Below are 249305 nucleotides of genomic sequence, written 5' to 3'. Positions count from 1 at the left end.
CTAAGTTTTTTCCGTTGCGAAAACCCGAAAATACCGCTAAATAAAAACCCCCAACATTTACATTTTGGGGCGCATTTTTGAAAAACTGGGACCTTCACTATCCCGTCGGGACAATGAACTAGATTGGGATGGAAAAATTCGTCCTAGGGCACGACTGGAATAGGATAGGAACAAGGGATTCCGCGTGATCGCGTCGGGATTGACTTCTTAGATTATTTCTATTAAAAAATATTGTAAAGTTACCGATAATATTTTCCACCGATAACTTTCCGACACAACGACAATATGAGCTATAAAAAATTCAATGGTTTGAACCGTGCTAACCGACAAAACCATCCGTGACGACTATATTTATAGTGATCGATAGATTAGATTTTTCTAACAAGCCTATTACCCACGGATTTTGAGCCGTCATTAATGAGTGTTTTTCTTGACTTGTGGAAATGAATTCTTTAATTAGAAGCTTTGTTGTTTCTATGTGTGCAGTTGTAGCAGTATCATCAAAGGAGGAAGACTGTTGCAAATTTCTTTATCCAAATACCATATTGACCGTGAAAAAGAATCATGACAATTTGTGAAGGTGTGGAAGGTAAGGAAAAAAAAAGTACCACCAACCGGTGTGCACGAACTGGAACGTAGTACCTTTGGGGTAAAGGGCGAATTTGGTAACACGCCTGAAGCCTTGAAGTACCAAAGCTCAAGTTGCTAAATGAACAGGCAATTGACTACTTGAGTCACATCATCAATTCACCATGTTGACTACTTAGCGAACCAATATGCATACACATACTTTCATAATTTTATTAACCAAAGCAATATTATAACGAACATCTTTCAGGATCGAATTGCATATTTCCTAAAACATTATACAACTGAATAATATAGTTACAGGCCACTGATAAAACAGGGCATTAAAATTTAAAATGGTTGTTGGTTGTTGATCCAAATAATGCACTTTCTTGGAACGCAAACTTCAACAAGCCCATCCTTTGAGATGCCACAAGTTACTCTTAAATCCCAGGCCCTCAGTAGGAGGAATCATGATTCAGTGATAGTGACTACTAAGGTATCTATCGATTTACCAGTAATCGCCGCACGAACATCTTCCATTCTTGAAATGATGGAACCTACGTAAATCACGCACAATAATTTCCCTCCTAGTCACAAGGGAAATGTACTTAGTGGCATCATGGCAATCACCACAAACTCTCAGATTCTTCCTAATGTGTATTGGTGTACCAGGGGTTGTATTCAGAAGTCCAAATGCAATAGCAAGCCTCTCACTATGGCTACTGACTAATTGTTCCTTCACATCTTCTTCCACATCATGAATTGAATTGTTGTCAGGGACATAACCAGCAGCCTTGATCTTATCCCCAAGAGTCTCTAGGAAAGCATAGATTCTTTTGGATTGAGGATGATTTATACTTCCTGAGTAGAATGTGTGAACTTCATTTCTCAACTCTACCAAACTGCAACCTGGAGTTTTCTGGAGCCCCTTCTTTTCCATGGCAGTTCTCACCTTGGCTACTTTGTCCCACATTGAAGCAATGGCATACATGTTTGCAAGCAACACATGATACCCACCATCATCTGGGTCCATCTCAAATAGTTTGTCTGCAGCCTTCTCTCCTAATTCTACTTTTTTATGCACTTTGCAAGCACCAAGCATTGCACCTAAAACAGTAATCCCTGGTTTGATAGGCATCTCCTGGATGAAATTCCAAGCATCGTCTAGTCTTCCAGCACGACCAAGGAGATCAACCATGGCACCATAGTGATCCATTGAAGGCTCCAAGCCATAACTTTCCTTCATGCTTTCGAAGTAGAAGAGGCCCTCTTCCACAAGACCTGAGTGACTACAAGCTGAAATAACAGATAGAAATGTTATTTCATTTGGCTTAATAGCTTCTTCATTCTGCATATCATTGAAGAGATCAAGAGCTGCTCTTCCAAGGCCATGTGTCCCATATCCATCTATCATTGCATTCCATGTTATGACATGTCGCTCTTGCATCATGTCAAAAAGCTTTCTTGCAGTTTCGATGGCTCCGCATTTTGCAAACATGTCAACAAGAGCAGTAGCAACAAAGACATTCTTGTCCATATAAGTTCTTATCGCAAGTCCGTGAATCCACTTAGCCAGGCGGGTAACTGATAAATCTGCAAGAGCAGTAATTACACTCACTAATGTAAAGGAATCAGGTTTAATGTCCTGAGATTGCATCGTACAGAATAGATTCAAAGCTTCATTTATACACCCATTTTGTGCATAACCTAATATCATGGCATTCCAGGTGACGTTTGTCTTCCCTTTCAAATTATCAAATACTGAGGCTGCAATGTCAACTCTCTTACACTTCGAATACATAGATATTAAAGAGTTCATAACTGACACATCGGAACCAAGTTTCCACTGATCCAATAATTTATGAACAAATCTCCCACGTTCGAGATCACCTAAATCAGCACAAGCATGTAAAGCTCCCATCATACTAACATTTGTAGGTTCCACCCCTTCATCCAACATCTTCAGAAAAGTTGCATACGCTTCTTCAGATTCACCTTTTTGTGCACAACCATCGATCATGGTATTCCACGAAACAACACTCTTGCTGCTCATCCCCTTAAAAATCAACTTTGCTGCCCTTACTGACCCACACTTGAAGTACATATCCTGAAGTGCTGTCGAAACATTAACCATAGATTCAAATCCTGATCTGATAGCATAACCATGAATAGAGCTTCCAATTCTCAAAGCCTTTATATCTGCCACGGCTGGCAAAATACTGACCAATGTGATGAAATCAGGCTTTTGGCCAGCTTCCTGCATCTCCGAAACCAACTTCACAGCTCGCCTAGCAAAGCCGTTCTGCGCATACCCTGCAACCAAAGTATTCCAAGAAACCAAATCCCTCAGCGGCATTCTCTCGAACATCTTATACGCCTCATCAATCTGCCTACACTTTGCATACAAATTCATAACAGCAGTCATGGCAAACAAATTGGACTCAAACCCATTTGTCACTAACTGCCCGTGAATCTCCATACCCCTTTTGAGGTTCAAATTCTCACCACACAATTGCAACAAGTAAGTGAAATCATACACCACTGGCCTAACCTCATCACACTGCATCCTGTGGTAAAACGACAAGGAATCACCTAAAGTAGAGTTTTTCGCATACCCTTTAAGCATAGTATGGTAAAGCACATCAAGCTTGTGCTCAACAGGTTCAAACACACGAGCTGCTTCAGTGATGCTGCCATATTTACAGAACAAGCTTACAAGCTTGGTCTGAAACAAGTGCTCAGTGTAGAAACCGTTTTTGATGATGAGGGGCATGATTTGATGAAGCTCTTTGATGGAAACGCAGAGTTCTAAGAGTATGGCTGAAGGGTGTCTATAAACATGGGTAGGGATGTAGATTCTTTGGTAGAGAGGGGTTGTTGTTGTGGTAGTTTTGGTGGTTTTTATGGGAAGTGGTGGAGGGCATAGTGCTAAGAGCTGAGAGCTCATTCTTCTTCACTCTTCAGTCTGTCTCAACTTGAACTCGATTGGAACATACCAAGAAATTCGGATTTCATGCTCTTTCAAACATCATATCTATATGTTCCATGTTGTGTACCAAATAAAAATCATATTTTACTTTAATTATTGTAGTTTAAATGAAAAGAATGAAAATTTTGTGTGTGTGTGTGTGTAAGATTTTTGTTTTATTTTATCGGGTGTCGTAAAGTAGGGTGAATGAATGAGTTAACCCGCCTTGATCGTAACCTCTAAACACGGGGTTTGGCGGGTTTACCTATCATATGAATATGAATATGTATTTAACATTGCAGCTTACCTCATTTTAAGGTGACTTGTTTGTAAAAAAAAATAGAAAAAAGAAAGATAGGGTTATGAGTTACTAACCCTCAAAACGTGTCAGGTCGGCGGTTGACCCATCCAAAATGGCTTGTGCCTGATTCCCGTTGAACTCAATGTGAATCCACGTCGAAGCCAACGTGTCAAAACTATGCTTCTCTGATCCACGTTAAACTCAACATGGAAAGTTCTAGCTTTTATGTTGGCGGCTTGAGATTTGTAAAATCACGTTTGAGTTGGCTCTAACGCGAAACCAAACATGCGCTAAAGAGTTTAAAAACAATTAAAAAAACACTTCAATTATTTGAAAATAGAAATTTGTAAAAGCAAAAAAAAAAGTAAAATGTGTGTATGGCGGCGGGTCAATTGACCCGCCTCTAACCCGCTTTCTTAGTAGATTATGCGATTCGAGTCAAAGTGGGTTGGTAGATTTGGAATTCCAACCTCCCTATCCCATATGGCGGCGTTAAGCGAGTTGACCTCACATGTTAATCTTGTTTGGTCACCCTTATAGCAAAAAGACTATGTAAGATTTATGATATTCCACGTAATCATAAGTGCTACCAAGTACCAACACTTATTTTATCACTCTTTTTTCAACACCCTCCCTTTTAATTGTCTGGTCCACTATATCATTTGAGTCTCAACCACAATTTGGTGGGACCTACATGAATTTTAAATAATAAATGAGAGTGTTGGAAAGAGAGTGAGAAAGTGAATGTCAATATCACTTCTCTTCCATATATATAAAAGTAAATATACTCAACCCTCAAAAGGTTTGTGAAAATGACACTACACCTCATTCTTATTTTAAATCTACACTACACTCTAGCTTCCTCTAACAATATAACACCATCTAAAAAATGCTATTGAAATACTCCTTTTAACTCAATTAATTATTTTAAATATTTAATAATAAGTAAAATAATATATTTATTTTATTATAATAGGTCCTTTTTTGAGATTATTTTCCTCTCATCGTACACTCCTCAAATTTTCTCGAGTTGAAATTATGTGTCTATCACTCTAAAAAAAAGTTAGAGTAAATCTACCAAAAAAATTGAAGTAAGAGTAAAAGATGTGTTAAACTCCCTCATCCATCAAAGAAATTTGCTTGGTAGACAATGTCTTTTTTTAAAGTATAGTAGACAATGTCTTTAACATTCCTTGTATATGGCTATCTTAAATCACTGTTTAGAGTCTATACATTCAAGTATCCTCGCAACACATCAATGAATAATTTGATTAAACAATAGAAGAAGTCCCTAAACAGAATATCCAGAATCCAGATAATCTATACACTGGTCACCCTCACCACCACCAGAAAAGTCTAAACAGGTAAATCTTTCTCATCCTGGAATTGTATGTCAGGAAGGCTCTGGCTTTGACAGGATCAGCATTTAAATATTCAAATGCGTACATCTGTTTACCCTCTTCCAACCCATCGATCTCCATCACAGCCTGCAATAGCTCAGTTGAATCAATTGAGTATTGGCTTTGCTCCATCGCATCAGCCAAACGCCGGAGGCTTGATGCTACTGTCATCAATGCATCCTCAAGAGCATCTGAGACACGAGGTCGTTTGGGAAGTTGTCTTGGAGGCTGGACCACAGGAGGCTCTTGAAAATCATCTGGCATCGGTTCATACTCTGGAGGCCCAGGGTATGATTCGGTTCCGTCTGTCTCACTCATGTCTTCTGAACTGGGAGAAACAAAGGAGGTTGATTCATCCTCACAATTCTTCATGTCCATTTGATGGCTACCATTGTTCATCTTAGCCCAGCGACTAGGAGCTTGATAATTTCCACAAACAATTTTAAGTTCATCATACATCTCTATTTGCTTTCCACCGAATCCTCTTGCGTCAGGATGTGCCTATCCAATGAATCAAAGAACACTGGAATCAATGTATTTTACATAAATACATAGACATTCAAGAAGGGAGAAAAATGAAAGATAAACTTACCGCAATATACTTCTTCCAGAGCTCATCACTGTCACACTCTATCATCTTTGTGTTTGGATTCCACCAGAAACCATCCTGACTTAGCATATCTTTCATTACTTTATACCTCTTCTTGATTGTTTTCAGGCGGTTGATAACTTTCTGATTATTCAATTTCAAGTTGAAACAAGTGTTTACAGCTAAACAGGCAGCAGAATAGGCATTTTCGTTAAAACATTTGTCAATTTTGTTTCCACTTTTTGCCTGAACTGCCAGCTCTTCAATCAGACATTTGTCCATCGCAATTGACCACACAACATTTCTTCCTTTGTTTTTCAGATCCCTTCTCTGTCTTTGCAAATCATAGTGCTCCATTTCTACAAAAACACGGATATGTGTAAATATACTGTTCAATAAAACAATGCAAGTGTTCATACATTTTGTTTTCAGTACATATAACCATTTATATTTACCTTATTGGTAATTCCCCTTTACTTAAATACAATATGAAACATGAATAATAAAGGTTTTGTGAAAGAAAAAGGAAAGGAAGGGCCTGGTAAAGAAACAAACAGTAGATGCATAATGTAATATCCATAATCACAAAATTGCAGTTTGGATAGCTAGTGAACAATTACTTATATGTGAAATAAAAATGCAAACTGTGAATGGGGAAATAAGTGCAGAAAACGACTTTAATGTACAACAAAGCATATAGAGCCTTTTTCCACCAGGTGAGTAATTATGAAACATGTCTAATGATAGACTATTCCAACACAAAGAGTAAGGACAAATTCAACAAACATGAAATTAAGTGTAAGAATAAATTAACCAAAAATTCATTCATCCAGAAGAAACTCTTCTCAAAAACAAGTGCGCAAGGTATGAAATCCTTAGGTGCATTTAATTGGAGGAGAATGTGCACAGCTTTAAGATGGCTTCTTTGCCCCAAAACACTTTGTCCGATAATGTTAAGTTTAGGGCTCGTGTAGGAACTTCTCTCAAGATTGTTTCATGGTGTGTGCTATCTTTGATATGCAGAAAAACAGAGCATCTTTACTTGATTTCCCTCCCCATTCCTAGTATGTCTAGAATTTTCAACTTTAGAAGATGGCTTTGAAAGAACCAGCAACTTGATGTCGGAAAATCAAACATAAACAGCTAGAGCTTCACAAGTGAAGGGTGACTCCGGTGAACAATTCCTCAAAATGTTCTGACAAACTGACACAAGCAACCTTTTGCCACTGACTTAAGCTGAAGTAGGTACTTTTGCCATTTCTAAACCAGTGTTGTCAAATAGCGGTGCTACAGCGCTACAGCGTAGCGCTTTTTTGGCTTACCGCTGCTCCACTATTACCCGCTATTTGCCGCTTTTCCACTATTCTCCGCTTTAAGAGGATGGAAATAGCAGATTTTAGGCTTACCGCTATAGTCTGCGATCCGCGATTAACAACACTGACAGAACGAGTAACTAACGATCTCGTGCAAACTGAAGTAGATCATATTATATGGACAACAAAATCAAAAATAAAAATTAACAAGAAACCGCTTTAAAAACTTGCCCCAGAAATACATTAACCAGAATATCCAAAAGGAATTTTCCTACTACAAATGCCTACTTGCAGCCGAATATCATCAATAATTGCTTACATAAATATCCAGCTAATAATTGCAAAACAAAATCAGATTCTAAACACCAATCTACCAAACTAGCTACTGCTTCATCTACTTTCACCACATTAATCAAAAACCAATGTTCACTCATTCTGGTCCTAACAAATGCTTCTTCCACTACTTCCCAACAACAAGAAGCAAAAAATCAAGCTCAACGAAAACCATTTTCAAACACTTGTAAGAACACAAGTTCTATTACACTACGCAAAGAAAAACACCATAACCAAAATCAATCAAACAAACAAAAAATCAAAAACAAAAATGTGATTACTGAAGAGAATGCAGGGAAGAAATTGAATACCTACTGTAACGGATTAATGGAGATTGGATCTTACATACAGGGAAGCGACTGGTATCGGGGATGGATCATTGGAGTGCAGGGTGTGAACTGTGATAGCTCATTACGGTTGTTAGGGTTTTCTCGGGAAAAAAGATGGGAAAATTTTGGTTTTGCATTTTCTCGAGAACCAAACGCAGTAGAGAAAATGACCGGTATATTCCAGTCAAGTGATCAGGTGCAACGCGGTGTTGAGTATTATTTACAAGATCACCTATTCATTTCACCTCTCATCTTGTATTCATTTTTAATAAATTTATTTTTAGTAGTGATTTCACTTTAATCTATTCCAACAAAATATTTCTTGTTAAACACCATTTCTATTAAGTTGTAGAATTTTTGAACCTTAACAAGTGACTTTGATAAAGGCTTGTATCATGCGAACCGGAATGCTTCTTTGTGAAGGGTGATCTTCTTTTAGTATCTAAACAGTGATAATAAGTACCGAAAATGAGTACATGTAAGATATTCAGAAACTCAAGTTAGTAAGACTGATAGAGTATTAGAATTAGAGTAGAAATTGTGTGTACTTGAGAAATGTCTCCTTTTTACGTTTATATATGTAGGGTTGTTATAAAATCTGGAGTGAATCATGCAAGATATATGATACAGATTACCTTGATTGGTGAATCCTTATTATAGATATATCATGCAATTTTTTGGGGCTATAATATTATTCAGTTGCCTCTAGGTGGAGTAACTCAAGCATAAGAATACTTGGGATGTCAAGCTTTGAGGTGGTTTATTTGGTCATAGGTGATTAAGATGACATGACTTGCCTTATCTTATCTTGAATACTCGTGATATGGCGAGAGTGTGATAACTCCGAAGACAATAGTCCGAGATCAATATTATTCGTTTGATTTGACCACAAGCATGTCTTTTCAAAGGGGTGTGTTGTCTGAGGTTCTTGGAATGAGAAGGATCACATCTCATTGCAGAATTTCTATTTGGCAAGGTGGAAACTAGGTGTGTCTGTTTAGACTTTAGACAGTGAAAATTGATTCGACATGATTCTAGAAAAGTTAGTGATGATGGAGCGACATGCAAAAGGTTGTGTTTGACCTTGGGGGTGAAAGGATGTCTTTGCTAGAGGTAAGAGTCTTTAAATTATTATCATCAATTCAAAAACAAAGTAAATGAAATTTAAAAATATGCATTTTTTTATAAGCAATGGTATATTAATAGGAGGATCCTAACTCAATACAAGAAATACATAAAGAGAGAGAAATTAAACACTTTGAGACCCACCCACCACAGCAAAAACAAAAACCCCATTACATATCAGATAAACATAACACTGGTTCATTGAACCACTCAGATACAGCATGATTAAAATGCCTATTCTTAGCTTTTAGCCATTCACAAGATTTCAGTTTAACCTGCTCAAGAATTAATTCTGCACTAAAAGAACCACCATGGAAAATAACATCATTGAAAAATATGCATAAATTATTCTACATATCCTATAACTCTTCTTTTGTTTTTTTAATTAAAATATGCAAACACTTGATTAAAGTAAACTCAATAATTGATGTTTGTTAAAGCACAAATGGAGGCTCCAAAAATGGTTTACTTTTCTCATATGCTCAAAAGTTGACCAAAATTATAAAATATTTTGACATTTCAGCATTTTGGAACCTTATTGCTTGTCCTTCTCCTTTACAAAATTCAACCTGACATTATTGATTTTTCAATGTCAGAAATTCCCCCCCACCTATTTCAACCTGAATAATCCACCCTCTACATATTAAATTATAATACTCTCTTTTTTTACCATAAATTAGAATATCTTAATGGTATTTTATTTCTCTTTTATGAGTCTGAAATATCACATTTAAAAATATCGATGCACATTTTTCCCCAATAATCTTCTTTTGTTACAACTCTAATGACATTTACTTTTGGTTATGTCTCACAATATCATTTAAAAAAAAAGTCTCACAATATCTCAGACTATTCTAGTTTTGAATATCTGACTTATTTAGATCGTTCACAAACATTTTTTTACTATCATTCACAAACAATTATCATGTGCAGTTGACTCATTAATTGACAATATTGGTTAATCAAATAAAATTTGAAATTATCTTAATTTAAAAGTGAGACCGAGTGATGTTAGGAAACTTGATTATTGTAATGACCGGTGTGACCAAACATATTAAGTTTCTATAATAATAGAGATTGAGATAAATGCTTCTTAAGTTTTAAAATTGTATCAATTTGTTATCATCATTATAAAATATCAAAATAATTATGACTGAAAATAACATTTTGAATTATTTATTATCATCATATAGTCAATGTCAAAAAAAAAATTATTCATGGTCATCAAACTACTACTCCCTCCGGTCCTATTTATAAGCATGAAAGAGAAGAAAAATCTTGGTCCTTTTTATAAGAACCAAATGAAAGTTTGAGCTATATTAATTATTTTTTTCCAATGATGCCCTTATTAATTCTAACTTGTAAAATGTGTCTCATTAATTATTCTCTCTCTTTCTCACTTTCCAACACTAATAACAAAGGGTAATTTTGGAAGTTTATTTTGATTCAAGACAAATTTAATGCATTTTATCTAGTTTAACTACATTTCTTAAACTATGTGAATTTTTTTTTTGTTGCTTATAAATAGGACCGGAGGAAGTAGTTTTTAGTAAGAGAAATGAGTAGAGTTAAACCAAACAAAGACCGAGAGAATGTCATCTATAGAACTTGTAACTTTTTGGGTTTGACTTTGGATTATAATAGTATGATATGATATGATTAAATAAATTGAGATATTTATAAATCATTATTAAATTAATTCTCTGTTTATATTAAATAAATTTAAAAATTGTATTTTCATATTTAAAAAATTTAAAAACGCATGCATTGTACGGGAAACTAAACCAGCATGTTTTTTCCAAAGCTCCAAAGACTTGACCACCTTCTTAGGAAACATGCTAACATAAATGGCCACTAAATAATTTACGCAACCAAATAGTTACTTCACTTATTTGTTCTTATCTTCATAAAAAAAAGATATTGATCCTTATACAACCACGTCAAACATTTGACAAATGTGACAAATGTTTATACTTTATATAATAATATTCCTGAAATCAAAGCTTCCAATCCAAAGCACCAACCTCTCATAAACAATGTTGATCATAACACATAGTGATGGTAGCAGCAGCAGAAAAATGCTCTGCCTCTATCTATGGATATTCTTCACCATCAATTTTTCATCCCTCTTCTGCTTTTCTACTAGCCAGAACAACACAACAACAGATGTTCCACTTGATTACAGATACGCATGTTTGGATCAATCTTCATCTCCTCCATCCACTACATACCAAACAAACCTCAACAACTTGTTATCTTCACTCTCCTCTGATTCTGCTACAAGCAATGGTTTTGGAAACAGAACTCTAGGCAATGATCAAACCAACATGGTTTATGGACTTTATCTTTGTCGCGGTGACGCGAACGCCACCCTTTGTCACTCATGTGTGCAAAACTCCAGCAGATTGTTGAGGCATCACTGCCCCAATAACACTTCAGCTATTCTTTGGTACCCCTATTGCCTCGTGAGGTACTCAAACCAGAACTTCTTTGGCAAACTCGAGATAAGGCCGCGGGTTCCGATGTTTGACGCCAAGCAGAATGATACTAGTGCTGGAGAGTTTGATGGTGATGCGAGGATTTTGATGAATGGTTTGATTCAAATGGGATCGGAGGCGCCGTTGATGTTTGGGACACACATGTTTAATATAAATGGGACTCAGAGAAGGTATGGTTGGGTGCAGTGCAGTAGGGATATTACTAGTGAGGAGTGCAGGACATGTTTGAGTTATATGCTTGAGGATGTTGAGAATTGTTGTGAGAAGAAGAAGGTGTGGCGTGTGTTTTCTCCTAGTTGTATCGTCATGTATGAGACTCAGCCATTCTTTTTGAATGATACTGCACCTCAGCAAGGTATGGATAATTTACTTCCTCAATCTTTGAATTTAATTACCTCATTCTATTTACTAAGATCTATAAGATTGAAAGAGTGAAAATTGACATGCTTGAAATTTGAATTGATGTTTAAGGAATTTTACTTCAATACATCATATATACTATAGATTCCCTCAACAACCCTACTTAAAGCATATCAAACCTGAATGCCATTAAAAAATCAAGTGATGATAATGTAATAGGTAACAAATTGCATTCCTATACGTATTGCATACTAATATTATGGTTTTAATTTGCGGTCCACAACCGCGATTGCAGCCACAATTTGCATTAGAAAATTTCTAGTCATCACAATTGCGTGCAACCGCATCCGTCGCATCTATCCATAATTTTCCGCAAAACTGCAATTTAAAACCATGCCTATACATGTAGTGCATTCCGGTTAAAAATTGTTCACGCAATGAACCAAGAAATCGAGCTAGGTCTAATTGAATAATCTAGCTCAGCCTTCGCTACAGAGATGAGCATCATTTCTTTGATTGTTTTCCTTTCCTCTTATACATGTAGCCTCATAAATGACTACCCGATCTTTTATAATGTATCTCCTATACATTTATTGACTATAAAACACCTTCCTGATTTTTTAGGCAATCCTCTACATTATTGTCGCGATGTTGTCCCACGTCTCCCTACCTATGGCCGACCTGTGGAGGGAGATGCTCAGTCGTCCATCATACCGGTCCTCTCAGAAAGTGTTTAGAAGCACCAATTAATTTTATTTTAATTTTTTTGTTGTAAAGAGGTCCAAGGGAGGGAATCAAGTAGTTCTCCAAGGACTTGTGTGGTTGTGCGTTGTGCCTCTTGAGCTAAAACCCTTTGGGATGCATGTTAACTTTAGTTATGTATTTGTTTGCATCTCCTATTTTAAGCTAAGTAGAAAAGAAAGGCAAACTCCTCAGAAAGTCATTTTTGCAAGGCCTAAATAAGCTATGTTTCCACTTTACTCAACATTTTTCACAAATGCAGCTCGTTATTCTGTCTTGTCAATGCAGCCAAAGAAGAGGGTAACACAAAGTGGTGGATTATAATTATCATTGTTGTAATTGGAACTCTTGGAGTAGCTCTATTGGCTTTCAGCACTTACTACTACTTCTGGTGCTTCAAACGGAAAAAGGGTAAGCTCTAAGCTTCTAACTCCTAACAGTTATTTAAGCTGAGGCTATCAATTAACTTTTGTTTATGTTTGATGATTTCCATTGTCAGATAAACAAGCTATGCAAGAAAATGGCCTATATCCAATGTTTTCCAGAGATCAAGATGACAATGGAGATAGTGTGAATTCTGACCTACCTATGATACCTCTGAGTACTATTCTAAAAAGTACTGATAATTTTTCTGATGCATATAAATTGGGGAAAGGTGGATTTGGCCCTGTCTACAAGGTAACAATTTAGCATTGCATTTGTTTGTTTGAGCTCTCCTCTTGCAAATTGTTGCTCAAATGTGAAAAATGTTGTAGGCTGTTTTGCCAGATGGAAGGCTAGTTGCTATTAAAAGGCTCTCAAAAACTTCTGTTCAAGGTATAGAGGAATTCAAGAATGAAGTGATGTTGATTGCGAAATTGCAGCACCGGAACCTTGTGAGACTGTTGACTTGCTGCATTGACCAAAATGAAAAGCTGCTTATCTATGAATACATGCCAAATTCAAGCCTTGATTTTCACCTATTTGGTATGACTCAAACCATGACAATATAGCCTTTCACTTTTCTCTTTATTGTAGTTGTAGAACCAGTAAACCATTTGATTGAATATATTAATACATAAACATGCACAGACACATGGAGACCGCGATCCTCTCATGTGAACCTTCCTCATTTACGAAGAGAGATAGACACAAGGTTTCAACTAACATTGTCATCTGACATAAAAGGTTCCTAATCCATGCACACAAAGTATATAGCTTTCTAGAACTTGAGTTATATTTGGTACAGAGCATATCCCATTTGCCTGTGGATCAACAATATTAAATTCGTTAACAACCACATGGAGAAGAAAAAGGCTTCCTTAGGATGATATAGTAGATCATTTGTCATGGGACTTTGGTGCAAGGAAATCTCTTTTCTTGATTGCTATAGTATCCTACCCAATAGAAAGGAAACTAGTATTCTGAGACATGGTTAGATATTAAAGGCAAGACCTCTTTCATCACTACCTTTTCATACAGAAAAATCTGTAATTTGAACTCAGTACACACCCGTAAGAGACCAAGACATCTTCAAGGATGATAAGTGTTGAGAAGTCTCGCATGAACTAGTGATAAGAGTATGACTAAGTGAGTCTTTGCATAGAGTAGAACAATTCTCAGTTTCTCACCACTAAGCTAACTTCTTTTAGGGTAGAGTTAGACTTAGTCCTAAATCTAAAATGGTATTAGAGTCTATCCTAGATATGTTTATTGAAACACCCTTAAATGAAACACTTTTAGATGTCCAGTCCTGAAAACTGATATTTATCCCTGAGCGAGAGGAGTGTGCATTGAAAAGTCTCACTTTGGCTAGAGATATAAGATATGGCTAAATAAGTTCTTATATGGGCTAAAGCAATGATCACCCCTGAACTAACTTTTTGGCCTACAGTTAGGCCTAGGCTGAATTATAAGAATAAAATCGAGGTTAAATTTTCAAAGTTGGTGTCTGATCATAAGCAAAAATATATTTATGGTTACTACTTTGTTTTCAGTCTACTTTCGCAGAATTACACTGATTTATATTTTTCCATCAGATATGGTGAAGGGTGCAGAACTGGATTGGAAACATCGAACAAACATTATTAATGGGATTGCTAAAGGGCTCCTATATCTTCATGAGGACTCTAGACTCAGGGTTATTCACAGAGACCTAAAAGCTAGCAATATTCTATTAGATCATGAAATGAATCCAAAAATCTCGGACTTTGGACTAGCAAGAACATTTGGAGGAGACCAGGGGCAAGCAAATACAATCAGAATTGTGGGAACTTAGTATGTATTAATAACTTTGCTTTATTTCAATTCAAAAATAATGATAGCATGCGTGAATCAACTTCTCTTTGCTCATAATCAACTCTGACACTCAGAAGCTACTCGCATTAGCTTCTCTAGATAATTGATTTTAACTTTAAAATCAATTATAGAAAGACTTCCAAACATGCATTGAGTATGATTTACCACATAGAACCACATTTAATGAATTGATATTCAACCTTCTTTTGAGCAGTGGATACATGGCTCCAGAATATGCTATGGAAGGCTTGTTTTCAGTGAAATCAGATGTTTTCAGCTTTGGTGTTCTTTTGCTAGAGATCATAAGTGGAAAAAAGAACAGCAAGTTCTACCTTTCAGAGAATGCCCAAAGCCTTCTAATATATGTAAGCTTCCTAACTTAAGCTAGCATTCATTTTGATTAAAAATTGCTTTTTAACTAAAACCAAACATATTTACTATTACAGGCATGGAACCTTTGGTGTGAAAGCAAATGTTTGGAAATGATGGACCCATTGATTGAAAAATCATGTGTACCTAGTGAAATTCTGAAGTGCATACACATTGCACTGTTGTGTGTGCAAGAAGATGCAGCAGATAGACCTACAATGTCAAGTGTCGTTCACATGCTTGTAAGTGACACAGTGACTCTCCCCTGCCCCACACGCCCTGCATTTTCTGTTGGAAGGGCTGTCTTAGAACGAGGGTCTTCATCAAATACTGCTTACTCTGTCAATGATGTAACGGTCACCGATGTGATTCCTAGGTGATCAACACAATTGAACATTCTTTTCTTCTTACATTTTGTAGGGTGTAGGAAATGTGTGTATTTCAGTTACTCGAAACACAGAAAGTAATGTTTAGGAACAAGAGTTTTCTTGTAAACGGTTGTCTTGGAGAGTATATGCTTATAGGCTAAAAGCCCCGTTGGGGTGGAATTTTTTTGTATGTTTCGAAATTTTTAAATTCTAAAACTAGTTTTCATTTTTTTTTTTTTTCAGTTTTAAAAAGTTGTTGTTAACTTTGTAAATTCGCGATAGTCAGCACCCTTGTAAGATATATTCTACCAGCATTATCAGCATTATTTCAACTTGGTATAGTATATCATGTGTAGTGATGGAGGTTGGAGACCATGGTAGAGCGTGCCAGTGGTGGTGCGAGAGGAGGGTATTGGGTGGTTGTTGTATACGATATGTGTAACAATGATGGTCGTGGTGGATATTACCGGTTGGTGGTGGTGGTGGCAACAAAGGTGGTAGAGATGGATGTTAGCTAATGGTGGTTTAGACGATGTTTTCAATGTTTCTTTGGCTGTATATACACTCTTGGTATTGTGAGTTTGTATAGGGTACAACTCGGGCCTTTGGACACTTAGTTTTTTTCCCTCAACAACACACACTTTTCCGGCATTTTCAGCCATATACCGAAACAAGGGTGCAATCCACCAAAAGCATCCTCTTGCACCAATGCATCCTCTTTAGTGAAATGAACTAATCATTTGTAAGTAACTAATGTGATATAGATAGGACATTCCTTGGTTGATTTAATGGATAGGAATTTAGTCTGCTTCGCTTAGAAACTGTTACAGTTAAAACAGCTAGTGTTAGTTTCAGTCCTTTTTCCTTTATTTTGTTATGTTGGTTTATTTTAAAGAGGCCATTCGTGGTGTTGCTGATAATATATATGCAAGCAGGGTGATTATTTCGTAATGATACAATGTTAGTACTGGATTATGCAATTAAAAACAAACAGAAACTACATCTACAATTTTAGGATTGTAACCTGAAACAAGAAAATGCTTCTCTCATGTAGAGGAGGCTGTCCGGTTTGTTATGATACATAGTTGTACAATCCAGGTATTTTCGTAGTAAAATGTTTTACCATGTTAATTAACTCCACTACCTAGGACAAATATTTGACATAGTTACTTCATTAACAGAAGGATCCTCAGAAGCTTTTGATGTTGATTCTTCTTCCCTGATCTTTCTACCAACTGAAAATGCAGGATGATTAGGGTTGGGAAGTGACATTGTGTCACTTGCCAGCATGACAACAACCATGGACATGGTTGGTCTATCTCCTGCATCCTCTTGTACACACAACAAACCAATGTGTATGATTTTCTTAACTTCATTAGCTATGTATGTCTTCTCTAGCATTGGATCTAACAGTTCTAAGCTTTTTCCTTCACACAAAAGTCTCCAACTCTGCATCCAAATATGAATATTTAGTAACTCTACTTCAAACACATGCATCTCAATTTCTTAATGATATGAGAGCAAGGAAACTTACATATATGAGTAGACTCTGGCCATGTTCTGCAAGATAGAATCCACTGTTTCTTTTCCCACAAATGATTTCTAGTAAAAGAACTCCAAAGCTGAAAACATCAGATTTCACTGAATACAACCCTTCCATAGCATACTCTGGAGACATGTATCCACTGTTTAAAATAGAGCACTATTAATTCATCAATAAAAAATTGTAATAAATTAGGTATTAATGTGTCATGAAAATAAGAAGTTTTCCACAACACATACTAAGTTCCCATAATTCTTATTGTATTTTCCCGAGTCTGTCCATTTTCAAAGGCCCTTGCCAATCCAAAATCTGAAATTTTGGGATTCATCTCTTGATCCAGGAGAACATTGCTAGCTTTCAAATCTCTATGGATTACTCTTAGTCTAGAGTCTTCATGAAGGTACAGAAGTCCTTTTGCAATTCCATTGATAATGCTCAGCCGTAACTTCCAATCTAGTTGCTTTCGTTTTTCATCATCTGACAATTAAGCAAGTGACAGAAAAGTTTTTGACATTGGAAAATATGGAGTAAAGAATAAAGGACAAGTAACAAACTTGTGCCTGTAATTTGTGTTTTTGAGGAAAACAGTGTCAGAGAAAAGTATCACTCTCTCTTTCCTTCTTTTTTTCCCTAATTAAGTTTCCTTGAAGAATTCTTATTCAATGTCTTACTCCATTTTTTCTTCAAAAATGCAAAATGTGGGAGTATCAATACTTCGAAGGCTGTCAAATAACCTGTCTTTGTTTCTACTACATCATATAAATGGTTCAGCTCTGAAAGACATAGGAAAAATAGTTATATATAGAAAATTCAATTTTCTCAATGAAGTTCTCCCTCTAAACTCTTCCCACCACATAGCAATACCATCTTGATCCTTGTTGTTAATCTCTAGACTTGTGTAAACAATATGTTGGAACATGAGAAGAAAATGCAAAATAATAAAGCCATCAAGTTTAGTTAAAACTTACTGAACAAGTGAGAGTCGAGGCTAGAATTTGGCATGTACTCATATACAAGCAACTTTTCATTTTCCTCAATGCAACAACCCAAGAGTTTAACAAGGTTCCTGTGTTGCAATTTCGCTATAAAGATTACTTCATTTTTGAACTCCACTAAACCTTGACCAGATGTTTGAGACAGCCTTTTGACAGCAACTTCTATTCCATCTTGTAAATTACCCTGAAATAAAAGGAAAAATTACATATTGCAACTAATATTTGGAGCCTAATAGAAAAAATATACAATCTTTGATTTACATATAATTCAATGATACCTTATAAACAGGGCCAAATCCACCTTCTCCTAGTTTACAAGACTCTGAAAAGTTGTTAGTGCTTTGCCGAATCCAAATTAGAGGAATTATAGGAAGGTCTGAAATCAGTGACTCCTCTCTTTGATTATGTCCATGAAATGAAATAGGAATGGTCTCTGCTGATTGCAGTACATCTAATAAGGAAACTTGAGAGTTAGTATTTTGCTTTATTGCCTGGGGTGTGTGTGTAATGAGCTAAGACAACTCTAAACATGTGTGTAAGTTTACCTTTGCTTGAAAGATACCGTCTCCACGAGTAGTAGATACAACAACTTAGTAGAGCTAGTGCCATAAACACACTGACTATGATTATGATGATCGAGGTTCTTGACTTACTTGTATCTCCTTGTGTGGCTGCAAGTGCAACAATAGAAAAGTTGAACATACCAATAGTGCTTTTCACTTTTATGCCAAATTCATTTTACAAACACATATATCAAAGGATGAGAAATGGTATCAATACATTTTGTAGTCATGCTTTTTCTCATCATACTGTTATCAATACACTATTATTAGCTGAATTTTATGCGAATCCCACCAACTAAATTTAGGGAAATGCACGATCAACTACCCTCCCCTATGTGATAAAAATGGGCATTGAATAATTATGTTTAATAGAGACAAGATAGAAGAGTAACATGGTAGATTTTAATGTGCAAATCCTCTTCAATGTGAGAAGAAAAAACCATGAGACCTAGTCCTGATAAAAGATCTCCATTATTGAAATGGGATTACAGTACAATGGTTTTTGACGATGCAAACCTATCCATTTTCCCTCTCTACAAAGGAATCTATCTTTTTCTCAAAGAGGACACTCTCTCTATCTCAGACGATTACAAAAAATGATTATTATATGATCTTAGTCAGTTACTAACGATTTTTGTTAGTATCTGTGAATAAAACTATACCAAACATAAAAGACTTTCACTAGGGAAGCATAATACAACTTAGATACTACTATATACTGACATACTCTAGTCAAACACCTTGAGTTTTCTCCTTAAATAAGTGAAACGAATTGGTGTGAGAGGCTTAGTCAAAATATTAACATACTAATGTTCTGTTGGTATATGAGTGAATATAACTATATAAGTGACTTGTTGAGAACCTTAACGAAGAATGAATCCAAGTCCATATATTTAGTCCTATAGTGTAGGAATAGATCATGGGAAAGGGAGATTGTACTATGTTGCCATAATGAATTGTAGGGGTTTTGGGTTTAGTCGTAAACTATTAGTAATAATGATATCATTGACATAAACTATGACAAATAGCATTGTTAGAACTCATGTAGCTTGAAAAAAAAGGAACCATATTTGCTTTCCTCGAAACCAAGGCTTAGAAAACTAAGTTCCTAGGGTCTGTTTAAGGCCACAAAGAGCTTTGTAAAGTTTCCAAACTTGGGATGCAAAAAAACCCATTTGTAGCCAATTGCATGGAAATTAGGGGGTAACGGCACTAGAGACCAGATGTTAGTTTTTCATTAGTGTAATTCATCTTTCATTGTTGCATACCACTTAGGATTAGCAAGGACCAGTGTAACACTAGTTGGTTTCATCTCATGTAAGTAACCGTGCAGGGGATAGTCTAGGCTATCTCAACAATAAGCCTGTGATTACATCTCATGTAAGTAACCGTGCAGGGGATAGTCTAGGCTATCCACTTGTCGTTATTGTCCGCTATTTGCCACTATAGCGCCGCAATAGCATTATTTGGGCTTGCTGCTGCGCTACGCTATCCGCCATTAACTACCCTGAGGTAAATAGCATTACTCAATGTTTTGTATAGGATGGTAGGAAGGAAATACTAGGAGTAGTCAATATAATTCATATTCTTAGAGAATGTCATTTTGTGGCTGATTACCTTGCAAAGAAAAGTCGCAAGGAGGAAGACTAGTGGGTTTGTATAAACTATGTTTCTTTTCATGAATAAAAGGTCTCCATCGTTGGAAAAAAAACAAAATTGTAGTCATAAAATTCTACTTATTGAATATCTTCATATTTTTATCCTTAACCTTTAGTTCAGATAGTCAGATCCTAGGAATTGACATGAATGATTTTCCATCAAACAAAGCAAGTGGGATCATGACTATCTGCCAGTGTTATCAGACTCGGACCGGTGATCGACTCGGTCGAGGTACTGGGTCAATGAGTCAATGGTTCAACCACTGGGTCACTGGTTGAACCGTTTAACTCGGTCGATACTAAAAAAATTAAAAAAAATTCATAATACCATAATAAAATGTCACAAAATACCATACACACAAAAGCAATAAGGAATTTTTTACCACAACAAAATGTCACAACTCACAAATAACTAAAATAAGTTTTAAACATCATCAAACAACATCGATTTTACGCTTTAATCACAACAAAAAGCGTATAAACAAGTTTAAAACAGAATCAACAACTAAGATCTTGTACATCATAAGCTAACAAATGATATATACACATGAAACAACTTGTATATAATCCAGTTTCTGATTCATGCTAGCTAAAAGGATTATCAATTTTTCAATTTTTTACAACACCAAAGCTTGTTATTCATATTCTTTAATTTGTCCTCAAAGAAACGACAAGAAGACTTTGCAAAGAAATTATATAGAACAACTTGACTCATTCTATATTAAAAAATTAAAAGAATTAATAATACTAACTAACATTAATTAATAACTTCATAATAAAAACACACAAATAATTATTTTAACTTATTGTTAAATAACGTTTTTGAAACAATTGTTAAATAACGTTAAGAAATAGTTATTGTTAAATTACTTAAATATATATATATAAGTAATTATTATAATGGTTGGGTTGTGTTTTAGTTATTTTGTGTAACACTAATTTCGTTCAAAAAAAAAAAACTGATGTTTACTTGTTAAAGATTTGTATAGTATTATTTTTGTTTATATAAATATAATTAATTGTAACCATTATATCAAAACACTTGTCTAGCCTAGTGGTAAGGTTCACAGCATTGAATCTTGAGGGAATGGGTTTGAATCCAAGCTAGACTCTTTTTCAAATTTTTTTCGCAACTAATAAATGCTAAGAAAAAAAAGGGCTCTGTTCAAAAAAAAATACAGGGGAAAAAAAAGGCCCGTTAATACAGGGAAAAAAAAGGCCCGTTCTAAGAACAAAAAAGGTAAAAAAAATACAGGCCCGTTCTAAGAAAAAAAAAGGTGCTCTGTTAAAAAAAAAGGCCGGTTCAACCGAGACCGGCCGAGTCTCCGGTTTAATCATAAAAACCGGCCGAGTTGACCGGTTCACACCGGGCGGCTTGCATGGCCGATCCAATGCTCGGCTCGAACCGGTCTAGGGTCCGGTTCCCGGTTCAACCGGTCGAACCGGCCGGTTCGAGCCGAGTTTTATAACACTGCTATCTGCAGTTGTTCATGAACTCAGGTTCAGCCTTAGAAATATAGTGTTTTTTTTATGATAGAATAAATTTAAAATAAACAAATCTGACAAGACACTAGAAGCACAAAGTCAAAGTGTATATCAGTAGTAGCTTCTGCCGGCCAGCCAATTAATTTCACCTAATCTTTGACGTAACTTAGAATTAATTGAAAGTTGAAGATACATTAAAATATCAAATGAATTATTAAGTTGAAAATACATTAGAGCTAATTTATTTTCTAAAAGATTACATTAATTATCCTGATAGTTAGTTCAAATGGTAAGAGCTAGGGGAACATAAGAGCTGTGTGCAGGGACGGAGGAAGGGCATACTCCAGTCACCCCCAAATTTGCAAATTTTATAACCAATACTCATATAAAAATAATTTTTAGCACCACCCACTTTTATCCGGTAGGTAAAGTAGAGTACTAGAAGACTTTTCTATTGTTTTTTCCTCCCAACTTATGTTCCACACCACACATTTCTCTTTCATTTATCATTTCTCCTTCTTTCTTGGTGGCCACAATTTCATTTTTTTTTGTTTTTTACTTAGCTTACAGACAACAAACACAAACAAATTATCTGTTTCTCTACATATCTTCTTTCAATTCATTGCAAATTCGTTCATGGTGTTGGCTTTCTACCCGTACTCATGGTTTCCTTTCCTCCTTTTTTGAATGGTGCACAAATCTATCTTATGTCTACACTCTAAGGGTATCTAATGGTGGGGTCTGTTGTGTAGCTTGGGTTGGTTGTCCTTCTTATGACAGTGGCAATCGATCTCTTTGGTTTGAAGGTCGGCTGGGTGTAGCTTTGAAGCGTTGTGATTTTTTATTTTGTTGGTCAAGGGGTTTATTGCCTTGCTGCTGTCTCCTAGTCTTTTGATCAGTAGCTTGGTTCTATTTTATCAGTTCTTTCATCTAAATTGGCCTAGGTGCTGATGTTAGCTTTTATTTCCTTATAATTCTTACTCTTGTATTCGGGTTTACCACTCCTTGAGCTTATTCGAATCAATGACCTACTTTTTCTACTATCTTTAGAGAGGGCACATGCAACTAATGTTTTTTTGTCAAGTATGATATTTTGTTCTTATCAAAATGCTTATGAGCTGGTTAGTATTTATTATACTCAAACTAATTATACATTTCTCATGCTTATAAAAAATTGCTAGATTTATATGATTTTTTACACATGCTTAATGAGAAAAATTAAAATTTTCTTATAAATTACATTTCTACAAATCTTCGTCACCCCCTTACGAGATTTCTGCCTCCGCCCCTGGCTGTGTGGGGGTTAAAGATTCAGGCTAATTTACTAACATTACTAACAACTAACATTTACATATAAAAACAAAATTAGTGCAGAGCCAAGAAAACATAATAGCAACTTGAAAAAATGTTGAACAATTAATATGCTACATCCTACATGTACCTGGACTAGGCAAAGGAGAAAAAGTTTGATCAGTAAGCTGGTAGAACATGAAATCGTCATACTTTATCAAACAGCTTGGAGCCAAAATCTGCCACCCCTTCTTTGTCCCACAACATTTAGGAACTTTTCCTAACATTTCCTCCAAACAATCACTGCACTCCTCCTTAGTAATGTCCCTACTACACTGCACAAATGCATACCTTTCCTCAGAGTGGCTCAAATTGAACTCCCCCCTTGCATACAACTTGTTGGTCTCCACAGTGGCTTCTCTAACCAAACTCTGCATATACTCCTCTGCTTTCTGAGGCTCCGTTGGGTCAGTAATGTTCTTGGTGCCCAAAATTTGCCATGATGGGTTTGTTGTAAGGTTCCCAAAGAAATTATGGTTGGAGTACCTAGAGACAGGAACAAAATCAGAAAAAAATTATAGTAAGGGAGTGAAAATATAACATATTAAGTAGAATTTTTTTTAGGAGACAAATATAATACTTGGTTCGTCACTGACCTGAGGATGCAGAAGTTGAACCACATCACAGCAGAAGCTCTGTTGGGACAGCGCTGAAGAACATCTGAGGCTGCATTGGAGACACAGAACTGGCAGAATGATCCTGTTACATCACCCCTGCAGTCATAGAGGCCATAAACAGCATCAGCAGTATTGGTTCCTATGCTGGTATGGTTATACCCTTTGCTTGTGGTGGCATCAGATGAGAGCAAGGAGAGGAGTTTTTCAAGGTTGGTTTTGTATGCAGGGGTCAGGGCTTGTTCTGTTGAGTTGTGGCAGTCATCACCTACATAGTTTGGGGACTGTGTAGTTGCTGTGGTGAAAAGGGTCATGAAGCCAAGAAATATAAGGGTGAGTTTTGTTGGCACCATTATTTGGTAATGAAATGGTTGTCATAGCAGTGTGTTTTAGTTGGAACTCCTCAACCAAAAACTGAAGGTATTAAATTCACCGTGTTGATCAAGTCAATTAATTGCCATATTGTGATAAGTTAAGAAAGCAACACTTTGACTGTCAAATGAATTATTTCAAGGAGCGGGCCAGTGTATGATTACTCATCTCTCACATTAATTAGAATATTAATTACTTGAAGCTCATGAATACACTCTAGGTGCATTAGGTTCAAATGAGGGGACTGGAGTGGAGGGGGATGTAAGGGAAAGAAAGAGATGAGAGATTTTAAATTTTATATCATTTGATTAAGAGGAGGGGAGGAAGGAATAATGATTCATAGACATAGAAATAGAAATAGTAGAAACACCCCAAACACCCCTTTTTTCCTGCGGATTTGGCCAAATAATACACTGAACTAACCACCTAAATACACATGACTAACCATAAAGCACATAACCGTGTAAAGTTGAAATTCCTAAATTAGGGATTTGGCCAAATAATACACTGAACTAACCACCTAAATACACATGACTAACCATAAAGCACAGAACCGTGTAAAGTTGAAATTCCTAAATTAGGGATTTGGCCAAATAATACACTGAACTAACCACCTAAATACACATGACTAACCATAAAACACAGAACCGTGTAAAATTGAATTTAGGAATTTCAACTGAGTTTACACGGTTATGTGCTTTATGGTTAGTCATGTGTATTTAGGTGGTTAGTTCAGTGTATTATTTGGCCAAATCCGCAGGAAAAAAGGGTGTTTGGGGTGTTTCTACTATTCCTATGTCTATGAATCATTATTCGGGGAGGAAGAGGAGATGAAATACTTTCTTTCATATTTGGTTCATGAGGGGAGGGGAGGAGAGGAGAGAAATTTTAAAATTATATTACATCTATTGCCCTTAATTTTACTGAGAAACTAAACCTGAGGAGGGTCATTTTTGTCCATCAATTTTTTTTTCTTTAAATCCCCACATTTTTTTAGGAGAGACGAAATTAAGTAGGAGGGGTTTTTTGCCCCTCTATTCTTCTTCCCCTCATTCTAAAAATTGAACCAAATATAATAACTTAAAAGAAAAGTCATCCTCTCCCCTCTGATTCCCTCCAACCAAACATTATGTAAGCAATCTCATTGATCAGAAAAGGGGAAAAAAGTCAAAGTGCACTTCATTATCCATAATTTGCCTCTCGTGTTGATATCAAAATATTTCATTAAAACACGGTTAGGTATGGTATGACTTTGTTGAAAGTTTTAATTTATCTGAACTTACAAAATTTATTTCTAGGGTGAGGATTAGAGCTCCACTAAAACTATGTTGTGTCTTGTTCTCGTACATGTTTCAAGACCATATACTTTTTTTTGAAGCAAAATAATTATATTGATGAGGAAAATGTTAAGGATATACAATCCTCTTCAATAGCGATAAAAAAACCAGCAAAGTCGAAGGCGACCACCCCAAAAATAAAGCAACAACCAACCTCGAAAAGCACCAACGAAGAGACAAAAGCCCCAAAGCATAAACCAACAGCCCTCAAAGACCCTAGAACCATCCTATAACCAAAACTCACCCTTTACTACCCTAAGGACACCTACTCACATTTATTTGGGCTGCAATCATACACCATGCTTAAGCGCTTCCCCAAAAAGATGGCACTCATCGCTTTGGTCAAAACACCATAAGGTTCCTACAGCTCCAACGACAACACCATCAGTTCTCTCCCTGTCGGCTCCGCATCAACATCAACATTGGTTGTCGCAATCCCACTGAAGCTCTCAATATGGCTCTTCTTCATTCTTCCCCCTTTCTCAACTTTCTTGGGTCTTCTCTTAGCCCTATAGGTTCTCGCTTGATCTCAAGATAAAAAAACGCAAGGAGCGACTTTTTTACCTAGATAGTGTAATTTGGAAGGTTTATTACCAAAGTAGAGCAACTTTTTTTTATTTACAAGTTTAGTGTAAATCGTCAATGATATTTGCGATATCAACTTTTTTTTTTTTGATTTTTTCCAAAATCGCCAGTTCCATCGGCGATACTCAATATTTTTTTCCTGACACTTTGCGACGGAAATCTAATCCGTCACAAAGTCCAAGTGAATAAAAGAAAATGATATAGTGACGGAATGTGGAGAAAGAAGTTTTCCGTCGCAAAGTGTACTCCGTCACTAATTACTTTGCGACGGTTTCGCTCCCAACGTTCCGTCGCTAAATATTATTCTTTTAACTAGGATTTTGGGACGAATAAACTTAGTCGCAAAATTTTTTTCACTACTAACTTTGCGACAGATATCTTCTTTCTTCACATTCCGTCGCTATTTCTTTTTCATTATTCATTAGGATTTTGTGACGGATTATATTTCCGTCGCAAAAATGTCAGGAAAAAAAAAATAACGAGTATCGCCAATGGAAGTGGAGATTTTGGAGGAAAAAAAATAAAAAATAAAGTGATATCGCCAATGAGATTGGCGATATGCACTAAACTGGTAAATAAAAAAAAAGTTGCTCCATTTTGGTAATAAATTTTTCAAATTGCACCATGTAGGTAAAAAAGTCCCCTCCAAAGGAGAGGCAGGGGCGGCACACCCCTCAAAAAACCCAGAATCACGGGAAACCCCCAGAGAAAAAGAAATGGGACCGACACAAGGTGGCCTTCTAGGAACATAGCAACAAGGGATGAAATCTCCACAAGGTGACCTTCCAGTCACAGAGTAACAAAGAACATCATTGAGTTTGTCACCGAGAAGGCCTATTTGCTCGGAGCTTGCTTTCCTTCGCCATAGTGACCCTGCAAATAGGAAAACAAATTTCTGGAAAGAGCACTGAGGTAAGGAAGCTTAGGGCCAGCGAGAAACCACTAAAGAGGCAAAAAATCATCGTTTCTTCATCCTCGAAAAAGGCATCGGGTGTCGATAATCGAGGCGATCTTGGATGTCATCGACAAAAAGGGTGAAAATTGATCCGAGAGGAACACTATTCTTTTTTCTCCGAACCGAGTCATCATCATCACTCGTTGTTTCACCATTAAGCGGAACACCTTTCTCCTTACTAAAAAAGAAAAGAGTCAAAAAGACTAGAATATCCCCAGGTCACCATAGTTAAACACTTCCTCTTTTAAGTAAGTGGTTGGAGGTTCGATTTTCTACTCTGTGAAAAAAAACTCTTTGTCTAACCTCTTACTCCCTCCATTCCTATTTAACTGTCCGAGAAGAGAAGAAACGCACATATTAAGGAGTGCAATTAATTTTGTTGGTTTTCATAAAAGTAGTATTTGTTTTTCATTTTTACCCTTTAGATTGCATTTTATCTTTCTTCATTTATTGTTCTAATAAGGGTATTAGTTGTAAAAACATCATTTAATACTCTCTTGAAATGCTAAATGGACAGTTAAATATAAACAAATTATTTTTCTCAAAGTGGACAGATAAATAGGAACGGAGGGAGTACTATTAATTAGTGCCCTAATTGTGAGGTATATAATTAATCTTACAAGTACCGATTGTGGGAAGACTTTAGTTAAAAAGTTGATTCAAATAAGATTTAAGATTAAAAGATAAAAAAAAATATTATCGTTTTGTTAAAGATTTTTTTTAAATCGGATAAGATATTTAAAATACAAAAATCAAACCACTCATACTGATTTAATTTAATTATAATATTTTAAAAATTAACCATTATACTATCGAGTTATTATACTTAAATTTTTCGGTATAAAGGTTTCTTGACTTCTCAATATACATATGATATATTTAAAAAACATATATATTAGTAATATTTGACATTTTATTTTTTAAGAAAATGTATGTAAACCTGTCATAATTTCATCTCTCAAAATTATTTCATAATCTACGTTCATGCGCTGATTTACTCCAATGTAAAGTGATGTTTTACACTCCTCTATAGAGGAATGGAGGTTGAGAGCGAAGGCTTGGGAGAGCAAAACGTGCTACCGGTCGGAAGGCCACCAGTGACTGAAGGACGGAAGCCAACCTTCAAAGTGAAGGTGCTAGGGGCCAGTGGCGGAGCCACTTTGGGGCAGGGGAGGGCCAGGCCCTCCCAAGGTTCATTCATATTTGTATATATATATAACATTGCAGAATTGCAGTGTTTGACATTTAAGATGCTTTGGCCCAATGGTTGTGTTACTTGTCTTGTAGCCTGTCTAAACTGGGTTCGATCCTCACCTCAGCTGTTTTTTTTATTAATTTTCAAAAGGTTTCATTTTTCACAAGTATTTAACAATGTTTGGTGTGTTTTCTCTTAAAGCTTTAAGGTTTTATTTAGATATACTTTTGTGTACTTATTTTCTCTACTATTAAAAATTTGTTTTAGCCTTCATGTACATTATTTTACTTATTACTTAGTAACTTTAATGCTATAACTAGATATTATACCCGTGCGTTGCACGATACTTACAATATTTTTTAACATGATATAAAAATTATTTTAGTTTAACTAAATTAAAATTAAAATATTTTATTATAAATTAAAAAATTGTGTTAAGACATTTCAATAAATATTATTACAATTATTTTTGTATAAATAATTAATATTATTCAAATTTATTTATTAGCATAGAAATAATTTTAACAATTAGAATTTTCATTTATTTCATAATATGAAAAATTATTAAGTTTATTTAAAATATTTAAACTACGTAAAAAATGTTAAATAATAAGTGTTTAATGTCATGAAATAAGTTTTGATATCATTTTTTATACTTTTTATCTCGAAAGTCATTCACAATGACATGTCAAGACTAAGAAGAATAAATTAATTTTAACTTTTTGAATTATAATAAGTGATAACTTAAATAGCCTTTGAAAAAAAAATTCCTAAAATATTATCTTATGAATTTAGTTTTTTCAACTTATTTGGTTTGCGAATGTTTTCTCACATCCGATAGTCATGAGACTAATCCTTGAGGTTCTACGACCACGTTAAGTAAATAGGCCAGACCTCTCACAACAACATTTATTCAGTTTTGGCTATTATTATTTTTCTCTATTATTCTTCCTCGAGTGATTAAATACCTTTTAACTTGCATTTTTTCAATTTTAAAATATTTGATCCATACTATTTGTTATTAAATATTTTTAATTTTTAATTTTTAATATTTTTTTTTGACAACAAAAGATGAATAATATTAATAGCAAAAGTTTCATGAGAACAACCCTCTCATGGATAAGAACTTGCCAAAGTAAAGACAAAACCTACAACTAGCGCCTGTGCCTCGTTAAAACCTCCCTAGGAAAAACCCATTGTGGGATAAAAAACCTTGGGTAGGAAAAAGAGTACACATAGCACTAGAAATCTTACATAAACACCAAAAGTCACCATAACATTTACCCATAGCACATTCCCTTTATTCAAGCACACCCCACCTAGTTAAAAATCCAAATCCACCCTGCTGTATGAGATAGAATAATAAACCAGCAAACTTAACACATCCATTAAGTATGAAACTATCCAAAAAAGAAACACGAGTTGCTCATATGCCTCCCCAAAGGAAACCAACGTAGCTCCTTGATTAGCTGAAACCTTTGTTGCTGCTAAATAAACAGACCAGAATTGCCCAAGTATCATGAGACATATTTTGAAGAAAAGTTCACAAAGACCCCAAAAAGCCAGCAATATCCATTCATGTCCTCCTTCATTATTCACAAACCTGCCAAAGCAAAATCTCCCCATCCCGTCCACTCTTGGCCAAGAAATCCGCCTGTTCATTTCCTTCGCGCAGTACGTGCTTTAGTTCCTTACAATTCACCTCAGATAGCAATATATCAATTCTGTCCATCAGTTGAAACAATCTCCAGGGCATGTTGTCCTCATTCTGTACCCAACCTATAGCCACCTCTGTATGTGGAATTGAAGCCCACAAAGCAATAAAATGCTGGTTCAGTAATCTCTGCTCAACTTGTAGCTCACTTTCACGCCATAACGAGATCAAGCCACCTGCACTGCCATTTGCTAGAGACACACAATAATTCATACCCAGAGCTTGAGCCCAAGAACTCAGACATTTTTTCCGACCTGCCCCTATTTTTGTTTCCTGAATAAGAACAACTCCTGGTTTCATATGAGATATATGTTTCTTGAGAACCCTTCGCTTCGAGGATCATCCTATGCCCCTCACATTCCAGATTATCCATGGACTCCCCATAAAACCAGTACCCACCAATACACAATAATTACAAGAAATTGGGATGATTTTGTCTGACCTGAAGCGCCAGCCTTTTTACCATCTCGCCATCATCACCGTCAAAAACCACACCCAATTTTTTGCCCAAGGACCATGCCTGTTGTGCCCAATTCACAGAATTTTCCACGCGAATACCCTCCTGTTCTGCTGTAGCTAAGACACGCGCTCCAGATGCCTTCTTGTTGCGGCTTCCCTTTGGCCTACCTCTCTTCGCCTTCGGTTTCTCTATTAATACCTCCTTGCGTTTTCCTTTTGATTGAGATACCTTCTTTCTGCCTCTTCTACGGTTTAAGTGATCAAAAATCTGTTCCTCCAACAAATCTGCATCATCCCCCAACAATCCAAGATCTGACCCGTCAAAAACACCCATAGTAGCCTCTTGTTTACAAATATCCAGCTCCTCACTACCAGCAGCCAGCCCACAATGATCAAGCCCATGAAGCGTTTTTTCTCTCCCCAAAAAATTATGTCTATCCCCTGGAGAGCGGGCCAACCCTTTTATTTTCCTAAGGGAGGAGGGTAAAAGTTGTTTTATTTTTGTCTCTGGGCCCGTAAACTGATCCTCAAATGGCTGGACCATGTTTATAATTGGCCCATTTTCCACATCAGTCATACCTGAAGGTATGAAAAACGGTAGAAAGGGGGGGGGGGTTTGAATAACGTTTTCAGTATAAAGCTTCAACCTTAAAGATTTTGACAAATCTTCCAAGAACTTTAAGTGCTAAAGATAAGAGATAGAAAAGCACACAAGGATTTTATCCTGGTTCACTTGATAAATCACTCAAGCTACTCCAGTCCACCCGTTAAGGTGATTTCTTCCTTCTTAGAATGAAGGCAATCCACTAATCAGGTAAGAGTTACAACTGCACTTGAAACCTACAAGTGACTAACAATTACACTGACTTAGCTCACACTAAGATTCACTCTCTTAGTCTTCTCTAGGATCCGATCAGCCTTGATCTCCTAAAGGAACTAAACAAACTGTTTATCAAAGAATTGTTTACAAGAGATTTGCTTCTAAAAAGCTAATAGTAAACTCAATGAATTTCAGATGAAAGAAAGCTTAGAAGAATTTGAGTATGTCTTGAGCGTATGTGAATTCTTCTAGCCGCTTCTTTCAGTCTTCAGCCTCTTTATATGCTCCAAGGATTAGGGTTGAGCGTTGCATGGAAAATGCTACCGTTGGAGGGCAGTTCTGGAAAATCCAGCTTCTGCTATGTCTGAGACTGTTAGGTAGGTCGTCAGGAAGGTACAGTTGCTTTTGTACTTGGATAGCGACTTGACCTTTAAACCTAGGAGACTTCTGATCAGGGGAATGCTTCATATTGGAACTTGTGAAGCCGGTTGATCAGAGTCAGAGGGAAAGCCCAGATCCTCTGACCATTGTTTCTTCTGATTCTGAACTCAGAGGGAAGAACATGGTCTTCAGAGTATCTTGCTTCTGGATAACAGAATTTCACTAATCAGCTTCTGGATCTTCAGAGTCTTCTACACCATCAGAATATCTGAGCCTTCAGTGTTTCTTGGTTATCAGACTTTCTGGATCTTCAGAACTTCTAGTGACTGAGTCCACATCAGAGTTTGTATAACTTCAGAACTTCTGAAGCTTTTCCACTGTTCATACTGAACATGGTGAATGCGAAAGCGTTGCTTGGGTCGCTCTTTATACACAGTGCTTCTGATTTGTGTGAGATTGAGTTGAGGTCAGAGCCTGTAAATAGCACACTCAGAAAAACACGTTAGAGTACCACAATTGTTCATATCAAAAGGTTAACTTGTAATCATCAAAACATAGAGTTGTACTACTAGATCAAAACTTGATCTTACAATCTCCCCCTTTTTGATGATGACAAAACTAAGATTTTTGATGAACAATTCTTAAACATTAAACTAAATTCACTCAGAGTTTAGGGATATAGAATAAGACTTATCCTGATGTGAATAGTTTATCTTGCTCATTCTGAATTCAAGTCACTGCTTGATTCTGAGCTTGGCTCCCCCTGAATCTAATACTTGATGAAAACATTAGTAAAGTCTAGATTCTGAGCTAAATGATATAAGAGTTCAGAGTGAAAAACTTATGACATAGATGAAAATCGAGTAATCAGAGCGCATAAGTAATCAGAGTCACGGACAAGGTATCAGAGTCTTGGGTATCAGAGTCAACTTAGAATCACTTCAGAAGAAGTGAAATGTATTCCTTGTATTTGCCCAGTGACACATCTATGGTCATGAAGGTGGAACTCTTAAATTCTCCAAAAGAAAAAAATAAATCACACTAACACATCTTACACATCAAAAACTGGGTTTACTCCCCCTTTTTGTCATAAGCAAAAAGCTTGGGGTGTGAAAAACTTAGCTTGAAGTACAGGGTACTCCCCCTTAGAGAAGGTCTAAGTTTAAAGAAAATGAAAACGATGCAAGAATCAGAGTTAGGCGAAATGAATAGAAGAGTTAATGCAAGAGAAGAACGTTTACCACCGGTCAAGGGAGTAAAGAGAAGGGTCAGTTACCAAGAACTTAACCTCGAGAAACTGTAGGAGCATTAACTTTCAGAGAGAAAGTGAAGCCTATATAAAGCGTTGGAGAGAAAGGTAAGCTTCACACCTCGAACAATTTTCAGGAAAGAAAAAAAAAATGGCATCATACATCGTAGCACTAGAAGAGCTGAGGAAGAAGGCCTTCGAGGAGGACTTGTTCCTTAACATCAGGCATCCAGAGGGTACAACGACCATCTCGGAGCTAACACGGACACTGCTGGAGGAGGACCTGCGTCCAGAGTTGAAGAGAGACTTGAGGGAATTTCTTGCCTTCGTGGAGGAGGTGCAAGAACTCAGCCGGCTTGAACTCAAGCTGCTGGAAGAAAAAGAGAGTTTGGAAGAGAAGCTCAAGACTGCAGAAGAGATTCTGGAGAGGGATGAGCTAAAGGACAGGCTCAACAACATCCAGCATGCACTGGAGCGTCTGGAGAAGGATAGGTCAGAGCAGCGCCAGGAGTGCAGAAGAATGAGGAGGGATCCTCCATTCTAGACTTTAGGGAAAGAATGTATGATGTAAAAATAAAGAGATTATGAATAAAAAGATTTTTGCAAACATATGTGACAAAAATATATATAGATATGCATAGATAATCACAAACGAACAAAGTAGAATAAATAAATAAAAAGAAACAGAAGTTAACAAAAATAAAACAACGTTAAAGAAAAAGAAAAGCGAGGAGATCCTAAAACTAGGGTTTATCAGTTCGACGCAGAAGTTCCATCATCATGTGCTTCATTTCAATTAGCATGGATTCATGAGTGTCAAGACGTTGTTCCATGATGTCGAGTCTGGACGAGCTTGACTGAGTAGAACCGGAAGGAACATTCTGAGCAGATTGAGGAGCTGGAATGGAAGCAGAAGCAGCAGGAGTAAACACTACTGGTGCAAGTGCTTGACATCTAAGGGCTTCAGCCTCAGCTTCAAGTCGTTCTGCCTCTAATCTGGCTTGTTCAGCTTGAGCTGCTGCTTGACGTGCAGCTTCTTCTGCTTGTTCTTTCTTTCTCTTAGCTTCTTCAATAGCTTCAAGAAGCTTATGTCTCTGTTCTTGTTCATGAAGAGCCACCCTTCTAGCAAACCTTTGCTTTGCAGCCTCAATCCTCTGACTTCCCTCTGCATGCAGGAGCTGCATCATAATTGGAACTTGAGCCACTAGCCAAGTGCCCAGATTGTTCCACTCATCAGCCACATGTTCAGCATTCTCGCTTAGGTCAGTCTGACCGTGCACATTGCGTAGCATCAAAGAGGCTTCATGATAGAAAATATTGATGCACTCAGAGAGAGATGTGGGTCGGAGGTGAGTGTAAGGAATTATGGAGAGGTTGGTTTCAGGAGAGGCTGGGTGATTGCTACTGTGAGCTTCAGAGGCACCTTGTGGAGAGCCAATGTTAAACATTTGAGCATTGGGTTCAGAGGTTCCAAGGTGAGGTTCTGAAGTTTCAACCAGAGGATGGGGTGATCTAACCGAGGATTGGTTAGACACAGATTGTTCTGGTTCAGGTTCTGGTTGAATAGGCTCTTGTTGGTCTGGGGCAGGGTGAGCTTGTTGAGCCAAAGGGTCTGCCTCATGTAAAGGATTGGCCAAGATAGGTTCATCTGGGTCAACTAGACGCTCAGGTCTAGGGCCAGGATATCTCCTAGGGCTTGGACAAGTGAGATAATACTCTTCTAAGGTAGACACCTTTTCTTTTCTGACCTCCATGAATTTTCTAATGGATTCAGAGTTATTGGAGGGAGAAGAGTCAGCAACATTGGTTGGGAAGGATACAGGTGTAAGGGCTGTGGAAGAGTCTGTATCCGTGGGTCTGAGAGCCCGACGTTCTGATGCTCTTGGGACAGAGTGATCAGAGGTTCTGGGTCCAGGTTCTGTTTGGGTAGGCTCTGGTTGTTCATGAATGATGGGTTCAGAAGTTAATGGGTTGTATGGAATGGTAATGGGAGAGGTTGGTTCATCTGACCTAGAGGGTTGGTTCTGGAGCAAATTCCAGAGAGGTGCTTCAGTAGGAGAAGGTTGAAAAAATGAAGACCTTGGGGAATGTGGTGGAGAGGTGGTTTGTGCAGCTGGTTGGGATTCAGGAATAGGAGTGAGGGGATTTGAAGAGTGTTTGAGCATGGCAGATATGGGGAGTGCATCAAATAAATTCAAATCATCATCAGAAGCAATTGCAGACTTACTTGAATGTGCTGATGATCTTGTCACTCTGGCAGGAGGTTCAGTCCTTCTGATCACTTCAGCAGCTGGTTCCACCCGAGTAGGCTTCACCACAATTCTAACCTGCTTCTTCTTCTTCTTAGGAGGACCATCCTCATTATCACCATCATCACCATCATCACCATCATCAGGCTTGCTGGTTTCATCTTGCTTTCTCTTGGATTGACCAGCCTTCTTCTTTTTGATCAGAGGGACATCTGATTCCTCAGAAGATTCTTCTAGGATCATCTTCCTCTGAACTTTCTTCTTGGGAGGAGAAGGAAACTCTGGAGCTGGCGGCAGTCTGCTGAAGAAATCATCGAGATCAATTTCGAATCCTTGAGCCCTTAGGTCTTCAACATAGCACCTAATGGCTTCAGGATTGTCTGCCTGTGTCCACAGAGGGTAGTCATTCAGAGGCATCCTTCTACTTCTGATCTCAGAAGATGTGTCTTCATGGGCAGGAGCAATCTTCTTCTTGATTAGGCCCATCTTCTTTAGAGAATTTGCCGTGAAGACATCACTGACAATGGTGGTCAGATCCTCTGTGCATCCAGCATTTATCAGATCTTGAATGAGGCCACTCTCAATGAAGAGATCAGACAAAAGTCTCCCGAAGGGAATATACTTTATCGTTGACTTGATGGAGGCAGTGGTACGAGACTTCCGGATACATTCCTTCAAGTAGGAGAACAGGAAGTAGGGAAGGCAGATCTTCTTCTGGTCTTGGATGAAGAACAACATCGCCTTCTGGTTGAAGTTGATGTAGTCTGGGGAACTGCCCTTTGGTCTCTGGTTTATGCAGTGGAGCAAAATCTTGTGCCAGATCCTGAGCTTGGGATGAAGGTCCATCACCTTGTAATTCGTCTTGCCCGGTTTGTAATTGGTGTACAGGGCCTTGTTGGTCTCATCCTTCGTCTTGGGTTTCAGCTTCGATTCCGTGAATTGGAAACGATACCCAAAATCAGTGTCTGCACCCAGCAAATTCACGAAAGACTTCTCTGTGATGATGATCTTTCTTCCAAGAATGTGAGATACCACCTGAGTATCATCGCAGTCGGCGTGCTTCCAGAATTCCTTGATCAGTTTATCATACACCGGTCCTCGAAGCCTGTTGAAGTAATTTCCCCAACCTTGAACTTGGACTTCAGGACGAAGATCATACCCATTTGTAGCAAGGTTGTCGAGGTCGAATCTCCATTCTGCCAGGACTTGAAGTTCCTCAGGAGCATATACGCAGTGAACGGCACAGCCCCGTTCTGCAATCGGAATTATCTGCTCTTGAGCTTGACCTTGATCTTGAGTCGGATTCTCAGGACTCCTTTGACCTGTTGCTAGACCAACTACCATATGAGGGAACTGGGTTGCATCTGCAGTAGCTCTTCTGGTTTGACTCACCATTTTTGAAGCGGTTGAAGGTTTAGGTAGAAGATGAAGGTTGAAAGATGAAGAGAGATCGAGAGAGAAAAACGAGGATAAGCGGTTTTGAAATAGCAGAGAGAGAGAGTAAAAACCGGAAGTGAAAGAGATCGTGTGTGTATAGTGGGTTTTGACAAATAACCGTTGTTGATTCAAAAAGCAATTTAAGATCAACGGTTGAAAATTAAAGATAGATAGTAACAGTAAATACACAAATCACACATAGGAGAGAAGCACATCTACACGCAATCATAACAGACTGTCACACGGGCACAAGGAACTATGCATCAGAAATACTGATACACGTGTTGCTGTCTCAGCTTCAGAGTCAGTACCAATGGGTACACACACTCTGATTGAGTTACCTTCTGGACTAGACATCTTTTGATCAAGAAGTATCATAGTCAGAGGTTCTGATCCATCTTCACTCTGGACAAAAGTCCATGTTCAGATTTTTCAGAATAAAATTAAATCTATCCTCTGCTAAGGGCTTTGTAAAGATATCTGCCCATTGATGGTCAGTATCAACAAACTTCAGAAGAAGTACGCCCTTCTGTACATAATCTCTAATGAAGTGATACTTTACCTCAATGTGCTTTGCCCTTGAATGCAAGATAGGATTCTTACTCAATGAGATTGCAGCAATGTTATCACAATAGATTGGGATATTGCTCTCAAGGATCTGATAATCCTCCAGCTGATGTTTCATCCAGAGCATCTGAGTGCTGCATATTGCTGCTGAGATATATTCTGCCTCTGCAGTTGATAGTGCAATGGTTGATTGCCTCTTGCTTGCCCATGAGACTAGATTACTTCCCAGAAATTGACAATTTCCAGAAGTACTTTTTCTCTCTGTTCTATCTCCAGCATAATCAGCACAATAACCTGAAAGCTTATACTCTGATGTTTTCTTATACATCAAGCCAAGGTTAGTGGTGCCTTTCAGATACCTTAGGATCCTCTTAACAGCAGTTAAGTGGGTTTCCCTTGGATCTGATTGGAAACGAGCACATAAATGAACACTAAATAGTATGTCTGGCCTAGATGCAGTTAAGTATAGAAGTGAACCTATCATGCCACGATAGAGCTTCTGACATACTTTACCACTTTTATCTTCTTTCTCCAGAATGCATGTGGGATGCATTGGAGTCTTGGCCACTGTAGATTCCAGCATATTGAACTTCTTCAGAAGTTCTTTAGTGTACTTGCTCTGATGGATATATGTTCCTTCTGGTGTTTGATCAACTTGTATTCCCAGAAAGTACTTTAATTCTCCCATCATACTCATCTCAAATTCAGCCTGCATCATCTCAGAAAATTCTTTGCATAGAGATTGATTAGCAGAACCAAATATAATATCATCAACATAAATTTGCACAATTAAGATATCATCTTTATAAGTCTTGCAGAAAAGAGTTGTATCTACTTTACCCCTTACAAACTCATTCTCCAGAAGGAATGAGCTGAGTCTCTCATACCATGCTCTGGGAGCTTGCTTCAGACCATAGAGTGATTTCTTCAATTTGAACACATGGTCTGGTTTCTTCTCATCTTCAAAACCTGGGGGTTGATGAACATAGACTTCCTCTGAAATATAACCATTTAGGAAGGCACTCTTCACGTCCATCTGATGTAGAACTATGTTGTGATTTACTGAGAAAGAGATCAACAGTCTGATTGCCTCCAGTCTTGCTACTGGAGCAAATGTTTTAGTGTAGTCTATTCCTTCCTGCTGGCTGTAGCCTTGAGCAACTAGCCTTGCCTTGTTTCTGACTACATCTCCTTTCTCATTCAGCTTGTTTCTGAATACCCATTTCGTTCCAATTACATGGACACTCTCAGGCTTCTTCACTAAGCTCCAAACATCGTTCTTGGAGAATTGATTCAATTATTCTTCCATGGCCAGAATCCAATCCTTGTCCTGAAGAGCTTCATCTATGGACTTGGGTTCAATTAAGGACACCAATCCTTTCAGACTGAGCAAGGTCTCTTCAGAGGGTCTGAAGGCAGATCTGGTTCTGACTGGTTCGTCTTTGTTGCCCAGAATCAATTCCTTAGGGTGAGCTGCAGTGATTCTGCTCTTCTTCAGAGTTTGTGAGTTAGAGGGACCAGCTTCTTCCTCTGGTTCATCTTCCTCTGGCTCAACTTCCTCTGGAGCTTTGCCTTTGTCAGAAACATTAATGCTTAAATCTGCAAACTTTTCAACTAGCTTTGACTGGTCAGAGTCAAGCTTATCGTCAAATCTAACATGAATAGATTCTTCAATAGTCTTAGCATCAGTATTATAAAATCTAAAACCTTTAGATCTCTCAGAATAACCAAGTAATAGACACTTAGAAGACTTAGCATCAAATTTATGCAATCTATCCTTAGTATTGAGAACATAACAAACACAGCCAAAAGGATGAAAATAAGAAATGTTGGGTTTTATGTTCTTCCACAATTCATAAGGAGTCTTATTCAGAACTGGTCTCACAGAGATTCTGTTCTGAATGTAACATGCTGTATTTACTGCCTCTGCCCAAAAGTGCTTAGCCATGCCAGTTTCTTGGAGCATGGTTCTAGCCATCTCCTGAAGAGTTATGTTCTTCCTCTCAACAACACCATTTTGTTGAGGAGTTCTGGGACAAGAGAAATCATGTGCAATTCCATAGGAATCAAACAGACTCTCAAACTTGTCATTCTCAAACTCTCCACCATGGTCACTTCTGACACGCACAATCCTACAAGCCTTCTCGTTTTGCACTTGAGCAATGAAGGTAGAGAACACAGCATGAGACTCATCCTTGCGGGTTAGAAACTTTACCCATGTCCAGCGGCTATAGTCATCAACGATAACCATCCCATATCTCTTGCCACCTATAGACTCAGTTTTCACTGGTCCAAAAAGGTCGATATGCAGAAGTTCCAACGGCCTTGAGGTTGAGACAACATTCTTTGCCTTGAAAGGGACTTTTGTGAATTTGCCTTTCTGACATGCTTCACAAAGAGCGTCTGAAGCGAACTTCAGATTGGGTAAGCCCATGACAAGGTTTAGCTTGCTCAGCTGAGAAATCTTTCTCATACTAGCATGCCCTAACCGTCTATGCCATACCCACTGCTCTTCATTAACAGACAGAAGGCACTTCACATTCTGAGCCTCCAACTCAGATAATCTGATCTTATAAATGTTGTTCTTCCTCTTGCTGTTAAACAGAACAGAGCCATCGATTTGACTTACAGCCCGGCAGGACTTTTGATTGAATATAACATCATAACCCTTGTCAGCTAATTGACTTATAGACAATAAGTTATGTGTTAAGCCGTCTACCAATAACACATTATCAATGCATGGACTACTATCTACACAAATAGTACCAGTACCAACAATTTTACCCTTTTCATTTCCTCCAAAGCCAACTTCGCCTCCAGGCTGAAGTTTCAGCTCTCGGAACATACGCTTTTCTCCCGTCATGTGACGCGAGCATCCACTGTCCAGATACCATGATTGGTGTTTCAGTGGAGCTATCAAGGATATCTGCAACATAGATAATCTTGTCCTTAGGTACCCACTTTCTGGGTCCTCTCTTGTTAGTTACCCCAGAGGTTCTGATCACCTTGGGTGTCTCAACATGATATTTTAAAGGAATATTTGCATGATATTTAGTCATAGAGAAGGATCCCTTTTTAAGAGGGTTTTTAGCAACTTTAGCAGGTACAGGATCAGGCAATATGGTACCAGAGGGAACAAAGCATTCATACAAGGATTTAGCTTTAGACACAGAGGGCTCATTTCTAATTGGTTTAGAATAGTCAATGCCATGCATTCCATTTCTGCTTACGCCATAGATCATTGAAGCCATTAAGCTTCTATCCACGCTTTTAGCTAGGAATCTTTGAAAAGACTTTTCATACTTAGATTCATTTCTACAATCAGAGGCATCACAGGCAACAATTTCTTCTAACTTAGCAATCTGGTTCTTAAGCACAGAGTTAGAATTGATCAAGGCATGATTATCATTTTTCAAATCAGAAATAATTTTCTCATGTTCAGAAGGAGTCTTGGAAACAGCAGATAAGTTCTTTTTCAGCTTCTTATGCTTAGACAATAAGGAGTTATACTTATCCATGATATCAGACAATGCATGTTTCAGTTCAGAGGTAGAGAAAGAAGCGAATACCTCATTTTCATCGTCTGAGTTAGGATTTCCTTCTGATTCTGAGTCAGAGTCAACAACTCCCTTTGACTCTGCTTCCTTGTCTTTGACAATAGCCATGAGTCCTTGGACTTCACCATCAGAGTCAACATCCTCTGACTCTGATTCATCAATTGTCACCATCAGACTCTTCTTTGTCTTGAAGTGCTTCTTTGGCTTCTTGTCCTTCTTCAATTTTGGACAGTCACTTTTGTAGTGCCCTGATTCTTTGCACTCAAAGCATGTGACTTCCTTAAGTGAGGACTTCTTCTGACCTGAGGATTCAGACTTTCCTTTTGCCTTTCCAGAGCCTTTGTATTTGCTCTGCCTGTGCTTCCAGATGCGATTGAGTCTCTTGGAGATCAGAGTCAGCTCATCTTCATCAGAATCTTCTGATGCTTCTTCAGATTCCTCTTCTTCAGCTTGAAGAGCTTTTGACTTCTCAACCTTAGCCTTTTCAGATTTAGATTTCAAGGCTATGGACTTTTTCCTCAGATCTTGCATCTCTGAGCGCTTCAGCTCATGGCATTTCAAAATGCTGATGAGTTCTTCTAAACTCATATTCTCAACATCTCTCGTGAGCTCTATTGAAGTCACTAAAGGCATCCAACTTTCAGGAAGACACCTGATGACCCTTATGACATGATCTTTTGTTGTGTAGCTCTTGTTGAGAGGTCGTATGCCAGCTACAAGCAACTGAAATCTGGAGAACATTTCTTCAATGGACTCATTTGGCTCCATGATGAAGGATTCATACTTTTGGATCAAAGACAATGCCTTTGATTCTTTGACTTTCTTGTTTCCTTCATGAGACATCTTCAGAGATTCGAAAATGCCTTTCGCAAACTCACGATCTGTAATCTTCTGGTACTCTTCATAGGAAATAGCACTTAGAAGAATTGCTCTTGCTTTGTGATGTTGTGAGTACAGCTTCTTTTGATCTGCAGTCATCTCTGACCTTGGGATCTTCTTGCCATCTGCATCAACTGGACGCTCGTAGCCATCCACAATAATATCCCAGAGATCTGCATCGAAACCCAGAAAGAAACTTTCCAGTCTATCTTTCCAATATTCGAACCTTTGACCGTCGAACATAGGAGGCTTTGCATTGTAACCATCTCTTTGAGTTTCACTGGTGGTGGCAGCCATTGCTTTTCACACCGGCCCGGATCACTGAACACTGTTAGGTGTGGTAATCAGAACTTGCGCTCTGATACCAATTGAAGTTATGAAAAACGGTAGAAAGGGGGGGGGTTTGAATAACGTTTTCAGTATAAAGCTTCAACCTTAAAGATTTTGACAAATCTTCCGAGAACTTTAAGTGCTAAAGATAAGAGATAGAAAAGCACACAAGGATTTTATCCTGGTTCACTTGATAAATCACTCAAGCTACTCCAGTCCACCCGTTAAGGTGATTTCTTCCTTCTTAGAATGAAGGCAATCCACTAATCAGGTAAGAGTTACAACTGCACTTGAAACCTACAAGTGACTAACAATTACACTGACTTAGCTCACACTAAGATTCACTCTCTTAGTCTTCTCTAGGATCCGATCAGCCTTGATCTCCTAAAGGAACTAAACAAACTGTTTATCAAAGAATTGTTTACAAGAGATTTGCTTCTAAAAAGCTAATAGTAAACTCAATGAATTTCAGATGAAAGAAAGCTTAGAAGAATTTGAGTATGTCTTGCGCGTATGTGAATGCTTCTAGCCGCTTCTTTCAGTCTTCAGCCTCTTTATATGCTCCAAGGATTAGGGTTGAGCGTTGCATGGAAAATGCTACCGTTGGAGGGCAGTTCTGGAAAATCCAGCTTCTGCTATGTCTGAGACTGTTAGGTAGGTCGTCAGGAAGGTACAGTTGCTTTTGTACTTGGATAGCGACTTGACCTTTAAACCTAGGAGACTTCTGATCAGGGGAATGCTTCATATTGGAACTTGTGAAGCCGGTTGATCAGAGTCAGAGGGAAAGCCCAGATCCTCTGACCATTGTTTCTTCTGATTCTGAACTCAGAGGGAAGAACATGGTCTTCAGAGTATCTTGCTTCTGGACAACAGAATTTCACTAATCAGCTTCTGGATCTTCAGAGTCTTCTACACCATCAGAATATCTGAGCCTTCAGTGTTTCTTGGTTATCAGACTTTCTGGATCTTCAGAACTTCTAGTGACTGAGTCCACATCAGAGTTTGTATAACTTCAGAACTTCTGAAGCTTTTCCACTGTTCATACTGAACATGGTGAATGCGAAAGCGTTGCTTGGGTCGCTCTTTATACACAGTGCTTCTGATTTGTGTGAGATTGAGTTGAGGTCAGAGCCTGTAAATAGCACACTCAGAAAAACACGTTAGAGTACCACAATTGTTCATATCAAAAGGTTAACTTGTAATCATCAAAACATAGAGTTGTACTACTAGATCAAAACTTGATCTTACAATACCATTCAAATCTCTACTATAAATTCCCATTGCATCCCCATGTACAGGTCCCATAACGTTTTCTTTTAAAAAGCTGCATAATGGGTCCCTTCCCAATAGGTTTGAATCACATTTTCCTTTTGACACGCTGATTTCCTCAACGTTCCGGCCGTTTTCTGAAACCCCTCCATTAACACCTATTATTGCCGTATTTTGTAACCAACGTAATATTTCCCACGCCGTGTAATCCGCCTCAATTAATTCTTTGAAAACGTCTGTTACGACTCCTGTCAATGGCGCTGTCGTTGCTTCCGTCGTACCCACCACCGCACCCGCTGCTTCAACTGGCTTTGCATCACTCTCATCGGTCATCTTAATCACGTCAAACTCTTGTTCCGTCTTGCTGCCTTCGTCATCAGTCTCAGAACGAGTACCCTCTTTAACCGTCGATCCCAACTTGAGCCCAGACCAATCTTGATATGCTGACATTTCTTTTTCTATCAAAATTCGTACCACAGTCCCTTCCACATTGACATCCATGAACTGTTGTTCTATCAATGGACATGTAGTATCCACCAGCATACGAGCGAAGTCCAAACGGTCTTTCCTTGACGTAATCTCATCAATACACACATACTTTCCCAACCTATCACCTATGATGTTAAAGAAATCATACCTCCACACCCCTAATGGCACCTTCCATAATCTGACCCAAACTAGCTGAGACCGTCCAACTGTCAGCGCTTCACAAGGCTTAATCCATTCAAAGAATTCTTCCAGCATAGAAGCGGCCTCCGTCAAAGTGATTTCCATCTCCTCCTTAGACTCAAATTCTAAAATCATGTCACGCGCGCCCAGTAATTTGATCTTAAAATTTGATAAGCCCTGCATCCGGAGCCCTTCCTGGAGACTTTCACGAGATTGAACATTATAGCAGGTTGCAGCAGCGCACCTCTCCACCCAGGTTCGCTCTTCCTCTTGCATAGAAAACAGAGTGCAGGTTTCAGGCTTCACGTTTTCTGGGTCGTTCGCCAATTCTGTTCTTCTCTGCTTTGGCCTCCAGACCTTCCCACGCACATTGTCTTTATGGAATCTCTGACTTCTGGGTGGTTCAAATTTTTCGTTCCCCCTTGTACTCTGATACAGAGCTTTCTTTACCTCCAAATAAGCTCCTTCCAGTTTTACCCCGTTGAATTTGCGTATAGCTCTCTCCGCCTCCAGATTTGTGTCGTATCGCAGGAACCCAAATCTCAAACGCCTACCCTCCTTCTTCCTCTTCTGGACATACACGCTGCACAGTCCTCCTGTTTCTGCAAAAATTGCATGGACCTTGGCCCACGTCACTCCATCCGCTATTCCATCAACAAAGACTGAAAATGATCCTCCCTGCCTCTTTGCATTCCAGACCTTCCTGACTCTCTTCTCCGGCAACTGATTTGCCCCGACCAGATCTGCCCTAGCAGAGCTTCCTTCCATTATTTTATTGTAATTATGAGTACTTTAAATTAATAATTTTAATACCTAATTTTTAATATTTGTCAAATGAAAAACTTAAGATAATTTTAGTGTTTTTTCTTAAAGTAAATTTTAGTTGATGAATGTTATTAATTAATGTAGGGTTGAATATTTTTTGACAATACAATTTTTTCAGTTTTTAATTATTCTTTAATATATTATTACAAAGATATGAGAGTTTTATGGTTGAATATATTTAATGTAAAACTCAAGTCTCATTTACATATAAATAGTTTTTTAATTTTTAAAATATTTTATCTAAATTTTTTTTAATAATTATTATTTTTTATTGAATTTAATTTTTAACATTTGTGAAATACAGTACATTAGAGGTTGAGATATGACATTTTTTTTATTTGGTTTGGTTTTGACTCATATCATGAGATGGCTTGTTCTCATGTTTTTTTATCATTAAATAATATATTTTGTTTACGAAAAAAAAATTGTGAAATACAAAACTCAAGTGAATTTTAATTTTATGAATGTTGTTATTTAATGTAAATAGTTTAATAGTTTCTTACAATATAATTTTTTCCAATTTTAATTTAATTATTTTTTAATATATTTATTACAATTTTTTGTTTTGATGCATTTAATATGCAACACTTGAGTTTTGCTTATGTATTTAATGCAAAAAATTCAAGTGTGCTTTACATATATATATATATATAGATTAGTGCAAGAACTAAAATAATCATATTTTTTCCCTTGCATAAAAACATGAGTGTTGGAACTATAATACTCCTATAACATCTTTTTATAAGAGGAAAGCTAATAGTCTTAGAGAATGAAATTAATATATAAATTTCTCTAAAAAAAAACTAAGAATCAAGAGGTGAAAGAATAATTTATTTTTTCAAATATAAATACTTTTGAGAATAATAAATAAAAAGAAGGTAATGTAAAAAATGACCTGAGATTAAAAAATGGAAAAAATGAAAAAGTATATTTCTTACATTATTAATATAACTTATAATACATTTTCAATGAGTCTATAAATTAGTTTATTTATTTATTTGAGTTTATTACTAATTAAAAACTTTAATTTATTTTTAAATTTTATTTTGGCCTCCTATATTATTTTTTCTGGTTCCGCCACTGCTAGGGGCAAAGAAAGCTAATGAGTCTACTGATTTTGTGAACCTGGTTCACAAAGGTCTGATGCGGATGGATTACGCCGAGGGAAACACATATTTCCCAATGTTCACGATGGAGCCAAACATGTATAAGGAGATCTGTAAGCCATGGGAAGACTGCCTGGTAGTTAAGCTATTGGGTAAACACATAGGTTACGGAGCACTCTGCGAGAAACTAAGAACGATGTGGAAGCTCACAGGAGGTTACGAAGTTCGTGATGTTCATCATGGTTATTTCCTAGTGAAGTTTGACAAGGAAGAAGATAAAGCTAGGGCTATTTCCGGGGCGCCATGGCTAATATACGATCACTACCTGGCAGTGAAGCCGTGGACTCCGGATTTTGTGGCAGCGAACTCCAAGATTAGCACAACAATGGTCTGGATACGGATTCCAGGGTTGAGGTTTCAGTTCTATGATAAGAATATTCTTCTCATGCTTGCATCAGTGGTAGGTACGCCCATCAAGATTGATTTGAATACCAACGACATGCAACGAGGGAAGTATGCTCGCATTTGCGTGGAGATCGATCTCACCAAACCAGTGAGGGGATAGTCGGTCTGGAAGGCACCTGGTACCACATCGAGTATGAGGGGCTGCACTTGTTATGCCGCCGGTGTGGATGTTACGGGCATCTAGTACATAACTGCACATCCCCTACAACCAATGAAGCCCCACGACAGGAGACTCAGCCTACAGCTGCAGCGAAGCCAGAAAAAAACGCCACTCAAGCCGGAGGCGTGCTGGAGATGATGGTGGTGGTAGGGGGCGAAGCGACGGCTGCGGTTACAACCCTAACCGAGCAGAGTAATGGTGCAGTTAAGGAGCCCGAGATTCCAGCCATAATTCCAGTAACGGAGCAAAAATTTCCCATTAAATGCCCTGACCTGGCACATGGGGAGTGGCTAGTAGTAGAGAAACGGAAGAAGAAAAATAATGGAAATTTGAAATCAAATCAGAAGCAGCACATTGCAACAAAGGCGCCAACAACTGAGGAGAAAAATAAGGGCATTAACAAAGCTGTAACAAGGGAGACAATCAAGGGCTCTAATAAAGCCAATAAATCTCAAACGGTGGACAAAACTACAAAACCGTTAACTGCTCCCACTTTTGCTCCCATGAAATTCAATGCACCGCCATTACTAATGATGGCCATGTTGACCAAGCAGCCCTAGCTCAATGAAAGAAACGCATGAGAAAGGACGTGATTAATGGGGATGGGCCACCAACACAATCATTGCCACGGATGGAGGGTTTTCAAATAAAACATTTGGCAGTAACTAACGAAACACATATTTAGATGGCGGAGGACGGCACACGTTCGACCATGCCTTTGGTTGCTCAAGGGGGCAACAAATACCAAATGCTTACACTACCAGAGGAGCAGCATGGGATGCAGGTTACTGTGTCACAAGCCTTGACCGATGGGGTGCCATTTGATCCAGGAGAATTAAAAGGCCAATAATGCCTGCTATGGCAGGTACCTACATTGCGATTATGTACATGGATAGTGACAACTTCAATATAATCGCATGGAATGTACGCGAAGGCGTGGGAGTACGTGCCAAAATAAGGCTGAGAGACTTAATCCAAACTTATCGACCTTCCTTAATGGCAGTATATGAGACACACTGTAAGTTCGATCGAGTAATTGTTTTCTGGCAGCAGCAAGGATTTGAATTAATCCATGAGGTCGAGGCTAGGGGTCACAGTGGAGGCATATGGATTCTCGTACCTCGACAACGTACCTTTGTGGTAACTTTACTTGAAGAGCACGAGCATGCCCTATCCGTGGAGATCACCTCTAATGGAAGATAGTGGGTGTGCTCCGCTCTTTATGCAAGCCCTAACCCAAATAGACGCCAAGAGCTATGGGGTTACCTCGCTAATCTTCGCGGGAGGTGCAACAGACTGTGGCTGGCACTGGGGGATCTGAATGAGGTGTGCTCCCCATCGGAAGTGGTGGGTTGTGAGTTTTCCGCAGCAAGAGCATCGCACATGCTAGACATGATGGACGCTTGTAATTTTATAGACCTAGGCTTCACAGGAACCAAGTTTACTTGGGAACGCAGGGTCAATGGCAGAAGGACAGTAGCCAAGCGCTTGGACCGGGCTCTTGGAGATGTAGCATGAAGGTTCCTCTTCCTGGAAGCTTTTGTCGAACACCTGGCACAGGTTCATTCAGATCATACACCACTGCTCCTTCGCTGCCATGTTCATGCAGGGGAACAGACCACTCGTCCCTTCCGTTTCCAGGCAGCTTGGGTGTCTCACCCTTCCTTCGAAGAGCTGGTGGATGAGGCGTGGAAGAGAGAGGAGAGTACCATCTTGGGAAGACTCCAGAATGTCCAGGTGGCAGTGTCAGACTTCAACAAGACGGTATTTGGCAACATCCATCAACGAAAGAGAAGAGTGGAGAGGCGCTTGCAGAGAATCCAACAGGAGATGGATTGGAGAAACTCTGAGTCCCTCGCTAGGTTCGAGAGAACACTGCAAAAAGAGTATGAAGAAGTATTGCACCAGGAAGAGAGGTTGTGGTATCAAAAGTCGAGAGAGAATTGGGTTCATTTTGGTGACCGCAACACAAAGTTCTTTCATGCGAAAACCATTGTGAGGAGGAAAAGGAACAAAATTCATGGCCTTTATGTGGAGGATGGAACTTGGTGCACAGATCCAGTTGGCCTCCAGAACGAGGCAAGGCGGTTTTTTACTAACTTGTTTGCTAATGATGTTCAGTTGCAGAGGAACCAGATCATGGAGAACCCTACACCAGTCATATCTTTGGAGGAAAGAGAGGAACTGAGCGCCCCTGTGACTTTGGAGGAGGTTAGGAGGGCAATCATGTCCATGCACTCTTATAAAGCACCTGGACCCGATGGCTTCCAAGCTCTTTTCTACAAGCAATTATGGCATATCCTAGGTCATGATGTACATCAGATGGTGGACTTAGCTTTTCAGAATAGAGGTGAAGATCTAGGGCTTCTAGAAACACTTCTTGTGCTCATTCCCAAGGTGGAAAACCCTGTGAGACTTAGAGACATGAGGCCCATAAGTCTTTGTAATGTCTCTTACAAGGTGATAACAAAAGTCCTCATGAATAGGTTTCGACCTTTGCTACAGAATCTCATACACCCCTCCAAGGGAGTTTCATTTCGGGTAGAGGGACAAGAGACAACATTGTTCTTGCTCAAGAGGTGATGCATACCATTCACACTCAAAGGAAAGGTGGGGGTTTAGTTGCCATCCAGATTGACTTGGAGAAGGCTTATGATAGAGTCAATTGGGATTTCCTTCGTGCTACACTATATGATTTTGGGTTCCCTCTGAAGATTGTGGATCTCATAATGTGGGGTGTTAGAACTCCTAGTGTTTCTGTGCTATAGAATGGTTCTAAGTTGCCTCCTCTCACTCCCCAGCGAGGACTCCGCCAAGGTCACCCTCTCTCACCTTATTTGTTTGTACTTTGCATGGAGCGGCTAGCTATACAGATTCAGAAGCGGGTTCAAGAAGGAGAGTGGCATCCGATTCAAGTTACAAAGAATGGGGTTGGCATCTCACACTTATTCTTTGCTGATGATGTACTCTTTTTTTGTCAAGCCTCTAAGGAGCAGTTACGTCTTGTTAATCAAACTTTGACGGAATTCTGCGAAGCATCAGGGATGAAGGTCAACATGGCAAAGTCATGAATGCTCTTTTCCAAATCTGTGCTTCACAGAAAGCAACAGGAGTTGTCTTCTATTGCGGGCATCTCTAGAGCAAACAACCTTGGAAAATACCTAAGGCTGCCTTTGCTGCAAGGGCGGGTGAAGCGTGTTCATTTTTCTCCGCTGCTTGACAAGGTGACCTCAAGGCTAGCTTCCTGGAAGAATAATCTCCTGAATCGAGCCGGTCGTGTGTGTTTGGCGAAATCAGTCCTTACATCATTACCGGTTCACACTATGCAATCACTTTGGATCCCAGATACGGTGTGTGAGCAAGTGGACAGATTGGTGCGAAACTGTGTGTGGGGGAAAGGAGGTAACACTCGTAGTTGGCACCTTGTTGCTTGGAAAGATTTGATCCAGCCGAAAGCCAAAGGTGGGTTAGGAATTCGTAGTGCAAGGAAGAACAACGAAGCCTTGTTGGGGAAACTTGTTCACAGCATGATGAATGAAAAAGATAAATTGTGGGTGCAGGTTTTAAATCAAAAGTATTGCAAAACTGATTCCATCTTGACAGAGCAATTGAGGCTAGGTAGTTCTTATGTATGGAGAGGAATATTAAAAGCAAGAGATGCGGTGCAACATGGATTCCGTGTGAAGCTTGGGGATGGCACGTCTTCTTTATGGTATTCAAATTGGTTGGGTACAAGGAAACTTGCATGTAGATTACCGTTTGTGCACATAACAGATACAGAATTGTTGGTGGCGGATCTATGGAGGAATGGTTCGTGGAATTTTGACAAATTATATACACAGCTTCCAGATGATGTGCAAGGGGAGATTATGAACGTAAGGGTGCCTGCCCAGCCGATGGGAACTGACAAAATTCTATGGATGGAAGAGAGCAATGGGTGCTACTCGGCAAAATCAGCATATAGCTTGCTCATTGAGGATGGTGGGAATGAATCAAGATTTTGGAGCTTGGTCTCGAAAGCAAATGCACCAGAGAAAGTGCACTTCTTCCTATGGCTGGCAGGTAGAAATGTGCTACCATCCAATGCAAGAAGGCACCATAACCACCTAGCTAGTTCTGCAGCTTGCATCCGATGTGGAACCCCTTCGGAGGACGCAGACCATGTACTTCGCAGGTGCCCAGGGTCAGCTTGGGTGTGGACTCAGTTTTCACGTTCTCTTGCTAGCGTTCCCGCAGCTGCACCTCTGCGGTTTTGGCTTTACGCACAGCTGCAAGTGCATAATAATGCTCTGTTCTGCGCAGTAGTCTAGAATGTTTGGAAATGGCGCAACAGCTTCGCATTTGATCAAACGCCTTGGAACCCCGACGAGGTGTTACGTAGGATTAATCTTGATGTTAACGAATTCAGCCTTTGGGGTCGTGCTTCAGCTCCAAACGTCATCAGCGCCAGCCATGGAGATAAAGGAGTAACGCTCTATTCTGATGGTAGTTGGCTTCAAGACATGGACAAGATGGGTGGGGGAGGAGTAATTCGGGACCCCAACAGAAGATGGATATCAGGCTATGCAGCAGTTTTTGGCCCAGGAGATGCGTTCAAGGCTGAGCTCCTTGCATTTCTGCGAGGCCTTGCTCACACGTGGGACTTGGGTTTCCGGCAGGTCACTTGTTTTGTGGATTGCTTGCAGCTGCAAGAGGTGTTCTCAAATAGTGAGGATGTAGCTAACTACTGGCACAGTGAAGAGATCCTTGCTGGACGTTCTTTGCTAGCACGAGATTGGAGTGTGACAGTCAGCCATGTTCCCCGACATAAGAATACGGTTGCAGATGCGATGGCGAATATTGCAGTCACAGAAAATTGGGATTGGAAGGAATGGAAGATCTCACCCTCATCTATTGTTCCCGTGCTCTGTCAGGATGTAGTTGATTATTTTGCTTGTTTCTTTTGATTTCCCTTTGTAACCAAAAAAATGTAAAGTGGTGTTTTCTAGTAGTGGCATATGGCATTGCAGAACACACAATGTCATCTGTCACTTTTTATATCGCCATGTGTTTGCTATTTTTAGCAATCAAAAAATGACACGTGGCTTTGTGACACACAACATGAAAAATAAAATTCTAACCATGTTAAAACTTCGTTCAAAAAAAAAAACCATGTTAAAACTTACCAATCATAAATAGCTTTTAAAAGGGAGTCAATTTGATTAACAAAAATAATTCACCACTACTCAATTCACTTACACCTTAAAAGAAAAGTAGTTAGTTATAATAAAATTCGTAAATGAAATGATTAACTTTCCTATATTACTCTTATTTACTTTTCTATGAATTTCTTTCTCAAAGTTAATACTTCAAAAGTTCATTACCACTTTCATATTAAATATGAGAGTACATTTGGAAAAAGTTATTTAATGCTTCCTAGATATTAAAAAGTGACTTATATTTAGGAACAATTTCTTTTTTTTTTTACAAAAAATAACTTTTAATAAAGAACAGAGCGAATATTAAATGAGTAGATGTACATCACAGCCTTTTCCGTCTAAATGGACACCCATTATTTTTTACCATCTATAGGGGTTGTCCTTTTAGACGGGAATGATAAAACTCTTATTTAATAACGTAAAATACTTTTTTTTCGACAACAAATAATGAAAAATCTTAAAATAATTTTTTCCTCCATGTCAAATTGAAATACTTTGGGTTTAGTCCTTGTTAAAATTTTATTCATTTTTAGTGAGTAGATAATACAAAATCTATGTGTTTTTAATGGGACTAAAAATACATGATATCTTTTCAAGGAATAAACAAGGAAAATTTCTAAAGAGAGAAAAAAAAAATTAAAATTTTAAAGAGATAAAACTGATACAGTTTAATATGATGGACACTAAAAATATATTTTTCCTATAAATATTGGTTTAACTAGATCGCTATTATACTTTAAAAAAAAAAAAAAAAACTAGATCGCTCTTACTGGTGTGACCGGTGTTGTGGTGACTCAATGTTGTACCCGATTCATTATTATTTTGAGTTATTTTATATATTGAGATTATTGCATATCAATTAGCATTATTCTATAAAAATTACAAGAAAAATATTCATAGATAAGAAATAAAAATTAAGTATAAAATATTCAATTAATTACGTTGTAGATTTGAAAATTTAAAAAATCAATAACATTAGTCACTTAAATAACTATTTATGCAACATTTAAAAATAGAAAATATCGTTTACTGTATTAATTTAATGATGAGTAATGTATATTAAAGGAAATCTAGTATAAAAGCGTTATGTAAAGTTCTTTCCCTTTCCTACCCCGATTTAGTGCTTGTGTGTAGGTCTCATACTCACATTCTCCATGGCTTCTAGTGTGAATCAATTCATGCTTCTTTGTCTTTTCTTTATGTGCCTTCTTTTTTGTCGCAATCGTCGTCGTAGTTGTCGCGTATCACCGATTGAACAAATCACTGAAGAAATGGATCAATTCCACATTCAACCACCGCTGCATCAGCTTCTGCTGCCATTTCCGCTTCTACAGCCGCAACCACTTCCGTTGCCGCTTCCGCAGCCGCTTCCGTTACCACTTCTGCAGCCGCAACCGCTTCTGTTGCCGCTTCCTCAGCCGCAGCCACTTCCGTTGCCGCTTCCGCAACCGCAGCCGCTAGCCATCGTTTCCAATGAGGTTATTCTTTTTCCCATTTAGGAGATCTGATTTGATTTTGATTTCATCTATAAGTTGAAAATTAGGTTAGTTTTTCTTAATGTTAGGTCAAGCGGCGTAGTGAATCAATAAGATCTGGAATTTGAGTCCAACATGATTCATAATTTAAACTAGTACTTTTTTGGGTGGTTTTGTGATCATCTGCTTTCTTAGGTCACTTAGATTCGTTCTGGAGTTTTGGTTGTGATTGGGGGTTTCTGTTGTGTAGTTTTTTTCTTAATGTTATGTCAAGCGGCGTAGTGAATCAATAAGATCTGAAATTTGAGTCTAACATGATTCATAATTTAAACTAGTACTTTTTTGGGTGGTTTTGTGATCAACTGCTTTCTTAGGTCACTTAGATTCATTCTGGAGTTTTGGTTGTGATTGGGGGTTGTTGTTGTGTTTGTTTGGTCTTCTGGAATGTTAGGCTGGGTTGTTTGCTTATTTTCGTTTTGTCCTCTTTTTGCTGGGTCCTGCTTTCCTTTGAAGAATGGTTGTGTATTATTGACTCTTATTTCAATACATTTTTGTTTTAATTTTTTTTGAATTGAGTGGTCATATTAGATGGTAGCATAATTCTTTGCAAGAAAATATGTAAATACTAAGAGTAGCAAACCTAATAGGGGTGAATTAGGTGCACAAAAAATTCACAATAAACAAACAATTGAAAATTCAAACCAACAACTTTTGGTAATCTATTACCTTCTTTATTTTATTAACGAGAATGGTAATCTGTTATCGAGAATGAAATCATGATACCGTTCCATTTAATATATTTACCAAATGAAAAAAAATTCAAAACGCAGAAATCACACAAGGAAAACAAAATTGCAGCAATGTACATAATCTAAAATAAGATACAAATGCAATAGAACAAAGTATTATGTACCAATTTACCCAGAAAAATGAAGCCCCAAATTGAACAACCCCTAACACAAGAGTATGCAAAGAAAATTTAAAAGATAGGCATGAAGAAGATCAAACTTCAGATTTATACTAGTTCACCCCCAACAATTTCGCAGAGGCTATATCCAATCCTTATCTTTTGATGCGTCTGTCCACTATGATAAGAATCCAATTACACAGCCCACACCAAGCACTCTTGAATCTCTTATCAAACCCAAAACCAATGCAAGAACCGTATTTGCACTTTCACCAAACCCTATTATGAATCCAATTCCAAGAATTGAATCATTATGAAGAAGAATTTTTGCTGCAAATGTGGTCTATTCCCCAAAATCCTAGAGAAGAACACACTTAGACTTATTAGACCTCAATCTTAAAAAAAGAAATATGAGTGTTGTTGATCTCTTTAAAAACTAATGGAAAGCCTTTATAGAGTGATAGAAACTCAATATAATTAAAAATAGGAGATCCAAGTTAGAGAGAAAAGAGATACAAAGAGTTCTTTCTCGCACAAGTGTTGGAAACACAAGTCTTAACAACTCTTCAATAGTGGTTAATCGATTTAATCCCCATGTTAATTGATTGCCTTAAGTGAAGATAATAAGATATTATAATTTGTTAATCTATTAACTAGGTTTGTTTTCTCTACCATGAAAAACCTTTAAAACATCATTTTAAAGCATTTTCCTAGTGTTTCTAATTCTTTTAGATGTTAAAATACATTCTATTACTATAAATGACACTAATTAAGAGATTAGAAAGCATTATTATAATGGAAACCTAATATGTTCTTCCTGAATGAAAGACCTAAGCTAGAAAGCATAAAATTGTACATTTTTTATAAAAAAAACATAAGGTTGTATTACCAATAGGCTTGAGAGCAGCACTTTTAAGAAGAGAAAACAAGCTCGGTTAATTTGCTACAACAAAAGGAGAAAGAACACCAAAAACGAAGAAAAGACCCCATAAGAACCAAAAGAATCAATCCAAACCAAACCCCATGCAAAGTCCTACCCAACACAACAAACAAAGACCAAGATTCAAAGACTAAGACGAAAAGTCGAAAAGCATACGTGAACAGTAAAAAGCTAGACCAAACAACTAAAAAAACACAACCAAAGGTCTTTAAAAGATCCAACCACAAATTATATGCAACAACCAGACTAAGATCCTCCATATAGCCTCATATGGTTAGCTTTAAGGTTTTCAGAATAACTCTGAGTTTCTTCCTCATCAGTACCATTGGAAATAACTCCAAGTCGTTTTACAATTAACAAATCCTTTCTAGCTCTCGCCATGACGTCAATGGATCCAACAACCTTAGGAAGAATCAGCGACAAATCCTTATCAAACGTAACCTAAACGTTAGAGATCTTAGAATCCTCTTATATTAAAGCTCCAAAATCCTTCTTCCTTCCTCTCATGATCTTGCCTGTTGGTGTACTTTTATGCAGAGAAGACTTTCAAAAAGGTGATCCAAGTGTTAGGTGAGACTCTCGTGTAGTGGATCTTTCTTCTTTGAGTGGAAGTTTAGGGTTGGTAGGTAGTTGTCTGATGTGACTTGATATGAAAATCTTGTACTTTCACATATCTTCTTTGTAAAATTTGCTTCTTTTTAGCTCACGCAATAACTTTTATTTATTCGAGCCACTTATCACTTGGAGCTTGCTTCTACTTCTTCATAGGACCTTACTTGCTACTTCATGTGTGTGCAACAATCCTTTTCTTTGACTGGTCATTTAATCTCTGGACGATGTGATCTTCATACCATACTTGTGCTCCTAGGACGATATGATAGATAGCTATTGAGTTCTCCTTTTCCCTTTCTCTGTCTTTTGGACTATAGGAAAGATAGACATTGCGTCCCCTGAAAAAGTCAAGCCATAAGATCTTCAGAGAAATTTGTGCATATCATGATAAAGCAATTAAGAACATTGTTATTACTCAAAGCATGAGGTTAGAGATTTATGAATCTAACATTTGAACTTTACAAAAGGGATGATCCCAACCTTGGTAGAACCATCGACGAAAACATTATTTGATAGCTAGACGAAGTTCTCGCCACCAACTGAAAAAACCTCATCTATATCGCTAACCGGATTTTTTATGACGAAATGCAACGCAAACAAATACCTTCTACTTCCGCAATATCACCAAAGTCGCACCCCAAAGACAAATATCCAAAAATAGAGCCACAACAGGAATTCTAGCCACCGAATTAGAATTTCTTTATGAGTTGTAGACCATCATCGCCTCACCTCTAGAACCATGAGGAAGAACCAAATCCATCAAAACCGAAATATTCCAACAAGGATTCCAATGGGAAAATCGATACCGATCTAAGGAGATAAATGAGCTAGATTGACTAATAATGAAGAATTTTCAAGCATAACCCCATCGAGGTCACTAGTCATCTTTGAAGCATGGTTCTAAAGGAAGAAAATTCACAAAACCAAATCGAAATCTTCTCCCAACCTTTTTGGACCTTTGAACAAAAACTTCGATCAATTGTCCATATTTCGCAGAGATATTTCTTACCCAATGATAAAAACAATGGAATCAACAATATCATCAATGAAGAGAGTGATTGAGTGAGGTCTATCTGCCCCTCTGTGATATTGAGGAGATCCCTCCTCTTCATCAGCCGGGTCCCCTTAGACAATCTCATCACCACCAAAGGTCTGATTAAGCTCTAAGGACATGCCTCCATGAACGAGATTAGCAGCCGACGTTGCCTTGCAAGTTGGAGAAGACAAAACTGGATCTAAGGATAGGTGCGCGAAACTAGGAGCGTGGGCAGTTGACAAAATGTTGTAGGACGACGCACGAAGTGGGTCAAGCCAAGGTCGGGGAAAGGTGGGGAACGAGAATAGATGGCCGCAACGACCATCGTGGAGGCAGAGGAAAAAAACCCTAACAGAGAGAAATGTTATCTTCTATCCACCACATGTATGGAGAATTTAAAGGAAATGGATTAAAATTTTCAAAAATTAAACGACTAATTATTACAACTTCAAGCTTGAGATGCTCATTTATTTTCTCCTTTGTCGGTATTGTTGTTGTTATCATCAAAATCTTACCAAAGTCCAACGAGAGATATTTCTTTTATCAAGTACTATGAAATCTTTAAATTTTCAAAAAATTGCTAAAAGGAAAAAAATTACTATTCTTAAAAAATTAGTTGTGCAAACACGTAGAAAAGGGTTGGTAGAACAACTAATTAAAATGACTTGTTAAATCATTTTTTTGACTAATTGTGGTTGTTAAATTTGGTTAACCATGACTATAAGTATGAAATTTATCCCAATTGGTTTTGCGTTTATCTTAAAGTACAATCAGTTAGATCTAAACTTGGGAGAAACTGATATACGTGGGTACACACTCCTTCCTTACCTTACTTTGATAAGAATACCCAACTTGAACAAGGGCTGAATAATTATATTCCTTGACACATAAATGGTAGAGTAAGAATTGTTTGATCTAAATATTAACTAAACCTAAAGTTGATCAAATAATAATTAAAAGTTATGATATTTGTGTTATGTTATTACCGTCTCATTATTTGAATGGATTGTTTAGTACATATCTTATGTTAAGTATTTACATTATAATTTATACTTTTTTAAATACTTTAATATGCATGTTTATATATAGGGAACCACTTAATTTGATACAAATATTGTTAAAATTACTATCTTTTATGGTTTTTGTTTTCAAAAGTTGATTTAATCAGATCAAATTTATCAAACGAAATAATGCATCTCTTAGTATATTCATATAGTATGCATTCACCTATTGATATATTTTCATTTTATACTTTTTCTCCCTTCTAACTTTGACAGAACTGGAAGCTTGTGCTGGTAAAGGAGGATGAGGAAAGTCTCGAGTATGAGCTGGTAAAGGAGGAAGAGGAAAATTATGCTGATGCAAATGGCAACAAATCTAAGGGTACGTTTCCTTGAATATGCATCCTTTGGTTTATTAAATTAATAGAATGACACGAGCATATCTTAATAATTTAAGCTTTAATATATTATCTAACATGGTAGCATAAAATATTTACTCTATTGTTTGACTAACGATTTTATTTAATCGCTAATCTAATTACCAAGAAAAGAAAAGTATTGGATAAAATGATATGTTATAATCTTTCTTTTTGTTTTAAACAATTAAAATATAAAGAATAATGTTATTCCATACAAAAAAAGAAAAGTATTGGATAGAATGAAATTTTATAATCTTTCTTTTTGTTTTAAACAATTAAAATATAAAGAATAATGTTATTCCATTTCAATATTCCGTGTTATTTCTTTTTCTATTACTTAAAATAAAAATCTATGTTTGTTTCTTGTTTAGAAAAATATTGACCTATAATTGTGATTTGTCTTTAAATAAAGTTTATTGAAAGTAGATATTTGGAGCTCTTTTAGTTTTAATATAAGTTATATGATTTTATATTTGAATTTATTTTGGCATACAACTTCTAGTATTCTTGTCTTATATTTTCTTTTATCTTAAAAGACAAGATATATCATATTAACTGTGAATTGAATTTTGTTTCCTTAAGACATTGTTTGTCAATTGAATTTTTTAGGGGGAGAAAAAGGGGGCTTACGAAAAGACCTCATATTAGTTTGGAAATATTTGTTAAAGGAGGAAGGGCTTGGGAAATTTCAAAAACCCTTATTACCATGCTTCAATTATTTTGTTTAGTTCCCATAAAATGATAGTTTTTGTGAAAATTTAAATTTTCAAACAAATGGGGACTTTCCCTACCATTCCCTGTCCTCTCCTCATATCCTCAAAGTCTCCCTTTCTCTTACCCTAAAAAACTCTCAAACAAAAGTATTAAAACATTTCACAAAGCTAAAAAACACTAATGCTACGTAAGTCCTACGCTGCATAGTGTTTTTATTGAAGCAGAGGTTCGTTTGAAATTTATCACTTTGAGTCACAAAAAAACATCTCCATAGATTTTTGTTCATCAAAATCAATTGATAAAGTAGAACTTCTAAGAATTCAAAAATTCTACGTCTAATTAAAAAGCTGAGATAAAATTTTAAGTCTCAAGGAGTAAGATTGAATAAAGATTGTCCAATGTATTTATCCTACTTCTCCCCTTAACAAGTATACTTTTGATCTAATCCTCTTCAAGTTCAAATGAGTACAAGTAATCTTGTTAATACCTCTTAGATAAATTATAATAAATTAAGAGAGGAGATAATGTAGGAGGCAAAAACACTTAATATCTCTTAAGTGGTGACTTGACATGCATAATGTTTTAAATTTAAAATGTCTTAAATATGTAGTAGGTGTGCAAGATTAATTGAAAATTATGGTATTGAGAGAAACTTGAATGCTTAAGAATGTTTGCAATGAATTGATAAGCATCTAACTTGTTAAAATCTTAACTTAAATCCTTCAATGTTCATATGTACCTCTTGATCTTCAAGCATTTGTTAGACAAAATAGTGGTTGGTGGAAATTTTGAACGATTGAACAACTTGTTGAAATCAAATAATATTATAAATCAATTTAAGTAAAAAAGACCTTTAAAAAGGAAACAGAAAGAGAAAGAAAAGAAGTCCAACCAGACAAAAAACCCAACTAAGAACAAAACGATGAAACCAAGAACAAAAACACCTAAAAAAAATAACCATATCACTATCCCAAAATAAAACGAAAGATATGCCAAGAAAATGCCTAAGCCAGTTTTCTAGACCTACGAGACTGAAAAGTACTTAATTCATAAGGACATTGCTTCTCGTTCAAGTTGTTGACTACCATATATCTAGTATGATTGTGATAAGCTTTTTCTTCCTCATATACCCTCATTTAATATTATATCTCTTAATTACCACATTCAATTTACATCAATCACAACTCTCACTATGCACTTAACAAATAATAACATTTCTCTCCTTAATATAACAAACTTTAAATAGGGGTATTTCAATCAAAATGTTTATCAAATAACGAGCTATTAAAGTATGAGCCTCATTAAAACCTTATCAGGAAAAACCCAATAGAGATAAAAATCAGGTGAAGGAAAAATAGTACATCATACTTTAGAGAGCCTAAGGGAAAAACCTTACAAAAGATAAAAGCAAATAACCCACCAAACCAGGAAAAGTTCAACAAAACAAAGACCGTCAAGCAAACAATCCAGAAGCTAATACACAACACCTAAAATCATGATTTTGGTGGCATTCCACTACAACATGACTCGTCCACAGCAAAGTGTATTCCCAGTTCTACGCAAAATCAGCAGTAGCACCCTTGACACAAGAATAAGTATTTGCCACCACATTGGACCTACCTTCCAAATCACCTTTAGTCCCTCGGCAAAGAAAACTCCAACATCATGAAGGACCATATCACTTGAAAAACAACACTTCCATGGAAATTTTTTAATGCCTTGTCTATGCCAGCACAAATCAATCAAATCTGTCATGACAAATTTAACCCAAAACAAAAGAAAAGACTACAGTTTCCCAACTGAAAGTTGTCCCAAAGATCCACCACAAAACAACATTACAATAAAACAACATCATTCCCTTACTAGCAAAGTACCAGCAAAAAATAGAACCAAATTCACATAGCCAAAAATAGTACAGCAGTAAATAAATAAAAACTCATCACGCATAAACTTGTCACAGTGATAAGCGCCTATCTCTCCCACTTTTTGCTAGGAAATCGGCTACCTCATTCCCCTCCCTCAATATATGCCTTATGCCCAAACAATTTACCTCCTGAAAGAGAAGATCAATCATCGCCAGAATTTGGGACAATTTCCACGACTTTCTTTTGCTATTTTGTACCCATCCCACTTTAACTTCAGAATCACTCTCGATAACCAAAGTTGAGAAGCTGAATTGTTGGCAGAACAAAAGGGTCTGATAGATATCAAGCACTTCCGCCCCATAAGCCCACATAATCCCTACCTCAATTAATGAAAACGATATGAGAAACCAAAGGAAGAATCAATAATATCTAAGATAGTCTAATATCGAATATTAATTGATAATTAATTCAGTATATGAATGAAAAATTTCTTCATTAATATTTGCACAGGTATTGAAATAATAAAAGTCGAGAGTGTCATGTTGTTTTATGATAATATGAAGTTACTTTTCTGGAAAATATGAAGTTATCATTCACGTTAATAAATTTATGTCATACATCATAAGAGTTTATTTTTCAATTATTTATCAGACATGAATGCAAAAACTGGGCTCAAAGAAAGGGCAAGTGCAAAGAAAAGTGGAAAACTTATGAAGAAGCTTGAAATGGAACCACTTGTCATTGTCAACAAGGAATATATTGTTAGCTTCTAACTCATCATATGGATTTCTTTTTTAACTTCATTGCTTGGTCCCTTATCAATGAAGATGTGCTAATGTTTTTGTTTTAATTGATATGTAGACATTTGTTTTCGATGAAGATGAAGATGTTGATGGGTCTAGATTTGATCCTCAATCAGGACATTCAGCTGGTTCTGATACACATGGTTCTCTCTTGGGCGAAGGCTACAAAGGCATTGAAAAATTTTAAAAATGACTTTATCATTGCGATCATGGAAATAAGAGCTTTTAGTTGCTCCATTTATTATTAGTACTTGAAATAAGGTGATTCCGAATCATGTATGGATTATGACATTCTATCATCAACAATATGATTTTCGTTCCAAAAATAAAAATTAAAGGATTTCGAGTAATTTTATTACTATAACGTGGAGGGTATGTTTTGCTATTTTGGATATACACAACTATACTCCCTAATCATACATAAAACATCTTATTACTATCGGACAAGCAAGTCTGTGTTACCAATACATTAGATATAATACTTGTGCGTTGCACGAGTTTATTTACAATATTTTTTAATATTACAATAGTGCAGTTAAATAAATAAATATTAATTTTACATTATAAATATAACCAAAAAAATAATTGTGTTGATACATCTGAATAAATAATATTAGAGTTTTTTTGGATATTTTATTGTTTAATAATTAGCAGTGAAGTAATTTTAACAACTTGGGTTGGAACCTGTTTTGTTGATTTAGAGTTTGTGTTTAGGGTTTTTGTTATGGTTTCGGTTAAGGGGTGTGATTAGCCACAAATTTGATTGTAAACTTTAATATACTCACTTGGGGGAGTGTTGTTCCTGTGTTTTTATTTCGTTATTTAATCATATAAATATATATATATATATATATTTGTTTTTTGAAAGATAAAGGAAATGTATTATTATCCACAGAAAACCCCTAAGGACAAAACCCTTGGGGAGCGAGGAGAACCCCAAAAAGAGAGGTACCTCGGCGAACAAGAGGAAACCCCCACTAAGCATATATATATATATATATATATATATATATATATATATATATATATATATATATATATATATAATCCTTTAAAAAAATTGAATAATTATTTATTTAATAATATGAAAAATCATGAAGTGAATTTAAGATATTTTAAATCAAATATTAAGTTTTTAATATAAGTTAAAATAATATTCTTTTAGACTTTTTATCAACAATGAACAAATTTTAACTTTTAAAATTATAATAAGTTATAATTTTAGTATCATGAAGTATTATTTAGTAAATTTAAATTTATACATTTTTTGTTATAATTTTTTTCTCTATAGATCAAAAAGCATATTCAAAGATTTTCTTATAAATAACACACACACATACGATAATATTAATTTTTTTTAGAACAAAAGAGTTTATTAATAAAAAAAAGAAGGTTCAATCCCCTAACGAAGGAGATGGAGCGAAAAAACCCCCAGCAAAAACCCGCCAAAAAAACCACAACCCAACCAAAAGAAAACCCGAATGAGCCCTAAAAGACTCAAAAACCACACTAAACCAAATAATAAGAGCCCCAAAAAAGTCACAAAAACAACGAAGCGACACAAGACCTCTACGAACCCGCAGGTCCATTTTCTCTAACGAAATCCGCTAGATCACAGATGGTCTCCTCCTCGCTGTCGGGGAACTCCAAACCCGCATATTGTCCCAAAAGCCAAACCTTCTTCGCACGCGTGAAATAGGGCCCAGAGGAAGATGGAGGACGTGACGAGGGAGGGGCGCTTGCGACATCCACACAAAGAGATTTCTTAGGCCGACCTCTAGGCTTACGAGAAGGCTCCTCCACACTTCGCTATTAATTTCTTCTTTGGCCGACCGCGAGACCGGGGCTTCGGAGGAGAAAACTCTAAAGCAGGATCCTCCAAGTAAAAATCTTCAAATCCACAAGGAGAAGAACACATCGCCTCTCTAACTCCGTAGACCTTGAGCAAGATCCCACCTCAAAGCTAGAATGAGAAAAGGAACATATTGAGACAAGGGATACATTGCTGGACCAGGACAGCATGTCAGAAATGCTTGAACCCGAAGCAAGAGATAAAGGCCTTGAGAGCGAACCAGCCAAACCAAAACAAGAAAGAAATTGGGACGTATTGGAGACATGAGAAGAATTGCACGAACTGTTGATATTATTAGCCAAAAAATAGAAAAGTTGTTGCCAAAAAATAACCACCCATCCACGTCCATGAATTGTGCCTACATCCAAGAGGAGAATTTAAAAGCAATTTGAATTTTAAATCCTCAAGCTTGATGATCAACAAATTACTCTTTCCAATTAACTCCAACGGACAATTAATGGGGCCAGATATATCACCCACAATAATACCACCCACAAAACTAGGAACAGATTGGCCAACCCATAAAGTATTTTCAAAATTTCCAAGAGATAATAATGATAGAAAATCCTTCTCTCTCTCCTCATTGGCCAACCGACACGACACTTCAACTTCTCCCTGCACCAACTCAACAGACTCAGGATGTGAAGATTCAACTGGAAAGTTTGAAGCCTCTTCCTCTTCCACACCCAAAACCGCACCAAGCACTTCTGGAAAAAGCACTGTATCAAGGATTCTTGGGCTCAGGTCGAAAAACCTCCCCCTCCCCATGAACAAAGCTTCCACCTCGAAAGTGGAAGAGCACTTCCTGCCCACCTTCGGAATCCCCACCAGCACATCACGCCAAGACACAGAGGACATATGTCGACCCGCCGCCTTTTGTGATCGGACCAGAGCGTCAGCGCTGGAAACCACCTTTGCCACTTTATGAGAAAAGATAGGCTGCTTGATAGGGCCCTTTTTTTACTCGATCTAGGGGGCTTAGCCGGAGTAACAGACAGGTAGGCGCCGCCTAACCTGACTCCGTCAAGCTTTAGCATCGCCGTGCAGGCATCCTCCTTAAGCGCAAAGCGGCGAACCCAAACCGAAACCTCCTCCCTAAGTTCCTTTGTCGTTGAATGAACAAATTCTTCACTTTCCCATGCTGTTGAAAAAGGTCTCTCACCTGGTGATAGTCCACCGAACTTGATATGCCGTCAATGAAAATAGTGTAGCAACAAACTACAACACCGATAGCGTCCCCAGGTTCCCCATTTGATCCGCCATCAAGATCCTCTTCATCACTCTCGTCGACGTTATCCTCCGCAAATGCTCCACGCCCATTGCAAAGACCAGAAAATGGCCTTGAAGCTAGGGCAGAAGAAACCCTAGCAGAGCTCGCACGTTTCTTTTTCATTTACGTTTCCCCATATGATAATATTAATAGTAAATACCTTATAAAGATAACACTTCCATAAGTCAGCTTTGAGATAGACGATGGATGTATTCACTGTGTGTAGTCTTCTCTTCTACATACGACCTATCAGATTTGACCGTTCTTTGCTTGTGCAGACTGTCTTGTAGCTTTGATCTTTCTTTTCTTGTGCGGACTGTCTTGTAGCATTGTCTTGCATAGATAGTGGAAGGTGTGAGACATAAGTGATATTTCCTGTAATATGATTCACATGAAATTTTAATAATTACACTTATGTCCTTTGAAATTGTTATCATTCAAAATATGATAAGAAATATATCTAGCGTTTGAACTTAACAGGCCAAAGGCGGTGGCATCACATTATGGGAGCTTCCAATGTCAATTTTACGGCAAGCTCATGTTCTTCAATTGTGTTTCAGCGTATTAGGTGAGGGAATACCTTGGAAAGCGTAATCAAAGAGCTGAAAATGGAGTATCTCCTCATCCTGTGGCAAGGCATCGAGGGCAAAATCTTCCCCAACATTCACATCAGGTGAGTCATCTCCCCATCAATGAGTAATAACATATATTGTTTTGTTTTACACTTGTGTCCCCTGAAATACTTGGCATCATAGTTATAACAAAGCCCAAGTGAACCTCGTTCATGCATCTGAGTGGCGGTCATCCGCTTAATAGGCAATGCCGATCTGGGTTGTTGTGCATTTGGGTGAGTGAGGATGGGAAGTGAGGGTGTAGGGCGTGGCTGGTTGTAAGATAGGTTTGTGGGAAAGGGTTTAAGGAAACAGTTTGGTTGAGCTTTGTTGTCTTGGAGTTTGGCTTTAATCAGCTTAGCTTATTCAATAGCTTGAGAGACCCGAATAAGGTTGTAAAATGGCTAACTCATTCTTATTTGCAGGTATTAACTCAAATAAAATATAGTTTAACATGATTTTAGGAGAGAAGTCAATCACATGATTACACAACCTTTCAAACCTTGATTGGTATGCTGACACAATTGTTGTCTGTTGCAACTAAAAGAGCTCCTGTTGAGGGTTCTCGTAAGATTACAGAGCACGAGTGAAATCATCCCAGGTAGAAAGCAGTTTGTTGTTAGAAGCCATTTGAACAATCAAAGCCTTGTTAAGTTCAAACGCTAGATATATCGTTTATCATATTTTGAATGATTATAATTTTCAAGAGTATAGGTGAACTGATTAAATATATCATGTGAATTGCATTTCAGGAAATTACACTTACACCCCTCACGCTCTATCATCTAATACAACAGTGCAAGACGATGACAAGAAGACAACATCTACATAGAAGAGATTGGTCAAAGCTGCAAGACAAGCTGGATAACCAAAGGAATGTTGAATCTACTGACTAGAAGAAGAAGAATGATCAAAGCATCAAAGCACATCATGGATTAACAAAGGAGAGCTACAAGGTAGACTATACAAAGAAAAGTGTCAACCATGCCAGGTCGTTTGACCACAGAAAAAGAAAATGATGATCAGAGCTAGAAGGCAACCACACTAGCAAGGAAACGTCAAATTAGCTAGTCCGCACAAATAAAAGAAGATCAAGATAAACAACCTGAGCAAACATAGTCAAATCAGCAGGATCAAGAAGCTAAAGCATCAAACTCATCCACACAAGATGAATCAAAGCTTCAAGTCAACACATGCAAGATCAAGTGAAGCTATTAGATCGTTTAATAAGACTGCACTCAACGTCTACGTTCAAACGTCTATGTCAAGGTTGACCAAAGAAAGCAATGTTTAGATAAAAGAGCGCCATATTCAAATGGAAATATCTGTGGCATTCTTGAGGAGAAAGTCAAGTGATGAGAAATCACGGGATACCTTATAAAGCACGTTGATTAAGGAAAAAACTACAAGATGTCAACATAAAAAGTCTCCTCTTTCTCCCTCAAGCAAGAAATGGAGCAAAGATTATTGTCTACGCCTACTAGCATCAATCTGATTCAAGCAACTCAAGACAATCCATTTCTGAAGAAGAAGAAGATTTGGTCAAACGCTATCAATCACATTCTGAATGACCAATTGAAGAAAGAAACAAAGCATGTGCTAAACTGATAACTTTTATGAGAGAAGAATGACTAAAGCAAGAAACATCGTCTGAACGATGGAAATATGACTTTTGAAAGGAACAACATCTATCATAAAATGAAGTCTACAACTTCAGAAGGAAAGAAAGAAAAATGAGCTCCACAATCAAATCATCTGAAAGAAAGCAGAATGAATGAAGCATGAATCATCGTCTGAAGAATTGAAGAACGATGAGGAAAGATCGTCTGAAGCAGAAAGAAAACAACAGAAGCAGAAAGATAATCTGAAAAAGAAATCAAGCTTACACTCAAAGAAAGCTACAAAGTCAAACCAAGTACACTTCCCATTGAAGAAGAAGCCAAGAAAGCTTTGTGCATAAGTTTCAAAGATGAAATATCAAGATCGGACACAATGCTATGATGAAGATAAAGGAAACGTGGTGTCACTATCAAATTGTCATATTTGTACACCAACAGATAGAAGCTCAGATCTATGCTACCTACTAAATGACAAAATAAATCTTTTCGGCAAAATGTCTCAATTAAACAGTACTACGCTCTGACGCAAGTACACTTTGTACCGTTTGATTTAACGACTAGAATCTTCATGAAGAACAAGCTCCAACGGCTATAATCATATCACATAAGATTCAAAAGTATAAAAAGGAAGATATTAAGACTTGAAGACTAAGCTTTACAGCTCATCAGAGCAAGCTTCGAGGCACACATCTAAAGGAGCATCTGTACTCAAGAAAAGAAAGCCCACAACTTCAGAAGCCGACGATACACTCAAATGAAATAGATCCTAAGCATCGTCTGCTTCAACATGGAGAGTAGATTTTCTTAAGAGTCAAATCCTTTGTAACTCTCTCATGTAATAGAACATAAAGTATACTGTAATTCAGGTTCCCTCTGATACGATTGTCCTACACGATGCTGGGACAAGAGGTTCGACAATCGCTTAACAATAAACAAAACTTAACAACAAAACAATAACACTCAGAAGTTGTTAACCCAGTTCAGTGAAAACTTTCACCTACGTCTGGAGGGTTTGCACCCAAAGAAAGGAAATCCACTATCTCAAGATTCAGGAATTACAGACACTCATGAACACCTCAGTTCATAGTTCACTTCCTAATCTACCGAGTGTATTTCTACTTAGAATCTCAACCTAAGTATGAGAGCCCCTCTCACTTCCTCTCAATCACTGCCACAGTGATTGGTAAACACAATGAACAATCAGAGTTTGAATGTAATCAAACAACACAGAACCCTTCTTTGCTTTATAGAATCAGTGAGCAAAGAGGATTCACAAATAACAAAGGACGAAGCACAATAACAAATCCTAAAACACTCAATCTCTCTTTCAGCTTCGGTAGTCTTCACGTTTTAGGTCTTCATCCTTTTATAGACTTCAGCAGCGGTAGCATGGGCTTTAGAGTTAGCACGGGCTGAAGAAACAGATTCCAATAACAGCAATTTGAAAACGCAATCTTAATAGATTCGGTTTCTTACTGCACAAGTAAAGATAGAAATCAATCTTTTAACAAAGATTGTTTCAACAAATAACAACCCAACAACTAAAACCCTTCTGAGATAGTTACTTGCTCCTCAAGTAACTCAAAACATATCTTCAACAAATCTTCAGAAGGCCCATAACAGAAACACGAGCTGAGGACTGATGTCCTAGCCTCACGAGGTCAGATGCCACGGCATCTGCTTCGACAATCAGTTGTTTTGACAAAATGCAAGGCAACATGTTCCAACAATCTCCCCCTTTGTCAAATTTTGTCTAAAACAACTCACAATCAGAGAAGATAAAAAACTAGAGAGACAATTCTCCCCCTTAGTCAGAGCTCCCCCTCAAACTGATGTATCTACACAACCAACTACCATACTTCAGAAGACATAGTCGGAACAACCACTTAGCAGCACAAACACAAAACCAAAGGTACAATCAGCCTTAGCACATGATGACACCAAAATAGATTAGCTTGAACATCATCGTATCAGAAATACTACCATCTGAAGCTGGCAGCACATACCCAGAAGTACAGCTAACAGAAATACTGCTCATCAGAAGCACCGTCAGAAATACCGCTCATCAGAAGTAACATTTCAGAAAACAAACATAGCCATCGTCTTGAACTTGTCTTCAGACCAGAGCTAACACTATCAGAACACACATAGCACAGTAGAAACAGAAGCAACTTCACCTAACTTCTGAGAACATGAACATCTGAACCAAAACAAACTTCTGAAAATAAACAACTTCTGAACCACAAACTTCTGAACATAAACAACTTCTGAACCACAAACTTCTGAAAATAAACAACTTCTGAACCACAAACTTCTGAAAACTCAAACATCTGAAAACACTGTTCACACACTTCTGAAACTTCAAAAACAGCTGAAAACATCTGTCACTTAAACATCTGAACAAAACACATGCATACTAGCAACTACCCCCCCCTTTTTAGCACAAATTTGCAAAGGGTGCACGAATACAGCAGAAACAAAACAAACTAGTCTTCAGAACTGGAGTCCTTTCCTGCACTACACTCTTCAGATCCTTCCTCCTCTTCATTACTCACATTCGGAGCAGCAGCACGGTGTTCACCATCTTGACGTTCTTCTTCCTGTAGCTTGAGTAGCAACGCATCAACTCTGAGCTTCCTGGCAGTGCTCACCCTGATTGTCTCATGCAAGGCCTTGGAAACCTCCAGTAATTCAGCAATGATGGCCTTAGCGTCAGATTCAGTCACAGGAGGAGCAGATGTCCTGCTGGTTGGTAAGGCAATGTCTAGAACATGTGACTCCATAAACAAACGGTGATCCAAAGTGATTGGAACTCCACGAGACATAGCCACATCATCTGCCCTCAGAATCTGAGGATGTTGCTTTAAGATTATCTCAGTAAGAAGTGAAGGAAATGAAACAGGCAGCTTCACAGCACAAGTATCAGCATGCTTCAATGTCTGCTCAAACACAAAAGTTCCAAAGTCAAAAGTCATAGACTTGCCAATCCTATAGATCAATTTGGCAAGCGTTGCAGAAACACCAGAAGTATGTTGAGTAGGAACCCAATTCACAACACCAATTCGGTTAAGAATAGCATACTTCACACTCAGATTTCCAGTAGACAACAACTTTTTGCTGGGCCACTACTTCACATGACCGGCAGTAAGCTCCTTGGCAACATCATCCATGGACACTTCTTCATCAACAAATTCAATAGCACTCCGTCCAAGTGCTTGATTGATCACATCAAGGGAAAACAATACACATTCAGCCCGTACATAGACTTTTCTGAACTCTGCACTATCAGGAAGTCCCACATCAATAGAGAGATTCACCAGGAACTCTCTCACAAGCTTCTCATAGCACCTTCCAACATTCTGAATAGTCTTCATCAGACCTGCTTTCTCAATAAGTGCAATAACATCTTTGCATTGAAGAACATCAGAACCAACATCCCTTTCCTTGGCCATTCTTCTCTTGCAAACAAACTTCCACTTCTGAACATTCTCTTCTAAGTGGAAGGACACTCTATCAATAGGGACAGCAGGAACATTCTGAGGAACACGCTTACCAGAAAACTTCTTTTTATCAGAAGATCGAATGTCCTGAACACCGACTTCAACATCTGACTCAGAGTCTTCAACTTCAACTGGAATCTTCCTCTGCTTCTTCTCAGTGGGAGCCTTTGCTTCCTTTTGCTTCCCCTTACTCTTCACACTGGCCTGTCTGGATTTCTTTGATGGAGTAGGTGTGATCTCAGGAGAAGAAATCCTTCTTTTCTTCTTCATTCTCGCAGCAACACTATCAGCAAAAGTCTCAGTCAGAGGAACATCATCAGAAGCATCATCAGAGATGTTCTGAACAGAGGCTGGATCAGCATCCTTCGACGAGGATGAAACAGAGATATTAGGCGTGGTAGCATCGCCTGAATTTTCATGAGAAGTGGAATCCTTTCCAGGAGTTTCTTGAGCAGAACTTCCCTTAGACCCAGTTGTCTCAACATCAGCCACAACATCAGGCACAACATCAGGAGGCGATTTCACTGGAGAATCTTCATCATTGATTTCTTCTTCGTCAGGAACATCCTCAAGGATAGGAACATTCGGAGCTTTGCTATTCTTGACCTGTGATTTGTAGACCTTACACGTTGGGTTTCTTGATCGCATCTTCTTGGAGGCTTTCTTGGACACAGAAGACGGTTGAGAAGGATCACTCTTCAAACCCATACACTTGACTCCTTTAGCAGTTCTTTCAATCTTGGCCTTGACAGATTCCTTCTTTCCTGAACTTTGAGACATGACGAATCGAGAGGAAATACAAGCAAAGTACAGAACAATGAAACAGATTTGCAAATCAGAGATGATGAGTCTTGAAGAAGATAGATGCACAAGCGGTTGAGAGAACACAATTTGCCCGTTGGAGGTAGTTATAGGAAATGTGAACCATGAAGTAACTTTCTCTCTGCTGATGTCACAACGGCTGTTAATGATGACCAAGAATAAACTAGCCGTTGACACACTAGGGCACGCTAATTGCTATGCATCAGAAAGACAAATCCCTAGACTTCCTCTTAATTTTTCAAAAGTGATAGCATCAAGGGGTTTTGTGATAATATCAGCCAACTGCTTGTCAGTTGTCACATGCTCCAAGTTGACAATTTTATCCTCCACCAAGTCTCTAATGAAATGATGTCTAATATCAATATGCTTGGTCCTGCTATGCTGTATGGGATTCTTGGAAATATTGATTGCACTGAGATTGTCGCAGTACAATGTCATGACATCCTGTTCAACATCATACTCTTTCAACATTTGCTTCATCCACATGAGTTGAGTACAACTACTTCCGGCTGCAATATACTCTGCTTCAGCTGTAGACAATGAGACTAAATTCTGCTTCTTGCTAAACCATGAAATCAAATTATTCCCTAGGAAGAAACATCCACCAGATGTGCTCTTTCTATCATCTGCACTACCGGCCCAATCTGCATCACAGAAACCAACTAAAGAAGAATTTGTATCATGAGTATAGAGAATACCATAGTCACTCGTGCCATTGATGTACTTGATAATTCTCTTGACTTGTAGCAGATGACTAGCCTTAGGAGCTGCTTGAAATCTTGCACATACACCAACTGCAAAGGTGATATCTGGTCTGCTAGCAGTGAGATACAACAAGCTTCCAATCATGCTTCTATAGAGACTTTGATCAACATCTTCTCCTTGCTCATCTTTGGACATCTTGATGTGTGTAGCAGCAGGAGTTCTCTTGTGACCAGCCTTTTCAAGACCAAATTTCTTGACTAGGCCTTTAGCATACTTACTCTGAGATATGAACATAGAATTCTCCATTTGTTTGACTTGTAGTCCTAGAAAATAGTTCAATTCACCAACTAGGCTCATCTCAAATTCAGATTTCATTTGTCGGACGAAATGCTCCACCATTGAGTTTGACATTCCTCCAAAGACAATGTCATCCACATAAATCTGTGCTATCACGAGCTTACCTCTGTCATTCTTCACAAACAGAGTTTTATTAATTCCACCCTTGTTGTACCCATTGCTTACAAGAAATTCAGTTAACCTTTCATACCAAGCCCTAGGTGCTTGCTTCAAACCATACAAGGCCTTCCTCAACTTGTACACATGATCTGGATGATGCGGATCTGTAAATCCTTTAGGTTGTTCAACATAGACTTCTTCATTCAAATAACCATTCAGAAAAGCACTCTTCACATCCATCTGATAAAGTCTGAACTTCAAAAGACAAGCAACACCTAACAAGAGTCTTATAGATTCCAGTCTAGCTACTGGAGCAAAGGTCTCATCAAAATCAACTCCTTCTATCTGAGTATATCCTTGAGCAACAAGCCTTGCTTTATTCCTTGTGACTGTTCCAGCTTCATCTGATTTGTTCTTGAAGATCCACTTAGTGCCAATGATGTTTACTTCTTCAGGTCTAGGCACTAACTCTCACACTTCATTTCTTCTGAACTGCTCTAGCTCTTCTTGCATAGCATTTATCCAGTATTCATTAGTGAGAGCTTCATTAACATTCTTGGGTTCTATCTTAGAGATGAAACAACTGTGAGCAATTATACTTCTGGATCTGGTAGTCACCCCTTCTTGAAGATTACCAATAATGTTTTCTTGAGGATGATTCTTCTGAACCCTGATTGATGGAGCTTTGTTTGTTGTGATATCTTTGTCTTCCTTTTCATCAGCACTTGTTTCTGACTCATTGTCGAGGGCGGTTGCTGGAGCATTAGCTGGAACATCAGCACCATCATCATCTTCATTCAGAACTGCTTCTTCCTTCTTGCTTGGTTCATCATCCACAGTCACATTCACAGATTCCATCATGGTCCTTGTGCGAGAGTTAAAAACTCTATAAGCTTTGCTGTTCATAGAATACCCCATGAAAATTCCTTCATCACTTCTAGGATCAAGCTTCCTCTTATAATCACGATATGCAAGAATATAACATTTACTTCCAAATATGTGAAAGTATTTTACAGACGGCTTTCTACCTTTCCATAGCTCATATTGTGTAGAGGATGTCCCTGCCCTGATGGTGACTCTATTATGTATGTAACAAGCAGTACTCATGGCTTCAGCCCAGAATTGGTGTGGAATCTTCTTAGCATGTAACATTACTCTAGCTGATTCCTAGAGAGTTCTATTTTTCCTTTCAACAATTCCATTCTGCTGTGGAGTGATGGGGGCAGAAAATTCATGGCTAATACCTTCAGTTCCACAGAACTCCAAGAATTTTGAATTCTCAAACTCTCTTCCATGATCACTTCTGATTCTTACAATCACACAGTCCTTCTCATTCTGAAGTCTCAAACATAAATTCTTGAATATTTCAAAAGTCTCTGATTTTTCTCTCATAAATTCAACCCATGTATACCTTGAAAAATCATCTACACAGACAAACACATACCTTTTTCCTCCCAAGCTTTCAACCTGCATGGGACCCATGAGATCCATGTGAAGCAATTCCAGAACCTTCGTCGTGGTCTGATGCTGGAGCATCTTGTGTGGCACCTTGGTTTGCTTACCAATCTGACATTCTCCACATAGCTTTCCTTCTCCCAAGCTCAAATTGGGCAATCCCCTTATTGCTTCATCAGCAATGATCTTTTGCATGCTCCTGTAGTTGAGATGTCCTAGTCTTTGATGCCATACATTCACCTCATCTTCTTTAGTTAACAAACATCTGGAAACATGAGCTTTTTCTTCTGATGTCCACATGTAACAGTTGTCCTTTGATCTGATTCCTCTCATCACAACTCTCTCATCGTCAGTGGTCACAACACATTCTATCTTATTGAACTTCACATCATACCCTTGATCACACAGTTGACTTATGCTGATTAGGTTGGCAGTTAAGCCATTTACAAGTAACACAATTTTCAAGTTAGGAGATTCTGTGCTAACAAGCTTTCCTACTCCCTTGATCTTTCCTTTAGCTCCATCTCCAAAAGTGACATAGTTGGTGGAGTGACTTCTGATATCTTGCAAGAAGCTCTTGTTTCCTGTCATGTGCTTTGAGCAGCCACTATCAAAATACCAATCTTCCTTTGATGATGCTCTGAAGGACGTGTAAGCTACCTGACATCTGACTTCACCCTTGGGCTTCCATTCCTTCCTCATCTGAACAGGTTTTTTATCGTGCATCTGAGGATAACCATATAACCTGTAACAGTAGGGCTTTATGTGACCATTCTTACCACAGTAGTGACACTTCCAAGGTACAATCTTCTCAAGCTTGAGCTGGGATTTCACATGTTGAGGTACATGTCTGGGCAATGAATCTGACAACTGATAATTTCTAGGCTTCTTGAATTCAGTTTGTTTCGCAGCAGACACAAATTTCTTTGAACCTTTCTGATTTTCTTTGTTTGCAGTTCTATAGTCAAAGCCAATTCCCTTCAAACTCCCTCCTTGCTTGCTAGTTTCCTTCAGAATTTCATCAAGCATATCAGAACCACTGTTCAACATTCTAACAGATTTGTGAGTAGCTTCAAGCTTTCTTGTCAGAGTTGCCACTTCCTCTTGAAGTCCTGCATTAATCAACACTAGATTAGCCTTTTCCATAACATCAGCATTATTAAACTTACTTTGCCATTCCTCCAGATCTTCCTTCAGCTTTGTGCTGAGCTCTTTCAGCCTTTCATTCTGAGAGACAAGTTGTTCTATCTCACTTTGCTTTTCTCTCACAAGTTTACATTCTTCTTCCCACTTGATGTGTAGCAGCTTGTAAGTCTCAGCCAGTTCCTCATCTGTAATGTCCTCATCACTTGTATCAGACTCATAGACAGTTCCAGAGAAAGCATTGACTTTGTTTGCAGATATCTCCTCCTCATCTTCAGTGTCTTCATCTGACCAAGTTACCATCATACCTTTCTTCTGCTTCTTTAGATAAGTGGCGCATTCAGATCTGATGTGACCATATCCTTCACATTCATGACACTGCACTCCTTTATTCTGACCAGATTTTTCGTCTTCTTTGGTCTTCCTCTGTGAATTAGTAAATTTGGGTTTGTTATCGAACTTCATGTCCTGGACATTAGGCCTGGTTCTTTTATCAATCTTTCTCAATGCTCTGTTGAATTTTCTTGCTAGCATGGCCAGAGCCTCAGTCAGATTTTCACCCTCACAATCTTCATCATCACCTTCATCAGTGTTTGACACAAAAGCAATACTCTTATTCTTCTTCTCAGATTTTCCACTCAGTTTCAACTCAAATGTCTGCAAAGAGCCAATAAGTTCATCAACCTTCATGTTCTCAATGTCTTGAGCCTCCTCAATTGCAGTGACTTTCATAGCAAACTTCTGAGGAAGAGATCTCAAGATCTTCCTTACAAGTTTCTCATCTGACATAGGTTCTCCCAAAGCAAATGAAGCATTAGACAAGTCACGGACACGCATGTGGAATTCTGAAATAGTCTCTTCTTCAGTCATCATCAGATTTTCAAATTGAGTAGTAAGCATCTGAAGCCTTGACATCCTCACTCGAGTAGTTCCTTCATGTGCAGTTTTCAGAATTTCCCAAGCATCCTTTGCCACAGTACACGTATTGATCAGCCTAAACATATTCTTGTCAACTCCATTAAAAATAGCATTTAGAGCCTTTGAATTTCCAAGTGCAGCTTCATCTTCAACACTGGTCCATTCTTCTTCAGGTTTTTCAACAACAGTAGTAGAGGTGCCTTCAACCTCAGCCTTAGTGGGGTGCTTCCAACCCTTGACAATAGCTTTCCAAGTCTTGTTGTCAATCGATTTGAGAAAGGCTGTCATGCGAACCTTCCAGTAGTCATAGTTAGTACCATCCAGAATGGGTGGCCTATTGACTGATCCTCCCTCCTTGTTATCCATGAGAACTTGAATAAACTCCCTGGAGCTCACCCAACCAGAACAGGGTGCCTGCTCTGATACCAATTATAATTCAGGTTCCCTCTGATACGATTGTCCTACACGATGCTGGGACAAGAGGTTCGACAATCGCTTAACAATAAACAAAACTTAACAACAAAACAATAACACTCAGAAGTTGTTAACCCAGTTCAGTGAAAACTTTCACCTACGTCTGGAGGGTTTGCACCCAAAGAAAGGAAATCCACTATCTCAAGATTCAGGAATTACAGACACTCATGAACACCTCAGTTCATAGTTCACTTCCTAATCTACCGAGTGTATTTCTACTTAGAATCTCAACCTAAGTATGAGAGCCCCTCTCACTTCCTCTCAATCACTGCCACAGTGATTGGTAAACACAATGAACAATCAGAGTTTGAATGTAATCAAACAACACAGAACCCTTCTTTGCTTTATAGAATCAGTGAGCAAAGAGGATTCACAAATAACAAAGGACGAAGCACAATAACAAATCCTAAAACACTCAATCTCTCTTTCAGCTTCGGTAGTCTTCACGTTTTAGGTCTTCATCCTTTTATAGACTTCAGCAGCGGTAGCATGGGCTTTAGAGTTAGCACGGGCTGAAGAAACAGATTCCAATAACAGCAATTTGAAAACGCAATCTTAATAGATTCGGTTTCTTACTGCACAAGTAAAGATAGAAATCAATCTTTTAACAAAGATTGTTTCAACAAATAACAACCCAACAACTAAAACCCTTCTGAGATAGTTACTTGCTCCTCAAGTAACTCAAAACATATCTTCAACAAATCTTCAGAAGGCCCATAACAGAAACACGAGCTGAGGACTGATGTCCTAGCCTCACGAGGTCAGATGCCACGGCATCTGCTTCGACAATCAGTTGTTTTGACAAAATGCAAGGCAACATGTTCCAACATATACTCCTAGAGCCAAATCTCATAAAAAATACTTTATGATTCATGGTCTTAATTGTATCTACCATCACTCTTTCTAGAAGAGATTCTTGTAGATGAAACGATATTGAGAAAGCTCGTTTGAGGAGAAGTCCTTTAAACTTGTTGTAAAGGAGGAGTCCTGATAATACTTAGTGAGGAGAAGTCCTAAGAATACTCACGTTGCCTGGAGAGGCAGGGTCCAAAGAATACCCGTTTTGCCTGAAGAGGCAGGGTCCAAAGAATACTTATAAGGAGAAGTCTTTGATACTTGATAGTGAAATCTTGGTGATGCCAAGGACTTAATGTAGCCCTATCGTTTGGAAATCCAAGTTTTTGGATAGCACAACTCAAACCCCACTTTCTTGTGTTACTCTGATCAACTTCAAGCTTCACCTGTCATGTAAAAAGACACAACCTCAAGGCACATTTCTGAAGAAGTTTGGTAAACTTGAAAGTACTTCTTCGTTTGGAACAACCAACCAATGGGTTTGGAGCCATCAAATGTATTCAATCGGAACTTCATGGACTTGGGAGGAAAATTAGAACTGGAGGAATGGTTCTATGGGAAGCTCGTAGGTCTGTGATCATCCTGAATCGGTGGACGGAGGACGATGCGTCAGTGAAACCGGGAGGAGGACGATGTTAATCATCTAGCATTTACTTTTAGCAACTCATAAAATATTCTAGGTAGCTTAGTACACTTGGAAATAAAAACTACTATGTATAATAATAATCAGATAAGTAAGCAGACTTTAAGGGACATAAGAGTTGAGTGAGATGAAAGAAGAAAGATTCAGGATTCGAACCCTAATGAGAGACTAATTTACTAATATTGCTAAAAACTAACATTTTATATAAAAAAAAAATTAAGGGGGCTGTGTAGTCTCTTGGGCCTTTTTGCATGAGAGGTTGGATATGTACATCAGTACATTCATCCAACACTTCCTTTAAAATCTATCTATAAACTATATAAAGGGAGAGTTTTTGCAACTTTGAGGGTAAGATAGTAATTTAATAAATCAATGCACATGAGTGAATATTTTTTCATGGGCATATATGTAAATTTGTGAATAATTAATTATAAAATCAATCTTGACCGTTGATTGCTTCTAATCCTAACCGTGCATCATTTTCTTACAAAACCCTTTGAGAAACCTTTTGACATTCTTGGTTGTTTTCTTTATTGCTTTTGTAACTCTTGAATGTGGTTACAAAAATAGCAAGAGTCTCTTCCTTTTCTCCCATGTATAAAACACCTTTCCATTCCACTTTCACATTCTTTTCATCTTTCCCATCTTGATCTCCAAAACCTCTATTTCTATGGAAGAAATCTCTCTCATTTGAATTCTCCAAAAGCATCATCCCCTACATAAGAAGATCTTCTGTCAGGTTAGAAAATTTTCTATTTCATCTCTTCTTTTTTATCTGTCACTTCTTCTTCATCATCAGTTTTCATTCTTTAGGCATTGATGTTCTTCTCCATCATCATCGTCCATCCGGTAAGAGTTTTCTATGGATTAATAAAATTACTATGATATTTTCTTAACTTCTATTATGTTTTCTTCTTTATCATTTCTCTTATTGTGTTTCATTTTTTTTCATGCAAAATTTTATGATGTTATTTCCATTTCTTTGACAGTTCAATCTTTAGTTAATGTAAGTTTCTTGCTTTTCTTTTCAGTTTCATTATCAACTAAATCAACTAACTGATTTTCTTTTCTTCTAATCTAATACAATGAAGTCTTTGTTCTTATTTTGCATTTAATTGATTTAATTTCAATTTTTTCTTCTTTCAGGTTTTACTGCTATTGTTACCACTCTTCCAATATACTATCTTGAAAATATGTAAGTTTCTTGCATCTTTTGTACTTTTTAATTGTTTGATTGTCAACTTGGTCTACTGAATGAGAGTCATCTTTATTTTATTTCATTTTATACAGTATTGTCATCTTCATCGTCCTTCTTCTCTTCGAATACATTAGGTTTAATTTATTCTGTCATTTTTAGGTGTCACTTACACTACAAATGCACTAATTTTACATTATTTTTTCAATTTTCGGTTTTGTTCTGCCTTCTTATTTCTTTTATCTATCAACTCTATTGGTTTTTTTTTATATAAATATCAACTATATTGGTTGAGTGTACTTCATTTTTTTTTGTTCATTTCCCTATTGAAATGAAATCCTTAATTTTTTGACTGAAATTGAAAGACCAATGACATTCAAGTTAAATTATTTGAATCTTAATTTTTTATGTTATAACTCAACCATAATATAAGTATATTAAATGTTATTTAAATACTAACTTTCGGTTTCAATTTCAATTCATTTCTTCGTCTTTATAGTTTTAACCGCTTGAGAGTAGGAATTCTATGAGACACATGTTATTAGTTTATATTTGTTGAAACATTAATCAACTAATAATTAATATTAATAATAAACCTCAAAATTTAAAGGTCATTCAATAAACAAAAACACTCATATACTCCTTCCTCTTGAACTTCCTTCATCAATGTCATTCTATGGACTTCTACTATTACCTTCACAATTATTTTAATTAAATTTATTATTGTTTATGAGTTATGAAATTTAAAAATAAAAATTTAATATTAAATAAAAATATACATAATTATAAAAATAAATATCCCAAATATGTGATAGAAAAAGAAAAAAAAAACATCCCTATCCATTTCCCCTTGAGCTTCCTCTATCAATGTTAGTCTATAACTTTCTACTATTAATCTCAATATTATTTTAAAAACATTAATTACTATTTAATTCATATTGGTTATGAAATTTCATAAGACAAAATTAATATTAAATATGATATCACTAAAAAACATAGGGCATTCCATAAGATACATTTTATTAGTTTAGATTTGTTGAAGCTCTAATCAACTGATAATTAATAGTAATACTAAACCTTAAAAGTTAAAGGTCATTCAATAAAAAAATTCTCATATCTCTTCCTCTTGAACTTCCTTGATCAATGTCATTCTATAGAGTTCTACTATTTACTTCAAAAATATTTTAAATAAATTTATTATTATTTATTTCTTAGGAGTTATGAGATTCAAAAAGACAAACTTAATATCAAATAGCATCTTACCAAAATAATACGATAACCCTTCTCTCTACAAGTATATAAATAAGTGTCAATACTCATTCAACATGTGCTATTCACATAATCTTTGTTTATGTATTTGCTTTTGTTTTTTCAAAGGCTCAAGGTTCAAGCCCTTTTCTCAAGTACATATATTCAAGGGGTAACTATTGATGTACTAGCCTAGAATGTTTATATGTGTTCTAACATGTTTTTTTTTTTCATGATGATTTTCAACTTGATTTCATCATGTAAAATTGAAACACCTAACAAAATATTTTCTTTTTGATGGCCCAAACTTTGCATAAGGTATCCGATATTTTAGAGTTTGTGTGCTCCATGTGTGGGAAATAAGAGATTTCAAAAAACCTCAAGTTGTTAATAATATTAAGTTGCTCTTAATCGATGAACATGTATTCTGTTTTAATAGTTTTTCCCATTCTCATGGTACCTAATTCAAACTATTTATTTTTACCATACAAAACCATGAATTTTTATAATTGAAAATTTTCATTTTGAAAATAAAACAGCACTCGAAGATCCATGCAACCTTTAGCCGGAGTCAAATAGCACAGTTTAGTGACACATTGTGTGAAGGACAAGTTTATATGATTCAGAATTTTGTGGTTCAAACATCTGCTGAGAAAAGTAGAGTCACAAAGTATAAATACAAGATTACTTTAATGGGCATCTCTAAAGTTAAAGAGACTACAAGTGACACAATTTATGGAGAAAAATATGATAATGTACCACTTCCTAAAATTCAGACAACCGCTAATGACTAATACTTTTTTTGAAAGTGAAAATGTATTGAAATAAAGATGAGGAGATATACATGATATTCACCCTCCTCAAAGGGGATCCAAAAAGCAAAACCAGCCAAAAAATACCCTCTAGGATTCTGCAGACCTAACCAAAACCTAGCCAAACGGTTAAAAAAATCTAGCAAAACGGGTTTTGCCAATGACTAATACTTGCTAGGTTACTTCTCATACAACAGCAATTGCATGCTCCACATTGTAGTTTATTATTAATCTTTATCTTTTTTTATGTTAGATGTTAATGGGCATTTAGTTGAAAAAATGTGGATTAATAGAAAGTGAAAAGGATGGGAAGACAAATATGCATATAAATGTTGCGCTACACGATTCGACGCGAGTCTTTTTCATACATTGATTGATTATATTAAATTTTTTAGACTCCCTTAAAACATTAGGTTTATTTTGTTAAAATAAGAATGAAAATTGCAGAGGCAATCAACTGGTGTGTACACTTTGAGGCTTATACGCAGACCAGATGGTGGTGTACTTAAGCCAAGAAAATAACGAAGAAATTTTATTTGTGATAGTTCATCCGTGTAAGACCAAAAACTTGCGATGTTGATGATGGAGTTCGAGGTTGGGTACATAGTTGAAAGGAACCATGTTTGGTGGAAGCATATTAGGAATTGACGTTAAGTAGCTTAAGTGTAAGTTCTGAAGACCTTGCAACTGAGATTAATTCAAGGTGCAATGATGAAAATACCAAGTGCACACATTATTTTGGGATTTAGTTAGTCAAGGGCACCAATTTGTTCTAGGTAAATTCTTCTTTTCTATGTGAGATTCATATACATACTCCATAGTAAAGTTATTTGGATATCTAAGTAAAAACCTTTTCCTGGCTTAAAAAAACGCAAAACAAATCCGCCAGAACTCCAAGATGCATAAACTTCCAAGAACATCCACTAAACTCATCGGCTTCAGGCATGACAGCACCGGTGTGAAGCAGATTCAACAATTTTTATATTTAAAATGAATTGTATTCTTATAATTCATGATTCTTCTTTTAGTAAATCTATAAAAATAACTAAGAATATGAAAAAATACACATTATAAACAAAAATGAATATCTCCATGTATTTCACGGGTCACAATACTAGGACTTGAATTAAAACTTCCCGAGTCAAAACCTATTTATATTTTCCATTTTTTAATGATTTTGTGCTCAATGAACAATTATTCTATATGAAAACTACTGTTACCTCCACACAGAAAAATGAAAATTACTTTCTTTTTGGGTAAGACGTCTTTCTTTGAAGGATTCGAGTCGAGAACATTCATATCATTATGAGGTTATCTCTCTTAGGGGAAAGTTACTTTCATTCTACATGAAACAAAAAATAAAAATCTATATGAAAATTACCTAAATTCACATCAAATTTACATAGCTTAAAACTCTTATGTATTTTCATTTTTTTCTCTCTTTTTTTACTCCCTTTTATTTCTTAGATTTCTTTTTATATGTTTATTGATTAACATAAATAAGGATGAAACACACACACACACACATATATATATATATATATATAATAGTTTCTTTTCTGCAAAGACAAAAACCAACACATTTATCATGAAAAAGTATTTACAAATTAATATGTTCTTATATCTAAAATTAAACTATATCCTTTATTAATCTGTAAATTATCTTTGGTCATTGTTAAAAGTACTACACACCCTCTTATTAATACCAACCACCCTAATGTGTAGCGGTAAAAAATGTAACACACTTTAAAGTGTGATACACATTGGGGATGATAATGATAGATGTTGGTGATATTAATATCAATGTCTATTATCTTTTAATACATATAACAATAATAACACATATTTTAAAATTTTACGCCATAAAAAAATGAATATCCCCGTGCATCGCACGGGTAAAAAATACTAGTATAAAAATAAATAGAAAAACACCGATTTCCTTAATTTTTTTTTAAAAGAAACACACATTTTCATTTATCATAATTAATTTTATAGAAATGAAACTCTTTTCACATAGACATGAAAATTACATGTTTAACGAGTGATCTAATTACATGTCACGTTCCCATTGGATGCATGTAGCCACTCCAAACTGGACATTTCTACCCCTAATCTTTCAACCAAATGACTCCCCTATCCCTCATACCCTTCTCCCATCAAAACCCTTCATCATCCCACACTTGTAAACATTCCGCCGACGTGGCGCAATCAGACGCTACACCCAACAAAACAACACCCAGTGGCATTCCCGTAAATTACTCAAAACGCCAAGGACACGATCGTAACATCAGAATCGTATTAGTTTATTTACCAAAAAGTCTCCAATTTCTGAAGCTCCATTTTCAGTTTCACTCTCTCACTCTCACTCTTTCACTCTTCGCATTGCATTGCTGCTTCCGAAACCCTTGGGGTTAGGGTTTCTTCCATTTCTTCAACAATGGTGAGAGTGAGGAAGCAATCGCTTCTCGATGATGAAGAAGAAGGTGAAGAATCAACATTGCTCATCTCTCGTTTCTCTGATTTCAATCGTTACTGTTTTTTTTGCTGATTTTTCCCTTCTCGATTCTGATTCCTGTTTCTGTTTTACAGAGATTATTGGAAGGAAAGGGAAGCGGAAAGTTGCTGTCACTGATGACGACGAGGAAGACGGTAATGCCATAAGCTTTTACTTGCTCTCAGCTTCATGCATTGTCTCTTCGTTGTTCTCCATTTACAGTTTGATGTTTTGTTATTGTTTTTGGTGATGTTGAAGTGTGTTGCTGGTGATGTTTTATCTTTTTTCTTTTGGTGGGTTTTCAAAATAAGATGTAAAAACTTGTGGTGGAGTTGCTATTTTTTGTTTTACTAAATGGGATTTTAAGCTGTATTGTTATGGTCGCGTGACACCGATTAGAAGAAAGTATTTGAACTTGTAGTAGAGTTGTGATTTTGGTAGTGAGCTGAATTGTACCAATGTGTAGTGTGAGGGAAAAACTTAGAAAGGAAAATAAGATTTTTTGAAACATTTCTACAATGATGCACCATTGTGTTAACTGTTAACCAGTGTTGTCTATCTCGGATAGTGGCCTACCAAAAAAATGCTATTGCAGTATGACCCTATGCTGAATTTTTTTGTATAGTTAAGTGTTGGCAAATAACGTTTAGAGCGGTGCTATAGCGCTACAGCTCTAAGGGCTCACCGCTGTTCTGCTATTTTCCGCTATGAGGACTTGAAATTGTGGATTTTAGGCTTTCCGCTATTTTTCGCGACCGGTGATTAACAACACTGGTATAGTTTATACAATATAACTATATACATATACATATAAATGATAAAAAATGCTCAAAGTTCATGGCACTCATAATCAACATTAAAATGTCATATAGGTGTCCTAAACAAAACAAACTAGTACCAACAAAAGTCAAGGTAACCAAGAGGTTTAAGTCTTTATTCCATAAACTAATATGCTGCTTAAAAACATGAAAGTTCTATATCGCTTCCTGCTCATCCTCCTCAAACTAGACCATTTTCACTATGTTTCCGTAACAAAAACCCTGAAATACCTTCCGAAAATGCCCTAACATGAACTGTTTTTTGGGTTGTTTTTGAGTTTCTATCAATTCCACCAAATAGCGGCCAAATATCTCTGCTATGGCTGCTATTTCGTGCACTTTAGCGGCTGCACGAAATAGCAGCCATAACTCAAATAAGCTCTTCGAAAGGGGGCCCAAAACAGAACATGCCTACATTGGTCATGGTCACATGCTGAATTGGTTATGGACTAAAGGTTGTTTCATACTTGGTCATGTATAAAGTGGGGTCAGACAATAGTTCTCACTTCTCGGGATGATGCTCTTTGTATGAAAAAAATGTGATTTACTTTTTTCCCTCACATGGTGTGCAGATGAAGGCTTGGATGACTTTGAGATTGATGGGTTTATAGTTGACAATGTTGAAGAAGATAAAAGTCCAAAACAACCGCAAAAGAAGAGAAAGAGAAGGTTATTATATTTTCTTACGCTCTTATGCAATTTCACATATCTGCATTGCTTACTCAACACTTCATGCTTTTGCTACTGATTTCAGGAGATCATCGAAAAATGTTGTTCTTGACGATGATGATCTTGAGTTAATTCGTGAAAACAAGAGCATCAATCAGGAAAAACTGGTTAGCTTATGCTTCTTTATAATTAGTCATTCTGTGTATTTTTAAGCCCCAGAGGGACTTATTTTTAGGTTACTCGTATGTTTCTTCTTTTGGTTTTTCTAGAGAGATGGAAAACTCAAGAGGCTTAAAAAGGCTGGCAAAGGCACTGAGCTGACGGAACACTCTTCTGATGATGGAGGTGATCAGTGAAGCTTTTTGGACAAGTGTGATATGACAATCATCTTGTTGTTTGGGACAATTCTGCTTGATCCATTTTCAGTTTTCTTCTGGGAATCTTATTTCTTAGTTTCCTCTTGTTTATTAATTGATTGAGGCTTTGGTTTGCAGGATCACTTTTTGATGATGAAGATGAGTCTGATGATGCAGAAGATGACATGGCGGATTTTATAGTGGATGATGAGGTTGTTTTCTATGGGAAGGGAGATTCTCTCGGGTATGTCATGATTAACATGAATGTTTGTGAATTATAACCTGGTAGTTTTTCTAGTACTCACTGTTCTGATGTCATAACATTACTGATAAATTATTACCTCTTTAATATGTGCTTTTTTGTCAACTTTACTTATAGACAAAGTAAACTTAAAGAAAAGAAACATATGTCTTCACTTTCAAAAGAAGCCAAACATAGTTTTCGCAAGGCAGTTCTGCTGGAAGAGCATATCGGGGAAGTTCAAATTCCGTCTACTGAATCTGATGTACCTAGCAATATGACCATTGATGGAGAGGGTGTAGATAACTCAGACATACCTGAGAGGATGCAGGTCACACTTTCAAAGCTTTTGTTGATTATGAATATGAATGAATATGAATATTTCAAATGTCAATCATAATGTTGCCATTTAAGTTTAAGCTATCTCTAAATTTGTACAGATAATTGTGGACATTGTAGTATCTGCTGCAATTGACGGAATGAGTATAGAAGAAGAAAGTTCTTGGATGCTACATCAACTTGCATCCAATATAAATCCATTGTCCAGTGAGGCCAAATCCTGCGGACTAGTTGACACAGTAAAAAGGGAAGATATTGATAGGTTCTTGGAATTGTATCATACAAATAAATATGATGTAAGGATTATATGATTTTAATTACTTTTTTGGGTTATATGCTGATCAAATTTCCTGTTACGTTTCTTAATGTTTCTTTTTCAATTATTAGATTCCATTTATTGCAATGTACCGGAAGGAACAATGCCTTAGTCTTCTGGAAGATCCAAATCGGGATGAATCAGATAATGCAGTAGTGAATGATATTGAGAGAAAACCTAAGCTTAAATGGCACAAGGTATCTTTGATTTTTCTGCTTTTATTGTTGGATGATATGGATTAAATATACAAGGGGTCACCTGTCTCTGTTATAAGGATTTTGTGGTGCATATGAAGAAAGCTATATAGTTAACTTAAAAAATTAAGTGAATGAAAGAAATTGATACATAAGAAAATGATGGAATAGCTCCATTCTTGGTGTAGATACTGTGGATAATCAAGGAATTGGATAAAAAGTGGCTGCTTCTTCAGAAGCGGAAGAGCATGCTCCGGAGATACTACAATAAACATTTTGAGGAAGGATGCGAAATGTCTTTCGCAGTTGAAGAATCCAGTTTCCGTAAGCAGATTTGTGACTCCATCACCAGTATGCTCGAAAAGGCTGAAACAGAGAGAGAGATTGATGACATTGATATGAAGTTTAATTTATATTTCCCACCAGCTCATGAGTTTTCTGATAGTAGTTATAAAAGGCCTCTGCTGAAGACATATTTTTCCAACTGCTGTAAGGCAGGACTTTGGTCACTTGCAAGCAAATTCGGCGATCCTGAGAAATTTGGTTCTTTACTTACACTTAAGAAATTGGTAAATTTTGGCTTTTTTGTAAAATGCCTGAATATTTTCATAATTCTATTTGTTTTTTTGGTTGACTAATGATTAAGAGATTCTTGGACCCTAGGGAATGGATGTGGAAGAGGATCCAGCGGAATCTCCAGAGGAGATAGCTTCAATATATAACTGTGAAACATTTCAAACCTCAGAAGCTGTCCTTAAAGGCGCCAGGCACATGGTATTTTGTTGATTTCATCAATTGGTCTTGCATAACTCCAAAGTCTATCAATAGTCTTAACTTACTCAATAATTTTATTTTTCAGGCTGTAGTGATGTTAAGCTGTGAGACAACATTCAGGAAATATGTCCGCAGCATATTTATGGACAAGGCTTTAGTTTCAACTAGCCCTACACCGGAAGGAAATTTAACAAAAGATTCCTTTCATGAATTTTCTGGTGTTAAGTGGCTGCAGGACAAACCTCTCTCGAAGTTTGAGGATTCCCAGTGGTTTTTCATTGAGAAGGCTGAACAAGATAAGCTTCTTCAAGTGGAAATAAAGTTGCCTGATCATGCTGTAAATGAGTTGACAATTGCATGCAATGATGCTTATCTGAAAGAGAATGAAGGAATATCTACTAGGCTTTGGAATGAGCAGCGTAAATTAATACTGCAGGATGCTATTTCAAATTTTCTCTTGCCTTCTATGGAGAAGGAAGCAAGAGCATTGCTAAATGCCAGGGCTAAAAACTGGTTATTAATGAAGTATGGGATGCAGTTGTGGAATAGAGTCTCTCTGGCACCATATCCATTGAGTGACAATGCCACTGTACGACCGAGGGGAGTCATGGCTTGTTGTTGGGGAAATGGAAAGCCTGGTACAGCATTTGTCATGCTAGACTCCAGAGGAGAATTTGTTGATGTGATGCACGCCGAGTCACTTGCACTACGATCTCAGAATATCAATGATCAGCAACGGAGGAAAAATGATCAAAAGCGTGTCCTCAAATTCCTATCGATTCATCAACCGAGCGTTATTGTACTAGGAGCTGCTAATGCATCATGTATAAGGTTAAGAGAGGACATTAATGAGGTAAGTTAAATCCTCAAGTACACTTTGCTTACTTGATGAGCCTAGGTTTTTTGTGTTTGTGTGATTTTATCACCCATCCCCTCTTAAGAGTGATAAAATGTTATCATCTCCTGAACTGATGTGTGGGCATCTCAATCAGAAACACAATAGTATAACGTTAAGATAAAAACACAAATTTTAAACCAAAAGAGAATATAAATATTGTAAAATTTAACATGAGTAATTGTAATAAATTGATATTTTTTTTATCTAATTTTCCAGCATTTCCATTTATATTGTTATAGAAGTTAAAATATTTAAAAAATTGTAAATTCCAACAGAAATACCACAAAATTGGCAACTCTTTCAAAATCTCCTGCTTCCTGGAGTTAAATACTTTCAGTGCTGTCCATTTTCTAAGGGGGTTTAGGATTTATTTTCTCTTTTCTCAGGCTTTGTTTGGTTGGGAGGAGAGAAAGGTGAAGGAAAGAAAACACAAAATTCGAGAAATGAATTTGGACTGCACCTTAGTCGAAATTCATTCCTCGGTTTCTGTGTTTTCTTTCCTTCACTTTTCTCTCCTCCAAACCAAACAAAGCCTTAATGTGTTTATTAAATATCATATGCCAATTCAGATTTTCTTTGGCCTTCTATGGGGATAGAAGCCTGGGTTGCTGAATGGTAAGACTTAAAACTGGTTATTAATGGAACTGGGGATACATTGTGGAATAGGGCCTGTGGCACCATGGCAGAAACACTTGGTCTTTGAGATTATTTTTTATTTGGCACCATTGTATTTGTATCCTCTATTGGAGACAATCTCATTTGAATAGGGTATGATCACTATTTGCAGCAAAATTGTTAGGATTCTAAATATCTAGGTTTAGTTTATTTTAGGAGTTTATATTCTATTTTACGAGTTGATCTTTTATTTTGGTTGGTTTGTCTCTTAGATCAAGAGTATCTTTTATTTTGTAAGTCTGTCTTTATTTCTTAAGGGTTAAGTTTATTGTTATTAGGATTGGTTTATTATAAATAGGAGTCTTTCATTAGGTTATGGTTTTGAATTGAGTAATTGAGTTGTAAAGGGATTTTCCCTTCGAAGGGTTTCACCCTTGTTAAGTAGGTTCTCCTTCTTGTTTACTTTCCAGCATTTGTTTTCTACTTTAAATTTATAAAAAATACCACAAAAACTACTCTTTTATCCTTATTCCTCTATTGTTTGGCTGTTAGGACTTACCGATCCTAACAAAAACACTCCCTCCAATTATTTAGCTTAGTTGCATACCGGACTTTTTTAAGGCAATTTGATTTGTAATATGAAAAATTTAAATATATTAATCAATTTTCACAATGTAGCACTAATTTTAAAAAGCATTTTTTCGTAGTCCAAATTTATGCATGCAGTTTGTATGAAAATCTAGATTTGTGCCGTAAGTTGAATTTTTCCTCTTAAGTTTATAATTTGTCGTGAATTGTAGTTCATATGTTTTTATGTTGTCCTTGCATCTTGCAATCTCATCAGAGTGTTAGTTTCTTCTTTATTAGGATTTTTACTATCAATTTAGCAGCCATCTATTTTGATTCAATTGATGCTATGTTCGTATATTGGCTGCTATTGTCGCGTATTTAATTTAATACATGGTTTTGTACCTTTGTGTTTGTAGTTAGCACTATGATTCAATGCATTCTATTTAATTTTCTATCAGATTATTTCCATGATGTCCGAGGACAATCTTGAAAGCCTCAGTCAAGAGATGAAAGGACTACCAGTTGTTGTATTAGGCGATGAAGGCTTGCCTCGACTTTATGAAGATTCAGAAATTTCCATTAGACAAGTTCCAAAAAAAATTGGTAATCCTAAGGTTTTTGTCCTGTGTCCATTTTTGTTCTCTCATCTTGTCTTTCTTTACATTTTCAAGGTTTTTGTTTTTAATACAATTTAGCACCTGTTTTTGAAATTTTGTAGGCATTGTCAAGAGAGCCGTGGCTCTTGGACGTTACCTTCTTAACCCGCTGGCAATGGTTGCAACACTCTGTGGAGTTCAAAAAGAGGTGTTGTCTTGGAAGTTGGACCCTCTGGAGAAATTCCTAACTAAGGATGAGAAGTTGGAGATTATTGAATGGGTCATGACAGACATTACAAATCAAGTAGGTATCGACATAAATTTGGCAATTAAACATGACTGGCTTCTGGCTCCTTTGCAGTTTGTTTCTGGTCTTGGACCTAGGAAAGCTGGTATTTTGCATAGAGAATTACTTGGAGGTACAGATGTGAGAAGTCGAAGGGACTTTGTTAAATTAGGACTCAACACAAAAAAGATTTTCTTCAATGCTGTTGGCTTTTTACAGATTTCTTTTGATGACCCGGATTTTGTTGACTCTGTTGGTAGTCCCCTTGATCGTACAAGAATTCATCCAGAGTCGTATAGTCTTGCTGAGGAATTAGCCAGAGCTGTTTATAGACATGATAATTTGGAAAGTTCAGATGCTAATTCTATCCAAGTGAATGCAATTGAATATATTCAAAATGATCCAAAACTGCTAGAGTCTTTTGATGTAAATGGATATGCAGATAGACTGGAAACAGAAAAAGGTGAATACAGACGGGTGACTCTTTTTGATATAAAGAGGGAACTACTACATGGATTTAATGATCCTAGGAGGCCTTATATGGAGCCCACTCAAGATGAGGAGTTCTATATGATAACTGGAGAAATTGGGGCTGCGCTAGTTGAAGGAAAAAGAGTCCAGGCAACAGTTCGTCACGTGCAGTCAAAGCAAGCATTCTGTGTACTTGACTCTGGAATAACAGGAATACTTTATAAGGAAGACTTTTCAGATGAAAGTGAGGATATATTTTTGACCAAAGAATTGCATGTAGGAGATGTGCGTACATGCAAGATCAAACTGATTGATAAGAACAGATGCCAGGTCCATCTGACTTGTAAATTGAGTGAAATGAAGAATGATGATGGTGAGCAAGGTTTCCTTGACATAGATCCTTATTATTGTCAGAGAAGCATAGTTTTACCGAGTCAGCAAGAGGCAACAGACAAAAAGGAGCTTGTAAATAAACAATTCATGCCCAGGATGATTTCTCACCCCCATTTTCAAAATATAACTGCAGATCAAGCTAAAGAGGTGAATTTATTCATTGCTTTATTTGGTTCATTTAGGGGCTTAGGGTGTGTGCGATTTCCATTTTTATTCTGTTTTGGTTTTAGATGCACAAAAAGTCCCTTATTTTCATTGTGTTTCCTGTTTCCGAAGTCTTTCAAGAAATCATGACAACAGTAAAAAGTTTTTATTTTGCTATACCGAACTTTGAAAACTGGAAACATAATGCAAACATGTGGCATTTTTACAATTAAAATAAAAATAGGAAATGAAAAAAGAATGGAAATGAATAGTGGACAGGCCTTAAAGTTTTGTTAACCCGAAAATTTTAAAAAGCAGAGTAAACAAGTCTTAACCATAATATCGAGATTTTTATTTAATCTTTTTCTTTTTCAAATAGTTCCTTGCAGATAAGGCCATTGGGGAATATATTTTCCACCCGAGTTTAAGGGGTCCATGTTATTTGACCTTATCTCTGAAAATTTATGGTGGACTTTGTGCACATAAAGACATTTTGGAAGGTGGAAAGAGTCATGATATAAAAAGCTTGCTCGGACTTGGAGAGACATTAAAAGTTGGCGAAGAAATATTTGAGAACATAGATAAGGTCAGCTCAGATACATTTCAAAAGGCTTCAATTAAATTGTGTTTCTTTTGCGTGTTTTTTATGTTGCCTCGTTGTTTGGGTTCAAGTATATCAGCTTATCACACTTAAAATTTCTGTTCTTGGAAACCTGAGTTTTTATGTCCTGTAGAGCAATAAACCAAGGTATGAAGATCAGCAATATTGTTAAAACCGAGGTCCTATGTAGTTAAATCCATAACATTGTGTACATGAAGTGCACACTTACACACAATTACATAATCCATATTATTATCATACATAAAGTACTAAAGCTTAATATCTTCAAACATAACATACTACCATGTTTAAATGATCTTGACATGTCTGTATGTAAGTGTCAGAATGTGCTCAGGAATATTTTATGTAGTTTATTGGTCCTTGGTTAATTAAATTGAGAAGAAATTTGTGCTCTACTTTATCTAGTATTTATGCTTATTTGTCAATGCTTTTGAAATTCAACCCTTAAATGATTTTTGCTGCTTCGATAATAGGTTATCGAACACTATGTCAATCCAATGGTAGTTCATCTGAAAGCTATGATTAGCTTCCGAAAATTTAAGAAGGGCTCAAAAGCTGAGGTTGATGGATTGTTAAAACTTGAGAAGGAGGAATATCCAAACAGAATACCATATGGGCTTGGCATTTCATACGAGCATCCTGGTATTTTTGTATTGTCTTACATAAGAAGTACAAATCCACATCACGAGTTTATTGCTATCCATCCAAAAGGATTCAAATTCAGGAAGCAAATATTTAATAATGTTGAGCAGCTCTTGGGATATTTTCAAAGTCATATCAATGATAATGTTGCACGAGGCAGAAACCAGGCAACAGCCGACGGATGGAAAAGCAACAATGATGATCAGCACAAGCAATCAAGAGGTAAAGCAGGACCTTTCATTTTATCTATTAATCTAACATGATATTTTGTGGCAATTAATTGATTAATCATATGCTCTAAAGAAGTTTTAGAATTTGAGGGAATTAATCATATTTATCTGTTTAAGGGATGAATTTCAAAATTAACTTGAAAAGTAAAGGTTCTATCTCACATTTTGCATTCCCATATTCTTACTCGGGCCTTATTTTAACAATCACCCCGCATCGATCATCTTTATTTTTTCTTGTGAAACTGTTGATAACCTAGAATTATCTTGAATTCTTGTTCTCATCTCACTATAAAACATCAACTGAGGCTTTCATAACTTTCTAAAACTTGTGTGAGACTCCCAAAAATTTCTTCACACAAATTGTTTTCTTAATTAACACAACACATAAATTTTTTTGTAATGTATGGACTGTGATGGATCAAATTTTTCTTTTATGTATTGCTCACTTGTATATATTGCATAACCTATCTAGTTGTGTGGCAAAATTTATAATATAAAATGACTAGGCACGCCCCATGTGAGCTGTCTACATAATGTTCTGTAATGTGTTGGTAATTGATTATCTTTTAAAGATTCGATGATTGAAAATTACTGTTAGATTGTGGGATAACTTTGCAGCCCTCCTAGAATAGTCATCTTTCTGACATGGCTCTTTAGAAGAATGGTATATTTCACACACATGAAACAATTATCTCTGTTTTGCTTCATACATATGAAACAGTTTATCTTTTGCTTAAGCATTGTTGCCACAGCAAGTTCCTCTGGAAAATAATTTTGTCAGGGATTATATGTTTTTGTTTCAGTATACTGTAATGCAACATTCCTAGGAGAATGTGGGAAACATTCAATTTTGGAATGAATTAGGATATAATTTTCCATATATATATATATCCTAGGTGAATACAGTGTTATGCTTTTACTCCTTTTCGCCTTTGTATACTTTGGTCTGACTCAGTTAATTTATGCATTTTTAGGTTACAATGACCATGGGGATGGTCATGGAGCTGGATTTGGTCGTGGTCGTGGACGTGGAGGCCCTGGACGGGGCCGTGGGGGTCGTGGACGTGGATTCGGTCCTAGATCTGGCTCTCGTGATGACTGCACAGGTGATGGCGGTAATTTTGGTGGCTCAAAGGGGGACTTTGGTTCCAGGAACGGCACTGAAGATTCATTTGCTGCTGGTAACAGTTGGGGAACTGAGCAGGATACAAACAGGAACAACAATGACAATAGTAATTGGGGAAGTGGTGGAAGTAAACCCTCTGAGGGTGGTGGTTGGGCAAGTGGCAGTTCATCTGGTTGGAAAGGTAATGTTGGTAAGAGTTGGGGTAGTGATGACAAAGGAGGTGGAGGTGATAATACAAACATGAACAACAATGACAATGGTAAATGGGGTAGTGGTGGAAGTAACCCCTCTGGGGGTGGTGGTTGGGCAAGTGGCAATTCTTCTGGTTTTAAAGGTAATGCTGGCAAAAGTTGGGGTGGGGGTGGTGATGACAAAGGAGGTGGAAGTGAGCAAGAAAATACGAACAAGAACAACAATGACAATGGTAAATGGGTCAGCGGTGGCAGTAATCCCTCCGGGGGTGGTGGTTGGGCAAGTGGCAATTCTTCTGGTTTTAAAGGTAATGCTGGCAAAAGTTGGGGTGGGGGTGGTGATGACAAAGGAGGTGGAGGTGAGCAAGATAATACAAACATGAACAACAATGACAATGGTAAATGGGGTAGTGGTGGAAGTAACCCCTCTGGGGGTGGTGGTTGGGCAAGTGGCAATTCTTCTGGTTGGAAAGGTAATGCTGGCAAGAGTTGGGGTGGGGGTGGTGATGACAAAGGAGGTGGAAGTGAGCAAAATAATACAAACAGGAACAACAACAATGGTAAATGGGGCAGTGGTGGAAGTAACCCTCCTTCTGGGGGTGGTGGTTGGGCAAGTGGCAATTCTTCTGGTTTTAAAGGTAATGCTGGCAAGAGTTGGGGTGGGGGTGGTGATGACAAAGGAGGTGGAAGTGAGCAAGAAAATACAAACAGGAACAACAATGACAATGGTAAATGGGGCAGCGGTGGCAGTAACCCCTCTGGGGGTGGTGGTTGGGCAAGTGGCAATTCTTCTGGTTTTAAAGGTAATGCTGGCAAGAGTTGGGGTGGTGATGACGAAGGAGGTGGAAGTGAGCAAGATAATACAAACCGGAACAACAATGGTAAATGGGGCAGTGGTGGAAGTAACCCTCCTTCTGGGGGTGGTGGCTGGGCAAGTGGCAATTCTTCTGGTTTTAAAGGTAATGCTGGCAAGAGTTGGGGTGGGGGTGGTGATGACAAAGGAGGTGGAGGTGAGCAAGATAATACAAACATGAACAACAATGACAATGGTAAATGGGGTAGTGGTGGAAGTAACCCCTCTGGGGGTGGTGGTTGGGCAAGTGGCAATTCTTCTGGTTGGAAAGGTAATGCTGGCAAGAGTTGGGGTGGGGGTGGTGATGACAAAGGAGGTGGAAGTGAGCAAGATGATACAAACAGGAACAACGACAATGGTAAATGGGGCAGTGGTGGAAGTAACTCCTCTGGCGGTGGTGGTTGGGCAAGTGGCAATTCTTCTGGCTGGAAGAGTAATGCTGGCAAGAGCTGGGGTGGGGGCGGTTCTGGTGAAGGCAATGATGAGGGAACCACCAAGTTTAATGGGAAGCAAGCAGGTGGTAGCTGGGGAGATGCTTCAAATGATGGTGGCTTGGGACAGCAACAGGGTGGACAAGGCAGAGGGAGAGGAAGAGGAAGGAGAGGAGGCCAAGGTGATGGTGGAGGACGTGGTCGTTGGGGCAGAAACAGCGATGGGTTTGGGAGGCATGGAGGTGATGGCTCTAATGATGGTGGTTGCGAAGGGGGAGGAAGAGGAAGGGGGAGAGGATGGAGAGGAAGCCAAGGCGATGGCCGAGGCTGTGGTCGATGGGGTGGTAATGGTACAGATGAATAAATCAGCCTAACTATAGGCAGTTGGGGGACTGTCTGTTTCTACTATGCTGGATCTGGAAATGAGATTCCTCACTGCTGGTGATTCCAAATTGTTGGTTTTTTGCTCTCTAGAGGGGTACCTTTATGTAGTGACACAAACTTGTCTAATATTTGCTAATCTAGTGTCTAAGATGTTTTACTTATCTACATGTACAGGCATATTAAAACCCTTTATCGTTGTCATTTGCAATGTTTGTAGATGAATTAGATGTTGGTCATGAGCGGTAAGTTAAATGATGAAAAGGTGAAATGGAAAATTGCTGTGTTATTGCTTTGTTTTGATTTGATTTATTCTCCTATTTGAATGTTTGTTCAATGATATGTTGGTCATGAATGCTATGGAAACTTCACCGGGCCCGTTTGTTTTTGTCGATTCTCTCGTTCTAAGGCAGCATGACTTGAAAATCTGTAGGCTTTTGGCTTTGAAGATCGGAAAACAAATATATCACTTCATATAGGAATGGTTGTGATTGGCAACAGATTTCGTAAGCCCAGCAAAAACAATTGATAATTATCTGCAAGAATTTACAGATGAGTGCTTTGTTTGATTTAGGAGAAAAAGAGAAGATGAATATAGAGAAAGTGGTAACAAAAACTCAAAAAGAGTAGAATTTGAGGTTGTTTGGTACGAGAGAAATCTAATAGATATAAAAAAGAAAAACAGTAGTAAATATTCACTTTTACCCAAATAAAAAAATGAAACCATTGAAAAAAGGAAGTGCAATTTGGGAAAAAAGATAGAATGATTGTCCACCCTCTTTCTCCCTTATACCAAATGCGGGTGCTTCCTCATTACCCCTAATTCTCTTTTCCATCTCTAACTATCCCAATCTCCCTCCACCAAACAAAGCTGTAGGGATTATGGTATTTTATCTTGTCTTGCATGTGTATTCTCACACATAAAGAAATAATCATGATTTTTAACACTCAAACAATAATTACACTTCACATATACCACATTTTTCATTGTATTTCTTTTTATTACGTTACGACATATATTATATGAATCATTTTTCTATTTTTCTTTATGTTCAACTTTTAATATTTCAGGTGTACGCGATATCAACTTTGTGGTGGTTTTAAGCCCTTGCAAGCTTTTACTTTTATTTCATTTTTAGCGGCTGTTTAACCACTGCAAAAAAATGATTACATGTACTTCCGCCTTCTGACTCACATTTTTTTTTATAACAGATATTAACGGTAGGTACTAAAGTCACACTTCTCTCTCTAAAAAGACAGCGGTCAAACACTCACTTTACTCTGTGTCACTCTCTTTCCAATACTCTATTTTATTGGTTGAAATCTACATAAAGTTCACTAAATTACATGGCACTCGAAATTGAAAGTAGTGTATGAAATTGCAAAAATGTTTTATTTACACTTGTAATGCAGCACATATAGATAGAAATATAAGAAAAAATAGAAATGAGTAATATGATATGTTTTTTTTATAGGCAAATGTTAGTTGTTAGTAATTTTAGTAAATTAGTTTTCTTCATAATAATATGATAAGTGATGTGATTTGAAATATAGAGATATAAAAAAAGTGTAAAAATAAATTGATTATCACTTAGTGTTCTTACCATTCCTCTAAAGGGCATATGTACAATCCGTCAGCCGTGACGCTAGCATTGAAGATTTATTTGTCATTTTGTGGTTTGTTTCAAACGTCGATTGTAAGAGAAGTCCTCGTGGTTGTGTTTGTGGAAGACGAAGTTGTATTAATTATCCACCACTCACGGTCACATGAACATGCATGTATGTAATGACTAATGAGTCAACTTCTATATTCCTTTTTTACTTGACTTGTTTCAGCACCACAATTATTCAGTCTTCGGAGATTATGTTCACTTCTAACTTCTCCCCCCACTTTATGTAACTGTCTGTCACTATCAGTTAGCAACACTTTGCTATTTCTCCTTTGCTACTACTAGACTACTACTTTATTTCCTTCTAAGTTGTATCTATCTTCATTTGCTGCATGAAGTAATCTTGCTAAGAGGATAAAACATGTGTTGCCTTCAAATTGATTGGTAAAAGTCTCAGATGGGTTTCCCTGCAAACTTATTGGAGCTTATCTACTTGAAAATACATTGAATAAGCTCCAATAAGTGTTTTCTGGTTTGCATCCAAAAAGGTACTAACATAGTTAGTTACCTGTAGCTGGGTTTAGGTTGGTTTTATTTTCTGAATGAAAAATGTGGGAATCACACTCACATTCTTCTTCCTTTAATTTCATCTAAGGTGATTTATTTTCTCTTGTTGTAACATGATGATGTTTTTTTGTGTGGTTTAATGTTGCAGTTACACCTCACTCTTGAGTTAGAAAAAGAGCTCTTTTTGAAGCATCATTGGTTAAAATCTGTGTAGGGTTTGAGTCAATTGAGTCAGGCAAAGATGGGGTTTGAACCAGTGGTTTGGTATTGCCAGCCAGAAGCAAACAGTGTTTGGGGTAAAATGGTGGATAGTGCTTTTGGGTCATATACACCTTGTGCAATTAACACTCTTGTTATCTCCATCTCCAATTTGGCTCTGATGGGCCTGTGCTTGTGTCGAATATGGCTTACCATAAGCAATGCAAAAGCTCAGAGGTTTTGTTTGAAATCAAATTACTATAACTATGTTCTGGGAATGTTAGCTGGTTATTGTGCTGCTCAGCCTTTGTTGAGATTATTTACTGGAATTTCAGCCTTCAACCTGAATGGGGAAACTGGCTTTGCTCCTTTTGAGGTGGGTCTCTCATTAATTTAGATTCCCTGCAGTTAAAAATTCCTAAATTTACGCAGTCAAAAGAATTTGAGACATGCTATCATGATCGAATGGGTTAAACTTTAAGCTGATCACTGCGGTCCGATCTTGATGAAATATATGAGCCAACTGATCTTTGATCAAACGGTAGGGTTTAGATTTATTGACTGCGTGAATTTAAGATTGTCTTGACTGCAGGAAACCCAAATTCGTCTCTCATGCATACTCTGATTACATCCCTTTGCATGAATGCATAGTATCTTCTGTCTGTTAGAAATCCTATAGAACCACACACCACAAAACCTTAGGCTTAAGGCAATGGGTGTGTGTGTTCTTTATTATATATGCACTTGTGCACTTGCTAATCTTGGCAATGTGGAACTTCTTTGAGTCACCACTTTATTATCTCTATTACTGTCATCCAAAGGTGCAATTGATGATGACTTTAGTTCTTCTAGTGATGCCTAGGAATTATAGGCCATGCAGCAATAGAGAAATATGTACAATTTGGTTGGAATGTGCAATTTTAACCTGTTTCAATTTATGTTCTTGTAGATAACAGCTCTGATCATTGAATCACTAACTTGGTGCTCAATGATAATTCTCATCCTCATGGAAACCAAGGTTTATATCCGGCAATTTAGATGGTGGGTGCGGTGTGGAGTTATTTATGTTTGGGTAGGAGATATTGTAATGCTTAACCTTCTTCTGTCCGTGAAAGATTCCTGCAGCAGGTTAGCTTTTGATTTCAAGTTCAACACCTTGCCTTTTCACTTCAAGATAAAAAATGCACTCTATTTCATATTCGATTTTAATTATTACATTTGAATTTTCCAGGCACTAACATTTTGTTAGCTGTGATTGCTTAAGTTGCATCATGTTATTTTTTTGACATATTTCATTACATTGTGATGATGGACATACCCAATGAAATGTCTTCTAAGTTCTAACAATAAGTCTGTTCATAATGTTGACAATAATGAACGTTCTCCTTTAGTTTATATCTTTTTAATATGTTCTTTCACGGAAAAAAATATTTCACTAAAGGATCTGGCATTTCTGAAGTGAGGGCTGCACTGTAGAAGGTAAAGTGTGGGTTGTAACTATTAGTTAAAATGTTAATGGTTGAGATCTTGATTAAGCACATAGACATGTATGATAGACTATGAAGTTGTTGAAGTCTCAACATTTTTAATCAACGGTTATAGCCATACACTCTACCCTTCAAAGTGGATCCCCCACTTTAGAGTAATCAAATCCTTCTCTATAAGTGTAACTGAAATCATGTCAAGATGTAGAATTTTATCTTCTTTGTAGTTAAATTAATTCCATAACTGGGTACAGAAAGGATATTAAGAATTAACACAATGAATGTTTCTCATCAGTTTGAATTTAGTATGCATGAAATTTCAATTGAGTTTGAATGCACAAAAAGACTTTGGACGAGGAAATGATTTTTGGACTTCTCTAGAAAGTGAAAAAGAAGAAAGAGAAACTATATGCTTCATTCTGATATCTGAATGGTATATTCAGCACCATACTTATGGTTTTATTTCACTTTTTCAGATCTGCTCTGTTTCTCTATATTAGCACTGTTATCTGCCAGGTACTTTTCTGATTTCCTCCTCTTTAATGGAACTCAAAATAATCTTCACTGTACTTGTATTTTGAATTTGATCTCATTTATAGCTGTAATAACAGTGTTGTTTTATTAAATCTGGCTACCGGCTGACCAGATATATTGAAGCTTATGAAGCTAGGCAAGGAAGGCCTGTTTGCCTTTGCCATGGAGTCTTTCCGGAAACTTAAATCAAGTCATCTTAGATTTAGATAATATAAAACCATTCACGTGTCTTCATTCAACAGCTTAAACTTTTGAGATAATTGGTTCATGACTTGGTATCAAAACCTTTATGACTACGTGGTATGGAATTTGATTATTGTTGCCCCCGTTTTTTCAATAAAAAAGTTCAATGTCAACACAATGAAGGTTGACATGTGCACCATGACTGCCCTACAGATGAAGGCCAGTGGGCTTTTGTGTGAGGCTAGTTAGAAATATAATATAAAACAATTTGACTTCACTAAAAAGCTTGAGGTTTTGGGATAGTTGTTTTGTGACAAGATTAATTTGTATTTAGATATTACCTAGATCCAATTTACAGTTAAAAAACTTTGCAAATATGGTCTTTGTATATTTGGATTTGAAAATTGCAGCTTTTACTGCTAGCTTAGACTGGCTAAAGAGCAACCGACATCAATGAATTGATCTAACATATGAAATATATTACTGAGTATGGTCCTTCAGTAGCATGGGATGTAAGTAGCAGCTTGCACATTAATGCAGATTGCGATTGAAAATTGAAGAGTGATTAGTGTGTTACAGTTTTGTTAGTTAGGCCATCATGAAACAGCTGGGGTTTTCGGCATTATGTGATTCTATGCGATCGAGTTATGCACATTCAGTTACATCAAAATGAACTTATTGTGGCTACTTTTCTGATGTAGGTGTTGTTTGGTACCTTGCTTCTTGTTTACATTCCTAAATTGGTTCCTTATTCTGGATCTGATCATGTAACAATGTACGCTGAGCTACCTGACAATGGTGAATATGAACCACTTTGTGGAGAAGATCAAGTTTGCCCTGAGATGCGTGCCAATCTATTCTCTAGTAAGTAATCCCAGAATTAGACATGTGAATAATTCGTAGTCTTACCAATTCTCTGGCAGCAAAGGTTGCTTACTTGTGTTTCTTTGGTTGTTTTACCTTCTAGTGCAATCAGACAGTATTTGTCTTTGTAACTTTACTTATTAGTAGTTTTTTCTGCATTCTTTGAAGGATTGTGTTTTGGATGGATAACTCCACTCATGCAACAAGGATACAAAAAACCCGTCACTGAGAAGGATGTTTGGAAGCTAGACAAATGGGATCAAACAGAGACATTAACTGAAAAGTTCGCATTCTTTCTCCTTGCTTGTGTGTAATTAATACATTCTGTATGCCTAATTTAAAGTGTTGAGAGTATCAGTTGAAATTTCCAAATAAAATAAGAAAGGGAGATAATTATTGGAGCCATCCATATTGGTGGTTCCCATGCGTAGTAAATTACCATGCTCTAGGGATTCATCTGGCTCTTGAAAAATATACATTCATCCTTGGTGTTAATAATCTGATGTTAATTAACGGTCTTGGAAGTGTCAACCATCACAATATATTGGTGTGTCAGCCTAGCATAGGCTCAGGTGTAAAGGATGCATCCTGTTGTAACTAATTCTGTTAAGCTGAGCTATTTTAGAACTGAATTGTTATTTCATTGTGGTGGTTTTGTGTGTTTCCATCATTGAACCTTGGTGTGTGGGATTTTTCCTAATATAAAGTACTTTTGACTTTTGCAGGTTCCGAAGATGTTGGATGTTAGAATTTCAAAGCTCTAACCCTTGGCTTTTAAGAGCATTGAACAACAGCCTGGGAAAAAGGTGCATATGTTCATGATATTTAGTCTTTCCTCTTAATTTTTAAATCTTTGTTTGGACTCTTCAAGATGACCTTACTAATATTGTTGTCTCACTTTTTTATTTGATTGGCTTGAAAAACGATTAGGTTTTGGTGGGGAGGCTTCTGTAAGGTAAACATTCTGCCCCCATTTTCAGTCTCTGACTTAATTGCTTCGAATGAATCTGTGAACATTTTCATATCTCAAGTTACTTCTGATTGCAGGTTGAGAGGATTATTTTCTCACTAAAACTACAAGGCTACAGGCCTTTTTACATTTGCTAGACACTTAAAGTATGCAAAAAATTATACATTCATATGCATATGATAGTTATTGAATTTTGAGTGTGCTGAATCCTCTGGAACTTGGACATTTTTAATGATTTTGCAGATTGGAAATGATCTTTCTCAGTTTGTGGGGCCTGTTTTGCTGAACCATCTTTTAGATGTAAGTTATTTCTCCCTAAGCTCAAATTGGATTGATGTGGAGATTGAAAATAACAAACGCAAAGAAGCACAATCATATGATCAACTTTTAGCCCTTATCTTTTAATCTTGGTTCTGTAATTGCTTACTTCACACATCCAAGATATGATGCTATGGTGTATTTTTTTCCGCAGATCATATAGGCTTAGTCGGAGAGTAAAGAGAAAAAATAAATTAAGAGTTTGACATATGGAAACAAACCTTAGGAATTCATCAGGTGTGATCTGTGATAGAAGTTACCACTCAAACTCAAAGGACAACTTTACCAAATAGCTATAAGACTTGCAATGTCATACAGAGCTGAACGCTGGGCAAGAAAGAGCAAACAAAAACGTAAGCCCAGTGTCGTGGAGATGGGGATGTTAAGATAGATGAGTGTGGTACATAAAACAAGCTAGGGTTAGAAATATAAATATAATCTTTAAAGGGAAAGGTTGGTAGTTCTCATTGTACAATAGATAGTGGAGTCTTGTATTAGCTGGTTTAAGAAAGTGTGAAGATGACCCATAGAAATTAGAATCATCAGCAAGGAGGAATGATCAGATAGTCCAATAATTATTGACCAAAGAAAACAATAGGCTAAATCATAAAGAGAGATTTAGAGGTAAATAACCTATCTTTGAACTTAATACATGAAAAGGCATTATATAGCATCGTTTGATCCATGTAGTCAATTACTTCCAGTGGGAAAAGACTTGATGGTGTGATTCTGTGCATATTATCAACAATGATTTAGATGATCGAAGTTACCTATTTTCTAATTGTAATTTTGTTTTATGTTCATGATTTTATTTCTTCAATTATGTTTGTGGCTTGTTCTTGCTACATTATAGTTTGCCATGCTTATTTTGAATGTGCAGTCGATGCAAAATGGAGATCCAACTTGGATTGGTTACGTCTACGCCTTCTCCATATTTGTTGGAGTGGTATGGCTACTATCTCATAATTAAAAGTGTTTTGGTCCCATTAACTTTATTTAAACTATAATTTAAATATAGACTTCGTTTCACATCGATTCCATGTTTCCATGATTTTCTAACCATATAGATAAAACATCATTAATATAGAATATATATTTTGTGCCTATAAACATAAAGCAATTGCTGGGATGTGTTACTATGAGTTATAAGAGAAGCCCAATGAAGATGATAGGTACAGAAATATCTTGAATAATAATCACACAAATCCTGGATGTTCGAGAGCCATTCCTCTCCCAATACCACAAGTACAGAATTCCTAAATAATCCTAATAGTGTGATAATTTCCCAATTTATAACTTCCTAATAGCAATAAACTGCCTCTAACAGCAATAAACTGCTCCTAACAGTAATAAACTGACTTAATAACTAATATAATTACTTAATAACTGCCATAATTGCCCCTGTTCCAGCATCTGATAGGTCACTCCTTATCAGAACATGTTAAGGTTGTACTGCAGAATTGAGTAGGTATATGCTTTTCTATATATACACATATAAAGGGGTTGACATAGAAATTGTAATGGTCTGTTTGGCTTGAGAAACATTTTCTGTTTTCATTTAGTATTTTCACTAATAATTAGAAAACTTGTACCTTATATTCTTGTTTCCAAAGATTTGAATAGGAAATAGTTAAAGCAATAGTTTTTTTTCCTTACATTTTGAGAAAATGAAATGAAAATTAGGTGGCAATTCTGTAATTATTAGTGAAAACAAAAAATGTTCTCAAACCAAGCAGACCCTAAGATTGCAAGAATACCTATATATGTATGACTGCTTATCGAAAAAAACCTATATATGTGTGACCACTAACCCTCCCTCTCAAGCTAGATAATAGGTATCATTCTTCCTGTCTTTTTACAAATAATAATAAATCGCTGTTCTGGACTGCTTTAGTAGAGCCCGTTTGTATGGAGACCAAAGAGCACTTATTAGACTTTATTTAGTGAATTTTTATTAAGTGCTTTTTGGTCCGTATCCAAACACGCTCATAATCAGCTAGCTTTTTCCTATTTGCCCCAACCAGCCTCCTTCTGTCCTGCAGAACTTGATACCCCATATTAACCCACAATTCATATGAGCTCTGGCCCTTTTTCTGTTTCTGCTCTGGATCATTCAACAATATTTTACTTCTTACTTTTCCATGACACCAGATTGTCCCCATGAAACACAGATTAACCAGTTTATGTTTGTGATTTTACTCCAAAAGATCAATTACCCTTTCTTTCTCATGCAAGTTTTTATTTTCATATAAAAAAATTCATACAAATTTCATATTTCTGCTTTTGCTTTTTTCAGTAACCATCTTTTCCCCCATGTCTAGGACAATCACCATCCTAAATAAGTAACTTATACGAATATCTTTAGTGCATGAAAATTGATAGGAATATACATTTTAGTTTTTTCTCAGTGGATAGTCTTTGTCTTTGATATCACAACTATTTTATACTGTTGATGGCATTCAATAAAATGAATAAAATAACAATTAACAAGTGTTTCAACTCTTTTCAGTCAGCTGGTGTTCTATGTGAAGCACAGTATTTCCAGAACGTTATGCGTGTTGGTTTTCAGCTTAGATCAACATTGGTACGCTGTTTCTTTCTCTTACGAGTCCACCAAACCTGTTAATCCAATCTGGACAGCCCTTAATAAGCTGATTTTTCTAAATTTATTATATTTATCTACACAGTTTATATTATGTGACTATGTCTAATTATAGGTGGCTGAGATATTTAGAAAATCTTTGAGGCTAACACAAGAAGATCGAAAGAATTTCACATCTGGGAAGCTTATGAATATGATAACAACAGATGCGAACGCACTACAGGTTCATTTCCTGCTTATGCTAAATAAGCACGTCTTTTCAGAAATACACAAGACATATGGATTGGTTTAACTATTGAAACCCTCTTCCTATTTGAAAAAACAGCAATTGTATTTGAGAAAACATGTCAATGAATATAGATCAATTAGACCTCACATCTAGGTCTATTTATGCCTGGATAAAGGGCTGCTTAATGTATGTCGTACAACTATTGACTGCAAATTATAACTATAGACAATGAATTCCAATAAAAGCTCATAAATACTATTATGATTTGTAGCCTATTTTCAGCCTCCAAAGATGCTACCATCATTACTATAATTCTCAAACAAAATTTATCAGCAAATTGGAGTCTCAATTATGCAAAGTATCAACAAAATTATCTTTCTTTGTCAAACTAAAACACAGGATGTCGGATCCTGATGATGAGGGGGTACAATTCAAGTTCTTCTCTTTATCTCGGCTCTAATTTGGTCTCTTGGTGGTCAAGAAAGAAAACAATGGTAGCTAGACCCTCTACTGAAGCAGAATGTTTCAGCTTAGCTGCTGCTACTGCTGAATTCCTATTACTGCAGGCTCTTCTATGTGAATTACTTGTTCATCACTCCATCCCATAAGCCTATTTTGACAACTTAGCGCCACGTTTCTCTCTCATAATCAGTGCTTCGTACCCTGACTAAGCACACAGAACTTGACTTGTTTTTTATTCGTGAAAAGGTCCTCGACAAGTCTCTCAAAATTAAGCATATACCTGAATCCTATCAAGTGGAAGATGTTGCACTAAGTGTCTCACAATTAAACATATACCTGCATCCTATCTACTTGTTACCCTTGAGGCTCAAACCATCATTTTTCCCGAAAGCAAAAACTTCATTGAAAGAAGAAATCGTCATGAGAACAACCAGCTCATGAATAGGTAATGCTAAAACCCCCCAGGAAATGCACAAAAACAACCAAAAAACCACCCCAACACAAAAATACCTGAAAGAAAGTTCCAAATTTAACTTTCTCATGATATCTGTTTAACTATAAGAAATCATCAGTCATAAATGCAAGTACTCATATATTGAAATTTGTTCTTATGCTTTGGAATGTAGACACTGTTACTGTGGTATAAATTTCATCGCTAATAACTCCTTACAATATTCAGCAAGTATGTCAACAACTTCACGCACTGTGGTCAGCACCATTCCGTATCATCGTAGCTATGGTTCTCCTATACCAGCAATTAGGTGTTGCGTCCCTTCTTGGATCACTAATGCTAGTTCTCATTGTCCCTCTACAGGCAAGTTTTATCTCTGGTAGCTCACAGGCATGTCTATGTATCGTTTTTACTTTCTGAAAGACAAATATTTAGTGGAGAAAGGATCAAGAGAGAACCCTTGTCTAATGCTTGACCTCTCTCTATTGTTTATTATATAATACTTGCTGGAAAATGTTGGGCGGTGTAGAACTTAGTATAAGTTGAAAATGATATTTTTGGTATCTGGTTTATTCACTTAACAAAAAATATTATTTTTTATTATATGACTTTCTCTCGAATAATTAAATAGAAAAACTTTTTATTGTTTTTGAGAACAGACATTTGTGATTGGCAAAACGCGAATGCTATCAAAGGAAGGACTAAAACAGACAGACAAAAGGGTTGGTCTCATGAATGAAATTCTGGCTGCCATGGACACAGTAAAGTATGAACATGTTAAAAAAGTTTTCACTTCCAACTTTCAAGTACAGCTTGTGTCTTTACAGGGTTTCTGATATGCTGAATATGATTCAGATGTTATGCATGGGAAACAAGCTTTCAATCTAGAATTCAGAGCATACGAGATGAAGAGCTATCATGGTTCCGCAAAGCACAGCTTGTATATGCTGTATGAACCTTGATATGATATTAAAATTTAGATTGTTTCCATATTTTTCTACTATCCAGTTTCTGATTGATGATGCCAATTGATGGTTTTGAAACTAATCATCTTTCAAGATGTTCTATCTAACAGGAGAACTTGATTCAAAGTATAGGATCATATTCCCAAGAATGATATTCCTGGGAATCCTATCTGGGGTAAAATTTTATTTTCAAGATAACTTCCTATCCCATGAAAGAAAATAGGTAAAACATGAGTAAACTACTTTCACGGGAATCAATAATATCCAGGAATACTTTTTCATAGGCCAGGTTTATTCTTTGACATCTAAGGGTAGCTTATTAGTAGATTTAGGGTTGGCATTGATTGCATTTTAAAATTTAGCCTGGGCCTAACTCTACTCCAGAAGTTAGCTCATGGGGTGATTATTACCCAAGTCATTATAAGGACTATTTTTCCATATATCTGATTGATATTGGATCATAACAGTTATATTCCTATGTTTACTTTCCTAGGATTATTTTTGCATACCTTGAAACAAACACACTCTAGGAGCACGGAATTATTCATTTGCAATAATTTGAGTAACTATATACACTAGGTAAAAGTAGAACAAGAATGATGACCTAAAATGCTCAAAGTACAGTACACTCAAATTTAATATACATTGACCTATCAGTATAGAATTGTTTTCAAGGAAACGGTCACCTAACATGATGTGGCTTAGCGTTATGTTGTTGGACCTCCTTTGAGTAGTAATACTTGTATTTTATTTTATGATATTGGAGCAACGTCAAGGCTGAATGTGAAGGAACATAGTACTGTCTCTTAAATTTGATAAATGCGGCAATCCATGCTATTAATTCCTATGTTTGGGTCTATTTCCATAAATACTTTGAAATACTTTGGGACTATTCATGTTATATTCACAAATATGAAAGCTTGTTTATGAGAATGACAAATTATTTTTTATCTAAAGTATTGATGTGAATGGTTTGAACATCAATGAAATTTCTATAGGGAACCTATTTTCAGTTTGTGCAATTACTTATTTCTACATATGCATGTGCACTAACAATTTCTTAGGATGTTTTAAACAATTTGAAATTTTGAGTGACATGAAACTTTCTTTGTAACTACTTTTCTTCTGTTGCAGCTCAACTCTTTTATATTAAACAGCATGCCAGTTCTTGTGACAGTGACCACATTTGGAATGTTTACTTTACTTGGTGGAGAATTGACACCTTCAAGGGCATTTACCTCGCTATCTCTGTTTTCAGTTTTGCGGTTTCCTTTATATATGCTTCCAAGTTTACTAAGTCAGGTTGTCATTGGCCCTTATCATGTTCAGTTAATTTTTTGTCCCAATAACTGCATTTTTGTGAACAATAATTTGGGAGAATTCCAAAAAACGTATTCTTGATAAAAAGATTACCATGTGACTCGAAGTGGTCATTTATGCCAGTGAAGCTAATCACTGAGTGAAAAGGTTTTCTCCATAACATTTATTTTTAATAACTTCAAATTGTGATTAGCATTTCCATACTGGTTTTAGGGAAAATATGACATTCCTTTCGTTGGAGATATCAAATATTCATTACTGATTATCTTTTCTGACAGATAGCAAATGCAAAGGTCTCCTTGCAGCGTTTGGAGGAACTGTTCTTGGCTGAGGAGCGAAATTTAAAACAAAATCCACCTATTGTACCAGGACTTCCTGCCATCTCAATTAGTAATGGATACTTTTCATGGGATCCTAAGGTCAATATTTCAACAATGCTTGTGGGAATACTATTATTTTGGTGAAGCTGTCCTTTTGTTTTTCAACTAATAACAATATTAGAGACAACAAAATACTAATATCTAATATTTCCATTTCATTTTTTTTAAGTGTAGAATCTCACTATGAATGCAGAATAAAAATAATAATAATTACTAAAAATATGATATAAAAACATTCATGTGTCATCTCCCAACAGCTTCAATTTTTAGGGTAGTTGGTTCGTGACATGGTATCAGAGCCTCTATGACCAAGTGGTCTGAAGTTCGATCATTGTTTCCCCTATTATTCCAATATATGAGCTCTTGCGTGAGATGGCGTAAATATAATATAAAAATCATTCATGCCTAACAACTTAAGTTTTTGGGACAGTTGCTCCCTCCATTCTGCCCTAAGCTTACAAGTTACAATATGTCTGGAACCAATTGTTCAATGCTCCAGAAAATTATCCATTAGCCTATAACTCTAATAAACCGTCCATTTGGAATGTGTTTTCTAGGACAAAAATAATTTCCAATGATGGCAATCTTAAGTAGTTGTGTATTTGGATAATGATGTATTAGGAACAATAATGTCTGAAAATAGTTATCTGTTAATAACTGCTATGTAGCACCTGTTATCAATTTATGATAAAATTTATTCGAAGTAATTAGAATGTATTATGAATATAAGGTGTAGTGTGGTTTAGGCAGAGGTATGTTTTAGTCATTTGTAATGTTAGACAAAGACTGTTCTCTGTAGGAGGCTTTGGTCTCTGGGACAAGTTCATTGATGTTGTTAGATTTGAGACTTTTCTCTTTCTATCTATAATTACCTAGTTAGTCATGATAACCAAGTAGTAATGATGTAGTAGTAGTTAATGATGACTTAGTTGCTTTGTGCAATGGTAAATGTTAGTTTTAGTGTCGTACCCTTTTTCCTGTTGGACCTTTCACAGTCCATCCGAAGCTTGTAATTTCCTCTCGTTGCTTGTAAATCTGTTGTCTGCATTTTCAGTGTTTTCCGTGTTCCTCTGTTTTTGTAACAGCTGTATAGTGTGTGGTTTCTGTTTCAGTGATATAACTATTCAATTTATCTTTGGTGTTCTAACACAATATAAGCCAGATCAAAGTCATCTGGAATACGATAGTCATACTCCTTGTTGGTCTTATTCTTAGGAGACCAAAGTAAACTGTTGTCTTTGATGAATGTGATGCTAACGATGGGTTTTCTTACAACAAGCTATAAAAATTCAGTTTTAATTTTATTTATAATTCTGATATTAGTAGTTGCTCTTCACTTTATGTATGAAAAATCCATGCAATTTACAGGCAGAGAAGCCTACATTATCAAATATCAATTTGGAAATACCAATTGGCAGCTTAGTTGCAATTATTGGTGGTACTGGAGAAGGGAAAACATCACTTATTTCAGCAATGATTGGAGAGCTACCTCCATTAGCAGATGCAAATGCTACAATCAGAGGCACTGTTGCTTATGTTCCTCAGGTTTCATGGATTTACAATGCTACAGTGAGTTTTCCATTGTTTATGCTTCAAAAATCTATATTTTATCCATAATAAGTTTAAAGTGAAAAAATAATACTATTTTACCATTTTGAATCGTTTCTTATCTCAGGTTCGTGAAAATATATTATTTGGATCAAAATTCGAACATGAAAGATATTGGAAGGCTATCGACGTCGCTGCTTTACATCATGATCTCAACTTCCTACCTGTAATATTGTTTATAAAATTTCATCTTCTCTTTTGCTTCTCTAAATTATTACTGATTTTTTTTGTGAATAAACTCATGTATGTCCTTTCAGGGACGTGATTTAACAGAGATTGGAGAAAGAGGAGTGAATATTAGTGGTGGACAAAAGCAAAGAGTTTCCTTAGCTAGGGCTGTATACTCGAATTCGGATGTGTATATATTTGATGATCCTTTGAGTGCTCTTGATGCTCATGTTGCACAGGAGGTATTGTTCATATCAAGCTCTAAAGCACAAATTCTTGCTATAATATAATTACAATCTTTAATAGAGGCATATGCATTTTATGGGATTGCCTTTCTCCTGTGGTATAAATATCTTGAATTGCAGCTATCTCCATTAATTGTTGATTAATAATCTGAAGAAAAAGCTATGATCATAGTTCAAATAATCTGATCTGCAATGAATTTAGGTTTTCGGCAACTGTATAAAGGAAGGGCTGCGAGGAAAAACCAGGGTTCTTGTCACCAATCAACTACACTTTCTCCCTCAGGTGGATAAAATTATTCTGGTTAGTGAAGGCATGATTAAGGAGCAGGGAACCTTTGAGGAGTTGTCAAAATGTGGGCATCTATTTCAGAAACTAATGGAAAATGCAGGGAAAATGGAACATCAAGCAGATAGTAACGAAGATAGAGATAGTCATGATAACGATTTACCCTTAAACAATGAGGCAATTGTAGAGTTACCAAATGGTGCAAGCTATGAAAAGAAGGGAAAATTACAAAAATCAGTACTTGTTAAGAAAGAAGAGCGGGAGACAGGTGTGGTTAGCTGGAAAGTTATAACGAGGTATGATTTCTATGAAAACTAAAATATAGATATTATAAGAAATATTCCTATAAGTTAATGTCTTGAACCAACTATACAAAAGGCTTAAGTTGCTTGAAGCATGGACGTACCCCTACCTTGTACTCAAATTCAACTTTATATTAGAGGAAGGAGGACGGCGAGGTTCATACTCTACATATTTGGTAGTAGAGGCTTAATATTATGTCTCAACCACAAATTACAACCACCCCACTTTGGTTTAATTTTCATATGGATGCTTTTGTGGTGTCTGTATAAAGTTGTACTTCTTTTCATTCAGTAACCCTTCATTGCACATTTTCTGCTTGGATTGAATTTAGATGCTCTAGTTTTGTTATGACATGTAATTACAAACCCAAATTTACAGGTACAAATCTGCTCTGGGAGGACTGTGGGTAGTTCTCATACTCTTTGGATGCTATACGTTAACAGAAGTTCTTCGAATTTCAAGTAGCACATGGTTAAGCGTTTGGACATCTCAAGATTCTGCTGCAGCTGATGAAACAGAATATTTTCTTTTCATCTATGCACTTTTCTCATTTGGACAGGTAATTTGCAATGAGTTTATATTTACCATTTCTATCTTCTCAGTTCTCACATCCTTCCAAACTCCAATATTTAAATTTCTACCCAGTACTTATCATCTTTCACCTTACTTGTAAGGAATTAACATTGTTCAAGAAAATGCTCATCCTTCAACTAACTGTCTAACTTCCCATAGAGTACCTTTGTTTACTTTCTTCAATTTTAGGAAAAATGAAATGAGTATTTCCTTTGCTGCTTTCAGGTAACTGTGACACTTGCAAACTCTTATTGGTTGATCATTTCAAGTCTTCGCGCTGCCAAAAGATTGCATGATGCCATGCTAGATAAAATCCTGAGCGCTCCAATGATATTCTTCCAAACCAACCCTGTTGGTCGCATAATTAATAGGTTTGCAAAAGACACGGGAGATATAGATATGTATGTTTTTGCGTTGGTGAATGGGTTTCTGGGGCAAGTGTGGCAGTTAGTTTCGACATTTGTTCTTATCGGCACAGTGAGCACCATATCCCTGTGGGCCATAATGCCACTACTTACCATCTTTTATGCAGCTTATATTTATTACCAGGTATGTTCTATACCTTGTCCTTAGCTTTAGAGTAATGAGTAATCTCGTGTAGAAATGTTTTACCTTGCCAAATTGATTTTACCTGCTTTTGTAGTATAGATTCTCTTTTATATCTATATAGAAATGCAGATGAACAGTGACTAAATAGTGGGTTAGTGCAAACTGGATGTTTCCAGAATAACTTATACTGAGAGTTAGGATTTTGCTTTCATCAAAGTCCAGGTTAGGAGTACCAGCATCGATTCGGGGCTGATCAGGATTGACCAAAATCCAGATTTTTCTAGAAATATTAGCATTCTGTTGCAACTTGTACTTAGGGTTACAAGGGAAAATATTCACATTTCTGGACATTGGTATCCTTATACAGCACAGAGATTAATCAAACTGTTTCCTGATGCACACTTAATACAATTATAATCTCCAAAATTCATAATTGAATCATAGTAACATTATACCTGCTAGATCCATTTCCTAAAGAAGCCGGGTTGATAGTCCAAGTAACTAAAATCTTAACTTTTATCCTTTTTACTAGCAGTAGCAGGAATAGTTAAGATGAATAATATTTCCTCTGTAATAAAGCTTAATCTATAGACCTTCATATACACACCGTTTCTTATTCTCCACTGCGCCTCTGTAGTATTCTTATTCTTTGCAAAGAAGGTGCAAGGTAAAGTATAGGTCAGTGATGCAGAAACTATTGGAAGTTACAAACCTTTGTAAAGAATGTCTAAAAATGGATTTCAAGTGAAGGTTTGATGACAAAAAACATCATTTTGAATTGACAGTTAACACTAAGTGATCATGGTTTTAGGAATTGACTTTTCCTGTTAACACCATGCCTAACAGAGCACAGCTCGAGAGGTGAAGCGCTTGGATTCCATTACAAGATCTCCTGTTTATGCGCATTTTGGGGAATCATTGAATGGTTTGTCAAGCATTCGCGCTTACAAAGCATATGATAGGATGGCACAGATCAATGGAAAATTCATGGATAACAACATAAGATTCACTCTTGTCAACATTAGTTCGAACCGGTGGTTGACCATAAGGTTAGAATCATTAGGAGGCCTCATGATTTGGTTGATAGCAACATTCGCTGTCCTGCAAAATGGAAGAGCTGAAAACAAGGCAATGATTGCGTCTTCAATGGGCCTACTTCTCAGTTACACTTTGAACATAACAAATCTCTTGAGCGGTGCCCTCAGACAAGCAAGCAGAGCTGAGAACAGTCTAAATGCGGTTGAGCGCGTTGACACCTATATAAATTTAGAATCCGAGGCTCCAGGTATAGTTGAGGAAAACCGTCCACCACCAGGATGGCCGACAACTGGATCGATTGAGTTTGAGAATGTTGTTCTCACATACAGGCCTGAACTTCCTCCAGTTCTGCATGGAGTGTCTTTCACAGTATGTCCAACTGAGAAGATAGGGGTAGTTGGAAGAACTGGTGCAGGAAAGTCTAGCATGCTTAATGCGTTATTCCGGATTGTGGAACTACAAAGAGGAAGAATCACTATTGATGGTTGTGATGTTTCGACAATTGGACTAGCAGATCTGCGAAAAGTTCTCACCATCATACCGCAATCGCCAGTTCTGTTCTCTGGTATGCACTATATAACCTGAAATATTGTTCTGTCATATCTAGATAATCAAGCATGAGTTTAGTTTTAATCCACTTTCAGCAAGGCTTTTAATCAAGTCGCATTACAGGCCAATCCAGACAAAAAATGTTGTAGACTTGTAGTACCTAGATGTCTACGATACATCAAGTGACACTAACTGAGATTTAAAATTTAACTGTCTATGTATAATTTTTACACTATCATCTAATCACACATTAGCACATTATTATAAAACAAGTTTCAAGCAGTTATTTTTGTATTCAAACTCTCTTAGTAATGAAGCAATAATTGAGATGATGATAGTGTAAAATATGACATTAAAGATCAAGGTTAAATCCTAGAAAACTTATGTTCTAGCTCACTAATAATCCTGGTTATTAGTCCTATTCTTGGCCAAAATAGAATACAAGAATTATGGCATTTTTTATTGTAGTGTTTTAGGTTTTCACTTAAGTTGTGGATAAGCGTTTTCCAATAACTGGCAACTGCACTATACCTTTTCCGTTCTGAAAATCGTTAATCTTTCTCTTAGGAACTGTTCGCTTCAATCTTGATCCATTTAATGAACACAATGATGCTGACCTATGGGAATCTTTAGAAAGGGCGCATTTGAAGGATGTAATTAGAAGAAATCCACTTGGCCTAGATGCTCAGGTATTATGGTATAATTTTAGTCATTGAAGTTTCCCATATATACAAGAAGTATAAGTAGATATATAATATTTGAACATGTTTTGCATATATAGGAGTCATCATAACTTTATGAAGTGAATTTTATTCAAACAGTCTAGTTTTCTGAACAATAGTTGGAAATATATGATATGTTTTGTGTAAATTGGTTTTTCTTGGAGTGTTTTTGAGTTCTCAATTGAAAAGATGAAATTGACAATGTAGTCTCTTCTACACTTAATTAAGGTTTCAGAGGGAGGAGACAATTTCAGTGTTGGACAGAGGCAACTCATAAGTCTAGCAAGAGCATTGCTACGAAGATCAAAGGTTCTTGTCCTGGATGAAGCTACTGCTGCTGTAGATGTTAGAACAGATGCCCTTATCCAGAAAACTATCCGACAAGAATTCCAGTCTTGCACCATGCTCATCATTGCACACAGATTAAATACAATTATTGACTGCGATCGGATTCTGTTGCTTGATGCTGGCCGGGTAAATTCAATTAGCATAATTTACAGATGTTTAATTTCTACATGCTGTAATTATCATTGTTCTATCTGACCATGAAGGAGATCTAGAAATCAATTGGTTAAAATATGTTTCTGACTGTATATGACACTTATAACTGGTTCTCATACAAAAAGAGTTTTCAATGTAGTGCCTATATGTACAACCCCCATCTTTGGTATTGTCCCAGCCGTCTATGGCTGTTATACCACTACGAGATTGGCATTGAACTACCAAGAAATACAGGGACCAAATTGAAAATGATTGTTACATGTAAGGACCAAGATATTTCTAGTCCCAACACCTGATACTGATCTTCAATTTTCTCCCTTTGCACTCTTCTAGGATGGTATATAATTTCTCAATATGGAAATATGGATCGTGTTTAAAACAGTTTTTCTTACAATTTGGATTAGGCCTAACTCTACCTCAAAAGCTAGTTTAGGAGTGAGGATTGTTCTACCCTTTATAAGAACTAGCCATATCTCTAGTCAATGTGAGACTTTTCATCACGCCTCTCACACCCAAGGCTAGACATGGAATGAACATTTGCGGTGGCCCATATATGAGAGGTCTCCAATAAGTTGATGTAGGATAGACACTGATATCATCTTAAAATTTGGGTTAGATATGACTCTATCCCAAAAGCTAGCTTAGGAGTGAGGTTTGCTCTACCTTTATAAGGATTATTTTGATCATATCTCTAGTCAATGTGAGACTTCTAAACAATTTTACATGCCATAAAGATTTGACAAAGTTTTTTACTTTGACTTTATCTTTTCTGAGTTTGGTACTGGCTATGTTTAATTCCTAAAAACTTAGTTATAATTATGCATATAGGACTAAATTGAAAACTTTTTCACACAAGGACCAAATTAAGAATTAGTGTCATGAAAAAGGACTCAAAGTACATCACCAAATGAGTTTAAGCATTCTACATGGAGTGGATTCTTTTTTCCCAATCAAATTAGTCAACATTTGATAATCCAATATTAAGATTCGTCTTTCGTATACTTTCCAGGTTCTTGAATATGGTTCACCAGAGGAGCTCTTAAAAAATGAAGAAAGTGCATTCAATAAGATGGTTCAAAGCACTGGACCTGCAAATGCTGAGTATTTATGTAGCCTAGTGTTTGGAAGGACAAAGAACAATTCTGGTGAATATAACAAGGGGCAAGAAAGCCACACGAGACAGTTAGCTTTTACCCATTGGGCTGCTGCTACCAAGTTTGCCATAGCTTCTACCCTTTCTTCTGTACACAATAACCTTCAAAAGCCTAGTTCTAAGGAGAATAAAGATTTCCTTGATGAAACAAAGGATGCAGTGACAACACTTCAGGAAGTTCTAGAGGGGAAGCATGATGAAGCCATAGAAGAGACACTGACTAAATTCCATGTTCCAACATATAGATGGTGGTCCACCCTCCATCAAGTTATTGAAGGTAAACATACATAATCATGATATTATTAAGGCTTAATACATCAGAAGGCCCCTGAAATTGTAAAGGGAATCAGTTCCAGGGCCTGGAAAATTTTCGCATCAAATTGGGTCCCTAAAATTTTTTTTTTAATTCAATTAAGGCCAAATCTCAATTTTGTCCTAGTCATCAGTGACACCTGGCTTTTATAATTTTTTTTTAATTAAAAAATATTAAAAAAATAATTTTTAATTCCAAGTCAACAAAATAATCAAAAAAAAAAATTAAAAACTTAATAAAAACCTAATCTAATAATCATAAACTAAACAACCTAATAAACCTAATTTAAAAATCTAATCTTCAACACCATCATCTTCATCATTCTCATCTTCAACACCCAACACCTTCATCTTCTAAACCCAGCAACATCCACCCCACCTGCAACCTCAACATCCACCTCCAACACCATCCCCAAACCTCAACCTCAACCTCCAACCCCCACCCCCAAACGGCCAAACCAAAACTCCACCCAACCCCCAACTCCACCTACAACCGAAACCCCATCCCCACCCCCACCTGCAACTGAAACCTCCACCCCCACCCCCACCCGAAACCAAAACCCCAAATCCCCAAATCCACCACCAGGCGATGCAAGGAGAAGGAGTGATTGAGAGAGAGAAAGAAAATCTCAACCTCCTTGAGTCCCAAAACCCCGATTTAGAGGCGGTGGCGCTCCATCCGACACACCGCTGCAGCCACTGCGTGAAGCTTCTGTGGATGTTGGATGTGGTTTGCATGTGGGTTTTAGTCTCTTTGATTTTCTCGATCTGGACCGATTCTTTCAGATCTGGTCTCTTTTGTTTCTCTTTTTCTTTGTTTCTTGATCTGGTTTCTTTTTCAGATCTGGTTTCCTTTGTCCTTTAGGTTCTATGTGTTTTCCCCTTTATCTTTTCCTGGAGTTGAACACAAAATGGGTTGAAGTACATATAACATTCTTATATATGTCAAATTTCTTCAATTCTTTAGGGCCAGTAGTTGATTAACGAACAAGAGGTGCTGCTCAAACAGGTACCAGTTACAAGAGAAATAAAAAACAAAGACAGGGGAAAATGAAACAGGGGAAAAGATAGACAAAATTCAAATCAAAATAAAAAGATGTGCAGGTTCACGCAGCAGCATAACAAGCAGCAAGTTTAGCATATCAGTAGGCACAGGTTTGCAGGAGAGCAAAAGCAAATCAACCCCCCATGGTCGTTTGAACCTGAACCATGGTGTGCGAGGATGGTGCTTGATCTTGCATTAGTGATTATTAGATTAGGTTTCTATTTAGATTATAGATTTTATTAATTTTTTTATTTTTTATTTATGCTTCAATATATGAGTTGGTATTAAAAAATAAAGTTTTAGAAATTTTCAGGTAAAAAATAATTCCAAATGCCACGTGGAAAAGCTGAGTAGGCTAAAATTGAAGCCACTTCAGCATCAGACACACTTTGTCCTTAATTGAATTAAAAAAAAAATTTTAGGGACCCAATTTGATGCGAAAATTTTCCAGGTCCTGGAACTGATTCCCTTTACAATTTCAGGGGCCTTCTGATGTATTAAGCCTATTATTAAAATGGTTAAAATATGCTTTTTGTTCCGCACTATTGGAAATTATTGTTTAGTCCCTCTTTGTTTTTTTTTTAGACTTCAATTACTACCTTTTCGAAATAGTTATGTTTCAGTCGCCGTGAGGACCAATGCCAAAAGAAAAAAAAGAAATTTTGAGGACCATCTTTTTTAATAAAATTTCAGTCCTCGAAATCTTTTTTTCTTTTGGTATTGATCCACGCAGGGACTCTAAAATATGGCAATTTTAAAAATGCTGAAACTGAAGTCAAACAAAAAAAACAAGGTTAACTATGTTTTTGGTCCTCAAAATATAACAAATGTTGGTTTTAGTCTCTAAAAGAATATTTCTTAGTTTTTAATCCCTGGAAATACACATTTGCTATATTTCTTTTTTTTGTTACATCGGAAAGATAAATTACAACGTGCAGGAATTGAACCTTGGACCTCCCTCACCCAACTCATAGGTCCCTTAACTCTTACCACTTGAGTTATCATTCGGGAACAACATTTGCTATATTTCCAGTGGACTAAAAACAGACTTAAGCAAAAAAAAAAACAAAGGGGGACTAAAACCAATAATGCTGGGACAAAAACATATTTAAGCCTATTAAAAAAAACCTTCCTGATGGGCTCTGGGCTCATATGGAAGCATGGTCTCTGATTTTTCTAAGCAAGTACTCATGTTTCCTTTTTACTTCAAGTAATTTACTGAGTTGTCCTCAAGTCCTCATATATTTTCAGTTTCACACTTAAAGTAACATTATTTGTTGGAGCACAAGTTTTTCCATCAAACCACTACAAAATTAAAGCTGTTGATGCAATCATAAAAAACAATAACTTAACATATTTTAAGTTTAACAATAATATTTCAGCAACCAAAAATCCTTTTATTTTCCCTATTTGGAGGTATTTTAGTTACGTTATACCATGGTTTACAAAAAAACTATGCGTGCATCTGCACTTTGCTGATTCTATATTCAACTATTTCTTCAGGTCTTGCTATCTTGATCAGGTTGCCTCCAGACAACATTCAACAATTAGAACCTGATTTTGAAGGAAGATCCTTTGACTAACACATTTTGAGATATGAAGAGAGGAGTAATTATATCCAATCACATCTCGATCTAAAGGACAGTTGCAATCACAAAGATCCCTTAGATTTTCCCCCCTCTATAATTCTATCCTCTTTTTGTATTTTTTTTTTACATTTTCTATTTTCCCTCGTGTTAACAGGTTACTTTCCTCAGGAAGAAAATTGAGTTATCCAATTCAACACACGTTATTCTATAGGACCTGTATAACTCAAGTGGAATGGAGCACGAGTATCTAATTATATGGTACTTAGTTATATATAGTAAATCTAATGGTCATGAGTTATTAATCCATTCTCATAGTTATGAACCAACTTTATTTCTAAAAGTTGTCCTTAAACTTAAATAAATATAAAACTAAACAAAAACTGTACCTAATTTCTAAAAAATGTCCTTAAACTAAACAGAACTCGATCATTAATTATATTCAAGCATCTCATTCAAACACATTGTGCTAATTGTTGTCCCCCACTAGCTCTGTCAGGCCCAAAAATTAAAAATAGGCTTAATTCCAGTTTGGGTCCCTATGTTTCAGAAATGTGCGATTTGCGTCCCCCGTGTTTAAAACGTGCGGTCAAGCTCCCTGACGTTTCTAAAACGTGCGATCGAAGCCCTTCCGTCCATATCCGTTTGGTTCCGTTTGTTGACCAAACAGAGCTGCGTCCACGTATAATAAAACGAGCGAATTTACTCCCTGATCTTTCATCTTTGTGCAATTTGCCTCCCTAATGTTTAAAAACAGAATTTCAAAAAATAAATCTTTAACAGATTGTAACAAAAAAAAATCATTAATTTGTTTCAGAAAAAAAAAATATCATTATCTTGAATGAAAACAAATCATTCATTATCAAAGTAACACAACCTGAAACATTTAAATCAACAACAATTCAAGAAAAAAAAATTGAATCTTCAATTCATGTTCGTTAACAAAACAACACCTTTATCAAGAATAGTAATAACAATTTTCTCCCTAGTTCATCTTTCACTTTCAAACACACATTTCTCTCCATCTTTCATGAAAAAGCAGATCCAGCACAAACAAAAAACACATAAATAATGCAAGAAACCAGAAATCCAGGAAGATGGGAGGAGGTAAAACCCCATAAAATTTAGAGAGGGATAAGCCCTTTTCATCTCATCAGATTTAACCACCCATTCATCTTTCAGAATCATCGTTGCCCTCTCTAGCTGAAATTCGTGGCCATTACAAAACCTCAAAGCCACATCCAGATCTGCAGCAAGCCATCAGTTACTACCCAGAAAACCCTGAAATCATCAAAGCAACGAAACCCAGAAAGGAGAGTGGAACTAGGGGATTTGCAGGAGGTTGTTGGAACATGTTGCCATGCATTTTGTCAAAACAACCGATTGTCGAAGCAGATGTCGTGGCATCTGTCCTCGTGAAGCTAGGGCATCAGTCCTCAGCTTGTGTTTCTGTTGTGGGCCCTCTGAAGATTTACTGAAGATATGTTTTTGAGTTACTTGAGGAGCAAGTAGCTATTCCAGAAGGGTTTATTTGTTGGGTTGTTATTTGTAGAAACAATCTTTGTTAAAAGATTGGTTTCTATCTTTACTTGTGCAATAAGAAACCGAATCTATCAAGATTGCGTTTTTGAATTGCTGTTACTGCAATCTGTTTCTTCAGCCCGTGCCAACCCTAAAGCCCATGCTACCGCTGCTGAAGTCTATAAAAGGATGAAGACCTAAAACATGAAGATGACAGAAGCTAATAGAGAGATCAAGTGTTTTAGGATTTGTGTTTGTGCTTTGTCCTTTGTTAGTTGTGAATCTGTCTTTGCTCACTGATTCTATAAAGCAAAGAGAGATTCTGTGTGTTTGATTGCGTTCAAACTCTACTTGTTCATTGTGTTCACCAATCACTGTGGCAGTGATTGAGAGAAAGTGAGAGGGGCTCTCATACTTAGGTTGAGATTCTAAGTAGAAATACACTGGGTAGATTAGGAAGTGAACTATGAACTGAGTTGTTCATGAGTGTCTGTAATTCCTGAATCTTGAGATAGTGGATTTCCTTTCTTTGGGTGCAAACCCTCCAAACGTAGGTGAAAGTTTTCACTGAACCGGGTTAACAATTACTGTGTGTTATTGTTTCTGTTGTTAAGTTCTGTTTTATAGTTAAGCGGTTGTCGAACCTCTCGTCCCAGCATCGTGTAGGACAATCGTATAAGAGGGAACCTGAATTACAATTGGCATCAGAGCAGGCACCCTTTCTGGTTGGGTGAGCTCCAGGGAGTTTTATTCAAGTTCTCATGGATAACAAGGAGGGAGGATCAGTCAATAGGCCACCCATTCTGGATGGTACTAACTATGACTACTCGAAGGTTCGCATGACAGCCTTTCTCAAATCAATTGACAACAAGACTTGGAAAGCTATTGTCAAGGGTTGGAAGCACCCCACTAAGGCTGAGGTTGAAGGCACCTCTACTACTGTTGTGGAAAAACTTGAAGAAGAATGGACCAGTGTTGAAGATGAAGCTGCTCTTGGAAATTCAAAGGCTCTAAATGCTATCTTTAATAGAGTTGACAAGAACATGTTTAGGCTGATTAATACATGTACTGTGGCAAAGGATGCTTGGGAAATTCTGAAAACTGCACATGAAGGAACTACTCGAGTAAGGATGTCAAGGCTTCAGATGCTTACTACTCAATTTGAAAATTTGATGATGACTGAAGAAGAGATTATTTCAGAATTCCACATGCGTGTCCGTGACTTGTCTAATGCTTCATTTGCTTTGGGAGAACCTATGTCAGATGAGAAGCTTGTAAGGAAGATCTTGAGATCTCTTCCTCAGAAGTTTGCTATGAAAGTCACTGCAATTGAGGAGGCTCAAGACATTGAGAACATGAAGGTTGATGAACTTATTGGCTCTTTGCAGACATTTGAGTTGAAACTGAGTGGAAAATCTGAGAAGAAGAATAAGAGTATTGCTTTTGTGTCAAACACTGATGAAGGTGATGATGAAGATTGTGAGGGTGAAAAAATTTCTGAGGCATGCTAGCAAGAAAATTCAACAGAGCATTGAGAAAGATTGACAAAAGAACCAGGCCTAATGTCCAGGACATGAAGTTCGATAACAAACCCAAGTTTTCTAATTCGCAGAGGAAGACCAAAGAAGAAGAAAGATCTGGTCAAAATAAAGGGGTGCAATGTCATGAATGTGAAGGATATGGCCATATCAGGTCTGAATGCGCCACCTATCTAAAGAAGCAGAAGAAAGGTATGATGGTAACTTGGTCAGATGAAGACACTGAAGATGAGGAGGAGATATCTGCAAACAAAGTCAATGCTTTCTCTGGAACCATCTATGAGTCTGATACAAGTGATGAGGACATTACAGAAGAGGAACTGACTGAGACTTACAAGCTGCTACACATCAAGTGGGAAGAAGCATGTAAACTTGTGAGAGAAAAGCAAAGTGAGATAGAACAACTTGTCTCTCAGAATGAAAGGCTGAAAGAGCTCAGCACAATGTTGAAGGAAGATCTGGAGGAATGGCAAAGTAAGTTTAATAATGCTGATGTTATGGAAAAGGCTAATCTAGTGTTGATTAATGCAGGACTTCAAGAGGAAGTGGCAACTCTGACAAGAAAACTTGAAGCCACTCACAAATCTGTTAGAATGTTGAACAGTGGTTCTGATATGCTTGATGAAATTCTGAAAGAAACTAGCAAGCAAGGAGGGAGTTTGAAGGGAATTGGCTTTGACTATAGAACAACAAACAAAGAAAATCAGAAAGGTTCAAAGAAATTTGTGTCTGCTGCAAAACAAACTGAATTCAAGAAGCCCAGAAATTATCAGTTGTCAGATTCATTGCCTCGACATGTACCTCTGCATGTGAAACCCCAGCTTAAGCTTGACAAAACTGTACCTTGGAAGTGTCACGACTGTGGTAAGAATGGTCATATAAAGCCCTACTGTTACAGGTTATATGGTTATCCTCAGATGCACGATAAAAAGCCTGTTCAGATGAGGAAGCAATGGAAGCCCAAGGGTGAAGTCAGATGTCAGGTAGCCTACACGTCTTTCAGAGCATCATCAAAGGAAGATTGGTATTTTGATAGTGGCTGCTCAAAGCACATGACAGGAAACAAGAGCTTCTTGCAAGACATCAGAAGTCACTCCACCAACTATGTTACCTTTGGAGATGGAGCTAAAGGAAAGATCAAGGGAGTATGAAAGCTTGTTAGCACAGAATCTCCTAACTTGAACAATGTGTTACTTGTAAATGGTTTAACAGCCAACCTAATCAGCATAAGTCAACCGTGTGATCAAGGATATGATGTGAAGTTCAATAAGATAGAATGTGTTGTGACCACTGATGATGAGAGAGTTGTGATGAGAGGAGTCAGATCAAAAGACAACTGTTATATGTGGACATCAGAAGAAAAAGCTCATGTTTCCAGATGTTTGTTAACTAAAGAAGATGAGGTGAATGTATGGCATCAAAGACTAGGACATCTCAACTACAGGAGCATGCAAAAGATTCTTGCAGATGAAGCAATAAGGGGATTGCCCAATTTGAGCTTGGGAGAAGGAAAGCTATGTGGAGAATGTCAGATTGGTAAGCAAACCAAGGTGCCACACAAGATGCTCCAGCATCAGACCACGACAAAGGTTCTGAAATTGCTTCACATGGATCTCATGGGTCCCATGCAGGTTGAAAGCTTGGGAGGAAAAAGGTATGTGTTTGTCTGTGTAGATGATTTTTCAAGGTATACATGGGTTGAATTTATGAGAGAAAAATCAGAGACTTTTGAAATATTCAAGAATCTATGTATGAGACTTCAGAATGAGAATGACTGTGTGATTGTGAGAATCAGAAGTGATCATGGAAGGGAGTTTGAGAATTCAAAATTCTTGGAGTTCTGGCTTCGGCCGAGTAAACTTATTGAGACGTGTGTCTCTGTTTTCTGAGAGGCTTCGGTCGTTTACTGGTTTCTGTCATTGAACTGAGTTGGAATGCAATTGAATTGAGTTATGTTCGTTTATAATAGGAATAACATGTGGTTACTCCGAATTAATCATTGGTTTGGGGATTGTTGTTGACTGACTTGGCATATAGGCTTTGGTCCTTAAGTGGCAATGAGGTGGGTGTGGTCCCACGTGATTGTCTCATCTTTCGAGGCGTTATAAAGTGGCAATGAGGTGGGTGTGGTCCCGCGGGATTGTCCCATCTTTCGAGATGTTCTAAAGTGGCGATGAGGTGGGTGTGGTCCCACGCGATTGTCCCGTCCGGAGTGGCGTTAAGTGGCAATGAGGTGGGTGTGGTCCCGCGTGATTGTCCCGTCTTGAGAGACGTTGCTGATCGATCCATCTTGGTAGAAGCATATAGTTGCATTATAGGGAACTAACACCTAACCCTATGTTGTTGGATTTTAGTTATTAGTTTATTGATATCTGATTTGATGTTATATGTTAGGTTGTCGATATTTGATTTGATGTTATATGTTAGGTTGTCGATATTTGAATTGATGTTATATGTTAGGTTGTCGATATCCGAATTGATGTTATATGTTAGGTTGTTGATATATGAGTTTAGTTATGTTGTTGGTTTATTTACCATGATAGGTAGTTAAATTTGAATAACATGATTTTCTCTTTCAAACATGGTAATTATATGGAGTTAACCCTTTCTATTTGCTACTTGTTGTTTGGGCGCTTAACTCTATTAGGCGATGGAGAGCCTTCCGCTGAAGCTTAGCTGTTCAAGTTGGAGACCGTGACCGTGGGCGGTCGAGTAGAGGTGGATGAAGCAGTTGCTTCTCCCTTTTTGGTGGACTATGTCTGAGTTTCTTTTCCTTCTGAAAACTCTGTTGTTTAAACCTTATATTCTCCACTTGTCTAAGTGAGCGTACTTACTTTGGAAACTTGTTCATGATGATGTAAGACACTATTATTATTATGTCGGGAATGGGTTGTTGAATAAAGTCTATGTTATATATTCAATTATGTTCAGCTGTTTCGAAAAGGAAAAAAAATATATTGTGTTTTCTTAGGATTAAGAAATAGTCCTTAGACTTGTTATGTTACTAATGTGACTCCTCAGTTGAGAAATTGGGGCGTTACATCACCGGTCCAATTTTAATAATCTTGTGAAAACACATGTAAGTTAGTCACATAATTAGCAAAACTTAAAGACAATGATTGAATATTGTAAATGAGTGAGTCCCACAACATTAAATCGGATAAAAATATCAGGTAGGAAGAGTGAGACATCATTCTGTGAGTTTTGTAAACAAAACTTCACGATAAGGAATAAAACAGATAACAATGTATATTTCTAGTAGGGATGGCAATAGGTCTTGGACTTATTGGGTACCCGCAAAAATACACACAATGGGTAGGGTAAAAACCTACTAGATGGATATGAGGTTGGACATGAGTAAATACCCGCAAAAAGTAGCGAGTACGGGTACAGGTATGGGCACTATGGTACTCAACCCGCCCCGTACCCACACACATATATCATACACACATAATTGGAAACTTGAAGTATAACTTTCTAAACTCTTTAAAAAAAAAGTGAAGTCTTAATATTAAATATATGATTGTTAATTTATTCTCACTTAAAGTTACTTATAACTTTAGGAGTTTTTTAACACATCTAAAGTTATAAATTTAAAGCTTTGCTTATTAAATATTTAAATATTTTTAATTAATACTTTTTATTTTATAATCGCAGTTATATTTTGGTTTTCTATTAAAAAAAATCATGAAAATTATATTTTTCTTTGGCTTCATTAGTCCAGCCCCTCTACTAATTTAATCACGCCATGAAATTATCACAGGATACTAGATTTCTTAAATGTAAGCCAGCTGCTATTCCCAAATATGAAATACAAGATGATGGGAACCCGTTGCCAGATTCTTCTTTGTTTCGCAGTTCAATTATATTGGAAGATTATTAAATTTAATAATAACTACAAGACCTGACATCAGTTTAGCAGTTTTGGGACTCGTTTGATATGATGTGTAGTATAAAGTCTTATAGTATTAAGCCTCATAAAAGCTTAATATTATATCGTGTTTGATCATATAACGTATAACGTATCATTTTGTTTAAATTAAATAAACCTATACTTTGTGAAATATTGAATAATGATAGATATTATAAAATGATGATGGTGTTAGTGGGTGGTAAGGATAGAGATGGTGGCCGAGGTGGCTGTGACAATAGCGGTGATGGAGAGTGATGGTTGTGGTGGTGGTTGTAGACAGTGACGGATCCAGAAATTTTGTGTCATGGGGGTAAATACACATACAAATTTCAAGCTGTAAAAATATAGTATATTACTCACTCTGTTATTATAAGTCATATTTTTTCAACTTATTTTATCTTTAAATATAAATCACACTCCAATATCTATGAAGTTCTGAAAAATAAAATAAGAATATGAAAATACTAGAAACTCATTGTATAGTTTCACCATTTACAAGCATTAAATGAAAATCTCAAGTCTCACACTCACTTGTGTAAGTTTTTCTCCAAGTTGGATCGTAGAAATTCATCTTATTCAAGGAAAAAAGAAAGCAAAAATTGATCTCTCAATGACATTAAAAGTAAAATTATCCAACCATGGGGGCAACTATTAAGTAGGTGGGGGCAATATACTATTTTATATTATGATATATATATATATATATATATATATATAATATAGTATAACTAAAACAGAAAAGTGACGTGGGGTCAAATGACCCCATGAGAACCAACGTGGGTCCGCCCCTGGTTGTAGAGGTGCAGTGGTGATGCTGGGTGGTGACGACGATGGACGGAAGTGGTTGTGGTGGTAGTGGGTCGTGGCGATGGTGGTGGCGTTGACGATGTCGATGGCGATGGAAAGAGGTGGAGCCGTGGAGGTGGTGGCGGTGGATGGGGTTACCGAAGATTATTGTGGTGGTTGGGTGGTGGTGGTGTTGGAAGGTGATGGTGGTGGTGGCGATGAATGGAGGTGGTTGTAGTGGTGGTAGTGGGTCATGGGAGCATATAGTGGTGGTAGCAATGACGGTGGAGAGTGGGGGAGGAGGGTGGTACGTGGAAGTGATGGTGAGGATGGTGGCGGCATTGGTGGTTGGTAGTGGCGGTGGTGGTGGTAGAGGTGAACGGAGTGGCGATGGCGATGGTGCCAGTGGAGGAGGGTGGTGGTGGAGGCAACAGTGGTGGTGGAGTGTGGTAGAGGATGGTGGTCGCGGTGGCGATGTGGAGGATGGTGGCTGAATTAAATATTTTCATGTAACTTATATATACATCACACTTATGCATTATCCATCATCTATAAGGTGAATTAAATAATCCATCATTTTAAAATAAATGGTTTAGATCCAACCTCACTTTAAAACTGTCACGTGCTTCAATGTTTGTAACTCACATTCCTCTTTGATCTCCACCGTTCCTCTCCCCCTAAAACCTTTGTCCAGTGTGAAAGCCAAAAAAAAAAATCATTTGATCCCAGATTCAAATCTCAAAAATTATAACTAGCAATTGCAAATATTCATTGCCATCAATTATTTTCATGTGGTCACAGTAACAATTGTTTTAACTTTGGCTGTAATGAAACCTATTGTTTCTTTCTGCTTTCTTTTTCCAATTTTTGGAAGCGCACGGAGGCATCTCTCCACCCACCACCACCCGGCCGGAAAACTGACACAGCATTAATGTTTATGTGCAGTTTTCCATCCCCCTCCACATTTTCACCCCTCTTCCAAACACATCAAGATTCTATTTTACACTCATTTTCCTGTCTACCAACTTACATCCTTCCATATTACTCCATCCGTTCCTAATTATAAGACCTAGTTTTAAAATTTTCTAGTTCCTAAATATAAGACCTTTAACAATAATCTAGCAAAACGTATTCTACTCTTCCATATATAACCCTTACATTAATGGTGTGTTTTTAATTCCAAAGTTTTAATTACCATCTACCATTTATTAGTGAGAGAAAATAACAAAGGGTAAATATGGAAAAATGTATGCATTTTTAAAAAACCAATACACTAATTAGACACATTTAATGTTTTCTTAATAAGCGCAATTTTTTGTATTAAGTCTTATAATTAGGAATGGAGGGAGTACCTTGAAACAAACACAGTGGATATGTGTGTGTGGGCCTCATTCACACATTATTGTGCTAATTAATTCTTCTTTAATCGAAACTCATTATATTCAAGCACCTCATTTAAATATATTGTGCTAAATCTAATCGTTGTCCCCCACTAGCTCATCAGGCCCCAGCTACAGTTATTTTTTTTAAATAAGTCATACTGTACCTTGAAAGCTTATCCGAAAAATTAATTAAAAATAGCTTATTATTAAGCTTGCCTAGCAACCTAAGCTGTACTTAATTTCTTTTATAACAATTTTGGCATGTGCTGCAAACCAATGTTGACGGGTAGAAAAATACTAAATAGGTGCTACTGAGTGCCTTTAATTTTTATTTTTCCAAATAAAAAAGCAAAGCCTTATCAACCTAGCTTGTCTAAATAATCTTTGAAAAAGTTTAAGTTAAATTATCCGATCATCCGAGTCTGATAGACCAATGATATTCAAGATAAGTTAAATTTATAATTTATTTATCTTAAATATCATTGATCTACTTAGGATTATAGTGATTTGAAAAAAAAAATTTCAAGATGATTTACACACCTCTATTAAACTAGGGAGTTGGGTTTGGCACCCCACCTATGGGGCTTGGCACCCCACTTTATCAAATATGGAATTTAAAATTCCGTATTCTCCCTATTGAATACGGAACTTAAAATTCCGTACTGTATTTAAGCATGCGTGTCACATTTTCAACCACTCATTATATACTAAAACAGATACGGAATTTTATTTTCCGTATTGATACGGAACTTTAAATTCCGTATTTAATAAAGTGGGGTGCAAAGCCTAAGGGGTGGGGCACCAAACTCAATTCCCATTAAACTATGTTAATGGAATCATGGTCACCCCTAAAATTAATATCGCAAGATATAAGGAGGATTCCGACCAACCCTCATATCTAGGATTAAAAAAAAGGATCAAAGATGCAGAAATTTATTTAAACAATTAAGAATAAAAAACTGTAGTTACACCCTACCTCACATACATGCATAATTTAGATCCAACTTGCAAAAACTTTGGAATGCAAAACAGCACATGCTTAATTTAGAGATATTATATTAATTACATCTTAATCATTCACCAAATTTTAATTTAATAAAAATTGGTTATGTTTTCATGCATGGTGATCTATATATAAGCTTGATTTGGGTTACATATAGCACAACAAAATCCACCAAGAGCCAAGAAAATTTCCCTAAGATATATAGATTGTTTTTCTAATGGCTCTGCAGCTTCAAATTGCATCACGCCCCTTTAACTGTACTAAAATGCATTTTCCTCAAGAAGGAAAGTCTTCATCTCTTACAATGAGGAGCCCCAAGCTCGAGGTCTCTTGTGCAACTCGACACAAGGCATCATATAAAGTTAATAATAATACTCAAACAATTCCTCGTCAATCTGCAGTTTTTCAACCTACAATTTGGACTTATGATTATATCCAATCATTAAGTACTGAAAATAAGGTATGTTTCTTCTTCTTTTATTTTGTTTAGTTTCTTGTATGTGAATTTCTGATACCCTTGATGCTATTATAAGTGCTTCTCTACGATATGTTCGGGCTAATATCTTCTTGTTAAATTAATGCCGGAAGAAATTTACACAGATAAAGTAAGAGTGATAAGGGAAGAAGTAAGGACGATGCTTTGCAAAGTGGAAAGTGAGCTTGATCAACTTGAGTTTATTGATGTATTGCAAAGATTTGGAGTGGATTATCATTATGAGAATGAAATAAGAAAGTTCTTGGATGATATTTACAAAATGGACACCTTGAACGAAGAAAATGATTTATATGCTACAGCACTTAAGTTCAGACTCTTAAGGCAGCATGGTTATATTATATCTTCAGGTTTTTAACTTTTTATAGTCATTCTAAGATTGAACTTAAAATATATACTCCATCCGTTCTAAAATTATTTTAGCCGTTCTCTATTTTTCGGGCTATAGCCCATACTAGTCTGCGGTATTGCGGGCCGGCCCGTGGACTTCAACCTGCTTACCCAGCTCTAATCACAATTCTCATTAATTAGTTGACAAATGATGTTCATTCTCTCTCTTTCATATACCTCATATTAAATAAGGGTGTTTTAGACAAATTATAACATCAATTAATGAACTTTCAATAGTTTTGGAACAGAGGGAGTATATATATATATATATATATATATATATATATATATATATATATATATATATATATATATATTAATTGTGTGTTTATGAGTGTGTTTGTTGTTATAGATGTATTTATTCACTTTAAAGATGATCAAGGTGGCTTCAAGAAAAGCCGTACTCTTGATGTGGAGGGACTGTTATCATTATATGAAGCCTCATTTCATTCATTCGAAGATGAAACTATATTAGATGAAGCAAAAGATTTTACCTCAAAATTTTTGAAAGAATATTTGAACGAGAGGAAAGGCAACAACTACACATCCCTTTTAATCAATCATGCCTTGGAGCTACCATTACATTGGAGGAATCCTAGATGGGAGGCTCAATGGTTCATTAATGTATATGAAATGAAGCAAAACATGATTCCAACTTTACTTCAGTTAGCTAAACTTAGTTTCAATATTGGCCAAGCCATCTATATAGAAGAGCTCAAGGAATCATCCAGGTGAGAATCAATTATTTTGTTCATGAGACATTTTACTTAATATTTTCTTGATTAAAACCCACCTCGAGACATAATTGTTGAATGTTTTACAGTTACCATATCATATTTCTTTCTCACACATTAATTATATTATTCTCCAAAATAAAACTTACAAAATACAAACTAAATAGTAAATACAAGATTGAAACATTTAAAGAATTGTTAAATTAAACAGCTCCTCTTGTGTGAAATAAACCTCGAAAATATGTGAAATTAAATCTTTTAATTTATCTCAATAGATACTCCATTTATTCATTGATCATTTACATTTCTCGATCACTTGTACTTATATATACCTCATAGTTTTTTTCCTTTCTCAAGATGGTGGAATAAAGTGGGCCTTGGAGAAAAGTTGAGTTTTGCTAGAGATCGGTTGGTTGAGGGCTATGTTTGGACCGTAGGAGCGAACTCTAGGCCAGATCTCGAATACTTCAGAAAGAATATGACAAAGGTCAATAACCTAATTGTCATAATTGATGATGTTTATGATGTGTATGGTACATTGGAGGAATTGGAGCTTTTCACAGAAGTAATCGAAAGGTTAATTAGTCTGCTTAATAATGATTTTCTTTACTCATTTTATTTGAAAAAAAAAATTCCAAAAAAAATATTTTAAATATTTTTCTTGTGATTCTAGGTGGGATGATCCAAATGCCGTGGATAGTCTCCCAGACTACATGAAAACATGCTTTCATGCAATCTATAACTTTGTCAATGAAATTGCTTTGGAAAATCAAAAGAAGAATGGGTACGATATCACCTCATACCTAATGAAAACGGTAAGAAATTATTTGTTTTGTTATTCAATCCTCTTAGTTATCTCTTTTCGGTATAAATTTATACACATAAAATTATTGTGCTCAATTAATCAAGAGTATTTTCAACTTGTTGTATCAGTGGGTAGATCTATGTAAATCATATTTCATTGAAGCAAAGTGGTACCATGGTGGATATATTCCAAGCATCGAAGAATACTTCGAGAATGCTTGGATTTCCATAAGTATGCCTGTTTTACTAACGCATGCTTACATCTTGGTTCCACATTCAATAAAAAAGGAAGAGTTGGATCATTTGGAAAAATACCCAGAAATAATTCGATTTCCAGGAATGATATTACGCCTTGCTAATGACATTGGATCATATAAGGTATGCTACAAATCTCATTCTTTCTCATTGCAAAACTCTTTGGTTTCTTTGGTTTCTTCTCACTGCTTTTTTCCCACTTTCATTTTTAGGGTGAAATTGTGAAGGGTGATTCTCCCAAGTCAATTGAATGCTACATGAATGAAAGTGGAGCTTCTGAAGCAGAGGCTCTTGAGTATTTAAACTCTGTGATGTATAAAACATGGAAGAAGATGAATGAAGTGACTCATAATTCTTCTTTCTCTAGGTGTTTCATAAGTACAACTGTAAACCTTACAAATATGGCATTGTGCATGTACCATCGTGGAGAAGGATATACTACTCAAGATCCTGAATTTACGAGTCTCATCCAATCATTAATTATTCAACCCATCCCTATTACACAGACAAACAGTTAATGCTCAAATTAGTTTATGCATTGTTTTTTGTTGTTGTGTAATAATTTATGCATTGTTTTAAGTACAATATGTAATGTGAGTTTTATTTTTATGAATAAATGCATTAACTTGGTTGTCAATAATATGCATTAATCTTATTTCCAAAACAACTTTTTGCGGTTGTAAATTTAACTCTGGAATTGGAGTTTTCGTTATTCAAAACAATATTTTTTTTGGTTAAGGTGCACAAACCATCAATTTTTATTTCCATAAAATCTAAAAAGAAACTAATTGGCTTACAAAACTCATGGAAGTTGTAAATTCTCAAGTACAACTTTCTAATTCCATAAATAATTTGAATTCTACACTAATTTGGTAATTATCAAAAGCTTCTGCACCATATCTGTAAAAAAGGCAACAAAAGTTGTATAAAATTATAACTAGTAGTTTGAATGTGTCAACATTGAATACTTGTCAGCATGAAGTTGTGAACTCTAAATTCTGAATGTACTTCCATTCAACCCAAAGAATTTTGAAGTCATCATTACTCACCATTCAAAAGCATGACTACAAATGTCATTTTCTTAGCCTCCTCTGATATGAACTGCAAGGACATTCCCATCAACTCATATTACTAGAACAATTTCTCATAAGGAACTCTGATTTGTCATCAACTATGTTCAGATTTCAGTCAGTAATATCAAAACAAAGCTTAGCCTCATCCCAAGGACCATTGATCTCAAACTTGTATTCCTGAATCCTTATAAGCCAGTAAGGACACACCACATTGACAAAAACCAACAAACTTAACAGCAGCACAAAAAGCAAGCGATGCAGCATGAACACAAAGCTTAAGGTCATGGCCATCAAACTAAAGGAAAAGTATAGGTGTAAGGTGAAGGAATATTTTTTGATACAGTAAGTAACCAGTGGAGCAAAAAGGAAAACCTGCAATGAAAATAACATGATAGCAAACACGTGTAGTCTCGATGGAAGACGCGAAGCAATGAAAACTGACGCAACTACAGAAGCATTTACTGATATACAATTGGTCAATGCAGGATTCTTCTTAACCCCTGGGGCTTTGACAGTGGATTCTGAATAGTCATGGAGAAAAAGGTGAAGCATGAGAAGTGATAGAGTTACAGCCCAGATGGAATCTGAACTAATGGACCTTGTGAGTGTTTGATAGATGGGAGCCAAAACATATAATCCAGTTATGAAAAATGAGATATTGAGGATATAATGAAGGAGAAGACCAAGGGAAAGCATTTCTTGAGTGAAAAGGAGGATTAGAAAACCTGAAACAAGAAGACTTACATCAATAACCAAAAGGGAATTTTCATCAAGAGTTGATGTAAGTGTGCGAGCCCAGACCAAGACAACAAGAGCCACAATGCATAAATATTCCGAAATGGAAACGGAGTCCAGCATCACCTTTACCATGTCCCTTTTTACAACACTGGCATTCATGACCATTCCTTCAAGGAAAGATTCATCAGTATAATTGTCATCATATCCAGGTTGCATGCCACCATATGCTACTTTTCTCCATCTGGGTCGAGGTGGAGAAGAATTACCACCAGCCAACCTATGATCCATTGGAATAGGCTATTTAGTTTCAGATTGGCCCACAGGATAAAGTCTATTATATGACAACACCTAATTGTTCTGTGCTACATAAATCTTGTTCCACAGACATTCCATCTTCTGGCATGTTGAATCAGGTGTAGTAGACATCATATTTCAGTTCCACTCCTTTGTCTTTCAAGCTTGCACATTTAGATGAAAGATGTCTGTTGAAGAATAAAAAATGATGAAATTCCGTAGAATGGAGGGTAAAAGGTAAGTCAATATAATAATAATAGGCAATAGTAGAGATTACCTGCAAATCAAGACAAAGATATTGAACTTTTAATAGTATCAAGTAAAGATCGAAGCATAGAACAAAAGACTAAAACTTCAAACTATACTTGAATACGTCTCACGCTATTATCTTTCTTTTCTGTGAATACAGAATACACAGTTTCACGAACGGAGTATTTAAAACTGAAGTTTACACCATCAAGACTAAATTAAGACCATCAATCTATAGGCTGCCTGGTTAAACCGATGGCTGCTCATAGTCCTGTGTTTGCTAATTTGAAGATTTAATGAGAGAGAACCAATTCAAACAAACTATGGAGACCTCCTTGGTGAACCACTTTCTTGTCAGTTGTCATTAACTCTCCCTCTGCTATTTTCCGTCTTTCTCTCCCTTCCATTCCCTCCCCTCTCCCTCTCTAAAGTTTGTTGGTGTGTTTGCCACACACAGTTCCTCCTAACTTGGATATTCCTAATCAGCACTAGCATATATAAAGTTATAAATGATACTCTATTATATGCAAAACAGAGAACAGTTAATAGTGAGAGTGTACAGGCCAAATTGAAATATATTCCTTCTGAGACAACTCATAACATCAATAAATTAAAAGCTTTTGATCCACAATTCCCCTGTGTAAACAACATATAATGATTGACTAGTGTTCACTAGTTTAATAAGAGCAAGCTTTTATGTTCACATATGCATGTATTCTTAGAATCTCATCCAGTAGTTATCAGAAAACAAGGAAATGAATAGAATGTGGAGAAAATGAGAACCCAATTTTTTCTGCTAGTGTCATACATGAAGTCAACACATCCATCGGACATGATAATTTTAGTCATTACAACATTGGAGCTAAATTTATTTGAAATGGAATTTAAAAAGAAAAATGAAATAGGACAAAGGTTAGGATTTTAGACCCAAAATCAGGTGCTGCTGTCAGAAGCATCACTGTGGTCATCCAAACCTTCCACCAATCTCCTCTTGGCAGACTTGCTTCTATAACACCAGACCTCAAAAGCCTCGCTCAAGTCAGGATATCCAATTTCCCGACTGTTGATCCATTCTGCCAGAATGTCCGCTTGATCATTTGATGGCAATGTCAATACTAATGACAGAATGGCTCCTTCAATGGCCTGGCACAAGTATTCATCCATTTTGTAAGGAAAACCAGTCTCCTCTATGGCATTTGAATCCAGCAATGGTTTCATTTTCCGAACATATGGAAACCAGGTCTTTAGCAATTGCACCCGACATGGAGCAGGAAGAATCACGCTACCATAACCAACTGCTTCCAAAACTTTACATGTTACTTCTATCAGCTTTACTTTCAGACCCCACATGACATGGTCAAACTTCTTGTCTTCCATGATCCCCAAAACGTTACTAGAGATCACAACCCATTTAGAAACAAAAATCTTCATTAGGTCCATCTTCGGCAGTACATTACACATCCATTCGAGATCAGATATTCTCTTCATTATCCTATTACCTGCAGCCTCCAACTCAAGGTTAGTGTCCAACAACAAGGACGACAAGTCCACTTGAAATAAGTTAATGATATTGTAAACACCCATTCTTACTACTGATTTTACTTCATCATCCGCTAAAATGATTTTGATATCCCCATCTTCTCCAAGCATGTAGTCAACTTGCTCTTGAGCAGAAATTCTTAGCTCATCTCCAAATGGAAAACATGGTCCCTCAATAGACACAGCAAAGCGAATAGCTGAAACAAATACATCTTTTGTAGTGCTTAAATCTACAGGTTTGATGTTCACTTTTTTTGACATGGCTACTTAACCCAGTTTCAATACCACATTTGAATTTGCAATCCCCGTGTTCATCCAGGAATCACCTCCGAGTTTATAACCCTTGAATTCTTTTCATAGCAAAGTGTGATTTCTACCTAGGAATGTAGACAGAAGATTTAATGAAGCCCAGCAACTCCAAAATTAAGCTCATTGCAATATAATAGTTAGCTTTAAAGGGTGACTACATGAACACAGCCTGAGTCTCTAGTGAATTGAAGACACATAATGTGGAGTGAAAGCAAAGAAGCAAGGATTCAACATGGGGCATAAATTTGATAGGACACGGACACAAGAATGTGATTAACTTAGTGCGTGTTTGAATCAGTATTGTCCAAATTACTAGTAAAAATGAGTTAAAAGTGAAATGATTTATGTTCGGATATATTTAGGCCCTGTTTGGGAGAGCTTATTTGAGCTTATCTGATAGCATAAGCGCTTATGCCAGTGTTTGGGAGAGCTCATGCAAACAACTTATGGTCTACCATAAGCTGTAATATTGTGAAATCCAAATTCCACAATTGATTATATCTACCTACCTTAGAAGCTAGGTTTTGAAATTCCATCCCAGAATTGATTTTATGGCTAGAATCAATATCCAATAAGTCATTGATCAATCATTGACTAGAAGTTTGATAGCCATGTTTGGCACTTGTGATTTGAAAAACATACAGTAATTAACTCAAAAATTGGGTTATGTTCTTCTAGCATAGCTAAAAAAGTGGATTTTTTTGACTTCAAAATCATGGTGATAACAGTCTCAAAAGAATCATATATATCTAAACATAATCTGAATTTGAAAACAAAGAATTTACCTTGCAATCGATGGTGCGTAATTTGAAGGTTTTCCCGTGATCTACTCACCAGAACAGCTTCGAGGTAAGAGGAAAAAAAAACAAAAAGCGCTTTCAACACTGCGTCGTTTTAGCAGTACAGAACTAACCAAAAAGAGCTGAAGAAGTGAACAATTGGAATCGATTCCCTGCGAGGTGGGATCGGAATTGAAGTCGATGGAGACTTGATTATGGTTGGTGTTGTTGAAATCGACGGCGAGAAATCGGGTGGGTCAGGATGAGAGGAGAAGCGGTTGTGGGCGGAGAGGTCCGGTTGGTGATGGAGAAGGAGAAGGAGAAGGAGAAGGAGGAGATGGGGTGTAAATGCGAGCAACAATCTCTTTTAGACACTCTCATGCACTATTCTTGGTTTGGTTGTTTTGGTGAGTCAAGGGGAAGTGGAATGATTGTTCATATGATTTAGAACAGTTTGCTAGAGGCTTTGAGCGTATTAAATGGCCACGAAAACAAAAGATGCCACGAACAGTATATTGGGAGCCACCGTCAGAAACTGTTTTGAAGTTTAATGTAGATGAGGCGTGGAAAGGGAACCCAGTGGTGAGTGGTATTGGCGGGATTTTGAGGGATCAAGGAGGGGATTTGTTAGGTTCCTTTGCAAAAGGAACTAGAATGTTGTGGACTTTTGACGAAGGTTCAAGCAGTGTTACATGTTTTGTTATTTTTCCAGCAATTTAAATTTTCAAATGTAGTAGTTGAGAGTGATTCCTCCTCAGTGGTTGGGTGAGTACGTCTATGGTAGATAGGAGGTCATTGGGCTTATAAAAAAAAAGATAGGAGGTCATGGAAATTGGAACATGTATTTAATCATATAGATCATCTGATGTCTATAATTCAGTGTGTTGGTGTGGTGCATGTATTGAGTCAGGAAAACACTATGACAAACTTTTTGGCAAATCAAGGGTGTGGTAGGGAACAACAGATATGGGTCTGTTGTGATCCAATGTAATTATCTAAATGAGAAGGTTTTTCTCATTTTTATTGCGTTTCAATAAGGTTTTCCCCGTGCGTTGCACGGGTTTATTTACACTATTTTTTTTAATATAGTATAAAAATTATTACAGTGTAATTAAATTTCTTTTGTATTAGTATTAAATTAATTTTAAAAACTTTGGTTGTAATATATTTTATTGATTTGGGTTCTCTGTTTTTAGGTTTATTATTGTGGTTTCAATTGTAGAGGTGCTGATTTATCATATATCCGGTTGTAAACATTGATACTCAATTATTGTCCCCATGTGTTATTTTATTTTTCAATCATAACTAATCTTTAAAAACCAATTTAATTATTTGAAAAATCCTTAAGTGAATTTAAAATATTTTAAATTAAATAATAAGGTTTTAATATAAGTTATAATAACATATTTTTTTATACTTTTTTATCAACAATAAAATAACTTTAACTTTTTTTTGAACTTGAAATAATTTTAACTTAAAAATTATAATAAGTTATAATTTTAGTATCGTAAAATATTATTTAGTAAATTTAAATTTATTCAACTTTTGTTATTATTATTTTTCTCTGTTATGCTTCCTCAAGTTATTTTTACTTCTATATAATAGATCAAAAATCATATTAATTTTTTTTTCAAATAATATACACATTCGATATAGTAATAATAATATCATATAGAGACATTTTTTAAAATTTTCAACTATTTTTTCGATGTTAATTATTAATAAATATTTTTTATAAGTAATAAATAGTAATAAGTTTTATTTTTTATTTTTTTAAAATTTCTCAACTTATGATTAATAACTAATAAGATTTATAATTATTATTAACAATAATGTAAAGAATATAAACAAATTATTATTCACAATCTATTATTGTCATTAATGTAAGGTAGTCAATTTCAATTATTATTATTTTTTAAAAATTCACCTCAAGTTGTAATGAATAATTAAAATTTAAATAATTTAAATAATTCATTTTAAATAAGAGAAATTGAAAAGTTTTAAATTTTAATATTTACTTTTAAATATGAGAAATTGAAAATTTTAACAATTAATAATTAATATAATGAATAATAAAGTTCATGTAGTTTTTATTTTAGTTTTCAATTTTTTTATTTAATGTTTTTAATTCAAAATAAATTTACTATTTTTTATGTGTTTAATGTTATTTTTTCAAGTCTGCTTTACATATGTATATATATATATATATATATAGAATTTTTTTTATTTTAAAAGTATTTTATCTAAATTAATTATTAATAAATATTATTTTGTTTTTAATTTTGATTTTTTAAATTTTTTAAATGCAAAACTCAAGTCAATTTTAACTATGAATGTTGTTATTTAATATAAGTAGTTAAATAGTTTTTTATAATACAAATTTTTTCAGTTTTTAATTTATTAAATTATTTATTTTTTTATGTATTTAATATAAAAGTATGTGAGCTTTTATGATTTAATGCATTTATTGCATGCAAAAAACACAAGTGTGCTTTACATATATATATAGATTTGTTAAAATATATGTGGGTCCCACCACTTTGGAAATGGGATCCACTAATTTAATGGGACGACATGAATACTAACCAATAGTAGGGTGAGTGTTTGAGAGAGTGTCTACAAGAAAGTGTTGTTAGCACTTCTCTTTACGATATATGTGTTGTTTTTGCGGTTGTTGTCGGATAAAAATTTGAGCCTCCTATTTTTTTTTATTTCATTAGTATAATTACTTCTTCAATTTTCTATTTTTCTTTAACTCATGTGTCATGTTAGGCTGCGAAATGGCTTGTCAGGAAGGGATCACTTGCCCGCGTCTAGTTTTGTGATTTTTGTAACGTCTTTCATTTTTATTGGCGCTCATCCATTTGCTTTGCTATTGATGGAGTTGTGCATTGAAAGAATTGGCATTATTATTCAATTGAGACCTAGTTCATGGTTTACCTTGGATTCATATTTAGGAAAAACTTTTTTTCATCAAAAGTTCCACCAAATAATGTGATTTGATTGCCCTAAAATGAGTTACTTTAGAGAGTAAACTAAGTCATCAAACTGTTTAATTGAGAAATCAACGATTGTGATGTGATGTGAATATGTGATTAGATACTTGCACACGCATAATAAATTATGGTGTTTGAATCTCAACTAGTAATTTCTCAATCAACAATTGTGACAGCTTATTTTACCATCTAATGTTGCTTTCTCGCTTTAGAGGATCCGAAACCAAAATAATGTAATGCAAACACAACGTCACTGAGACTAGCTGAAAAAATAAAAGGGAGGAGGAGAAAGAGTTGAAAACTGAACAGGCAAGTCTGTCTAGAGCCAAACTAACACTGGAGAAAAACCTGTCATGTACCAACCATACCATAATCTATATCATAAAAATTGGACAATTCTAATTTATCAGGACCACACTTTTGTGTTTCATATTTGGATGTACACTCAAATAGGTAGCAAAATGGCATCATGCCCAAAGCAGAGTGATGACCAAAAACACAATGAGGGCCAATCCACAGCAGAATCCCACTATTGTCATGAAAGCCTGGAGATTGATTGTCAAATTAAGAAACTGAGAACAATAGAAACTAGAAAGGAAATAATTAACTAAATAAAAGTACTCTAACTTACCTTCCCCTGTGATTGAAACTTAAACTTATTAGTAAACCAGGTCAATCCTCGGTCAACAAAAGGTGCCAGGGCCAGTGCTCTGCATAAGAAGTAACTCCGTTGTTTTAAATGGTTGTCATTATACTAACCTAAAAAATTGATGTGTGATAACTTACAATAGGACATTGCCTAATTTTACATGTGCAAACAGATGCAAAGAACAAGCAATAAAAGGGTGCAATGTAGGATATAGTACAAAGATAACTTATCGCTACACATTCATAAATGTGTGGTTTACTGGTTTTTAACAGCTCGGATGCCATATAAACGCGATAATTTTAAAAGCTGTCATGAAGTTATTCAAACAAAGTTTACATGATTTCCTCTCAGTCTAAAGTTAATTGCAATCATGAGATGGAACGATTAAGGAACAATTGATAGGAAATCCTTTAGTCAGTTAGTTAATTAGTTAGTTTCGTAAATTAGTTAGAGAGTGAGAGAAGAAATGTTATAAATAACAAAGTCAGTGAGGGACTCTTGTGATCAATATTGTAAATAGAAACTTGGGAGACAACTGGATCTCTTAAATATCCGGGAGATTCAATAGTTTTTCTTCAATAAACAGTATTTCTTCTTCAGTGCCGGTTTCTATCAACAATTTTTCTGACTATATTACCAAATAACTTCCACAATAAGCACTTCAGAAAATTCCAAGCTTGGAACAAGAGAGCAAAAAATTATACACATTACACAGTTAACAATATAAATGGGTTCAGGTAGCTCACCCTCCAGCTCTCACAAGTTTAGTGACTTGACTACCAGCCCACACCATTGCCATCACTTTGAGAAATCTACACACCACTGTGAAGTTGTTAAACATCATATCAACAAACCATAAAGGACAAACCATAGGAGGATTAACAATAATATATTCTTACCTTTCTGCAGCTGCAAGATAACCCATCTTTCCAGGTGCTGGAGCAATGTAAAGCCTAACAAACATAAATCATATTACTAGGTGCGGTGACTTTAAAATAACTTAGAACGAACCAAGAAGAGTGAATAAGGAATCCTTTAAAATCGAACATAAACGGTAGACAAAACGCTCCAAGCAACAATTCTTGCCAATAAAACATAGATAAAGTAAGGAAGAAATCAGGACTCTTCCAATCCAAATATTATAATTTCTTATGCAAACTGACAGTCCAAGAAAAGAGAAAGCAATAACCACAAACTAAGAGGAACAAATGTTTACATACCAAACAACAAGAAACGTTGTGAGATAGTATGCAGTGTTCAAAAGTCCATAGGAAAGGATTCCAGAAACACCATATCTCCTCAATTTCTTCAGGGTCCTGACATATTAAACAAATAAGAGTGGGCTACAACTTTTTCAACAAAGATATGGTAAAAATGGGAGTGGGAGCAAGAAACTTATATTTCCATCTGAAAGCTGACTTAAATATTGAAAAATGAGAAAAAAAGGGAGGGAGGGACACACACACACAAACACGAGAGAGAGAGAGAGAAAGAACCATATAGACAAAAGAGTGAATGTTGACAATGAAATTTGTCATACAATGCAATATACTCAAAAGCATATCAACTCTAATATATTTTTGTACATGATGGTAAAGTGAGAATATGAAAAAATAAAAAAAAGGTCCAAAACTGGTTCCATGCTGAACTAGATTGAATGAAATAGTTAGTCTTTAAATTTAGGGCATCCCACCAGTTAAGAATCAGTTACCTTTCACAAACTTCTTCCCTCATAACATAAGTAAGGGGCATGCTAAAGAAGAAAATAATACATGCATGAATATGCCATCATCATAAGATAAAACAGTTTATCTAGTGTCTAGCAATTGATGAAAACTGTTAGTATTATTATTAAGATTTAGTTTAGAAATAGAGATTGGGTTTAGATATAGTTTTCTATTGTAGGTTACTATCTTTTTAGATTTAAGATAGATATAGTTTTGATCTCTTTTCTACATCCATATATTGTACAAGTTTATCAATGAAATACACAAGAAATATTTTATCACATTCAAGTAAAACATTACAGGGCAAGCAGTACATACTCATTGTTTGTCAGTGAATTCCCTTTTTTACTCTCTTCGCTTTCGCCTGAACCTAAAAATATCTTGTCATTGTTAATTATGATACTTAAAACTAAAATATAAAAGCTGCACAACACCAAGATCATTTTAGACATCCACAAATTAATATAATGACCTAACTACATATTCTTTTCGCTTATCAGTGTAATTTAACTCTCTTGTTTATGGATGCCAAAACCCAGGCCTAGCAAGAAATGAAGGACAAGCATAGAAAGCAAGTAAATACAACCCACCCAATTATTTTAGTAGAAAATGAGAATTTGAAACTTTTGTTAGAGTTGAAACAAACAGAAGGACTTAAACGTAGCAATTAAGAAATTAAGGGACTAGTTTTGAGCATAACAATATTGTGGACTTAAACTACGCATTACTGCATTAGGCATAGAAGAAGGGCCAAAACAGTGATTAAGCACAGAAAATATTAACTAACAACATTTCAGTATTTGTTCTTGAAAAGTAGTGCAGCAGAAATTTAACACTTTCACAAAATAACAGTGAGCAAAACAGGCGGATTACTGTACTTATTCATGAAATTTCTACACATTGATAAAAAGTGGATAACCAAACTGTAAATTGGTCCCCTCAACCCACCCACCCACCCCCCCCCCCCGCCAAAAGAAACTGAGCACTCAGCAATGTTCACTATTTCAAAAGGTAACTACAAAAGGAACAAATCAAATAACCAGATCCTAATTAACCACATGCTTCCAGAAAATAGAATAATCATATACCTTCATTGTTGCTTGCATCTGATAGCTCATGTGTCTGACATTAACCAATGAGATAGGTCAATAACCCATTAGTTAAAATATACACGTAATCACATACAAAGGTAAAGTAAAAGCACAGACATCATGAATTATATTAGCAATGTAGAAGAAAGTGACAAAAAGAATATATGAAGCTCTCACATATTTAATAAGCATTAACTAACCATTTTTTTAATAAACTAGAGCACATTTTAAAACAATAGTTGAAATTAAAAATAACTTTGAGTGGGAAGTTACTGTAAGAAGTGCTGGGAATTTACAAGATAAGAAAAAAAAAGGTAATTGATGGAATGCATCAAGCATGACTCTTCTTACAGTTCTAGTCATCAACCTGCCTAATTCATTAATAACACCAGTCAGCAGTTGGAAGAATAAACTATTTGTTTCTTCACAATAATACATTTTTTTAGTTTTATAATCGGTGGTAATATCCTGTACCAAACAACTCTGCCATTGCCTTCATAGCTAAGGTTTGATAAAGAAACGAGTACCCAAGTTTAAGTCTATACAACTACAGCTTCAATGGGCCAAACATTTTCTAATATGTAAAAGCTGTGTGCTCAAGGGAACATCAAGCAAGGTGGCCACAGCAGTACACTCAAAAACTGAGTAGCTTGGCAATGGTTCATTTGAACTTAGAGAACAAGGTGGTAATTCAAGTTCCAGATTAAGCTCTTCTCAACTTGGATATTTTGACATTCAAAATTTTCCATTAACCATTTAATTGAAGCTAGCTCACCACTTAAGTCAATATTCTGGTGTACCAGTAATAATTGAACTCAAACTACACTAAAACCATGGAGCAGGAAAAATTAAAAGGAAATAGCTTTACATAGCCTAGTTATCTTGCTACATTTTTACATGCTCATTCCAATTGATTGGCCATAAAAATCAAAGATGGGAAAAAAATTAACAAAAATAAATAATAGATTACTTACATTGTCATTGCTATAACTTGAGCAAGCTCTTGTATAGGCAATGAGACGCAAATGGGTATTGTCATTCAGCTTAGCCAAGTGACAGAACTCAAAAAGGGAACCACCCTTTCTCTGGTGAAAATCACAAACTTTAGAGACATACCCAGATGGCAAAAAATGGAAAAGATTGTAACTTTGTGTAGAATGTGGTTGATAATTGAAGCAGAAGAGTATGAGTAGCAGTACCTGGTGAAAATGGGGATGGGAGAAGAGTGTTGAATTGAAATGTGGTGCAAGTTTCACAGAAAGAGACATTGATGGATATAGCTTTTGACGATGCAATTGCTGTTGCTACCAATGAAACACTGTTTTGCGTTCAATCTAGTGTAGCTCCCCTTAGAACTGTGAAAAGCTCTGTTGCATGGGTACGGCTGTTTTGGCCGCGTACCCGTACCGGTACGTACCCGGTTATGCGACCCGGTACGCATAATCGGGTAGGTACCCGGTACGCATACGCGGTGGGTATGTACCCGGTACCTACCCGTTCCAAAAAAAAATAAATGGTTCCTGGGCTCAAAACGACGACGTTTTGCCTTTTTTTTTAATTTTTTTTTCCTGGCTCAAAACGACGTCGTTTTGGCCTTTATATTTTTTTTCCGGGCTCAAAACGACGACGATTTGCCTTTTTTTTGCATAATTTATTTATATTTAAATATTATGTATATTTTATTATATATTATATTTAAAAAAATATACATATATCTAACGTACCCGTACCCCTGTTTTTTTAAAAATCGCGTACCGCGTACCCAATACCGTACCCGTACCGGGTACCGTACCCGTGCAACACAGGTGAAAAGATAGGGGAAAGATGATGAGACACCATTTTCATTTCAGAAAGGTGAAATTTTTATTATTTTTTAAAATCAATTTAGGGTGGTGAATTTGGAGCTGAAAAATAGTTTATAATCTATTTATAATTTTTTTCAGTTTATTTCAACAAGTTTCTGACATCAGCTTATTTATATATAGTTCGGCGGATCTTACACTTCATCTCTTGGCGAATGCTATATGAACTAGTTTTTCCTGTAAATAGTATTTTTTTTTGAAATAAAAAAATTAGTTATCTCAAATGTTTTGTGTTTATGTTTTTTATTAATTCTCTTGTACCAATAAGCAAAAAAAAACTTACTTATATCTACCCATAAATGTTTATTGTCATACACATAAAATTAAGTTGTTCATTTGAATACATCATTACTTTTAAAAAGAAGGGGCATATAAGGTGTGTTATAAGATGGATTACAACACGTTGGGATAAGGTTATTTCAATTGTTCTCGAATTAAACTCCTAGGATATCAAAATCGCTTAAGTGCAGTGAAAACAATTGCGATTCACACGATGTTAAAGAAGTTTCCAAGATCATTGTTGAAGGCAAACAAGGTGAGGAATTCAATGCAACGAAACCTCAAAAATTCGATGGAGTAAAGACAGGGACAACTACGACTACATTTTTTTAGGTGAAGAGTCACTTCCTGGTAGCTACATTTCAAAGTACAATTTTGCACTTCTTTGTGTCTTTTTTTGTTTTTTTGTTGTGTAGGTTGTTGCTCATTTAGTATGAATGTCAATGATTGTATTTTGTGATATTCACTCCTTAAAATTATGGTTGATTTTCTCTCATGTGTATTTTATATTTGTTAGGGTGGAGATGTTTATACTAACAATCTGTTTGTTAGAGGGTGGAAAGGTGAGAGAGAAATGGGGTAGAGAGAGTTTAAGGAGAGATTACAAAGTAACCTTTTTGGTTTGATAAAATAAAGGGGAGAGTGGGGGCAAAATGGTGGGTCATACCCATTTTTTTTAAGTCTCTTCATTTTGAGAAGAGATTGGGCTGGGCATTACGTTTGTACTATTTGTGCTTCATTTTGGAGGTCTTTAACCGCGAAGTTAAATGGTCAAAATGCTTGTGTTGGAAAAAAATTATATTTTTATACAAAAAGTAACTTTCTCTCTTTCCTATCTCTCTTCTCTTTTTATCATACTAAAGAACATCTAAATCTACTCTATTTTTCACTTATCTCTCTCTACTTAACTTCTCTCTTTCCTACTCTCTTTTCTTTATCTCTCTCTTTTCTATCAAATAGAGCTCAACTGCCCTTCAGTGGCATACATGTTTCCACTAGCTGCACTCATGGATCTTTTTCCTCTAACACCATTAGGTGTTCAACCCTAGAGGTTAAGCTCTGATATCAACTAAAATAAATAAAGTAAATAAAAGAATAAGGGGTTGAATTGAATTTATGAAAATCCTTCTCAAAAGAGCTTGTTGAAAATGTTATTTTTCAAAACACTTATAATGAGCTAACATAAGATTTGTGTTGATAGCATGTTTTGATGATGTACAATGTTCTAATAAGTCTTAAAAATTACCCTCGGACTTAGAAGTCCTCGATGAAAATAACTTCTTTGTTGTAACCAAAGTACCGAAAATAACTTTTTTAAAACAAAATGGTCTATTAGAAGATCTGTCACGACCCAAACCTAAGCCATGACCGGCGCATAAACTATTACCATAGCCTAGCAAGCCTGCTTTTACATGATTCGTTTCCGCAATACCTCTTATAAAGAAAGAAACATGCTTACGAAGCTCAAACGATAATTGGACAGAGTTTCCTTTGTTTTTCTACATTTCCCAAAATAACAAGACCTGCCAATGAGGTTTAAAATCCAACCAAGGATCCAAATATGTACATAACCAACATCCAAGAAGCAACATCATCAAATACATCATAGAGTTGTTTACACTTTACAAAATATGACTATTACATATTCCCTATAGCTGCAGAATACCAAAAAGATCAACAAAAGACATCAACATGGCCACCAACCGTAGGAGGCCTACCAAAAAGAAGTAACTGTACAAGCTGCAACTGAAGCAACCTCTACTCAGCTACCTGTGAATCTGAAATGGAAATAAGGAGGGGGTAAGTCACAAAGACTTAGTGAGGGCCTATAAACCACCATGAACTAGAAGGGGAACATCATAGGCACGATTTTCTCTTTAAAACTCAGGATAAATATGACATTTGATCAAGTCAAGTAACTCAAATCACTTTCATAAAACATATCTGGCATGGTAAAAGCTTCATGCTTTACTAACTCAAATCAATGTCACTTTGACATAGAGAAAACTTAAAGAATCATAATGCGGTTAAAGCATTTTCAATTTATAAAATCACTCAAAATCCGATAATCCAAATACAATAGGGAACACGCATGAGAGAACCATAATCATAAGGCGGCTCCATCTCGTTGATAGCCCTTTCCTCCTACGGGGTGGCATTTCCCCTAGGGGCGGCTCCATCTAACGGATAGCCCTTTCCTTTCTCAAGTCACATCATGTCATCGGGGGAAGCTACATCTCGTTGTTAGCCCTTTCCTCATAAGGATTATCTTATCCAAGAGGCGGCTCCATCTAACGGATAACCCTCTCCACCCGGAATCATGTCATATCTCATCAATCTCATCGGGGGAAGCTACATCTCGTTGATAGCCCTTTCCGTGCACTGGCGGCTCCATCTAACGGATAGCCCTCTCCACCCGGAATCAAATAACTAGGTGCACCTAGGCCGTTACCTCCGTTAACGGCTACGGGGTTCCAACATGTATTCCCACAATCATCTTTTGTAGGCTTTTATTGTCTTAGGGTGCAAGTTTATCAAAAACACCTTAACACAATCTTGAGTTGTGCAACTCTTGACTATATCCATTTATATTTCTTCTTTACCCACCAATATGTGACTCTTTACTTGTTCTATAATAGGAACATTAGGATTGAATGAGACAAAACAGAATGTTTTATTTCAGGTTTATTTGCATAAAAAATTATGGTAGAATGATATATAAAGTAAAGAACAACATATTTTTAATCAATTAAAATAGTAGAACCTAAAACCAGAAAACCGAACAAAGTAAAATAAGTTGTTCCATTTTGTTCTATCTATTATAACGTGAATGCCCATGTGGTCTTAAATCAGCATGCTAAAGTCCAAGCATCTTAGGCCAGCATGATGATTTGATGATTTCAGCCAAGAACCATATTTTAATATTTTATTATATTATACAATTAAACAATTAACAATATTTCGGTGAAAAAAAACGTAGTATGCATTTCGTCATGCACGTAAGATTCCACAACAAGTTTTGTTATTTTTGTTCATGAGTTGACATTGATAAATTATTTTGAGGAATAGATCATAACTAAATATCTGAAATCAATAACCGAAAAGGGTATCAGATCCTTTCTACTAAAAAAATGATGAACAGCCCAAAATTACTACTTATCATATTTTATAACATCCAGCTACACAAAATAGAAGAAAAACTCCTTGTTTTAATCAATGAACCTCCTTAATAAATTAAGAATTGACTAGGTCAAAATAGATAAATAATATTTATAGATGTTTGAAGTTATCAGCATCTTATCCAATGATGTTTTCTATGTAAGGGTGAAAAAAATGACATTACAAGCTACATCTTATCCAGGGTGCACATTAATTGAGTACAATTTACAAGTTTAAGTAGTACATACTTAATTTTCATTAATTAAAATCTCAGCCCTCGGGTTTCTGTTATGCATGGACAAAAATTTATGTTCGGAAGAGCTAGCTCTATTAAGATGTGAATTTTTCCCGCTCGAACATGATTGCCTCTTGGGGAGGATACCTGTGTTAAAAAAAATTTGAGAACAACTTCAACCGAATATTTTAAAATTTAGAGAGCCGGATTGGAATGTCTAAGCTATAGCAAAAGGAGTTTGGTATAACAAGGTAATGTCCTAATCACACTCAAAACCAGATAAACAATGGTTTTTAATTTGTTTACTTTTTAATTTTTTTTTTGATAAGCAATTTGTTTACTTTTTAATGATTTGACAATGCCATGTCCTGCTTCTGTCATGCAATGCATCAACTAGGTACCACTCAAGACTGAACAGCTAAATTAAACAAATCTCCTGCAAACAATGTGCATTTCTTTAAAAGCTTAGGATTCATCACCACTCCTAAATACTTTCTTCCTTTTTATACGAGTCCAGCAATATATGGACAGAAGTGTCTTCAAGGAATGAAAATAACAGGCAAATGGAAATACTTTAGTATTCACAAGACAGTATTATAAATTCACCTTGCTTATCATTGATTGGAGAAAAGTTCAGGGCCTTTACATGGATATCCGAATATGCTATTTCTAACCTTCTCTTGTGCTCTAATGGATTCATCATTACCCTTAACCTTCTAAGTTTTTCTTTACTCCCTTATATTTATAAGTATCAGTACATGTCAGAGAAAGAGCAAACTTTGATAGTTTGGTTTTGTTGTCTGTAGTCTTAATGTTCCTTCATCATTTATGTTTTGATAGAATTACAATGTATAATTATTTTCTTTTATAGTTTTCCTTTCACTCTTTCTTCTCATTGCTACTACACCTTGTTCTAAGATATCAAACCCATTTTGTATCTAATATCTCAAACCCTTGTACTTTGCCAAAGTTAATAGGCACTTGATTTTTACTAGCAGCAGCCTCTGCTTTTCTTCATATATAGTTAATCATATATCAGAAGTAAAAAGAAACATGTATGCAAATCAACTTAAGTTAAAAATAAATTCTTATAAAACACTGCCATGCATGCATTTTAATGTTTTTTAAGGGTCTAGGTAATTAGTAATTACAGTACCACATAAAGTTCTTTATACCAATTTTGATTTTTGGGGGAAAATAACTTGCTGGAAGGCTGAAAAGAGCCTTTAAACTAGATAGAGAATGAGTACAGAACCTCAGACGGTAGTGGTGATCCAGGATGCATCAAGAGAAGTTAGTTTAAAGGCAATCCTAAAGGCCCTGACAAAATTATCAGTTAAAGCTGGGGATCAGCTTATCATTGTTGCTATTCTTGATTGGCTTAGCAGTCCCAGTAGGTTTTCTTTCTTTCGAAGAAATCGTAGTAAGGATTCATTTACATTTTCTTTTTCCAGCTTTAGTGCATGTTTGGATCAGCGTTGACATAGTTGGTTTTGGATAACATTGATTCTGGTAAAATTGAGTTGAAAGTAAAGTGATTTATTTTCAGATACGTTTGTGGAAAAAGTGATTTCTATAGAGTAATGCTGTGAAAGCCACTTATGACATCTCACAATTGATTTTGTCAATCAGAAGTTTCTCTATTTAGCTTCTCCAAGAATTGAATTTGGAACTAAAATCAATTCTCTAAGTTGATTGCCAAACATGTACATAACTTCCTACAAGTGATTATGGTGAATGAGAATTGATTCTAATTTCTAAGCCTATCAAAGGTGAAATCAAACATACTTAATCTGATAAAAATAGCAGAACATAGAAAAATGCGAAACTAGATACATATAGAGAAGTTAATGTTTGAACAAGCAGTTTAATTTCTCTTACTTTTTGTTATTGGTATTATTGACTTTGCTTTTTCTTTTGGTCTATAGTGGGTTACATGATCAGCGTAGACTCTAGTTCATTCGTTGCAACAAACCAGAAAATCATTGATGAAAACCATACCAGGAGAAAAGAAGACTATCGCGTGAACCGGCGCATGCATAAGCTCACTGAGTACTGTAAAATGAATGAGGTTAGCACAATCCATATATTTAATTTTTAATGATCACAGTAAGAGGGTTTCATATTATATGCATGCATACTCTTGTATAATCCTAAAGATAAACTCGAACAGATGCAAAGAGGAATGTGAGCAATATTACTACTTTGGTGTCTTTGAATAAAATGGCTTATGAAATGATTGTTTGGAAATTATATTTCTCAGATTGAATTCCAATTGGAAGTGCTTGTAGGCCCGGCTGCACAGAAAATTCTTGAGGCTGCAAGAAAATTTCATCCAACAAGTTTGATACTTGATAGGTCGGTTTCTAACTTCGAAATTGTTTTGCCTTGGTCTTCAACATGCAAGTGAAACAAAAAAAAAAAACTACAATTTAACAACTACAATGGAATTGCATGTGTTCAGAAACCAAACACATAATACACACAGAAAAAACACATTAAGCAGAAAAAGGTGAAACTTAGAACCCGAATATTGAAAATTGTTTTAGTTTCGTTCATACTTTCATAACTAACATGCACGTAAGGGCATCCCGGTGCATTAAAGCCCCCACTATGCGCGGGATCCGGGGAAGGGTCTAACATGATATTGATGTGATTAACAATCTCAAACAATGTAATTTACCATCTTGCCTCCTTGACAGGGAAGTCTTTATAACTATTTTCTATGTTTGTCAGTTTTAACATTGTTTAATGCAATATAATTATAGAAACAAACCATACAGAAGCTGTCAATGCAGCTCATTTCAGGTCTCTGTCATGGAGAATTTGCCTCTGTTTAAAAAAATAAAAATTAGTTGCAATTAGAAACTTATGAAATCAAATTATCCATAGACTAGCTAAAATAAGATTATGTATTGCTTACACACATTGTGCTAAATATATAACCTTTTCACCTGCAGACAGATGCACAAGGATAAGAAGTATTTCATAGACCAGATCCCTTGTGGTATGTACAGGATAACAAGTGATAACTCCCTTGAAAAGTTGAAGGATCCGATACTAACAGCCATCAAACCTGAAGAAAGGCTAGAAAATATGCGCTATTCACAAATGATACCAGGAAGCGAAGAGGAAGCAACTTCTCTTCAGAGTAAGTATTTGCTTAGTTACAAAATTTGTATAAATAATTCAGTGAAGTTATAGACCGGTGATATGTTGTCCGATTTATTTTCTTACATACATAAACTGGAAAGAATAATAAGTTCCTTATAGTATCTGCATACTCGTTGAAATGAAGATAAATAAATACATTTTTAAACAGGATAAGATGAACTGCACTAACATATTTCCATTGTGGAATTCATGAAACTATTAAACATCACTAATAAAAAAAATGAACGAGTCCAGAAGGATCAATGATAACTAAGTAAGTTTCTGTATGAATTTTCTGAGCATTCAGTAATGTCAAATTATGAAAATCCATTCCTTGAGCACAAGAAATCCTGAGGATCCATCATACAGTATTTGTCAAACTGAATGCAAATATATCTTTTGGATGACAAAAAAGTAGTTAATAACATTCAAAGAGTCAATATTTGTTGACTTGAATAGCCAGTGTTTTTGTTATTCCATCCTAAATAGAGATCACATGCTACTAAGATGTCATGGGGCATAAAACTCCCTTATTCTTTGCAATCCACTTCCGGTGCTTAAACTAAAGCTCACAATTATCTTGCAAATATAAATCTTGGTGTAAGTTTATCAATGTTGGTATAAAATACTTTTAGAGGTAATATTATCATGAAATCCTTTTTCTACATTCACTCACTAAACATGCAGAAAATGTCCTCTTATGGCCAAGAAAACCTCAGTAAAATATACGCATGTTTAAGATATGTGAAACTACTTAAACACCTATGTAAACATAAGAATGGTTAAGTAGTACAACTGAGGATGACAAATGGTACATTAAAGTGTCCAGGTCTGCATCAAGTGATCAATTGACATCAAAAGGAAAACTAGTGGACTACCAGCACGGAAGCAACAATGAAATATCTCAAATGCAGGAAGTATTTATAAATCCAGTTTGTTCTTTATGCAAGAATCGGCGACCAAAAATTGGATGGAAGAAAGACTTCACTTACACAGAACTCTACACTGCTACACAGGGATTTTCTGCCAAGAACTTTCTGTCAGAAGGTGGGTTTGGATCTGTCTATAAGGGACAGCTGAATGGAATGACAATCGCTGTTAAGCAACATAAAAGTGCAAGTTCCCAAGGAGAGAAGGAATTTAAGTCTGAAGTTTATGTACTTAGCAAGGCAAGACATGAGAATGTGGTTATGCTGCTAGGTTCATGCTCAGAAGGAAATAATAGGCTTCTTGTTTATGAATATGTCTGCAATGGCTCACTTGACCAACATCTATCAGGTAAGCAAACAGGCTTTAACTCAGTGTTTTGTTTCTATTTATATGTTACTTGATAAAGCGTATAAGAAACTAACTTCTTTTAGACTGATGCAGAACACTCTCGAGCACCTCTTACTTGGGAAGATAGGATCAAGGTAGCTATAGGAGCTGCCAAAGGCTTACTATACTTGCACAAGAATAACATAATCCACAGAGATGTGAGACCAAACAATATCCTAGTAACACATGATCATCAACCAATGGTAATTTATCAACTTTTGAAATACTACAGAGATACATTGATGATAATATGTGTCTATTCGCATGTATATGATGCCAATTGAAACATGGAATACTAATTCTTATTTGCAATGATGCATCAGATACTGCTTTGTAAGACATTAGTCATTCGTCAAGACTATGAACAATGTTTATTTGTTGATAAATGATGGAGTGTTTGATAATTAAAACATAATTATCATTACTTCTTGTACTTTAGAAAATGAGATAGCAAAAGCACATAGTAGTCCTGGAATACTCTGGCTCACTGTCAATTTCAGAAAGAATTTGAACTTCATCAAAACTAACATTTTTCTTTCCTGATGAAATTATTAGTTGGGAGACTTTGGATTAGCAAGAAATCATAATCAAGACATAACACACTCAACAGAAGTTGTTGGAACTTGGGGGTATTTGGCACCGGAATATGCAGAATATGGCAAAGTGTCAACTAGAACAGATGTATATTCGTTTGGGGTGGTACTACTACAGCTTATAACTGGAATGAGGACTACAGACAAAAGACTAGGAGGAAGAAGTCTTGTGGGATGGGTAACAGTCTAAATACCATGCAATTTCAATTTGAGTATCTTAATGTCTTAGTATAACTTCAGCGCATCAAGGCATCGATATGCTTCAAATTAATTTATATTCCTAGTTTTCTGTGTTCATGTCAAGATCAGGGGTTACCAACATGCTTAAGCATTTGAGAGGCACTAGTGAATTTTTTTCTTTTTCACCATTCATTAAAGACATTACAAATGATAGTTCATTGTTGGTAATTTGTTGATTTTTCAATTGATCTTTAATTACATTAATGGCATCAACTATAACTATTCTCTTTCACTTTTGACTTTATAATTCAATTGTGGTCAAACTATAATTCATTCTGATAGGACAGAGGTTCTGACCAATTACCAGGGGTTATGTTACTGCATAGCACAAATTCTAATTGCAACATTTTGATGAATAAAAATTATTTGTATTTTTCTTAGTTTGTCTATTCAATTTTATTGCAGGCAAGGCCACTTTTAAGAGAGAGGAATTATCCAGATCTGATTGATGAAAGGATCTTTAACACTAATGATTTCCATCAGCTATTTTGGATGGTCCGAATAGCAGAGAAATGTCTAAGCAAGGACCCTAAGAAGAGACTAAATATGGCTGCGGTAAGCTTACATTATTCGACCTAACCTTTTGAAGTATAGTTCAATTATACTGTATTTTAATGGAGAGGAACTTGAGACAATGGAGAACAGTTGAAAATTAGCAACATGTCATAACCATAGCCAAGTGAACAGACATACTTCTTATTAGCTTCTTGTAAATCTATCCACTGTATTCTTCAAAGTTCAAAGGGTGCTAATACTCTTTTCTGAACACTCTTTCTAGTATCTGGGAAAATCTCATTTGGATCCCACTAAGAAGCTAGGTTCATTACTTACTAGTGGGGATTTCACACTATAATAAAGTGTGTTTGAAAGTGTATCAAAGAGTATGTTTTAAGCATTTTCCAATCGAAAACCTTCCAACAAACATTATCACTATGAGAAATGTTACCAACACACTCTTAAGAAACAATTTCCAACAACCTCGATTATGGAGCATGTTGGAGAGAATGTTCAAAAGGAATGCATTAGTAGCATTCCTCTTGTCTCTGGATTTTACAAAAAGGTGGGACAGCTAGCTTAAGCAAATAAACTTTTAAGAGAACAAGGCCTGCATTAGCTTCTCCTAACATGACATTCATCAACTTTATAAAATGCAAGACCAAATTTTGAAGTGATACTTTTTTTTTCTTTCATATCACTACAGGTTGTTAATGCTTTGACTGACATTGAGAAAGGCAACACATGTGATATCCGAGTGAGAGACTACTCACCTGCAAGGTCATATTCATCCTATAGCGAATCAGAAATTGATGAATCTGAAGATGAAATGCAAGTACTTTTCGAGTGTGAAGCTGAATTACAAAGCAACAGTTCAGAATCCACGACAAGTAATAGCATAATTCAGATGGAGCATATGCTTGTAAGACAGCCACCATCCCCTCCATTTCAGAGCATCTCTTCAAGTAGCTCAAGCTCAATGAAGATTTATGCGGAACCAACTGGTGATTGTGAAGCACTGGATGAAGAGAATACAGAAATATCAGAATGCCAAGTGGAGTTACTCAATTCTTAGATTAGATTGTACACTATACAACTGAAATAATGGTATATTTCAGTTTTGTTCATTTAGACAAATAAATTTGTCACTTCAATTATTCGGTTAAAGTGGTTACTTTGTGATAGAATATGGTTTCCCAGTTGTGATGAATTGTAGCTTCTGTTATAAAATGTACTTAATGAACTATTTGATCCTAAATTTAGTTGAGTCTAAATTTGATCCTCTCACTATCTAGAGTGTTTTTGCACAATCAATAAACTATTTGGTGAAGGAAATCATGATCAGATTTTCAGCCTATTAAGTTTCCTATTGATACACATTTTCCTCCAAAATCCCGGTCATTTGAGGACCAAAATTTTCCTGCTAATTACATTGAGTGTGTCAAAAAAATTCTACTAAAATCATGTACCCCAACAGTTAATGAAAGACCAACAGTTGATATTACAGACATGCATAGCAAATCATGGGAGTACATTTTAACATATCCATGATTTGTTACGGGCGTGAGTAATATCAACATTTGATTTTTCAATTTGATTGCAGTGTTATCTTCGCATTTCGTGTTAGATGGCGTTGTTTTGTATCATTTTTCGGGAAGACTTGTTTCTCCACTCCTTTTGAAGTCAATAAAATTTTGTTTTTGAAAAAAAATATGTAGCTTGCTGGCGCCTGCTGGCTCTCCTAAGTCTCTTTCCCTTTCCTGCAACTGGAACTCTAAATGTAGCACTGGATGTAAGGACATCTCACTCTGTTATTTTATTCTCTCAAATTGAATCAAATCCCTAACTTTTAATGTACAAGAAAGTGTGTGCACTAGTGTTTTCAAAGGCACAGTCACTAGATGTAATTAGAAGGAAAATGTTGGTCCTCAAAGGCGTGAGATTTTGGAGGAAAATGCTTATTACTAGGAAACTTAACTGACATTAAAAAGCTGAAAAATCTGATAATTGTTTTCAAGAAATCCTTTAACAGCCATTGATTTGTAAATACACACACAAGAACAAGATATGTCAGTAAATTTTGCATTACAGTTGATAGGGGCCATTATGTTATGTAGTCTATTTGTAGTGTCACATCGCTTATGTAGTCTATTTGTAAGTCCCACATCGCTTAGAATAAGGAGGAGGTTGACTTACTCCTACTATATATAAGCACCTCATTGTAAGCATTATACACACCAAAGAAATATTACTACCTAGTGTAGCCGTGGACGTAGGTACACACATTGTGTTCCGAACCACGTTAAAAACTCATGTGTGATTTTTCTTTCTCTCTTCTCTCCTTTCTATTATTGCTCCCAACAAATGGTATCAAAAGCTTTAGGTTTGTGGGATAGATCCTCAGTTTAGAGGAAGAAGTGGGAGCAATGGCGCTAGAAGAAGGGAAGGTGAAGATCGAGAGGTTCGATGGCAGAGACTTCGGGTTTTGGAAGATGCAGATGGAGGACTATCTGTACCAAAAGAAGTTGTATCAACCTTTGACAGGGAAGAAGCCAAACGACATGAAGCAGGAAGACAGGGATCTGTTAGATCGACAGGCCCTTGGTGTGATCAGATTGACGTTATCCAAAAATGTTGCCTTCAACATTGTGAATGAGAAGACTACTGCAGATCTGATGAAGGCATTATCAAATATGTACGAGAAGCCATCTGCCGCCAATAAAGTACATCTGATACGACGTCTATTCAATCTCAGAATGGGAGAAGGTAACTCTATAACTGAACACATTAATAGCTTTAATACAATTATTTCGCAGCTATCGTCAGTGAAGATTACCTTTGACGACGAATTGATGGCCTTGAGTCTGTTACAATCCTTACCGGATAGTTGGGCTGCAACTGTCACTGCAGTTAGTAACTCCGCAAGGGATAACAAGCTGAAGTTTGATGACATCAGAGACCTGATCTTAAGCGAAGATATTCGCAGGAAAGATTCAGGAGAGTCTTCAAACACTTCCGGTTCAGCATTGAATACTGAAAGTAGAGGAAGAGATAGCCAGAAGAGTCACAATCAAAGCCAGGGCCGAGGCAGATCAAAATCAAGAGGCAGAAGTCAGACAAGAGTCAGGAATGACATCACTTGCTGGAATTGTGACAAAAAAGGTCACTTCACCAATCAATGCAAAGCCCCAAGGAAGAAGAAGAATTACCAAAAGAGGCAAGATGATGATGAATCTGCTAATGCAGCAACTGAGGAAGTAGCAGACGCATTAATTTGCAGCTTGGATAGTCCTGTTGATTCATGGGTTATTGATTCAGGTGCATCTTTTCATACTATTCCTTCAAAAGAATTATTATCTAACTATATATGTGGAAAGTTTGGAAAGGTTTATCTTGCAGATGGAAAACCACTTGATATTGTGGGAAGAGGTGATATTGATATCAGATCCTCTAATGGAACTCTCTGGACATTGCATAATGTCAGACATGTCCCTGGAATAAAGAGAAATTTGATCTCTATAGGCCAGTTGGATGATGAGGGTTATCACACCACTTTTGGAGGTGGAGCTTGGAAGGTGACGAAAGGCAATCTGGTTGTAGCTCGAGGAAAGAAACGAGGCTCCCTTTATATGGTTGCAGAGGAGGACATGATAGCAGTAACTGAAGCTGTCAATAGCTCATCTATATGGCATCAAAGACTTGGACACATGAGTGAAAAAGGAATGAAGATCATGGCATCAAAGGGTAAGGTGTCAAATTTGAAGCACGTTGATCTTGTTGTTTGTGAGCATTGCATTTTGGGGAAACATAGAAAGGTTAGCTTCTCAAAAGCAGGCAGGAAATCAAAATCAGAAAAGCTCGAATTGGTGCATACAGATGTGTGGGGTCCAGCCCCAGTGAAATCTCTTGGAGGCTCACGCTATTATGTCACCTTCATAGATGACTCAACAAGAAAGGTATGGGTTTATTTTCTCAAAAATAAATCTGATGTGTTTTCTGTGTTTAAAAGGTGGAAAACAGAAGTTGAAAATCAGACAGGCTTGAAGATTAAGAGTCTGAAATCTGATAATGGCGGGGAGTATGATAGCCAGGAGTTCAAAAAGTTTTGTTCAGAAAATGGGATCAGAATGATCAAGACAATACCAGGTACACCTGAGCAAAATGGTGTCGCGGAAAGAATGAACAGGACCTTGAACGAAAGGGCTAGATGTACGCGAATCCAGTCCGGGTTGCCAAAAATGTTTTGGGCAAATGCCATTAATACATCAGCTTACCTGATAAATCGATGACCATCTGTTCCCTTGGATTATCAGTTGCCTGAAGAGGTATGGTCTGGTAAGGAGGTAAGTCTTTCACATTTGAAAGTCTTCGGTTGTGTCTCTTATGTTCTTATAGACTCTGATAGGAGAGACAAATTCGACCCCAAGGCCATAAAATGCTTCTTTATTGGCTATGGGTCTGATATGTATGGCTACATGTTTTGGGATGAACAAAACAGGAAAATCATTAGAAGCAGAAATGTTACTTTTAATGAAAGTGTGCTTTATAAAGACAGGTCTTCTGCAGAATCTGTGAGTTCAAGTAAATAGTTGGAACTTTCTGAAATAGTGGCATTGGAAGAAATTTCAGAAAGTGATGTAGCCAAAAGAAACCAGATTAATCCCGAGAACGAGGATGATGGGGTAGAAGTTGAGCTGGAACAAGAGCCAACAACAGTAATTGAAACTCCTATAACTCAAGTGAGGAGATCTACAAGAACGCCGAAAGCACCACAAAGGTATTCTCCTTCGTTGAATTATCTGTTGTTAACTGATGCTGGAGAGCCAGAATATTTTGGTGAAGCCATGCAAGGGAATGACTCTATCAAGTGGGAGCTAACAATGAAAGACGAGATGACGTCCCTTCAGAAGAATGGAACATGGTCTCTGACCAAGTTACCATAAGGAAAGAAAGCTCTACATAACAGATGGGTCTATAGACTGAAGGAAGAATCTGATGGCAGCAGAAGGTACAAGGCAAGACTTGTAGTGAAAGGGTTTCAGCAGAAGCAAGGAATTGACTTCACAGAGATTTTTTCTCCAGTTGTCAAAATGACCACTATAAGAGTTATCCTGAGTATTGTAGCTGCAGAGAATCTTCACTTGGAGCAGTTAGATGTTAAAACTGCATTCCTACATGGTGATTTGGAAGAAGAGATTTATATGACACAACCTGAAGGTTTTGAAGTTCCAGGCACGAAGAATCTTGTATGCAAGCTTCACAAAAGCTTGTACGGTCTGAAACAGGCACCGAGACAGTGGTACAAGAAGTTTAATGAGTTTATGAGCAACTCAGGTTTTAATAGATGTGACATGGATCATTGTTGCTATGTTAAGAAATTTGCCGACAGTTATATTATTCTTGCTTTGTATGTTGATGACATGTTGATAGCAGGATCAAATATGACTGAAATTAACAGGTTGAAGCAACAGATGTCAGAAAACTTTGAGATGAAGGATCTTGGTCCAGCCAAACAAATCCTTGGTATGAGGATTTCCAGAAATAGATCAGAAGGTGTTCTGAAGTTGTCCCAAGAGAAATATGTTGAAAAATTACTGGATAGATTCAACGTTGGAGATGCCAATACCAGAAGCACCCCTTTGGGAAATCACTTAAAGTTTTCAAAGAAGCAGTCCCCACAAACAGGTGAAGAAGAAAGTTACATGTCAACAGTTCCTTATGCATCTGCAGTAGGGAGCTTGATGTATGCTATGGTTTGTACAAGACCTGATATAGCACATGCAGTGGGAGTTGTCAGCAGATTCATGTCAAATCCTAGGAAGGAGCATTGGGAAGGTGTAAAGTGGATACTGAGATATCTGAAGGGTTCTTCAAGAATGTGTCTATGCTTTAGAAGAAATGATCTCATTTTACAGGGTTTTCTGATGCAGATCTAGGAGGAGACTCAGATGGTGGAAAAAGCACCACATGTTATATTTTCACCTTTGGAGGAACTGCTGTGAGCTGGAAGTCTAAACTTCAAAATAGAGTTGCTCTCTCAACCACTGAATCAGAATATGTTGTCATTTCAGAAGCAGCCAAGGAGATGATATGGCTGAAGAATTTTCTCAAAGAATTGGGAAAAGAACAAGATGTTCCTCCATTGTTTAGTGACAGTCAAAGTGCTATTTTCCTTGCAAAAAATCCTGTCTTTCACTCCAGATGAAAGCACATACAGATGAAGTATCACTTCATCAGAGAACTTATCAATGATGAAGAATTATCTCTGTTGAAGATCTTAGGATCAGAGAATCCAGCTGATATGTTGACCAAGACTGTTACAGCTGATAAGTTGAGGCTTTGCATTGCCTCAGCTGGCCTTCGAGGATAATTGAAGACGAAGGCGCTACACTAGGTGGAGAGCAGATTAGCTTATTGCTTACAAGAAGTTACTACAATTAGACTCCAAGTGAGAGAATTGTTATGTTATGTAGTCTATTTGTAGTCCCACATCGCTTATGTAGTCTATTTGTAAGTCCCACATCGCTTAGAATAAGGAGGAGGTTGACTTACTCCTACTATATATAAGCACCTCATTGTAAGCATTATACACACCAAAGAAATATTACTACCTAGTGTAGTCGTGGACGTAGGTACACACATTGTGTTCCGAAACACGTTAAAAACTCCTGTGTGATTTTTCTTTCTCTCTTCTCTCCTTTCTATTACTGCTCCCAACACATTATGGAATAACTATGAGACCAACCCTCTCATATGGATAAACTATAAAACAAAGCATGAACAACCCAACTCTAACCACAAAAAACCAAGAGGTCAAGGAAACATCTTAATCCAAATGAAGTTATCAATCACAGTCTTTAACAATACGTTATTTTTTTAACCCTTTAAAAAATAATGAAACATCTTAATCCAAATAGATACCAACAAGACTTCCCCTTGCTTAGGAGTTGCCTATGCTTCAACCTCGTTGCTTTGAAAATTTTTATTCCCTGCTCAAGAGGTCATAAGATTTTCATTTTGAATTTTAGCAAACTTCTAAATTTGTGAGACCAATTTTGTCCCCATCTCATTCCAACCTACATTTTCTTCCTACCTTTCATTAGTATTCCAACACTCACTATATCTTTAATTTATCTATATTCTATTCTTATCTCTATCTATATTTGGGGCATATACCAATTTTTTTCCACATTCTTTCTTCATGAGTGTAGTTAACCATTGTGTGCATAATTATTCCATTCATTCCATAAAAATTGTTTTTACACAAATTGATACTTGTGTTTTGGCTAAAATACTCTTATTTATTCTTTTTTAGTAACAATACATAATAAACACTCAATTGGATAGAGAAGAATGTAGAGGATAGAGAAAAATTGCGGTTGATCAAGATAAAGGTGATAAGTGAGACAAAATTCAATTAATGAAGGTATAAATGGGAAAAAGTGAGAAAAAGTTTATTGACTTTCTAAAACAACAAACATTTTCGGAAAAATGAAGTGATGCTTTTTGTAATTGTAATTGAGGGAGTATTTAATATTGGTTGGGAAAGAAACCAGATACTGAATTCCATAAGATATCAAAACCTTTTTTTTTTTGAAAAAAGCCAAAAATATATCTTTTTGATTGTATCTTCAATTGGTCATTAACAAAGCAGCCCTTGGAATCCCAGTGCGCCAAAATTGTTTCCCAAAAAGCCAATATTTTGGGCTATAATACCTAGGCTGACAGAACCCTGCAAATGGAGAACAAACATTATATAGCAGTAGAGCATTGTACACTCTCTTTCCCTTTGCTCAAAATTCAGGTCAAACAATAATGTCTCAACAAGAGGTAGTTTGCTCTGTGTGCAATAACAGGAGACCAAAACTAGAATGGAAGAGAGACTTCACATATGCTGAGCTGCATGCAGCCACACAAGGTTTTTCCCTGAAGAACTTTCTGTCAGAAGGTGGGTATGGTTCTGTCTACAAAGGGGTGCTGCATGGACATAAGATTGCTGTTAAGAAACATGTCCATGCAAGCTACAAAGCAGAGAGGGAATTCAAGTCTGAAGTTGATGCACTCAGCAAAGCAAGACATGAGAATGTGGTCATGCTGCTGGGATCATGCTCAGAAGGAAGCCACAGGCTTCTTGTTTATGAATATGTCTGCAATGGTTCACTGGACCCACATTTATCTCGTATAACACAAATACTGTAAAACTAAACTTTGATAGTAAATACTACTTAAAACATGAATCAGGATCCTTTTATGTGGAAACTCTCTCATGTTCCCTCATATTGAAATTTTGTGTCTATCTCTCGTCATATGCACTAATGGGACCATTTGAATATTTATGAAAAGAGAGATAGACACAATGTTTCGCTTGATATTGTCATGTGACATAGGAGGATCTTAATCCGTGAAAACAGGAATTCTTGCATCTCCTGATGCTACATTGAAGAGATACTAACTTTGATCACTACCATAATGCAGAACATTCTCGTAAACCTCTTTGCTGGCAAGACAGGATGAAGATAGCTAATGGAGCTGCCAAAGGATTGCTATACCTGCACGAGAACAACATCATACACAGGGATATTACAACAAACAACATTCTTCTCACACATGATTATGAAGTATTGGTAATGTTATAATCATTATTTGTAAATAATTATCTTTCTTTTGTCTTTTGTATTGATTGATAGCTTCTATGTGTTTCTAGTTTTCATCATTATACAACCTTAGGACTATAATTAAGTATACCCCTTACACTATTAGCTCAGCAACTAATGTTCTTACATTCCTTCCCCAAAATTTCAACAGGAAATAATGTGAATATAATAATCTGTATATTAGAATTTAAATTTAAAAACATATTACTATATTGTAACATTAGACTTATATACTATATATTAATTACTACAAGCACAACATATTATTTATGGTCATTTTGGCATTTAAAAGTACTTATAATTCATTGTAACTTGCTTCTACAATCACAGGATCTTTACCTCATCAAGTTCAATAAATAAATCTGTTTATGTTTTTATCAGCTGGGTGATTTTGGTTTGGCTAAAATTGTAACTGAAGATCACTCAAGCTCCATAGACTGTGTTGGGAATCAGGCATATTGGGCACCAGAATATGCAGAATTTGGTAAAGTTTCAATTAAGACAGATGTGTATTCTTTTGGGATGGTTCTACTACAGCTGATAACTGGGATGAGGACCACAGACAGACGGCTTGGAGAAAAAGGTCTAGTGGGATGGGTAAGAATCTGAATACACAAAACTTGGTGCATAAAAACTTTGTGTTGCTTCTTTCTTCTTTTTGCATTTGTGATTGCAATTTCTCTTATTACCTTGTTCACTTTAACCAGCATTTTTCATTCTAAAGTTGGAAATAGGATTGAGTTTAATAACTATGCACTGAGAGAGTAAAATTGTTTTACAAAGATGTCAAGAATCTTATTGGATTTAATTTATAATAAATGATAGTGTAAAGATGAAAAGCTAAGACACTTTACATTGTCCGTGCATATAGATTAAATCCAATAAGATTATCAGAACACCTAATTTAAAAAAATTAATACTGCAAAAAAAAAATTACCTGGCTGATGTGGGAGCTAGAATTTCCACTTTTTGGTTCCTTATTTTATTCCAGCTTCAAAGTTGTTTTAGCTTGTCATCATCTTTGTGCAGGCCAGATCACAACTAAGAGATGGGGAATGTCAAAGATTTATAGATAGAAGGATGATGAACTCACATGATTGCCATCAAGTCTTTTGGATGTGTCGTCTAGCTGGAAATTGTCTCAAGAAAGATCCTAATAAGCGATTGGATATGACAAAAGTAAGCCAATTTGAATAAATTCCTCAATAAGCAATCATAGTAGAAGAAAAACTTAATTAGCAACATATAAAAACCATTTAGAGTCACATTGTTTATCCTATTACTCATTTTACTTAAGCCAATAAAATTAGAACAATTAGTCAGCAACATATAGCAGAATTTCAGTTTCTTCTTAACTTATTAATGAAACTATATTTTTCATATAATAAAGACCAAATATCTTCTACTCTAATTTGCTCTTATATATCACATCTAGGTGGTCAAAGCCTTAAGTCATATAGTCGAAGGTTGCAGTTGCTGCATCATGGGGAAAGAGCATACCGTTGCCATGTTAGGCTATTCTAAGTTGAAAGATGATTTACAGGACTATTCAGAATCAGAAACTGAAAGTCAGATTATTGTTAGATCCAACAGTGTAAAATAGAAAGAGAAAGCAATACAAAATGGACTGTGGCTTGCAAAAGCAATAGCTTGACTTGGCTATCAATTGTAAATTCCATACATTGAGCTTTGTGAAAACATAAAGAGTTTTATTAACAAGTTCAAATAGAAAGACCCTTGAAAACAAAGCTTCTAAATTATCAGACTCTGATGCTACAATAATGCATGTCTGAAAACCCTTTAAATCCAAACTTAAAATCAATTGTGTGGAGAAGTTTATGCTATGTGCCAGAATCGATTCTGATAAAATAGAAGCTAATCCAAATATGCTAACAGTGTCCTGCAAAGAGAATATTGGATGAATATACTCAGACTGTCCTTGTGCCTTGAAGATAGCACGCAGGGCACAATTAGCACAAAAGGATATTTTAAATTGGAACAAAAAAGCTGAAAGGTTTTTACTGTTCTTTCAAATTCTTTAGCATTGGTAGGATATATCACTAGTTTATTGAGTTTATGCTCCTGCAGAATAAACAATAGAAAAAGGTTTAGGCAAAAGCACTTCAGCGCATAGCTTGATAGATATTGATAGACATAGCTTTAGGTATTAGGAAAACTATTCAGCATTTGCACAACAAATAATAAAACCATATCAGCCTTTGCACCATCTTAAATTGAATGTTGTTCATGTTTTAGGCTGAACAATAAACAGATGAGGTTTATGCACAGATTACTTTAGAGGCCAACAGTTTACTCATTCTGTAAGGTTTTGTCTGCTTCGGATACTAGCACCCATGGTTCCACCCAAGACCTCAATTCATTTTATGATAATCACACAACTATTTAAGGTTAATTTCCAAAACAAATATTAACACACAACCAATAAGCGGCAAGTGAAACAATCAATTATCGCAAAAGCTTAAGTTGTCGGGTAAGGGTCACATGAATGATTTTATATTATTATTTTGAAAATGTCCCCTCTCGCAAGGCCTGTTTGGGCATGAAGCACGGGCAATGCACAAGCTCATCTACCATGTGCTGAAATTCAACTTTTTATTAGAAGAATTGAGGGAATTAAACTCTACACCGCTTGGTACTATTTAAGGAACCAACTGTTGGGTAAAAGTATCTGTGTTCAAATGGCTAGTTAGAAAACAAAAACACATAGGTAAACGATGGTATATATTGTGTTATTAGATGTAGTGATAAACAAAAAAGTGTTAAGACAATGATGCCCTGATCTTAACAAGTAATAAATTAAAGGACTTCAAAACATATCTGTAAGTTAATCAAATTAATCCAACATTAAAAAACGTTAAGACGATGATGCCCTGATCTTAACAAGTAATCAAGGAAAGATGAAGAAGATGGAGAAATCAAAGATGAACGATGGAGAAGAGGAGCTTGTTGCAGATGAGTCAAAATAGGGAAATTGGGGAAGAAAAAGAAATAGGGCTAGGTTTGGGGAATTTAATTTGGTTTTGACTTTTGAGATTATTTAATTAGTGAATTAAGGTTAAATTGGGGTTAGATTAGGAGTTAATGAGTTAATTTAAGGTGAAAATATTAATTTTTAAAGATTAAAAAAAATCTCACGCCAACTTCATTGAACACATGACAATTACACGTAGGATCGGTGAAGCCAGGTGGTAAGACTATCAGGCCACCTTCTCCGGCAGGAACCAAAACTAGGTAGTACTTAAGCAATAGGGTCTGAATTCAAACTATTCACCAGAGAGAAATTATTTTCAAACTTAATATATATTATTATACAGGAACAAAAACCTTATTTAACTCTAAATTTTATAATTTTTATGTTTATGCACTGTGACGGATCCAGAAATTTCATATTGTGAGGGCAATATATATTTGTAAAAAAATTTAACAAATACTATTAGAAGTTAAGACATTTTTTACCCCATGGAACATAAGTGATACATTTTTGTATCAAATGAGTCATAAAAACCACATACTTTTACACTCAACTGAGGGCATTTAACAATGTGGCAAATAAGTGAGAACAATTTTTACCAAAAAGACCATTAAAAATCACATACTTTTACTACTTAACTTTTTTTTAATGATTTTTTCCAAAATCAAGTGAGGGCACATGCCCTCACATCCTTCAACCTGCATCCGTCTGTGTTTATGCATATGTACATTAATATGTCGATATTATAAAACATGCACATTAGCAATGTAGGTTGTGTTTTAAAGGCACTTAGTATATTGGCTTTGATATCAGCTTTGGGGGGTTTTATGTTTTGTTTTTCTCTGGTACAATGGAGGTTGTGTTTTAAAGGCTCTTTGGTATAATCTTTTTTCTTCAGTAGGTTTTTATCTCATATTGATTTTGTATAGTAGAATTTTAATGAGGCACATCCTTTATGTCTGGCCTTCCCCATTTTCATGAGAGTTTTATTCTCATGCTAGCTTTCTTAATAAATAAATTCCCCAATCTTGCTAAATTTATATGCATATAACAGTTATCAAACAATCGTAACAATGTATTAACACAAAAGATAGATGGTCGGGTTCCTTAAACGTTTAGTGTAGGATTCAATTTTTGGGTGGTGCATATAGAGAATGATTTGTTGGGAGAGACCTAACCACTTAATGTGATTTCTGAGTCTCGAGGAGATTAGCCTCATAGTTTTCGGTTGTGTCATATTTACTGGTTCTTTAGTATGGTTGCTTGTGAAATACACGATAAACGAGGGACTATAAATGAAATATAAAAGATAAACCAACCTAGAACTCCAACCAACAGCATCATCCATCATCCACATTTTTCTCAGCACCATCGGCATCAGTCTCTCTCTCACACAACAAAACCAGACCCAAGGTAGAAGAAGATAGAAAGAACCAACGTCAGAGAACCCCCTCCAGCGACGTCGTTTTACAACTTCGACTTTCTTCTCGCTCAACCCCGTAACATTCTCACCTTTTTTCTTCTTTTTCTTTTCCAATTTTGTTTGAATCTCAAGAAACCTGAATCTCGCTTTTGATTGAATGTTCCTCGATTCAAAATCGATGATGCTAGAGTAATTAGGGCACAAAAAAGTGTTGCAATTTTTCTAATTTCATTTTTTGATGCAATTTTTCTAGAAATGCTGAGTATTATTGTTTGGTGTAGAAAATAGTTAAATCAAATTATTCAGTTCTTGATGTAGAAAGTTGATAGGATTTTTTATTTTTTTTAATTTTATTGTGAATTTTTTTGATGAGGGTTGATTATTTTTATTGGTTTTTGCATGCCCATTTATTTATTTAGGAAGTTGTTTTGACAAGGAAAACTAGCTGAGTTCAAAGATGTTGTCTTTTGCAGGTTCTTGTTCTGGATCAATATGACACCAGTTTGCCCTTTTGTCAAAGCGGCGCGGCCTGATGATAATAATGGCTCTAAAAAACCCGGTGAGATGTCGATAAAACATCAGGTAGAGCCTGATAGTAAGGTGAAGAAAGAGGCTAACGACTCGGCTAGTGCCTCGCCGAAATGCCCTTTTGGATATGACTCGCAGACATTTAAGCTTGGTCCTCTTAGCTGTATGGTTTGCCAGGCGCTGCTTTTCGACACCAGCAAATGTGTGCCTTGTTCTCATGTTTTCTGCAAGTATGCGCGTCATGCCCCGTGTTTATTTCTCGAATATATATATATTACATTGCATATACTCTACTTTTAGCTCATTTCTGACTTTCTAATTATTTGAAATTAGAGCATGTGTATCACGCTTTAAGGACTGCCCGTTGTGTGGGGCTGATATTGTGAAGATCGAGCCTGATGCTAATCTTCAAGGTGTAGTTGATCGCTTTATCGAAGGGCATGGGAGGATCAAAAGGTCTGTTAGTTCAGACAAAGGAGAAGAAGCAACAGAGAGTAAATCAGTCATATATGAGGATGTTTCTTTGGAAAGAGGTTCTTTTCTGGTGCAACAGGCCATGAGGGTAAGTATGACCTTTTTGAATGTTAATATTAAATCTTGTATGAAGGATTAAATGAAGAAGGCTCCTTGAATTTTTTTTTGTAGATTATTATATAGAAGTGGTAACTGGCAATGATGTTAATAACTCCTGAACATAGTGAGCTTGTATATATGATTGGATGTTTTGGAAAATATCTTTATTTGGAAGTTGCGTTGTTGATGGGGACTCTAGCTTTGGTAAAGTTAGAAGTTCATTTTATACTTTGTTCTACTACTTAATAATGAGCATTTTTGGGATATGCTATTCAACTACAGGCATTCCGTGCTCAAAATTTAGAAAGTGCAAAATCAAGACTCAGCCTTTGTGCTGCAGACATTCGTAGTCAGTTAGAAAAAGTGGGTAATTCTTCAGAGCTATGTTCACAGCTTGGAGCAGTCTTGGGCATGCTTGGTGACTGCTGGTATGTTTTCTCATTCCCTTTCTTTCCCTCTAATGTATGAAGTTCAACAAAGTTTATATAGATTAAGCAATAAATCCTTTTGCATTATTCTCCTCTTCTAGTTTAGGGACCTTAACAAGTCCCTACATTTATTAGTATATGAGTTGGCCCTTGAATTTATACAACTCTTACCAGTTATCTCATTAGCCATTCTTGTATCTCACTTTTAATCCACAAAAGCGACTAACTTGATACAAAGTTTGTATAACTAAGACTTAAATTGTACAAAAAATAATTCAGAGTGTCGGAACATGAGAAATGCTAGCAACACACTCTTTTGAACACTCTTTCTAACACATTCAATTTGATTGGTTTGTTTTTTGAAAAGTCAACACATTTTTTAAAAAATGAGACAAATGTGTTGACTTTTTGAAAAATAAACCAATCACATGAAGTGTGGTGGAGAGTTTGTTTGAAATAGTGTGTTGGTAGCACTCCTCATCGGAACATATGTAAAAAATGTAAGTAGACTAATAATATCCTAATAACAATAATTAGGATAATATGATACTCTTTTAATCATTACATCTAATTGAGCCTCTCATGTCATTTTAATACACAAATTTCATCATATTTCTCGTGTCTTGTCTCTTGTCCCTGTCTTCTCTTCATCTCAACATGGTATTAGAGCCTACTTGGTTGACCCATTGACTATTGGTAAATTTTTATTCCTTCAACAAACATGTTTTTGATTTGAGTTAGCTGCTCCATCATTGTCATGTAGTCATTCACTCCATCTATATTCTCCTATCCACCACAGTTGTTTTCTACCGATGGAGAATTTTCTGGCAATCATTCCAACCAAAACCTCTATAACCAGGCTCACTATCAGTCAATCTACAAGCTCCCTAAGTTTCAGGTTTAGACTTAAAATTACTAAACATGTGCCCAGATGCACTAATCTCATATGTTGCTCTCTCTCTCTCTTGAGCATATCTCTAGCAATGTGTGCTAGTTGGGGCCTCAGCCATTCATTATGCCATAGTTTCCAAGCTCATCTCTATGCTGATTTGGCGGCATTTAGTGTTTCCACTTTCCACAACCTAGTGAAATCTTGTTGTCATCTTGCTTCCCCCTTTTGTTTGTATTTCGACCCTTCTCTAGTGACCTGCCTCAAGGACCTATATCAGCCCTCCCAATGCTGAGTTTGGACAGGAGCAACCGAGCAACTATGATACCTGGGCTTCATAGATCAAACTTTGGCTTACTAAGCAAGACTATCTGGACCACCTTACAACCAAGGCTGACTCGTGGCTACCTTTTAGCACTCTTGATGGACTAAATTGGTACCTAATTATGCAACATGATTTAAAGCAAATTCACTATTCATCGCACTTAGAATAATTTTTTCTTCTGACATCACGTACAAGTCAATTCAATCATTGCCTTTACATGATATTATTCTCTGCTCTTATATTCACTTGTTTATTCTCTAACAATATCTCTTAATCACAAAATATGAAAGATTGTGATTCTCATGCTAACATCATTTTGCTGCAGCCGGGCAATAGGTGATGCCAGCTCTGCAGTTACTTATTTTGAAGAAAGTGTTGAATTCCTGTCAAAGTTGCCTAAAGATGATTTGGAGGTTATTTCATTAGATCCTTGCTTTTATTTACTTTGGAGTGAAAAAATGTGTTTGTTGTAAACTTATTGCTTTGAAATTGTTGTTCTTCAGATTACACATACACTTTCTGTTTCACTTAATAAAATTGGAGATCTTAAATATTATGATGGGGATCTTCGAGCTGCAAGATCGTACTATTTTCAATCACTAAATGTTCGCCGTGATGTCATGAAGCACAATTCAAACGTTACATCCCAGGTTGGTTTCTACTATGTATGTAGGTCTGAGTTCTTTTTTTTTTTGAAAGAAGGTCTGAGTTGAATTTAGCAATACTGTCATCTAAATTGCTTTGGTAATAATTTTTAGCCTACTATATTATTTACTCAATATATATTACAACTTACTAGTCTAATATACACCAATCAAGAAGAATGTTAGTTCAATTACCTCTTCCTCATCAAGCAATCAATGGAAGACTTTATATTACATTTCAAATGAGGTTTTGGAGTATAGACAATTTAGTTAGTTTAGTGCTACGTGGTATTGCAAGGATTCTAAATGATCTTCATGCAAGTCTTGCTCTTCATAGGGCTAGCTTTGGTATACTGGTTGGGTTGGTTGGTAGGTATTATTAATGGCTGTAAGGCAAAGCAGCAGCAAACATGATTTATTTGAAATTTGGAGAATTATAAAGAAAAAAATGGTGAAATCTAGCAGGGAAGTAGAAAATGCTTAAGTAATTGACTTAGATTAGTTGGCAACGAGGGCTCAGCTGCATAGTTTTGTAAGCTGTTGCATGCATAATGGCATAAAGCAAATAATGGAGATTCAAAAGAAAGATTGTGTTGGAGGGAGAGGTTAATGGGAGTAAAGAACTGGTGGGAGAGGGTGAGAGAAGGAGTATAGGAGAACCAATTTGATTATATCACTTATTCTAAAGTGTATCTATTAAATTACCCAATATATAATCCCTACTGTTAGTATCTTAGATAAAATAATATTAACTTTGACATGATACCCAAGTTGATGGTAATCCTATCTATTATTATATCATTGATATAAAACTTCCAGTTGACATCCTAGTTATGGTTTTATTCCATAAGCATGAAAATAGTTTTGGGCTTTTTGATAGACCATTAACTCCAAGAAACGTGTGTTAATTTTCAAATATAATTATTTTTATAAAATAATTTGAATTTGGTGGCTCTTAGAAGGCATTTGGTTGGTGGACATGTTTCCTATTTCCATTTTAGTTTTCATGAATAACTACACAAGTTTTACATTGTTTGTTTCCTATCTCAAGGATTTGCACAGGAAATTGTAAAAATAGAAAACAATTATTTTCATTATTTTCTATGCATAGCTTTGAAAATTAAATAAAAAATGAAAACAAGATGATATTTTTTGTAATTATTACTGAAACAGACAATGGAGATAGATAACATTTCCAGAAATCAAACTAACCTTTAACTTACCTAGTATCCTCATTTCTTTTTTTTTTTTTAACCAAAATCATATATAGATAAAGAGAAAGGAATGATAAACAACCCTTCTCAGTAAGAACAAAACATCCTCCAGAAAGAAATGACAGCCCAAGGAAAACCAAACCAATCAAACTCCCCACTCAGTATCCTCATTTCTACACTGAGTTCTTGATAAGTATTGACATTTTGCTGTTTAATTGTTTTTCTATTAATACATTTGAACCCTGTAATTTAGGTACTAGATGTTGCTGTTTCTCTTGCCAAAGTTGCAGACGTGGACAGAAATATAGGGGATGAAAAGTTGGCTACTGATGGATTTCAAGAAGCCATAGACTTGTTGGAATCACTGTCGTTGGAATCTGAAGGGAGTGGGCTTGAACAACGGGTAAGGTTTCATAACATAGTCAAAAAATGTTACACACACACACACTATTATTATGTGCTTAAGGTTTAATAACTTTCTAGTGATGACATGTTACTTGCTTTTTGAATTATATTATGTGTAATTTTTCTTGTTTATTAGATTCACATTTGTGAGTTTAATGCTACAATTCCATATCAGAATCCTGATTCCTGACATGTTACTTGCTTTTTGAATTATATTATGTGTAATTTTTCTTGTTTATTAGATTCACATTTGTGAGTTTAATGCTACAATTCCATATCAGAATCCTGATTCCTGAATTAATTTCAATTTCTATCATTCTATAGCGGCTATCAGTCCTGGACTTCCTGAGAAACCAACTTGCAGATAAAACAGAACAAACTGAGCAAACAGTATGAGATAGGTATTCCATGGAAGAAAGGAAGCATCATTTCAGATGCAATAAATGTTTGTGGCACCCAGGGGACAAGTTTGTAAAATAAACTCTCAAGTAAACAGAGGCACTACCACTACTAATATAGCAAAAAGATATTGCACAGCGATGAATTGGAGGCATTTCTGGCTCTGCAGTACCTGCCTTTTCCTGAGATTCTACAGCAAATCCTCTGTGTTTTAATATTATACCACCTTTTTTTTATCTTGGTGCATGAGGACAACAGTGCTGGGTCTTCCTTGCACTAAATGTAATAAACTAGAAACAAAGTAGCATGTAGTGTAGGTTTTAGTCTGCGTTTCAACTTGATGAAGAATAACATTCTATACTGTGATTTGTAAAAAGTGAATCTTATAGAATATTCACCACTTTATGCTTTCCGAGTGAAACTTATAGAATATACATCACTTTGTCCTTTACATTTGATGTTTCAAAATACCATTAACCATATTCATCCACCATTTAAGACTCATGATCTCCATCATTATAGCGGTCATTCAAGTCTGGACAAATTGAAGTAAATGACTCTCAGTCTTTCCCTTGGAGACTAGAATTCTAGTAAGTCATCTTGAGAAAATAGGATGCAGATCCTCTCCATCTCTCTTGTGCGGTGTTTTAAATCGTTGGATGAATCAAACAGTTAGGATATAACAATCATTTTAATAAAAAAATATCAAATGGGATGACCAAAATAAAACAGCACGAGATCACTGCTGCACTGCACCAATTCTTGTTAATACTGCAAAAGAATTGATAGGAGGAAGAGTCTTTAAACTAGGTTACAACATTCAAGTTAACCCTTTTACTGGGTATAAACAACCCTTTTACCGGATACCTCCATCTCCCTCCTCGTTGTACCCAACTTCCTTTGATTATTTGTTGAAAAATGCAAGAGTAAAAGTCGAATATGTTTTGGGGGACCGCCTAATATGGTCCCTAAAAAAGTCGAATTTTGAACCTCTTCCTTTTACCTAGTATAGCACTATAGCCAGCCCTTTTACCGGCCTGAGCTCACCACCATCCTCTTCCAGACCATCAGCCGCACCTCCAACAACTTCAGTTTCGTCCTCGCGACCTTGCAACAGGCCTTGTCTTGATCCGCTCCCCCCACCCTTACTCCCCCTCCAACAAAACCACCTGGTTTGGGTATTTTTGGACAGCGGTGGCTGTTTGAACAGTGGTAATCAAATTTCGTAAGGAGACGCATTCTTAACTGGAAATACAAATTTCATAAGGAGAGGCAATCTTAACTGGAAACTCATCCAATCCTAATAAGTTATAAGCTATAAAACAGAGAGGGTTATCAATCAACAAGAGCCTTCAACAGTACAAACTTCATTTTATATCAAATCCTCGCTTCATTGTGTTATGTATGCTCTTCTATGATGAATAACAAACACTCTCAATGGAAAAGTGCAAAGTAGCTGAAACCTATAATGTTCTATTCTAATAGCAAAACCAAAAGCTAACTGAAGCTGATAAATAAGAGACTCATCATTCATCAACAATCAAAATACAGTCACTAGTTAACAATACCACTATCACTACAAGTCTACAACCACAACATTCACATGATGTGTTTATGCTCAAACCATAAACAACAAGAGATAAATTTCATCAATTACATTACACCATACCAGTTCATCATCCATGATCAATCATCAATCATCAATCATCATCATCATGATCACTCTCATCACTGAAATACCCAGCTTTCTTAGCCTTCTTCTTCTTCGCCGCCACAGCTTCATCATCTCCATTCCTCCCCAACAGCCTCTCATCCGCTCCATCATCCACCACAGAAGCCCAGTTATCATCCTCAAATCTCTCCGCACCGCCGCGTCCCCCATCCTCCTCCTCCTCATCATCATCATCCTCTGCGTATTCCCCTCCGCCACCGCCCCTGGGCGGTCCTCGGCGGGGCTTCTTCGGCTCGGGTCGCGGCCTCGGGCCAAGCTGATTCCGGGGGCAATCATACGACAGGTGACCAGAAACGCCACACTCGAAGCAGCGGGACTCGTCGTTGTAAAGCCGCTTCCGGATGAACTCAGGGGCGCGGCCGTTGTCGGCCGCAATAGAGGCGGTGAGTGTGCGGCCGTTGAGGACCTTGCGGTGCATTTGCTCGGCGGCGCGGCGGGCGTCGGCGACGGAGACGAATTGGATGAAGGCGACGCCGCGGCTGAGACGCGTGACGCGGTCTTTGAGGACGGTGACGCGGGCGATTTTGCCGAAGGTGGAGAAGAGGGTGTGGAGGTCGGAGTTTGTGAGGGAGAAGTCGATGTTGGAAACGTAGATGGTGGATTTCGATGGTGCTAGCGAGGAGGATCCTGAACCCTTTTTGGATTTGGATTGGGATTGGGTTGGATTAGGGTTAGGGTTTGAGGTGGTGGTGGATGAAGTTGAAGAGTAGCGGTGGTAGAAAACGTCGTCTTCTTCATCACTGTCGCTCTGTTTCACTTTCTTCTTCTTCCCTGACATTCTTCTAGTTTCAGAGTGAATAGCGGGTTATGTAAGTGAACGACCATACTTGTATTTATAGGCTTGAGAGTTCTATAGATGGTGATTAGGACGGTTCATGGTTCTCTGAGAACCGAAGCTAACCAAGAACCGAACCGAAAATCGAACCGTTCAAGAACCGAACCTTTAAGAACCGAACCGAACTCGAACCTAAATTGAAAAACCGGTTCGGTAACCGAACCAAAATATCAACTACCAATTCAGGTTCGGTTCGGTTCGAACCATAGTATATCAGTTCGGTTCGGTTCGAACCATCTATAAATATACATATTTTACCGAACTGGTTAACCAAAATTTGAAACCGGTTCGGTTCGGTTCGAACCATACTATATCGGTTCGGTTCGGTTCTCTCAAACCAAAATTTTGGTTCAGGTTCGATTCGGTTCAAGCAAAGAACCGAACCATGAACAGTCCTAATGGTGATTGCTTCCACAAATGTAAGGGAAGTCCTTATGTGGAGCTTTCGAGCGTATGGTTAGCTTTGGGCTGCCTCATTTTGCTTGTCGCTTCTCAGCCTTCACATGGCCGCTCGGACATTGGTTGGGATGAGATGTTCCTTTAATAAGTCATTTAGTATGCTCTTGCGGCATTTTCTTAAATACAAGTCATTTGGGTCGGTTGTGATGCTATCGAGCCTTTAGGCTAAGAACTCGGTTGGAACAGGAGCCGCCCAGTCTGGCGTGTCAACTTTGGCACGTCAAGATTTGTCGCAGTATGTTGTCATTGTCCGCTCAAAGTTCGTACTTTGATTAGCCGTGTACATGTTTTCTTTTGTGTAGTAGTTAATCTTTGCATATATGGTTATGTTTCATTTGTTTCGCAGACATCATTTTCGATCGCCCTTGTGGTGCTGTCAGAATTTATTTATTTTTATTGGGAAACCTTTTTCCGGCTCATCTTGCTTTAGTTATCTATTCCACTATGCAATTTTCGCAAGTGAAACAATGCAATTAATGGAAAGGTATGCTCTTAATCATTAGTTGTAATTGACATCTTATCCCCATGCAGTTACTTTTTCTTCTCTTTCTCTTTCCTAACCGCCACAATTGTTCATTTGGACAAACTTATTATATGTGTTTTATCAATTAAATCAAAGTGCGAAATTGACTTTTTAAATATATGAAATGTGATATATCAAATTTTAAGGCTAGAGAGAGTAGAAAGTAAAAAGTGCAAGACTTGGGCTTTTTCCTCCCTGAGTGGTGGCCCAACTCTTACTGATAATCAAATAAAGTATATATAAATAGTTTTCTTACCCTGAAGCAAACAAGCATATTATATTATGCAGCAACTTTTGGAGTGTCGGCGCGAGTATCACGTTTTTCGGTGAAATTCCTTGATCTGACTCTTCTGGCGGTGAGATTTTCATCTGAAAGGTCAGAATTTTATCTCTACATACTTTCTGTGGACTGCTGTGTTTTACCTCGTGTGAATTTTATTGGTGCTCATTGCTTTATTGGATTTTCATTTTTTTTTCTAGTAATGAGTAGGAACCGATTGTGGAATCGTTTTCTTTTGGAGAACGTTTTTCATGTATTCATGTTAAGGATATTTTTCTGGCTTTATCACATTGTTTTTACCTATAGTATTGAGAGGTATTTCCACGTTAAAAAATGTTGTCATCTTTTTAACTATTTTATCTAATGTTAGTTGTTTTTGGTAATCATCGTGTATTTTGCGCTCTCACATTTTCTCATCGGTTATTTTGTTGTTTTCGTCGTGTGCTCATCCTTTCCCTATACACCTTTTTTTTTTTGCCATTAGATCTCTTACCTTTCTACCAAATGAAGGAGAACATGATTTTTTCACGATATTGTTCAAGTTAATCTATTATCAAAAGAGAAAATCTTCAAGAAAACTCGGAAATCATTTAACAGAAACAAAATTGCAGCCATGTACATAATGCACAATATGATACAAATTAATAGAACAAGTATTATGTATCAATTTTCCAAGAAGCAATGAAAGCCCCAAATTCGACAAACTCTACACTAACATTCAAAGAACACATAAAAGATAAGGTTGAGGAAGATCACACCAAAGATCTATCCATGTTCACTCTCCAACTGAGTTACATCTAGATGCCAACGTGCAATAGATTTGTTGGCCACTATTTGAGTAAGAATTCAATTTAAGACTCACACCAAGTCACTCATATGAATTCGAGAAACCCAAAAATTCAAATCCCTGACGAAAGAACCATACTTTTTCTAGTGGGTTCTCACCAAACCCTATGGTGAATTCAATTCCAAGAGTTGAACACGATGAAGAAGAATTTTTTCAGCAAAGGTGATCTAATTTCCTAAATCCCAAGGAAAAGAAAACCTAAAGATCAAAAACACACTTAGACTCATAATACTTTGCTCAAATTTGAATATCAGAAAATAGTATGTTGTTCGATCTCAATATGTACATGATATTGGACCTTATCAAAGCATCTATAACACTTACACAAAGAACATAATTGGAACCTTTTCAATAGTTCTCCTACCCCTCCTCATTTGAATAAAGAACATAATTGGAACCTTTCCCCCTCCTAACATAATCCAAATGATCCAAAGGCTTAGTCCACACTTTTGTTAAAGGAAAACCCTTTGTCATGTTACTATGATCAATTACTCAGACACGACTCATTTTAATATCCTAATTATTTTTTATAAATACTTCCATTTAATATCCAGATTGTGAATCATAATTTTTATTAGTAATTATGAATCAAAATTTACTAAGGAGTATTTTATTTTAAAATTTTCAGATTCATAATAAACTCAAATGTATTGATTATAACATGTTTATAAATTAACATAAGAATTTTCATAGTATTTTATCGAAGTGATTATTTTTCGAAAATACTCAAATGTGAAAGATGTAATGAATGTATGTGTAAAACACTTTACATTATATGTATATATAAATGAAAGGGTTAAAAACTATAACCGTCCCTGAACTTTGGGCGAGATTTGAAAACCGTCCCTCGTCGGAAAATTATCTGAAAACCGTCCTCAGACTATTGAAAACTAAACTGACCCGTCCCTCCGGCCACCATCCCTCCGGCGAGCACCTTATGTGGCACGCCACGTCATTTAATGAGATGACGTGTAATATTTTTTTTTAAATAATAACAATTAACCCTAAATCCCAAATTAACACAATTAACCCTAAATCCCAAATTAACCCTAAATTCCCAAATTAACTGTAAACAACAAAATCAACATCTATCCTTTCTGTTATAGCTTTCGTCTGAATCCCATCCCTCTCCCTTGCAGTTTTTCATCCTTGACGAACACGAAGAACAAGGAGACAAGGCTGCGATCTGGGTAAGGTGATTCGATGATCTGAGGACGAAGTAGGCGACAAAGAGCACGAACATCGAAAGAAGATTTCCAGGTTTGTAGTCTACTCGTATCGCTTAACATTTTAGGGTTTCGAATACGATTTGTGAGTCCGTAATGTGTTTTTGTGCCTTTCATTGCTAGTTGTGTGCTGTTTTTACTTGGTTTCTATTTTGGAGTTGAATCGGATTGTTGCTATTTTAGGGTATTTGTGTGCGATTTGGGTTTAGTGATGCTTGAAACTATGCATGTTTGTTCATCACCATTGCTTGTTCTTGACATGTGTTGTTATGCATTTTGTAGGATGAGTTTCAGTGTGCTTGTTCATCACCATGGGGTTTTCGCCAGGGAGCCACACTGGCATTACAAAGATGTCAAAATCACTAAGGTTGGTGTTGATAAGGATAGGTGGGGTTATTTCGAGTGCCTTGATACCGTGAAGGACTTGGGGTACACAAGAGGGAAGTTCAAAATTTGGTGGAGGACACGCGATGATATTATTGCTCACAACTTCAGGCCTGTATTGACTGACAAAGATGCCATGGACCTTGCAACATTTGCTATCAAAAACATGGGTGGTTCTGTGCATTTGTTTGTGGAGCATACTGCTGATGAACTGCCCTCTAGTCCAATGGAATTGCTGAGGTTCCTTGATGGTAGAACTCCTCATCTTGCCTATGCACCAACATCAACTAAGTCTACAAGTATGCCTTTGAAGCCTCCTTCTAAGTGTGCTGCAGCAGCAGCTAAGGCTACAACATCAAATAAGCCTTTTAAGCTTCCTTCTAAGGCTCCATCCAAGCCTAGTCCTTCATTATGGGCTCCATCCAAGCTTACTCCTTCTAGCAGGCCTCCATCCAAGGCTACTCTTTCAATGAGTTCAACTGGAAAGAGGCCTGCTCCTTCAAAGGTTGCTTCATCTGCAAAGAAACCTGCTACTTCCAAGGCTACTCCTTTATTCATGGCTCCATCAAAGGCTAAGGCTACTCTTTCATTCATGGCTTCATCTGGAAAAATGCCTGCTCCTTCAAAGGATGTTTCACATGCAAAGAAACCTGCTCCACCCAAGCCTACCAGAAGGTCATATAGGATTATGTGCACTGTTCCAAAGACAAAGCAGAAGAGGCTTCCTGTTTTATTGGAATTGTCTAGTGATGAAGAGGATCAACCAGAAGTACAAGAAGAGGTGCTAACACAACTGGATAATGATATTGCTTATGATGGAGAGGGTGAGGCAGAGAACCAGGATGAAATTGATGCAGATGTGGAGGTTGAAGGTAAGTCCATAAAACTCACCCTTTATGTGCATTAATACATACAATAGTTGTTTCCAATTAATGATATTGTTCATGATCCAGAAGTTGTACCTGTACTTGAACCAAAATTACAACCTCAAGTTCAGGCAAATGTGGAGGTTGAAGGTAGGTCCAATAAAGTCACCCTTTATTTTCATTAATACATACAATAGTTGTGTAGAAGACTTACAATGTCTTTATGTTTGAAGGCCCTGAAGTTGAGGTTCCAGTTAATGATGTGCAAGAAGAGGTGATGAATGAGGGGAATAATGATGTTCAAGAAGAGGTGATGAATGAAGGGCATAATGATGTGCAAGAAGAAGTGATGAATGAGGAGAATAATGAAAATACACTTGATGGAGATCCTACTTCAGGTAGTGATGATTCTGAACTTGATGTGCACTTCAGTGACAGTGAAGAGGAGAGGACACAAGGTATTGATGATGGATTTCAATCAAACACTGTTGGTGTGGCTGAAGCACTTTTGAATGAGCAGTTGAGGAAAATGACTGATGAGGATTCTAATGTGCATGTTGTACAGAATGTGGATGAGGAAATTGGTGGATTTCATGGTGATCATGACATGGAAGCTGGTTGGGAGAGTGAGGACTTAAATAGCATGTCAGAAGGTGACAGTGATGATTCTAATGAACCTGATAGGAGACATCTGCAGTTCAGACCTGAAGATATGAGGCCAGAGTTCAAATTCAGGGTGGGAATGGAATTCACTTCACTGCAGCAGTTTAAAGAGGCAGCTAAAGACCATGCTACACTTACTGGTAGGGGAATCACTTTCCCAAAGAATGATTTTGACAGAGTTAGGGCAGTGTGTAAGAAGAAAGATCAATGTCCTTTTGTGATGTTGTGTAGCAAGGTTGGTGGAAAGCAGACATTTGCAATCAAGACTCTGATTGCTCCTCATACATGTGGCAGAGTTTTTAACAACAAAAGTGCAACATCCAGCTGGGTTGCAAAGAAGGTGGTTGATAAGATAAGGGGTTCAAGGAAGATGAAGATCAATGATGTGGTTGAGGAGATCAGGATAGGTTTCTCAACTGGAATAACAAGGTACAAAGCATGGAAAGCAAGGAAAATGGCCTTGGAGATGGTTGAGGGAGATGCTAGCAGGCAATACTCCTTGCTTTACAGATTCAGTGCAGAGCTGAGGAGGGTATCCCCAGGTAACACATGTAAGATGCAACTAGAACACCCTACTGGGGCTATTCAACCAAGATTTGGGAGATTCTATATGTGTCTAGAAGGCTGCAAAAGAGGATTTTTACAGGGGTGCAGGCCTTTCATTGGCTTAGATGGGTGTCATTTGAAGACACAATTTGGTGGGATTCTGTTATGTGCTGTTGCAAGAGACCCAAATGACCAATATTTTCCATTGGCATTTGCTGTTGTTGAGTCTGAATGCAAGGACAGCTGGGAGTGGTTCCTTGATTTACTTTTGCATGACATTGGTCCTGATAGAAGGTGGATCTTCATATCTGATCAGCAGAAGGTAAGTCAATAAACTGACCCTTTATTTGCATAAATACAATAATTGTCAATGAATACTTAGCATCTCTATGTTTGCAGGGCCTCATGTCATGTTTGGAAGGATATGAGCACAGATTCTGCTTGAGGCACCTTTATGCCAACTTCAAGAAGAAGTTTGGAGGTGGGGTTGTGATTAGAGATCTCATGATGGGAGCAGCCAAGGCAACATATAGACAATTATGGGAAAAGAAGATGAATGAGCTGAGGGCACAAAATCAAGCAGCATGGGAGTACCTTATTGCCATACCTACAAGGTCCTGGTGTAAGCATGACTTTAGCTTCTACCCTAAGTGTGATGTGCTCCTAAACAATCTGAGTGAGTCCTTCAATGCAACCATCCTTCTGGCAAGGGACAAGCCAATCTTGACTATGATGGATTGGATTCGAACTTACCTAATGGGTAGATTTGCAACTCTGAGGGAAAAGTTTCAGAAATATAGAGGAGAGGTGATGCCCAAACCCATGAAGAGGTTATCAGTGGAGATAGAGAAAAGTGCATACTGGTTTCCTACATGCAGTTCAGAGGATAAGTTTGAGGTTAAGTTCATGGGTACTAATGGTGATAGCTTCATTGTAGACTTGAGGGCACAGTCTTGCACTTGTAATCTGTGGGAGTTGGTAGGAATTCCATGCAGGCATGTTGTTGCATGCATATCATACAATGGTCTAAACCCACAGTCCTTTGTGCATGATTACTACAAAAGAGCGGCTTATGAAGCAACCTATGGTCATGAGATCAGTCCTATTAATGGCCAGACAATGTGGGAACCTACCAATGACCCTGACATACTACCACCACTGTTTAAAAGGAGGCCTGGAAGACCTAAGAAACTGAGAAGAAGGGACCCTTATGAAGATACAGAGCAGACACATCTACACAGAGGAGTTGCAAGGCACAGGTGCAGTAGATGTGGGCAGCATGGACATAATACAAGGAGATGCACACTTCCCCCACCTGTAAATGAAGAAGGAGAAAATTCTCAAGCACAAAATGAAAGTCAGGTCATTAATGAAACTCAAACACAAACTGAAACCCAAGCACAAAATCAAGTTCCCACAGTAAGTATAATTCAATTATAATTGACATATGAACTGAAAATTGAAAATTGCATATTAACTGAAAATTGTATATGCATATGAACTGAAATTGCAGGATGGAGGAACCTCTCAAGCTGGGCCTTCTCAGCCTGGGCCATCTCAGGTTGCTAGACCACCTCAAGTTCGTAGGCGCAGCAGATGTAAGCAAGTTGGACACAATTCAAGGAGATGCAGTCTTCCTGTCATAACTCAAACTGCTACTTCTCAAGCTGTTCATGTAAGTTTATTGTATACTTGACAGATCTAAGGTCATATACAACAAATCATTATTCTAAAACAATTCATGAAATTGCAGGATGGAGCCTCCCAAGCTGTGCAATCTCAGGTTGAAGATGGAGCAAGAACTCAGGTCGAAGGTGTGGCGAATCTGCCAGGATCTGGAGCTGCATCTCAGGTTCATGGTGGGGAAGATCTGGCAGCTGCATCTGCATCTCAAGCTGTATGAGGAGGAATGATTGATGTAATTAGGGCTAATTACTCTCTGTTTTGTTTTGGTAGCACATGGGTGCTCTTTTTGATGTACTTTGCATAGCACATGTGTGCTCATTTTGATATACTTTGGACACCATATGGGTGGGTTTTTCTGATGTAGATGACATTCAATGTGGACCACAAGTTGTGATGTTATGTTTTTTATTGCAAGTGGGATGGACCACTTTTTCCTATTGGGATCAATTTAGTCAATGAGATTCTCTTCTCTAATTGCTGTTAGCATTGATTAAAGGTTATAATATGCTTTATTTAAGTTATTTGTGCTTTCTAGGCCAGTAAAGAAATCAGAAACAATAAAGGGACAAGGGAATACAACAACTTTTTAAAGACAACAACAACCATACTTTTGTCATTACTTTTCAATACCAAAGCTGTTATAGTTGAAATTTTGTCAAGCTTACATAGTGCTATTGCAACCACAACCAACAAAGATGCATCAACCTAACTAGTCACAATTCTACCTACTTGAATTTTCCAGAAGTGAAGAACAACCCTAATCCTACAACCCACAACAGCACAGCAAAGCCAACACTAAAAAAGGCCACATTATTCTTCATGGTTTCACAGTCAAGCTTCCTTTGCAGTTTGTTGTTCTTCTTCTTGCTTTCTTCCAATTTTCTGCTCAATTCATCATGTTTCCTCTTCAAATCCTCCAATTCATGCATTATTTTCAGTAATTCAAGGTCTGGTTGTCTTTCAGCACCTTGCCCTTGGACAAAATCATCCCACAAGAAAAACCCACAATCTTTAGATGTCTGCAAATCAAAAAGAAAATCATCACACCATTGAATTCGAGGTAAAACAGAACCATGAAGGGGTAGAGGAGTATGATTTACCTCGAAATTCCTGCATCTCCAGAACCTCCGACCTGGGTTCTTAGGAGTGTGTGAGGTCAGGTGCAAAATCAATTCTCCACACTCGCAAGTTCCTCCAGGAGGCAATGCGTTCAGAGAAGAAGCACGAGAACCAGTGGCAGAAGTAGAAGAAGTTGTTGGTCTTCTCATCGTGTTGCTCATGTTGCTCGATGGGAGAAGCAGAAGTAGAAAACGGAGAACACGATGGGAGAAGAAGGTGAACACGATGGGAGAAGAAGGGGAACACGAAGGGAGAGCAGAAGAGGAAGAAGGGGAACACGAAGGGAGAGCAGAAGAGGAACATGATGAACCCTAACTCAGATTTGGGGGTTTTATGTGTAGATAGATTTGGGATTTAGGTAAAATTAGTGTTAGATAAATGGTTGATTTAGGGTTAATTGGGACTTTAGGGTTAATTTGGGATTTAGGGTTAATTGTGTTAATTTGGGATTTAGGGTTAATTGTTATTATTTTAAAAAAAAAATATTACACGTCATCTCATTAAATGACGTGGCGTGCCACATAAGGTGCTCGCCGGAGGGATGGTGGCCGGAGGGACGGGTCAATTTAGTTTTCAATAGTCTGAGGACGGTTTTCAGATAATTTTCCGGCGAGGGACGGTTTTCAAATCTCGCCCAAAGTTCAGGGACGGTTATAGTTTTTAACCCTAAATGAAATATGTGAATATGTATGTTTATACAACCATATCTCTTCTAAATACTTTAATATTAACCTTCATTTAATATATCGCATACTACTACAAGGCCCGTTCTGAGTCCCTTGACTAACACTATATTAAATTTTTAAAAAAATTGGTGTATACCTAAACAGTACAAACCATAATCAATTTTTTTTTAAACCGGCATAAAATGTACAAACGGTTAAAAACCATCACAAAAATAGAATATCTAATAGTGGCTTGTACTATTTCAGTGTTTGTGTATGACTGCTGTTAAAATTTTGTTAAGATTTTCTTTCTGTACACTGTTTCACAGGACATAAGCACAGTGAATCTTTATTACAGCAGCACGTGTTCCTGCAGCACGACAACGGAGCATAACATAATAATTAAGCACCTCACAGTCCACTCAGCTAGCACACGGCTCAAAACAAACACAGTGCTTGGTACTTGGTGTAGCCCAAAAACACACACCAATCTTCCTTCTCTTTCACTTTCAAGTTTCAACTTCATTCATTCAAACCTTTCCTCTTTTGTTCCAATCTTCAGCTACCAAGCACCTACAGTAACTGAAGGTAACACCAACAAATCTCTCTCTCTCTTTTGTTTATTTTAATGTTGTTTTAAGTTTCATGTACTTGTAATGAATGATCTTTCAAGCTTATTTAGAACTTAGCAAATTATAGGGTCCATCTATTATTTTTAGTGAAAATTCATGCTTGATCTCATTTTTTGTAATGGGTTTCTTCTGAAAACCGTTCTTCATGTTCAAGTTTGCATGACCCTTTTGTCCTCTTATGCAGAAAATGACCAAACTTTGCAATTTGGGTTGTCTGAATTTGACTTGAGGGTGGGTTATGTTTGAGTGGGAAAAGAGTGGAAGAATTTGTAACAAAGAGAAGAGAAAGAGGAAATTTTGAGCTAGTGAAGGTTGATTTTCTGTGAGATTTGATTGAAAGGGTTTTGTAATGGAAGAAGAACTAGGTCAAAACAATTCAGTTCCTCCTTCAGGCCCCATTGATAAGTCCAAGATTCTGGATATTAAGCCTCTGAGGAGCTTGATACCTGTTTATCCAATGTCTCCTCAAGCTTCACAGTCAGGCCAGTATCCTCCTGGGTTTTCTTCATTTTTCCCTTTTGGTCCTACTGCTCATCCAACTACACCCTCTGGGTTCGCAACGACGCCGGGTGGTGCCATGCCAGCTCCAATTCGAGCATTTAGGAGGCCAATAGGAGCAGAAGACATTCCTCCAACAATGGAGGGGTTGAATGATCTTGACACTTCTGGTAAGAAAAAAAAAGCAGTAGGACGCCGGGGTCGCCCCAGATCATCTGAGAAACAGAATAAGAAAGTTAAAGAAGGGCCAGATGTTTATTCTTCAAGTGATCTAGTTGGTATAACCTCCGAGCAAAGGGGAGATGGTAGCCCTGAAGTGGTTAATCTTGTACTCACGACATTTGATGCGCTTCGAAGACGGCTCTCCCAGCTTGAAGATGCCAAGGAGTTGAGCACTGGTTCAATCAAGCGCCCAGATTTGAAAGCTTGCAAGATTTTGATGACCAGAGGAATCCGAACTAACATGAGGAAGAGAATCGGAACAGCTCCTGGGGTTGAGATTGGGGATATTTTCTTTTTCCGAATGGAATTATGTCTTGTGGGTTTGCATGCTCCCTCCATGGGTGGAATTGATGCCTTGAATTTGGGCGGGGAGTTTGAGGAAGAAACTGTGGCTACAAGTATTGTTTCGTCAGGAGAATACGACGATGAGGCAGAGGACAGTGATGTTATAATTTTTACTGGTCAGGGTGGGAACTTCAACAGTAAAGATAAGGAAGTGACAGATCAGAAACTTCAAAGGGGTAATCTTGCTTTGGAAAGAAGTTCACGACAACTAAATGAAGTGAGAGTCATCCGGGGCATGAGAGATGGTGTGAATCCAAATGCGAAAATCTACATTTATGATGGCCTGTATAAAATCCAAGATTCATGGGTAGAAAGGGCGAAAAGCGGTGGCGGTGTATTTAAGTATAAGTTGGTAAGAGTGCCTGGACAAGCTAGTGCGTTTGCTGTTTGGAAATCGGTTCAGAAGTGGAAGTCCGGAGCCCCTTCGAGGAACGGACTTATTCTTGCCGATCTCTCCTCAGGAGCTGAGAAAATTCCTGTATCACTTGTCAATGATGTTGATAGCACGAAGGCGCCTGGCTATTTCACTTATTTCCATTCTCTTAGGCATCCAAAATCGTTCACCTTGATGCAGCCTTCACATGGGTGCAACTGTACTAAATGTGTCCCTGGTGATTTGAACTGCTCTTGTATTAGGAGAAATGAAGGGGATTTTCCATATACCAGCAACAGCGTTCTGGTGAGTCGGAAACCATTAGTTCATGAATGTGGCCCGACATGTCAGTGTTTTCCTAACTGCAAAAATCGAGTATCTCAAACTGGATTAAAGCACCACATGGAAGTGTTCAAAACAAAGGATAGTGGGTGGGGTCTTCGGTCACTGGATCCTATTCGCGCTGGTAGTTTTATTTGCGAGTACGCAGGAGAAGTCTTGGATAGAACCAGGATAAGTCAGCTTATGAAGGAAGGAGATAGTGATGAGTATGTTTTTGATACGACCCGTGTTTATGATTCATTCAAGTGGAATTATGAACCGAGGTTACTGGACGAAGTGAGCACAAATGACTCTAACGAAGATTATGCTATACCATATCCTCTAATTATAAGTGCCAAGAATGTCGGGAACGTAGCTCGATTCATGAATCATAGTTGCTCTCCAAATGTGTTCTGGCAGCCTGTCATGTATGAAGAAAATAACCAATCCTTCCTCCATATTGCCTTTTTTGCACGCAGACACATCCCCCCAATGATGGAGTTAACATATGATTATGGATCTGCCCGGTCTGATCATGCTGAGGGTAGCAATGCACACAAGGGGAGAAAGAAGTGCTTATGTGGATCATCGAACTGCCGCGGTTCTTTTGGTTAACATTTTGTTCCAGTTTCTCACAGGCCGTCAAGGTAACAAATGCATTCATGGCTAATAAGGTTTCAAGTTCTTGTTCATGTTTCAAAACTCTGCTATTTAGAGGAATGAAATTTAGTAATGTATGAATTCATGGATCATGTTTTATTGTCAATCTTTATTCCTCCCATTTTGTGGAAGGATTGCATAAATTCTCATTTCAACAGCTCATCAAACTCATGAGAAGCAAAACAAAAAAAAAATGCTACTGTTCCCTTTCACACTATTTTCAATTCAACTTTTATAACACTGCTCTTTGGATGTTGGCATGTTAGCCTTTGTTGATCAACTTCAAATCAACTAGGCATCTAAATTTTGTATTGCCCTGATTCCACTTCACATGCCATTGGGTTCATTATGATGGTATTTATACACAATAAATGTTGGTTAATAGTATTACCAATTCATTGCATTTTACTTTGTTCACATGTGCATGTGTGTTTATGTGTTTAACGAAGTTTCTTATTTGTCTTTATCTATAAAAGTTAATTTTGGTTTAAGAACTTATGAAAAGTCTTGGACTTGCATGACTCATAAGCATGGGGGAAAATTTAACAATTCTGATCAAGGTTATAAATTATGGTAACGGTCCTGGTCGAGTCACGGTTGTGTTGCGATCCTTCATATTGCGGAAGATTGTGACTAAACGTGGCTGTTGCTGCCGAAATCAGGGCCACGCTGTAGTTTTGAAAACCTCCAAAACCTTTGTCGCGGCCGATGTGGACCCTGATTTAAAACCATGATTCTGATTGTTATCTTAGAACTTGCATATTTGTTGGCAAAATGATAATGCTTTCATAGTCATTTCCAATCTCAGAAGTGGATGCTTTCATAGTCATTTCCAATGAAGCTAATAGTCATTTCCATCTATCTTGTTTTGATTTAACAGCTAGATGAGGTGAATGATGATGGCGTTCCATATGTAGGGTCAGATCCAATCTCAGAAGTTTTTTGTGGATGTAATTGTAAGCGCTACCAAATAACCTTGTCAAGGGTTGGTGTGTTTGACTATAAATAAATCATCTGTCTCTCTCTGGACCTGACCTTTTTTCTTGCTCCAACTTTATCATAAACTACCACTGATGTTGTATAATATGTGTGAAATTTGTGATGGTAATGGCCATGGTACACTCATTTTGCTACTTATATGGATCCACTTTTCCTTTTGACATGGACTCGCTGTATTTGATGTTTCAAAAAAGGCTCAGAATTGGGATTGTAGAAGCCAATTGGTGAAACCTATGGATTACATTCTATGCTTATTGCATTTTAACATGACATTGTCATGGGATCCTTTTCTTGGGTCCTTTGGCTTCTGCTGCAGCCGTCGTGACTCGAGTTCTTTGAGTGAACTCGGTCCCATTTGTTTGTTAGTTAGTACTTACTAGTTGCAGTGATTAGCAGCTGAAGGGATTTAGGATCTCCATTAGACAAGCTACTCTGATTGGCTTTTAGATTTTCATTTTATATGCAATTCTGGGATGTCTCGCCTAAACAAACATGTCATTAGTGTTTGTCAAACCGTGTGTAAGATAATGCAATTGAACCAAATTTTCACGTTTTTAGCACTTGAACATGTAATTCTTCATTTTGAGTCGGCAAGCAATGGAGAAGGTAACAGAAATCCAGATATAGATTTCTCATAATCTTCAGCTGATGGTAAGTGTCTAAAACTAAGTTCAACGTTCACATTTTTTTTGTTTGTCAAAGAAGTGAATTTCAATATATCACGGCCCAAAACAAGATGGCTCAATGTACAAGTGGTTTTGAGATCTAAGATCTACTACAATCTAGAAGTCAAATAAGATCTAAACTGGATAAAAAATAACACACCAAGGGTTTGCCTTGCCACTCTTCAAGCACACCCGAGGGTTCTCCTACCTTCTCCCACTCTCCTCGGCTGTCGAAAGCACAGATTCATGGTTGTATCCACAAAGATGAGTTCGTCAGGGACTTGGGAGCAATTTGTGGGAAAATGAGAGATAAGTTCAACGTTAACATTAGACGGTTTTAAACCGTTACAAAGTGAAAAGCTTGAAAAAAAACTATAAAGCAAGTTTTGAAAAACTACCACAAATATAGGTGTTGCGAGTGGTTTATACTACGCAGTGGTTCACGAATCAATTTTGAATAAAATACAAGTCACTGCGAGTCAAAACCAGCCCAATTTACCTAAATTGCCCAAAATCAATCATTGTATATTGAGTTGAACTATTATGAACCGTACCTCAAGTATTTCAGGTGGTTGTTAAATAATACACTGAAATCTGAAAAGTACAAAACCCTCAATTCTTATAAAGGTATACGAGTAACACGAAAGTAAATAATTTTGTGACACATGTTCTAAGTGAAATTATTATTACTATTACAGTTAAAAATAAAGTGAATTTATATAGTGATTCACCTATTCATTCTTTGTTTTATACATCGGAAATGTACCAATTCATGAATCTCAATTTTTATGAATGAAAAAAAACTCATTGGTTAGTCTCCTACTATTTAGCTAGACCGTAGGTGAATAATTAGTGTCGCACTTAACCATGAAAATATTTGGCCATTTATTTATGTGCCACTTCCCGCTTAAAAAATACAATCCAAATGAAAAGAGAGGGAAAAACAATGAAAATACCGCCATGGAGGGACACAACAATGGCACACATTGATACGACCACCATGAATGGCGGCACCACCACCACCACCACCACCACCGTAATCAAAAGAGGCGACATAGTATGGGCCATGCTCCACTTCCCTCACACCTGGCTCCCCGCACTCGTCCTCTCCTCCTCCGAACTCGCCGTCACCGTCTCCTTCTTCACCACCACCACCACCATCCCCCACCGCACGCATTTCACCGAATCCGAACTCCTCCCCTTCGAACACGCCTTCCCTTCTCTCGTCTCCCCTCACATAAACCACGCCGCCGGACGCGACACCTTCCGCGCCTCACTTCACTCCGCGCTCAGGTTTTTCGGCCTGAGCGTCGTTTCAGGTTTACAGTGTCGTTGCCAAACGGGTTCGGAACTAACCGGGTCGGGTTATCAGTTTGACCCGAGTGCGGTGCTCGCGTTTGTTCTGGACGCTGCTGTTTCGCCTTGGGTTGAATCCCCTCGTCTCGTTGATGCCGTTAGGGTTGTTGCTCAGATTCATGCTTTTCGTGGCTATTCTTCTATTCAGCAGAAGAGAGTGTGCAGAGAAAAACGAAAACTAGGTAAAAAAAAATTCAATTTTTATTTAACATGATAGTTGAGGGTTTGAGAATTGGGGGTGATAATCTGATAGAATATTGGAGTTTGGCCCCGTTTGGAAGAACTTATTTGAGCTTATCTGATAGCATAAGCGCTTGTGTATGTGTTTGGGAGAGCTTATGCAAACAGCTTATGATCTACCATATGCTGTTTTGAGCTTATTTTCATAAGCTACTCAGGATAGCTTATGAAAAAAAGCTTATGCTTATATATAGCTTATTTTCAATTTACTTCTATAAATTTTTTAAAATAGCTTATATCATAAGCGCTTAATTAAGCTGTTAACAGTAGTATGATTCTCTATTGTTAGTAAAGTTTGAGTGTTTGAGGAGTACTAGGCAGTATGCATTGTGATTTTGATAGGTTGCTGAAAAGGGCAATGATTTTTTTTTCTCCCTAAATTGAATTTTAAGATTGCTAAGGTTTTCTTCAGTTTTCATAATTCTGTATCTGTAAATTTTGGAGAAAATCTGAATTCATTTACATGGTGTGCTTCAAATTGTTCATATAGATGTTGATTTGCAGACCAAAGGCAAAAAGATGCAGTTTGTGGTTGTAAAACTAGGAATCCTATGATCACTTAAGCTGCTCTTTTAGAAAATATTTTTAGAATGTCACCTAGCCTTGTGTGCTTATTTTTCCTATTTTAAGTTTTGAGAGAAAAATAGGAAAAAAATGTCTGAGAGCAGTTATTCTATGGGGGAGTAGGTAAAATGGGGAGTTATGAAAATTTTCTTGCTATTTTGATTGTTGCTGTGAATTGTGATGATCATCTGTAGGTTGAAATGAAAAGTATTCTAATATATGACTTTGTTAAGTTAATGTTTACCATTTTCTTGACATAAATAAGATATCAGTCCCAGAAGGTGAATAGTATCTAGAAGTTTCAAACTTCTATTTAAATCCTTATGTTAACTGTCCCAGTGTTGCTGTTCTAGTGGAAAAAAAGGCTTGTTATTGTTATTGTAGTTGTTGTTGAGTACACAAATTCCAATGTACTGAACTACATAAATTTTATCAGCAGGTGATAATATGAAGCAGCATCAATGTTCATCCTTGGGTGAGAAAACGCGCTCAGTTACTCAAGAATCTGTTAGTTTGGAACCCAAGGAAAAATGTCAGATCATATCCAAACAGGGGGAGAAAAACATGGCCATTGGTGCTATGAAAAGGTTGAACTCAACAGTTTCTGTTTTGGAAGAAAATTCTGAACACTTGTTTCAGAATAAACTTCTGATTATTCCAGAGGCTCCAACTATCAATGAGAAGGCTGAACTCATTATGCACTCTCCTTCTTTAGGTCCATTCTACCTGGTGGGAGAATTCCTAAAATCTGCAAGACAGAGTCCTCTTACATTTAAAAATAAACCAGACCAGGGAATCGTTGATATCAGCTTTGGAAACTGTTCCCCGATGAGTAAAATTCGCTTCTCTGTTTCTTCCAATTTTATGACTCATTTGAGCAACTACATTAGTAACAGAGAGGACAATGCACCTGGGCTTTGCTGCAGATTTTCTGATATAGAAACCGTTATGTACCTTAACAGGAAAAGAAGGCGACTGGATAAACCTACTTTATGCCATGTTTTTCCTCATCAAATTGGCATGGTTCAAGAAAGTGAAGGAAATGCATATAACTCAAAGTACACCAAACCTAGGATCTCTGACATCAAGATGCTTGAACCAGAAGAAAGTATTCAGAAAGATACTCAGGCTTGCTTACGCTTTTGTGAAACTAACATGAATATCACTGATGAGGTTCATAATTTGACTTTACAGCAGTCTCTTACTTGTGAATCATCATCTAACTTGCAGCTTGGCTTACACCCTCATACCTGTAAGGTTGGTCCTGGTGCAGCAAAAGTTAAGTATATATTCGGATTTAACTCTTCTGATTTCCGGAAGAGGCTGCAAAAAAGTTGCTTTGGTGATATCACACCTCTTAAGTCCCAATTGTCTGCAAGAGAAAAATTAACTTCTGGGGATTTTCTGGTGAAGAGAAAAGATAGCTACCCAGACTACGCTCCTTGTTCAGTATTCAATTCGAAAGCTGGACATCAATCAAAAACCAATGTCCCATTTTGTTCTACATCATTGCACATGAAGTTCCCCAAGAATTTCAACCTACCAACGAAGGAACTACTGATAAGAAAGTTTAGTATTTTTGGCTCAGTAGATTATTTAAAAACCAGAGTCTCTTACTACACTGGTTCAGCTCAGGTTGCTTTTTTCCAGCAAGGTGATGCAGTTGCTGCATATCGATATGCCAAAAAGAAGGTCTTGTTTAGTGATGCTAATGTCCGGTTTTGGCTTGATCCTTTTGACCACAAAAGAATAGGATTCGAGCGTTTTTCTCTCATGCCCCCATCATCAAGCAAACCAACAGGACCACCACTGAAATCATGTCTGAAAAAATCTAATTCCTTGAGGCAGGAAAACAAAAAGAAAAATCAAAGGGTAAGATTTACAATAGAAACTTGACACAGATTTACTGTATGAAGGATGTTGTACCCTAGTTATGAAGGGGTTTTGTGCTTATCTTTGTTCCATTTTATCGCCGTGGACAACCAAAGTTAGAAGCTTCTTCTAATATGCAAGTACTGAAAAACTAGAATGACAGGTCCCAAAATGTACCAAATTGTGCCGCTACTTATGTAGGTTGACGCAACTCTAACTTGTTTTGCATAAACTTATCTAATAGCACGTGTTTGGATTAGTTTTTGTTTTCTCAAAACCAGTTTTGACATCTAGAAACTACTCACATACGTTTCTATCTTCATCATAGTTGATTTTGACAGTTGAATTAATTATATAATTATTTCCAAACATACACTAAAACTTACTGGTTTGTTCAAAGAAAATTTTGCTATTTACTTATTTCATTTCACCAGAAAATCTAGTTATTGAATCTATTACATTTCATTAACTTTAATCTTTTGCTTTACCACATAAATAAATCGTCCACAACTCTCATCTTAAACTATATTGATATTATAATACATAAAATGAAATTACATCTTCCAAACTCAATCAATCTATCTATCTCCAAACACAAACACGATTTCTTCTGTATATATGCATCTATACAGAAAGCTCAATAATAAATTCTAAACTTGCAGATGCAAATTCCTAGCACCTAATCGTCCAAATTCCAAACACATTTCAATCTGTCACCTACAATTGGCCTGAGGGTAAAAGGGTTGACCAAAGACCAACGTTACTCTGAGTTTCGAAGAACTCGCATATTTTTAGTAGGTTGCACATTTCACTTTACTTTTATTCATGGCAGCTAAGCCCTCCAAGTTGCAATAACCTCACCACGATGCACCCAATTAACCTTGTGATGCTTTACATCCTATGCAAAATTTATTAAATGTTAGTGCAATTGCTCTGAAGGTGAATCCTTCTTTACTGTTAGGAATGGTTTCAACGTCAACAAGACTCCAAGTACTTCAATGACATTAAGGACAAAGAAGACCAGATGGGGGCCTGCAGTTGAATGTCCAAAGTGAGTTTCCAGTAATGTAGGTAGCAAAAGAAAAACCACGGCTGAAATCCTAGAACTAGAGCTAATACATGCCACTCAAGTAGAGGTTTTTTTTTTTTGCTGCTTCAGTTCAAGATAAAAACTCTTCTTGCTTAAAGAAAGATAAGCTCAGCTGTGTAAGGTTCTTTCCTATTAACTAACACACTGAGTGGGCAAAACATTACTTAGATTGAGGGTTTCAAACTTCAGCACATGAAATAGAAACTGGCTCAAACAAATTAGTTGAGCATCATACCTGGGAGGATAGAAGCATTCATTCGCTTTTGTGACCAAGTTAATCTGCATTGTGAGAGTAAAATGAGAAAACTGAATGGATATAATTTTCAATATGGCATTGTAGGCAGAAAGTATTTATTTGTGATGATTCATGCTAATATTCCATGTTTTATTATACCACAAGTCTAATAAAAGTTTGAACTTTGGAAAGCTTCAACCGATAAAAGACAGGGCCACATTATGAAAGAACTTAGCATGAACTTTCAGACACAAATCAATTATGAATAATGTATATATCATAATAGAGAACATGTACAATACACATGTTCTAAGTCAAATAGAAGCTAAAGTAATCAGAGGGATACTCACATTGCACCACCTCCAGCTGGGCCAATTACCTTGCATGCTGACATAGCAGTCATGCAAATGCCATTAGCTACCCCCCTTTGATGTTGTTCCTGTTTTCCAAATCAACATGTCATAAATGTTGCAATTCCATTAAAAAACCTCAACTTCTGGAAAGAAACTAAAGCTAAAGAAAGGATTGATAAATTACCACTGCTCTATTTTGCAGAATGAATAAGCCAGTAGAAATTATCTCCTAAATCCAGCACAGAAGAATACAATTAGGCAAGTTTAATGCAGATAAAACAAAAGGTTTAATTGATCTCCCTAGTTTTGGTTAAATCAATTGATAGCATGTTTGGATCAACTTTTCTTTCACGGTTTCACGATAATCAATTCTGAAACCTAGAAGCTACTCACACAAGCTTCTCCCCAGAATTGATTCAGACTTTAGAATCAATTGTAGAAGGTTTTGCAAACATGCACTTAATTCTTTTACACTTTGAATAGAAAGAGATTCACTTACAATGAATAGATTTTTTAGAATGGCAGCAGTATATAACGCTATGTACAGTGTGAAGCCTGACAACATGGTCATGAAGGGGAAGCTTTGCATGATGGGTATAGATAACACCTAAATAGGGTGTCAAATATGAAATATCAGGACATGTTTTAAAATAAACAAATAACTAAATGCTGAATGATCACAGTAATTGCCACAAAAGATGAAAGCTGACCCCTGAGATCCGAGAAAGCACAATAGGTCCACAAACTTTTTGCACTGGCTGGTATAAGCCAAGCTGGAATATTATAATAGCCATACCTGACCAGTTGAAAAGTCATTAATTATGCAGCATATATGGTGAGTGATGCACATTGCACTAACAATAGAATTATTATGTACAAATGCTATGAAAATCTGTGGGAATAACTTTATTATAGTTAAGTTACCATATGGCACCATGTCAATGCATAGAGTTTTATGTGCAAGTGCTATCCTTGGACATATAAAATTGTAAAGGAAACACTACTACAAACATTGTCTAGAGATTCATAAATGTCAAAGAAGTACCTGATACTGCAAGAACATTACCAACATCATCAGTGTCAAAGTTCAAACCACCCAACCTCCGAGGACTCACAGCCCATAATGAGAAAACCTTGAAAAGCAAAGTATAAACAAGGGGGTTTAATTATAACAATTTTAGATGAATATCAGTAAGTAATAAACTTTTTCAAGTAGAAGTAATACCTCTGAGAAAGCAATGTCATGTATTGCGAAAATGCAGTAAACAATGATAGATGACATTAAGGGCCAATTTCTAAGGATGCTTTCATCTTTCTGTTTCTCTTTGTTTTTGTCAGCCCCACAGCTTCCACTTTCTAAAGCTTGAATGTTGTCATTGGACACTTTGTGGTTATGAAGTGTCTCCTACAAAGATGCAGATGTTTGGAAATAATTCCTTTGATAGCAGAAACAAAAGAAAATAAATAAGTGCATGTTTGGAAATCATTTTACAATTGATTCAAAACAAAAAATAATTCTGGGGATCAACTTCTGTTAGTAGCTTCTGAGTGTTTGAATTGATTTTCAAACATGATATTAACAAATAAAGAAATGGAAAGGAAAAGCAGTGTTAAGCTAAAAACTAGATAAAGGTGGTGCAACATCATGAAATATCACCACATTAACTTCAGATTAGAAGTCAAGAAAAAATAAAGAGGAAAAAATTTGTAGTCAATGTATAGATATAAGATACATACTGGAAGACAAACACAGGCTATTATTAGTACTGCAAGTGCTATAGCTGATACTACGAAGCAGGGCAATGAGTAAGGAAACCTGTAAGGAGTGTTTTGATAAATGGAACTTAGTACAGAATCAAAGAAAACAGAAGAAAAGACAATATTGAATTAGTAATTTTTTTTTTGTAAAATCAGCAAATAAACATGAGAATGTACTTACTTGTCCCAAAAGGAACCCTTTGCAAATATATTTGGATATTTCTGCACTGGCTGTTCTACAAAATTTACCAAAAGGATTAGAGAAACAAGTGACGTTTTGTTTCAAATGTGGCAAAAGGGTATCTGAAGTTGTCATTTTTTACTCCCAGAAGTGTTTCTAAAGTATTTCATTCCAGAAGGAAGAATTGAAAGAAAAAAAAAACATTACCTGAGCCAAATAACCTCCCAATGCTGGTCCAAAGACTAAACCTACTCCCCAAGCAGCACAAACCTGAAATCAAATCACACTTTGATTGTTTGAATTATTTTGATAGAGATTATTTTCTGTGAAATGATAGAGCAAGGTTAGCGATTCTTACGGTTGAGAGTCCTAGAGCTTGGTATTCTTCTCTAAAAATTTCAGAAGAATAAGCCTGTTAATAGAGTGGGTTATGACAAATACAAATCAACTGAAATCCAAATAAACAAATTCAAACTTTAAATTTTGCCAACTGTTGAGGGACGAAACATTTGGAGATGATGATCCTCTCATCTCGAAACTTCACACATGTTAAAATTTCGTGTTTATTTCTCGCTTCATATCTATTAAATTGGTGAGATACGCTGAATATTTATGAAGAAAGAAATAGGCAAAAAGTTTACTGTCATGTGATGTGAGAGGATTATAATCCAACATTTGGTATGGAGTGTTGATGCGTACCTTCATTGGTCCAAGCAAACCATTTAAACCTCCAAGGGTGAATCTCGTAATAACAGCCATCCAAAAGCTTGTGCTTAGGCCAAATAGTGTGTTGAAGATGACACTGAAATTAAATAAGCATCACTGTTGTTATGACAGAACTATAGTATAACTTGAAAGAAAGATCCCACCCAGGTAGCATGTCGATCAAAATCTTTTGTCCCTAAATAGTGTCTCCGTTCCTGTCCCACCAGTGAAATCTTGTCATACCAATTAAAAAAGACATGAGTAGGACAATTACACTTATGTGATCGTTTTTAATTCACATATCAAAAGGTTATTGGTAGGACAGAGAACGAGACACACAATTTGGGGACATATGATTCAATCTGGTGGCACATATACTTACACAGAGAAGATCCCTATAATCACAACAGGTTTTCTACCATAGCGATCAGCTACCATTCCCCACAGTATAGAAGTCAAAGCTCTACCAAGCATGAATGCAGATCCTACAAATTTAATGAAGTCATTTGGAGATCAGAAATAAATAACTTATGATGGTATATAAGACATCAAAGGAAGGAAGTACTAATACTAATCTTACCCACATAACCAGCATAGGCACTGATATCTTCCTCTCTTTCAGCAATATTGAAATCCTTTACCTGACATGTGCATCTTAAAATGTTGCATCACTGAGCATGTATAGTATGTACAGCAGTGATTAAGGTCAAACATTTACCATGGTTTCATTTCTAGAGTATTTCATAACTAGTCATAAAGGAAGAGGGGAAAGCTAGCAATAAACCAACTAAGAATTGTCATTGACATATCCTGAAGTCTGCAATTATCTATTAATGCAGGGAAAATAGTGAATGGAACTTTATATATTTAAGAGAACTTTTTGATTAATGCTTCTGAAGATTTGATGTTAGCTAGAGAGAAGTTAGTGTCAGTTCATGCGATGAGTAAACAGTTATATTTGCAAGCTTTAATTGAAATTGATGTGGTCTCATAAAAGGAAAAAAATAAATCATCTGTATTTTCCAAGAAAATGTTACCAATTGTTTTCTAGAATTAAAACATCCTATTAGAATGTGGCTTGAAGAGGGCGAGCCTCGGCACGACGGTAATGTTGTTGCCATGTAAGTTTGCAGGCGCAGATTCGAGTTGTGAAATCTGCTGCTGATTGCAAAAAAGCAATGTAAGATTGCCTATTAGATCGATAAAGTAGCCCCTCTCTAGACCTCATGCATTACACGAGTTTATAGCACTAAGTTTGCTTTATTTTTTATTAGTGGCTCAACACATCCTCCACCCCCAATATTATGTTGGTCAAGGATACTCCAAAAAAACACAGGAACAGTTAGTAGTATTAATAGTAGCTGAATAAAGTACATTTTCTTCCTGCACAAACTTTTTGGTTCCGTCCAACTCATGAAGGAAAATTAAATCAAGTGTCGATCCAAGTGTCTCCGAAGGGTAACTCAAGTGGTAAGAGTTAGGGATATAAAGGTTGGGTGGGATGAAGGGTGAAGGGTCCAAGGTTCAAACCCTGAGGAGGACTAATTTACTACCATTACAAACAACTAACATTTGCCTATAAAAAAAATGTTCGATCCAAGTACAGAAGACTAGCAAGATGGAACCATTTTTTTTTTTCAAAAATATGATACAATGTAATTTTTAAATAATAAATTTATTTCTTTTCAAGATCAAAATAATAAGCCATTAAGAAAATATCAGATTGAACAAAAAAAAAGTTAGTGGAATCTGCAATACATTTATTTTTTCAGTTCAATTCCATCCCTAAGTAATTGCTGGCCACGTTGGAACATTAAAATTTTGGTCCATCATGGACCAAGGGGTATTTTGATCTAGATTCTAGATAACTATTCTCTCCCTTCCCTCCCTCTCTCAGACAATCCAATACACTTAAATTCAAGCCCCGAGGGTTAGCACAAGTGGTAAGAGCTAGGGGATATAAGGGTTGGGAAGGGGAAGGTTCAGGGTTCGAATCCTGAAAGGGAAATTTGAAGGAATTTTCTAACTTATTAACAACTAACCACTAACATTTGCCTACAAAAAATAAATGCAGCAACCTACCGTGTGAATGGAGGAGGTTCCACCAGATGTCCTTTCTTTAGTAAACTCTGATATATTTACTTTAATGTTTTATTCTTAATGAATTACTCGTGTTCTTTTAAAAAAATATTTTTATTTCTCCATTTATAAACTTTAAATAACTTGTAGAAAGAAAGATAAAGACAATATTCAGCCTTAAAGTGATAAGTGTTACATACATTTTTCGATGAACATACAACAAATACTAGTAGTGGCAGCTTTCTACCGCCGCAACACTTAACAACAGTTAAAAACCGCCGTTGATGTGTGTCTATTAATAACATTATCCAAAATTAAAATCCACCACCATTCTATTTTCTTAGAATCTGCTAGACATAATTTTTCAATGGTAAGAGAGAACTTCAAAGTAGGATCACTTATATAAGAAAAATGTAAACTCATATTAACAACTCAGTATAATCAAGTCTAAAATACATCTGGGTTTTAGAGTGTTAGAAGCTGATCCAAAATGCTAGGAGAGGAAAAGTAGCAAAGTATTGTATGTAATTAGTTGAAAATTCAATTGACTATTGAAATTTGAAACAGAATTAAGTTATGATCACCCCTCTTAAATAAGTGTAAAAGGTGGAGAGAAGAGAGAGATAGGAAGAGAAAAAAAAAGTAAGAGATGTGATGCATATGATTAAAAGATAGGCTTAATTCCAGTTTGGGTCCTTGATGTTTCAGAAATGTGTGATTTGCGTCCCCCATGTTAAAAACGTGCGGTCAAGCTCCATGGCGTTTCTAAAACGTGCGATCGAAGCCCTTCCGTACATATCTATTTGGTTCCGTCTGTTGACCAAACGGAGCTGCGTCCACGTGTAATAAAACGAGCGAATTCACTCCCTGATCTTTCATCTTTGTGCAATTTGCCTCCCTAATGTTTAAAAACAGAATTTCAAAAAATAAATCTTTAACAGATTGTAACAAAAAAAGATCATTAATTTGTTTCAGAAAAAAAAACATATCATTAATCTTGAATGAAAACAAATCAGTCATTATCAAAGTAACATAACCTGAAACAGATTCAAATCAACAACAATTCAAGAAAAAAAAATGAATCTTCAATTCATGTTCGTTAACAAAACAACACCTTTATCAAGAATAGTAATAACAATTTTCTCCCTATTTCATCACCCACTTTCAAACACACACATTACTCTCCATCTTTCATGAAAAAACAAATTCAGCACAAACAAAAAACACATAAATAATGTAAGAAACTATAAATCAGGAAGATGGGAGGAGGTAAAACCCCATTAAATTTAGAGAGGGTTAAGCCATTTTCATCTCATCGGATTTAGCCACCCATTCATCTTTCAAAATCATCGTTGCCCTCTCTGGCTGAAATTCGTGGCCATTGCAATACCTCAGAGCCACATCCAGATCTGCAGCAAGCCATCAGTTACTACCTAGAAAACCCAGAAATCATCAAAGCAACGAAACCCATAAAGGAGAGTGGAACTAAGGGATTTGCAGGAGGTGATAGCGTTCCTTGTGAGCATACTGAGAGTGGCGTTCTACATGTTTAAGGATGATGTCCTCACTGAAGTTGTGAGAGTTGAGATTTAGGGATTTGAACAGAAAAAATTGATGTCGATTTTGTAGATGTGGGTTTTGTAATGGAGAATAGCAGGTTCAGATCTAAAGGAGAAGAAGAAGATAGTGAGTTCAGAAGGAAGAGGTGGTGGTTTGGGGTTGGTTGTATATGGTAGACCTTGGTGGTGATGGCTATGGTGAAGAGAGTGAGATTACAGGTGAAAAAGATGAACTGATTTGGATTTTTTATAATTTATATTTAGTTATATTCTGATATTATTTAGTGTTTTAATTAAATTGTTTTATTTTAAATTTTATTGAAACATGAGGGAGTAAATTCGCTCATTTTAAACATTAGGGAGGCAAATTGCACAAAGATGAAAGATCAGGGAGTAAATTCGCTCGTTTTATTACACGTGGACGCATCTCCATTTGGTCAACAGACGGAACCAAACGGATATGGACGGAAGGGCTTCGATCGCACATTTTAGAAACGTCAGGGAGCTTGACCGCACATTTTAAACACGGGGGATGCAAATCGCACATTTCTGAAACATCAGGGACCCAAGCTGGAATTAAGCCTAAAAGATAAGAGAAACATGAATAGAAAGTGAATGTGGAAATGAAGTAAGAGTGTGAATGACTCATAAATTGAAATATGATTAATTTTTTTAATAATGCTATCTTCACACTCGTATATCTCAAACTACACTGAAAATACCGAGAAATAAAATATATGACGTGCGATGCCATAAGAAAAGTAGAGAGATAGAAAAGAAAGTAGGCAAAAATGAGATGAAATGGTAACAAAACTCACCATGAAATAAAGGTAGGGAAAGAGAGATGCTATGGGCAGTGCTACACACACAAAACAAACAGCCATTAGAGAAGGACAAATAGAAAGCAGAATCAACAAGCTAAGTAATTTCTAGACATGAAGGGCAATAAATCAGAGTTGAATCAATGCTTACAGCTGCATAACACCACGACCCATATATTAAAAATGTTTCGAAATGTCACATCTTTCTTGAGCTCTTTGGCTTGATCCACCTTGCATCCAGGGCAATCCTCATGATAAATTTTACTCAACAATGGCTCTCCAATATTCTTCTCCTCTTCCATAATAATAATGCCTCTAACACAACACAATTCCCATACAACAAGTGCCCCTTCTCCTTCAAATTAAATCTCTCTCTATATTCAACAAACTTCCAACAAAAACACCAAGAAAAACCAATCAGAAAAACATGCGTCTCAAAGACAATGATGCTTTCTTAGAAGGGCAAGAGGGATACAAGCATGCATGTGCTTAAGAAAACATCCAAATAGCAATTTATAGAAACAGAGTACTCTGTACTGACTCATGGCATCGCTATTCACATGAAAGCGTCAAACACGACAGCGTACGTCAAGAAATAAAAAACCATTATGAATACTCAGTATCACCTAACATGACACTACTCAAATTATCTCTCATCATTTGTTTCACCAAACATCAATTAAAAGAAGATAAATGTAAATGAGACATGGTTAATGCATTGCTAATATAAACTTTTTTTATTCATATATTCAATAAATTTTCTTCCCATCAAAAATTTATTTTTAGTTTGGTTAAAATTAAAAAGAAACGTGAGGGACTGATGCAAGTAGTCACCTTATTAAAATACTCTCACTTGTGCTCCTTTGGTAAAAAAATACTCTCACTTGTGCCCCTTTAGTAAAAAATGTCATCACTTCTAATAGTATACACCATCTGGTCACTATTATAAGCAAAAATTAGTATTTTAGATTCATTCAATAAATGATGTATGTGGTCATTAAAATGGTCACATACATCATTTATTGAATGAACCTACAAAGCTAACTTTTGCTTATAATAGTGACCAGAGGGTGTATGTTAATTTTCTTTTATTACTAATTTATATGTATATATTGCCTTCCCAACAATAAATTTCTAGATCTGTCATTGTCACTTAATACTATGACATAATGTTATGAATGTTGTTATAAAACTTCTTTTAGTTACACTGCATATTCATTCATCTCTAAAATACAAAATGAGACACGGTTCAAGAAGAAAGAGATTTCAATCCAACACGCCACCAAAGAGATTTCAATCCAACATAAATGATAATTAACATAAGTACTTTAATTTAATTAATATTTTGATATTCTGAATTTCTCAAAATTTTAAATTGGTCCAACCAAACACAGGTTTTAAGGTTACATGTTTTGTGGATGAGTAAAAATAAAGATAAGAAACTTTGAAAATTATGTAGAAATATAAATACGAGGTTAAGTCATCCAGATAAGTGACTCAATAATATTTTTACATGTATTTTAGGAAATTTTAATTCATGACACATGTTAAAAATAAATATAATTGGACCATCTAAGACTAAAATGATTCTACAGAATAGTTCTAGAGTGATTTGGACAACCCATAAAATTACAACAAAATGAGATAAAATAAATTCCATTATTCTTTTATGAAAAAAGGTTGGCTTAATAGCATTTTTGGTCCCTCACTTATCACGATTTGACAGTTCTGGTCCCTAAAGGAATTTATTAGCCTACAACGTCCCTCACATTTACTCACTGTTGCAGTTTTGGTTTTTCATCAACTTTCATCTAATATAGTAATATTTAACGTTTTTAATTAAAAAAACAATTAAAAATAAGGCTTAAAGAAAAAAATTATGTTTTCTAATTAAAAATTTTATGGTTTATGTTTTTTTTAAGTGATTTTTTGATAAAAAAACGTTAAATATTAGATGTCAGAGCATAAATTTCTTGAGGGACCAAAACTGCAACAATTAATAAATGTGAGGGACGTTGTAGACTAATAAATTTATTGAGGGGCCAGAACTTTTAAATCTTGATAAGTGAGGAACAAAAAAATGCTATTAAGGCAAAAAAGTTTTAGTTCGGCTCTGTCATCATTGGATGTAATAGCATATCTGTGACTATAGATCACTTATAGAAGTATTTACATTTCGCTTGTTGGAAATAGAGACTGAGAGTATTGCTCTGTTGTGGCATGACATTGCCCTAAAGCAAAAAAATTGACGTGCTCCGGTGTAAATCCATCCTGCCGGTTTTTCTCCCAAGAATTTACACATATACGACCTGACTCGTGCATTCGAGACAGAACGCAATAAAGCCTTCATAAAATATTGCCCAAAAGAATAATAATCGGATAGAAGAAAAGAGATGTGAATAATGGTAATCCCTACTAGACAAAACAATGGCTATGTTCTTTTTATAGCCTATTCATTTGTACAAGGACAAGGAGAATCAATGGCAATTAACAGGCATAACACCCACGCCAATGACCATAAAAGTGAATTAATTGATTTTATGCTATTATATAGGAGAAGCAATATAGAACCATCAAATCAAATTTTAGCATAAAAGAGGTATCTTTTTGTTTTCCTATTTATATTTTCAATCGACCAATAAAATAAATTTGGGATATCAAATAATAAAGAGACAAAAGGCAACATAAATACAAAAGAGACAACATTACACACAACGGAAAAAATTAACTAAAGAGTTACCTTCGTGAAGATAAATATGCACCTAGAAAAAAGAAGAAACCGTCAGATACAAGTCTACACAACACTAGAAAAACCAATATTAAAAAAAATTCAAAAAATAAAAATAAAACAATCAATGTTGCATCCTTGCAAGGAGAAGATTCATCACGAGAAAAAGAAAAACCTAGAAGACTTGAAGGAGATTGTAGTCTTAGGAAAAAAACATCTAATAAATGAGAGGAAACCTTAATTTTAATGAGTGAGAGAAATGGAGAAATGAATGATTTAAAGGAAAAGTAAAAAAGACGAAGATGCAGAAGAGAAACACACCTTAAGGAGAAGCGTGTTTGGCATAGGAGAGAAACACACCTTATTATATATTAATAATCATAAAGATTTACTTATATTTCAAGCATTAATTTCAAATTTGAAATTCATTAAAAATATTAATTATATAAGTATAATGCAATATGATTGTAATTACTGGTATAGATAGTCTAAATGGTACTTGATGGATTATAATTTCCTAAGTCCTGGCTTCAAGTCTTACTGATACCTAGATACCAAAAAAAATATGATTGTAATTGTTGACTAATTATTATAATTGTATAATTTTAGCATTTTATTTGTTAATTAAATTAATTAATAATTGTGAAATTTAAAATTACTTAATTTATAACCATCCTTTTATAGTGTTTAAATTGATTTTAAAATATTTAATAGTTTTTGAAATTATTGGAGGGAACCCCAATATAAGTTTCAGATTTAAAATTTAAATATTTCAATACCCTAAATATTTAAAATTTCAATTACTTAATTTATGTCATAATTTTTTTAATATGGCGAAAAAAATATCAAAACTTTGATATTTTTATCATTAATTTCGAGTTTCATATTTTTTATGAAATAGTTGGAGGAAATTTGAGAACTAATTTTTAATAATAAAATGGTTGAATATTAATATTTCATTTCAATTTCAAATAATTCTGAATTAGAAATAAATTTTATAGAATTAAAAAAACTTTATAAATTTCAAAATTATTGGAACCCGTTTACTAATTTCAAAAATATCAAAGTTCTTGAATTAGAAAAACTTTATATGAAATAAATTTTATTGAATTAAAAAAACTTTAATTCCAGAACCGGGAAAACCGACCGGTCAACAGTTTGAGAAAAAAAATATTTTCAGAATAAATTTTGTCCTCACAATGGTTTGAACCTGGGACCTTGGAGTTCCAAAAAGGTTTGTATACCAGTAAGCCACATGTTCTATTGGAAAAAATTGTGTGTATTTTTATATTTATTATAAGTACATAGTGATTGAGGAAACAAATCTTCCATTCAAGACACATATTTAACTTCTTTTTTTGAAAAATAAAGGATTATATATTAATATCCACAAAAAACCCCTAAGAACAAGCTCTTAGAGGGCGAGAGACCCCAATAAAAGAGGCACCCGACGAACAAAAGAAACCCCTCTAAGCCGAACAAAACCCAACCCGAACAAAAGCAAAAACAAAGCCCGAGAGAAACAAACAAATATCAAGGCACATATTTAACTTAAGTAACAATTTTTAATAATATATTTGTATTACTTAATATATATTTGTTTTTATTTATCAAAAATTAATATATATTTTATATTATATTATTTCTTTCTTTTATTATTATATAGAAGAAAAATAAATTTACAAGTATGTACATATTAATGACATAAACTACGTAATAATTTGAGTAAATTTGTAATATTTTATTTCTTTTATTTTTATGTTTAATAAAAAGTATTTTATTATCATTTATCAATAAGCTATTCATTATTCACTAAAATAACATATATTATCTATATTAATATATATATATATGTAACGTATTATTTATATTACTACGGTCGGACCTCGGTTTGACCCCAGTTCGACCTTTGAACCTTGAACCTGTGCCTCGACCGGTTTGATGACAGGTCTGGTTTTCATAACATTGGGTGCACTGATAAGTGCGAAATTTACTCAATTTTCCATGTTGGTTTTTGCACTTATTCATTCTAAATGTGAACATATCTCTCAAATTTTTCCTCATTATGTTAGAATAGTAGATCTTTAGTTTTTATATAGATACTATAGTAAATATGATTGTGATAAGTATTAAATCCTTTGTTTTTGTGTTTGTAGTAGAAAGATTAAAAGGATCCAAGCAAAGGAAGTTGATAACCCAAATTGGAGATTTTAGCTTAAGCCAAGAAAGTTCTGGCTTAAGCTAAAGAGAAAAAAAAGGAAGAGACAGTGCAGTTGGAAAATTTGAGGAATGTTGGCTTAAGCCAAATCATGGATGGCTTAAGCCCAAAAAGTCATGAGAACGACAGAAGCTGTGTGTGATAATTACCTAGCCTTGAAGAAACCTTTTGGCTTAAGCCAGAAGTGATTGGGCTTAAGCCAAAAAGTTGCAGAGTTTATTATAAAATCACGATCAGATCTGTTTCATTCCATCCAGAGAGAGAAAAACAGAACAAGAACTTGAGAGAAGGAAACCCACGAGGAAAAGAAGAGTCTTGCACCCTCCTTTGAGCTGGGAACACGCCGACGACGGCACGAGTCATTTTTTTTCTTCTCTTTTTCTTCTTGTAAGCTTTAAAGCTTCCATGAAAATGGATAACTAACTTTCTTTGTGTTGGGATTGGATGTAATCTTTTAACTTCTATATATTCATCTTGATTTTCATGTATAAATTCATGTTCTTTGTGATGATTTCAATGGGTTATCTTGGTCTTAATGCTAGTTTTAGATTGATCAACTAAAACTTGATCTTGGATTTGATAGCTTAAGTGGGAACTTTGTTCGTGAATCTGAAATAGATAATCTCATCTATTGAATATAAGATCTAGGAATAGGGTTATTTCAATAGTCAATTAACACCTTAGTTTAATGCTACTTGCTCTCTTAACTATTCAAGGAATTGATGATTAGTTAGTGAGTTGATGATCTTTTTCATGAGGGAACTATGAAGAAGTTAAGACATGGTGTGATGAAATCAAACATAGCATGATTTATATGTGAGATCATAGAATACTTAGAGGTTAACTGGTGAACTCTGATTCCAACCGTTTTCCCAACTTGTTTACAATCCGTTTTATTACTTCTTTCCTTTAATTTTGTAACGTTTGACAAAACAATCAACACACCTTTGATGAACTCATTGCTTAGGTAATTTCACTAAAGAACGACATTTGTATTAGCAATTCCCTGAGGACGATAAAAACCCTTTACTATACTACAGTTGAATCTTGAAAGGGATTTGAAAGTAGTTGTGGTAAAAACCTTTCAACATGCACCGTAGGGGGACCCTAACAAAGAACCCACTTTTTCCTTCAAGTGAATTTTGTTTTCAAGTTATGGAAATGAATAGGAAAAGTAGAAATGGGTTTGTTTCCTTTGAAGGCAGGAGAGAAGAATGAGAAAAAAATGGAGTTTTTGGAAGTGGCTCGAGGGGATGAAGAAGTTGGGGAAGAAGAGAGAGAAAGGGGGAGAGAGATTTTAATGGAAATCAAAGTTGGAAATGTAATGATGAGTGAGAAATTCAGTATTTTTTTAAATTAAAAACTAAAACCGAATTTACATAAGCACCCTTCAATTTAAATTGACTTTTTAAAAAAATTAAATTGGCTTTAATAAGAGAGTGTTGGGTTTTTAGTCCAATTAAAAAGGTGTTGATTGCTAACTTACACCTTCTAAAAAACAAGGGGGAATAAGTTAGCATTCCTATATATATATATATATATATATATATATATATATATATATATATATATATATATAATTACATATTGAGACCAAAGCTGTCGGCCAGCAAATTTGCCTTCACTACTATCTTGTTAAAAGCTGCCGGCCAAAGAAAATGCACCACGATTCTTATTTATTTTCAGTTTTAAATTATTGTAGAGACATGGTCTCCTCCTTTAGTAGCTTTGATTTGTCTTTTGTTCGTCGTTCCGACAATTTGGTAGCTGACTTCTTGGCTAAGAACTCCTCAAACTTTTCCAACGTTGTTTGGATTGAGGAGGTTCCGTCGGATTTAGTTCCTTTGGTAACTTCGGATGTATTAGCCTCTATGGATCTTTGATTTCAATATATTATCCACTTTCAAAAAATGCACCACCTTTGGCAGGACGATTTTGAGGACGCGCTTGGGAATGATCCAAAACTCGGGTCTCAATAATTTTTGCTTTGTTCCCCAGCAGATAGAAGTTATTTATAATAACATAATAAGCTTCTTGATTTGTATGCTAAGTGAATTTCACCTTTTTTAAAGCAAAATTATAAAGATGAGAAAATTGACAAGATACACAACCCTCCTCAAATGAGTCACAAGCTGACAACCACAAAAGGGCTAAAACACCTAGGGGAAACATAGAAGAAAAAGGTCTGAAAGCCTAAGATTACTAACCTGAAAATTTTAACCTTTATATATGTATAAACGTATGCATAGATATAGATTTGATATACCTAAACTCTAGACTTTTTATGGAATTCTAACTTTATTTGGTGAATGAATGAAATTAGAAGACAAAATGAAAACTTCAAATATTCAGTACAACAAGGTTGATCATAAAAAAATTTCTTACTTTAATAATACATTTGTTATATATTAAAAGGCGCCATATTAAAAATAGTAATTAATTTAGTTTACTATTTTCAAACAATTCCTCAAGACTTAATTAATAATTCAAATAAAAATATTAATATTAAACTTATTATATGAAAAATTTAAAAGTTTTTCAATTGGTTAAAAATATAAAAATATTAAATATCAATTAATGATTTTATTAATATACAGGTCAAGTCAAATTTAATTTATTATTATTATTATTATTATTGTTGTTGTTGTTGTTGTTATAATTATTTAAAATATAAAATAATATTGAAATTTATTTTTAAATATGAGAAATTGAATTTTTTTTAAATTAGTAAAATTTTCACTTGAGCTTTATCTTAATAACGAAAATGATAACTTATTGACAAAAAATTTATGTTATGAATTGTATTAACTATTAGTTATTAATTATTCAATTTCTTATACAACAAATAATTCATTAAGTGCTAGTGTTATCTTTTTCATGTGCTTTCTGTTTGCTAGTTCCTTTTCCTTCTGTATCTGGAACTGTGGGCTTGGATTCTCTTTAACCTTTTTTATTCTTTGATCTAGCTTTTGTTATCTTGTATTTTGTTATGTTTTGAGACTTGTTTATTGATCGTTCTTGATCTGTGTTAATCACTTGGGAAAGTTTTGTTCCCATGTTTTTTTTCCCTTTTTAAACAAATCTTTTATGTTTTCATAAAAACGAATTAGTTAAAAATAATTTTTTTTTTGACATTCTTGTTCTTTTTTCCCACTACACTCATTCATGAACCATAACACAATTCTTTTTCTTAAAATCATTAATATAGCGTATATTTATCTCTTTAGATGACAAAAAACAAAACAAAATCGCAAATGATAAGACAAAAGTGATTTTGAGGTAGATATATTGCATATGCTTAATTATTTCAACATTTAAACCCCTTATGATAGAAAAATAATTCTAGAGGCACTGAATTCTTGTTTTGAAACATAAAACTAGCCTCAATATAACTTTTATTTTGCTTAATAATTATTTTCAAATTTTTCATTGTGTGCACCAATTCCGCATATGCATCCTCCATCTATGCATTTCCCATGACTAGGTAAATCACATGCCAACCAACCACAGTCACTGTCAGATGTGCACGCATTGACCAGGACGTTAAAACCTGCAAAATTCATTCACCTTGTCAAATGCTTAATATTCATTGCACACAATGTTACATACCATGTATCAAGCTAATTAATGTGCACATAGTATTTAAATTTGTAGTTAAGCTAATTGTTCAAAAGCAGGAAACAAAGAAATACCGGGTTCCGATACTATGAGAAATAACACGGTGAAGCAAAGAAACAGAAATGAAGATTTAACTGCCATCATGCGCCTGAGAGTAGAGTGATTTTTAGAATCAAAGTTTTTTGCAAGAATGCAGAGCTGAGTATTACATGGGGTTATATTTATAATGAAAAGTGCATTGACATTTAATAATATTTTTACTAATGAGAATTTTTAGGGTCCGTTTGGTGGACAGTGTAAGCATACATATATAATAATGTAATCATATCCTACTCTAATATGTTGTTTGTTGTGTCAGCTGGATATGATAACGCACCCTTATCCTATCCTGTCAATTACGTGTAAAAGTTATCCCAAGTAAGGAGTTAAGATAGAATTATCTTGAGATGATAGGATAACATTTTTCAATTCTTTTTTAGTATCCTAAACTTAAATTCATTTATTTCAATATTTGTATTTTATATAATTTATAATAATATTAATTAGTAAATATAACAATATTAATTTTATTAATATACTTATTTTATTATTATTTATTTATATTATAATAAAAATACATAAAACTATTATTCACAAACCGTGAAATAAACTACTAACTTATAAATATTGATTTATTAGTAGTAAATATAGATTATTTTATATTAGGAGTTTCTATTATTCAAAATTATTTCTCTTCTTATTTAATAATTTCTAATTTAAATATAAAGTACATTTGAAAAAATATTAATTTTAATAATAATTTTAAAATTTAATAATTTTTTATTTTTTATCACTTGCCACTACTAAATTATAACAATTGGCTAAATATAAGCTCCATTCACAAAAAACATTTAGTATGAAAAAAATTATAGGCTTATTTATGAAAATATGAAAAAAATTAAGTTATTAAAATTAATTAAGTTTTAGGTAATTTAAAAATATAGGCTTCTGTATGAAAATATGAAAAAAATTTAAATTTAATAGAATAATCATTTTTTTTAAATTAGTATGTGTTTATTATTCAAAGGAAAATTTCATATATTTCCAATATTTATATCATATCTTACCATTATCATGTTCACCTCAAATACAAGATATGATAAAAGTCTATCATGCTTATCATATCTCGTCTTTATCCAACTCTCTTTCATCCAGGAATATATTAATGAAAACTATTAATGAGACATAATGCATGAAAATAAAATAATGATACTCTAAATTATTAATTGTTAACTATGATATATAAAAATAATATAAATTAACTTGAACCAGTACTAAATGTTCGCTACATTTAATAGAATAATATATAAATATTTTGAGGAAATAGAATAAAAAATATATTAAGTGTAGTTGACTTGACCCACTTTTAAATACTATATTTAATATAATAACATATAAATATTATAAGTTAATAAAGTTAAATAGATAAATGCAATATAACTATACATAGTAGATATAATCTCGTGCCACGAGTTTATTTAAAATATTTTTTTAATATTATATAAAATTTACTATAGCTATTCATTATAAATATAAAAAAATAAATAATTGTGCCAAAAAAAGACACCTCAATAAATAGTATTAAAAAAATTAATTATTAAATAATATAAAAATAATTAAGTGAATTTGAAATATTGTAAATCAAGTAATAAGTTTTTAATATAATTTATCATAACATAAATTTTTATACTTTTTGCAAAAATTAAATAATTTTAAATTTTAAAATTATAATAAGTTATAGTAATTAGTTTTAGTTGTCATTTTTTAAACATGACTCAACTTAATATTAGTAATCAAAATTAAAATGATATTATTGTTAATTTTAGTGTATAAGAAATTGGAAAGTCTTACTATCAATATCAATATCAATATATCAATATATATATTAGAAAAGAAGAACTTCCATCAGGCTGATTTAGTGACGTGTCGTTTTCACATTAATTCTTAGTGACGTGTCATTCTCAGAAAAAAAATTCCACGTGTCATTTTCAGGTTAATACGCATAAAAAATACATTTTTAAATTTTAGATTTGATTAGGATTTAGGTTGTTTATTTCTGGATTTTATCTTAATTTATTTTTTATTTATTTTTAGAGTATTAATTAATTTTTATGGTATTTTTATTGAATTTTCGGATTTTTAATTAATTCGAGATTTTATGAGTTTTTATTGTGATTTGCTAGATTTTGATAGTTTTTATCTATATTTATTTAGTACCTTTTTAAATTTTAGATTTGATTAGGATTTAGGTTGTTTATTTCATGATTTTATCTTAATTTATCTTATTATTTATTTTTAGAGTATCAATTAATTTTTATGAAATTTTTATTGAATTTTCGGATTTTTAACTAATTCAAGATTTTATGAGTTTTTATTGTGATTTGCAAGATTTTTGTAGTTTTTATCTATTTTTATTTAGTACATTTTTAAATTTTAGATTTGATTTAAAAGATTTGTCCTAATTATCTAAGATTTACCTAGATTACTCCTTAATAAATTTATTTCATCATGATTTAAATAGATTATTAATATCTGAATTTTTTTTTTCATAAAATTTTAAAAGATTAAAAAACTAAAAATTCAATAAAAATACCTTAAAAATTAATTAATAAAAACTATCAAATCACAATAAAAACTCATAAAATCATTAATTAAATAAAAATCCAAAAACTCAATAAAAATCAAATAAAATTTAATTAATACTCTAAAAATAAACTTTTTCTTCACCTAAAATTTATTTCCATAACAAATCTTGAAACCAATTTTTTAAATTTAATTTTAAATCTGAGAAACTTTTTCATAAAATATTAAAATCTTAAAAGCTTTGTCTTAATTATCTAAGATTTACCTAAATTGCTCCTTACTAATACTGCATCAGTCATCTCCTCCCCTACATGTCTCTACAGTGAACCGGTTGGCATGGAGGAAAAATGAGGAAGATTACTCAAGTATGCAACTTGCTTTATATGGTGCTGATAATTGTGTAAGTTGATAATTGTGTAAGTGTTTGGCATAAATGTTTATGCTTCGCTTCCTAAAGGTTATTTTTTGTTGCTGAATTTGATTGACCTAATTAGTATGCACTATATTTGGTAGTGTTGATTCAATTCCTAAAAGTCATGGCCTTTAATTTTCTCTTAATTTGTTCATTGTTCCCTATTTTGTGATTGTTTTGTTTAATTTCATATATGCTTTAGTATTTGTTGGTGGTTTCTGTGATGCTTCCATATCTCTTAGATAAACTAATGTTGTGATGCTTCCTCTTATGCAACTCTTATTCTGAATGTACGTAATCGGCCAATTGATAGCAGACTTACATGCTTTTATCCTTCCCATTGCAAGTTTATTTAATTGCATCATTATCTTTCAGTTTTGGCTGCCAAAACTTCATCTACAATGTCAGCATCATGAAGGCAGAGAAACTCTTTCAGGAGAAGGGACGTCCAACAAATTTGACCTAGGATCCCAGTTAAAGAAATGAGATTTAGGTAAGATACTTATTCATATGATTGCTTTCAATTCTGGATTTTGCTATTTTTCTTATTAATTAATAGCTTTTTTTTGTTGTCAATTGTAAATCGCTTTTAGACATAGCTATAGTCTCTTTTATTTTGCTTTACTATCTCAATAGTGGAAGCTTTTTTCAATCAGTACATGAGTTAAAATTCTAAATTTGCTTAACTAAATGTCTGATTCTATTTGATTTTCAGGCAGTTTCCTATTTGGCTCAAGAATGTTTGGGGTTATGGTCCGGGAACTGCATCCTTGTACCTGTCACTTCCATGGGTATTAGTTGTACTCATAGCTGCATCTTTATAACTCATAAGTTACATTTAGTTTGGCTTCATAACTGATACTTGAACTTTTGCTTAGTGAGAAGCAAGCCTTAACACAGTTAATGAGCTGAATGGAAAGGGAATGTGGGTAAGGAGAATGAATCATATAAAATTTCCTTATTTTCATTCACCAATTTATGGCTTTTGCTCTTGCTATCTCATTTCTTGCTGATAAATTTATAGCTACTGATTTGTGTTGATTTTGGATCTTAGAATTATGAATCTGATCAAATAAGTAACTTTTCCAGCATGTGGTTCATTCTCCTTTTCGTCTCCATTTTTTTACTGCAATTCTTGATCTGATGTGGAATGGGGTAAGGATATAAGATTGGTGGCAGAATGAACAGTTCTGGGTTCATATAATGAGGATAGGGACTTTGCTAAGCTCTATGGACATCACTTCTCATCCCAATCTTAGGTAAGGGAAGAAATTTATTATAACCTTCACACATTCTGATTGCTTAGTATAAAAAGATTATTAACTCTTATCCGGGTTTTATGGACTTGCATGTCTGCTCGCCTTTTTTTTTTGGTAATTCAATTGTTTTCCACTACCTAAACATTATTTCATTGTTCCTCTCAATCTGTTTTGTCCATCTCACATGTGCAATGTAAGCTCTTGCTTGGTTTGCAATTTGGTTTTGTATTTTTTTTCTATAACAGATGCATCATCTTGCACAATTTAAGATCATTCCCAATGATGTAAAGTAAAAGAAAGACATTGATGCTCCCAACTACCAAAGAAGCATGGCGATGATTAATGATATGTGATGGATTTGCAAGAAATGGAGCATGAGTTCTACACCAAGAATAGTATAAAATGTGTTATTCTAAATACAGTTGGTGGCTACTATACAGCTCTAAAGGACCACACTTCTTGATAAATGGTGGCAAAAAAGAGCATGTAAAGATCAATGTTTGTTGTAATGATGTTTCAAGGTGTTGTCACCTATGTATAAGTAAATCCTTCTCCTATTTTGACACGTGTTACACTGAAAATTTTAAAATCTTCTTTTTAACTTTAGAGATTTTTTATGCATATGTAACGTGACATATTGTTTTATATAAAAAGTATCATTATATTTTTTTTAAACAATCATTATACTCTAAATTAATTGATTGATATTGTGTTAAATTACAAATAAAATCAAATGAGATACCAACCGAATGCATTCAGTTATAAATGGAGAGGAGAAATTTCTGCACCAAAAATTTATTACCAAAACAAATCTATGTTGGCTAATTTAAAAATTTTAAATATGAGAAACTTTTTCATAAAATATTAAAATCTTCTTTTCAACTTTAGAGATTTCTTTATGTATATGTAACATGAGATTTTGTTTTATATAAAAAGTATCATTATATTTTTTTTAAACAATCATTATATTCTAAACTAATTCATTGATATTATGTTAAATTTCAAATAAAATCAAATGAGATACCAACCGAATGCATTCAGTTATAAATGGAGAGGAGAAATTTCTACACCTAAAATTTATTGCCAAAACAAATCTATGTTGGCTAATTTGAAATCTATGCAAAATTATTTTTGTCGATTTTAGGTTCGTAAATTTTGTACAAAGTCTGATATATTGCTATTTTATGACTTCAAATAAATAAAATGATGTCATATTTTATGATTTATCTTTCACAACCCTAATTTGTGCTACTATCACATTCTTTTTTTCCCATGATTAATATGTGTTTATCATCTGCTTTATTATAATTGTTCTTACATTCTTAGTATGTTGAATTTTTTATAATTTAAAATATTGATCGATGTATCAAATACAATAGACACATTCTTTTTTTTCAATGATTAATATGTGTTTATCATCTGTTTCATTATGATTTTTCTTACATTTTTAGTATCTTAAATTTTTTTATAATTTAAAATAGATCGATGTATCAAATACAATAAAAATATTCCCCGTGCAACGCACAGGTAACAAAAACACTAATTTGTTATAAATATATTCTTAATATTGTTATTAATGTAAAGCTAGTCAATTACAATTATTGTTATTATTATTTAAAAATTATCATCATGTTTATTATTATTGAGTGGTGTCGCTTGGAAGGTCGGTGGTAGGTTCCTCTCCTTCGTACTTGAATCGTGTTTCCTTGTGTGTAGACATAAGTTTTAATTTAGCGCTCAACCGAATAGGCTGTGGGGCGATATTGAGGTCTGGTTATCTAGTATGTGCACGAGTGTTGAGTATGGAGGAGCTTTCCTAGCTGAGTTGCTGGCTGTCGAATTCGGTTTGGGCCACGCGTGGGATTTTGGTCACAAAATGGTTACGTGTGCATCTGATTTTCAGCAAGTTATTCAAGTCCTCCAAAGCACCGAGGATCTTTCAACATTTTTGGAGAAAGAGGCTATTGTTCGTGTGTGTCAACTGGTGAGAAGGAATTGGATTGTTTTGCTTGTTCAAATACCGCGAGAGAGAAACAACACAGCGGATTTCCTAGCCCGCCTGGCTTCTCGAGAGGGAATACAAAGTCGAGCTTGGATCTAGTTCTATGTGACTGTGTGTGTGTGAGGGAATACAAAGTCGAGCTTGGATCTAGTTCTCTGTGACTCTGTGTGTGTGTGTGAAGCTCACTTGAGCTTTTTTACAGGAAATGTTGATAATAGACAGAGTTTATACGAAACACAGTTGACTAAATAATAATGACTAAACCTAATTACAAACGTAATTACAGTAAATTGAATAAATAAATTATTACTATCATTCTATTCTATCACTTATAAGTATCATACCAAACATTCAAAAAACACCTATCACCTGAAAAGAAGCACACCACTTGTTTTTGACAAACACTCACCAAATACTATGGTGGACTCTGAATCACCCTTACTAAAAGCACTTTTTTCAAAATTATTAAATTCTAGGATAATTTTCACCAAACACTATACTTGAAAAAGAATCACCTTGATTAGAGAAGAAGAAGAAGAACTTTTACCGTTGCTGAGGACTTCAATTCTCAATCTGGACACTAGAATCTTTTTCAAGAATCACTTAAGCATAATATCACCATTACTCTTAATTTTCTTATGAAATTTGACAGCATTTCACTCTTTGTAAGTTGTATTTAATCTTCAGAATTTAAAGGTTTATATATAGATTGTTTGTAGAGAAACATGTTGATACAAACAACAAAAAACCATATTGGTTGAATTTAAAAATATTCGCTGCAGCAAAGGCACTGGTTGATGTTTTTATTTACGTTGAAAAAAAATGACATACCCAGAAACAATGTAAAAGTTTTGACGTTAAACCTTTGCCTCTGTTGAATTCAATCGTTGCTTTTCATTTAAAAAAGAAATTTTTTATTGAAAAAAAGGTTCTTCCTAATATGCACCACTTTTAAAGTGGTCTAATTTTACACCACCTACTTTGACCGTGTATAGCAGGTCAACACATTATTTTTTTTTAAGAAAAAATATCATTAAAAAATTGTCATATATTAAATTTCTTTAAAAAAATATGTTAACCTGTTATAATAGGTTAAAAAAAGTGGTGTAAAATTACACCACTTTAAAAGTAGTGCATATTAGGGCACCCTCAAAAGAAAAAAGAAAATTAAAATCAAGTGTAGTTTTTCATAAGATTTTTTTAAAATTAACAGAAAAGAGAAACTAGCTAATTGAGTCTAAATACAGTGACGCATAAACAAAGGAGGGGGTCATTTCACTGCTGAAATGGCGTCTCGATCCTACATGCTTCCCGAGCTAGTGCATCGGCGGAATTATTCTTGTCCCGTGCAATGTTAACCAAATCAATCTCCTCAAAGGCTACCATCAGCTGACGAACACGCTGGATCTCAACAGTATTTCATAAGATGCGCATCCTTTGGGTTTTTTTTTATTTTATTTCAAAATTTAGTCTAATCAAGATGTGAGTATGTTGTCTCGTACGGTTCTCTATAGTTTTGATTTTTCATTTACAAATCTTTTAAACAAGTATTACCGTTTGTTTGTTTTTTTGTTTTTAATTCAACTGAGGAACTAATTTAAATAAGAGATTAATTTCTATGCACCGACGGTGTAAAAAGTTTTACACCATCATTCAATCACAACCTTCCATTTTTCTATTTTAGATATTATTAAATTCAAAATTAATTGTGAGCTAATAAAATGGAGGATGTGATTGAATGATCGTGTAAAACTTATTTACACAGTCGGTGCATAGAAATTAATCTCTTTAAACAATTATTTGAACCTTTAATTTAATCCAATATGAAGCATAAAACTAGCAAAGCTTTAATTTATAAATATTCAGTATACAGTTTTTTTTTAACTCAAATATTCAGTATACAGTTAATTATTTAATCCCGTAAAAAAAAGTATACAGTTAATGAACTTAATTCTGCGAATAATCTGCACTAATTTATATCTTGTAAATTTAATTAAATTTTAATGAATCTTAAAATACCAAAAAGCTCTTTTTAAAGAATTTTCAAAGATAAAGATGTGTAATTAGAAAACTATAAAACTTATCTTTTTTTTTTGGTTACATGGAGGGCAATGCCCGGAAAAGAAGAGAAACTACACTAAGATAGTGCGAGGGAACGTGATTCCCATCCGATCAAAAAACAAAAGATTCAAGCAGCTAGGAGGAGGGGTTTCAAAGCAGTGCAACCCCAAACTGAGGGCATGAGATTCATTTGCCAGACAATCCGCAACTTGGTTCGCCTCACGTAGGACATGAACACAAACAACATTCCAATCCCGAGCCAGGAAGACACGGATCTGATTTATCACATTCACAGCACGGGTGAAGGATAGCACAACCCTCATTTATCAGATTCACAGCAACAAGAGAGTCACTCTCAACCATGATCCTACGCCAACCCCTATCCCAGGCAAGAGTCACCATGGTAAAGATTGCCCAGAGCTCAGTCCAAAGAACGTTAGAAGAGCCCAGATTTCTGCTAAAACAAAACACCCAGTTGCCGTGGTGGTTGCGACACACACCTCCGCAACCCGCCGAATTGGTTGGACCACGAACAGAGCCATTAGTATTGCATTTTAGCCAAGCATCCGGCGGGGGCTCCCAACCAATCAGAACCATCTCATAACGACGAGCACTACCCGCGACTGGATCCTGAAGAACACACAAGCTATGAGCGTAGTCCAGCTTTGTTTTCATGGCCATAGGTATCATGCACCTTAAATCAAACGGAGTTCCCTGGAAGACAAAATTAGCACGCGACTTCCAGATGGCCCAAAGAAGGAGAGCGAAGTCTGGAGGGCCACTCCTGCCCATCGAGTGCAGACAATTCGATTGCAGGTTCCTCATTACCCAAGCTTTCAGGTCACCGGCGAAGAACTCACTCACATGCCGCTGATCAATCAAATGCAACCATAGCGGTTTCACCTTAGAGCAATCCCGGAATAGATGAAGAGGAGTTTCATCAGCTTCATCACAAAGCGGGCACGTCGGCGTGGTCGTCAGGTTCGATTGCCAGCGTCTGTAGTTAACCCAAAGCCCATTATGAAGAAGTCTCCACACAAAGCTGCAGACCTTGAATGGGCCCTTCAAACCCCACACATAATTCCACTCCCTCGACTAGGTGCTCACTTGCGAGGTGCTCAAGGCATCATAAGCTGATTTTGATGAGAAGCTACCATCACTCGTAAGTCCCCAAATAACTCTGTCCCTCCCAATGTTTGGCTCCGGCGGTGGCATAGTGAGGATTTCAGAAACAACATGAGCAGGGAGATAGTCGGCAAAATCAGATAGTTTCCAGGCTCCACGCTGCTGATCAAAATAATCTGCCACACTTCTTACTGTATCAATAAAAAGGGATTGGAGAAGTCATTACGCTATCAAGAATAGTCCCTGAATAGAGCCACACATCAGACCAGAAACTTATGCTGCTCCCATCCCCAATCCTCCAACGAAGGTGCTGACCAAGATCATCCCACGTACCTCTGATCGCTCTCCAGACATGAGATTCAGAGTGTCGACGTTGGACCGTAGGGATGGCTTGGCTCCCGCACGCATACTTCTCGCGGATTACTCTAGCCCAAAGTGCATTAGGGTTCGCGACCAAGCCCCAACCCAACTTCATAACCAAGGCTCGATAAAAGTCATGCATTCGGCGAAACCCTAAGCCACCCTCATGCCTTGGACGACAGAATTTGGACCAAGCAACTGGGTGGGCTGCTCGAGTTCTATCAGAAGTACCCCACACGAAATCTCTTTGAATTTTCTCAAGTTTATTGCATACCTCTTTGGGGAGGAGGCTTGTCTGCATGCAATAAGTTGGGAGAGCACTGATGACAGACTTAGCAAGGGTTGTTCTTCCCGCAAAGTTCAACACATGAGATCTCCAAGTGGAAAGTCGCTGCTGAGTTCGATCTAGGATGTATTGATAGGACCTCGCAGTGACTCGTTGATGAGCAAGGGGAACACCAAGGTAACGGCCAAGATCATCAGTTAACTGTATCCCCGCCACTTGAGCCAGCTGCCTAGAGATATTGGAGTTGACATTTGGAGAGACCATCAACCTGGTTTTTGGCAAGCTCACCTTCATACCAGAAGCTTGGCAAAAATCTTCAAGACATGCCATTGTGGTTTCCATTTGAGAGACTGAAGCTTCTCCAAATAACAGGAGGTCATCTGCAAAAAATAGATGAGATAGCGGAGGTCCATTGCGAGAAAGTTTAATAGGTTTCCAATCTCCACGGTCAAGCTCATCCTTGATTCTATGAGACAAGCGCTCCATGCATAGCACAAAAAGATAGGGGGAAAGGGGATCGCCCTGGCGAAGTCCCCGTTGAGGCTTGAAAGATGGGGAACGATCACCATTGAAACACACCTGAAATTGGCAAGAGGTTACACAAACCATAATGAGAGAGCACAAATGGTCATCGAAGCCAATCATTTGCAAAGTCTCAAGGAGGAATGACCATTTTAGCCGGTCATACGCCTTCTCAAGATCCACTTTGATTGCCATCCAACCATCTTTTCTTTTCAAGGTCCTCATAGAATGAAAGACTTCTTGCGCGATCACAATATTATCTGAGCTGTGGCGTCCCGGTACAAAGCTACATTGAGTGGGAGAGACAAGCTCCATCATCACACGTCGAAGCCTATTTGTGATGACTTTGGTGATGGATTTATAGACCACGTTGCAGAGAGATATGGGCCTATACTGGGTGATCCGCTCAGGTGCATCAACCTTCGGGATGAGAACCAAAAGAGTGTCATTCACCTCATTTTCTTATTAAAACTTAAGTTTTTGTGTTTTCTGATTTTCATGGTCTTTAACTTTTTTTCTGATCAAGAAGAAGCTCTTCCCACTTCCTCACATTATTAAATTCAATAATTCCAGTTTTAATATTTTATTAAAGATCCTATTACTTTTTTTTTGAAAGTAAGATCCTATTACTTGATATGCTATTTTATCTGATGTGATATGTGATAAATTGAAGTTTAAATTAGTTTCAAAAAAAATTATTTATTTTAATTAAATACCAGAATCTCTTTTGAAAAAAAAAATTAAATACCAGAATCTAAACGTCCCAAAAAGAAAAAAAAAAAAAACAGAGTCTGTTACAAGTTTTTTCATAAGTCTCACAAAGGAGAGTTCAGTCCACATTTGCTTCTCGCTCTGTCTCAGGTGCGTTTTCTTCTCTGTTAGATTGTACAAAATTATTTCGTTTACCTTTTCATGCTTCATTAGATATCTGAATAATGGTTGCTATATTCGTGTTTCTTACTTAATTTAGATTGCAGAATAACGATTCTATTTCTTTATACTTACGTTCCAATCTGAATGTCTAGTTCAGCCGATAGGATGTTGATTCCACTGAATGGAAATAGTAGAAGGAAAAGTGAGAGTGAAGATGAAGAGAACAAAGACCGGCTCAGTGACTTATCGGATTGCATTCTCCTTCACATTTTATCATTTGTGAAAGCCAAACATGCAGTCCAAACATGTGTGTTATCCACAAGATGGAAGGATCTCTGGAAATATCTCCCAACCCTTATTTTACATTCCCTAGACTTTTCCAGTTTGCCGAGCTTCACCAAATTCGTCTCTCGGCTTCTGACTATTCGCGATGGCTCAACCGTGCTGCAAGGTCTAGATTTTGAGCATCTTGGTTGGGTTCAACCTAACCTCCTCAAAAGGATTGTAAAATATGCTGTTTTACACAATATCCAGCGATTAGGATTGATTGTCACAACCTCTGATATTGAACATATTCCGAATTGCATTTTTTCATCTCAGACTTTGACATCTCTCAAGCTCCTATCTTACGGTTACACTAAGAGAACATTATTTCCGAAGTCTCTTAATTTACCAGCATTAACTACCTTGCATCTAGTGAATTTCGACTTCTGTGTAAATGACGATGGTGTTGTTGCTGAACCCTTTTCAGTTTTAAATAGGTTAAATAGTTTGATCATTGAAAATTGTAACCTTAGTGGTGCTGCATATATCCTATGCATATCAAGTAAGACGCTGACCAATTTGACCGTGCTTCACCCTTGTCAGTACTACAAAGTGTATTTCTTTTCTCCAAGTCTTCGTACCTTTGCCTTTACGGGTACTCCTTTTGAGACTCTGTGTGGGATAAATATATCTTCCATTGAACATGTAAATTTTGATATACATTGGTGGTGTGCAGAGTATTCTTTTATTCTTCTCAGTTGGCTGGTAAACCTTACCAATATAAAATCATTGACGGTTTCCACAAGTACTCTTCAGGTAATCAAACATGTTCTTCATTCCAATTTTTTTTTTCAAAAATCAATTTACTTGTATTAAATCAAATCCTAACCTCGTCCCTCATTGCTTAGGTTCTCTTTTCAATTCCTTATTTGTGGGAGTTTAAGTCTCCTATCTTAGGTAGCTTGAAGTCATTGAAAATTAAACTGAGAGAAGACAAGTTACAGAAAGTACCTGGCCTGTTGAAAGATCCATTTTCATCTGTACCTGATTGGGTAGTGGATTATTTGCTTCAAAACTCACCTTCTGCAAAGGTTGACATCATAAGGTATTAAACATGACATATATGCATTCAACTTTTTATGGAGACTTGGAGAGATGCTTATTATATAATTACTCTGGTTTTTTTCTTCCTTGTCTGATTTTCTTTCGTTCGTTATTATCTATTTATCCTTGGATAAATTGGGAGTCCTTTGAAGTTTGAACAGAGAAATAAGTTGTATATGCTTAGTAAAAAAAAATTGTGCCCACGGATAAAAATTCACCACGGTTAAAAGTTTCGTTATTATCTATTTATCCTTGGATAAATTGGGAGTCCTTTGAAGTTTGAACAGAGAAATAAGTTGTATATGCTTAGTAAAAAAAAATTGTGCCCACGGATAAAAATTCACCACGGTTAAAAGTACCCATGGGGTGAAGAAATGGATATTTTAACTACTCATTTATAAATGGGCGCGGGCGAATATTTGTTAACTGAATCTGAAGGTACTTACCATATCTTGTGAAGGTTTTTGTCCTTTTAAGGATTCCAAAATTTCCTTTTTCACTTAATTGCATCTCTAGGTTGCACCAGATTAGATTAATCTCAAAATGCTATGACAGACAGCTACAAATGATTAAAGGAAACAAAATCAAAGGCCAACACAATTAAGTTGACCGTGCACCACTCTATCTCTATTTGTGACAATCACACTTATTAAAAAAATGCCTAATGATTTATATCAATGTATTATCTTCTACATCTACCCTTAATAATTAATGTATTAGGTAATGTTGAAGATAATTAATGCTAAGTGGTAATTATAATTTTGGAATTACAAATGATTAATAAATACAAGGGTATATATGAAAAAAAAAATTCTCTAGATTATAATAGGTGGTCTTATATATAGGGACACCAAAATTTCTGTTATGAGTCTTATAATTAGGAATTGAGAAAGTATATGAACTAGAAGGGTAAAATTCTCAAGAATATAACCAAGGAAAATATGTTTTGCCTTTGCTTTCTTTCTTTCAATAAACTCGTTTGTTCTCCAAGGAAAATATATATGGTCTTACTGAAGTTTGTAATTGAAAAAAAAATCCAGTGGAACAACAGCGTATGCCTCCTTCAGAATTGTTTTGAATGTCTCAAACACACCTCAGCGAAGCCAACAGTTAGAAATAATAATACAAAACATTTATGTGACTCTTATTCAAGATGTTAAGCTTTTGAGATAATTGGTTGCTTGACATAATATCAAAGCATCTTTGATCAAGCAGTCTAGAGTTCGATCATTGTCGCTCCCAATATATACTTCTAATAAAAAAAGAATTAAAGCACATGATTGGTGGACTTGTGCATTCTTCACGCTTCAAGCTCAAAGGGCTCTTGCATGAGCGGATGTGTTAGAAATAATAATATAAAATTATTCATCATGTGACCCTTACCCAAGAGTTTAATCTATTGAGATAATTGGTTGTTTGACGGAACCTCATTTATCCCCCGATATAACTGAGTCTTCTTAATGCGGTCAATTGAAAGTTGACTCATGTTTCATCTCATACAAAAACGTTACTTTAACCCGAGACATCATGCTAGTTGACTCATACTTGTTACATCGAAGACAACATCCCACACAAATGAAAGATTACTCATGTTTCATCCCAGACCTCACCCCAATTTCGAGGATTAGTTAGTGCTAGATCAACGCTATCTTCACCATTCACTCAACCAACGTCTAACTAGTAAGACTAGTACTTAACACAAAATCCTAGAGAACGATAAGGTGTAAGGATCTTTGGGTGGATGTCAGTTGGGTGTTTGTGGGTTTCTTAAAGGTTTTAGGAGGGTATTTGCTGTCTTGGCTAGCGTTTTTACCAGCCTTTTGGTTGACCGGATTACTGTACCGATGTTGAGAGAGATTATTTCTCAACACTTCATATATATATCTTTAGAAAGAAAAGTTTGAAGATGCACCTTCACCTTCTCAACTCTTGAGAATTCAAGTGTGATTTGGAGTCCTACATTGGTTAAGTATGAGTGAAGTGAAGACTTTATAAGAGATGTGACCCATAAACTCAATGCCTTAAGATTTTGGGTAAAGTTGTGGTGTCCAAATCTCTTGTTGGTCTTCGGTGTTGGCACACTAGTGCATGGTCACATGCTTTGAGCTCCTCTTGTCTCCCCAACAAGTAATATCAGAGCCGATAGTTGGTAGGACTATGGTGAGGGTTTCGTGTGCCGCAAGTCAAGTGAGGTGAAGATTTTATAAGAGACGTAACTCATAAACTCAATGCCTTAAGTTTTTAGGTAAGATGTTGGTGTCTAAATCTCTTGTTAATCTTCGGTGTTGACTCATTAGTGCACGGTCTCATGCTTTGAGCTCCTTATGTCTCCCTAACATCCTCCATATTGGCCTTTTAAAATTTAACCGAGCTTCTTTTGCTATGTAACATGTAACACTTTCTCAAACTTTTCATCATCCAATGTCGCGTGAATGATGTTAAGAGCATGTTGATCCAATATACAATTCTTTTGTAATGTGTCTTTGTTGTTGATCTCAAGCTCATTCATTTTCTGGTTCATCATATCCTTGTTCTACTATCTCCAATGCATCTATCATGATTTTCTTTTGTAAGTTTAGGGATAGAAACAATGGAATTAGACATCTTCAAATAACCACACTTTTAATATCACTTTTGAAGGAAATAAAGGAGATTGAAAGAGAAAGAAGAACAATCAAACAATCTAAGAAACTCACTTGATTTATATTTATTGGCTTTGTGGTAAATGAATTAGTACATGTGTCTTTATAGATACATAAGAAACCTCTTGGTACAATTAATGGACATACTATGAAACAATACAACTATTGGAAAATTCAAGGTAGTGAATATTAGACACATGTACAGGTTAAATCCTATGAATCTCAAAACCCATGAACCAGATGATGAATCAAATTTCATTAAATGCTCCACTGAACTCCACTAATATAATTTCTCCACTTAAAATCCATTTCTTTTTACACCATCAATCAGCAACATGTATCCCTATCACCATGATCCAGTGTATACAGTATCTACCAATCACCAAACGAAGCACTAATGAATTGGAGATGCTTCACCAAACTGCTCAGAGGGAGTTTTCTTCTTAACTCTCAGAAATGGTGTACACATCAATAGCAATCCACATCCTGCAATAACATTCAGGATAAAGAAGACCATATGTGTGCCTGCAGTTAAATTTACAACAGTTAGCTCAAGGCATGTGCAAATGTTCATAAGAGTTTGCATGCACTCTTTCTTTCTGTTACTTATTTTTAGGGATTAAACTCTATATGCTGCAAAATCATAAGAAATTTGCTGTATTTTTTCATATTAAGCAGCATATATGTTACATGGATTGATCATCATACCTGGGAGGAAAGATGCATCCATCCGCTTCTGTGACCAAGTTAATCTGCATTGACCAAACTCAGTATAAGAAAACTGAACACATATATAGCTTTCTTAATTGAATTCTTTTTAAAGCTTTTATGACTTCACTACTTGGAAAGTGGTACTTTATTGGAAATACATACTTTACCCCTCTCACAGAACCATATCATTAAGGAACTTAGCATGAAATTTCAGACATGTTCTCTAAAATTAATCTATACAGAAAAAGATTTTATGTATAACATTTACATTACTCCTTTTTTTTTTCCTTTTTCTCATTTGAAATATTAATTCAAAGCTAGATATCTGCATTCATAGGTTTGAACAATAAAATTCTGGTATAAAGAGACACTCACATAGCACCACCTCCAGCTGGGCCAATTGCTTTGAATACTGACATAGAAGTCATAGCAACACCATTCGCTGCCCCTCTTTGATGTTGTTCCTGTTTTCCAAATTAACATGCCACAATTAGGGATGGCAATTTAACCCGAACCCGTGGGTACCCGCCCGAACCCGACCCGATTTGACTGATAAAACCCGAGTTGACTGGGTATGGGTTCGGGTTCGGGTAAAACCCGATTTAAAAAATAGGGTTCGGGTTCGGGTCTGGGATGTTCACTACCCATACCCGAACCCTACCCGAACACATGTATTTACTAAATTACCCCCTGTATATATAATAGTATTAGTAGAGTTTTACTGATACTATTTTGAATTAAATATTTTGAATTAAATATTTTACTAATCATTCTTTTGATTCACTTCTTAATACAGATGAATTGATGGCTAGTACTTCAGGTTACCATTTTGAAGATTGATAGCTGTTGCGTTTGTGCCCATTTAGGAAGAAGATGTTATTTAAGACACTGTTTTATTTACTTATTTTGGAAGAACTTTCTGATTTTGATTGTGGAACACAAAATTTACTTTTGTGTTATTTCCATGTACTCATGTATTCTCTCATAAGTTTGATGTGTGCTCTAATTTCAAAGATTATGACTTTTGTTCTCTTAAGTTTGATGTATGCTTTAATTTGAAAGGTTATGACTCTTGTTGAATGGTGAATTCACTGATTGAGAAAAAAGATAGAAAACTCTTCTGTTGCTAACACTTACAAATTTTATCTTAATAGCAATATGCAAATATTTCAACAATTGCATAAAACAGGTGTTTTTTGTACATTCGGGTCGGGTTTGGGCAAGAATAAATAAACATTGTGGGTTTCGGGTTCGGGTAGGGTTTACCCGAAACCCGATAGGGTCGGAAATGGGCATTCATTTTCTTCACCCGACATTTTCGGGTAGGGTTCGGGTTCGGGTTTTCCTTTTCGGGTTCGGGTATGGGAGATGCAAAACCCGCACCCGACCCTACCCGTTGCCATCCCTAGCCACAATTCCATTAAAATACAATCACAAGTTTTATATAGAAATAAATGGAGAATAGAGCCAAAAGTTTACCACTGCTCCGTTCACCAGAAGGAATAGACTCGTTATAATACTCACCTGAATCAAACATAAAAATACAAACAAACATTAGCACTCACTTCTGGGCAAAAAGTGAACGGAACTATTGTTATGAAGGGGTAACTTTGAAATAGAGATGCTTCTCGAATAAGCAAAGAGATGCACTTACAGTCAGGATATTCTTCAGAACAGAAGCAATACTAATCACAAGGTTTAGTAAAAAGCCTGACAGCATTGCTATGAAGGGGTAACTTTGCAATAGAGGTATGGATAACACCTGCACAAGGCGTCCAAATAACATGATATTTAGAACAAAAAATAATGAAATGCTAAGTTGAATTAATTGCTACAAAATGTGAAAGCTTACCCCTGTGATGAGAGCAATCCTTACTGTTCCACAAGCTTTTTGCAATGATGGGTATAGGGAAATCTGGTAGATCATAAGACCAGTACCTGAACATTGACCAGTATCAGCAATTAAGCAACAAATATTTGAGAAATGTGCAGAAAAATTAGGATCTATGTCACTTGTACACCCAAAGCAATAAAGAAATTAAGATGTCTGAGTAAATCAACACTCTAAGAAGACATGTTAAAGATGTACCTGTTATTGCAAGAACGTTACCAACATTATCAGTTGAAAAACTCAATCCCCCCAACCTTTGAGGACTGACAGCCCATAATGAGAAAATCTGACAACAAGTAGATAGAAGATGGAGAGAAAAGTTAAAACAGTGTATAATAAATGAGATGCATAGATCAACTTGAACCTTGTTAAGAAGGAAAATTATACCTCCTGATAAGCACTATCATGAAGTGAGAAAATGCAGTACACAATGATAGATGACATTAAGGGAAAGTTTAGGAAGAGGTTTCCATCTTTTTGGATTATCTTCACTTTGTCAGCCCCACTTCTTCCAGTTTCTAAAGCTTCAGTTTCTTCACTGGACTCGTCACTAGGAGGGTGGTTGTGTAGTGTTTCCTGCAATGATCCAGGTATTTTAAAACAGTTCCATTTATGGAAATACTACAAAAACACACTTGAAGTATTTTAGTGATAAATCAATAATGTAGCACATGTTTGATACTTACTGGAAGCCAGATGCAGGCAATTGCTACAGCTAATGCAAAAGCTGATATTATAAAGGAGGGCAAGAAGTATGGAAACCTGCAGGGAGATTAATATTTTGACAAATGACAATCAGAATATAAGGAAAGTAGAAAAGATACATATAGAAAAATTTGAATCCTTAAATTTTGTAGAACTAAGAATCAGGAAAAAACTACTTACTTGTCCCAAAAGGAATCACTTGGAAATAGATGTGGGTATTTCACTGTTGGCTACAATTTGAATGTCACAAAGTCTTAGAGAAAAAAAGTAAAAGAGTAAACAATATAAATGTAATAAGTATTTGTTTCAATATCTAAGAATATAGAAGTACCTGAGCCAAATAACCTCCCAGTGCTGGCCCAAGGACTAGACCAATGCCCCAAGCTGCACTATACTGAAATCAGATGAAATTTTAAATTATTATGATGGAAATATGCTCCTTTTTTATTTACTAACTGAAACAATTCCAATTGAAAACCTATAAGGAAATGATTGTAGGCAAAGGTTAGAGTGGCTTACAGTTGAGAGTCCTAGAGCTTGCTTTTCTTCTCGAAATATTTCAGTACAATAAGCCTGTCAATAGAGGAAGTTGTGACTTGTTGTGCCATGCATATAATGTACAAATCAACCCATATCTAAATTCACAAATTAAAAATTTTAATTTTAGGGGATGAAACAGGAGGATTGTGTGTGTACCATCATTGGAACAAGCAAACCATTTAAACTTCCAAGTACCAATCGTGTAAATACAGCCATCCAAAAATTTGTGCTAAGGCCAAACAGGGTGCTGAAAATGATCCTGAAATCAAAGTAACTGTTATTAAGGGCAAACACATAGTACTGCTTGAATCCAAGGATTCACTTCAGTGACATGTATACTTACACAGAGATTATCCCTGAAATCACAACAGGTTTTCTACCATAACGGTCAGCAATGATTCCCCATAATACTGATGTCAAAGCCCTGCCAAGCATATATGCGGATCCTACATAACCAGCATATGCACTTACATCTTCCTCTCTTTTTGCGACATTGAAATCATCTACCTGAAAATAGATCGATAGTATGTAATTATTTGTGCTTATGCAACTGTAGTTAAGGTTGCATTCAGATATAGTTTGTTTCTTGAGTCTTGACAAGTGAGAAATGAAGAGGAAAAGCCACAAGAAACAATTTACATATCTGTTAAGACAAAAACTATATTGTGGGAGAGATAAGAAGTTGTTATAGTTGGGGAAAATAGTGAATGGAGTTTTGTATATTCAATAAAATTTTCTGATTAATGTCTCAGGATTAGCTGTGATTTGGAGAGGAGTTTATGTAAGTTCATGCCATGCATGGTACCAATATACAATCATATTTACCCTACCACACTGTATAGTTATACCAATTGTTTTCTAGACTCAAAAAGCTCCCTCTAAAGTACATCTAGCACAACCCCACAATATGCAATCATCATAGTCATGGTAAAAGCTATCAAAACATGACAGGGCATTCTTCTTACTCAATTTTTTATTCCTCCAAAAAATGTAACAAAGATTTAAAGCAGATTTAAGCAAAACAATAGTATATTAGTTTCAGTTTTAATTCATTCATCCCCACTTTATCTTCAATCATATTTCCTCTCATTTTTTCTTCAAATCTCTCTATCATTTTCCTACCACGTCACTCATCATATCTATCACTTCTCTCGTTTCTATTCCTATATCTCTCTTTGGTGGAGGTGGAATTGGGTGGTGATAAAAACTTTTTCCATATTAGTTTCAGTTCATTGCAGTCAATTTCAAGACCTTATGTGCACTGCACACATAAAGAGCATGACTTCTTATCTACATTCTTAATTAGTTTTAAAAAATATTTAAAGCTAAAACTGAACTGAAAGATCCAGAATTAAATATAGTATTAAGAGCAACCTCCAAGAAGTGAAAATCCCACAAAATCAGAGATGTGTAGATTACTGTGCCATTTGTCAAACTTACCATAAAATATATGTAAGGGTAGAGAGAAGCTATTGGCAGTGCTGCACAATATAAGACAAAGAAACTTAGAAATTGATAAAGAAGCAGATTCAACAAGAGAGGATTATATAAAATTGAAAATAAAAAACCAGTTAACTCAGAGAATAGTAATATAATACTAAAACAAACTTTGTTTGGACTCTTGTGAATAAAAATTGAGGAAATTGGAGAAAAAGAATGTTATGAACAGAAATCAGTTCCCTTAAAAGGCTTTCCAAATTGGACTACAACTAGAAAAAAATACAAGAATTCACAGAAAGGGATTTTTTCTAATTTTCTGGTCAATAGCTGAAAGGTACTTTATGTTATAGAAAGCAATGCTAAGTTTGGTTGAATCTTGGTAATTTAGCTACCACTGCAAGCCTATTATGACATGTTCAAAAACCAAAGGAAATGCAATGCAAAAGTAAAAAAATTGGTCCTCAAAATCAAAACAGATTAACAGAATATCCAAAACTGAAAAACAAAGTTCAATCAATGCTTACAGCTGCATAACACCACCATCCAAATGCTCAAGAGATTCCTAATGGTAACATCTTGTTTGAGCTCTTTGGCTTGATCCACTTTACAACCTGGACAATTCTCATGGTAGTGTTTCTTCAGCAACAATGGCTGTTCAACATCCTTTTGTTTCATCATTGTTTTGTTAGAACACAGCCAGCAATGCCTGATTGTTCGGTCCTCCTCACCAATAATCAAGTTAGAATAGTTGTCCTCTTCTCTTTCTCAACACACACCACTAACTCTTCTATATATATACTTCAAAAAATATTTTCTTTTATTTTTAAAGCATTTACACGTATACAAATGTGGATGCCCTGTTATTACATAAATGATAAGTATTTTATTGTGTTCATATGATGGCTTACGTTATAAGTGAGGATGCCTGTTTGTTCATAGGACGGCTTACGCTTAGAGGGTAGAGCATGTAGGGTACGGGTTTTAATGAGTTGTTTATGATCACTATTTTTATGGGTGTAAAATGTCACATAGAATAAAAATAACTCATAAACAACTAATGTACACTAGATTTTACTCAAATTACGGTTTTTTATTTTACTTTTTATTAAATATAACTATACTCTATACATTTTTTGTGTGTTGATGAATCAGAGATAAATAATGATTTTTAATTCTAAGAACTACCAAACAACTATTTGCTTCCACCAGCAAAAAAGCTAGTCAATAAAAACTCTACATCAGCTTCCTCTAATTATGGGTTATAAGTTTAAGCAATTGGCTAAACTAACTTTAAATTTTTGTTGAAGATGCTCTTAGAACTTAGAATAGATGTCAGAAATTAATATTTTTATAAGTTTACATATTAACGAGTATTTTTAATTACAGAACTCTGCATATATATGCTGAGGGTTAAAAATCATTTTCCTTCGATTCTTCTACTACTTTACAAGTACTGTTTCTTCGACAGTGACTGTTGAACTTCGTTTTCTTTCATCATTGATAGCTAGATAGCTAGACGTCAAAATGCAACGTCGAATTCTTGTTCAAACACAGCAATATCCCCTATTTGTTGTGTCCACCTCACCTGCTCCTTAAATGCGTCAAGAAAGAACTTTGGGACAGTCGTCGCCCTTCTATCTTTCTCAACACACACACCACAAATGTGGATGATATAATAATTAATTTAATATTATCACATAAAATGATTACTAGTATTTTATTGTGTTCATGGAATGAATGGCTCATATTCTATTATCTTAAAAATAAGATTTTCTATACTAGTATTTTATTGTGTTCATGTAATGAATGGCTCATATTCTATTATCTTAAAAATAAGATTTTCTATCTGTCTTTTAGGGGAGAACCTAATATGCACTATTTTTAGGTGGTATCATTTTACACTACCTACTTTAACTGGGTATAGCAGGTCGACACATTATTTTTTTTAAAAAAAAATATCATTAAAAATTTATCATGTATTAAATTTTTTTAAAAAAAGATGTGTTGACTTATTATAGCAAGTTAAAAAAATGATCTAAAATTAGACCACTTTAAAAGTGGTCCACATTAGGGGTCACCGTCTTTTAGATCTCTTTTGCACGATGACTTTTTGCTGATTCGTGTATATACTATCGGTTTTTGCAAGATACACACATGTAATTTATAGCGGTTGTTAACAGCCGGTAAAGTCTATTTATTTTTTTGGAGTTTCTTCTATTCTAATACATTTAGATTATACCGTATCATTCCCGAATGATAGCTCAAGTGGTAAGAAATAAAAGACATATGGGTTAGGTAGGGGAGATCCATTGATTAATCCCTAATAGGTACAATTTATCTTTCCGGTGTAAAAAAAGAAAATTATACCGTTTCATTTTATAAATTAGTTCTTTTACTTTCAAAAAATTTAGATATATCTCTATTCCACACTAAGGCCCAGAAAATAAAAAGATTCTACATATTTCATTCAAGTTGTAGACTATAAATTTTATTTTAATTTGTAGTAACTTAAAAATGACCGAGAAAAAGCCTCTTTTTATTCACTAATTAAACTTTGTAATTTGTAGTGGTTAGACTTAGAAACCACCATAATTTTCTAATAGGTGGTGGTGTTGGGCTGTCTTACTGTTAAGCTAAAAATTACGAGTACTACGACTCTCGATACCATTGTGCAAAGGTGGGTTCTCGACAGAAAGGGTTATGGCGAAACCGGCAACTTAGCACACGGTGTCCCTCAAAGTCAAGTTAGTGAGAGCTATATATCGACAAACTCAGCAGATGAAGAAATCTCGATCATCTTAATGGAAGAGGCAGTTACCGAGTAACAAGCAACTACAAGCACGTGCATATACCCACGATGCCACGAATAGCAACGGTTGCCCACGACTCAGAACCATCCACGTGGCAATAGAGTCACGTGCGCGAAGACCACCGGCTAAACGTGGGGCATGGCGCCAAAATTCAAAACCCACGAAGCCATCATGCATCCAAGAAAAACCGCCAAGAACGTGAGCAGGAACAGCACTATAAATAGAAGAAGCAGCAGCAGAAAAAGGGGTTCCCAACTCAAACTCTGAAAATTCACCAAAAGCTCCAAATGTCTGCATCAATGAGACTCAAGGGGCACAACGTGATGATGGAGGAGTATGTTGCAGAACCAACGCTTTAGTTTTCTCGCGTTTAAGCTTATTTAATTCCCAGTTCCTTTATGCATTTTCTTGTCGAGATCCACATCTCTTGTTAGTTTTTGTGTTATTTTATGTATGTGACTCTTTTGTAATTGACCCATGTTTAATGAAATTCAGTTCTGTCTAAACCAATTCGTTTTTGTCGAAAAACACACACACACACAATACTTTGGCAAAGCGTTTTCTCAAAAGGACCCTGAATCTAAACTTCCTTTAGTCGAACTAAGAGGATATTTGTTTACCAAAAATCCACGTAAACACTTACATAAAAGTAATGTGATACATGAATATTTGTGTTTTTTTTTAATATTAATTTCATTTGTTATTCTTCCGTCCTATGTATCCGGAATTCGGGATGTGTTTTAAAACATGCGAGATCCAGGAAAAAATATACTATAAAGAAATTAGTAAGTATTACTAGCAAGACATAAAAAACACATTTTGCCAGTTGTTTTCTAATTTCTAGTATGAACGCACAACCATGACCCAATGTCACTGCTCCCGTGAAAAATAAACCTTTTTTTTTTCTAGTCAATACAGAATGAGAAAGATGTTTAGTCTAAAATTCAGGTCCACCGTCCTCGTGTCATTTGAAAAATGGAGAAAAATAGAAAGAGAATATAAATAGAAATAAAATGCAGAGAATGAACCTAAATATATAAAAACATGTATGTGAGTTTAGATTTTCTTTACTTAAAAAAAAGTTTAGATTTTCTTTGAATTTAATATGAACTAGTATGTAGCCCGTGCAATGCACGGGTATTTTTAAAAATAATTTTAGTGTTTTTCTAAGTAATTGTAAGAAACTAATAAATATTTAAATATGTCATAGAATTAAAAATGGGATTTGAGGGAAGAAAAAATGAATAATGCGAGATATATGGACGAATTGGTGCTAGATTTGGGGAGACCTTGAGTGCTAGCGAGATACAGGGAAGTAAAAGAATAGTGAAAATTGACAGTAGAATTAGTTTGGAAAGATCGAATGAAATATGTTGAATTGACTTGGGTGAGTGAATTAAAGAGTTTTTTATATTAAGATTTAAATTATTTTTATTGAGGTTTGAAAACAGAGTTTTTTTTAACGTGAAAACAGAGTTTTTATTGAGATAAGAGGTTTCAGTAGGAACCTTGGTCGGATGGCAACGAAGAACATCTTTCTTACTGAGCTCCTTGCGGTGGCTACGGCAGTGGATCTCGTAATACCACACAGGTAATTGTGGAGTCGGACTCGTCGGAAGTGGTGGACCTGCTCTGTTCGCCGGATACCACCTACCACAGGTATGAACCGGTAGCTACGAGCATTCGCCAACTGCAAGCAGCTCATGGCAACTTGGTTTTCCAGCATGAACCGCGCTCTGCTAATAACTTGGCGGATTATTTGGTCTAGGCTTCCAGTATGGGACTCACAGTTTTGATAGCCCATTTGGTGAATGCCACTCTATTCTTGCTAGAGACATTGGTTCCAGCTCCAGCTTTGATGCTGGCTAGTTAGGCTTTCTTGTTTTTGGGTTTTTTCCCTCCTTGTAACAAAAAAAACAAAAAAAAAGGTTTTTATTGAGATATTTGAAATTGATGACGTGGCTCATTGTGCGAGTGATTTTTGAATTAGAGTGACATAATAATCAAAATGAGAACTCTACTTTATTAGATAACAAGGTGAATGTGAACTAGTACGTAACTCCTGTAATGGACGAGTATTTTTAAAAATATTGTTTTTATTTTATTTTAGTATTCTTCTTAAAGTAATTGTAAGAAATTAATAAATATTTGAAATATGTCCTGAATTGAAAAACGGATCTGAGGGAAGAAAAAAATATTGTGAGATACATGGACAAATTGATGCGAGATTTGGAGAGAGCTTGAGCGGTAGCGAGGTACAGGGGAATGGGATGATGAAAATTGAAAATTAAATTAATTTTGAAATATTGAATGAAACACGTTTAATCGTTTTGACTTTTGAGTAAATTAAAGAGTTTTTATTAAGATTAAAGAGTTTTTTTATTGAAATGTTTGAAAGCAAAGTTTTTATTGAGATTAATTGAATTGATTTGGCGTGAATTAATAAATTTCAAGAGTTTTTTTATTGATATATTTGAAAACAAAGTTTTTTATTGAGATTAATTGAATTGATTTAGGGTGAGTGAACTAAAGAGTTTTTTTATAAAAGAGTTTTTATTGAGTTATTTGATAATTGATGATGTAACTCATTGTGGGAGTGAGTTTTGAATTAGAGTGACTCAATAATCAATAAACAAAATGAGGATCATATTTTATTAAATAATGAAGTGGGTTTAATTTAAGTTAATTTTTTTTTGGTAGAGAATTTAAGTTAATTTAAGCTAATGTATTAAAATTTTATTTATCCGATCTATATCAAATTTTACGTGAGAAATTTTAACTTCTCAGAAACAAGGAATCATGCACGTTTACATATTGCATCTTATGTTAAAACAAAAAGAAAAGAGAACCCGAAATAATTTATATATACACGTCAAAAAAGTGAATAAGCAAATAAAAATAGGAGATCGAAAGCCTGACATAAGGGCACACGTCAAGGAAGAAAGCAACCGGTTAGACTTGAGAGCCAGTCAGCCAGACAAATAAAAATGATACAAGGCCTTGCTGTCACTATTACTATATTAATATGATAGAATGCGATCCACGAGTATCAGATAATTCAACTTCAAATGATGTTAAAATAATAGAAAATGTGATTTTAAGCGTATTAAACTTGTCCATCAGATAGGCCTTGCTGTCACTATTACTATATTAATATGATAGAATGCGATCCACGAGTGTCAGATAATTCAACTTCAAATGATGTTAAAATAATAGAAAATGTGATTTTAAGCGTATTAAACTTGTCCATCAGATCGCGTACACATGCAATCGTTTTTGAATAGCAGAAACTGGGGCTTAGCCAGATAGGAGTCTTAAACATGATCCAACGCATCGTGAGTGCGCATAACTAAAAATTTCAATTAGGAATGATAATTTCTACTTGAAGATGAGAATTTTCGTAAAGACTGCCTCGTTTGGGGTCTTGATCTTGGAGAATTTTTTCCCGTGGGAATGGGAATGAGGACGAAAATCCTCCCGAGAAGAATTTGGAAACGGCCGGGGTTGGAGATCATTCTCCCCGCCCTGCAGAGTCCACACCCCGTATATATAAGTTAAAATACAATAATGTGTATTATAAATATTGAATTACTTATGATACAGACTTTACTTTTTAGTTAAGTTGAATGCTCGAAAGATTATTTTGGGTGTTGGGCTTTAAATTTTTTATGCGTTCAATGTTGTAATTTACCGTTCATATTATTCATTTTGTAGACTTCACACATTATGTGGTGAATTTTATTTTTTATTTAAAATTTTATCATATATTTATCTTGAATTTGATATAGTTGTATTGTCACTTGTAATCTTTAAGTTTATTGCAAAAACTTGTGTATTTTACACACTTAATTTTAAATTTTAAAGATATGTTAAGGATCATTGTGGGGACCCATGGGGAAAGGGGACGGGGTAAAAATTTACCCCGCCGCGGTGAATGAGGATGGGGACGGGGACAAAAGAAAGATGTGGGGACGGGGAGCGGGAAGGCACTCCCCGAAGTCGCCCAGCACGGGTGCCTCCCTAATTGCAATCATGTTAAAATATTATAGGGTGTGATACGGTTTTTTAAGGTACATATGTGGTTTATACAAATAATTACTAAAATTGTGCAATTTTTTTTAGTTACCAATTTAGTATAAATCGCCACTTTGAGCGGCAATGCCTATATTTTTGTACTTTTTTTTTCGAAATCGTCACTGCCAGTTGTGTCATTTTTTTACTTTAATAGCTAGTGACAGAAGCAAATTCGTCACAATGATAGAGGTTTTCTGTCGCAAAGCATTTAGCTAGCGACGGAATAATATTTTGGACGAAGTTTAAACCGTCACAAAATCCTAGCGAATGATGGGAAATGAATTAGTGACCGAACTTTGAGAGGAAAACTGCCTTTTACAAATGTTTTAGCGGCAGAATATTATTTTAGATCCAATGAACCTGCCCAATCCAATTGAAAAAATGCGGGTTGAATTAGGCAAACGGGTCCATCGAGTGGATTTTATTACAATCCAGTTATCTTCGGATTGAATATCGGTTTCAATAATAATCCACCAAACCCAACCCCAAAATATAATAATAATATATTTTTTAATATATACTTTTAATAGTTTTACCTAACTTACTACATGTAAAATTTGAAATCCTTGTTTGTAGTTATTTTTTGTTGTATGGATGTTGATAGTTATGAACTTATGATGTAGTTGCATATTAGAGACTTGTAGTACTTGTTCAGTTTTTTGTAGTTATTTGGCATGTTGGAGGATAAAAACATCTAAGTTCTAAGTCTTATGTCATTATTGTATTGATTAACTTGATTCTATTGTAGTACTTATTTTTCATGGTATTTGACTATTTTCCATTTATGTGGTATTATTTCATGTTATTTAGTCTAATTTTTTAGTCTTTTTTATGATATTTAATACTATAACAAATTTACTAATTTGTTCTGATTTAACTTTTTTCAAAATTTTAATTTTTTTCAATATTTCAGATTTATAATTATTTTATTATGACGATCCAATCAACCTCCCAAACCAATTCGAAGATTGTCGGATTAGGTTGATTCAAGTTTGAAGGTTAAAATACATGAAACCGAACCTGACCCAAACAATTTTGATCAGATTGGGTCCTAATTAGTTTTTTTTTAGGTTGGATCCTGATTAGCTTAACAATTCACCTAACCCAATTCATGTGCAGTCTATAATGCAGCCCTGTTTTTTTTTTACTATAGGTTCAATATGGGTGGGATGAGTAGCTTACTTGGTGAGTTAAGGGAAATGAAGAGTATTAAAGGGTGAAAGGTTAGAATTCAAATTCTAGTAAAGAAACTATAATTTACTAAAATTAACAACTAACATTTGCCTATAAAAAAACTCTAGTATTAATATATATAATTGGGTGAATGGTCACTTTCGTCCCTAAAGTTACAAGCGTCGGACATTTTAGTCCCTATTCTATTGAAATGTTGCCCGTGGTCCCTGAAGTTGCAAAACGTCAATCACGTTAGTCCCTTGATTGGATCCCGTCAGTAAACGGTAACGGCAAAGGTGATGTGGCACGTTATGTGCCAATGTGGACTTTCCACATGGATTTAAATATTGGAAATATTTTGGAAAAACTTAAAAACTTCAATTTAGTCCCTAACCAAAATCCCTAACTTAGAAAAGTTTCAATCTCTTCATCATCTTCTTCCTCTCATCTTACCCAGAAAAAAATCAATTCCAGAAACATCTCCACCTCAAAGAATAAACAAAAATCTTCATCTTCTCACTTAAAAACAACCCAACATCTTTCCTCTCATGCATCTTCAACTTCCTCCTTCCATCTTCTTCAATCAAACCCATAAAATTCATCCCCCTTCTTCCATCTTTCTTCAACCAGATCTTGAAAATAAAAAATTAACCCCTAAATACACACCCGTTTTTTAAGATGATGAAAAATCCAAACTTTGAAGCAACCCAATCCAGAAAACGTGATTTCCCTGAAGATGAACAAGTAGTGGCGGTACCTGGACTCATTGTTGCGTAGGTACTTGGACTGTTGCGAAAACAAAACTATGGTGAAAGATTTGATTGTTTGATGGATAGGGCAACTGAAATATTCAATGCATTGCTATTCAGGGCAGCTAATATACCTTGCAATTATCAGAAGGTAGTTATTTATCTATTTCTTTGATGGAGCTTGGAAGATAAATTCCCAACGAATTTGTTATTATAATTTTTTGCCCATTCACATTGCTATTGTTGTATTCCCAAAGCCAGAAGAGCTCAGGATGCGGTCAGAGAAAAGATTTAGAGAAATGAGCAAATCTTTTCATCTTTCTTCTGATGCATCTTCAACCTCTTTCCATCTTCTTCAACTAAACCCATAAAATTCGTCCCCCTTCTTCCATCTTCTTCAACCAAATCTTGAAGATCAAAAGTTAACCCCCAAAAACACACCCGTTTTTCAAGATGAAGAAAAATCCAAACTTTGAAGCAACCTCTTCAGATCTACAAACCCCCAGAACCCCAGCCACCATGAAATCCAACAACCTCTATCTGAAAACCGCCACCCCCTAAATGAAAACCTTCACCCCATAAAAAGATGAAGAAAAGGAGTGGTGAGGGTCTTAGAATGCCCCTTTCTTCTCAGTTTTCTTGTTCAAGTAGAGCCACTACCACCTTTCTCTCTAAAGTCACCAACTTTATTAATAAATCTCCCACCTTTCTTCTCTGATTTGAGTCTCGATGGGGTTTGGGGCTGATGGAGAGGGGTTCCACGACAGATGTGATGGGTGGGGAGGGTAACTCTTGGTTTTCAAATTTGGGTAAAATCTGGGTTGAAAGATGAAGATTTAGGTTATTTTTTAAGTGAAAAGATGAAGATTTTTGTTTAGTCTTTATGGTGGAGATGTTTCTGGAATTGATTTTTTCTGGGTAAGATGATGAGGAAGAAGAAGATGATGGAGAGATTGAGCTTTTCTGATTTGGGGATTTTGACCAAGGACTAAATTGAAGTTTTTAAAATTTTCTAAAAAATTTCCTGATATTTAAATCTACGTGGAAAGTCCACATGATCACATAACGTGCCATATCACCTTTGCTGTTACCGTTCACTAACGGGATCCAACCAAGGGACTAACGTGATTGACGTTTTGCAACTTCGGGGACCACGAGCGACATTTCAATAAAATAGGGACTAAAATGGCCGACGCCGATAACTTTAGGGACAAAAGTGATCATTCACCCATATATAATTCTTCTCATAAATAAATGAAGCTGACTTGTAGTTTTTTCCATTTGCATTAAACTTTTACCCAATCATATCCTACTTTTCGTCCCAAACTCTACATAGTCCTATATAATATATGGATGATGAAAGAGACATGACCTGGTGCACATTTCGTTTCGTGGTGAAATTTATATATATCTTATCTTATTAGAATTTGAATTTAAACAGGGAAAATCATAGGAAGAGATTCTGGCCCCAAACTAAACTCAAAGTAAAGAAAACCCAATGATGGGACACATTTGTATCATTCAGGCTCGTGCCATGTGTATTATACTAGGTAGTAACCCGTGCGATGCACGGTCACTGTTTTTTATGAATTAAAACATGTATTAGTTTATAATCTATAATATATTATGAAATATAATTAACATTTTATTAGATCAAATATACTAAAAATTTGATAATGTAATTGAATAAAATTTGGTAATATAATTGAACGAAAAATGATCATATAATTGAATAAAAATTGAAGTATTTATCTGAAAATTAAAAATCAACTTCTTAATAACATTTTGGCTTAATAACTTTTTTGGTCCCTCACTTATCACGGTTTTGCACTTTTGGTCCCTACTAACAAAATTAGCACTTTTGGTCCTCCACATTGCTTATTTATTTGCAAAAATGATCCCTATTTAGACTAAAACTGCAAAAGTGTATAAATGTGAGGGACTAATTTTGCTAATTTTTTTCTAAAGAGACCAAAAGAGCAAAATTGTGATAAGTGAGGGACCAAAAGAGCTATTAAGCCAATGTGGAGATTCAATCTGGTTATGTGATCAGATTTTACGCTTGAATAGATGTATACTCATCAGAAGTGATGGTTCAGAACTTAGCGTATATCACATAATAGCATATAGTCTCGTCCAGATATAATTAGAATGAGGCGTCAAAATGTATTCCTTTTTGAGATGCTTGACAAAATCTATGTGCTATAAGTTTTTAATACTTATTCTCCTTTACTGGTTTTATATAGTATAAAAGTTTATCAAAAACCATTTTATGTGTATTGCCCCTTTTTGTCATAATCAAAAAGAGTGAAAAATCAACAATAACAATAACACGGAAAGCAAATAACAGACGTTATTATTAATGAACGCAGAAAGAGTACAAAGGCAAAAGAGAAATGAAGAGGACTAATCCTAAATACATAGGAAGGCTCTAGAGTCCTTCATGTAGAGAAGTTGAAGGTGCAGAGGACGTATGTCCTGATCAATTGAGGCTAACTGGGTAGCCAGGTCTTCCTTCAAAGCTTGATTCTCCTGGACAACCTCTTGATCCGCATATTCTTCTTCATATTCCAGAAGCATGCAAATGCCCTGAAATTGATCTTCAACGTCCTTCCGACGAGCGATCAGACTGAGGAGATCATTCAGAACTTGTTGTAGGTTCTGAAGACAGTAAGTTTGATGAGGTGTGAGCCAACATTTCAGAAGATTCTCAATCTTCTCAATAGCTTGAGAGAACTGAGAAGAAGATAGATTTACGCTCCATGGAAAGACTTGGTCAAATACCATAGTCTTGAGGTCAGAAATTAACTCGACAGTGGTCATTTTTGAACAAGAAGATAAGGAATATTGAAGCGATTGATGGAGAGGTGAATTGCGGTGTGATGAAGAAGAAGGATTGCAGAGATTATAAGGAAGAAAAGTAACAGAAAAACATGCATAAAACTTAACAAAACATAAAGGCATGTGAGTTACTAAGAACGGTGCATTGAATCATAGATAAAGCAATTAACATAGTCAACATAAAATTAATGCAGTTAAGACAAATACATGCATGCAAGAAAAATGAGAGGAAATTCAAGGTTTGGAAGAGGAGGGAAGATTCTCAAGCAGGAGTTTCATCATATTTTCCATTCTGCGAGAAGATTCATGAATCTGCCTGCTCTGTTCTATCTGAACAATCCCTTGCTGCTCAACCATATGAAATAGTCTCTGCTGATCATCTTGAATGCGGTCAATTCTGGCAGCAAGAGTAGCAACTTCTGGAGCAGGAGCTGAGGGAGGAGCTTCTGGAGCTTGAGTATGAGTAGCAACTTCAGATTCTGAAAACACTGCAGTATCAACTTGAATTTGTTCTTGCTGCTCAACTTCATTAACAACAGCATCTTCCAGAATCACTATCCCTTCAGAACTTTCTTCTGCGGCCTCTTCTGATATTATCTCAGCATCATCTAAAGTACATTCAGAGATGACAGAATCTCTTGCAGCCACAGCTCTTCTCAAAGGTTCACAGACCTTATGCAGCACTCTCTGCCTTTGCTCATATGCTCTTTCAGATGCATTATGAATTCTAATGCGCTTTTCACTGTCCAGCTGCTTCTGAAAGTCATAACCTCTGTTCTCTGACCATCTTCTAAATGCAGACCATAGACTATCCACTAAGGAGGCATCAAACTGATTATCAGTTACCTGATATAACCATTGAAGTCTTCGGGTTGCCTCTTCAGAGAATTCCTGAATAAGCTCAATAAGATTCTGAGGTCTGAGGGAGGTTGCCAGAGTTAAGTCAGGCTGAGAAGTTTTGGCAGTATTTGAGCTTGAGGCATTTGAGCAATCAGGTCTGAGTTGTTCTGAGTGAGTGGAAGCAATCTCATGATCCTTCACTATCCCTGAGTGATCTGATTCAGCCATGTGCTCAGCTTCTGAGATAGTGTCTGGCCTTTGCCTTGAGGTGACAGCCTTCTCAGGTGAAGTGAAACTCAGATCCTGTGAGTTGACTGCTAAGTAGCTGGACAAGGACACATAAGAAGTCTCAGCAGCATCTGGAATCTGATCTTCAAAATTGGAAGCAATTTGCTGAAGAGGCTTCACATTGAAGGGCGGTACAAGGATCTAAACATCATCATCATCCTCTTTTTCTGCCTCAGCAGGGATCTCACCAGTCTGGGTTATGAGGAGGGTGTGTGAAGTGGATGCAGGCTTGGGAGAGAACTCTTGAACTAAGGTTCTCAGAGTGGCCTCATGTTGAACAATACCTTGAATGAAGGAATTGAAAGGAGGTATTGGTTCACTTGGGATGGATGTGGAAGAGGTGTAAATTGGAGTTGAAGGGATGGTTGTGGTAGCTGTTTGGATGGTAGATTTGGGAGCTTGAGGTTCAGCCTGTGCTTGAGGTTGTGTTTCAGGTTGAATAGGTTCTGTTTGGGTTGAGGTAGGCAGAGAGGTAGATATAGGCATAGGTTGCTCAGGTATAACTACTAAAGCAGAATCAGAGTTAATGCTTTCAGTAATTACCTTACTGGGGCTTCTGATGGGTGAGGTTCTGGTGAGACTTGCAGCCCTTGCTGGATCAGAAGTCCGTTTAGATCTTCTTTCCCTCTGTACTTCTGAAGTTGGTTCAGATGCTTGTTCTGCTGCTGTTTCCTTCTGCTGAAGTGGTCCCCTCAGAGGAAGCTTCCTTCTCTTCACTCGGGGAATAGCATCAGAATCAGTGGATTCTTCAACATCTAAAGCTTCCCTTATACCTTGAATCACATTCTGGATGATCTCATGGTCATCCTGCTCATCTTCCTCTTCCTCAAGAATAATTTTGCGTCTCTTAGCCAGAGGCATGTCTTCATCTTCAGTCTCCTCACTTGAGGAGCCTTTCCATGTGTCTTCTGAGCTTTCAGAATCAGACATTTGTTGTTGTTGAGCTGAGGTTCTCTTCAGAGGCCTTTCAGGAGATGGTTCCCTGATGATCACAGTCTTGGAAGCAGCCTTCTTCTTTGCAGGTTCCTCTATCAGAATCCCTTTGCCCTTAGGATCTGAGGGCTTGCTGCTTGTTGCTCTCCTGGATTTCCTGGTAGCCAGCTTAGGAGGACTTTCAGGAAGAGTGTTAACAAATTCTGTAAGGGTGATTGGATCACCTTGTCTTCTGAGCATCCTGACATATTCCAGAATGCATGCTGGATTGTCCTTCTTGGACCAAATAGGAAAGTCATCAATGGGATAATCCCTCTGACAAACTTCATCAGAAGTGTCTTCTTTGGGAGCAACTTGAATTTTCTCAATGATCTGCATCTTTTTCAACTTTATGCCATCGAGAGCATCACCAATTGTCATGGCCAGATCTTCGTGGAGTCCAAGATCTGATAGAGTCTTGACAAGCTTGTTTTGGACGAAGATGTCTGACAGCAGCCTTCCATACGGAATGTAGTAGATGAACCTCTTGTTCTCAGAACCAGTTGTGGTCCTTGATTTCTCAACACACTCCTTCAGGTAATTGAAGAGTAGGAATGGCAGACATATAAGCTCACCAGTTGAAATGTAGTACATGATTACCTTCTGAGTTGCATTCAGGTAATCAGTTCCTCCAGTTCTGGGGTGAATGCACTGCATGAAGATCTTCTGCCAAATCTTCATCTCAGACTTCAAGTCCTTAATGCTGTACTTGGTTTTCTGGTAAGACCAGTTATTATAGAGCGCCTTGTTGACCACGGTCCTCATCCCGGCAACATTTGCTTCAACATTCTTGATCCTTTTTCCCTGCTGAAACTCCATACCCAGCAGTTTTGCTATAGATTCTTCAGAGATCACAATTTTCTTGTCCAGTACATGGGAGACGACGTAGTAGTCGTTGCAGACTGCGTTCTTCCAGAACTCGACAACCAACTTGTAATAGATTGGACCACAGAGCCTGTTGAAGTACCCAGACCATCCTTGCAAATTGACTTGATCCCTAATATCAAACCCATGTTGAGCAAGATTATCAAAATCAACTCTTGCTTCGCAGCACACACTCAGTTCTTCTACTTTTTTTGCACAGGTGACTACATTTGGTGCATTCAGAATCTTCTGTGCTTCCTCGAATCTTTGCTTCTCTTGATCTTTGGCAGTTTGTGTGGTAGAAGCAGAAACATTCGCCTTAGGTTTCCTCGATTTGCCCATGATTCTTAGAGATGGAGGTTTAGGGTTCAGAGAGAAGAGGAAATGTTGGAGGAAAGAATATGAATGCAATGCAATGCACACGGATAGTTTCAAAACCGTAAGTGTAAGTGAGTGGGAGATCGTGTGTGACAGTGCATATCGTGGGTTTAATGGTAACCGTTGACAGTTTTAAGAAATTAAAGGCAAAATCAACGGTTATAAAATAGATAGTCTGAAAATAGCATAGTAGAGGAGAGTAGGCATCATCATTATAGCAGATATACCACGCGACTCAAGGAACTATGTCACAAATGAAGTGACATGTGTATTGTTGTCTACCATAGAAGTTTAACCAGTGGGTTAAGTGCTTCTGATCGAGTAACTTCTGAAAGGGGTAACATCTGATGACTTCAGAGGTACAATGGTCAGAAGTTCTGAAGAAAACCTTACTCTGGACAAAAGTCCATGTTCAGGTTTTCAAGAATAAATAAAAACCTATCTTCTGCTAACAAGATGAAGATAACAAGATACCAAATCCAATGAGAGAAGTTTGAAGAAAAATGTTCAACAAACTTAGTGCCAAATGGCCTATCCCTTCAACAGGTTAGACGTACCTATTTTTTTATTAAATGAAGTTGCTTCTTTAAGTTAACAACGAAACCAATGAATACATAATAAGTTCATCTTTAACATTTTACATATAATAAATTAAATAATCAGATACTTACATGTACAAATACCAAAACCCTATAAAAGAAGAAAACTACCCACCTAATACCCCCTTGAAAATAGACTTAACAAAACATGCCTCATTAAAACCTTTCTAGGATAAAACCCCCTTGGGAAAACCTAGCAAGGAAAAAGAGTACCTATTTTGAAAAGTCAAGAGGAATTTTCAAGGGTGTTTACAAAGAAAACTAATACTCAACCCAAACCCAATTGGTAAGCCTTCCAAAATCAAGACCAAACCTTCCACCAAATTCTTAATACAAAATCTGTACCTCCAGGAAATAACCAGCAGAGGTAGACTTGTGAAAAAGGAACCAGGAAGCAAAAGCCATTCTAATGAGAGCTCACGAGTTTGCATCAATCAAAAAAACCAATATCCTACACCAAAAGAGAGTGTTGCAACACCATCACTTAGAGTACAAAAAACGGCCATCTATACTTCATTTTAGTTGAACAAATCTGTTATTTAACTGAGCAATACAAGAGCACGGCTACAAGATCCATTCAAGCAATGTACACCTAAAATCACTTACCATTTATGAGAATCCATGCCTTCCATTAAATGGTACATAGGACACCTTCCCCATCTGGAGATTCATTTGAAAATAAAACAACTACCATAAATATTGAGTTAACATAAATCATAAAATTACTATTTATCATAGTATTTGCTTAAAAATTGTCACTATCTAAACCTACCTTATACTAAATTTAAATAAGGGGACCAACATATATAATTAGCAATTGACTCATCTTCATACCTCAGCTTAAATTTTTGAATACTTCTTTGTAAACAACATTTTTTGTGTGCTCCAAAGGCGGAACCTCTGTCTGGTCAACATAAATTTTCAATCCATCCCTTGATTTCACACGCGACAACGCAACATATAGTTGACCATGGGAAAAAACAGGTCTCGGTAAAAAAACCCCCACTCGAGACAACGTCTGCCCTTGACTCTTATTAATTGTCATTGCAAAACAAACACACACCGGAAATTGCCTACGTTGAACTTTAACATGTAGACCACTATCAGAAGGAACAATAGTCATGCGTGGGATGTATGTTTTTGTGCCAGCTTTATTTCCATTTAGCACTTTCCCATAAATCAAATTTGGTCTAAGATCCAACACAATAAGCCATTGCATAACCCAGCTGAAACATCAATATTTCTCATTAACATAATGGGCGTTCCAATTTTCAAACACAACCTATGATCAGGAAGTCCAGATCCCTTAATGCCCGTTCAAAAACTCAATGGTTATCCAATTTGCATCAATGGCTACATCTTCATCAACTTTGACTACACTGTCTGAACTTAAATACACTTTTTCTTTGCCAGGTACTATGGAAAGCACAAACTGGTTCACACTATCAACAATATCCAAAGTGGGAGCAAGAATAGCTTTATCAATAAAATATTCCTCATCAAAAAATTTCCTTTGAATATCAGGGTAGGTGGAATAAACTATACTTGACACAGCATCATCTTTAAAGGGAACCATCAAGTCATGTGGAATATCTAAATCACA

The 249305-nt window shown here is 36.0% G+C and overlaps 20 protein-coding genes across 40 annotated transcripts in view; 10 read left to right on the top strand and 10 right to left on the bottom strand.

Annotated features, from left to right (window-relative positions):
• Nucleotides 1–763: 763 nt before the first annotated feature.
• Nucleotides 764–3598, bottom strand: LOC130743219 (pentatricopeptide repeat-containing protein At1g11290, chloroplastic). Its single transcript, XM_057595358.1, has one exon. The coding sequence runs from the start codon at nucleotides 3515–3517 to the stop codon at nucleotides 1079–1081; it is 2439 nt and encodes an 812-aa protein (XP_057451341.1). The 5' UTR covers nucleotides 3518–3598; the 3' UTR covers nucleotides 764–1078.
• Nucleotides 3599–4925: 1327 nt separating this feature from the next.
• Nucleotides 4926–7998, bottom strand: LOC130743222 (uncharacterized). 3 transcript variants are annotated; one of them, XM_057595365.1, is made up of 3 exons: nucleotides 7820–7998; nucleotides 5832–6187; nucleotides 4926–5740 (listed from the first exon to the last, which is right to left on the bottom strand). In XM_057595365.1, exons 2-3 carry the CDS (start codon nucleotides 6183–6185, stop codon nucleotides 5177–5179), a joined length of 918 nt encoding a protein of 305 aa, XP_057451348.1. In that variant the 5' UTR covers nucleotides 6186–6187; nucleotides 7820–7998; the 3' UTR covers nucleotides 4926–5176. The 3 variants fall into 3 exon arrangements, with proteins under 3 accessions (XP_057451348.1, XP_057451346.1, XP_057451347.1); XM_057595363.1 differs by having other exon boundaries at nucleotides 7786–7997; XM_057595364.1 differs by having other exon boundaries at nucleotides 7790–7997.
• A 2930-nt stretch (nucleotides 7999–10928) lies between these two features.
• LOC130743221 (cysteine-rich receptor-like protein kinase 10) lies at nucleotides 10929–15777 on the top strand. Its single transcript, XM_057595362.1, has 7 exons — nucleotides 10929–11781; nucleotides 12816–12938; nucleotides 13027–13205; nucleotides 13283–13493; nucleotides 14546–14783; nucleotides 15019–15169; nucleotides 15251–15777. Exons 1-7 carry the CDS (start codon nucleotides 10965–10967, stop codon nucleotides 15551–15553), a joined length of 2022 nt encoding a protein of 673 aa, XP_057451345.1. The 5' UTR covers nucleotides 10929–10964; the 3' UTR covers nucleotides 15554–15777.
• A 744-nt stretch (nucleotides 15778–16521) lies between these two features.
• On the bottom strand, nucleotides 16522–24171 carry LOC130743220 (cysteine-rich receptor-like protein kinase 10). Of its 2 annotated transcripts, XM_057595360.1 has the most exons (9): nucleotides 23732–24171; nucleotides 23227–23621; nucleotides 18625–18750; nucleotides 18358–18530; nucleotides 18053–18263; nucleotides 17756–17857; nucleotides 17324–17561; nucleotides 17076–17226; nucleotides 16522–16990 (listed from the first exon to the last, which is right to left on the bottom strand). In XM_057595360.1, the coding sequence occupies exons 1-9, from the start codon at nucleotides 24100–24102 to the stop codon at nucleotides 16682–16684; spliced, it is 2076 nt and encodes a 691-aa protein (XP_057451343.1). In that variant the 5' UTR covers nucleotides 24103–24171; the 3' UTR covers nucleotides 16522–16681. The 2 variants fall into 2 exon arrangements, with proteins under 2 accessions (XP_057451343.1, XP_057451344.1); XM_057595361.1 differs by lacking the exon at nucleotides 17756–17857 and having other exon boundaries at nucleotides 23732–24169.
• A 59042-nt stretch (nucleotides 24172–83213) lies between these two features.
• On the top strand, nucleotides 83214–95828 carry LOC130748659 (transcription elongation factor SPT6 homolog). The gene is made up of 17 exons (XM_057601896.1): nucleotides 83214–83360; nucleotides 83467–83526; nucleotides 84762–84858; nucleotides 84944–85025; nucleotides 85128–85203; nucleotides 85353–85458; nucleotides 85594–85786; nucleotides 85896–86090; nucleotides 86182–86307; nucleotides 86493–86873; nucleotides 86968–87078; nucleotides 87164–87931; nucleotides 89620–89764; nucleotides 89880–91054; nucleotides 91431–91637; nucleotides 92147–92537; nucleotides 93520–95828. Exons 1-17 carry the CDS (start codon nucleotides 83315–83317, stop codon nucleotides 95508–95510), a joined length of 6150 nt encoding a protein of 2049 aa, XP_057457879.1. The 5' UTR covers nucleotides 83214–83314; the 3' UTR covers nucleotides 95511–95828.
• A 1457-nt stretch (nucleotides 95829–97285) lies between these two features.
• On the top strand, nucleotides 97286–119611 carry LOC130749282 (ABC transporter C family member 12-like). Of its 6 annotated transcripts, none has more exons than XM_057602615.1 (28): nucleotides 97286–97306; nucleotides 97853–98278; nucleotides 98852–99030; nucleotides 99863–99902; nucleotides 100805–100967; nucleotides 101136–101250; nucleotides 101693–101773; nucleotides 101898–101922; nucleotides 102181–102237; nucleotides 103136–103201; nucleotides 104765–104839; nucleotides 104973–105080; nucleotides 106228–106362; nucleotides 106659–106765; nucleotides 106855–106948; nucleotides 108099–108266; nucleotides 108563–108703; nucleotides 110033–110233; nucleotides 110340–110438; nucleotides 110530–110682; nucleotides 110888–111267; nucleotides 111653–111833; nucleotides 112073–112396; nucleotides 113243–113999; nucleotides 114551–114672; nucleotides 114934–115179; nucleotides 116216–116636; nucleotides 119220–119611. In XM_057602615.1, the coding sequence occupies exons 2-28, from the start codon at nucleotides 97946–97948 to the stop codon at nucleotides 119297–119299; spliced, it is 4851 nt and encodes a 1616-aa protein (XP_057458598.1). In that variant the 5' UTR covers nucleotides 97286–97306; nucleotides 97853–97945; the 3' UTR covers nucleotides 119300–119611. The 6 variants fall into 6 exon arrangements, with proteins under 6 accessions (XP_057458598.1, XP_057458597.1, XP_057458596.1 ...); XM_057602614.1 differs by lacking the exon at nucleotides 97286–97306 and adding an exon at nucleotides 97337–97581; XM_057602613.1 differs by lacking the exon at nucleotides 97286–97306 and adding an exon at nucleotides 97337–97685 and having other exon boundaries at nucleotides 97919–98278.
• Nucleotides 119612–129622: 10011 nt separating this feature from the next.
• On the top strand, nucleotides 129623–132761 carry LOC130743180 (myrcene synthase, chloroplastic-like). Of its 4 annotated transcripts, none has more exons than XM_057595315.1 (7): nucleotides 129623–129905; nucleotides 130046–130288; nucleotides 130681–131059; nucleotides 131420–131638; nucleotides 131736–131877; nucleotides 131996–132244; nucleotides 132334–132761. In XM_057595315.1, the coding sequence occupies exons 2-7, from the start codon at nucleotides 130081–130083 to the stop codon at nucleotides 132637–132639; spliced, it is 1503 nt and encodes a 500-aa protein (XP_057451298.1). In that variant the 5' UTR covers nucleotides 129623–129905; nucleotides 130046–130080; the 3' UTR covers nucleotides 132640–132761. The 4 variants fall into 4 exon arrangements, with proteins under 4 accessions (XP_057451298.1, XP_057451299.1, XP_057451300.1 ...); XM_057595316.1 differs by having other exon boundaries at nucleotides 130034–130288; XM_057595317.1 differs by having other exon boundaries at nucleotides 129623–130288; nucleotides 132155–132244.
• A 171-nt stretch (nucleotides 132762–132932) lies between these two features.
• Nucleotides 132933–137571, bottom strand: LOC130743182 (phosphatidylinositol N-acetylglucosaminyltransferase subunit C). Of its 3 annotated transcripts, none has more exons than XM_057595318.1 (2): nucleotides 137109–137571; nucleotides 132933–134414 (listed from the first exon to the last, which is right to left on the bottom strand). In XM_057595318.1, exon 2 carries the CDS (start codon nucleotides 134218–134220, stop codon nucleotides 133306–133308), a length of 915 nt encoding a protein of 304 aa, XP_057451301.1. In that variant the 5' UTR covers nucleotides 134221–134414; nucleotides 137109–137571; the 3' UTR covers nucleotides 132933–133305. The 3 variants fall into 3 exon arrangements, with proteins under 3 accessions (XP_057451301.1, XP_057451303.1, XP_057451302.1); XM_057595320.1 differs by lacking the exon at nucleotides 132933–134414 and adding an exon at nucleotides 135213–136387 and having other exon boundaries at nucleotides 137109–137558; XM_057595319.1 differs by lacking the exon at nucleotides 132933–134414 and adding an exon at nucleotides 135213–136391 and having other exon boundaries at nucleotides 137109–137557.
• A 2658-nt stretch (nucleotides 137572–140229) lies between these two features.
• Nucleotides 140230–144968, bottom strand: LOC130748476 (uncharacterized). 2 transcript variants are annotated; one of them, XM_057601704.1, is made up of 9 exons: nucleotides 144765–144968; nucleotides 144540–144650; nucleotides 143563–143596; nucleotides 142793–142838; nucleotides 141968–142063; nucleotides 141647–141700; nucleotides 141494–141559; nucleotides 140730–140808; nucleotides 140230–140643 (listed from the first exon to the last, which is right to left on the bottom strand). In XM_057601704.1, exons 1-9 carry the CDS (start codon nucleotides 144831–144833, stop codon nucleotides 140566–140568), a joined length of 633 nt encoding a protein of 210 aa, XP_057457687.1. In that variant the 5' UTR covers nucleotides 144834–144968; the 3' UTR covers nucleotides 140230–140565. The 2 variants fall into 2 exon arrangements, with proteins under 2 accessions (XP_057457687.1, XP_057457686.1); XM_057601703.1 differs by having other exon boundaries at nucleotides 140234–140643; nucleotides 142793–142844; nucleotides 144765–144965.
• A 4753-nt stretch (nucleotides 144969–149721) lies between these two features.
• LOC130742350 (probable serine/threonine-protein kinase PBL23) lies at nucleotides 149722–156108 on the top strand. Of its 2 annotated transcripts, none has more exons than XM_057594456.1 (9): nucleotides 149722–150493; nucleotides 151029–151171; nucleotides 151364–151458; nucleotides 152061–152251; nucleotides 153076–153531; nucleotides 153625–153773; nucleotides 154126–154341; nucleotides 154809–154958; nucleotides 155605–156108. In XM_057594456.1, the coding sequence occupies exons 1-9, from the start codon at nucleotides 150343–150345 to the stop codon at nucleotides 155971–155973; spliced, it is 1920 nt and encodes a 639-aa protein (XP_057450439.1). In that variant the 5' UTR covers nucleotides 149722–150342; the 3' UTR covers nucleotides 155974–156108. The 2 variants fall into 2 exon arrangements, with proteins under 2 accessions (XP_057450439.1, XP_057450438.1); XM_057594455.1 differs by having other exon boundaries at nucleotides 149722–150523.
• Nucleotides 156109–162601: 6493 nt separating this feature from the next.
• On the top strand, nucleotides 162602–165234 carry LOC130748898 (proline-rich receptor-like protein kinase PERK8). Its single transcript, XM_057602149.1, has 5 exons — nucleotides 162602–163077; nucleotides 163374–163522; nucleotides 163934–164149; nucleotides 164582–164731; nucleotides 164988–165234. Exons 1-5 carry the CDS (start codon nucleotides 162714–162716, stop codon nucleotides 165153–165155), a joined length of 1047 nt encoding a protein of 348 aa, XP_057458132.1. The 5' UTR covers nucleotides 162602–162713; the 3' UTR covers nucleotides 165156–165234.
• Nucleotides 165235–167862: 2628 nt separating this feature from the next.
• On the top strand, nucleotides 167863–173823 carry LOC130743286 (protein NCA1). Its single transcript, XM_057595465.1, has 8 exons — nucleotides 167863–168043; nucleotides 168441–168725; nucleotides 168829–169057; nucleotides 169351–169496; nucleotides 171036–171123; nucleotides 171214–171360; nucleotides 172822–172971; nucleotides 173298–173823. The coding sequence occupies exons 2-8, from the start codon at nucleotides 168460–168462 to the stop codon at nucleotides 173367–173369; spliced, it is 1098 nt and encodes a 365-aa protein (XP_057451448.1). The 5' UTR covers nucleotides 167863–168043; nucleotides 168441–168459; the 3' UTR covers nucleotides 173370–173823.
• Nucleotides 173824–174874: 1051 nt separating this feature from the next.
• LOC130743287 (U11/U12 small nuclear ribonucleoprotein 31 kDa protein) lies at nucleotides 174875–175924 on the bottom strand. Its single transcript, XM_057595466.1, has one exon. The coding sequence runs from the start codon at nucleotides 175880–175882 to the stop codon at nucleotides 175073–175075; it is 810 nt and encodes a 269-aa protein (XP_057451449.1). The 5' UTR covers nucleotides 175883–175924; the 3' UTR covers nucleotides 174875–175072.
• An 8220-nt stretch (nucleotides 175925–184144) lies between these two features.
• LOC130743623 (uncharacterized protein At4g04775-like) lies at nucleotides 184145–184687 on the bottom strand. Its single transcript, XM_057595860.1, has 2 exons — nucleotides 184520–184687; nucleotides 184145–184438 (listed from the first exon to the last, which is right to left on the bottom strand). Exons 1-2 carry the CDS (start codon nucleotides 184685–184687, stop codon nucleotides 184145–184147), a joined length of 462 nt encoding a protein of 153 aa, XP_057451843.1.
• A 936-nt stretch (nucleotides 184688–185623) lies between these two features.
• Nucleotides 185624–189469, top strand: LOC130743407 (histone-lysine N-methyltransferase, H3 lysine-9 specific SUVH1-like). Its single transcript, XM_057595638.1, has 3 exons — nucleotides 185624–185791; nucleotides 186020–188241; nucleotides 189135–189469. The coding sequence occupies exon 2, from the start codon at nucleotides 186185–186187 to the stop codon at nucleotides 188207–188209; it is 2025 nt and encodes a 674-aa protein (XP_057451621.1). The 5' UTR covers nucleotides 185624–185791; nucleotides 186020–186184; the 3' UTR covers nucleotides 188210–188241; nucleotides 189135–189469.
• A 1369-nt stretch (nucleotides 189470–190838) lies between these two features.
• Nucleotides 190839–194107, top strand: LOC130743406 (uncharacterized). 2 transcript variants are annotated; one of them, XM_057595637.1, is made up of 2 exons: nucleotides 190839–191456; nucleotides 192518–194107. In XM_057595637.1, exons 1-2 carry the CDS (start codon nucleotides 190844–190846, stop codon nucleotides 193972–193974), a joined length of 2070 nt encoding a protein of 689 aa, XP_057451620.1. In that variant the 5' UTR covers nucleotides 190839–190843; the 3' UTR covers nucleotides 193975–194107. The 2 variants fall into 2 exon arrangements, with proteins under 2 accessions (XP_057451620.1, XP_057451619.1); XM_057595636.1 differs by having other exon boundaries at nucleotides 192515–194107.
• A 217-nt stretch (nucleotides 194108–194324) lies between these two features.
• On the bottom strand, nucleotides 194325–203217 carry LOC130743410 (protein ZINC INDUCED FACILITATOR-LIKE 1-like). 4 transcript variants are annotated; one of them, XM_057595642.1, is made up of 17 exons: nucleotides 202883–203217; nucleotides 202729–202769; nucleotides 198853–198913; nucleotides 198655–198757; nucleotides 198267–198369; nucleotides 197926–197956; nucleotides 197775–197837; nucleotides 197568–197622; nucleotides 197366–197444; nucleotides 196854–197033; nucleotides 196674–196761; nucleotides 196339–196424; nucleotides 196128–196235; nucleotides 195813–195857; nucleotides 195626–195714; nucleotides 195276–195319; nucleotides 194325–194982 (listed from the first exon to the last, which is right to left on the bottom strand). In XM_057595642.1, the coding sequence occupies exons 1-17, from the start codon at nucleotides 203031–203033 to the stop codon at nucleotides 194870–194872; spliced, it is 1440 nt and encodes a 479-aa protein (XP_057451625.1). In that variant the 5' UTR covers nucleotides 203034–203217; the 3' UTR covers nucleotides 194325–194869. The 4 variants fall into 4 exon arrangements, with proteins under 4 accessions (XP_057451625.1, XP_057451624.1, XP_057451627.1 ...); XM_057595641.1 differs by having other exon boundaries at nucleotides 194330–194982; nucleotides 197568–197617; nucleotides 197926–197979; nucleotides 202883–203216; XM_057595644.1 differs by lacking the exons at nucleotides 202729–202769; nucleotides 202883–203217 and adding an exon at nucleotides 199310–199943 and having other exon boundaries at nucleotides 194332–194982; nucleotides 197568–197617; nucleotides 197926–197979.
• A 19744-nt stretch (nucleotides 203218–222961) lies between these two features.
• LOC130743411 (F-box/FBD/LRR-repeat protein At3g26920-like) lies at nucleotides 222962–224308 on the top strand. The gene is made up of 2 exons (XM_057595646.1): nucleotides 222962–223897; nucleotides 223990–224308. The coding sequence occupies exons 1-2, from the start codon at nucleotides 222962–222964 to the stop codon at nucleotides 224191–224193; spliced, it is 1140 nt and encodes a 379-aa protein (XP_057451629.1). The 3' UTR covers nucleotides 224194–224308.
• A 2561-nt stretch (nucleotides 224309–226869) lies between these two features.
• Nucleotides 226870–232889, bottom strand: LOC130743409 (protein ZINC INDUCED FACILITATOR-LIKE 1-like). 2 transcript variants are annotated; one of them, XM_057595639.1, is made up of 17 exons: nucleotides 232639–232889; nucleotides 232115–232155; nucleotides 231018–231181; nucleotides 230831–230933; nucleotides 230654–230707; nucleotides 230466–230528; nucleotides 230315–230364; nucleotides 230116–230191; nucleotides 229817–230005; nucleotides 229628–229715; nucleotides 229391–229476; nucleotides 229193–229300; nucleotides 229018–229062; nucleotides 228805–228943; nucleotides 227914–228002; nucleotides 227536–227579; nucleotides 226870–227352 (listed from the first exon to the last, which is right to left on the bottom strand). In XM_057595639.1, exons 1-17 carry the CDS (start codon nucleotides 232790–232792, stop codon nucleotides 227271–227273), a joined length of 1575 nt encoding a protein of 524 aa, XP_057451622.1. In that variant the 5' UTR covers nucleotides 232793–232889; the 3' UTR covers nucleotides 226870–227270. The 2 variants fall into 2 exon arrangements, with proteins under 2 accessions (XP_057451622.1, XP_057451623.1); XM_057595640.1 differs by lacking the exon at nucleotides 228805–228943.
• Nucleotides 232890–249008: 16119 nt separating this feature from the next.
• Nucleotides 249009–249305, bottom strand: part of LOC130743622 (uncharacterized) — a 4878-nt gene continuing 4581 nt past the window's right edge. Inside the window, exon 7 of the mRNA XM_057595859.1 lies at nucleotides 249009–249305. This exon is cut by the window's right edge and continues 890 nt beyond it. Coding sequence (XP_057451842.1) covers nucleotides 249009–249305 — 297 coding nt within the window.

Source organism: Lotus japonicus, chromosome 3, assembly GCF_012489685.1.
Source record: "Lotus japonicus ecotype B-129 chromosome 3, LjGifu_v1.2".
Taxonomy (NCBI): domain Eukaryota; kingdom Viridiplantae; phylum Streptophyta; class Magnoliopsida; order Fabales; family Fabaceae; genus Lotus; species Lotus japonicus.
The sequence above is the reverse complement of the archived record's forward strand: the minus strand, read 5'-3'. Positions and strand labels throughout refer to the sequence as shown.

Bases quoted from the DNA above. Each gene is read 5' to 3' on its own strand.
- LOC130743219 (XM_057595358.1), bottom strand. From the start codon at position 3,517: ATGAGCTCTCAGCTCTTAGCACTATGCCCTCCACCACTTCCCATAAAA.
- LOC130743222 (XM_057595365.1), bottom strand. From the start codon at position 6,185: ATGGAGCACTATGATTTGCAAAGACAGAGAAGGGATCTGAAAAACAAA. The intron at 5,741-5,831 runs GTAAGTTTATCT...TTCATTGGATAG, and splicing joins TCTGGAAGAAGTATATTGCG to GCACATCCTGACGCAAGAGG.
- LOC130743221 (XM_057595362.1), top strand. From the start codon at position 10,965: ATGTTGATCATAACACATAGTGATGGTAGCAGCAGCAGAAAAATGCTC. The intron at 11,782-12,815 runs GTATGGATAATT...TTGTCAATGCAG, and splicing joins TGATACTGCACCTCAGCAAG to CCAAAGAAGAGGGTAACACA. The intron at 12,939-13,026 runs GTAAGCTCTAAG...TTCCATTGTCAG, and splicing joins GTGCTTCAAACGGAAAAAGG to ATAAACAAGCTATGCAAGAA.
- LOC130743220 (XM_057595360.1), bottom strand. From the start codon at position 24,102: ATGGTGCCAACAAAACTCACCCTTATATTTCTTGGCTTCATGACCCTT. The intron at 18,264-18,357 runs GTATCATTGAAT...CTTTTATTTCAG, and splicing joins GATTTGGCCCTGTTTATAAG to GGTAATTTACAAGATGGAAT. The intron at 16,991-17,075 runs GTAAGTTTCCTT...ATTTGGATGCAG, and splicing joins GCCAGAGTCTACTCATATAT to AGTTGGAGACTTTTGTGTGA.
- LOC130748659 (XM_057601896.1), top strand. From the start codon at position 83,315: ATGGTGAGAGTGAGGAAGCAATCGCTTCTCGATGATGAAGAAGAAG. The intron at 83,527-84,761 runs GTAATGCCATAA...CATGGTGTGCAG, and splicing joins TGATGACGACGAGGAAGACG to ATGAAGGCTTGGATGACTTT. The intron at 91,638-92,146 runs GTCAGCTCAGAT...CTTCGATAATAG, and splicing joins TATTTGAGAACATAGATAAG to GTTATCGAACACTATGTCAA.
- LOC130749282 (XM_057602615.1), top strand. From the start codon at position 97,946: ATGGGGTTTGAACCAGTGGTTTGGTATTGCCAGCCAGAAGCAAACAGT. The intron at 103,202-104,764 runs GTATGGCTACTA...AACTCTTTTCAG, and splicing joins TCTCCATATTTGTTGGAGTG to TCAGCTGGTGTTCTATGTGA. The intron at 108,704-110,032 runs GTCAATATTTCA...TGCAATTTACAG, and splicing joins ACTTTTCATGGGATCCTAAG to GCAGAGAAGCCTACATTATC.
- LOC130743180 (XM_057595314.1), top strand. From the start codon at position 130,024: ATGCCGGAAGAAATTTACACAGATAAAGTAAGAGTGATAAGGGAAGAA. The intron at 131,060-131,419 runs GTGAGAATCAAT...TCCTTTCTCAAG, and splicing joins GAGCTCAAGGAATCATCCAG to ATGGTGGAATAAAGTGGGCC. The intron at 131,639-131,735 runs GTTAATTAGTCT...TTGTGATTCTAG, and splicing joins TTCACAGAAGTAATCGAAAG to GTGGGATGATCCAAATGCCG.
- LOC130743182 (XM_057595318.1), bottom strand. From the start codon at position 134,220: ATGGATCATAGGTTGGCTGGTGGTAATTCTTCTCCACCTCGACCCAGA.
- LOC130748476 (XM_057601703.1), bottom strand. From the start codon at position 144,833: ATGTCTCTTTCTGTGAAACTTGCACCACATTTCAATTCAACACTCTTC. The intron at 144,651-144,764 runs GTACTGCTACTC...GATTTTCACCAG, and splicing joins CCCATCCCCATTTTCACCAG to AGAAAGGGTGGTTCCCTTTT. The intron at 141,701-141,967 runs GTATGTAAACAT...TATGTTTGTTAG, and splicing joins ACAACGTTTCTTGTTGTTTG to GCTTTACATTGCTCCAGCAC.
- LOC130742350 (XM_057594455.1), top strand. From the start codon at position 150,343: ATGAGTACAGAACCTCAGACGGTAGTGGTGATCCAGGATGCATCAAGA. The intron at 150,524-151,028 runs GTAAGGATTCAT...TTTGGTCTATAG, and splicing joins TTTCTTTCGAAGAAATCGTA to TGGGTTACATGATCAGCGTA. The intron at 152,252-153,075 runs GTAAGTATTTGC...GGTACATTAAAG, and splicing joins GGAAGCAACTTCTCTTCAGA to TGTCCAGGTCTGCATCAAGT.
- LOC130748898 (XM_057602149.1), top strand. From the start codon at position 162,714: ATGTCTCAACAAGAGGTAGTTTGCTCTGTGTGCAATAACAGGAGACCA. The intron at 163,078-163,373 runs GTATAACACAAA...ACCATAATGCAG, and splicing joins ACTGGACCCACATTTATCTC to AACATTCTCGTAAACCTCTT. The intron at 164,732-164,987 runs GTAAGCCAATTT...TATCACATCTAG, and splicing joins AGCGATTGGATATGACAAAA to GTGGTCAAAGCCTTAAGTCA.
- LOC130743286 (XM_057595465.1), top strand. From the start codon at position 168,460: ATGACACCAGTTTGCCCTTTTGTCAAAGCGGCGCGGCCTGATGATAAT. The intron at 171,124-171,213 runs GTTATTTCATTA...GTTGTTCTTCAG, and splicing joins TGCCTAAAGATGATTTGGAG to ATTACACATACACTTTCTGT. The intron at 171,361-172,821 runs GTTGGTTTCTAC...CCTGTAATTTAG, and splicing joins ATTCAAACGTTACATCCCAG to GTACTAGATGTTGCTGTTTC.
- LOC130743287 (XM_057595466.1), bottom strand. From the start codon at position 175,882: ATGTCAGGGAAGAAGAAGAAAGTGAAACAGAGCGACAGTGATGAAGAA.
- LOC130743623 (XM_057595860.1), bottom strand. From the start codon at position 184,687: ATGAGAAGACCAACAACTTCTTCTACTTCTGCCACTGGTTCTCGTGCT. The intron at 184,439-184,519 runs GTAAATCATACT...TTTGATTTGCAG, and splicing joins GGAGATGCAGGAATTTCGAG to ACATCTAAAGATTGTGGGTT.
- LOC130743407 (XM_057595638.1), top strand. From the start codon at position 186,185: ATGGAAGAAGAACTAGGTCAAAACAATTCAGTTCCTCCTTCAGGCCCC.
- LOC130743406 (XM_057595636.1), top strand. From the start codon at position 190,844: ATGAAAAGAGAGGGAAAAACAATGAAAATACCGCCATGGAGGGACACA. The intron at 191,457-192,514 runs GTAAAAAAAAAT...AAATTTTATCAG, and splicing joins CAGAGAAAAACGAAAACTAG to CAGGTGATAATATGAAGCAG.
- LOC130743410 (XM_057595641.1), bottom strand. From the start codon at position 203,033: ATGGAAGAGGAGAAGAATATTGGAGAGCCATTGTTGAGTAAAATTTAT. The intron at 198,370-198,654 runs GTAAGTATATGT...ATTTAATTTCAG, and splicing joins ATTATAGGGATCTTCTCTGT to TGTCATCTTCAACACACTAT. The intron at 194,983-195,275 runs GTATGATGCTCA...ATTCAACTGCAG, and splicing joins GAATGCTTCTATCCTCCCAG to GCCCCCATCTGGTCTTCTTT.
- LOC130743411 (XM_057595646.1), top strand. From the start codon at position 222,962: ATGTCTAGTTCAGCCGATAGGATGTTGATTCCACTGAATGGAAATAGT. The intron at 223,898-223,989 runs GTAATCAAACAT...CTCATTGCTTAG, and splicing joins TTTCCACAAGTACTCTTCAG to GTTCTCTTTTCAATTCCTTA.
- LOC130743409 (XM_057595639.1), bottom strand. From the start codon at position 232,792: ATGATGAAACAAAAGGATGTTGAACAGCCATTGTTGCTGAAGAAACAC. The intron at 229,716-229,816 runs GTATAATTTTCC...ACTTGTTGTCAG, and splicing joins ATGATAGTGCTTATCAGGAG to ATTTTCTCATTATGGGCTGT. The intron at 227,580-227,913 runs GTGAGTGTCTCT...TGGTCAATGCAG, and splicing joins CCAGCTGGAGGTGGTGCTAT to ATTAACTTGGTCACAGAAGC.